The sequence below is a fragment of the Xyrauchen texanus genome, chromosome 24, assembly GCF_025860055.1.
Source record: "Xyrauchen texanus isolate HMW12.3.18 chromosome 24, RBS_HiC_50CHRs, whole genome shotgun sequence".
Lineage (NCBI taxonomy): Eukaryota > Metazoa > Chordata > Actinopteri > Cypriniformes > Catostomidae > Xyrauchen > Xyrauchen texanus.
Window position 1 is genome coordinate 16085309 of NC_068299.1, and position 288358 is coordinate 16373666.

Genomic DNA, 288358 nt, shown 5'->3' on the forward strand with positions numbered 1-288358 from the left:
CCAGCCTGTCACAGCCAACGAGGCCTCATCCATCCCAGAGCCAGTGTTGCAAGCATCGTCCGTCCCAGAGCCAGCGTTGCAAGCCTCATCGGCCAAGTTATGCCATTGTGCCATTCCTACTTCATCATATCATGTTACCTCCAGCTCCACAATGGCCCTTCAAGCCTTCGGCTACTCTCCGGGCTCCCAGTTCTCCAGTATCGGCCCTAAAGCCTCTCACAGCTCCACCTTCCATGGCCCCACGCCCTGCTTTCACCAGGCCTGTCTCGTCAGGCTACACCCCACACCATATCTCGCCAGGCCATGCCTCAAGGACCCCCTCCCCCAGCTACCTATTGAATTACATGTGTTTATGTTTGGGTGTCAGGAGCCACCCCTTGTGGGGAGATATGTTACGTTTATGTGTTTTGTTCATGTTTTGTGTTCATGTCTTTTATTTTGAAAGATTAGTTCTTGTTTATGTCATGTGGTTTCCTGGTCATGTGATGTCCTGTTTCCCTTCATGCTCATGTGTCTTGTTTTCATTGGATTATTGTTTGTTAACTCATTATCAGTCTTGTCATGTCATTAGTTCATGTTTTAGTATCTAGTTATTTTGCTATTAGTTCAGTCTTGTCATTGGTTGTTTATTGCATGTGGTTACACATGTCCTTATATTTAAACCCTCATGTTTGACCCATGGTCCTTTGTCAGGTATTGTTAATGTATCGTTGTTTGGTGTAATGTTGTTTAAGCTAGTCAAGTCACGTCAAGTCGTTTATGTTTGTTTTGTATTCACGTTTTTGGATTTCACTCTTCATGTAAATAAACACTGCACTTGGGTTCTTCACATCATCATCATCTGCCTGTCATTGCCAGCATACGTTACAATAGAATAGCAGTTTATATTAAGCAGGAGCTGTCAGCAAATACTGTAAAGCACTATTAAAGTTTCAGTATAAAGGTATCATAACAGTAGTCCATATGACTTTTTCACTTTATTCCAAGCTCTCTGGGGCCATACAAGAGCTATGTGTTGTATGGACTACTTTTATATTATTTTTATAATATTTTTTTTCTCTCTCTCTGGACCTTGACAGCAGTGGTCAATGTGAAATGTTTTTGTATGGAAAAGAGCAGCTTTAGGATTCTTGAAGAAAAGATTGTGTTAAGATTCTACTGGGGGTAAAAACACAATGAGGGACAACTTGAGGGCAGTACATTTTGAGTATTTTCTTTTTGCTAACCAGCTGACAGTCAAAAAAGACAGAAAAGATGACTGAAACAGGCAAATTTATAGTAATGCAGACACAGTGTTTGTCTTTTTCTGTGTGAATTAAAAAAAACTTTTAATAACAAAAATTATAATATTGTGGGCATTTATCACATTTAAATCCTTTATTCAGAAAATTATTGTATTCAGCGCCTTTACTATTTTAAAGGATCAAAGAGGACCATTATATTTGTGACCTAAACACACGCTGAATGTGGATGGCCCCTTACACTTCCCCTGACATGTGTAACATCACTGACCTCGAATTTGGCAAATTCTGCCAAAATCTGAGAGCTGAATGATACAGGATGTAATCATCTCATGTCTTTCAAACTCCACTTTGCTCAAAGGTGGTGATGGACAACTTGATCCTCTGTGCAATGAGGTCATTTGACACAGCGAGGGACGCATTCTGAAAATCCTGACTGTGGCTCAAAACCAAGCAAGCTGTCTACCTAGACATTATTCCAAATCAGCTGACTTTAGTGTCCTAAAAAGCCATCAATACAGGCAACTTTGACACACCTCTGATGTAAACACACAGGTAAATCATAAATGATATAACCAAGTAAACACACAGGTAAATCATAAATGATATAACCAAACAAACATCCATCGTTGGTGAGTTACACACGGTTTATTCCATTATTGCCAAGAAATGTATAACAATTATCACAATTAATCAATTATGAAGGGAAAAATTTACAATTTCATAAAGGCTATGTAACTCGAGGAGAAATATGTAATCTCTAGAAAGTGCTAAAACTACATCTTAAATATTCTGCCCTTTAAATTATGTGACATTCAAAACTTTAAATTCACTATGCAATTGTCTAAAAGTATGAATTATAGCATGCAATATTCAAGTAAAATCCAGTTTACAGCTGTTTAGACCATCCTATGTTGCAATAAAGGTTCAGCTATGTTAAAGCAGCCATATAATGAACATTATATGTATTAAGACAATGTGCAAATAAAAACAATGTTTAGTTTCAGTGTTATTAAATTCAGCTTAAAGGAATAGTTCACTCATAAATGAAAATTCTCTCATTTACTCACCCTCATGCCATCTCAGATGTGTATGACTGTCTTTCTTCTACTGAACACAAATTAAGATTTTTAGAAGAATATCTTCTAAATTCATGTCCTTTGAACCGATATGATAAGTGTGGGTGGGAAACAGATCAATATTTAAGTCCTTTTATTACTATTAATTTGTGTTCTGCAGAAGAAAGACAGTCATACACATCTGGGATGGCATGGGGGTGAGCAAATGATAAGAGAATATTCAATTTGAGTTAAATATTCCTTTAAGTTGTGCTATGTGGAATGCTAATATTTATACTGAAATATATTGCAGCAGTTCACAAAAAATTGTGCATATAATTTCAAAGTGTTTACATTTTAGAAGTTCTCTTTCCCACAACTCTTAAATTCCAAAAGAAACATAAAATCTAAAAAGGAAGCATATTTTGTGGAAGCTATTGAGAATATTTCCCTGCCACAGAGAATATTGTTACTTGTCTACATGCCATCTGTTTGATGTCTCAGGATGAAGCCAAGTGTGACAGTTAAGGAAGACAAATAAATATATAAATATAATAACAGGGATTACTTAACATCACAAATAAATAATTTCTGGTGCATATCTACACTTTTATTCAGCTATAAGTGATTATGACACCAAATGACACAAAACAGTACATGTATTGTTATCTGCTGTCCTGTTCTATATGTTTGAATGTGCTTTATTATAATTGGCAACATGGAAGCTTTATTAAAACTTAAAATATACAATATTGTGCGTTGATAGCGAGACATCCATCATATATGATCATTTCTATGTACTATTTTAATATTTGACAACAAAGCATCAAAAACTCCTGCCCTTGAATGCATCAAGGTTAAAAGCAGTGTCCAAGAACCTCTTTAGTTCAGTCAGATGAGTGAACTTGTTGCCTGTGGCAGGGGCTGCAGCAGGGTCACGGCCAACATACCTAAAAGTGAGTGTGAACGTTTAAATTTGATCCGTATACATTTGTTTTGCTACACCATATCTATCCCTGAATCATGACACTCACCATATTGGATTCTTGTTAGACAGCACTGTGTGGAAGCGTGGTCTGACATAGTCATAGTAGCCCATGTTCTTATGCTCTTCTTGACACCAAATGAGTTCAGCATTGCTATACTTCTTAAGCTCTGCCTTGATGAGGTCAAAAGGGAATGGTGATATCTAAGAGGTGAAAAATTTGTTTGTTTTTGAAAATGTTAAAAGAAATATTTCTCTCATGTTGTTTTAACCTCATATGACTTTTTCTATTGTGGAACACAAAAGGAGACGTTTAGTAGAATGTTCAAGATACTCAAGCTATTGCCATATTCACTTACATTTGACAGTGAAAGGGGACTTTGGCTGCATATTTGAATGTACTCAAACGAGTATGAGATTTGAAAGCTACAGCAGGGAAATATTTTAAAGATGATGGCTTAGAAATCATTAGAAATGATTTGAGAAAAATGGCTTATATTTTGGTCTATTTCTTAAACAAAGCTTCAGAATGGCTTCAGAATACTAGTACTTTAGCGCACAAGTCTTATGGACAACTTTCAGTGTGCTTTTTAAAAATTTTTGAGCTTGACAGTCCACATAAACTTGTATTCCCCTTTTGAGTTCCACTGACTGAGAGAAGAAAGAAAGAAAGAAAGAAAGAAAGAAAGAAAGAAAGAAAAAAGAAAGATAGATAGAAAGAACGGGTTTGGAATTACATATCGTATGGTGGAAAGCGCCACTATACTCATAATCAAAAAGGCATGACAATAACCTGTTCCAGTCTGACAATTGCAACATCCTCCTCCAAGTTCAGCTGTTTTCTCTCTTTTGCCAGCTCATAGTAGACTTTTCCAGTGCAAAAGATGACCCTTTTGACCTTTCCTGGATGTTTAGATGCAGGACCATCATCTGGAAATATCCTTTGGAATTTTGTTCCTGCAATATAAATAAATTAGTCCACAAAAGCTGTTCGAGTTTAAAGAAATAGTTCACCCCAAAATTATATTCTCTCATAATTTACTCACACTCATGCCATTCCAAACTCATATTACTTTCTTTCTTCTGCGGAACACAAATAAATATATTTTGATGGAGATTTGATGTGAAGGGCGCACCCCACCAACAATGCTAAATCAAGACTGAGATTCTTCATAGCGATAATTAACCAACACCGTACATACACACCGGCGGTGTCAACAACTTGAGTGCTGTTTGCAGTATTTTACATTGGAAAAACAAAATACAAAATAAAAACCTTGTGCTTCACAATCATCTAATTTGGTCATTCCACACTAATTCTCAAAACATAGCCTCCCTTTATGAAATTAACTTATAGTCCTACCTATTTGAAACTCATTCTGCGACTGCCTGTGACATCAAACTCTTTTAGAACATCCTCCACATGTATCAGAATATCACGATGGATGTTCGTCAGTGCAAGTCGACTCAGTCTTTTGTCAGTCATTGTATTCCTGAAATAAGCCTTCAGGTGATGTAAAAAGCTGAACGAGTGCTCCGCAGTTGCGGTGGATACAAGCATAGTTACGTTGTCCAAACTCAATATCACATATGATAATGGCTACCAATTTGATGCAGGAAACTTATGTGACATTACATGACCACGTAATGACTTTTAGGTCCTTAAGTGGCATACTATGAATCTCTATGCACTATTACAGGGGTACTTTGTGCTCTGTGTATATTAATCAGTGTGATTGTAATACTTTGTTAATGTTATGTGAAATTTTAAATAAGGGGGGGGGGCTTTACAGGTGCCACTGAATGTACGCACAGTACGTACAGGTGTACGGCTGCGGATGCCCCTGGGCTTAAGTGTAATTCAATAATGAGAGAATTATAATCTTGGGTGAACTATTTCTTTAAGGTCATTATATTGATAAAATGATTTGTACCTGTGTTCATCTCATCAAAACTGGAGCGGGCCTCTGGCAGCCTCAGTAAAGACTTTGGTGTAAAAATGATCAACTGGATATGGATAAGATATGAACATGTGGTTTGTCAATTTAAAACAGTGTATTAAATAGTTGAATGTAGGACAACATTCAACTTGGGAAACTTTCAAACAGTCTAAGGGGATACAAAAAATAGTAATAAAAAAGCAGCAGTGATTCCAAGCAAAACAATAAATTAAGAGCACTTTCCTACAAAACAAGCAATATCATCCCCAGACGCTCAGTTTAATTTGCTCAAGAAGAGATTTTTTCATGCACCACAAACCCCTGCATTTATCTACAAGAGGGAATCATTTTAGACAATTAAAGTGGCTCAGAACCAAAAGAGCGTGGGGAGATACTTCAAACATTCCATCAATCCTCAGTTGTGTTTTAAGTTTATAAAATCCATCAAAACTGCCACCAAGCAACTTTGCTGTTTACCACATCAGCTGTGTTATTAATCTCATAGTACACAGGTCTAAATCTAGAAGTAGACTTTATACCATAAAGCAGCACCATGTACTACAACTCGTAATCTATAAAATTACAAATTAATAATTATTTCATATCATATATTTCATATAATAAAGTGCAGAATCTTAAATATTTCTTATTCATTTTAATACATAATATTCCTTTGTTTTATATTTCCTTAAATCCTAAAAGTCTTTTCAATGTGTTTTCAGAATTCTGGACCCCGATGTACATTATATCATGAGTCATGTCAGAACAGCATTTACATCATAGATCCAATCAGAAAAAGCAAAGAAGTTCAGTCTTACTGGCTTCCTGAATGGTAACAAAATTTGCCTTCTTAACACATGAAAGTAGCTGGCAGGTGTCGAGCAATTGACCACAATCCAGTTACAGTCATAGAGCTGTTGGACCTCAAAGTCTCCGGTGAATTCCTGAAATTAGGTAAATAAAACATACTGTAGCTCATTAAAGTGATCTATTAATATCATGTAAAAAAAATCCCACAATGTGCAAAAGAAATATTGCAAAAGTCTATACAGCAGTCATTTGCACTCTAGTAAAATCAGTATAATTATATTTAAATGCCAATTCTATCACTTGCAAACAATTTTAAATATTTTAATTTATATTTACATTTAGCAGCCACTATTTCCAAAGTGACTAACAAATGAGGAACATAGCAAGCAATTTGTCATATAAAAGTCTACATTATATGCAATATCGTACTGCCAAGTTCCCAAAGTAGCTGAAGAAGTATAGAAGATAGTGCAGAAATAAAAGACAGACAAGGAAAGGTTTTTTTGTTTATTTATAATAAAATGTATTAGTAGAATAATTAATAAATGTACTAATTTATATAATAATTAATTTGATATTAGTATACCAGATTACAAGATAGCACAACAATATTGCCGCTTAAGATTTCCACATTTAGAAAGACATCCTCAAAAGGAAAGGATATTAATGAATTTATTTAACTTTGGTTTATTTGGTTTAATCAATACCCTGTTTAATTATTGCTTTTTGTAAACACTGATGATCAGGGTTGTAGTTGGTACCATTCATGTGTTTAACCCTAACGCCCTGCCTTTGGGACTGATATATTGCTAGATTAAAAAGAAAGGCAGTGTTAACAAGAGCTTTATTAAAGGGATAGTTCACTCAAACATGAACCTTCTGTCGTTATTTACAATCTCCCATATTGTTTCAAACCCATATGACTTTCTTTCATGAAAAAAATGCAATAAAAATAAATGGTGACTGAGACTAACATACTAAGAAGAAAGAAAGCCATATGGGTTTGGAACAACATGAGGGTGTGAAAATGATGACATAATGTTCATGTTTGGGTGAACTATTTCTCATAGCCTCAACCAAATAGGAAATCACTAAATTCTAGTGAAATTAGATCTCTAACACATTTGAATCTCCTGTGCCATCAACATGAGGCATTGCAGGAAAGGCCACTCACCGGATAGCGATCAGGGTCGTCCTTGCTCATCTGCAGGAAGCGCTCAGGCCGTGCTGACGAGTGCTCAGGACCCTGCTCATTAGTACAAACACACAAGCGCTAATGAGATGAGGTCTATCAAACGGCACACAAATCTTAAGAAATACAGCATCATTTATTGACTAAGATGAAACTAGAGTCATTATTATTGCAACTTTACAGCCTTTAAATGATCTGAAAGGTTTGGAGAAAAATAAAAAAAAACTTGAGTTTTATCCCAGAAGGAAATTTGTTGGGAGGTAAAAAAGATTTTTATGATCCATATAACTGACTCTTAAAATAACATCTCATTGCTGTAGCTTTGATATGGCTTAATGGGGAAAAGGCAGAAATAAATGAACTATCGTAAGTGATTAAATAATACATGTTATTTATGGTTCTGTCTTGTGTAATTTCAACAACATACGCAAGTGAAGCTTTCATAAGAGATTTGGTTCTAATCAGCCTACAAATACAGTTGTCTATGTACAGAAATGCACTGAAATCTGTTTACCAACAGATAAGTTGTTCTTATGCTATTTTTTCCAGGATCAAAAAAACAAACAAAATATGCCTAAATATACTGCTAAATAGACTATAATAATATTGCCTAAAATAAAAATGTTATTGCATGTGTCAAAATTATCATAAGTGTACATTATACCGTAGGACATTTGTTTTCAGTATGTTAAGAATGTGGCATGCCATCACCATAACTCACCATTCCCTCCATTCCATGGGGCAACAATAAAACAATGCCATTGTGGCGGACCCACTTTGCCTGGCCTGCACAGATGAACTGGTCTATGATGCACTGGGCTGTGTTGTGGAAGTCACCAAACTGAGCCTCCCAGCACACCAGGGCATTCGGACTAGCCATGGCAAAACCAAGCTCAAAACCTAATCCACATAAACATGTCAGAATACTCAAAAAAATACATAAAACTCAACTGTCAAAAGAATTGTGAATATGAATCTTGCAAAAATGTATCAATGTGTAGTGGTATACTGAGAGCTTTATAAAACAGCTTGTTCTGTACAGGATACTCATTTCTGGATGTTATTTTACAGATATTATAAACATTTAAACATTTTTGACATTTCTGCACATTCTGATTGCTAACTAGATTTAAAATGAGCACAGGTGGTTCTTACCCAAAACCCCATACTCAGACAGTGAGCTGTTGCATACTGTGTAGAGAGCCTGGTTCTGCCACAGATGGTTCATTGGAACACAGAAGCGCTTATCGACTTCTTGATCATGCAACACATGGTGACGGTGACTGGAAATGCCACAAATCATATAAAGTTAGAAAAAAATAAAAAAACAACTGTCAGGGTTCTCACACCCAGAATTTCCAGTAATTGTTTTCAATAAATGTTCAATTACTTTTCCACTCGTTCATGATAATGATTTTTAAAAAGAGAGGTAACACGTTACAATAAGGTTAAAAACAAGTTAACGTTAGATAATGCATTATGTATCATGAACTAACAATATTGTTCACACAGCATTTATTTATCTTGGTTAATGTTAATTTATGGAAATGCATTTGTTCATGTAAGTTCATAATGTATTAAGTAATGTTAATGTTAAGAACTTATTAAAAAAATATATTAGTATATGTTAAAAATTAACATAAACCAGAATGTTAAAAGATTGTTGGCAAATATTGTTTGGAAAAGTGTTACAAAAATATTTTTATAGAGATTCTCAGAAAGAGCATTTTCTGTCCTATGAAAAATTTTACAGCTGAGTATACCTAGAAAATGCTATATTCACAATATACGACTTCCAAGATATTATGAACTTCTATCACTTTTCCAGGCCAGGAAATAACTGCTGTAAAACTCCCTGATATTTCCAGGTTTTTAATGACCATGGGAACCCTTATACTACCTTCATTAGCACATCTTTAACACTTTATTAACGAGCACAGCTATGTTGCCTGATTTTCTACAACCTTTGTTTTGCAAGATTCCTACAAATGTGCGGGGACCGTTACCACAAAACGGTAATGAACGGAACAAAAATGTCATTTATTTCAAGTAAAATACAACTTCAATACTCAATTGACAGCATTTTTGGGATAAAAACATTACTCATTCCTCGTTTATTTAAACAAATACAAAATTGAGGTTATATTAAGGCATGTTTCAATAGAAGTTAATGAGGTCAGTCCATAATAAACATCACTGTTTCAAAAGTATAGCCACAAAACATAAACAGTATATATGTTAACATGATTTTAGCATTTAACAAAATTGCTTATTAACATTATCTGTTGAAAGTTATATTCAATATTACAATTTAGTTGTCATGACAACCTACCAGTATACACTGTAATCTGGTAAAAACTGTAACGCCGGTAAAAGGTAAATCCCTGATTTTATCACACTGAAATCATTTTAACACAAGTAAGCAAGTAAACAAGGTAATCAACATTATGCCAGAAATGCAATAGAGTTGTATAGAACCTGGAACATTCCTTTAAGTAATGAATGAGCAGTGACAGTTAAAGGGCAATGCCATTTTAAATAATCTTTACTTAAGCCTGCTGTTGTGTTAAACCTCACAAGAGAGGCACTCTAACTTTTTATTTCCTATGTGATAGGCCATGTGCGGCAGTGGAAAGGAAGTGCTGGGATTTCAGACAGGAGGTGTGAAATGTTTTGCAGGGTTACTCTGATTCGATGTTCAGTCCAGTCATCAATTCCAGTGCGATTAGACAATCCTTTAGTCCCTTAAATATCACAGTAATGATGTCCTGTGCAGGTCATCTCCAATTCCAATGAGTACATAAGCACTGCATAACAATTAAATACTATATCTTGCAACTGAGAAATGTATGCTTCTCTGTTACATAACATTTAGAAATGGAGAATTTAACATAAGCAATGTGTTCAGGCTGATTGGGATCTGTTAGCTATGCTCATTTAATCACAATTGTAAATCAAAGGTGACTCTTTGAGCTAAAGTGCCCTGTCCCTGTGGGGCAGCCCAGGAAACACCCAGGAGTCTTGGGAGCTAACAGTTTCATATGTGCAGCACTTCTATGTTGGTTTCATCAATCAAGGTATCAAAGCACAGTATTCTGTGCATTCCCAAACACAGTAGACTGAATCAATTACTCATAGCCATTAACTCCCTCAGTAACAAGCAGAGCCAACAGACTGGAGCACACCAATATGTTCATTCCTCGAGCTTTGGCATGAGATGGGGAGAAATAAAGATAACGCTGAATACATCCACTAGCTGACAATCTACTTAAATAAATAGGCTCATAGCACACGAAAGCTATTTTGCTGACTTCTCTTCACTCACATTTTAGCTTCGATATGTTCTATAAAAACCTCATTGTTTTCAAAGCAAATCATAAAACCATCCAGTGGAGCCCACTGAGGGAAAATCTAGATGTCAAAATGGTAAATAATAATGCAGAGGGAGAAAGCTGATGTCTCATAGTTTCACGGAGATGTGTACAATTTCAAACAAACAAACCAGTCTGCCAAAATTCCTTGCACAAGACAGAAAAGAACCGACGTGGGAGTAAGTGTCTGTACTGCTGCGGAGTGGCATTAAACAGGTTTCCTTCCGAAGCAGTACTGTGATACAACATGTGGGTCTTTCTCTCCCATTTTCCAGCGGACACTGTCAGTGTGCGACAAGCTGATGTAATTTGTCAATGAACTGACATTTTATGCTTTTAGTGGAGCCATAAGGCAGAAAATATAAACTTGGTTGTTTTCAACAACTGAAATCTAGAATGCACTACAGTTACAGACTGCCAGACTCTCATATTCCTTTTTTTGTTCTGTCATATGGATGTTGCTGTCAACAACAAGAGTGCGAGAGAATGATGACAGAATTTTGGGTAAACTATCCCTTTCAATTTTTAAAAGTGATGGAAAGTTGAAACCTGCTGTGGAACAGTAATTTCATTGACATTTTTGTCCACTTAGAATTTAATAACATATTAAATTACAGTGCTGTGGAAAAGTTTTTGCCCCATCTTGATTTCTTCTGTTTTTGTGTATATCTCATCCTAAATTGCTTCAAATATTGAAACAAAATCTAACATAAAACAAAGGTAATCTGAGTAAACACAAAATACAGTTTTTAAATAATAATGTTTTTTCTTGAAGCAAAAAAGTTATCCAATACCAATTAGGCCTGTGTGAAAAAGTATTTGCCCTTACTTACTAAATCCCAATATATATGAAACTGAATTCATAATGGGGTTCAGCTGGACTAGACACACCCAGGCCTGATCACTGCCAGAAATTTTTCAGCAGCATGAAGTTGGCTAAAAGCTCTCACCCAGTAGCACACTATACCAAGGTTGAAAGAAATTCCAGAAATTATGAGGAAAAAGGTGATTGAAATGTGTCAGACTAGGAAGGGTTTCAAAGCTATTTCAAAGGCTCTGGGACTCCAAAGAACCACAGTGAGAGCCATTATCTCCAAATGGAGAAAACTTGGCACAGTAGTGAACCTTCCAGAAGTGCACGATCTTCCAAAATGTATCCAAGAGCACAGCAACAACTCATCCAGGAAGTCACAAAAAAGCAGAGGACAAAATCCAAGGAACTGCAGGCCTCTCTCGCATCATTAAAGGTCACTGTTCATGAGTCCACTATCAGAAAGACACTGACCAAAAATGCCATCCATGGAAGAGTGGGTTCTGTGAGTTGAAGCTCAAGCGCAACTGGATTATGCAGCAAGACAATGATCCAAAGCATAGGAGTAAGTCCACCTCTGAATGGCTCCAAAGAAGCGAAATGAAAGTATTGGACAAAATTCCACTACAGCGTTGTGAAAGACTTATCTACAGTTCTATCATGAAGACGTGGTGATATTTAAGATAACATTTATTTGATGAATATAAAACAGAAATTTAATGAATCTCTTTGGCATAAGCCCTATCTGGCGGTCCGAAGAAGTTGTACTCAGAACCGTCATATCCTGCAGGAGATAGGAGGCAGGGGCGAAGGAGCCTACCCCCTTGCAGGAAGGGACTCAACTGGTGGTGATGGGGTGGTGGAGGTTGCCGTGTTAGCACACTGAAACAGCAATATGATAGATTGTGAGCAGATATATAAAGCAATGGCTTACATGTGATTGGCTAGGAGTTACTAAGCTAATGGTGCGATAATGTACAGCTTCTAGTCTTCCCGCTTGAACTACACTGCTCTTACATATATCGGAAGCGTTTGGTCATAGTTGTTGCTGCTAAAGATGGTACAACCAGCTATTAAGTTTAAGGGGGCAGTTAGTTTTTCACATGGGTGATATAGGTGTTGGATAACATTTTTGCTCCAGTAAAATAAAATATATATTTGAAAACTGTATTTTGTGTTTACTGAAGTTTCCTTTGATTTATGTTATATCTCGTTGAAGATCTATTTAGTATGAAAAATACACAAAAACATAAGAGATCAGGAGGGAGCAAATAATTTTTCACAGCACTGTAAATAGAAATCGTAGAAATTATTGAGCCGAGTTAAATGAATGGCAAACAAGAAGTTATCCTTTTTACAGTGACATCATAAATTGGACAGTGGGAGTGGCTAGTTTCCATGGATATGGATTGACTGTCTTACCTAAATGTTCCTCTTTCCACATCTTGTCCACTGAGTCTCACGTGAATACCATCCTTCAGCAAAGAGCCAAAGGCCATGTACTCTGCCAAGGCCCAGTCCACTGTGCGTTTAGCAACCATATCAGCTCGGCCACGAAGGATACGGGACAAGCCTGAAATATTACAGATACACTATGTATAGAAAGTCACCATAACCACAAATCTTTTTTGTGTTACACTATAAATACAGTAACTATACTATAGTATACTTAAAATATACTAAACTAAAATAAGCCATTTTAATGAGTCTTGTTCCACTTTTACTACACACAAAATCCCTAACATTCTTAATAATTTAGAATTATACTGTACAGTATATATTGTATATGTATTTCCTTTTTGGCAAAGACTGGTCATTGTGTGCATGTGATAAGAGTTCACAAATGTTGACTGCATGGAAAGTTAGCAAGACTGAAACAAAGTCCTATTTTTATTTACTGTATATTCCTTGTGGGATTTAAGGAACCAAACTGCCATGCTTTTGAGTCCATTCACAACATGTTCTGGGAGTTTTATCAAATCTATTAAAAATGCAATTTTAACTGGCGAGAGGCCCATAACAATATGCAATATCCGCAACTGCTGAAAATATAATTTTTCCTACTCTTGACATATTAAAACAAAAAAGGCTTAAAGCTGTAGTTCAAAAAGGAATATTCTACCATAATCTACTCAACATCATGTTGGTCCAAATCTGTATGAGTTTGTTTATTGAGGGTGAGAATTAAAATTTCTGGGTGAACTATAGCTTTAAGCCTTCTTTATTTCATAGTTGATTGTACAGTAAATATTGGGTATTGAGAATGATATTTCAGCTGATGCTAAAATATGTTCTGCCTCTAAAATATGTAAATTCACTCAGATTTAATTCAATAACTCTACATACACCTACCTTGCACATACATTACCACTTGCACATGCACATACAGTATGCCATTCTGTTATATGTCCTATTATTTGTATGTCTATTTATACTCGTATATGTTTTATACTCTGCGTCTCACTGTAATGTTCTGTGTGCACTTATTTCTCCTATCACCAAAAAAAAAACAAAATTCCTTGTGTACGTGAGAACACTTGGCAACAAAGCTCATTCTGATTCTGAAATACATAGAGAGGTCCTGGATGAGGTAGACAAGATTGCTATTACTTATGTTCATTTTAATAAGAAATGAGGCTCGCGCCTGGGAAGTTCAGCGAGTATTGGCACTAACTACCACCCATGGAGTCACAAGTTCGAATCCAGGGCATGCTGAGTGACTCCAGCCAGGTCGTCTAAGCAACCAAATTGGCCCGGTTGCTAGGGAGGGTAGAGTCACATGGGGTAACCTCCTTGTGGTCACGATTAGGGGTTCTTGCTCTGAATGGGGCGCTTGTGCGTGGATCACGGAGAGTAGCATAAGCCTCCAAATGCTGTGAGTCTCCACGGTGTCATGCACAGCAAGCCACGTGATAAGATGCATGGATTGACTGTCTCAGAAGTGGAGGCAACTGAAACTTGTCCTCTACCACACGGATTGAGTTGAGTAAACGCACCACCATGAGGACCTAATAAGTAGTGGGAATTGGGCAGTCCAAATTGGGAAAGGGGGGTTACAAATTCTAATTTATTTTTTAAATAAGAAATGCAGGCAAATCTTTGGTAAGTTTGAGAAACACTACGAATGGCAGTCCTAATATACCTAACTTCATTGATATAATATTCAGCTTCAAGGTTACAATATGTGATACCATAATGTGTGAAAGATCTTAGATGCATTCCACTGTCAATGCTTATGGGGTTGGGGTGGGGGGGGGGGGGTGTCATCAGAGTAGCTTGCTGAGAGCTTGCAAATCATGAAGTCAACTCCTCAATTAGTTCTGGTTGGTTTTTCTTACAAATTATCCCACTGGACTGAAGCACTGCACTGTGGTGGGGAAATGCTTTTTCCGGTGGGCTTGTTTGATGCTCTGTGGTAGTTGTGCCTAGAGGCAAGCAATAAAGAGTTTAGCTGGAGGGCTATGGTGGTTAGGGCGATTTAGCAGAATTTAAGGCTGTCAGATTGTAGTCGGCTCCTTAAGTGCGATGGTCCCTTAGCGCTACTCCATAAACGCTCTGGCCTATAGCTCCCCTGTGTCCACTGTTCAGTGAGAGAAAATTATGACCCGTGTAGAGCAATGAGACAATCCAATATCACAGAAATGTATCATCTGTCAGGGCTTTGCTGATGTTCCACACCATTACCACCATCATCCTGCAATACTTTGATGTCCGTTTCCAGTGTTTTTTCCCTAGTGGTCAAAGCTCACTGTATTTAACATATTATCTACAGTTGATGAATTGATGTATATTTAGGAGTGCTGGATCTGGATCTAGACTCCAATTTGTTATAGTTTTAAACACGTGATATTATTTCAAACATGTGAAGTTTTTCAGGTAATGTCAAACAGGTCACATCTGATGCACAAAATTTGTGGGCCAAATAAAAATTAATGAAAGTGATTGAGAGTGTGCTCAGAGGAATACTGACAGATTATTATTTTATGTTTGTACACGCCAATGCAAGGTTTACGTTGTTTATACGTTTTCATTTCTAATCATAACTTGATGTTAAATTGATGTTACAGTTTTCTTCTCAGAGAAGAGCAAATACTCTACTACAGACCTCTGATCTTGATATCAATACATTTTTTATGATTGAGTTAGAATATGTATCAGCGCAACCTAATTAATATTCATGAGAATGTATGAGAATTCTGACGGGAGCCTTTGGGACTCCACAACAATAATTAAATCTACTGTAGGAGTGTAATGGTGCTTCATTTTTTGTTGATTTAGCACCTAAAAGCATTTCTAATTTATTATTAATTTGTCATTTAATCAATGATTCTATCCAAATGGGGACAGCCCCCCTGGAGCAACCTGTAAATTAGTGCCTTTCTCAAGGGTAAAAAAAGGTAATAGTTCAGGCATAGGCGGAAATCGTGGGGGGGTCAGGACCCTATCTGAGGGTTGTCACCCTAAAATGTAATTAAAATATGTGTAGTGTAAATAATATAATGATATATTCTTAAAATAATTGTTTAAGAAATAAAATAATACAAATGCAAACGGGGCAACAACCAAAAAAACATTGTGTCCCCTTCAAAAATTGCTCTTGAGAATTGTTATGTTTATTGTCCCCCCCAACATTTTGATGAAATTTTTGCCCCTGAGTTCAGGGATCAGCTCTTTCAGAGTTTGAACCTTACATTTAGCTACCAGCCCAGATATTAAAAAACAAAACCACCCTGGCTACACCACCCCCAATTAAAAAGAGCATCCTTTTAAATGTGGGATTGTCTAGAAATTATTAAAGTCTGACATAAAATGACCTCTGAAATAAATGTTCATCTGCCACGATGTTGAAACTCACCACTATGAATGGCGAAATCCTTTAGAGGGACTGAACTGGCTACCTCACCAATGTGCTTAAGCATCTCTTCATTTAGTCCAGTGGGAGGGCAGCTCATGCTCCTTGGCTCTCCATCTGGTGTGAAGAAGTCTTGAACACAAAACAGGGATATCATTATTGATACTTAATAGAGTGCAAATACACTTCATATTTTATCGAGAGCTGTAATGACTTCAGACCATCAAACTTGTGTGATGAACAAATGTTTTACTGATTGGTAGCATCCCGCTCAGACAGTGACACACTTTCTTGACCAGCATTCGACCGCAAGCGGTTCTGGGAAAACCCTGTCTTAAAGCTGTAGAGCCACATTACAAGAGCCTGGCATCCAGGGTCTAAAATTAACTTTTTGCCACCATGCCTTCTAATAACGAATGAACTGTGTTTTGAAATTGTATTTTCTGTATTTATTTTTTAAATAAAAAAATATATGGATGTTCAGCTTTCAGCACTGTGGATTTCTAGAAAGTAAAGTATCATTAAATTTTTTTTTACACTTCCACCCATTTCATTTCCACCACATCTCAAATTCTGTACTGTGTTTTTCTGTGGTGGAATTAACAGTGATGGAAATTATATTTGTAGAATTTGTTTTAATAAAATGGCAGACTCCTTTGCATTGCTAAGGTTAATTTCATAGTTAACATTTGATGTATCCTAGACACAGAAAGGTATTTATTTATTTATTTATTTTTTTGCTAAATTTGGCATAGTTACAGCTTGATTGGAAATGATGCCAATAAACATATTCTGCTTACAATATTTATCTTGATGTTTATTTGTTTTCTTCAAACATCACTTGTCTCATATTTCATCTCAAGCATGCTGTTTACTGACACTATTGTTGACTTTGTTAAAAAGTACACTAAGTTTTGAAAAAACTTTGGGACAGTCGTAATTTTTGAAACATTTATAGAAATAATTTTTACACAATAAATGTTGACATTGTTTATGTTTATTTCACTCTTTCTTTAGATTGCCACATTTTTTAACTTGTAATAATTTGTATTTTTAAATTCTAGATTTTCAAAGTTTAATATTGTAAGTCTGGGACAAGGCTAAAACAGTCAAATCTATAAATGAAAGGCATTTGGAAAGTTCTAAAACTAAATGATGATGGTCTGGGGAAAAGTCAGTTTTAATGTGACCTTCACAAAATGAATAGAAATAAAGCTTAAGCTTAAGATTTAAGCATTTCAATTTAATAACAAAATTGAATTGTGTAACTAAATTAAAATATTAAAACTTCAAATATTTAGGTTTTTTATTTTAAAGATTATTCCATTTTAATGTAATTTTAATTAAATAAATGGAATTACAAAATGTTATGTAATTTTGTTATTAATCAAAATATGTAAATCTTAAAAAAAAGAAAAACAAATTCAGTGTATATAAAACTGCACTTGTCACAAAAATGTGATTTTGGCACATTGTGATTTTGTTTCAAATGATTTTTTTTTGTTTAGGTGGCTTAATGCAAGAAGTTCCCCTTCTGTCGCTCTCTCCACGTTGTGTCAGAGAAGCGACACTAGGGGTCTCTCTTGAGCGCCGATATTCACCTCTGAACTATGAAAAAAGGCCAATGAGAGTTGGCAACCAGTATTTGCATGTCCCGCCCCCGGACATACGGGTATTTAAGCGGCGCAAATACGGGAGTTCATTCAGGATTGAATGAGCCGATGGTCGTGTCTGCAACTGCTGCATACTACACACTGAGTTCCTGTCATCCCTCTGCTGCATAACTGTTGGATTCCACGGCGCACAACAGCGGCTTTCTCCTGTTTGCACGGCTGTGCATTCCTGCCCCTAGAGCATCGACAGTGCAGATTTAAAAACTCTCACGAGTTTTTTCCCTAAAAGAGTGATTTTATTTAAAAGAGTAATTTCCTCTAAAAGAGCAAAACACAGGGGCGTTGAACGTCCTTTTAAGGACGCGTCTTTATAAAGATGCCCTTCCGCCCCTGTGTTGTTTCTGGATGCGGTAGAGTGCTCTCCACTTCCGACGGCCACAGGCGCTGTCTCGTGTGTCTGGGTAGCGATCACACCGAGGCTGCATTTGTGGATGGTTCATGTTCTCACTGCATGACAACGTTGCGGTCGCGGCTTGCTTACAACCGTGAGCAAGCCACTCCAGCCGCCCCCCGTATTGCTCCTTCTTCCCACGGGATAGAGGACGATGCGGCTGGCAATGGAGGCGATTTGGGGATGGCTGCAGGTGCAGCTCCACCGGATACGCCCCCTCGGACCACCCGCGCCCCAACACGCTCGTTGATTCCCGTCCGTGCTCGAGGCGGCGGCGACTCGCCTCACAGCCAGTCAGCCGACCCTCTTGCGATGGAAGCCGATGAGCTCGCCGTGACATCGGAGGGCGCGGCATCTGATGCAGAGGACTCCCCTGGGCTGCCGCCTTCGGGCTTGCACGCCCAGGCTGAGGCTGACGCACAGATGTCCGACATGCTTTCCCGGGCAGCCAACAGCGTGGGCTTGGATTGGAACCCTCCATCCTCCCCACAGCCATCACGGCTGGATGACTGGTTCCTGGGGTCTGAGCGCCGCTCACAGCCTCGCCCCGGTTCCGTTTTCCCGGAAGTGCATGACGAGCTGACGTCTTCGTGGAGAGCACCCCTCTCCACTCGTCACACCGCCACAGGCTCGTCCGCCCTCGCCACCCTCGACGGCAGAGCGCGCCACGGTACGCGGCGATTCCCCAGGTAGATAGGGCAGTTGCGATCCATCTATGCCCCGGTACCCCTACCACCTGGCAAGGTCGCCCCGTACTCCCTTCCCGGACCTGTAGAGCAACCTCCTCGCTGACAGCGAAGGCCTACAGCGCCACCGGACGCGTCGCTTCCGCCCTGCATGCCATGGCTCTCCTGCAGGTCCACCAAGCCAAGGCACTTCGCAACATGTACGGGGTGGCCCTGATCCCGACACGCTGCAGGAACTGCGCTCAGCGACCGACCTCGCCCTGAGAGCGACGAAGGTCACAGCGCAAGCGCTCGGGCAGGCGATGGCCACGCTAGTGGTCCAGGAACGTCAACTGTGGCTGAACATGGTCGAGATGCGTGAAGCCGACAAGACTCGCTTCCTCAACGCCCCGTCTCCCAGTTCGGCCTCTTCGGCGACACCGTCGAGGACTTTGCCCAGCAGTTCTCCACGGTAAAGAAGCAGACGGAGGCCATCTCTCACATCATGCCTCGCCACAAGCCTGCCGCCACGGCCCATGCCCCGTCTGCTAGCCGAGGGCATCCTCCCGCGGCCAGAAGACAAGCTCCTGCTCCGCCTCAACCCGGGCCCAGCTCTCAGCCCCAGCGTCGAGCAAACCGCGGGAAGCGCACGCCCCCTGTCTCACGGACCCCCTCGAGGACCCGGAAGGCTCCCAGGCGCTCCTGAGACAATGCACCCAGAGTCCAAGAAGTTAGCTCTGGAGGTGGTAAGACCGCTCCGTCCCCCGGTGGAGGGCCGGGAGGAGAATCCTTTGTTTTTTCTTTTTCCGCACCCTTTAACGGGGGCTGCGGTACCGAAATTCTCAATAAAAGAGCTATTTCCTTTGTCTCTGGGGCATATGGCCCGCAAATGCCGTTCTCACGGCACTCTGCTTTCAGGCCTCAACAGTCCCGGCTCCATGGACGCGGTGTCCCCGCCTTCAGCCCCACGACTGTTCCCCGGCCGGCCGGTTCAGACGAGTCCAGAGGACGCCAGCATCAGACCTCCTCCTCAGTCACGAACCCGCCCCCTGCCGGGTGCGCGGAGCAAGGTAAGTGCTTTGAGTTTATTCTCAGCACCAGAGCCTCGGGACGCCACGTTGCCTCCCAACGCCACGTTACGCAATTCAGTTTGCCAGGTCTCCGCCCCCCTTCGTGGGCGTACATTTTTCCGCAGTACACGGCCAACATGCCCATTCCCTGCGCGAAGAAATCGCCTCCCTTCTATTAAAGGACGCAATAGAGCCTGTCCCTCCAACCGAAACGAAGGGTTTCTACAGCCCTTACTTTGTTGTACCCAAGAAAGGCGGCGGCATACGACCGATCTTGGACCTGCGAGTTTTCAATCGGACCTTGTCCAAACTCCCGTTCAAAATGCTCACCCAGAAACAAATTCTATCTGGCGTCCGGCATCTAGATTGGTTCGCAGCGGTAGACCTGAAGGACGCGTACTTCCACGTCTCAATTTGCCCTCGACATCGACCCTTCCTACGGTTCGCGTTCGACGGTCAGGCGTATCAGTACAAAATCCTCCCCTTCGGCCTGTCTCTGTCCCCTCGCGTCTTCACGAAAGTCGCAGAGGCAGCTCTTGCCCCGCTCCGAGTAGCCGGCATACGCATATTCAATTACCTCGACGACTGGCTCATACTGGCTCACTCTCGAGAGTTACTATGTGCACACAGAGACCAGGTGCTCAGGCACCTCAGCCGTTTGGGGCTTCAGGTCAACTGGGAAAAGAGCAAGCTCTCCCGGTCCAGAGCATCTCTTTTCTCGGTCTGGAGTTAGACTCAGTCTCAATGACAGCACGTCTTTCCAACGAGCGTGCTCAGTCAGTGCTGAAATGCCTCGCTTCCTTCAAGCCAGGCGCCGTGGTCCCGCTAAAACGTTTCCAACAGCTCCTGGGGCATATGGCATCCTCCGCGGCGGCCGCGCTGCTGGGGTTGATGCATATGAGACCACTTCAGCACTGGCTCCGGACTCGAGTCCCGAGACAAGCATGGCACCGCGGCACGCACAACGTAAAAGTTACCTCTGCCTGCCGCCAGACCTTCAAACCCTGGACAGACCTTTGCTTTCTAAGGGCTGGAGTACCCTTGCAGCAGGTGTCCCGACGCGTTCTGGTCACGACCGACGCCTCCAAATAGGGTTGGGGCGCCGTGTGCAACGGGCACGCAGCCGCAGGCCGGTGGAACCGAGGCCCGCTGCACTGGCACATCAACTGGCTAGAGCTGCTGGCTGTTTTTCTGGCCCTGCAGAAGTTTCTTCCGTTAATTCGGCACAAACACATCTTAGTCAGGACAGACAGCACCACGGTCGTAGGCTACATAAACCGCCAAGGCGGAGTACGCTCCCTCCACATGTCACAACTCGTCCCGTCGTCTCCTCCTATGGAGTCAGCAGCGACTGGAGTCACTGCGTGCCACTCACATCCCCAGCAACCTCAATGTGATGGCGGACGCACTGTCAAGACAAAGCTTGCCCGGCGGAGAGTGGAGACTCCACCCCCAGTCGGTCCAGCTGATTTGTGACCGGTTCGGCAAGGCCCAGGTAGACCTGTTTGCCTCCCAAGAAACCTCCCACTGCCCGCTCTGGTATGCCCAGACAGAGGCTCCCCTCGGGGCAGATGCACTGGCACACAGCTGGCCCACGGGGCTGCGCAAGTACGCATTTCCCCCAGTGAGCCTTCTTGCACAGGTGCTATGCAAGGTCAGGGAGGACGAGGAGCAAGTCACTCTGGTAGCCCCCTACTGGCCTACCCGGACTTGGTTTTCGGACCTCACACTCCTCACGACAGCCCCTCCCTGGAGAATTCCCCTGAGGAAGGACCTTCTTTCTCAGGGACGGGGCACGCTCTGGCACCCGCACCCAGACCTCTGGAACCTCCACATCTGGCCCCTGGACGGGATGCGTAAGATCTAGCCGGTCTACCATCTGCCGTCGTAGATATAATCAATCAAGCCAGAGCCCCCTCTACCAGGCATCTTTACGCCCTAAAGTGGCATCTGTTCGTGGACTGGTGTTCTTCCCGAGCCGAAGACCCGCAGAAGTGCGCAGTTAGGTCAGTGCTCGTGTTTCTTCAGGAGAGGCTGGAGAGGAGGCTGTCCCCCTCCACCCTCAAGGTGTATGTCGCCGCTATCGCGGCCCACCACAACACGGTAGACGGAAAGTCTCTTGGTAAGCACGACTTAATCGTCAGGTTCCTAAAAGGTGCCCGGAGGATAGCTCCCTCCCGGCCTAACCTGTTCCCCTCCTGGGATCTCTCGGTCGTCCTTATGGGACTCCAGAGACCCCCCTTTGAGCCGCTTGACTCAGTTGGACTCATGGCCCTCTCTCTCAAGACCGCCCTGCTGATCGCGCTCGCTTCCATCAAGAGGGTCGGGGACCTGCATGCGTTCTCTGTTAGCGCCGCTTGCCTGGAGTTCGGTCCGGCAGACACGTACGTGATCCTAAGACCGCGACCGGGCTATGTGCCCAAGGTTCCTACCACACCCTTCAGGGATCAGGTAGTGAACCTGCAAGCGCTGCCCCGGGAGGAGGCAAATCCAGCCCTTTCACTGCTGTGTCCAGTACGTGCCTTACGTATCTACCTGGACCACACACAAAGCACTAGACACTCTGAGCAGCTCTTCGTCTGCTTTGGCGGACAGCAGAAAGGGAATGCTGTCTCCAAGCAGAGACTCGCCCACTGGGTTGTCGACGCCATTTCCCTGGCTTATAACACCCAGGCCATGCCCCCCCTTTTGCGGGTCCGAGCCCACTCCACCAGGAGTGTTGCATCCTCATGGGCACTGGCTAGGGGCACTGCCCTAGCAGACATTTGTAGAGCAGCAGGCTGGGCAACACTGAACGCTTTCGCGAGATTCTACAATCTCCAAGTTGAGTCAGTATCGTCCCGTGTTCTCTCAGGTACCGAGCCCGTAGAACTCGGTGGCACGCCCACGATCTGACCGGGTGAATCGCTTACATCTAGCGCCCTTCCCACTAACCAGGGGAAACAGTGCGCCTTCATTCCCAGGAGATCTCAGGTTTGGGACACTGGTTGATTCCTCCCTAGCCCTCGTGGGTCGCAGTTCAGCGGAGGAACTCGCCGACCCAAGCCACTGCGGGTACCGCAAGCTACCCTGCACTGGTATAGGTGCTCCACAGGTAAGGCCTCCTTCGGACTCCCCCTGTGTGTAACGCCACGGTTCTGTCCCCTCTGGCGAGTGGACTCCCGTACTTCCCTTAGGCAGTCACGGCTGCCTCGGTTGCCGTGCTGTATGTTCCCCCCTCTATAGGCTGGATCCACCACCGCACCGACTTTTCCACATAGGCCCTAAGTCAGGCCTCTGATGGTTTTGCCACTTAAACTTGCCTCCCCTCTCGGGTAGGCGTGGCCTCCGCAGGGTCTTCTCCGCCCTGAATAAGGGCTAAGACCCCCTTCCCTCGATGCGTGTAAGGGCCCCGGCCTAAGTTGATCTATGCGAGAAACATAGAGAGAAAAGAGGCCCGGCCAGGCTTGGCCCGTTCCCAAGTTGGCGGCCAGCACCTTGTTCCCCCCTCCAGGGTAACGATAAGGAATCCTGATGGCTTAAATGGGGCATTGGGGAAGGGTACGTGCAGCCTGATACAGTTGGTCGTCCTGCACGTAAGAATACCTGCTCGCTCCTGTATCAGCAGTTCACATACACGGCTCAGCGCATGGCGCTTTTATAAGTGGACCCCTAGTGTCACGTCTCTGACGCAACGTGGAGAGAGCGACAGAAGGGGAACGTCTAGGTTATGTATGTAACCTCCGTTCCCTGATGGAGGGAACGAGGCGGTGTGTCTCCCCTGCCACGTCGCCACTGTTGTGGCCGGACCATTTCCGGCTCCTCAGAAAAATCCTGAATGAACTCCCGTAATTACGCCGCTTAAATACCCGTATGTCCGGGGGCGGGACATGCAAATACTGGTTGCCAACTCTCATTGGCCTTTTTTCATAGTTCAGAGGTGAATATCGGCGCTCAAAAGAGACCCCTAGTGTCGCTTCTCTGACACAACGTCTCGTTCCCTCCATCAGGGAACGGAGGTTACATACGTAACCTAGACGTTTTCCACATATGTGTTGGCACATGGAAATCAGGAGAAAAAAAAATCTTTATACTAGATGAACTTCTAATGGTGCATTTTCCACTGAGGTAATAGTTGTCACAATATATTTCTGTGTCTTTGATTTGAATCACTCATGTTTTAATTACTCACTAAAGCCTATTTTTACTCATTTAGTGCTTAGTTTTTGATAATTTTAGACCCTGCTGCCACCTACAAAAGGAGATGTGAAGCAGAATGTTTGCGGCAAAACGTTTTCAAAGACAGAAAATTATACTGGTTATGGAACAACATGAGAGTAAGTAAATAAGGACAGAGGTTTCATTTTTGGGTGAACTATCACTTTAATTACCTGGCCATGGTGAGTCAAGCCAGTGGCGGATGTGTAGGATCTTCTCATCCTTTGAACTGGTGTATGCCTCCTCACAGATCTTGTCATATTTAGCAACTTCCTCCTGAAAACAGTTCATAGCATAGCGATAGCCCACTTCCATCCACCATCTTCATCAAAAACTCAGACACATAACATATTTGTGAAACATTATTAATTAATTATTCATTCCACCTATGTGCTACGCTGTTGAGATTCAAGTCCCAATTTCTTTCGGAGTGAATAAGAACCCCAGAGGTTTGTCAGCGAGTGAAGAGTGACAGGGATGCAGTTGTAAATAAATCAAGCTGTCATTGGGCAAGAATAGGTGTCAGCTAGCTGCACTGGAGGTATGGTTTGGTTGGAAGATTGTGGTTTCTACGGTGATTCAAACCTGAGTGTGGTTAGGGAGGCCGGGGTGGGTAGCTCTGAGCCCAGATCCTGAGTCAATGGGTGAAGTATGAAACATGTCATCACCAGAGCAAAAAAGAAAAAAGGCACTTTCACACATATGTACATTTAGCAGCATTTTTCAACATTCAACAGGACCTGTTGTTGAAATCAGCTCTGGAAATGTGCTATTTTAAGAAGCTGCAACACTGCAGGAAAACTAATGCTACTGATGCTATATGTGAACAAAGGCATAAGATTATCATGTTCAACACGTATGAGGTTAGGACAGCTCTGATATAAGAAGTCTGCTGTCAAAGAGTTTGAGCCAATCGCAAACTTCATAAGGAGCTGATAAATTACTCCAAGCCATTTAGTTAGTTAGGTGCAGTACTCAAAATCACGATTATTTAAGTTGTGGAAAGTAATATTGTCAAATTGAATACTGAAAATACAAAGATGAAATTCTTTCACATGTGTTACCAACAAATGTGGTACATTTACCGGAAAAAGATTATCTGGCAATTTTACTGCAATTTAATAGGTTTCATGTATGAAAGTGGCTGAATATCTGAACACAACCTCCATTAAGTTTGAGGAAACGATATACAAATTCTACAGAAAACACATCACTTCTTATAACCCAGGAAAACAACAGCTGTGGAAAGAGTTTCTGTTAAAGAGATCAATTAGGATGTACTGTGGGAGTAATAACCCCAGGTGGACGTTTCATATTACAAATTAAAGACATATGGACATTTCCATATTACATGATGAGACAATGATTCGATTTTCATAGATTGAGACACAAACCTCAAACTCTTGCAGTGTCACCACTCCCTGAGAGATGAGCTTGTCTGCGTACTTCTTCAGCACATGTTCTTGTTTGTGGATCTGCTTGTACATTAGTGGTTGAGTAAACATGGGCTCATCCATCTCATTGTGCCCAAACCGCCGGTAACACACCTACACAATACACCAGCAACATCAATACACACAATATACAGAAGCCACAAAAAGAACATTTTTGGAAAATGAGTGCCAACTTTTTCACATTTAAAATGTGTGTAATTTATAGCATTAGATTAGATATCAAACCAAGTGTCATCTGCAAACAAATAATGCTAGCTACTTTTTCATAGAGCCATTTTTCAGTTACTTTTAACCAACTGGAAATTGGAACAATGGTAATATGGGAACAATAATGTTTTATAAACTGAAGCATACAGTAACACACTTCTTATATGTTTTGCTTAAAAGGTGTTCTTAAGATTTTGTTATTTAATGCAATATAATGTACTTTTCAACATTCATAACAATAGATAGGACTATGTGATTCTGTATTGGAATATACCACTACCACAATCCTGACTACTAAATGATTGATCTTAATGTTCAGTGATATTACTAGTTATAAGTAGGACATGTATTTACAGTATTTACCAAGTCTATCACTACATCCTTGTTGAATGTATTCCTCCATTCTACAGCAACCCTGCACACATACATCACAGCCTCTGGATCATCAGCGTTGACATGGAAGATGGGTGCATTGACCACACGAGCCACATCTGTTGGGTAGTGGGAGGAACGTGCCATTCGGGGATCTGTAGTGAATCCAATCTGGTAACAGAAGATAACAATCATCAATCTAAAACATACTGAAAGGTCAGGGTTTGAGTGTTTGTGAACAAACACATCCTAATCTCCACTTGCTGAAATTAGTCCTCTGGTTTTAAACAAGTCGATTCTAATAGGAAAAGATAATGTAAAATTTTAACCTGATTATTGACCACAATGTGGATGGTGCCATGGGTGGTATATGAAGGGAGTTCGCTGAGGTGAAAGGTTTCATAGACGACTCCCTGACCCGCAAATGCAGCCTCACCATGCATGAGAATGGACATCACCTGGCAGATACAAATGCAAGTGATATACTCTGCCAAAAAAAAAGAAAATGTCTTGCTTAAAAACAGTTCTTTCTTTTTTATTCATTCAACAATCAATATAAATGAGCCTTCATACCAAAAAAGGATATGGTTATATTTTGCTCATTTTAAAGGGGTTATGTAATAACGATTCACTTTTTTAAAGGCACACCTTGAAAATCCGACTGTTTCACTCTAAATGTCAGAGAGAAAGAGTGGAAAATTTGACTTTTGTTACATTATTAGTGGACATCAGGATTTCGTTTTTATTTAATTAGTGGTAAAAATAATGTATAACATGACAACTTTAAAAGATCATCTGAAGATTCATGTAATTTAGGATACCCTTCTCCCTTCAGTGTCTCCTCTGTAGAACTGCTCTGCCTTGGTCTTGCCCTGAACAACAGGGTCTACTGCCTCTAGGTGAGAGGGGTTAGCCATCAGAGACAGTGTGATATTCTTATCTGTTTCCCTGTTGATCCGTTCATGGTACATCCCCAAATGATATTTCACATCTCCAGAACCCTAGAGTGGAGTAAAGCAAAATGACGAATGCACATCAGAAGTATTATAGGAGGAGTAGAAATATCGGATTAAATTTGATATAATAAAATAAATTATGATCAGTTGAAAATACATATTACCTCATCTGCAGCCTCAAGTTTGGAATCAAACTGGCAGAAAATCTGATCCAGTTCTTTGCGGACTACATTAGCCAAGACGTTAAGGCGACCCCTGTGTGAATCAGAGGTTCTGTTATTATTGCTCGGTTGGACTCATAAGAGTAGGGTGAAATTGAATGGACTAGGTTTACCTGTGAGGCATGCCCATAATAACACTTTCTATACCAGCTTCACTGGACTTATCAATGATCATCTTCAGGGCAGGGATGAGGACCTCACAGCCTTCCAAACCAAAGCGCTTCTCTGAAGACCATTTGCGAGCAAGAAAGTCCTCAAACCTAAAACAATATTTCAAGCTTCACATAATTCTTCCAAAGAGCATTTCTTTTTTTAGAAATGAAAGCAGATATGGTAAATTTTTAGATTTACTTTAAGTAAAAGTTTACCTAAAAATAAAATATTTAATTTAAATTCAATGTTGCTCCAAACCTGTATGACTTGCTCTCTTACGTGTAACACAAAAGGAGAAATTTCAAGAGTCTTCAAATTCATACAGATTTTTGACATATAATGAAATTTAATAGTGACTGGGCTGTCAACCTTCAAAAAGGATCATATAACACCTTAAAACCACTGTGAGAGTAGACCAAGTCCTTTGTCATCCAACCTGTGCAATAGTTACATTATTTGGCGCTGGAAACGGGATGTGATCAATGATTTAGTCCATAAAAAAAGAAAGTCATATGGGTTTGGAATGACAGTAAATCATAATAATAACAGTAATAACAGTCAGTAAATAATAACACAATTTTCATTTTTGGGTAAACTACTCCTGTATTCACACTAATAATTTATAGTGATAAAGCCACTGGAAATCAATAATTTTCATGAGAGATGGTGATTTACATTTACATTTATGCATTTGGCAGACGCTTTTATCCAAAGCGACTTACAGAGCACTTATTACAGGGACAATCCCCCTGGAACAACCTGGAGTTAAGTGCCTTGCTCAAGGACACAATGGTGGTGGCCGTGGGGTTTGAACCACTGACCTTCTGATTAACAGCCACTACAGATGCTTTAACCACTACGCCACCACCACTCCAGTGCATAAACAGCAACTGTGATGTGGGCATGTTTTAACCAAATTAGGGCAGCATTTTGGAGGAGGCCAAAAAAAGTGGTTTGATTGAAATGTATGCGGTGGGCTGCAAATAACCACACAGGACACACAGGACACACAACTACTTTTGGGGGGTTATGTCTGACGGCTGTAAAAATGAAATAAAAAAAAAAGTATTTGGGGGGGTTAGGGTTGTTATCTGTTATGACCACACACTTGGAACCCAGCAGATAACCACAACATTTCAGAGATAGCCCAGTTGAGGGCCAGTAACTCAAACTTCATGCTACTGTAATTTCTGTCATTCCATTCTGCTTTACAAAGTCTCCTACTGGCATGAGCTATGACTCTCCTACACTCATACCCTGATGCTGGTATAGGATAGCACTTAGGCCTTCACTGCTTGTATCAGTCTCCAATGTGAAAGGAAGATTGGAAGCTGAATATCCTAAAACAGGAGCAGAAGTAAGCTTCTCCTTCAGCAGCTCAAACACTGATTGGCACTCTGATGACCACAAAGCATTAAACCCTCTTTGTGGCTCCAACTCTCCACCTAGGTAGTATCAAAGTCTGCATAAACCAGTTGTCTACATCTGCTAATGATGTCCATGCCGGTGAGGGCTGGTAAAGCATAAGGGTTTTGTGAGTCTCTGACTACAGAAAACCACACTCTGGTAGGATAATACCCATGGTTTCAACCTCAAACTCAAGATAACCCAGCTACGGTATGTCTAAACCATTGGCAGCTGTAATCTTCAGCCAACCTGTTGTGGACAACATATCTTCATCCTCCCCAGACAGGTGTTCTCTGTAAAAACTCTGTAGAAATAGTACTGACTTGGCTTCCTGTATCAAGTGAACAAGAGGCCATTACTCCAATATCCTTTAGATTAGTGACAGGACATCTTCCCAAAGCATGCTGGAGTAGTCGGTCACGACAAGTTTAGAAATTGGCTGAGCTTATTGCCTGCACTGCCTGGCTCACATCAAGGGAGGCTGCAAGTTTCCCTGCTGCACTGACGATTTAGCACTCTCTGTGACAGTTGAGAGTTTCTTTTCTTCACACAACTCTTAGCTACTGTATGTGTCCTATACAGCTATCATGTCCTACTCCATATTCCTTTTTAAACCAAATATTATTATTTATGTCCAATGACAAAAATTATTTTGAGTTAAATTACATGAAATGTCTCCACTTGGATACAAAATTAAAATGCAAAAAAGAAAGTCTATTTGAAAAACATTTTCCCTTCACTCATCCAAAATGTACTGGTATCCATGGCTTGCCAAAATGAAGTTGAAGCACGGCAAAATGAGTCTTCAAATGAGAGAGACAAGAAAACAACTCTTTTTCAGGATATTCACCGTGTTGAGCGAACAAGCCTGGCTAGCAGGGTTCTCTTCTCTCTGCCAGAAAATGTCATGATTCCTGGAGATTCAAAATTCTGCCGGATCCACTGGCATTGCTCCATATTGTTGATAAACATGAATTCCACCCCAATATGACCACAGTAAGATGTCTGGAACATTCAAAGCAAGTTCATTCATATGTACGCATATGCTCATTAATGGGATTTTATGCATTAATGCATTCATTATGTGTAATTAAGTATAATAAAATACCAACATAATATAGCCTAAGTGATCATATTTGCCAAAATTACATCTTTTCAGAATAGCTGAATGCTTAGAATTAGTAAATGTCACATTTGAATCAGCCCAAGCACAAAGCCAGCTAATGAGGAATGAAGAAGAGCTTCCATTCAAATACTAGGTGTTAATCACAGAAATATCACACAATATCACAGAAATCCAGCCGCTACAAACCTCAAGCCTGTGAATGATTTCTCTCAGCGGGAGTGTGCTTTCATTTCCCCCAATGAATGTGGTTAGTGGCAACTGAAATGTTTTATCCAGATCAGATTCTTCCAAGCCATAGGACCCTACAGATTAAAGAGGAGAAACATGCAGATAAAAACAAACAGCAAATATAATGAGATTGGTTGATCAAAGCTCTTTTGAATGATTGAATTCAATTTAATTCAACTGAATAAAAGTCTTTTGGAAATATAAGTTGGTTAGCATTTGTCATGCCACTCTCTTACAAACAAATGCTATGGAAATTCTGCTAGAATATTTAAAATATTGAAGGCGCTGCCACAGACATTAGGTTAAAAATATTCCTTTTTAAAATAAATATTAGGATTTACAATGTGTGAAAAGCCACATTGGACATCATAAGCAAATTCTAACTTACATTATTACAATTTCATGGTTAGTTAAACCCCTAAACGCCGAGAAAAAAACAAAAACAAAACAGGCAGGCACGGTGGTTTGTAATGCATCCTGTAGATAACTCTGGGGTCTATCAGAAAGACTGGGTCTCCTCAAGATAGGAACATACACAAGAGGAGACAGGTGCAAATGTAATTAAAGCCACAATACAGATAAAGAGGGCAACAAATGGAAAGATACATCATCCCGAAATTAAGAGCCTTCTGGTCCAATACACGCCCTCATTAGCTGTATTGGGAAAAGCTATTACAAAACCTGACCTGATGACATGATGAGCAGAGGGAAAAGAGGCATGTTTGAGAGGTCTTCTCCATGGCTATTATTTTCTCCCATTCGATCTGTTGTGAGGATATGTCCTACATCCTTCTATTTTGCCAACACTGAAGGCAATAGGACCCGACAGGAGCAAAGGGGAAGATTTATGGCCCTTTATCTCAGATAACATTAACCTGTGCTTGCAATTCTGTCTGGGGCATAGCTCTCCCCTCCAGCCCCTGTCGCTGTCTCAGACTGGGGAATCTGTAATAGCTGAATGAGGAATTGTTTGGCTGACCATTTACACAGCTACACCACCTAAAACCAGACACATACTCTCTCTCTCTCTCTCTCTCTCTCTCTCTCTCTCTCTCTCCATTTCCATTAATCTAGTGCTATGAGTCACCAAATAATCCAAATGCAAGGATGTTACAAGCAGTGCTACAATAATTACATTACAATTTGCATTACAATAATTTTGATTATTGTATAATTTGAAGTGCTATCAACTCTGATTATGAGGTTGGGAACTTCCAATGATCTTCGGAAGCCCTGAGCAAAACTGAAAAGACTGATCTTAAAGATTACACACAGGAACTGCACAGCAGCAGTTTTTTGTGTGCAGAGAATTGAAATATTCAATACATTCAGCATATTTTATGGTTAACAATCAGATTTTTTATTATACTGGGGTCAGAATCTGTAATTTGATGAATGGTCCAATAATGCTATGTCTTCAATTTGCAATCAAAAAGTTTTTTTTTTCAGTCATCTCCAACAATCTAATTGTCCTTCTATAATGAAAAGGGAGATGTATGCAGTGGATGAGTGTAGGCTTGTTACTACAGTGATGTATAAACACAGTGGCTGGGGTTGGCAAGGTCAGTCACCAATAATATTTTACACAACTCGGATAGCTCACATTGCCTATTAATGCACCCTGTTAAATAAAGAGTGGTAGCCCTGACATTAGACACAACAACAAAGATAAAGATTGAGTGTTTGTGTAAACAAAATAAAAAACAAACATATACATATTTTAGCCTATATATTTTTAATATACAATATATTTATATTGCAATCGTTAGGAAAGTTAATACAAAGAAAAACGTTTCACTCAGCAGTTGCAGTACTGAATGGTAGTATGCAACACACAAGAGAGGGTGGCAAGCAGAATAAAATAACACTCTTTAGGATGAGTCCCACGCAAGGAACCACATCAGCATTTGTGTCATTACAACAAAGATCAGTTTTTAAGTGAGGCAGTGCAACCCTAAGCAAAATGTGCTTTTGTTCTGTTTGCATCAAGATTGAAAATAATAATACTAATAATAAAAAGTATATATATATATATATATATATATATATATATATATATATATATATATATATATATATATAATATAATAGTAATAATTTTTTTCATTGAATATTGCTGAAGTAACATTATTTGTGTGAAAAGAAATAATAAGAAAAGTTTGTTTCGATAAAAGTTATTTAAAACAAAAAAGGTGGAGAGGGGGGTTAAAGTGATGTGTTGATTGTGTAGATAAAGGGGCAACATTTATAGGGAGCAAAAAACTGTCAACTTATGCAAATACTTCTGAAACGGCAAGATGCCTTTTTGTGTAAAATATATTGTCCATTTAAATTACAAATTCCACAAATAAATCTCTGTTGTGATTGGATCAGCCAGTGTGAGCCCACTGTGAACATTCTTCATAACAAATCTAATCCCCCCCAAGTAATGAGGGGGCTTTTTACCCCAAATACCATCCTTTTCACTTATTGGACAGTTACTGAAAAGCTTTTGATTTAATCACCTTGAACAAAACTGAAAATCAAAAATAATATAAGTACTTGTCTCAAAATAATTGTAATAATTTCAGGGATTCTTAACTAGCTTTATGAATTTGCAACATTTTCAAAGTTATTAAATGTTAGATCAAATTACCTCAAAATCAACCTTTAGACACTGTATACGATAACCTCAAGGATCTGGAAAATTTGAAGTGTACAGTAACAAAGAGGTGTTTAGGGAAGTGCTGTGGTCATTTCTGTTGGTATTTAGTATTGTGGGAGAAAATAAAATCAAAGGTGCCTTTTACCCCTGGGGGCCTTTAGCCCCATTGTACTCTACTAGTGGGAAATATGCTAAATTGATTTCTCACCCAGCTTGTCAATGGACGTGATCAAATCTGAGGGAATGAAGGAATCCAGATCAGCAGTAAGGATGCCAAGAGGGTCCAGTCGGGCCACATGGTGGCCACGTACCTAAAGGGAGAAAAATGTGTATGAGAACCAAAACCAGTGTGACACATGACTAACTAAATCTCATAGGATTCACACTAAGTTGAACATACTATCCCAACAGGCTGGCAACAGGAAAGGGGAAGAAAATGCTGGCTTTGCCAAAAGACAGAATTTAATAGATCCCTTCGATACTTCATCTAATTAATTAGAGGAAGCAGGGAAAATGTAACCACCTGTTTTGATTCAAGCAATCTCTTTGATGTTTTCATTTTCAAAAGGGAAAAAAGCAAGTCTAATTAGGGTAGAATTAATCACGTGATTTGCATAACTACACAGGGACACTATAAAATGTATGGCTTTACATATGCCTCTTTGATTTGTTGCAGCCTGCTTAACACCAGTGCCAATGGTAGTGAACATGATTTCTTTAGTTCTTTTTGGTGGATTTTTTAATGGAAAAAAATTAACTTCCCCATAAATTTTAATTTAGCTTTTGAAATCCCCTGTGTAACCCAGAGTGACTCACTTTACCTGATAGGATCTGATAAGAGTGTGTACTGCCAAATGATCCTCCACCACCTTTTGTGACATGGCAGGCGTCTGGGACATTCCTCGCCCTTGGAGCAGCGTGGACAGACGCTTTTCTCCGGTTTCCTCTAGACTGCTGGCTTGGGCATTACGGAAGTATGCATCCCAAGACTGTTGCAAAAGGGGATATTTCAAAATGTCAGATTTTCTTATTATTCCAAAACAAAAGGTTTACAGGGATATTTCACCAAGCTGTATGACAAGCTGTATGACTCGTTTTCCTCAATGAAAGGTAAAGTTAAGCAGAATGTTGCAGAATATGCTCTCTTCAATACAATGAATGTGGATGGGGACCAGGGGATGTCAAGTTCGAAAAAAGACAAAGTAGTATGATAAAAGTATCATAAAAGTAGTCCATATGACATGTGTGCTATATCCCAATTCTTCTGAAGTCATACAATAGTTTTGTGATTGAAATGATCACTGAAAATTCTTGCTTGATATTGGTCACCCTTCACTTTGTATGGAAAAGAGCAACTTTGACATTCTGCTGTAAATAGCTCATTTTGTGTTCCACAGAAGAAAGACAGTAATACAGGATTGAGAACATACTGACAGAATAACATTTTTGGGTGACCTATTCCTTTGTGGTACATTTAATGTTGCACTATTTTTAATGTATCTTTTTGAGCACAGGGAGTTGACAGATTAAGAAATGTATTATAGATTTGCACGCAAGTGCATCATAGATCTCAGAAATGGAATATACAGAGTTTGAGTGCTTTTAGTAGAGGTTTACTGCACCTCATGAACATTTTTGTGATCCTCCAGCCAAGCGTAGTACATCTCCACGACATAGCTGGAGCTGCAGGCCGCCAATGAGGGCTCAGCAGTCCCGGTCGAACAGTTACGTCGTGGGTCAAAAACTCGCCTCCCTGAACCCGTATGCCCCCTCATCCATTGGCTACTGCTTCTCAAAGCACCAACCAGGGACCTCAACTGACTCATGTCTGCAAAACCTTCATAGATAGAAAACAGAAAGGTATTAGTACACAATAAACCACTAGAAGCTATTTGGGTAAGACTTTAATAAGGTTCCATTTGTTAAAATTTGTAAACAAATGTAGTTAACAAGCATTTATTAATCTTAGTTAATAATGAATTTGTTAAATATTTCAACATATACTACTACATTTTTAAAATCCATAGTTAACATTAGTTAATGCACTATGAACTTACCTGAACTAATAATGTGCAATAAACAAAGATTAACAAATTATGTAAAAAAATATTAATATTGTCAGTTACTTGATAATGATACCTAATGCATTTATGTGTGTGTGTGTAAAGCGATTACGGGAAAGGAGGAGGTGAGAACCGGCTTGACAATATAAATAATATTTAATGACAAACTTAATCCAAAAGACACAAACACACACATATGACGGAAAGCTGCCCGTAAACGCTCCCTCTCTGTCGCACCACCATCCACAGTTGGCCTTTATCCCTCTCGGAGGCTTGATTAGCCTGATAAGGGGCCAGGTGTGTAGAATTATGACCTGGCCCCGCCCTGTCACATTCCTCCCTTGTTCTCTCAGGGAGGGTGAGAGAGCAAGGGAGGGTGTGCTCTTTCGTCCCATTTGCCGGCCAGTCATCCCCACCCTGAATCTGGGAGGGGACAGGGGGAGGGAAACAATTATGATTAAAATAGGGAGTACTTCCTGTAATAGTGTAGTACTCCAACAAAAAAAAAAATCACTGTAAAATTTAAAAGAGAGGGAAAAGGCCAACGCGGAGCGGCAGTCAGAGAGTGAGAGAAAAAAAACACTTACATGCCGGTTCTCCGATACGCCGTAGCTTGGTCCTCGGGCACTCCTCCACCCTCTAACGGATGACAGCCGTGCCTCCCCTGGCGGAACGGAGGCAGTCCTCCGGCCCCTGGCGGACGGAACACCCCGCCGCGTTCTCGGTGGATGGTAGGGGTCTTCCATGCCCCTAGCAGTGATAACTGCTCGAGGCAGTTGATTGGGAGCCCCTCCTCCCCACGCGGTCGGTGGCCGTTCCTCCAGTTCCAGGTGGCCGGGCTCCTCCGTCCTCCGGCGTATGGCTGCGGCTGCTCCGTTGGAGTGGATGGTAGTGGCGAGGACTCTACTACGGCGCATCCCTCCTCCTTCCTGGATTTCGGCACCAGTGTAAAGGGATTACGGGAAAGGATGAGGCGAGAACCGGCTAGAAAATATAAATAATATTTAATGACAAACTTAACCCAAAAGACACAAACACACACATATGATGGACAGCTGCCCGTAAAAACTCTCTCTCTCTGTCGGGGTATTCCCCCTATTTCTCGGTAGCAGGTGCGCAAGAGTCATTCACTATAGAAACCGCAATGACCTCCGCCCTTTTAAACAGCACCCATTGTGTAATTAATCAGTCTATTGTGTCTCTCAGCTGTGATGAGCCGTAATGCTGAAGTTGTTCGTTTAAAGCAGTTTAAAGCTATTTCCTAGCTTTAGAGATGTAGTTTAAACAAGCTCATGAAGAGCTATTTTATAGACACTGGCTAATGCGGATTCACTTAATGTCGCCTTACTGGCTTATATTACACACAAAAGTCTTTTGCCACCACTTGCTGGCTAACATATGTAATGTGAAAAAAAAAGAAAAAGAAACCGTAGCTCTTAACAGATCTGCACTGCTCTTACACTTTAGTTTAGAACAGCACGAACACAAGCGTAGTGATACACACACAGACCATCAGTGCTCACGGAAAATCTCCAAATAAATTTGAGGACCGGAACTAACTGTTTTGTATGTATGTATATATATATATATATATATATATATACACAGGTGCATCTCCAAAAATTAGAATAGCGTGGAAAGGTTTTCTGTAATTTAATTCAAAACGTGGAACTTTCATATATTCTAGATTCAATACACATAAAGTGAAATATTTCAAGCCTTTTTTTGTTGCAAAATTTATGATTACGACTTACAGCTCATGGAAATCCAAAATATCTCAGTTCTAATTGGAATATTAGAATAAAGAATTTATAATACAGAAATGAATGTTAATTTATGCACTCAACACTTGGTCGGAGCTCCTTTTGCACGAATTACTGCAAATAATTATTGCTCAGTGGACCAAAGTTTTTCTTTTCAGATGAAAGTAAATTTTTCATTTAATTTGGAGACCAAGGTCCCAGAGTCTGGAGGAAGAGTGGAGAGGCACAGAATCAAAGTTGAAGTCCAGTATGAAGTTTCAAATGTCAAATGATTTGGGGTGCCATGTCATCTGCTGGTGTTGGTCCACTGTGTTTTTTTTTAAATTCGAGAGTCAATGCAGTCATCTACCAGGAGCCTTAATGCTTCCATCAGCTGACAAGCATTATGGAGATGCTGATTTCCTTTTTCAGCAGGATTTGGTACCTGCCCACAGTGCCAAAACTACTAGTAACTGGTTTACTGACCATGGTTTTACTGTGCTTGATTGGCCAGCCAACTCGCCTGACCTGAGCCCCATAGAGAATATATGGGGTATTGTCAAGAGGAAAATGAGAAACCCCAGACCCAACAATACAGATGACCTGAAGGCCACTATCAAAGCAACCTGGGCTTCCATAACATCTCAGCAGTGCCACAGGCCGATTGCCTCCATGCCACATTGATGCAGTAATTAGTGCAAAAGGAGCCCTGACCAAGTATTGAGAGCATACATTAACATACTTTTCAGAAGGTCGACATTTCTGTATTATAAATTCTTTATTCTAATATTCTAATTAGAATTTAGATATTTTGTATTTTTGATTTCCATGAGCTGTAAGCCATAATAATCAACTCTTCCACAATATTCAAATGTTTGGAGATGCACCTGTGTATGTATATATACGTATATATATATATATATATATATATATATATATATATATATATATATATATACACACACACACACACACACACACACACAACAGTTAGTACCGGTCCTCGAATCTGATTGGACGAGAGACGTTCCATGAGCACTGATGGTCTGACACCATCAGCACTTACCCAGATAGCAAAAAATGTCCGCACGGCTTCTTTTTGCCGCCGACCCTAAGCTGTCGGCTATAGGTGCGTCCCACTGGCGGGGATGAAACGTTTGCCGCCGAATTCGTCACTCCCATTTCTTGCGAGATGCCGCCCGCGAAAAGCTGGCGGGCCGCCCGCTTCATTTTCTCTGGCGGTTGCCTCGCGCCAATCGACCGCGGCCGGCTGGCGGCAAGCCGGTTTGAAATACAAGGACAGCTTAGACTCTCAAAATCGACCAGCCATGTTGGCTATTATTATTTTTTGCTCCAAAGCATTAGGGTTTATAACAGAGTCTTGACTCTTGATTCCATGATAAGGTAAGGTTTAGGAAATTACATTTAAATTACTTTGAAACTCTGAAGCGATTATACAGTAATATGTGTAAAATGTATTGAATTATTTTATGCACTTAGGTGAAGATTGTTTACATTTCTTTGATTGATGCACATTTGAGACATGCACCAATAAACCAAAAAGAATTCCTTTTGTAAAACTTACTTGGCAATAAATATCTTTCTGATTCTGATTAGGTTTTAAAATAGATATTTAATTCATGGTATGAACAATTTAGCAGAATAAATTGATGAAGTTAGACTTTTCACCAATGCCTGACTATCAGTGAACAGTGAAAGACATCTGCAACATGGCCAAAATCTTGGGTATACTTTATATTTTTTTTATCAATTCGCAACCATGGTGATATCTATCATAAACTTTTTTTTTTTGTTATTTTACCTTTTTCAGGTAAGGGATTCATTTGCAATTATGACCTGTACAAATGTTTAAGAAAGTGTTAAAGTCCCTGTAAAGGCAATAAAAAAAAATCTAAACACATTATAAATGTTAAATGTATTGCTAAAACACATTACAAAGACTGTGGGAGTACTGAATAGCCTACGTGCACAAGCGTTGTGACGAACCTCCGCTGTCGCCAGAAGTCGGCATATCTTTTTACGGTTTACTTGCGCGTCGCACAAAATGTTTTCGACGTCTCCAGGATCTTCCGAAAATTAGCGTCAGCGATGTTCATCGCATTTAAAGCACATCTTCATTTCATTTCAAATCCATTGTGGTGGTGTATAGAGCCAAAAAGATTAGAATTGTGTCGATGTCCCAATATTTATGGACCTGACTGTATATATATATATATATATATATATATATATATATAAATAACCAGCCCTGTCACCCCACTCCAAACGGGACTCGAACCAGCATATCTGGCATGGGAGATGGGTGTGGTGTTCTAACAAGGAGGCTAAAGGCTACAGCCTCTAGTACCTCTTGAGGTCAGGAGAGTGAGGTTTTACACACTGCACAGCTATCAACCGGCTGCCTCCCATTACACTCACCCTCCTAACCCTCACTCCCATCTGGGTCACGGCACCATTTTAACCAGCCCTGTCGCCGCTCCAAACAGGGACTCAAACTCTCCGGCTTGGGAGGCAGGTGCGCTAACAAGGAGGCTAAAGAGGTTTTACACACTGCACAGCTATCTGCCAGCTGGCTCCTGTTACACACATACACTCACCTAAAGGATTATTAGGAACACCATACTAATACTGTGTTTGACCCCCTTTCACCTTCAGAACTGCCTTAATTCTACGTGGCATTGATTCAACAAGGTGCTGAAAGCATTCTTTAGAAATGTTGGCCCATATTGATAGGATAGCATCTTGCAGTTGATGGAGATTTGTGGGATGCACATCCAGGGCACGAAGTTCCCGTTCCACCACATCCCAAAGATGCTCTATTGGGTTGAGATCTGGTGACTGTGGGGGCCATTTTAGTACAGTGAACTCATTGTCATGTTCAAGAAACCAATTTGAAATGATTCGAGCTTTGTGACATGGTGCATTATCCTGATGGAAGTAGCCATCAGAGGATGGGTACATGGTGGCCATAAAGGGATGGACATGGTCAGAAACAATGCTCAGGTAGGCCGTGGCATTTAAACGATGCCCAATTGGCACTAAGGGGCCTAAAGTGTGCCAAGAAAACATCCCCCACACCATTACACCACCACCACCAGCCTGCACAGTGGTAACAAGGCATGATGGATCTATGTTCTCATTCTGTTTATGCCAAATTCTGACTCTACCATCTGAATGTCTCAACAGAAATCGAGACTCATCAGACCAGGCAACATTTTTCCAGTCTTCAACTGTCCAATTTTGGTGAGCTCTTGCAAATTGTAGCCTCTTTTTCCTATTTCTAGTGGAGATGAGTGGTACCCGGTGGGGTCTTCTGCTGTTGTAGCCCATCCGCCTCAAGGTTGTGCGTGTTGTGGCTTCACAAATGCTTCGCTGCATACCTCGGTTGTAACGAGTGGTTATTTCAGGCAAAGTTGCTCTTCTATCAGCTTGAATCAGTCGGCCCATTCTCCTCTGACCTCTAGCATCAACAAGGCATTTTCAGCCCACAGGACTGCCGCATACTGGATGTTTTTCCTTTTCACACCATTCTTTGTAAACCCTAGAAATGGTTGTGCGTGAAAATCCCAGTAACTGAGCAGATTGTGAAATACTCAGACCGGCCCGTCTGGCACCAACAACCATGCCACGCTCAAAATTGCTTAAATCACCTTTCTTTCCCATTCTGACATTCAGTTTGGAGTTCAGGAGATTGTCTTGACTAGGACCACACCCCTAAATGCATTGAAGAAACTGCCATGTGATTGGTTGATTAGATAATTGCATTAATGAGAAATTGAACAGGTGTTCCTAATAATCCTTTAGGTGAGTGTGTATATATATATATATATACACCTGTATGTGTGTGTGTTTGGTGTGCATATTAAAATATATTATTGACTAATACCATTTTCAATAATCAAATTTGAATCAGAGATTTTTCTCTGAAATTATCAGCTTAAACCAGCAAACTGGTTAGTGCTGGCCTGGATACCTTGCCGTGTAGATAACTAAATAGTTTTAGCTGGTCATGCTGGTAGACCTGCATGTTTCCCTAAGTTAAGCTGGTCAACTAATGGGGTCTTTTATGTGATTAAGCAGTATATATGCCAAACAAGCATCCAAGCATTCCAGCAACCAAAACATACTGTATATGTATCGGCCTATGAAATAACCTTCTACTTCATCGTCATCTCTCTTTAACTCAAACGTCTCATAATAATTCATGAATATGAACCTCTATGTCCTCTGCCATGCGCTGCCTACATGGATGAGCTCATTGGTCTATATTTTACGCAGGATTTATATGTCAGTAATGAACCTCCTTCCCAAATTAATAACAATATACTGTAGCGCTGTATTTAAATTTGCTCTATCTATCTGTGCCTCAAGTAGCCTACCGGCAATTTATTAAGGGCTTTAAAATACAGCTCGGCCTTTATCTCAACCTTTTCGATGACAAATTGATTTTCAACAGCGCTCATAAACCCCTCTTTCCCCAATAACCTCCAATATCAGATAACACAATGCGCATTTATTCGACGCAAATATCTCAGCTAAAAGCCTTAAATATGCATCGATGTGCCGGTTTTGTTTACAGCTGTTCCGTAACACACATCTAGGTTATAACTGTTCGTGCGACGCAAGCGACTCTTTCAGTGTAGCATCTCTGATCATAACAAATAAATTTCACCTTGAGCTGCGCGGAGACGGTCCGCTTCAGTTCGGCAGTGGTTTGGGTCTGGGTCGAATTTCTTTTGTCTGTTCTATAATCTCTCCAAAGTCAAATCCTTTCCATAATCCGCACTGTACGCAGTGAGCGCGGCACTGCAGTTCTTCAGTGTATGAGCTCTAAACTGTATCTGTTAACGCAGCATCTAAAGTAACTAGTTTAGGGTAACTATAACTAATTTTCCATATTTTACTTTTAATCTATGTAAAGTTTTGCTGTTATATACCACTTTTATCACAACAATGTACACATATCCAGTAACCAAGAATATAGGCACTATAAATAATGCATGAGAAAAGCACCTGTGCTGTGATGGTGTGCCTACCGAGTGACTCTGGCAGGGGTCAGGCATAGGCTATTTGCATATTTAATGTGATGTTCAAGAAACAGAAGTTTTACAATTACAGCGCATGCAGGGTTACCCATAATATTCATATTGTTGGGAAAAACAACAGATCACAGATCTTACCTGATTGCTTATTTCACATTGGCTGGTAGGTGATTATTATATATATATATATATATATATATATATATATATATATATATATATATATATATATATATATATATAATAGTTTATATACAGTATATGCCAGCCAATGTGAAAATGTAGTATAAATGGTTTGTGATTATATTGTATATTTGATATATATATATATATATATATATATATATATATATATATATATATATATATATACACACACACACACAGTATAAAGGCTACCGTATACTGTTGATACAGTGTAAGTAATATATATATATATATAAAATTTTTTCATCTCTTGCAGAGCGCTTTTTCTTAGAAAACCTACTATGCCCACAACAATGCATTTTCCTTTTCCTTTTTTACAGGTTAAACAGTAATTATAACATACAAGTACTGTATTAAAACCGACAACCACTGTTTAAATGGGTCCAATTAAATATTTATAGAAATGAGAAACATCAAATGAAGTTGTGCCTAGGTCTGATAATGAGAACATTTATATTTTCAGAAACATCTGATTCTTAATCATTTAGACAATTATGCTTTTTTTTGTGCAGAATTCACTTGGACATGCAGTTTCAGTTATCCAGATTGATAGTCTTTATGTTGCTGGAATTTACAGTCAGAGCTAATTGCCTTCCATCCCCCGCAGTTCTTTCAAACTAGCTTCATTACTCTTGTAGTGGCCAACCACTGAAAAAAGAATGCATTGTCATTAATCATCACTGAGTCACTATCATGGTCGTCTCAAAAGTAAAGTGTACATTGTGAATAAACTACAATGTTAAGAGAATAGGTGACAAAATGCATCAGATGTCATGCATGTACTATGCAATTATTATAAAGCAATTCTGACTCTTAAATAGAGTTGTTAACATTATATGCAAACACAATTAGTGAATTTGTTATTGAGTAGCACTATTCATGCTATAATCAAAGTGCAACATAACAGCAAAATTGTACAAGGTTTCAGACGAGTCAGAGGTTCATATTGTGGTGCTGTTATACAAGCTACTTTAATGAAACATCTACATCTGTCCCAACACCATAATTTTCTGTATGGCTTTTGATCAACTTATGCACTCACGCACGATCGTGCGCGCACACACAGTCTTGTAACCAAGTGCAAGTAAGGTAACGCAATTATGAGTGAAAATGCCATTTGGCTGCTATCTGAAAATAGATGCATCTTATTAAAGGCAGCAGTCATTAAAAAAATATTTTCTACTCGGCACCAAACAGTTCCTTCTGAATCAGTTGTTGAAGATAGTACTTAACTCATTTCAACGACATTTACATTTCTATTACAGTCTGACCCTTAATGACCACTGTATTTGAGAGAGAGAGAGGAATCCAACATTTATCTTTAAAAAAATAATGATTTATAAGGGACCATCTTTTGGACACAGAGTGGTACTTGTGCTGTAGGATTAATTGATGAGGGTTTCAAAAACATTTGCAGTTGATTAAAACCAGAAATAACAAAGGTGAAGATTCCACAGATCAAAAGAGGACAATCAACCAATGGTCAAAACAGTACTACAATAAGAACAATGTTTGCTTTTGTTGATTACACAACCCGTATTAGCATGAACTTATTAAGTCATGTCGAAAAGTCACAGGCACATTCTGTATGAATATACATACTGCTTGATACATCTTGAACCTCACAAAATCAAATACCATGACAGATTGTAATGGCAATTTTTCATTATGATAACTTGGATGCATGAGATTATTTATGCTCAATTGCAAACGCAATGAAATATTTAATAAAGCAAAAGCAACATATTAGCTCTGCACTTATCTATGTATACTTGTGTATCACTGATTGTACTGCAAGGCGGTTACAATGTTTAACAATAGAACAGATTAAGGCGGGCTCTATCACTTCTAGTATGTATTGGAAATAAAATATGGCCTGTGAGATATATGAAGGTTTGATAAACTTCTTATAGGCAGGAGCTGGCTTGTTACATTACATAATAAGAAATCTTAAACATGATGACTGCCATTAAACAATGTTGTATCCACAGAGAAAGTGATCAATTTTCCTGAAGAACAGTCAGCTGTTAAAAGCGGAGTTTGCTTCTTTGTCAAGTAAAATGTAAAAAATGTAAGAAAATGTACACACACAAGTTAAAAGGTAAAGCTGAGAAGTGGCAGAATCAACCATTTTAATTATCAAATCATAATAAAACACACAACATATCAAAATATTCACTAACTTTAAATATCAACCCCATTTCTTAAAGGTGCCTTTAATCAAAACAGTAAAAACCTTGAGCATAATAAATTGCTAAAAATGTCATGCAGAGGATATTTACTACATGTTTTTCCACAATCTGATATTGCAGCAGTTCCATTAGCGTGATTATACAAGTTTCAATACATAACATTTCCTTTATATGTCTTTTATCATCAAATAGACACATTTGAAAACTTCAGCAATACTTTCCTGTTCCAACTATGGCAGAAAAATCAGAAAGTCTTGTGCAATACATTTCAAAATTAAGTGTTACAGGGGATCTTATTGTCTATTTAGAGGTTTTCCATGCATATTTTTTTAGACATCTCTACAGACTTTATTCTGAATCCGTGTTAATGCCTGGATAAGAGCAGAAAAAACAAGACTACATATTGGGTCACCCAGCTCTAAATTGATCATTTAATTTCACAAAATCATGCAGTAAATTTGACCATAGGAGACTTTCTCTGGCATTCAAGGCCCCATTTGATCAAACCTAAATGAAGTTCACCAGAAATATACTCACTGGTAGAAAAAAAGGCATAACATGCTATCTTATATCACATATTAGAAAATCACCTAAAATGTCTTTCTAAAGGAGAAGAAACCACTGAGGCATTTTAGACAGTGTTATGTCAGTAAGTCATTGGCCAGCATTAATGGCAGTCTGCAGGACTGGGGCAAGGCTCAGTGGGCATGTGGCTGTCGCTCGGGCCAGGGTTGGGCTCCGGGTCCGGATCTGTACTGACCTGCTCATAGATGAACCCATAGAGACTGACATCAGGCCTCTGGGCATTCTTACTCACCACACTAGAGTACTGTTTTAAGAGGCAATATAGAGTGCCTGAGAGACAGAGAGAGAGAAAAAAGATTTGAGGGATGGCGAGCATCATGGCGTCAGCGCGTCCAAAGACATTCATAAATCACAGAGTGCAAGGGTTTACTGCTCGCTCCAATTTAGTACAATAAATGACTGAGAGCGTTTTCTCAAAAAGGTTTCAGTAAAAGTCACACAGGAAAAATGGCAAAGAAACAGTTGAGGCAGCAACTCACAAGATTGAACAGGTCAAATGGTACAATTTAATTATAAAAAAAAAAAAAACGAATGGTTACATTTTGTAGCATACAAATGACCACTATTATAAGTTAGTCAGTGGCTCTCAAAGTGTGGGGAGTGCCCCATGGAAGACTGCCCCATTCTCAAATCTCGTTCACTTTCACACATAAAAAAAAGAACAATACATGCAAAGTGTGTAATATCTTTTCCTCTGCCTTTTCTCCTTAAGCCTTGTTTATCCTTTAGCCTGGCACGGCAACATGTCCTGCACTTGCAGTTCTCGATGGTTCCAGGCATTTATACTTATGTGGTGTTACTGTGCGCATGTAACAAAGACGTTTTTGCGCGTGTGCCGCATTCAATGGGTGAAGAGTTAAATTACTGTAACCCTTTAATTTCGGTATGATCCTCACACAACACTATAGTATGGCATCAGAAAATGTTATATAACGTACAAGTGATGTGGATGACTTTTATGGTGCTTATATGTGCTTTTGGAGCTTGACCGTCACAATCAAAATCTTATCATCTCTCAATCTTGTGTTTCACGGATGACAAAATCCATGTGTTGTTAATGAGGAGGATGAGTAAATTATGTCAGAACTTAAAATTTTTGGGTGAGTTATTATATATTAACATTGCTCCTGCAGCAGTTTTACTTTTTATTTGATCTATTTTTGCATGTTTTAAAAATATATAGGTATAATTGAAACGTTTAATGTATTTTTATAGCACAGAAAGTATATAGAAAATAAAAAAACAATGTGAGCCTAGTGTCAAAAAGTTCATTCAGATTTTTTTCATCATTCAGCAGAATAGTAAAAACTGAAAGAATGCATTCTTTATTTTTTTATATTTTTTTTAGAATCATAAAAAAAAAACACATACTTTTGGATATTTAGAGATCTAAATCAGATCAGTCTAAATAATGACATGTAGCAGATCCCTTACCCACAGTCACTTGTCTGTCTTTGAGAAAGGTGTGCAGGTCATGCACATCCCTCATGAGTCCTTCATCTCCAAATGTGAAATAGGCCACATCTCTCCCTGCCTCAGCGGCTGCCATCAACTGGAGCAGAGCTGGAAGGACAAATCGACAAGGTTGACATTGAGCAACAGTTCCACTGAGCTTCAACTATACAAACCATTTAGGAAGCCTTTCCACTTACATCAGAGCAGCTTATTGACAGTAAAGCCATATTATTTTTCCTTCATTGCAGAATTTACTGCAAGCTTCATTACACAGGAATGATGGATTCATGGCATTAATGCATTCAATTATAGAATATGAAAGTGGGGGAGGGGGTGCAGATTACCCCTCCCACCCCCTATTAGCTCAATGAAGGGTCAGTCAAACACTGCATGTATTATATGTTGTTAATACATTCTCTGAGGTTCTGCAACAAATACTGATGACTAAAATGTGGTGTGATACATCACAGACTGCATAGTGTGTATTCTTTAAGTTCGTAGCTGTAGAGAAAATGACTGACACATCCAATTTGTTTTTAAAAGGTAAATAATCCATGTCTAACAATCCCTGTTAAGGGACTCAATCTTAGTCACCCAGCTTCAAATTGAGTCTAAAGATTTTAAATATTTAAAGAGGTTGAATGCAGCACACTGATGAATGAATATTTTTTTAAATGAGAGCAACCACTTACATTGTAGTATAACCAGCTATAACATAAAACTAAACAGATTTCCCAAAACATAACTCCAAATGAATTTACTAGTGTAAATGACCTAGCTCCAGAAACAAACCCCACTCTCACTCACACTCTCACACACACTCTCACGTGCACACACACACACTCTTTCCAAATGCTCTATGGTTTCAACAACCATGAACTATCAAGGGTTGGAATAATCTCATGTAACTGACTCCTATCATAACATCAGAAAACAATAGATGTCAAAGTCACAAGCTCGCAATGAATATATGGATGAGGCTGGAGAATCTGTTGCACTTTTAATGGAAAATATAATATATGCGTGTCAGCTGATCAATAACAGGAAAGTGGAAAAACCTGTCTTAGCTCAAACAGTGAGATAGCTCCTCTCCTGTGTCTGCACACCAAAACACAACATACCCATATCTGAATACAAAAAAATACAGACATAAATGTACTCAAGGTATTAAAATAAAAAAAATAATGATTACAATAAACCAATAACTAAATGGACGAATGGACAAACACAACAAAACAAAGTGCAGCCAAACAAAAAATACAATATACACTCACCTAAAGGATTATTAGGAACACCATACTAATACTGTGTTTGACCCCCTTTCACCTTCAGAACTGCCTTAATTCTACATGGCATTGATTCAACAAGGTGCTGAAAGCATTCTTTAGAAATGTTGGCCCATATTGATAGGATAGCATCTTGCAGTTGATGGAGATTTGTGGGATGCACATCCAGGGCACGAAGCTCCCGTTCCACCACATCCCAAAGATGCTCTATTGGGTTGAGATCTGGTGACTGTGGGGGCCATTTTAGTACAGTGAACTCATTGTCATGTTCAAGAAACCAATTTGAAATGATTCGAGCTTTGTGACATGGTGCATTATCCTGATGGAAGTAGCCATCAGATGATGGGTACATGGTGGCCATAAAGGGATGGACATGGTCAGAAACAATGCTCAGGTAGGCCGTGGCATTTAAACGATGCCCAATTGGCACTAAGGGGCCTAAAGTGTGCCAAGAAAACATCCCCCACACCATTACACCACCACCACCAGCCTGCACAGTGGTAACAAGGCATGATGGATCCATGTTCTCATTCTGTTTACGCCAAATTCTGACTCTACCATCTGAATGTCTCAACAGAAATTGAGACTCATCAGACCAGGCAACATTTTTCCAGTCTTCAACTGTCCAATTTTGGTGAGCTCTTGCAAATTGTAGCCTCTTTTTCCTATTTCTAGTGGAGATGAGTGGTACCCGGTGGGGTCTTCTGCTGTTGTAGCCCATCCGCCTCAAGGTTGTGCGTTTTGTGGCTTCACAAATGCTTTGCTGCATACCTCGGTTGTAACGAGTGGTTATTTCAGGCAAAGTTGCTCTTCTATCAGCTTGAATCAGTCGGCCCATTCTCCTCTGACCTCTAGCATCAACAAGGCATTTTCGCCCACAGGACTGCTGCATACTGGATGTTTTTCCCTTTTCACACCATTCTTTGTAAACCCTAGAAATGGTTGTGCGCAGATTGTGAAATACTCAGACCGGCCCGTCTGGCACCAACAACCATGCCACGCTCAAAATTGCTTAAATCACCTTTCTTTCCCATTCTGACATTCAGTTTGGAGTTCAGGAGATTGTCTTGACCAGGACCACAGCCCTAAATGCATTGAAGCAACTGCCATGTAATTGGTTGATTAGATAATTGCATTAATGAGAAATTGAACAGGTGTTCCTAATAATCCTTTAGGTGAGTGTATACAGTACTGTGCCAAAGTTTTAGGCACTTGTGAAAACTGTTGCCAAGTGAGGATGTCTTCAAAAATAATGCCATAAATAATTTTCATTTATCAATTAACATCAAACAAAGTTCAGTAAACATAAAAAAGCCGAATCAATATTTGGTGTGGCCACATTTGCCTTTAAAACAGCCCTGATTCTCCTAGATACACCTGGACAGTTTTTCTTGGTTGTTGGCAGATAGGATGTTCCAAACTTTACGACAGTTCTCCTATCTATTTAGGCTGTCTCCATTTCTTCCATCTCTTCATGTAATCGCTGACTCGATGTAGTGGGGGGCTGTTTGGGGCAATGCCATCTCTTGCAGAGAACTCTGTTCTATTCTAATCTTTTCTATTTGCAAAATGAATGTTTAAAATGTCTAAAATGTATTTTTCATATTGACACATTAAAGCTGAAGATAGAAATAACGATCTTAAGAGAAATGTTTTTGTGAAACATCTTATGAGTATATATATATATACACACACACACACATACATATATATAATATATATACACACACACACACACACACACACACACACACACACACACACATACACACACACGTTGGTCTACCTATCATTATGAGGACTTTCCATAGACATAATGACTTTTATACTGTACAAACTATAGATTCTATCCTCTAAACCTAACACAACCCCTAAACCTAACCCTCACAGAAAACCTTCTGCATTTTTACATTTTCAATAAAACATTGTTTAGTATGATTTTTAAGCGATTTGAATTATGGGGACACTAGAAATGTCCTCATAAATCACATTTATAGCATAATACCCTTGTAATTACTAATTTGTAACTTACAAAATTGTCCTCGTAAATCACAAAAACACGCACACACACACACACACACACACACACACACACACACACACACACACAGTTCAGCCACAACATTAAAACCACCTGCCTAATATTGTGTAAGTCCCCCTCGTGCCACCAAAACAGCACCAACCCACATCTCAGAATAGCAATTCTGAGATGTTATTCTGCTCATCACAATTATACAGAGCGGTTATCTGAGTTCCTGTAGATTTTGCCAGTACAAACCAGTCTGACCATTCTCTGTTGACCTCTTTCATCAACAAGGCATTTCCGTCCACAGAACTGCCGCTCACTAGATGTTTTATTTTTGGCACCAATTAGAGTAAATTCTACAGACTGTTGTGCGTGAAAATCCCAGGAGATTAGCAGTTACAGAAATACTCAAACCAGCTCGTCTGGCACCAACAATCATGCCACACTCCATATCACTGAGATACTAAATTTTCTTCATTCTGTTGGTTGATGTGAATCAACCCATACCTGCATGATATAATGCACTGCTGCCACACAATTGGCTGCTCAGATAATGGCATGGATGATTGTTAGTGCCAGACGGGCTGGCTTGATTATTTTTGTAACTGCTGATCTCCTGGGATTTCCTGAGATGCGGTTTGGCACTGTTCTGGTATCACCTACACAATATTAGGCAAGTGGCATAATGTTGTGGCTGATCGGTGTATTTTACTTTTAAGAGTTTGTTCCCAAATTCTTAACTATTTATTTAAACTGTTAAAGATAATTTAGCTAGAACATGCACTATTAGAGCCTGTCTTGTTGTGTAGCTTCACTTTGTGGGGAACAGAATATGCTCTATTCACATTATTTTGTATTCTTCGACCTGCACATACCTTTGAGTCGAGTATCACCTCCAAACGCACCACATCCCCAGTTCCCTGTGGCAACAGCAGACAGATTCTGAGGGTTCACAGCAGGGCGCATGAACCCACAGTAGGCCTAGGTATGGGAGAAATCTTGATGTCACATAGAAACAAATATAAACACATCATATTCACTATAGAATGCAAGACACTGACGAGAAGGCTTGTCTCATGACTCATTAAATTCTCTAAGTAACACCGCCTGGTGGATTCCGGGCAAGGTTAAATAGAATAAAAGGCCATTAGAGCATGCCAAGGGTCAAGGACTTTCCTTTCCATTTCATCAATGAGAAGCAAAACCTCTTTCCTGTGCAATTTGTGCTTGAAGCATGTGCTAACCTTGTTGAGCTCTCGGGTCATTTTCTCAGGTTGAAATTGTTCCATGAAATGTCTGTACTTCAGAGCGTCCAAGGCGACAATCTCGGTGCACCTCCGCTGCCAATCATCCCTGAGCACAGGAAAAAGTCAATTTCCCCCTTATTTTAGCAATGCACTGATTACAACTTTGGTGTTACAATTATGATAGCTAGCTAAATATTGGGAGTAGGGATATGAGAGGTATGCCTTAAAATTACTATCAGTAATCCATAATTGTTCTTACCTCGGCATCTCATCTTTGTGACTTTCTTTCCATCTGTAGCTCTCTGCATAGCCAGAGTACTTACTGTATTGTTCTGTGCCTAAAGAAAAATAGATTTTTTATTATTATTCAACGTACAATTCAGAGAAATCATTCTAGTGACACAAAGATAGTCATGACAAAACGCTCCAAACCATCCACGCAAATCTGAGTACTACATTTCCTCATGGTGACTGAAGTTTTATAGTAATTCAATAAGAACTACTGTCTGCTTCAAGAGCTTCTGATTGGAAGCTGGGTCAAGTGGTTCCATCTGTGAAAATGTTGTTGTATCTCTATATTCTCATTTTCTCATTAAAAAGATGTCAAGAATACAGTCTTTTTTCAAAAACATCATGTGCAAAGAAACAAACATTTTATTACTGTGATTCATCTCGGAGCTAGTTGGTTTGTTTCTAGGCTTAGATCCCTGTACAAAATATTTATTTATGGAGAATATCAATGCAAAAAATACTTCCAGAACCAAGCCCACAAAAAAACAAATTGCATGATTACTGTTGCACCCTATTTAAATATATTGTTTACTGGTGAGAAAAACTGGCTAGAACTCTCAAAGCAAGGACACATGTAATGGGAAATTAACCCAAGTATCAGATTTCAGATCTCTCAGTGGACCTATTGGTCTGCTAATTTTTCAAGGGATAGTTCACCTAAAAATGAAAATTCTCTCATCATTTACTCATTCATATAATATCCCAGGTGTGTATAACTTACTTTCTTCACCAGAATACATTTGAAGAAAAATAGAAAAAGATCTCCGCTAAGTAGGTCCTTCAAATGTCTGATCACCATTCGCTTGCATTTTAAGCTCCAGAAATAACAGACAATCAGTATAAAAATCATCCACATGACTCCAGCGGTTAAATTTGCTTTTGGTGCAAAAACATACATTTTCAAGTACTTTTTAACTATAAACCATCGCTTCTGGTCAGCAGCAGTTTACGCATTCACAAGAGTGCGGAGTTCACATTGTCTCTCGTGTGATGAAATTGCGTTGGCATGTTACGGACGTAATCTCAAGTTTTTCTCTCGGTTGAGACATCCACGATAAGCACACAAATGCACCATTGAGTAAACAAACAGATGCAAATACAGATCAAAACCAACAAAGCTTCTGTACAGCATTTATCCAGCCCAGTTGTAAAAAAACACTGTACTTCCGGTTGTGTAGCACGTGCGTTGGTTCTCACGTGAACATTAGTGGTGGTGATTTTGATTCACTTTTAGTGACTCAATTCTTTTGATCATTCAGATTCGTTCATTGATTCATTCACTAACCAGATCTTGAAATGATGCCTTTGCGCCTGCAGATGCTGCCAAATTACCGTCTTTTAAGTAATTGCACTGAACTGAAAACAGTCACCAATTCTAATAGATTTTCTTACAATTCTAAGAGAATTCAGCACTGCAGTGTTAAAAAAAGGACAACAATACTTGCCTTAAAATAATTATGAGTATAATAACGTCTGTATGTCATTGTAATGTGTGATCATCACTCACTATATTCATTATTCATCCAGCCCCTTTTCTTTTGAACGAGATTGACGATATGACCGAACGACATTCAACTCCTACTCTCGGTCAGCAGATCATCGTTCATGATGACCGTATCGTTCATATTGGTCGCAGATGAGTTTACCAGTACATTCAGTTTGTTCACAACTCAAATGAATGTTCAGTGAAGAAGCATATTCATACAGAGGGTGAAACCAATTATATGCTGATTTACAGCATGTACGCGAATGCTTGGCTTGCTCTGAAATCAGTCTTTACAGGCATGAAAAGCAGCAGAGCTCATTGACTTAGAACGGGAGAGACGTCAGTGAATGAAAAAAATATGAGTCAATGTGTGGAGGTGAATGAGAATGATTCGTTCAAAAAGACCGATTTGTTCACAAACCAAACATCACTAGTGAACATCACAAAGCAATTACATCACATGTGCATACTGCTTCTGACCGGAAACAATGTCTTATTTTTAAATAAGTACTTGAATCTTCTTTGCACCAAATGTGATTGTATGGATATCATTTATGCTGATTGTCTGTGATTTTGAGCTTCAAAAGGTCTGATCACCATCCATTGGCATTTTTAGGAACTACTGAGCTAAGATTTTTTTCTATCTTTCTTCAACTGTGTTCTGCATTTGGGATGGCATGAGGGTGAGTAAACGATGAGAGAATTAAAAATTTGGGGTAAACTAACATTTTAAAGTATGATTTTCAATTGCGTTATTCATTTATCCGCACAATGAGGACTTTTAAGACATCACAGCATCATTTTCTGATACTACATACATTTTTGTAAAGAGGCTCTGAAACGGCCTGTTGTGAAAAGCGCTATACAATTTAAATTGACTCGACTTGACCTTTAAATTGCTGAATTTTCTTACTTTTAGGATACTAAGTTGAAACCACTTGCATAAAGTGACCACATCGCGATGTGCAAAAAAACATCAGATATTAGCACTGCCACTCTACAACTATCATGAAATCCTCCAGAATCCTCTTCCCATCTAATTTGTGTTTGTGGCCAGATTCAGTGGCACTCAGACAAAGAGCAATCCACGTACCAACCCTTCAGCATTTCTGCCAACTCTACTGACGCAGAAAAAGTGCATTAAGGAGCCTGTGTCGTGATGCATTACTGGGATATGATTTGCTGCAAAGTCGAGTTGCATTGCAATAGAAAAAGAGATGACAATTAATATTATGTTCGTTGTAGTAACTGTGATGGAATGGCTGGATCCATTAGAGAGCACCGTGCCCACAGTCATTCATTGTGGCAAGAGGTAATAGAGTTAAGTGGAGGGAGGTTGCAGTAGGGGTGAGAGAGGGAGAGAGAAAGCTTTCATGAATGAAAGAGAAAGAGATGACTAATATCTGAGATTGATTCCATGTAAGGGTGTGATGTGACAGGGTGGAAAGATCCCAAGTTTGTGGTGACGTTGAGGCTCATTTACAAAATTATAACTCACTAGCACATCACTGAGAAAGACTATTTAACTCTTGAGCAGCCACTTCTTTCATCATAACTAGGAATGGAAATTGAAAGCCCAACTTGGCCTGGGACCTTTCTACCTGACTGAGCACAAACCTCAGCTCACCCATTCAGGTCCACCATATGCTCAGTCCTCCATGTACCCAGAACAAACCTCCATACCATGGGTGATCATACCTTTTTAGTCTATGGTCCTTCTCTGTGGAACTCCCTGTCTTCTCATCTCCATAATATAAAATGTCTTGAAACCTCAATAAAGATCTAAAAACCACTCTTTACCAGTAAGCTTTACTGCAGTCTTAGTTTTCCTTAGTCCAGCAAAAAATTGCAATGCAAATGAAAAGCATTATGTAAATAGAAATTATTATTGTTATTACACTAGATTCAAAAGAACCGACAAATAAGAGTCATTGTGGAGCGGAGGGGGGGCGGGGCCGATCGGAATATTGCGCGCCCGGTCCCCAATCGGCCTGATGAGGCGCGCGAGGGATAAAGGCGGCCGGTGACAATGGTTAGAGAGAGAGAGAGATAATTATGGGCATGTCCGTCATGTGTGTGTTTATGTTTGTGCTTTTGGTTTAAGTTTCTCATTAAAATATTATTTATGTTGACAAGCCGGTTCTCGCCTCCTCCTTGCCCATCCTTTAACTGTTTTACAGTCATTTATTCAGTAATAGGATTACACTGATCGTGCTGTGTATTTCATGCTGTAGATTCAGTAGCGGGGCAGCACTGCCACTGAATTGTGCTGCACAGAAACACTGTCAGATTATTTTAGCATGATGTCCTGTCCATATTGGCAGAAAAATGCACATTTGAGAATCGTTAACAGAACCGAAAATCATTCAAATCATTTGGTTCCGGCATTGTTGAAAAAAACTCTCTCTCGGGTCTGGCCTTGACGTGGCGAGAGGGCTTGCATGTTCCAGTGACCCCGGAGAGCGATACCGTCGGGAGCTTGCTCCTGGTAGGGTCTCCCTAGACGGGCCGGTCTCCAGGATAGGTACCAGACAAACAAAGACCCCAGCATGTCGGTATGCTGTAAGGTGGCAGCCCCACCAACCGACTATCCTGCGGAGGGCTAACAACCCACCCAGGAAAAAAAACCTTTTTGTTACGAAACCGATCAGAGAAAGTAGCCGGACAGCCCAACACGACAACGGACCCCAGCCTGACCTCGACCAACGAGTACGGATCAACCTTCGTCACAAGACCCGGGTCGCCACATGGAATGTCCAGACACTCCTTCGCTCCGGAGCTGCCACCCTGCTGTCCCGAGAGCTCTGCCGCTATAACATCTCCTTGGCAGGGCTCTGTGAAGTTCGATGGCACGGTAATGGCAAAACAACAGCAGGCGACCATTGCTATTTCTGGAGTGGCCCTGAGAGACAGACAGGCCTTTATGGCGTGGCACTTGCCATCCCAAAAACCCTCCGCAAGTCCCTCATCAACTGGACACCCCTGAGCGACAGATTACTGTCGGCCCGCTTTCTCCATCAACACGGCAAGATGACAGTAATCGTTGCTTATGCCCCTACCGATGTTGCTGACGAGGAAGCAAAGGATGCCTTCTTTGACCAACTTCACCAGGCTGTTGGCCAAGCCTCACCACACGACATCACCATCATCCTCACCGATGCCAACGCCACTCTGTCTAGCAGTGATCGGCTCACAGGCTCACCTGTCGGCACAACCTTTGCTGACAGGTTCACAAACGACAATGGTAACCGCCTTCTCCTTCTCTGCCATCACAACAATCTCTGTGTTGCTGATACCTGGTTTCCCGGAAGCTTATCCATCACTGGACATGGCACAGCCCAGATGGCAGAACTAGGAAAGCGCTGGACCATATCCTCATCTCTCGACGCTGGAAGCCGTTTGTCACCAACTGCCGTGTGTACCGAGGAGCAGAGCTTGGCAACACCGACCATCGCTTGCTGGTGGCCCAGCTTAAGCTAACGCTGCGAGTCAACCAGCACACCAAGACTCAGCCTCACCTTGACTCCTCCCTACTCAGTGATCCAAACATCGCCACAGATTTCAGCTGCGCCATCCGCCGCACCTTTGATAACCTGGCTACCGACAAGGTGAACGACTGGCAGACCTTCAAGGAAAGTATCATCCAGTCAGCTCACAATGTCTTCGGATGCTTCCGACCTTCCCCGAAAAAGCCCTGGATATCAGAGAGAACATTCAACATCATCGAACGGAGACGTGAGGCCCGCCTCCGAGGTGACATGACGGAATATCGGCGACTGAACCATCAGCGCAATGTGGCTATAGCTGAGGATAGGGAGAAGTTCTGGCAGGCAGAAGCTAAACACCTAGAGTCCACGGCCAATAACAATAATATGAGCCGTGTCTTCAGTCTGCTGCGCCAAGCCCGTAATGGTCCACGCATCAAGACAGCCCTGGTGAAAGATTCCGATGGCAATCTTATAGCAACTGAAGCAAACTGCCTTGAACGCTGGAAAGAGCACTTCATCCTCCTTCTGCAGCACGGTACCTCCCCTGCTGATACCGCCACCTTATCGACCGTTAATGCTACAGCCCTTAGTGCTGTCTGCAATACAGACCCTGTCACACCTGAGGAAGTCAGAGCCGCTCTGGAAAAACTAAACAACAGGAAAGCCCCCGGCATCTGTGCAATAACCGCTGAGATGCTAAATTCTGGGGGTGAAACCATTGTCGAGTGGCTTACCCACATATTCAATGAGGTGTGGGAGACAGAAAGGCTTCCCAGCGACTTGACCAGAGGAGTCATCCTGCCCTTCTGGAAACATAAAGGTGACAGGCTAGTCTGCGGCAACCACAGAGGCATTACCCTGCTCTCCATCCCAGGCAAACTCTTTACCAAGATTTTGCTCACTCGTGCTCTCCCAGCCATCAGAAGTAGCCGCCGCCCCCAGCAGGCTGGCTTCATGCCTAACCGCTCCACGATAGACCAAATCTCTGCCGTTCGCTTGATGATAGAGAAGACCTATGAATTCCGTAAAGATCGCCATCTTTACATTGGGTTCATAGATCTGAAGGCTGCCTTTGACACCGTTTGCCATACTTCACTGTGGAGTATCCTACACGCCCTTGGAGCACCACCCAAGATCGTTGCACTATTCAAGCTGTTTTATAGCAACGCTCAGAGCTGTGTCCGTATTAACGGCAGAGACTCAGACTGGTTTCCCATCTCCAGTGGCATTCGCCAGGGCTGCGTGGCTGCTCCTGACCTCTTCAACTGCATCATTGACCATCTGATGTCTAGGGTTTGTGAGCGGGTCCCCGGAGTGTCCTTCGGCAGTTACCACCTGACTGACCTGGAGTACGCTGATGACACCATCCTGCTCAGCACGTCCTACAGCCAGTTGAGAGACGCTCTGGGCATATACAGTGAAGAGGCTGAGAAGCTTGGCCTTCAGGTGAGCTGGACAAAAACCAAGTTTATGTATGTCGGTGATGGACCGCATCCAACCTCCCTGCAGTTTAGCAATGATATTGTAGAGCCTGTCAACAACTTTGTGTATCTGGGATCCTTAGTGACAGACAACGGGGACCTAAAACCAGAGATTACCCGCAGGAGAGCCCTGGCTGCGTCAGCTCTGCAGTCTCTCTGGAAACCACTTTGGAGGCACCAGTCCATCTCACGCAAGACGAAGCTCCGGATTTACAACTCAGCGGTACTCTCCATCCTGCTTTATGGCTCGGAGACTTGGCCCTTAAATAAGACACTGATTACAAGATTAGATGGCTTTGATAGCAGGGCCCTCAGGACCATTGAGAAGATCAGGTGGCCCCAGCGGATTTCCAATCAAGTGCTTAGAGCCCGCACATGCCAGCCCAGAGCATCTTGCCTGGCTGCGCAACGTCGCACCCGCTGGCTTGGCCATGTCCTCCGTTTGCCTCCTGACCACCCGACAAGAGCCATTCTCCAGTTTGATCCGAGAGTCGCAGGCTGGAGACGACCATGAGGTAGACCCCGCACCCGATGGCTTGACGTCCTTGCGGGCGACCTCCAACAACATGGAGTCGCTGTGGAGGATGCAGAGCAGATGGCACAAGACCGTCAGCAATGGAAACAACTGGTTCATCTGGTCGGCTCAACGCACAGGGATGGGACGCCCCCATACCCATCGCAGGAGCCAAAATAATAATAATAATTGTTGAAAAACAAAAAAAGTTAATCTTTCTTGGTTTCCAACTCTAAACATAGGCTGTTCTACATAGATCTTTTCCACATTTCTGGCAAATGATATATCAGTTTAAACAGTTTGTGCACTGTGGACTGTCCTGTGCTTGGCACACCACTTTGTGTGAAAGATGTGAGTGTGCATTGGTGGGTGAGAAATGACAGCAAGTGCGAGAGTGGGCAGAAGCCAATCGTAGCACAACTTTACTACATGGCAGGTCACCATTTCTCTTAATTGTTTTTTGCCATATTTAAGCCTTTCAGAACTTTTTGTGATTGGTCCTGGGGTGTAACAAATTTATTTTAAAACGTACAAATATTTTATGTGGTCTCTCTCATAATATACTTATAAAAATTCATGCATAATAATTAGAAAGGAAAGTTTAACATGGTTTTAGATGTGAATAGTAGAGTATAGCATTCCACACCAAAGGACATGTAAAATACTCTATTGCAAACTTTCAAAACACATAAGCCTTTCCTTATGCAAAAATTTTATGAGCATATTATATTCACACAATTTATGCTCATTTGTCACTACAAAAGGATCCATGGGATTTTATTTATGTCCTTGCATGCAGGTAAGAAAACCTGTGAGGGGGGAAATGTGATGTTGATTTAGGCAGATTGCTTTGCATCCTTTCAGTATTACCAAGCAGGAAAAACAAAGATTCATGGTGCAACACAAAGTTCCAACTTTGAAACTTAGAATTATTTTCTTATAACCAAAACAGTCTTTAGTTAAAACGTTCAGTTGTCACTTGTGTTACTGCTGGCTCCAACTTCCCTTAAATAAATACCCACAATGTACAGAAACCTTTACAACAGATGTCAGAAAGGGGTGCGTGTATTGAAAAAGCAGCAGTGATAAGAAAGGAGCAGCAGGGCTCCATCCGTAGAGGAAGTGGAGAGAGAAACTGATGTGTTTGCAGTGTATTGGATGCAGGACACTTACTCATAACCTGGGCTCCTCTCCAGTGCTGCCACTTAGTCGTAGAGCAAGGTTCATAAAGGAGGAATAGAGTGATGGAGGAATGGTGTAGATATGGAGAGAAGAGGGAGAGATATATTGTGAAAGGAAAGAGGGGTTGTCACTTAACGTGTTGACTCAAGCACAGTGAGTTGGAGGGTGACAAATAGGGCAATTCAGCTTGGGAGAAATAACAGGGCTGCCCTGAGTCCAGTGTGAATCAATGTAATGGATTTCCGTTCAAATTGGATGAGGAGTGAAGGGGGTGTGTGAGAATGGAGCCAAATGAATACACAAGCTTCATTGAGCAATGGCAAATTACTTGTGGCAAAAAATAGAGAGGAGCGTTATACTCACTATATGTAGTGTTAAAGAACTGTGATTACAGCCAAGACTGACTGTAGTGTAAAAGAGAATTGGATAAAAACAAACCTGATCTCATTCTAATATGGTCCATGATTACTCTCCTCTATCATATCGTGTGGTCAAAGCACAAACAACAACTCAGCCATACAAAGCCAAAATGCAGTAACTACACCAACAATGAAACGTGACTTAAAATTTTCTTTGTCTAGCCAAATGTGGATTATAAAACCGTCTCACTCCACTTTCTCAGAATCTAAACATATTTGACACAAACTGTCTGTCACAGGACAGAACATTTTCTAATAGATCTGATTTCGGTCATAACTCAATTTTGACAAAATGTGCAGTTAAGCTTCACTGTCATGCCCCATTTTCGCAGCCAATCAACCTGAAGCTTTTGAATATACTGTTGTTATTTTTTTTTTTTATATTACTCCAAGAGTTTGCATCATCTGCTATGTTTGATTGTTTGTTAAAGACATGTCTTATTGAGAATGCATGACAAAAATAAATTGCATCCTTATCTTTCGCACATTATTGTCACATTGTGCAAAGAGCTGCGCAACAAACATGATTTGGTACAAACTTGTAAGGTATGCATTTTTATGCAAATGAGAGCAAATTAGCACCTATTATAGAACTGTGCATTCCAGTAATTCAAATTGCTTGGAAAAACTATGTTCCAAGAGTGCTGATATTTCAGCACTCTTGGAACATACTTTGGCTTCTTTTGGACCTACTTTTGTTGGAGTGAAAAAATAACAAAATAACTGGTGAAAATTTAAGTTACTTCATATTATCACACACACCACTCTGGAATACTTGATTCTGATTGGTCAATGGCACCATCTAGCAGTCTGATATCTCTTGAGTAATAACCACACATCTAGGGATTAAGACGTATCAGAACGGTCATTCAGGTATTGTATCTTTCCTGCTTCTTGGATCACTGTGCGATCTCTACATGTAAGCTAATAGAAAATTATTTAAACAAATCTATGCTTCATGTACATTTATTTGGAAAGCATTCATGTAATAGCCTGGATAATGAGTCAGATGGTCATTACACAAAATAAACACCAAAATAACTTTTTAATTTAAGCTGTTCAGCATTTTAGTTCTTCTTACATAATTAAATAATTTCAACACAAATCAATATTTTATGTAAAGAGCTGCGCAACAAACATGATTTGGTACAAACTTGTAAGGTATGCATGTCTATTTAAATATTTATTTGCTTAGTAGCGGTGTAATAAGAAGGATTAAACAGCTTTGCGTCAGGGTCCCGATCACCCTGTCGTGGTTTATTTCGCAATAACAACCAGCTGACTGTGCATTATCCCTTACTTATCTTCCTGTTCACTCTCACAATTGTGCTATTGTACTGAATAAAATCACAAAACATTTTCTTTAGTATTTTTATCTTGTTTTACAGTAAAATATCTGAACGTCATCAAAACATATATATTTACTTGTGAAGCAAAATAAAATAAGAAACGAAGTCTTGCTCTCAGAGAAATCTAACAAAATGTATTTAGGTTTATGCTCACAAGAAAAATATACTTATTATAATGTTTTTTTTTTTTCTTGGCCCCATTGGCAAATTGTATTTGCTTGTTTTAAGCATGTATCTCTCTTTTGTTAGATTTCTCTAAAAGCAAGATTTATTATCTTAGCTCATTTCACAGTCCTGTTTTAAAATATGTTTAGTTATTTTAATGGAAAACAAGACAAAACTACAGAGTAAGAAAATTAGCATGACTATGACCTGTGCACTCTTGCATGTGAGATATCACTCGATTATTTAATAAGCCATAAGTTTATCCAAGGATAAACATTTTATATTAGCAATTTTGTTTAGAAAACAGGCGTTTGAACAGCAAAGAGGGAGGAACCAGGACTTCAATGGTGGATGACATCAATCAGACAGAGATGTGAGGGTGTGGAGGACAGAAGGAAGGGAGGAGTGGACAGTTGTGTGTGCGTGTGTTGACCTGTGATGATGAGGCACTCGTTGTGGTCCAGAGCTTCGGTGAAGAGGCGTGATACGATGAGCTCAGGGTTAATGAGGAAGCGGATTTCCTCCTGGACCAACCCCAGACCTGTTACCCCTCCACCCACCAGCTTATTTGCAAAGTCCACCTGAAGCACACATGCACAAACACCCAGAGAGAAAACATTCATCAGCTACAAACAGCCCTGCTCAGTTGTTCTAAAGGGTCAAAATATCTTATTATTGTTATGCTACAGAAATCTACAATACCGGTACTTGTCTGTGCATTCAACTGGTCCAACTGTGAGGAACCTTGCCCAGTATGTCATGAAATATTATAGGTTCTGGCAAGAGACAAGCAGCTAAAATAAACTGGGGTAAGAAAATAGAAGTGCTCTGCCCGGCTGTGCATAAAACTAAGAAAGAGGAGTAAAGTGGGAAGTTTCAGCACAGTTAAAAACTAGTTAACTGTAACAAAACCAGTGTCTGTCATGATATGGGTGTGTTTAAGTGCCCGTGGCAGGGGTGATAACGGTGAGGGCACCTTTAATGCAGAAAGATATGTAAATAATTTGGAGCAACATATGCTGCCAACCAGACGCCGTCTTTTCCAGGGATGTCCCTGCATTTTCCAGCAGGACAACGCCAAACCACATACTGCACGGATTACAAGTGCCTGGCTGGGTATGCGGAGCGGGCAAGTGCTAGATTGGCCTGCCTGCAGTCCTGACCAGTCTCCAACTGAGAACATGTGGTGCATTATAAAGAACAAAATATGGCAACAAAAGTCTCGTACAATTGCTCAGCTGAAGAACTGCATAACAAATGGGGGAAATTATGCTTGCTAAAACATTTTTAAATACAGTGTACACTCTTTTCAAATCACATGACTTTGTGTGTTGATAAAATCTTAGAGCATGCGTTTACACATTATAGGACTCCTGTGGTTTCTGTCCACTGTTATGGTGCAGATTTCTGCCAATGCCACACACCACTCCCTCTGAACTGAATAATGGATCTATTAAGGCTTAGCCATTAGCCATGGAGGTCAGATCATTCAAACAAATGAGTGTGTGATCACAGCTTCCTGGCTGACTGATTAAGCTCTTGTCTAAATTAATTATCTTGTGGTTGCAAAGCCACATTTTTATATGATAATGTGTCATATCACTGCATATCATACTACATAATACTTCTATATTATACATTACAGTAGTATACATTATATGCTTGAATGTTACAATATACAACAGGGTACAAAATGGGTCAACTTGTGAAAATGCTTCTATTGTTTGTCTAATTTAATATAGACTTTATCATTAAAAAATGAAATTATTTGAAATTTGATTTAATTTTTTTGTTGTTGTTTTCTTAGCATTTCTTAGTATTTAGTATGTACCCCTTTTAATTTAAATGACAAGTTTGTGCATTCTGATGAACCATGTTACGCAAGCATGATTTCAGAATGTTTCAAAGATCAACTAGTATGCTTCAAATGATGCAAGGAAATCCTGTGTAAAGGAGTTAACATATAGTCACATTTGCTTGTACATATTCGAATTAGTGTAGTATGTTAATGTTTCTTATTCATTTTATATCATAATGTTGGTTATTTAAACTTTTATTTTTCAGGTTTAAAATATATTTTGAATCAGATTTTTTTATTGCAGACTCACAACTTTGAAACCATGCTCTATATCATATACATCATGTGCAATACTACTGTATAGTCCTTGATTTTTTAGAAATGATCAACTCCTTTTTGAAGGCCATTTTTACAGTGCTGTCTTTTGTCACACGCGTCTATTGTTACGCATATTTATTTTTGCAAAGACCCGGGTGTGTGGGCCGCAGTAGTAATACAGAACCTGGGCAGCTCTGAAAAGTTAAACAAGAGGAGCGTATGACCCCTTTAGGGCTTTGTGTTTGAGGCTGTCAGGCTGGTCTTGCTGGGCCACAGTCTCCTCAGTGAGACGGAGGAAAAAGGGGGAGGGAGGTTGGCAGGCTGCCAGATGATCTCGCTGATCAGGTCACTCAACTACAGCTTCTACTGCCCCGCCTCTCCTCAGCACCACTGACAACCTGTCAGCCCATCCCACCCTTCCGGAAACATCCGTCAATCCGGCCGGCAGAACCCCGGGCTCCTGAGACCTCCCAGGGCTGTTCATGTGTGCCCATCAGCTGTCAGGGTGTGCCCTGCCCCAACCGAGGGAGGAATGGGAAGAGGCGAGCAGGGCCAAGGACCCCAGCAGAAAGACTGGACAGTGCAGAGAGGGATGTGATTGGACCAAGGGATCTGCAGAACCTCAGTCAGTCAGGTCAAGATTGTGATGTTCTAGTTGTTTTGTTTTATTTTATTGCACGGTGCTCATATTGGGCATTGCAGACAAAGAAGTCTCACCTCGTCACCCAGAGGCCAAATAAAGTCACAGATGTGTCTGATCTTAAATAACTTATGTCTATTGTCTAATAGGAAAGAAAGTTTGGAGAAAATATATTACGAGTTTAATTCTCAAACTGTGTTTCTGTAATAAAAATGATCCTTGATGTTTTTCATTTCATGAAACTGCAACAATGATTTAACCAAATATATTCAAACCCAAATGTCTAGAACCAATAATTTATCAAGGTTCCCACACCTTTTGAGCAATGGATTTCCAAGACTTTTCCAGTCATCCATGATTTCTGACCAAGTGAAGATTTTTAAACTCATTTAATCACAAATAGTGATTTCTAGGCAACAAAACTTTTAAGAGCTTATCACAAATTTATATTCAAAATTGAAATTACAATAAGGCTGCATTTGTTAACATTAGTTAACTAGAATAGTTCACATGAACTAACAATGAACAACACTTTCACAGCATTTATTAATCTTGGTTAGTGTTAAGCTCAACATTAACTAATATATTTTTAACATTTATATATGTTAACATTAGTTAATGCATTGAACATAAACTAACAATGCACAATAGTGCTCTCATAAATTAAGGTTAACCTAGATTAATACATGCTAAACAAATATATATAGTTTATTGTTAATTCATGATTTCTCATGCATTGGCTAATGTTAACAAATACAACCTTATTGTAAAGTGTTACTGAAATTTCCATAACTGCAATTATTTCCATTTAATAATTTTATTTCTGGAAATTGCAATTTTAAAACCCCTCTGATATTTCCAGGTTTCTCATGGCTTTGTTTATTCAAGTACAACTTCAATATAAATCAACAACTATGCAAATGTGTCTTCTTTGAAAGAAAAGATGACAGTGAAGGTCTTCTGTATCATTCAAAGTAAGATCATACTGTATCTGACATATGTCATGGCAAAAATTTCCCATGAGTGACATTCTCACCTGAAGCATTCCATGGCCCTGATCCTCTATGGTGCCCTCACAGGTGATATGAAGACGGGTGAGTTGGGTGTTGGAGCTTAGAGCAAAAAAAACCCCAAAAAAACACAACATTAAAAAAACAACAATTCCATCAATACATTACAGATAAAAAAAAAAACCTTACTACAACTTTCAAGTACTATGAAATAACTGCATTGTAAAAAACATGGAGTGGGTCGCAGAATTTCTATTGAACTAGAAGTGTAAAGTTACAGTCTTGACTTCAAGGACTTTAAAATATAACAATTTCAGCAGAAAGAGTTCTCTAATAAGCAAAAAAGAGAGGCAGTTTGGCATGGCCTGCATTGCCAATGGAAGCAATTGGCTGAAGTGACTACTCGGTGCCAAAATTCATTTATCAAGAACAAAGTATTTTGAAGGAGTAAACTCTGCAAGTGAACATTATAAATGTCATGGGAGCCCTCTAGCTGCATCACATAAAAAAAGACAAATGTGCATATGCATTTGAGCACTATATGTTGTTTTTCAATTTAAGTTTTTATTTTTTGCATGAAATGTAAATAAGCATGTAAACGTATGTACCTTTCCCATTTTGGAAAACTGCTCAAACTCTGTCTTGTGAATGTCACAAGGCCTGTGGGCACTAAAGACAGAGAGAGAGAAAATAAAAAGGGTGAAAAATCTAGCTCACAATGAACAACATCATAGCTTTGAGTGGGGAGTTGTACTCTTCGTCATGTTCGCTTCAGACTTACTTGATTCAGTGACCCTCCTGAAATAGCACAGCAGAGTTTTGAGCTTCTCAATTTTACGTGGGAATGAACCTTCAAACAGTCTAGAAAAATACAGAGATACAAAAAAGGTCTGGTTAGGTACATTCACCAGAAAATTCATTAAACACAACATTCATATTCAAAGAATGCGGTCATAAAATGACCATGAGAGGGAGACGTTTAGTTTTTAAAGTCAAAGCGACGTATACGAGATTCAATGCAAACTTTGGCAGGTCGGTGCGTCATTCTTCAGGACACATGAGTGGAAAGAGGACTTTCGTGTGATCAGACTTTGCCGCTCCATCTCACAAGTCCTGTTTGCTCAGCATGCTTGCCTGTGATGGACTCTCTGTCTGGACAACAATGATACAGACCCAAGCCTGCGGGCTCAGCGCTGCACTCGTGTCCCATTTAACAAAAGCCCACAGAGAGAGAGAAACACTACCTCGTTCCCTTAAAAGACCATTAAAGAACCGCAGGCTTGCTTTTAAAAAGTCCCAAATAGCAAAAGCCTTAAGAGTGATCAGCACTGATCCCCCTGCCTTAACCCCATTAAATGGCTTTTTTTCTATTTAGAATACTGAAGTCTTCAAGCTAAACACCTTCCTCTTGCATTCAACATTCTTCTCAAGGATTGTACAAGGAATAATCAGGAAAAAAAGAGGAGAACAAATTAAATGACAGAGGAAATGCTGATGCACTAAAAGCCCTTAGGAAGAAAGGCAGAGTACTCGTTTATTGAGGCTTTCTACATATAGCCTGGAGGAGCTGATTTTGTGTAATGTAGCCTGGAAGGCAACATGTCATTGATGGAAGATGAATGGGAGAGTGAATTTTTAGTTAGAAACAGATTGCTGACCTTTAATGTGTGGTATTAAAAACATACCTATATGAAATTAAATGAATTGGAACCTACAACGGCAGAAAAATAATCTATAAATCTGATTCACAACAACATGCTGAGGATTGCTGGGTCCAAACTGAAAAAATAAATAAAGAAAAAATACAAATCCCAGAATTGGTAAATCAATTTGAATGCATGACAAAAAGCCTCTATACTAGCAGAGGTGACAACATAACAATCTGAACAAATTCAGTGGCTGCTAAGAAGGCTGCTGGATTCAGAATCAATCTGAATCTTAGGGGGCTTTCACACTTGGTTCGATTGCCTGTTCCGAACTCGAGTTCGATTGCTCCCCCCCCTCCCCCCGATGGACTGTGTTCACATTATATATTTGTATCCGAACCGCGGTACGCTTGCGTCATCAAGCTGCAGCTGGTGCGTAATCGTGTTGCTTGATAACCGCAAAATGAAAAGGCGTCAAAATTCAATAAATAGAGTTGCTTGGTTCACATTTGTTCTTCTTTTTTTTTAACCTTTGGTTTTGTTTTCAACATCAAGATACAGATACACACTTGCGTCTGTCTGCCGCAAAAATACTGAAATCGTTCAAAAGACAGCGGGCTGTCCGCCGAAGACAATTTTTGCGAAGGCAAGCAGAAATCATCTCTCTGCTTGCAGTGCGTGTGCGTCAATCCCACTTTTCGTCAAGGTAAGTGTTTACACACACACGCACGCACGCACGAACGAACATAAACTCTTTCCGCTCATTTTGAAAGTGACGCGTGTGAGACTGACGACCACATTATACGTCATCAATAGCGGTTCACTTCCGCGGTTTGGTTCGATTGCGTTCATATCAGCGAACCGTACTGGAGTTCACATGAACCGTACCCCAGACCACCTTTTTAAGCGGACCCGAGTACGGTTCGCGGGTGCGCACCCGAGTTCGGAAGACAGCGTTCACATCATCCAAACGAACCGAACTCTGACGTCATTCGAACCGGGGTGCGCACCAAAAGTGCTAGTGTGAAAGCCCCCTTAAACCAATGACAGTTATTCAAACCTCATTCATGAAGCCGTGTTAATAGTTTTGCAGGTTCACAGGAAAGCACACTTTGATGTGCACATTTCAAAACTTAATCTTGTATCTTCTGCCAGTCAGTCATTTCCAGACTTTAACAGGTGTACCAAACAAGCAATCTCTAAATTGCCTGGTGCTTGATAGCGGCAGTGCTCAAGCCAATGAGTAAACTGATGGACAGTCACAATTAAAGTGGGCTGCACCATAACGATCAGCATGTCTGTCTTGCTGAAACTTGTTTTCTGCTGCATGGCTGAAGCAAAAAAAAGGACCGTGGCAGCACTATGGTACAGTGATGTATCAGATGGTAATACCACGGTACTTGATATATACTATTGTACTGAATAATTATCATATTCATACACTGTATTATGGTATTTCTACTACAAAATAAAACTCTGGTATTAAAATGGTGCCATGTCCAAAAATCGCCAGATGGCCTAGGGCCAGTATGAGAGTTTTGTGCCAGTTGATGGAGCTGTCACATGTACAGTTATATATATTGGTTACAATAAAGTATTTTTGATAGAAAGGATTGGGGCCAGTCCATAAACACTCAAATAAAAAAATGTAAATCAAGGATTTACCAGCGTAATGACATACCAGGTTACAGGGTTTACCAGAATTATACTGTCACGATATCAATATTTGTATATATAATATTGATATAACTTCACACAGATATGGTTAGTAAGGAAATGTATCAAACTAAATGTTAACACATAATATTTACATCTTGTGGCTATACTTTTTAAACAGTGTGTATTTGCCACAGGTAATCCGGAAAGGACACAAAACCTATTTGGTTTGATATGCGATAGTGCTTTTTTAAGATGTAAGGTCCTATAATAAAGGCTTTTAATATTTAAATTCCACCTGAGTGCCTGGATGTGGATTCATGGGTTATTTTTTTATCATATAGGGAAATGTCCACTACTATTTTTTATGAGATTAACTTGTGTTGAACCATGAACATCCCTTTAACTTTTAATTTTCTTTTTATAAAAAAATTAAATGTATATGATACTGTGCATACCATGATACATGTAATACCTAAGTACTTGATTATTAATGTAGAATGCGGGCACACAGTCTGAGTCTCTGACCTGTGTTCACCTGAATGACTAATTAGGCTTAATTCTGATATCATTCAGACCATTTAGTTATGTCCAACAGGGAAGATAAAGCCAGAAACAAAGCAATGGCTGCAAATGTAAGTCAAATGTACTATACAAATTTCAGGATATACAGAGGATCTAAATACAAGTACTTGAAGTGCCTGGGGAATCAATAGCCATCTCAGCATGAAAGAGTAAAACTGAGGGGCCCTATTTTCAAGAGCACTAGCGCCAAGCACAGTGCTATGCCATAGCAGTGGACATGGCCATGAATATTTTGTATTTTTGTGCAAGCATGCACTAAGTCTGCACAATGCACAAATGGGCTGGATCAAGTACAATTGAATTCTGAGGTTCTTCTCAGGGATTTCCACCATCTGCGTCCTATTATATAGTCCATACCCTGTCAAGCACCAGTGATATAAACAAGGACAGCACATTTATAAGATGTTGGTAGTGTAAATGGACTGTATGCAATGAATTAGAAGAATAGAAAATGTACATTAACTGCATCCTTGACCTTGATGAATGCCAGGCATATTTCTATGACAGTGACATGCTCCTTTTATACACATAAATGTGATTCTTTTCTGAATTTGGATGTACACTCAGTTAAATTATAGGGAAGGTAAGTACTATTAATAATTTTCATCTACTGACAAACAAATCATGGCCAGTATTAACAGGGATTGTATCGGCATGCACTTCACTTCTACAGGTTGATTTTGATCAAACACGAAAAAAAACAAAACAAAAAAATTCTACATTGAAATGACACTTTAAACAAACGAAAATATTAAAATAAAGAAGTGGTACAAAAGTCATACCAAATCAAAACTATTTAGTCTCTCCTTCCACTGGCACCTTTTACTAGAATATGGCACCTATATTACTAGAGGTAGTCTACAAATTAAATACAAATTTTAAATTGTAAATATACAATAATAATAATAATAATAATAATACATTTAAACATAACAATAAAAATAATTGAAAAAATAAATATACCATGACCTCTAGAAAATGTAATACAAATCTCAAGCATTTACATTTTTACATTTAAAAATTGCAATTGTCAGGGACATTATTTAATGTTCTGTACTTTCAGAATTTAGACATGAACTCTCTTAGCACCTGCTGGTGGAATCTCCAAACTACAAATGCAGACACTGAATTTGAACTTTGTGCTGAGTTAAGAGGTGGTGTTGAAACATCTTAGCACAATTACATATTTCTCAGGAAAATAGCAAATTACGCTTTGCACCACTTCATTTACATACAATACTCCCACAGTTTGCGCGCATACACCCACAATAGCGCAAACACTCCCACCCACGCCCATTTGCACTGGCACGAGAATTGCACTTAGAATTAGCACTCTCGTGAAAATTGGATAAGACGTTGCGCACGGTTGTAGTGCGTAGCACTGCACTTTGCACACTCATGAAAATAGAGCCAGAGGCCTACAACGTTCTTTTGCAAGGGAGCAGTACACTGAACCACCAGCAGTCTTCCCAATGAGATTTTAAAGGATGCTTTTATTACACTCTGACCTCCATGAATGACTTTATTAAAGCAAAGACAGATGATTCCTGGCTCACCTAAACATGCATGAAAATGTTATAAAACACAGAATTCTTTTAAGATGAGCAAGAGTGCTTGTCAATGTCATATTAATTATGTTTCACTTACAATAATAATCTAATTTGTTCCATAACACTGAAAAGTCTAGAAAAACAGCATTTTACAAAAACGTTTTACTTGAAATTGGACTTAAAGGTGAAGTGGGTAATTTTCTAAATATTAATGCTGAAGTATGTAATTTCTGCAACACTATAGCGCCACCAAACATAATTGCAGAACAGCTTTTTGAATACATCCCCCATCTGCCGTTGGTCAAACAAAGACATATTCCCACCCCCAACTCACGCCATTGGTTGAGTAACATTCTTGGGGCTGGTCTAAATGGGTCGCTCAATACAAACAATTTTCAAGCAAATTTCTTAGCCACAGAAACACAAGTTTACAATACAATATACCCCAAAATGTACTCAAAAAGCATAGACTATGTTATAATATTGTATAATCACTAAAACATCTCCATGCCTCATAAGCTCTAGCTGGAGAGGGATCCTGCTCAACAGAGGAAGACTTTTGAGGAGGCATGGTGACAGATGAGAGATGGATGGCTACGCACTTCACATCACTCTCTCTAGAATCTCATTCATTTATTTTAATCAGCCCGTAAAGACTTGATTTAAGTACTGTGCCATATGAGTGGCTTTGTTGTAGAGCCGCAATTTAAAAGGGGAGAGAAACTCCTAAACGTTGTCTCCTCAATACACTTTAAAATATCTAGATAAAATCCATCAAACCAAACAACAACAAACAATGAGTTGCAAAGTTTCATTTTCGCATTCTTAAAAATCTTGTAGGAACAACAATTTAAAATAATTAGAGGAACAATTCACCTTAAAATTATATCACCCTTCACTCACCCTCATTTTGTTCCAAGCCTGCATGACTTTATATTTTCCATGGAAAACAAAAGGTGATGATCTTCCTCTCTGTTGAAGCTCTGAAATGGATTATAAAAGCTGCATGGACTATAAAATGGTACGTCAACACCACTTACGGAATATGGTCAGTAAGTTTTGAAGCCATTGACATCAAATCTGAGATTTGCTATTTTGATCTGAGAGCTACGGCGGTAAATAACATATTACTTTCTATCTGTTTTGATAGAAGCACTCAAATGATTTCAGCAGACTTGGAATATAGCATATGGACTACTTTTCCTATACTTAAATGGTGCTTTTATGGATAATTTTTGGAGCTTGACAGCCCCAGTCCCCACTCCCTTTTATTAAATGGAAAAAAGATTAAAGGAAATTCTTCAGAAAATGAATCATTTGTGAAGGGAAAAAGAAAGTCATACTGGTTTGTAACGATATGACGGTGAGTAAATGGCAAAATAACTTTTGCTTTTAGTTGTACTATCAAAGTCTTTCTAGCAAATCAGTCTACTGTCGGCCATCTTTGGAACACTCCAATGCAGCAAGATTATGATAAAAGAGCATATTTTAAATCAGCATTAAAATCTGACAAAATTGGTATCATTGTGCTTCTTTACATCATATAACCATAAAATGTAATTTTCCCAGCTTGAGTAGCTAATGTGCATGCATGTACATGAGTTGATTGACAGGTGATGTATGTATCTAAAAGGTGATTGGCCCTTTTCAGTGTAAGGCGGGACTTCCTTTTTACATCCGTTGAACTTTGGCCGTGAGAGCTCCTTGGTTGGGAATTCCAATTTCTCTCATTCATTTAAATATGAGTGGCCCTTCTCTCCTAAATCAAAAGTCTCTGGTAATATTCTTTTCATGGCAGTAAAAGCATCACTGCTCCCTAATGGATTATTTGAATGCATGAGGTACTCCACTAAAAATGAAACAAAAACAAAAAGTCCTGTGTATTGGAAATAAAATTGTGGATTTGTGAATGTGCAAGAGTGTAATTTTGATTAGGAGGATCTTGCACTAAACATACTACCTATAACAGTCCTACACATGCCACATAGGAGACAAAATTAATTGTAAATGTAATAGAAATGGACTACTAGAAAATGGGAAGCTTTGTTAAATCAAGTTGTAACTTACATCACAGCCTGCACATGAACTGTTATTTGGATGGAAAACTGAAACCTCTGATAATCAATAACTAGACCCACAAATATGTAACTGACAGGAGCCACAATCTTGTACAGAAAGTATGTAGTACCTGTAAAAATTTATCTCAGGGTAGTTGGAGTACTCAGACTTGCGTGAGTTGCGTCTGGGAAATGTACAGAAGAAGGCATTGGCTAGAAGGCAGGCAATTTGTTCCTGTGACATGGTCAAGGACTGATTCATCCTCTGCTTAAGCAGCGGGATTGGCTATGGAAGATGGAAAGGAGAGAGAGGCAAAGATAATTATTTTAGCAATTGACCAAACAGGGAGACAGAATTACATTAAGAAAATGGCCAAGAGTAATTAAGGTGTCCTGCTGTATTCCACCATCAGCCAGCAGCTGAGGGTTATCTCAACTGATTGGACTTAAAGACTCTTTAGGGCAGAACAGATGACTAATCAATGCAAACATTAATAAAATGTACATAAATAAAGAGCGTGGTTGAGCAAGGACAGACTAAAGACATTCTTTTTTAAGGGGGGTATTCTTGAATTTCTGAAAGTCAAAAGCTTGTGCAGGATCTTACATAAGTCCTTTTTATATGGCTAAGCAAGTAAGAATGGGCCTACTGGGGTTGTCATGAATAAGATAGTTCCTAACTAAAAGGTATCAAGAAGCTAAATGTATTAATCTAAAAGTCCTCAGTTAGATTTTAACAGTCAATGTTGTCATTTAGCAGACATTTTCACTTTCTATTTACAGTACATTACACGGGCAGTTCCTGTGGAGCTAATTGTGTGGTTCGAATGACTTCATAAAACTTGAAATACAGTGCATAAGTCAGCTGGACTATGGAGCTTATGGAGCTTATTTGTCCTTTTTGGAGCCTTTAAGTAGGCCAAGCAAATTTGGGTAAATTAGGAAAATAATCCCTCAACTGTATTTTTCTGATAGCAGAACACAGGCTAATGGACGGCTTCCTTTAACTTTCATTGACTACGGTTGCATGGACTTAAGAAAGCAGGTTATTCCTGAAACATCATGTAAACTAGAACACCAATTTCCTTACGCCATTTAAGGGATTAAGAGAAAGCGGTTTAACAGACCTAGGTTTCTCCCTAGGAAAGTTGCTTATATGGCCATGTAAACACATACGCGGCATTCTAACAGGTTATTGAAGAGTGTACATGTGCGTGGAACAGACTAGATAAAAAAAATTCAGGATGGAGCATAACAACAAGTCAACTAAACATTTCTGGGAGTGCAACAGGAAAAGCACATACACTATAAAACATACCCATTAATAAACACCACTGTAAAATACTGACGGCTCCTCAGGTTCACGTAAGTGGCCATCGAATTCCTGGATCCATTCGTTTAACCTCATAATCGAGATCACCGACTCACCTTGTAACCTCAAAGGGTCCTTTAGTTTATTAATTTAGAGCTCGACATGGGCAGTTTTACAAGGACTTTGTCTCCCGGTGCACATTCACATAGCTGGGCACCCCTATTATAGAGTTTGCTTTGTCTCTTGAGCTTGGAGCAAATTTTCCTGTGACAACCATCCCAGAGTGTGTTGTTTTGCTCGAAGAAACCCTGAGTTTTACATAAAGGAATCCCTGACTTTACGTAAAGGGAAACCGGCCATTGCAGCTCAATTCCACTGCAGATTGCGATAGAAAGGTAAGAAAACAAACACAGCAACAACTCTGGAATATCTGGAAATAAAAAAAAGCAACAGAAAAAATTGTGAAGTCTTCCATCCAGAAGCATTGCGGGAAGTTACGTTGCTCTGGAGAAAGCTGCTTAATGACTGACTCGCATGTATACAGGAGTAAAATGTACACAACTTAAACAGTGCTGAAAACAAGAACGCTGCTTTCTCGCAATAACCCGCTTTCTGGTGTCCATGTAAACATAATCATTAGTTCTGGTCTTAATGATCCTGCTGCTTGTCATGTGGAAGTGTCCTTCACCTGCCACTGGTTTTACAATGCAGCACTTGTGTCCCATTGACCTTCACCGGCCAGACATGATTACTATTATTAATTTACTTCTATCTAAAACCTTAGTGTCTGTACCAGCCTGTGAAGGAAAGCATAAGCTTTAGTGTATACACTTTGTGTGTTGTTTTCCTTACCTGGGTGCAAATCTTGGGTGCATTCAAAGTCAGTTTCACCATTGCTGGCAATGTAACATCAAAGAGATACTGCACGTCACAATTCTCCAGACCCTGCAAATGAGATTACATGTTAGGGTTGTGCCGATGGACGATATCATCGTCCATCGTGATGGCTGACCAACATCACGATGTAGAGCCACCATCGTGATGCCACGCCCCTTTTGCGAGTCTTGCTAGTGTGACTCACTAATCCTAGTCTCTTCTATAGTTAACCTAAAAACTTTGCAGGGATTGCTCTGTAAATTAAATTGAGAATATAACTAATGCATATATGCTATTTTAAATACTGTAGTATATGCCAGAGACATGACGTGTTAGTCTGTGAAAATACCGGGTCAGGCAGGCTACACAAATATTGATCTTGACATTGTTAGCTTCTTGTCTTTTTTTTACATGTCTTACACTGTACATTTAGATTAAAATATTTTATGTTGTAGGCTACAAGAAAATAGCCTTTATTAATTAATTATTAGTAGTTGTAGTGTCTCAGAAAATCTTGCTCATTGTCACATAGCTCTTAAACTGAAGCGGCAGTTTAAGATAAACCCAGACCAGCGAACGTCAAATAACTTTTGTCTGGTTAATACTTTTAAAGAAACATTTCCTTGGCCATAAATCCATAATGTCAAATCAAATGAAAGAAACAAGGTGAATATGAATAACACACATTTATTAAAACATAGAAGAACAACAAATAAAGAACAAGAAAACGGGAACAACACTCAGACCGAAACTCGGGATTAACATTTCACTTATAATTAGCAGCACAATTAACTTCAGCACAGGCTACAAAATAAATTATGTTATTGAAATATTGTAAAGTGGTCATATGAACTACACAAATGAACGTTTAAAAAATAATATGCAAAATCGAATAGCTCCATAACGGATGGCTGAAAAATGCGTAAAGAATTCTAATATCTTTCACCATAGACCATGTTTAAATTTCGATGTTTCTGGCCAGAAATACCAACATATTCACTTTATCTGGTTTTAATAAGCTGCGGATTGGAGTAACTACACTACCCGCTGTGCTGAAGACCCGCTCTGATGGAGTACTGGTAGCATATATGCACAGATATTTCCGTGCTAATCTTGCCATGAACGGAAACCTTGTCGTTCGTTTTCCACCAAGTCAGCGGGTCCTCTTCCCCATCAATGGCCATTTCCTGAAGGTACATGGTCATTTCTGCCTCCACCTTTTGCTCATCAGTAAGTAAAATAACGAAATTATAGTTTTTAAGTGGAAAATAGTATTTATGTAAAGATATATATTAAAATAAATAGTGCACAACTCTTCTTAAGTGAAAGCTAAAAAAAAAATGCAAATCACCCCCAAAAAAAGAAAGGGAATGTGAAAGCCAACGTGGAGATTTACTGTAAAAAAGTAACTTTAATTCTGACCCGTTTCTCACCCACACCTATTATATCGCTTCACAATATATACCCACTGGAGCCATTTGGATTGTACTTTTATGCTGCCTTCATATCATTTCTGGAGTTTAAATGTTCTGACCACCATTCACTGGCATTGTGTGGACCTACAGAGCTGAGATGTTCTAATAAAAATCTTAATTTGTGTTCTGCTGAAGAAAGAAAGTCGTGGTTCTCTTACGAGAGGTTCTCTCGTATTGCGTAAGCTAGCTTACGCTACGGGAAAGATTCATCTTTTCTGAGATATTGAAGCCAAAAAATTATCCTTAATTTTTGTATCCATTGTCAACGCAGTGCGGCAGCTGCAGACCTTGAGCGGGCTAGCTAGCGAGCTCATAGGTTGCTCTGTGGCAACTGCTGCAGCCTATAGATGAGCTTGGGCTGAACTCGCGATCCAATGAGAGGCGTCCGCGCGCTCACTGCATCAAAGCCCGCCAAAATGGGCGTGACTAGAGTGCATATAAGCGTAGTTCGTAGGCTGGAACCCTGATTTTCATCTCTTCAGCGAAGCTCTTCGCATCGCTGACCTGGAAGCCGCGTCGCCGTTCGAGGGGCATCAAGCAAGCGTGGACAGCGCTAGAAGAAGCCGGCCGTCTCAGCCACCTTCAGCCATCCTGCGAAGCTACGCCATCCGACGACGTATCCTTTTATTCAGCAAGCTAGTTCTCACGAACTATTCACAAAAGAGTACGAGTGTCTTTTTCAAGATGCCTCGCTCCACTTGCGCCTCATGTCGCGCCCTTCTCAGCACAGGAGACCGCCACATCATCTGCGCTCTCTGCCTGGGACTGGGGCACGCAGAGCTCACCCTCACTGAGGGCGGATGCGATTTCTGCAAGGAGCTACCGATGTCGACCCTGCGGTCTCGACTCGGCGCTCAAAGCAGAAACCGCCACGCGCCTTACCTTCAGCCGCGCAGGAAGAAGCGCCGCTCACAAAGGCTGCCGGAAACTGTGGTTGAAGCGACTGCCTCGCCGAGCCTCTCCTCGAGCATCGCTCACCCTCCCGCCCCCGGGACGCCGCAGTTGCCGCCGAGCACTGCTGCCATCTCGGATGACGAGGCGGAGGATAAGGGCCGCTGTTCCATCATGGCTTCGGACAGCGAGGAGTGGTCAGGCTCCCAAGCCTCCTCCTCGGCCCAGGAATCCAGCAGGACCCGCCCGAGTCGAAGGGAGTTAACACGCCTCCTCACACAGGCCGTCGACCGCCTCGGGCTCGAGTGGTCACCGCCCCTGAGCAGGCACCCAACAGACTCGACGGCTGCTTTCTTCAAAGCCATCGCCGCTCTACACCCGCGGCCCGGGCCGCTCCCTTCCTGCCGGAATTACATACGGAGCTTGCAAAGTCGTGGAACGCTCCTTTTTCAGCCAGGACCCGTTCCCACGTCTCCACCTCTCTCGCGTCGGTGGACGGCGCCACTGAGAGTGGCTTCTCCTCCATCCCCCCGGTCGAGGACTCGGTAGCAGCACACCTTTGTCCGCCCTCTGCGAGATGGCGTTCCAAGCCTGTGCTCCCGTCTAAGGCCTGCAGAGCGACTTCCGCCTATGCTGGCCGCGCCTATTCTACCGCCGGCCAAGCCGCATCTGCTCTGCACTCAATGGCCGTTTTACAGATCCTACAAGCAGACCTTCTTCGGGAGTGGGATGAGAAAGGCAGGCACCCAGAGGCTGTTACTGATCTACAAAGCGCGACAGACCTCGCCCTTCGCGCTACCAAAGCTGCAGCCCAAGCTCTAGGGAAGTGCATGGCCTCGCTGACTGTGACCGAGAGACACTTATGGCTAACACTAGCCGACATGGGAGAAGCAGAGCGCTCCACGTTCCTCAACGCACCGCTCTCTCCGACCGGTCTCTCCGGCTCCGCGGTGAGTGGCATTGTTGACCGCTTCTCAGAAGTCCAGAAAGCCACCCAAGCCATGAACCTCTTCCTGCCGTGTCGCTTAGCTCCTCTGCAGGCCGCTCACGTGATCAGCCTCCTGCACGAGCCTCTTCACAGCGCCCAGTTCAACAAACTCAGACTTCTCAGCGTCGACAGGGCGGCCGCCCTCGATCGCGCTCAGACAGCCGCCGCAGACCGCCGCCCCCCTGCGGGCCTCGATTTAAGGTAACGCTGAAACCAGAGCAACCGAAGTCTTCCTAACTTTGTTGAACAAACGACGGCTCAGTCCCGCCGTGGCCGGACCACCATCAAAGCTTTGCCCCCTGTCAGTCCCCTTCTCTCAGGCTACTACAGTGGTGAATTTAGCAGCCAACAAGCCGGTGACACTTCCCGCTTGCCTGCACTCAAACGCCGTTTTCACGGCAACCCAAATAAATCTTGTAAAGAGCAAACATGTCTTATGTGTAGGAAAAAGTGCCCACAACCCAGTGTTCGCCCCTACACACAAGCATAAGACATCCCGTGCCCCTATCAGAGCACGCTCTCATAAAGCGGTTACGAACCGCTCGAGCGTCAGAGTCAATGAAGGCGCCCACAAATGCGTGCGAGCGCCCATTCTCTGCCCGCTCTGTTACACGGCCAGCAACCATTCCTCTGTGTGTAAGTCCCGTGCCCATGACTATGCTTGCGCATCACGTAACAGATGTGACTCTTTCCCCATTCATTCCAATCGGGAAGTCACTCACAAAACAGCCTGTTCATGCTGTCTCGCGAGCAATCATGCATGAACACACTAAACGCAGCTCACACATTTTGTTCAGCTCTGTGTGCGGCAATCAGAGCTGAATTGGCCATTCACCCTCTAGCGTTACGCTTCAAAGCGTGGGAAGCTATTCCAGGGATATCCAGGTGGGTGTTAAGCACAATACAACAGGGCTATTTGCTACAGTTCGATCGCCGCCCTCCTCGCTTCAGAGTGCGGCTCGAAACCACTGTGAACACAGAAGCAGCGTGCATGCTTCGTTCAGAAATAGCAAGCCTTCTGTGCAAAAGGGCCATAGAAAAAGTGCCACCCTCTCTGAGCGAGTCGGGGCTTTACAGCCGTTATTTTCTTGTTCCCAAGAAAGACGGCAGCCTCAGACCCATATTAGATCTCAGGGTTTTGAACAAGGTGCTTGCAAAAAGACTGTTCAAAATGCTTACAATCAGGAAACTCCTCGCGCATGTGCGCCAGGGGGACTGGTTTATTTCTCTCGATCTGAAAGATGCATACTTTCAGATTCAGATAAATCCCGTCACAGGCCATTCTTGAGATTCAGCCTGACGGCCAGGTTTATCAATACACCGTCCTTCCGTTCGGCCTGTGCTTAGCACCCGTACTTTCACGAAGTGCATGGATGCGGCGCTCGCACCCCTGCGGAGTCAGGGTTTGCGAATTCTGAACTATTTGGACGACTGGCTGATTATGGCTCAGTCACATATGGAGCTTCTGTCTCACAGAGCAGTTCTCCTCAGCCATCTGAACAGTTTGGGTCTTGCAGTCAATTGGACCAAGAGCTCACTACAGCCCAGTCAGACCATTTCCTTCCTGGGAATAGAACTAGACTCCGTGGCAATGACGGCTCACTTATCTACACAGCCAGCGACGCCGTGTTCAGCGACTAGCCGCATCTTTTCAGATGAACAGCCTCACGCCTCTGAAGAAATTCCAGAGAGTGCTAGGTTACATGGCCTCAGCCGCAGCAGTACTTCAGCTGGGTTTACTGCACATGCACCCGCTTCAGCATTGGCTAAACACCTGCGCGTCTGCCGGGCTTGGGCCACAGGCCGCCAGCCCATCAAGGTGACTCAGACCTGTATATCAGCTCTGCAGCCCTGGACAGTGGCCGAGTGGTATCAGCGGGAGTGACGATGGGAGCTGTATCTCGCCGAAAAGTCATCTCGACAGACGCGCCCAACACGGGTTGGGGCGCGGTCTCGCGAGGGCTCTCCGGTTTTCGACCTATGGTCAGTTCAGGAAAAGCTCCTTCACATAAATTGTCTGGAAATGATAGCGGTCGAGTACGCGCGCGGCGCTTTCTCCCAGTCATTCAGGGTCACCACGCCCTGGTCCGTTCGGACAACAGATCTGTGGTATCCTACCTAAACCGTCAGGGCGGTGTCAGATCCAGGAACCTCTTCCATCTGACTAAACGCATACTGAGTTGGTCCCAGTGCCACCTGCGCTCGCTGAGGGCGACGCGACGTGCCAGGCCACCTGAACGACGGCCCGGACAGACTGTCCAGAGACAATATTCCCCAGGGAATGGTCCCTGCACGCTCAAACAGTCCAGACGTTATGGCACCTATTCGGCAGAGCAGAGATAGACCTCTTTGCGTCCAAAGAGAACTCTCACTGCCCAATATTTTTCTCGAGCGAGGACGCCGCTGGCCCAGGACTGGCCCAGACGCCCGCTTTACGCCTTCCCTCCCGTCTCGCTATTGCCACAGGTAATGCAGAGGATCAGGGAAACACGCCACTCGGTGCTCCTCATAGCCCCGCTGGGAGAATCAGACATGGTTCCCGGAGCTTACGCAGCTGTCACTGACAGCGCCGTGGCCCATCCCAGTGAGAGCAGATCTCCTCTCTCAAGCTCGCGGCACAATCTGGCATCCCCACCCAGAGCTGGGTGCTGCATGCGTGGTGATCAACGACTACCCGTCGCTCTGCCAGAAGGAGTAATAAACACCATCATACACGCTAGAGCCCCTTCCACGAGAAGACTCTATGCGTCAAAATGGTCTGTGTTCTCAAAATGGTGGACCGACAGAGACCTGGACCCGCGGACATGTGGGGTGTCGTCGCTGCTCAGTATTTCTACAAGAGCTGCTGGATAAGGGCAGATCCCCATCCGGCTCAAAGTGTATGTGGCGGCCGTTGCGGCGCTCGCTGAACCCCTGCACGGCCAGTCATGGGGTAAAAACGAGCTGGTCATCCGCTTCCTCAGGGAGCTAGAAGGATGAACCCCTGCGCCCCCATCGGTTCCTATCTGGGATCTTTCTATAGTTCTCGAAACTATGAAAGCCCCCTTTCGAACCACTTCAATCCGTGGATTTGAAATACCTTTCACTCAAAACCGTTTTCTGACTGCCCTGTCATCAGTCAAACGTGTGGGAGACCTTCACGCGCTGTCTGTCAGCGCTGCGTGTCTTGAGTTTGGACCAAGTGACTCCAAGGTCATTTTAAAGCCTAGACACGGCTATGTTCCCAAGGTGATCGGTACTCCTTTCAGAGCACAGGTCATTTCCCTATCGGCGCTGCCAGCACCGATAGCTGAACGCGACGCCAATCTCCTTTGCCCGGTCAGAGCACTGAGATTGTATACTGCGCGCTCCGCTGCTTTCAGACGCTCTGAGCAGCTTTTCATTTCGTTCGGAGGGCGCACCAAAGGTCTCGCCGCCTCGAAACAGACACTATCTAGATGGATAGTGGACGCTATTGCTGCTGCATATGAGTCAAAAGACCTGCCATGCCCGTTGGGCATTAGGGCTCACTCCACTAGAGGCATGGCATCCTCGTGGGCATGGTCCAGCGGGATTTCCATTCACGACATATGTGTGGCAGCGGGATGGACTTCCCCCGCCACCTTTGTCAGATTTTACAATATGGAAGTGCCCGCTCTGCAGGCAAAACTACTAGCGGTTTAATACGCTACAGCTCCCCTGGTGAGTTGCACTGATGGGACACATTCCACACAGACCAGCACCGCCGCTCTGTCGTTCCCTTCCCACTATGTGCTTATGTATTACACAATCAATGACCCGCATTCTTGCCGGCCAAATATTATTTCCCCACTCATAAGGGCTCCCCGGGTCCCCCTTAATTCCCTGGGGCTCATACAGTGGATGCTTGGCGCGACGGCGTTGACAATGGGTTCCCGTAGCGTAAGCTAGCTTACATAATACGAGAGAACCTCTCGTAAGAGAACGTATCGGTTACCTAACGTAACCTCGGTTCTCTCTAGATGAGGGAACGAGTATTGCGTAGCTGGCCGTGCTCGCGCCACGAGCGACTTTTTGCTTCAGTCAATGAAAACCAGGGTTCCAGCCTATGAACTATGCTTATATGCACTCTAGTCACGACCATTTGGGCGGGCTTTGATGCAGTGAGCGCGCGGACGCCTCTCATTGGATGCGAGTTCGCCCAAGCTCGTCTATAGGCTGCAGCAGTTGCCACAGAGCAACCTATGAGCTCGCTAGCTAGCCCGCTCAAGGTCTGCAGCTGCCGCACTGCGTTGACAATGGATACAAAAATTAAGGATAATTTTTTGGCTTCAATATCTCAGAAAAGATGAATCTTTCCCGTAGCGTAAGCTAGCTTACGCAATACTCGTTCCCTCATCTAGAGAGAACCGAGGTTACGTTAGGTAACCGATACGATATCAGGGCTGACATAAGGGTGTGTATATGTGTGGAGTGGGATGTGGTAATGTTTCTGTCAGTGGGAAGAGAGGAAGTTGTAAGAGCCATCACATGGTGATTATTGTTGCTAAATACATGTCTCTCATTTCAGGGACGGTGGAGACAGGCTTTAAAAAGGCCAGTGGAACGCCAGAGAGACAGAGAGAGCCTGAGCCATACACACACACCCTGAAGTCCTACGTTGAAAAGCTGTTTGTGGATGAACTGAAGTTTGTTCAGACTGTTATAATTGAAGCTGTGTGTGAAAAGAAAGAGTCTGGCTGTAAAGCAAATTTTGAGTTAAACGCTGAGAATAAAACCCGACTAACGTGGACTCCAACCATGGCTCCCGCTTCCTTCTTATTGAAACCTTTTACATTATGATAAGAGAATTTTCATTTTTGGGTCAACTACAGAATCCATTTAAAGTCTCACTGTATAAAAAAATAAATAATAATTTTTAAAAATTTGAAAAAAATTAAAAACTTGCTTTCAGCATGCATCAGGCCCCCAGAGAGCAAGCCAAAAGCAACTGCGTCAAGGAACTGAAAATTCCATATGATGCTAGTTAATGGAGAGAAGGAAAAAAAAACCTTGGAGAAACCAGACTCCAGTGCCAAAATCAGTTGTATATGTGTAATACTTCTCATGGATTAATTGACATGACTGTGTTTGTTATCTAGATGGATCTGCTACAGATCATTAATTTGGTTTCAACAAAGAAACTTTCTTTTTAATTGCACCCACTGATAGCGGCATTTCATTGATAAATCATTTCATAAATAACTGCTGCCACGATCACATAAAAATTGTTAACAAATATCTCTCAAGTAAAACTCTCTTTATACAGCAACATTGTTTTGTGAATAATATACATTCTATAATAAGTCTAATTTGCAAATAAAGGAGGCGTATTTGCATGTAAAAGAATGACAGTTACTTAATTTCAATACAGTGCAGCACTATATCAGGCAGCACATTTAGTGCCCTAGTAAAATGGATTTCAAGGGTTAATGAATAAGATGCAGGTTTGTGTGCTGCAATATACCACTTGCAAAAAACTCTCAATCATATGAAAGCCTTCAGTGCAGTGATAACTTGGTTCAGAGAACAAATCATACAATTGACCAATACCAATTAAAGGCTGACAGCATTACGATGTTACGTACTCAAAATAATATTCATGAAAAACCAAATTCAAATGTCAACAGTCTACAAAATAGAATAAATAATGAACCTTTTTCTGCATGCGTTACTCTTTTCCTGTGGCCTTTTTTCCCCTTTTCCTTAAACACCATTTAATGGAAAACAACTGTCAGAAAACAGAGCCATATTGTTGAATAAGACACTTGAACCCAGCTGTCAACTTGTCGTAGAGAGCATTATTCAAGTGTCAGATAAATCAAAATGATTGGATGTCATGCTGTCAGGATGATATCAATAGGTGAACTAAATTATTATCATCTTAGGCTGCTGGCTCTCAGCAACAACGCAGGTTGCTTTTAGCTTTTGCAAATAAAATGCAGAGAACATAAACACTTCAACCACATTGGTTCATTTACATCAATGCATTTGGCAAAATGACAGTACATTGAAGCTATACATTTTATCAGTACAGTATGTTTGTTCCTTGGGAATCAAACCCAAAAATGTAACATTGACAGAGCCAGTGGAGCTAAAAGCATCAAATGCAGGTTGATCACATTAAATGCAATTTTAACCTTATTAGTAGAATTCTGATGGGCAATTACAGCAATCGTTTTATCTCTTTCCATTGCCTCGGGCCTCCACAAAACTGAATTCATGGAGCTTCATAAATAAAACCTCTTGGTTTGTCAGTGTGGAAAGGAAAACATGCTACTCATATCCAGAGAGGCAGTAACAGATCTATTGTGCAGAGGTTATAAAAAAACTTAATAGTGCAATATTAGTGGAGCTCCCACAGGTGAAAGACATCACTGAGTTAGAAATAAAGATGAGTGAGAAAGCCCTCAGTGCACTTCTCATCTTGGCTGAAATAAAGCGAACCATTGACACCATAGATCTCGGATCAGGCAATACTCCATACGAAGCCGGCGGTGTCAAAACCGCACAGGCTGGCTCAACAACCTTAAACAAATAAGTATGCTACTGTTTTATCATCACACAGGTTTACAACACAAATATTTACAAAAATATTGGCTGTGATTGGCAGCATGCAGAGTCATGGACCCATTTCATCAAGGTTATGGGCTGTGCTCAGCTGATTAAATGGGACACCTGGAACAGATGCAAATGGATTGAGGAAGGAGAGGAGTTGCAGGGCTCTTCTGGCCAGAAGCCTTGTCTGACAATTTAACCAAGGAGCATTTATACGCCTGCAAAGGAGGTCTGACTAAATGCTGTCATAAGTAATGACCTGGCATCGTAAAGCACTCCTTTGGGTCTAATGAGTGAGGAGAGCTGACAGGTCTGATGGGTCTGAGCTGAGGTTGCAGGAGTTAGATCTCACTAAATCAAAGTGCCGCCCTCATTCCCCCTTATCCTGCCTAAACCAGAACCCTTTAGATTAACACTACAATCTCAATCTCTCAACTAATAAGAGATCTTAGGATGTACAATATCGTTATTTTGTTGTTGATTTGTTTGAGTATAAAACTGAAAAATCAGCTGAGATTTTATTGACACTTCTACATGTACATAATAAATCAATTATTGTTGGGAATTTATTTTGAAAGAATTTCTCAGTGTTTTACACAGGGGTGTGTAGGCATAAATCAGCCCCAAAAGGAAAGAAAACATAGCCTCAGCCACAGGCCATTTGCTGATGCATACTGCACCCAAAACTGAACAGCACTTTCTGTATTTGGCTAACTCTAACCTGATTGGCTTGCTTTACACAACTTCCAAGAGTATTCCATTGTTCCAAATGACAATACAATTGGCTAATTAATGTCTTGTGACTAAAGCCCAGTGTTTCACATGTCCAAAGGCAGTCCTTGTGCAACCAGTTCCGCAAACAGCTTGACTTATTTAGTTTGCACTCTTATGCTGGTCAATATGCTTCCATAAACACACTGTACGGTGGTTGCTGGGAATTCCCTCCCTTCAGAGACAGTGAAATACGAGGGTTGCAGATGCAAGGGTGTTTGAGAAGGGCAAGTTGAGTTCTGTGCACTGAGCCAGCAGTGTGAATTTATCAGAGCCCTCTGCTCTGACACTTTCATTTTATGGTAGGGCTAAATCTTAGCCACAATTTATGTGACAATTATTGGAGTAACAGACAATTTTAATACATCAGAGAGGCTCTCAATTTCCACATGTTATAAGGATGGTATAGAGCTACAGCATGGTTAAAATGAAATAAAAAAATGCAACACCCACCAGATTATACACATAAGCACCTATATTTGAAATGATCAGGGTTCTTTTTCAGACCAGTGATTATCCATGAACTTTATAGTTATTTGTGATTACACAAGGATATTTAACACATGGATTAAAAATATATTGAAAAGAGAATTCTTGAGTGATTTCCATTTGTATGTCAGGTACCAATCCTGGAAATTTATACATTTCAAAGATCATCAAGTGTACAAATGTCACCAATAAGACAAAAGAAAAGATAATTCAGTTTTCTGAACTCCTATCCCTCACTCCCCTTGAGGAAGACTACTTTGTGACCCATAGGAAACAGTTATGAATTTACAGAATTTGTTGTCCAATTAGTCACTCAGGCTACCCTCTACGATCATGCTGGAGAAAGAATAGTCATTGGCTAGTACATTTTTGTTTACTCGCCAGACTTTTGACAACATGTAAGCATAATATAACTAAAAATATATTAAGCAAACTGAGAGAGGGGGCCTTTACCTATATATTCACACAATATATTATATTGTAAAAAAAAAATTTATTTTGCTTTATGATTTGAAATCACATTTTAGCTTTTTTTTTAATTTACAAATTTCACATTCTATCAATTTATATGATGTAATGAAATGCATTTTTAATAATGATACAAGCTGTTGTCACTGTTTGAAATTTCGTAAACATTTTTAACAAAAACAGTTCACAAGGTAGGAACTTAATAATGAGAATCAAGGGTCAAGATTGTGAAATTTGGCTGACAATTATTTGTCAAACAAATAATTGCAATTGACGATTAATTGCCTGTTTTAGGGCTATGATGATTGTCTGTTTTAGGTGTTTCACGAATACGATGATTAATTGCCATTCAAACTCACTATGTGTGCTGCATGCACACAAATAAGTCATGTATACAAATTTAGCTTGGGTCATATAATAAAATCAGGGTATGATTTCCTTTTCAGGCTCCAAAAACGTATGAATGACAGTCAAATATAAAAGTATTAAATTTAAAATTATATTTTAATTATCAAAATATGTCTTAATTACTAAAATATGTCTCTCTTATTTGTCCAATTTACTTTTGATCCATTGGACTTTTTAAATGTGTTGTTTGCTTTTATTCTGTTGTAACCCAGCCAACCTTTATAGCTATTATATTATGAAATAGTAACATATTTCTGCCTTAATGTCTTCACTTTCACACATTATTTTAAGGGGCTCTGATTAACTCACAAGCCCTTATTTCTCAAGAAGGAAGACTTTGAGATTCTGTTTCTTGCATTTTATCATCTCCCCCACAGAAATAGAGCAGGGCATCTCCTCTCTCTCACTGCGTGTTAACACAGCGTCAATAAACCCACAATGACCACGGACATTTTCCATTACATGGCCGTTCAGTGAAACTGGAGCGCTTTGAGTTCACAAAATTAATACGTTTATACCTTGTTTATGTTTTCACGGACGCGAGCCTCTGTAGACTGCGTACACATCTTCACGTGCTCTCAAGAGAGCTGCTCTTCTGACGTCAGCGGTGTGGTTCCAGATGAATAAGACACACGTGCTCCTGCGCGCTCACGAGACAGCATGTAGGGAAAGACGAGGCGCAATCCAGCTTCTTAATCAACTGCTACTATTTTATTCAGTAAAAGGGCCTCGGTGCATTGACACTACACAACTCTTATCACTGGCGAGTGAAATTCTAATATTTACTTGCCAGTGGTTAATAACAGAAGTTTTTTGGTCGCATAGTGCGAAATTTACTCGCATTTGTAGAGTGCTGTATGCTATTGAGCTTGCTGGCTTGTGAGCAAGTTTTAATCGAATCGCTTACAAATAGCAATATCTAGCCAATAAATAATTTAAGACCAGAGCATAAAACAAATTCACAACATACATTCCCATAACTTAATAATAGCCTGATAATAATAATAACAACAACAATAATAATAATACATATATTGCAAACTTAAAATTCCCTGATATTTTAAAAGGTTTCTACGATTCTTTGCCCTGTATTATGTGGTCCTGTGATCTTGGAATATATATTTTCCGGTAAAACTTCAGAATTGCTCCCTATGCAATTCAGAACTGTCCTGCCGTTGTCAACTGACCACTATTCAATTAGATTTCTTCTAATCTCATACATTGAAAATCACACGCCAGCTCTAGTCTGATATAACAATGCCCTCTGTTGATGATAAAGGGAACTAAATGTACAAAATTGCAGGAAAGCATTTAAATGTTTCTGCTCAAAATTATATAGCATAATACTGCACAGATCTACATACAGAATTACAATACCATATGAGCCACACATTTCCATGACTTTCTAGTCATTCGTGATTACTCTATAGATTTATAAAAAAATAATTTGATTGAAAATGCACACACAAAGAGCAATTTCTTGCACATTAAATATTTTAGAGCCTACACAATTTAAAGACAGGGCGCTAGAACAGATCCATAAATAAACATTACACAGGGGAATGCATGCATGTGACACCGGCATACTTAAGTACAGCTGCAAGCAGTGTAAACAACATCACATTAATTCAGTACGACAAAAAAAAAAGAAAACATATAGAATATTTAATGTAGGCAAGCGATTTCATAATATTTCGTCACCTCTATGGTATGCTTCAAAACATTTGGCACAGCCCTGAAGGGTTGATGTATGCTCACCAAAAACATTTTGCAGTAAAAAAAAATCATTAAAGGAACAGCTGAGAAAAAAAAACAAAAGAAAAAAAACACTGAGGAACACGGAGCAAAAGCACAGCTCAAGCTGTTATGTCACAGTTTAAGGAGCTGGCCCAAACAAGCATGATTTATTAAAATGAGGTGCACTTTGCTAATGGCTTTGATTGGATTCTTATAGATTTAATGGCTGCGTTTAATTAAATTGGATAGAGCCATAAAAAGATACAGACTGCTTGATTTAAACAGGTCTAAGATTATTCCACAAAATCATTTAAGCATGGAAGTAAAATCCTGAGGTCTTGGCTGAAGCTCATAAGAATAAGATTAGCAAGGTGGAGTAAAAATGACTTTTGTCTATTAAGTTAAAATGGGATGTACATGTAATTTAAAAACTGTCATTTGCAGAAACAAAAGCAAAAACAAAATCTCAAAATGATGAACCAAACTAGCAAGTCAAGATGCAAAAGAACAAGTACTAAGGCAAAAAAAGCAGCCAATTGGCCCCCATTTAGGTCCAGCTCTTTGCAGAATTAGAGTACTCAACTTCAAGTGCTCGCAAGTCATCTTCCTATTAGGCCCACCATCAAGAATGTGCAAGACTGTGGCCCATCTGTTGAGTGTGTTTATTTGCAGTAAACAGGGCCCTCATCTCCCTGGCCTTCCTCTGCCAGCTGCTGCTCGTTATGCTGATGTGCCCACCTCTGTCTTAATTGACTAGTGCTGGATACAAAAAGATCCCAGGGGCCTAGGTAGCAGAAGGGGCAGACGCGGACTGCTTGGTGCGCATCCACTTGGAGACTTAACCTGCTTCTTCACTGACCAAAGAGCATAATGCCTTTGGTGTGTGCCAGTAAATTAAAACCAGTCAGTTTACTCAATCAGGGAGCTTTTTTAGTATCATGGGGCCTTCTGGTCCCATGTGACACATTGCAAGAAATCACACTTAAGGACTTGGTTCTCTCTCACTTCATAAGAGCAGCAATATTAGGGCTTTAATTCTACAGCAGCTGTACGTACTGCAACTATAATATAGACAGTCAAAACTGCATCATGGAAAGAGGATTATTTGTAATATTATGTTTATACTAAGATTGTCAATTAAACTGGCTCTTCCACCTATTCACTTTTTACGTTTTTTTTTTTTAAATCTCTTTTACTGTCCAAGCTTAATTTGATGTTGTTAAACAGAAAAACTCATTATCCGCTCATGTTAAGTTTGTTCAAACTCATTAGTGGATAGAGCAAGTGTAGATTTAATTTATTACTTTCTGATTTCATTTCCACTAATGACACTATCAAATGCAAATCAACCATCTGCATGTATATTTGGGACACTTTGAACTACACCCAGATGGAGTGTGTCAATTGCTTCTCCATTCTCATTTAACGCATGGTGAAATATCAGAGCAAATACAACGGACACCATTTATATTGGTCATGTCTGAAAAAAGTTCACTCAAAAGAAAACTGACTACCTACTTTTTTGAAAAATGTGTAATGCCTTACCTCAGTGCAGAGAACGTTCAGAGCTGTGAAGTCCCATCTTTTAGCATGTGCAATGTTGTAACTTAATATTGCATCCTGTAAAATTTTGGATAGTAAAATTATTATTATTATTTTTTTTTTAAAATAAGCATACATCAACCATGTATAGTAGTAAATCTAACAACTAAAACATTCTAATTAAAATTTTCAGCTTTTGATATCTAAGGCAAGGAAAACCACTGAATCACATGAACAGAACGTAATATTATCATTTTGTTGATAATGATAATACATTGATTTACAAGATTTATATAATAACAAAACAAGATAGGGATCCTACACATTTTGGAGCAATTCTCCCACTCTCTGGTGGTATTTTTACACTTTTTCAGATAGCACAACTCTTACATTTCAAACTTGTAACTTCACATTTTGCCACTTGACAGTGTATATATTGAAGTTCTCCAGAGATTTACACCAAACATGTTAATACCTACCCTAATATCAAGTGAACTTTTGATTCCAACTTGCAAAGCAGAACGAATCAACTCCCATCGCACTCCACTTCCATCCTGGAAAAAGGGACACATCATAGGCAGCATAATTAATCAATTCATATTAAGCTTTACAAATATCACCAGCCAGTCAACATAAGTCTAGTCCCATATAAAATACAAATTCAATGCAATTTATCCATTTTGAACGAAAGGAAATTTCAGTCACACTAATATTCTATGGCATGCAGACAGCCCTTGTAATTTAAGATTAACAATTTTTGGTTAAAAGATAAATTTAAGAAGAGGTCACCTCATTCTCCACAGGAAACAGGTTCTTTTCTGAACAAGGCATCTTAACATACATATCATCCCAGGAATCTCTGAATTTGATTGGGTAGGGAACGGGGACTTCACCTTCTTTTAGCAGGTCTGTCTAAAACCAGAGACACTTTGAATCAATTTAACAGGCTTTTACAAATACGCTTTCTCCTCTGAATCACTATAAACTATTTCATAGGCAGGTTAGTATGTCATTGCAAAATATGGCAATTTATTTTGGCTACTTGTAAAAATCGTGATTTTAAAAATGTAATTAGTCTACTACAGATAACTGACTGTTTCTCAAATTCTTGATCATATACTTTGCAATTGTGATGGGAAAACAAAATTCTTTAGGGCAATTTTAAGTAATCCATCACTTCAGTCCAAATCATTTTAATAAAACACTCAAACACTGAGTTCTATGTAGTAGTGAACTGCTTGGACTCTACAGCTCGATTAGACTCACACTGACAGGCTGTCTTAAGGCGCTGGCCGAGAACATCACAGTGACTCTTAGGAGTGCTGTGGAAACCATGGCTTACCCTGATGAGTACTATGTGACTGTCTGTCACCCTGAGGTGTGGCAGGGGCTCTCCACACTGAGGCATTCTTCTAAACTCCTCTATTGGTGTTCCAAGCCATTTCCTCTCTTTCTGCTCAGCTAACACTTGCCCACTAAAATGAAGGAACAAATTATTATGCTATTTTCATTATTATGATATTAATTATGGTGTTTACATCATATTTGGCTTCAAGCCCTTTCAAACTTAAAGGGATATTTCACCCTAAATACTGCAAATATTCTGTCATTATTTACTTGTGTAGTTAGAAACCTCTTTTTCCCAGTGAAACACAAAAAAAGATAATTTTTTTAACAATCTTTACACAGCCCAACAGCTCATTGTGAACAGATTATCAGTGAATAACAATTTAAATTTCAGAATATTCCTCACACAAAGCTATCAAATAGTTTCCTAAATTTGGAATATTCTGAAAAGGTTGACTACTTTATAGTGCTCCCACTCCCCGGACCCTTTTCACAGACTGTGATGACATGATTCTGCCTTATTTAACAGCATAAAACACACATTTTTTTAAATAATAAAATTATAATTTTTTTATTTAGTGTAAATGTATAATATTATGCTTTGTGATATATTACCCTGGAATTACTTTAAAAATATGAGTTACCACAGCTGTGATGGGCTTTCGAATACAGCTGCTGAGAGAGTGACAATAAATTTGGCATCTTACTGACTTTCGTAATCCAGCACTCTTTATTTTTTGGAAATGGAAACAAAACCATGAATTATTACTTTTACTGTTCGACCAAACCTTTAAGCAAAATGAATATTTGCTGTGATCTCCCATTTACTCCTATAGACCTTTACCCTGCAATAGTTTACTTACGTGTTTCAAACCGAAAATATGAAAAGGGTCCATCTGACTTTTTGTGAACATACAGGTTTAAAATGACAGGAGGTTAAGTAAATAATGACAGAATTGTCATTTTTGGATTAACTTTTCATTTAATGAAATACGCAGCAAAATGTCTGAAAATACACTACCTTGCTGAAGCTGGTGCCTGTGTCTGGTTACAGTTAGGCTCATCCTTAATAGGATTTACGGGAACAAAAGCACCAGCACTAGAATTTTGCCCATCTGTATCATCCGTTTCCATGTCTGTCACTTCAGATTTGTCTTTAATGTGGTCTACAGCTTCTGGATTAGGGATTGGGGGTTTGGACTCCACCATTGGGCCATCTCTTAAACAAGACCCTTGCGAGTCAAAACAAGCAGAGGCATTTTCCCCTGAGTTGCTGGGCAGAGAAGCTATGCATTGTGGGCTCTCTGGGCTCATCATTTCCTCATCTGTACAAGGTGTGTTGCTGGCATTTAGCGATAAACTGAGGTTTGTCTTAATTATTTCTGTAGTCATGCAAGTTAGCTTGTCATCTGGTGACTTTGATTCAGAGGACTTTTCTCCATTGCTTGTCTTTAACTGACTGGCTGCATCATCACCAACAGTGGCATCTATGATGCCCTTTGAATCCATTTCACAGTTTGGCAAAGAGGATTGTATTACGTCCAGTTTAGTGTCATCCTGCTCCTTACATTTTCTAGTGAAGTCACACAGTTTATCGCTTTCTTTCATGGCTGCTTGTACATTGTCTTTTCTTTCACACTCAAAACACTTGTGGAGATCACTTCTTGCATCCTCAGACTTTGTATCCTCAACATCAACATGGCTGGCAAAGAAAACAAACACTGAGTGCTTCAGATGGAATCTGTCACCCATTTAAACAATTAAATAAATAACAGTAAGATCCACTTACCTGTTCAAATCTTTCTTAGATTCATCCATATTCATCGTAAACACACTTGGAGCAAAATTACCTGCTGTCATAAGCAAAGTGATAACAGAAGTGAAATTGGAAGTTGTTCCTTATATCAAATAAGAAAAGAAAGAGAAAAAAAAAACATTCACAGCATTTTTCTGAGATAAGCCAAAGTAATGGGTGGATTGCAACATTACTTGTTTGCTAGAGCTACTGTAAAAAGCAAAACATGAAAATATAATTTCAAGGAAAGCAGGTCAAATTGTGTGCTTTCACTTTCTATTTCTTCTTAACTTCATAATCTTTCAAAGCAGCACCTTTTTTTAATCTAAACTATTATACAGCTATTATGGGTTTGGTTAGGAAGGAGAGGTTTGTGTGTTATATAAGGTTCACTCTGTTGTTGTGAACTGAGTGCTAAGAAAACGCAGGTCAGGGTTTGAATGAATTTCGAGACCAATATCAGCCTCGAAGATCTTTCTAAATATATTGGAATCATTTCTAAGATGGATTCATATGAATCTCTCATATACAGATCTTCATCATCAGAGCACATAATAACTCCACTTTTAAATCTACAACACACATCTATAGTATGTCTATCAGTTAGCTGGATCCTTAAAATATAAACGCATTCGCATTCAGTTCTAGTACATTATAACTACGCGCTATTTGGCATTATTATTGCAACAAAAATTGTAATAGCCCTTAAATACTGTATCCTAATTTTTGTGTTCAAAACAGTTGTGTACAATACTGTAAGTCATACATTTTTTCACGGATCAAACATTCATACTTGCACTCTTTTTCTTCTTTGTCTTCGTATCCCTGTGCAGCTCACACACATATTCGACACATATTTATGCAAACACATCAAAAGACATAAATATACGGGGAAAGGTGAGCTGGTATAAGCAAGGCATTACTTCCGGACGTGAAGTTGCCCGCTGATTGGGTAGATTCGTGTCACGTGATTAAAATGAAAGACGCTTTCTTGATTTCAAGTTCAATAAAAAGAAGCGGTTTATTCATAAATGTAATATGTGGATTTATATGTGTTCATGAAAGTTATATATATTAAACAAATATGTTACCTAAGAAAATACCTTTGATGAATAACAAAATTGTGCTGCAAGTGAAACTGACATTATTTTTGTCTCTTCGCGCAGTCTTGCGCCCCCTTCCGTTTAATATGATCAATTCGTTTATTAGTTTGAATCTTCCACCATCAGAATCGTCCTTTTTTCAACCATTCACGAAAAGAGACTTTATTTTGAAAGTAAGCTTTTACTTGATATTAATAATTAATTTGCATTATCAATACAGGAACTACATTTCTGACATCATTATTACAATTGATAATATTATCTAACTGAATGTATTTCATTAATGTGATTTACAGAGGTAGCTTATATTCAGGTTACAAGATACAAGAAAACCCAAGGAATACAAGAAATATTTTTTAATGAATAATGAACAACAAAGGAATAGACACATTTAAATTCACATAGAAGAGAACACTTGAAGTTGTAAATGGTAAATTCTACTTTATGCACTGGATAAATCTCATAATTCTAAAAAGCTAAATATTGCAAAGGTAAAACTTTTAAATAAGTTAACATTAGTTAATGCATTAGGTATCTTGTACTAACAATAAATAGTATTTTTTACAGCATTTATTGATCACAAATATTAATAATGTTCATTTATAAATTCACTATGTTCATTGTTTGTTCTTGTAAGTTCATATTGCATTAAATAACAAAAGTCCTGATAATAGTATTAGTATATGTTGAAAGTAACATTAAACATGATGAATTGATGCTGTAAAAGTATTGTTTGTTGTTAGTTCACGTTAACTATTGCATTAAATGATGTTAACAAATACAGCCTTTTTGTACGTGTTACCATTGCAATAACATTTTTACTTAAGTCAAGTTTTTGCATATTAACAAAGAAAATAAACATAGATGGCTATCAGAAATCAATAATTAACAGTGCAGCTTCTAGCAGTGCTCTAAACTGTCAACCCAGCGAAGTCCACAGATGAGAAAAAAATAGCACTTGCAGTAGATTTTGCATTCAAGTATTTATTGCAGACAAAAAAATTAAGGAAATATATAAAACTGAACTTCAACAGGTTCATCATTTACTGTGTCCCAGAGAAGGTTCGCTTAATCACTTTTAAAATTCAACTAAAATGGCTTCACAATTTTCATGGAGATGTAGTTCTGAAAGAATAAAATGAAAGAGTTTAGGCAAAGCACATGATGAAGTGTTTCATGCATGTTCTTCGATAAGCGAATTTGAATGAAATTACTAGTACTAATAAAAGAAAAAGACTCACAGGGAAGGAATACAAGAGTATTCCAAGAAAGAGGATCACCAGTATGAGAATACTGAGTCCAATGAAGAACCATTTGTATCTGCGCCATATGATGAACTTCATGGTCTTACATGGATTTGTGAACCAAAGGAAGGATGTATCCGGACGGCTGTTGGAACACATTACAATTACTGTCACATCCTCTTATCAGGCATGATAATGAATGACCAAAATATGATATTCAAAACACATAATATACTTTGGAGGATCTAGTTTGGGGTTCATGTTGGGTTCATCTCTTCCTTTCCCAGCTGGTCTCTCATCAGCCTCCTTTTCTTCTACCACCTCTAGAGTCATCTCCACTTTACCCTAACACAAAGTGAAGGGTCTTTAGTGAAATCAACTTACGGTGCACTATGCATGTATGTGTCACGCTTGAAAGTTATACTCACAGCAAGGATTTTTTTGCCACCTTCCTCCATGGCGCAGGGCCACCAGCCTCTCACTGACCTCTGGGAGAAGAGTGATGTAGGAGGAAGGCTCTTGCCTGTATGTGTTAGCATGCTTAAAGAGCACTTTTCTGGGGTCTTAGCAGGAGGGATTAGGTGAAGCAAATCCAACTCCACTGTACCTGTTTGAGAAAGTTTTGCAATTAGATATCTGACTGAGCAATTGATTACCAATTACAATAATGTGTGTGCCCTCTAATCTTTCTAGAGGGAATCATAAAGTCACATAAAGGTGTCTTCATATGTTGGTTTAAATTCATAACTTTCACCTAAGTAGTCATCCAAGGAGAATTTGTCATTGTCCCAGATCTGGATGATCAGTTTGGGAGGGATCCTGAACTCTGTTTTGTCAAGACTCCAGAAGTGTTCCTGGATATCAATACACAACGGGTTCATTGTAGCTATTAATGTATAAAGAGTTTTAAAAAAGACATTTGCAAGCACTAACCTTTCTAGACACAAGGCACAACTGTTCTGCTGGCAAGTATTCAAAGTCAAAGACAAATCTCCAGTTGAAATTTCCATCTCCATCTAGAGACCTGTAATGGACATCAGTTTTCTGCTTGTCCTCCTCCATACCTGGCATCCACCTATAAATTCAAATAATAATGGTAAATCTGTACAATAAGGTTTTATAAATGAATATCCAGTAAGTTAAAGTGAACTAAAAATTAACTATACTTTTACAGCACATATTAATCTAGGTTAATATTAATTTATACAAATACTAATACATTTTAACATTAAAAACTGAACAAATAGTTAGCAATAGTATATTTAAAAATGAACATTAACCAAGATTAATAAATACTTTTAAAAAGTTTTTTTTGTTATTAGTGTATGATTCATAATGCACTATCTAATGCTAACGTATATAACCTTATTGTAAAGTGTTACCATAAAAATGAATGCATGTATTTGTATTAGGATACAATCCATTAATAGAGTGCTCCATATTCACACTTGTTGATATTATCAGTAGAACAATTACCCTTTCACATAGATGTCACTCATGTTTTCTCCTGTGATGCTGGTTTCATCCAGAATGACTTCAGTCGTATTCCAAATGATGGCTCGCAGGAAATATCTTCAATGTAAAGAGACATTGGAACAGCAGACACACACACAGTAATTTCACAAATGTTACAATGTGAAGAAAAGCAGACAGTATACCTTTTGGGTTTGCGAGGAGTGATATCACACACCGGTCCTGGAATACCCTGGCTTTTAGGGAATATTTCAACCCACATCTGAATTGTACCCTACGAAGATAATATAGACATGGGTGATACAAACAGTACTTCTTTCATAAAACTCATTGCAAAATTATATATGTATGAGAAGAGCTGGGCGTATAGAGACTGACCTGAGACAGAGTGGGCTGGTAAGTGCTGTACAGGGTTCTAGTCTCCACATGTTCTGGTACAAGGCCTTGCCTCCTCAACACGTGCAGGCAGATTCGCTCCTTAGCTGGGCCCAAGTGTGGGTGGATGCTTTTATTGGCCTCTATGAGCAAAATTATATTCAGAATAGAACATTCCCAGTGTTTTCACCACAAATATATTGTATTACAATGATACAATTTCTTAAAAAGCAAAGTAAAGTTGCTCCAAGTTCTGCACAAATGTAGAAATGCACAGGTTCCCACAGCAATTAATTAAAATCTTCGTTATTACTGGATAAGGATTTTTTTAATCATTTTATACATTGCACTTTCTAGCAATTTCAAGCCCTTGAAATATTTCAGAGCAGACCATATAGTAACTACTGTACTAGAAAAACCCATATACACTATAGAACTTTCCATGAATTTCCTTTTAGATTTTAAGAATAGTTTTTCCTTTATAATTATAATATTTTTTTAAATCCTTTGATAAAAAATCCTTATGAATATGCATTTCCTTACTTAGATACTTTAGATCCTATAGATTTGCCCTCAGGGGCAATTCCTGATGTAGAGTAAATTGTCCCAATATTTAGTACCAGAAAGTTACTTAAGTTTATATTCAGAATTTAGATTTAGATGTGCATGATCTTAAGGTCCAGGTAAAATCCAATGGTTTAAAGGAGCATACCCAGTTCAGATAGCCTGTACTCTTGTCCTCCAAAAGACAGAAAACTGCCATCATCTGCAATTTGAGGAGCAGGGATTCCTTTCAACCTGGCCAGATTCTGTAGGATCTGAGATGGTTTGAGCTGGTCTCTCCACTGGTTCACTCCAGATCTGTTCCATACATATTCCAAATAGCAGTACATAAATAGGTCTAGTAATAGAGCTGTTTAGCTGTGATGTCAATTTGTAGGCGAAAATTAATTTTTAAGCAACATTGAAGCAACTTAAAAAAAAACACAAACACAAGGCGACTTCAAAATATACGTTTGAGTTATGACAGTGTGTAATTTTTGTTGTTTTATTCCTTACAATGAAAGTGAATAGTGATTGAGATTAACATCTCCTTTTGTATTCCTCTAAAGAACGAATGTCATAATGTTTTGAGATAACATGAGGGTGAGGAAATAATGGCAAAATGTTCATTTTTGGTGAACAATCCCTTTAATTATTAGCTAGATCAGCTAGATGGTTACCACCAGATGGCAGTCTAATATCCTTTTGTTGGTGCAATGCATTTTTGGCAAAATTATTTTCCCAACTTTCCCACTGTTTAAAGTTGTTAAGAATCTCTTGTACTTGGGAACGTGCCTTTTAGCAACTTCAGCTTTCAAAATGTTTACATTATTACATGATACAGTACACCAGTAGGGGAACAGTTCCTATAAAACAAAATATAAGTTTGAGGTATGACTGTGTGTAATTTATGTTGTAGAACAAAACGTCCACATATCTTAAAGTACTGTTTACCAAAGACCTTATTTTACTCATAAATCGAAAACTGCCATTATAAAACCCCATAGGAAAATCCAGATGGATCCCAAGGCAAATTCTCTTCTGGGTTTTTAAACTACAACCTGAACAGCTCTTAGGGTACATGCATCAGATGATTAAACTGCAATGAAAATTGACCACTATTATAAGATAAAAACTTACACACAGTAAGATTTTGGGATGCCATAACGTGGCCCAAACCGAGAGAGAAGTCGATTCTCAAGGTCTATCACTGTTTCCCCAACCTTCTCATCAGAACTGAGCAAGTCGAAATCATAGACTGAAATCTTCAAGTCCTTTTCTTGTGGAATGTAACAGCTCATTTCAAACAATCTATGAACATACACAATAATAAAATAATTGTAAGTCTCACTGACTAATTTAGAAATATGCAGCGATCATGCATGGATGCATTTCATATAGCTCCATAGTCTCACCTTCCAAAATCTGGATTTAGGGTGTTTGGTTTATAGTGATCTCTGTCATCAATAATTTTCTTCCCAAGCGAAATCTTTATGTAAGGATCACACTAAAAACAAAACAAAACAAGAATAGGTACATGTGAAACTTCAAACTTTTACCATTCAAAAACACACTGTAGATTTATTTTGTAAGTTATGTAAAAACCTCATGATGTTTTAATTCTCAAATGGCTACTGTAGACTCTTACCATGCCATTGTTGTCTTTGGGCTGTAGGTCAAGACAACGTATAACGTAGATTTTGACCAGGCACTCCTGAGGGCAGCTCTCAGGCAACACTCTAAACTGCCGAGGTGGGTCTGAGACATTGGGGTCATCCGATAAGGGATACACTTTAAATGACCCCTGTGAACACAGTCATACCACATTACTATAGACTAATTGCTATAATTTTTCTAATAGCAAGGTGACTGAGATTAACATCTCCTTTTGTGTTCCTCTAAAGAAAGAATGTCATAATGGTTTGAAATAACACGAGGGTGAGGAAATGATGGCAAAATGTTTTTTTTTGGCGAACTATCCCTTTAAATATTAGCTAGATCAGCTAGATGGCTACCACCAGATGGCAGTCTAATATCCTTTATGCTCTTTTGTTGGTGCAATGCCTTTTTGGCAAAACATTTCCCCACCTTTCCCACTGTTCAAAGTTGTTAAGAATCTCTTGTACTTGGGAAAGTGCCATTTAGCAACTTCAGCTTTCAAAATGTTTACATTATTACATGATACAGTACACCAGTAGGGGAATAGTTCCTATAAAACAACCTGCGACTAAGTGCCCTGCACAAAGTCTCAACCATGATAGGTAGGGTTGAAACAACCTGCGACTAAGTGCCCTGCACAAAGTCTCAACCATGATAGGTAGGGTTGAAACAACCTGCGACTAAGTGCCCTGCACAAAGTCTCAACCATGATAGGTAGGGTTGAAACAACCTGCGACTAAGTGCCCTGCACAAAGTCTCAACCATGATAGGTAGGGTTGAAACAACCTGCGACTAAGTGCCCTGCACAAAGTCTCAACCATGATAGGTAGGGTTGCCACCTGTCCAGTAAAATACGAGATAGTCCCGTATTTAAGCTGGTCAGATAGTGTCAAAGTGAAATTGTTCCAGATCGCCAGTTTAACATTGATATAAGTTGGAAAAATTGCCTATGATATGTAAGGGACCATCTGAAAAGTCCACACACTGTGCTAAAACGTGCTAATACTGTGGCGGGTGTGGTAAGGGACTGCATGAAAAGTCCACAAATGGTAAAACGATGGAGTTTTATATATATATATAAATGTTCAATAATATCAAACAATGTATGCATTCAATCATCAAGACAAGTACAGGTGAAGGAAGAAAATTAAACAAATAAAATAAATACAATTACTAAAAAAATGAAATATGTATAAACCATCCAAAATGTATACATAAATAAGATAAAGAAGACAAAATCGAAAAAATTAAATAAATATATTTTAACATATAAATGATGTATTTCTTTTTATAAGTCATGGATCAGGAAAGTTCTCATTTTAGCATGTAAGAAAGGATATACAATTTTTGATTAATAAAGCATATTAACTCTGTATTAAACTGTGGAGGATATGGTTAGGGACCTTAAAAAAAATTAAGTGTCCCTTATTTTAAAACTTCAAAAGAGGCGACCCTAGTGATAGGGTGGGTTTGTTCTAGCAGTAACTTTCCAGTTCCAAGGTGTCCCCTACTTGGATTATACCTACAAACGTTGTTTTTGCAGCCCAGATCTTTAAGGGAGAGTTTGACAAAAATAAAAATCATGTCATCATTCCCTCATTTACACTTGTTCCAAACTGATATAATGGTCTTTCTTCAGAGGAATACAAAAGGAAATGTTTTGAAAAATTTTAGCCTCAGCCCCCAAGAAAAATACAGTGAAAGTGAACAGCGAATGAGGCTACATTTTGCCTAACATCTATTTTAGTGTTCCACGGATGGAAGAAAGTCATATGGGTTTGGAATGACATAAAGCTGAGTATGTGATTCATTTTGAATTTTCATTTGCGGTGCACTGTTCCTTTAATTATGAGGAAACCACCACCTCTAATAAAAAGCCACTCAATTCATTAGCAAAGCAAACTTTATGAATAGCTGTGGCATTGTAAAGTACATGACCACATTACACAGACTTGCCTTGAATTCTCCTACAACAGAAGGGTCGTCCACCTCATCCTCAGTCTTGCCCCGCTGCAGTTTGAATGTGTTGCAGAAGTCTGTAAGCCCTCTGAATTCAGGAACGGCTTCAAGCTCAGTGTCATAGACCTGAAACAGACTCAAGCTTTTAACAACTTTGATTAACATTAGCCATACCTTATCTACTTTGAAACATAAGCAGTATGCATTACAACTTCTTAAAAGGATGGTAAGAGCAGGCACGTAATCTCACTGTTAAGGTGTCATAACCCTTTTGGAGATAAGGTCCACACTTTTCATGCTCGTTAATGGAAGCATAGAATTTACTCCACCAGTCCACAGTGTCCTCTTCCTACAACAAATTGTTAAATAATAGATCTGAATCTGGATTCTTAAGATGCTGTAACAGTCTGTCTACTGATAGAAAAAGCTTTTTACAGTTAATGTCTTTTCTGTAGGCAGTGGGAATATTCTAAGTGGATTATGAGAGGAAGCAATTTAGAAAGTAGTTTTGGAAAAGACTACAAACTATCATGATGATTTACAAAGAAAATGTCGGTGTAATTACTCTGAAGAAAAAAAAACTGTCATTCAAATCTGTTCACAGTACCTTTCTAGCAACACTGGGCCTTCTGTTTCCCATATCAATTATTACGTCTCTAGGAGCAGATGTCATCATGGCCACTGAGACATATAAATTATATAAGAGACAATTATAACTGTGCATTGATAGTCAAATAATAATATTGTTTGCATTTATATTTTTACATTTATGTACTTGACAGACTATTTATTACACTTAAAAAAAATAAAAAATAAAATGTTATTTTACCCCTGGCACACATGGCCACCTCTGTGGTGCCTATGTAAGGATCACATCTGAACTCCTCCAGGAAGTTTATAGTACACTGTCCAACAACTGGTTTTCGACCAAAGGGCCTGTGGTCAATGACTTTGAGCACAATGGGTGGAGTATACATCTCTTCTTTTGGGAGAAGCTGAAAGAGATACATTTTCAAGATTTGTTTTTAAAAAAACAAAAAAACAAAAACAAAGCTCCATTGACTAACGCAACACGCTTAAAGTATGTGTTTTTACTAGGACTAATTTTGTGCATTGTGACTGATTTAAAAACACATTATAAATCCTGAAGCAGTGCAGATTTATAGAGTCTAGGGACACACGCTCTTTGAAGACAAATGACTAAAGTTCAGTCATGAAACTCTACATGGAGCATGCTGATGGGTTCTTTGAACTTGTTATCTGTAAGCCAATCGGCTTGCTCACATGTGATATGATAAGCCAATTGGCTTGCATGGTGCAAGCTAATAGGTCCTTTGACATGTCATCGGGTAGCCAATCAACTAGAAAACTTCTTGAGTCTAATTTTTTAATTGTTCAGTTTTGCAAATAAGCCGGTTTCACTGCAGCTGTGAGAGTTTTTTTCTCTGAAACCCTCCACCTCCCCAGCACCACAACTCTAGATCTGCTACATGGGGACTGTATGTATGTCTAATGGTGCAGCAGCATTCCAACATGCTTAACTCAGCATGTCTGTAAATGTTATAGCAGTAGCAAGTGTTTCTTAATTGACCCTTCACTAAGCTCTGGCCCCCTATGTTACAGTTGCTTGATTTGACAAGAACTCCCCATTGGAATGAATGGGAAAATGCTGTGAACCACAAGGTTTTTGGCTAAATATTCTCATAAACGGAATGGACGGTATTTTTACGTGAGATGGTATGAAGAGTGACATTATAATGCATAATAATCATGTGTTTTTTTGTAAAAGAAATTGTTAAATTACACTGTGACTGTTTATTTACTATCGCTTTTACTATAACTTGAATGAATGAAATTAATTAACATTTAGTTATTAGCTTTAATTTACCTTGGAAAAAATGTAGGTGTAACGTAATCAATGGAAAGGAGGAGGCGAGTACCGGCTTTTCAATATAAATAATATTTTAATGAGAAACTTAAAAGACAACATAAACACACACATGACGGACATGTCCGTAAATAATTAGCCTAATACGGGACCGGGTGCGTAGGATCACGGCCCGGCCCCGCCCTCCGCCCTGCCACAGTAGGTGTTGTTGCAGATGTTATATGTTCATTTGGGAATGAGGGCTGACAGTTTAATCCAGACATGCTCTCCTCCAGATTTATTTAAAGATTATTTAAAAATAAAGAAAGAAAAACACTGCATGTATCCTCTGTGGGTAACTCTTGTCTCTATTACAAATGACCCAGCAACAACATGTTTTAAGTTTTTTGGATAATTTTGATAAACTATTACTTAAAAGTACTCAAACACACATTTCTCCCACAGGCTGCCATTGGGAAATAGCTAACAAGTGTCAGAGTAATGGCGGCAGGGCAACAGTTGCTTAAAACAGGATTGGTCAGAACCGCTTTTAAGACGGTTTAGCGAAGGGTCAGTTGCCCAGTAGCGGCATAGCAAGCACAGCATGTCAAGACCAAAATCTAATCAATATATCGCACCAACAGTCACATGCTATATCTTTCCGAGAGTTGTCATGAATTACCTAGATTTTGTTGCCTGTTTAGCTTGTACAAAAACATAACATTAAGGCCACTGGTGGCAAAAACCTTTGTTATTATATGCAAGTTATTTTAGCTGTACAGTTTTCATTGCAGATTCTTTAGGTTAGCAATTACTGTACCACTTTGAGGAACAGGACAGATCCTGGGAAGTTGGGATTTTTCTTGATGTTCTTGATGATGGCGGTTTGAACAGTTTGTCCTCCACATTCAGCTATAAGACTGGGAGAAGACACTGCAGCCAACTGATATGCCTTCATGTTCCTTAAACCCCAAGCCAGGATCTGACAAAACATTTAGTATTAATTTTCTATTTAGTGTAGTAATGACCAGTAGGTTAATTGTATTACCTCAACTGCAGTGAGCTGCACCACAGGCCTGATCCCCTGAGGAACCATGTAAAGATTATCACTTCTCCGAGGTGGGACTAGGGGCAGGTTGACATCATTTGCCTGAGGTCAACAGTGAACAGCACAGCGAATAAGCAAATCTGAACAGTGCTATGGTTAAAATGACATCTCTAAAAGAAACATATTTTTGGTCACTGAATTAAGCAGCTACTTGTATCTTTCAAATGATAACAATGGCACCCCTAGGGAACAATATATTTTCAAATATTGTTAACACTGAGGAGCATAGTTAACTTTAGCATGGTCGACTATATTGTAATCTTTTTTTTTGTTATTTTATACACATTAAACCTCTCCCAAAAACCCTCCACCCGACACAAACACGCACTACAGTGGTCAACAACAATTAGAAAATAAAATAAAATAAGTAAATAAATAAATAAAACATAAAAAAAAAAATCATCTATTCTATAATACATTTTATGGACTGATGAAAAGAATGTATAGTCCCTCCCAGATGGATTCAAAAGTCTCCATATATCTGTAAAACCAAGATTTTTACACAGAGTGTGAAGCATCATTGTTGCTCTAGTCAATGAAAAGATTAAAGTCTCCTCCCAATATTATATCACGAGGGGTGCCAGTGGCTTGAAACATCCCTTCAAGATCTATAAAAAAAGCCCTGATCATGAACATTAGGTGCGTACATATTAGACAAAATAAGACTTTGCCCCTGAATTTCTGCTAAAACTATAATGACTCTTCCTAATTTATCTTTAATCTGTTTGAGACATTTGAATTGTAAATGTTTACTTATCAATGTAATGTCTCCCCCTGCTCTTACTTGAGCCAGCACTAAAAAAACATGTCCACCCCACATCTTCCCAAATTTTTCAGCTTCCTGCGATGAAAGATGCATTTCTGGAAGAAACACTATATCATATTTCTTACATTTAAGAAAATAAATAACCTTCCTTCTTTTTATGGGGTGCCCTAACCCATTCACATTCCATATGGAGAGAGACAATCCATTCATATTAACATTTAACATTTTGACATATTATAAAAATAGATTGTATAAAAAAATTACAATAACAACGACCATATTCCAACATTATATCAACGATCAAATCCCAAACTTCCCCCAGAATCAAACAAACATGCGCATTAACCCCGCGCACGACAGCGCCAAGCGGCCCATCCCTCTAAACTCAAACAGTCCATATATTCCTGCAAGAGCCCCCACGACAACTTTGCCGTCTAAGTGGTTAAGTCTGGTACTTCTATGCAAATTTTGTGAGACAGAATTACAAACAGAAATATATTATAAAAACTCCAGCCAAAAAGCGGAAAAAACACAAAACACGTGTAGATTGCCCCGAAGGTGTGTTCCTCCACAAAACAAACAAACTTTTGTAGGTAGGACATCCACAACTCTTATAACCACCTCAGTGAATTTTGCCTCCATGGAAGTAATCGATCAACGTATTACAGTAATATCCTCCAAGTCTGCAATGACCTTCGTCAGAATTGCCAACACATTCATCAGTTCCCGCTGGATTTCTTTCAGATCACTGTCCGAATTAAGTCCGGGCTTCCGGCCTGCTGCTGAGGGGAATCAGCCCGAGCATGTAAGTGTCTTTTAATATCTCCAGAGCCAAAGGATTTAGAATTCTTTGACATATTGTCTTCCCAAAACAATTAAGGATCAGGGTGTATAGAATCTCACCGGTTTGTGACATAAATATTATTAAAACTAGCAAAGTGCGCAGAGCTCGCGGTTCACACGTCCGACCCTCACATGGCGCCCATGAAACTCTGACTATATTGTAATATTAAACATAAAACTCAGACACGTTTACAAAACTGTAACAGAATAATACTGGCCTCCCGTGATACAAAAAGTATTTAAATAAGTCACTGTGTGACTACATGTGTAGATGACGGCAGGTACTCTGCCATACTCACATAAAATACTATTTTAAACATAAATATTTTAAATCTAAATTATTTAAAAACTTTTTGATAACAAACCTTATCTTTAAGCAAGAGCTCCGCTGCTACCAGCATTTCTCCAGCATTTCTTCCCTTCATGGTGATGGGAACCCAAAGGAGTTTTGGGGTTAATGTGGTCGCAGGGTTTAGCTTCACCATTGTAGGACATGTACATCTGCCCATAGCCTCATCTTTTCCCTGCAATACATCCATAGGTCAAGAACTACATACAACCATGTGAATCCACAATCTACAGAAAGTTTAGGGCATATGTTTTGTCCTCCATCATGATACTTCTGTTCTTAAATTTCTAATCAATAGTCTATATGACACAATTCTGCTGATTACATTTAAAAATTCAGATACCTTAATCCAGAATCTAAGGTTTCAAATGAGTTATAGATATAGATAATAGAGAGTCATACCACTTGGTCACTATCATAAACTTCCAGGATGACACTAGGTGGGTTATGAGAAATGGCCTGAGGGTCACCGTAGATTTCAATGTCATCAAAAATGAGCGTCTGGTCCCATGTGGGGTTGAGGTTGGACTTGATGATTTCAGTGGTCTTGCTGACATGCAAGAAGGACACATGGACATAGGGATCTGTAAAAATACAATGCAAAAGATCAATCATGCATAATTCATTATGAACATATCTGCATAACCTCTTTATTTCACTGCTTTGAATCAGATTTCTCACCAGAAAAGCTGTCTTTGTCCATTGGAACAAGGTTCTTGGCTTGATAGACATAAACTCTGAGATGGTAGATGAATGACTCTGTTGAAGCACATGATGATTTGGGTAAAACATCAACAGTTTGTATTCTATCACGGAGTGATCCATGCTTGCCTGCAACTGGTATATGTGTGTGTGTGTGTGTGTGTGTGTGTGTGTGTTTGCTCTTTACTCTTGCTATCAAATTTTGTTTAATAATCCTGTTAATCGGCAGTTTTTAGGATTTTATTGGCTCCATTAAAAGCATATAGTTCACCCAAAAATTAAAATTCTCATAATTTACTCACCCTTATGCGATCCCAGATGTGTATGACTCTCTTTCCTCAGTAGAACACAAACAAAGATTTTTGAAAAATATATCAGCTCTGTAGGTTGTGCAAGTAAAAGGTGATCAGATCTTTGTAGCTCCAAAAATCACATAAGGGAAACATAAAAGTACATAAAAGTAATCCATACAACTCCATATAAATCCATATCCTCAGAATCAATAAAATAGGTGTGGGTGAGAAACAGAAACATATTTAAGTAATTTTTTACTCTAAATCTCCACTTTAACTTTCACTTTCAAATGTGAAACTGAAACTAAACAGGCACCACATGTGACTTTCAGACTTAAATTTTAATCTGTCACACCTATTTTATTGCTTCTGAAGATATTAATTTAACCACTGGAGTCTTATGGATTACTTATTTTTCCTTTATGTGATTTTTGGAGCTACAAAGGTCTGGTCACAATTCACTTGCATTGTATAGACCTACAAAATGTTCTTATAAAAATCTTAATTTGTTTTCCGCAGAAGAACAAATGTGATGGCACATTCATGCCATCACATTTGAGATGGCATGAATGTGAGTAAATGATGAGAGAGGTTTCATTTTTGGGTGAACTATCCCTTTAATGAGTGTTGTTGTTATTTTTTGCTTTATCATGTACAGCATATCAACAAGGAAGAGGAGGTGTGTGTAAGTCTCTAAGATAATCAGTAGAAGGAATCTAGTCCTTTAATCAGCAGGAATAAATAAACAGGACTCACTGTCAAATATACAAAACACAGTGGGCGTGTTGGCACCAAACAGTTTAACTGATGTGTCTTTTTTGCTGTCTTTCTCGTCCACATCTATTCCCTAAAAGCAAATAACAATATTTGAGGAAGTATTACTTACTAAAAATAAGTTCAATATACCTTAAAAATAGGTTATAAATAAAATGAGTGTAGTCATTTTTAATTATGTTTAGGTATCAAACAATCACAAACCACAGGCATGGTCCAAAGACAAGTAATAATATTTGTAATCCTGTTATGTGTCAAGGACAAATAAATGAGCAATAAGTCCAAGGCTGTCTCCTAATGAAGTTAAGGAACTGGTCAAAGTAAAACCTATTTCAAAAATCGAATTAGCCTTTACTGGTTTGACAGTCATTCAAGTAAATGAATGGTCTAACCAAGGCCCCTTCCAGGTTAAAGATAGCCGATGCGCCCACAGTGCCAGCCGGTGCCATTTTCCTCCTCCAGCGTCTGCGGCGGAATGTGTCTGAGGAGCGCTCCTTCCTGTGAAACTTCCAACCAATCAGTGATGAGTATTCCCAGCCATCGCCCAAGTCTTTCCTCTGTTGGGAAGATTTTTTGCCAAATTGTATCTTAGTAAATTTTACAGCTATACATATTATGAACAATATTTGACTAATGATTTGCAGTACTTTCTAACCACAAATAAACTTCATAACTTCATAAAGGTGTCCTAAACTACCGCAACAAAGTGTCAAGCAAGAAAAGTTTTTCTATGTAAATCTGAGTTTTAGTCCTAACCAGCCATGACCGTATGCCAGAACATTTTATGTTGCCCTGGGTAGCACAGTGAAATCTCATAGATCCAAAATCTTGCAGCACATAACCTTTAAATTAAATATCAAATGAGCTCTGATTGGCTGTGATTGTGAGGTGTCACTAGGCATTTTCACTTGCCGTTTGGACAGACAAATTATGTGTCGCTGGAATCTTGTTGTGTTGTGTCTGGTCAGAACACAATGTAAAGTACATTACATAACATATTGTAACGGTATTCAATGGAAAGGAGGAGGCGAGAACTGGCTTGATAATATAAATGATAGTTTAATGGTAAACTTAAAACAAAGACACAAACACATATGACGGACATGTCCGCTAACGATCTCTCTCTCCCGCACGACACCCTGCAGTCGACCTTTATACCTCGGAGGCTTGATTAGCCTTATACGGGACCGGGTGTGTATGATCACGACCCGGCCCCGCCCTCCGCCCTGCCACACATATGTTCTGACATCTAAAACATAACTATGAAACAGAATGTAAAGGAAATGAATCAGAACGATTTCAGGAAATAGGAAAATACTGTAAGGTCCCCTCACCTCTAGAGTGGGAGAGTTTGCTGTCTTCCTGCGTGGTCGGACCAGTCTTTTCCTGCGATGGATATGGTACATTTTCTCTGCAGCACCCCAGGATCTGGGCTTATCGTCAGGAGGAATGGTGACACCATATTCCCAACCTGGCAGGGGAAGACATTTGAAGTGTTGGAATCAGATCCCACATTTTAGACATCATTCATCACATTAAGTATAATGATGATAATATGTGACCTATAATATGTGAATATTAGTTAATATACTGTATGACTAGTCTTCATCTCATATGAGTGTAGCTAACTTTAAACAACATTTTCGAAATACTGTTCTAATATTAATATTTCTTTCTATTTAAATGTTTAGTAATTGGCAATGATAATCACTGAGTGCACCTTTAAAAATGCACTGCATCAGTTTAGACAAACCACTTTCATGTATTTCATGTCTTTTATTTGGAAAAGTTTAGTTCCTGTTTCCTGGTCATGCGATGTACTGTTTTCCCTCCATGTTCATGTGTCTTGTTTTCATTAGTTTATTGGTTGATTCTCTTGTTTAGAGTTCTGTTTGTTCATTGGTTTATGTTCTCCCATGTCCTTATATTTAAACCCTCATGTTTTCCATTGTCCTTTGTCATGTATTGTGTGTGATTGTAACTTTGTTGGATAGTTCATGTCATGTCAAGTCATGTTCATGTTTTGTTCACGTGTGGATTTACGGGTTTTGGATTTCACTACTGTTGTCACGGTTGTAGGTGAAGGCAGACACAGGACGAGGATCTACTTGCAGCGGAGGTTTATTTAATAAAAGGGTAACACGAAAACACGAACAAAGGAAAACATCCACGACTGGAAAAAGTAAAACAAAACACGAAAGGCATACAAAAGGGAATAAGCAAAGACAGCACTGGTAACAGGCTTCCACATACATCAAAGCCCGACAGGGGAAAGGAGAAACGAACAGGGTTAAATACACAAACACAATGAAGATTAAACGAGACACAGGTGAGAACAATGAAGAGTGTAGGCAGTGAGAGAGGCCAGGAATTGTGGGAATTGTAGTTTTACACACGGACAGTGAGACTCAGGGCGGACAACAGGGAAAACGTGACATGGAACGGGATCAGTGATGGGTGAAACGGAAAACACGGAGCAGACAACACGGAAACATGACATAAACGTGATGGGTGAAACAGAGAACGTAGGGCAGACAACACAGGAACGTGACAACTGTACATAAGCTGCACCTAAGTTCCTACATCCTCGTTTTTTTTTTGCCAGTGCCAACAGCCAACGTTACACTTTCCTATTAGTGTTATGCAATGGTTTTGATTCCTGACCTCTCTCATCCACTGCCCTGTTGCTGTCAAAATCCCACTCGTCTTCCCAAATCCAGCCTGGGGGACACTCCACCTCCTCAGGCCTCTGGGCCTTCTCTCCATTCTGCACAGAACAAATCCCATTACTCAAGACTTTTTTCAGCTCTCTACCAGCAACTATCTGCTATCTGAATGGTCCAGGCATTGGTTGAAGAACATGCCTACAATCTTCTTTAAAACAACATTTTCCAACATCATGAGTAAAAAGTCATATCTGCTGACTGTTGCTCCTCAGTGATCTGACAATAGTGTATGGAGTGAAAATGTGCTTAGAGACATCTCTCCACATGACCAGTGGAAAGTTGTGCTGTTTCAAATTTCCATACTACCTTAAAAATTCAAATGTTAAACTCAAATGTGAAGTCATGTTGAGCTTGTGAATCCCCAGTGTACAAGGAAATTGGTATATTTAAATAAATGCTTTCATTCGTAATTTGACATTGAACTTTCTTCTTCGCTGTGCTGGCATGCTGTGCTTTTTCTCTCACCACATCAGTGTAAGGTTCGGCTGCAGGCTTCCACTCTCCACCAGGGAAACGAGTTTCGTTGTGATAGACCTCATCAGTGAATTCTGAGTGGCCTGCGTCAGCCTCTGTAAGTAGACTGAGACATACACATAACAGACACCGATCAGCCACAACATTAAATCCACCTGCCTAATATTGTGTAGGCCCCCCTCGTGCCACCCAAATTGTGCCAACCCACATCTCAGAATAGCATTCTGGGATGCTATTCTTTTCACCACAATTGTACAGAGCAGTTATCTGAGTTTCCATAGAATTTGTCAGTTCAAACCAGTCTGGTCATTCTCTGTCGATCTCTCTAATCAACACGGCATATTCGTCCACAGATCTGCCCCTCACTGAATGTTTTTTTGTTTTTTGGCACCATCCGGAGTACATTCTAGAGACTGTTGTGTGTGAAAATCCCAGGAGATCAGCAGAAATACTGAAACCAGCCCATCTGGCACCAACAATCATGCCACACTCCAAATCACTGAGATCACATTTTTCCCCATTCTGATGGTTGATTTGAACATTAACTGAAGCTCTTGACCGACACCAGCCTTCAAATTTGTACGCAGAAGAGTTAAAAAGCAGTGAACTTCAATTTGATCTTGTTACGGTTGATGTTCAAACCTTGTTTGCTCATGTAACTATCAGATTTAATAAATTATATCCCCATTAAAACACTATATGTAATAAAAGTAGATTTGATAAATAGAATATTTTCCCTGTGTAAATAACAGATTGTGCCCCATCCCAGAGAAAGAAGGTACATTCTTAGAGGAATCTGCCAGAAAGGTGCTGTTGTGAGGAGTGTGAGGTCTGAGAAACAAGTGTGGGTGGGCCAGTATGGGGCCACGAGGGTGACGTGTTCCTGATCCTCCCTGACTTTGCACAGGGTTTGTGCAAGAAGGCTCACTGGGGTGAATGCGTATATGCGCAGCCCCTGGGACCAGCTGTGTGCCAGGGCATCTGTCCCGAGGTGGGCCCCCTGTCAGGCAATACCAGTGCAGCAGTGGGAGGATTCAGCGAACAGGTCTACCTGTGCTTTGCCGAATGGACTCCAAATCAGCTGGACCACCTGGGGGTGGAGTCTCCCAGGGCTGAAGCGATCTCATATGCATCAACCCGAGCGTCGTGACTGCTGCTCAGTAAGACATATGCCCCAGGAGCCTCTGAAAGTGTTTCAGTGGAACCGCTGTCTTCCGCCTGAAGGACTTCAGGCAGTTCAGCACTGATTTTGCGATCTCACTTGTGAGGTGTGCAATCATTGAGACGAGTCTAACTCCATGCAGAGAAAAGAGATGCTCTGAACCGGGGAGAGCTTGCTCTTTTCCCAGTTGACCCGAAGCCCATGACGGCTGAGGTGCCTGAGCACCAAATCCCTGTGCGCACACAACAAATTTCGAGCGTGTGCTAGAATCAGCCAGTCGTCGAGGTAGTGGAGTATGCAGATACCCACTTCTTTTAATGGGGCAAGAGCTGCCTCTGCGACTTTCGTGAAGACGAGAGGGGACAGGAACAGGCCGAAGGGGAGGACCTTGTACTGATACGCCTGGTCGTCAAAGGCAAACCGTAGGAAGGGTCTGTGTCGAGGTAGAACAATCCACCATGGGGAAGAGTTTACTGCTTCCTTCACTCCTGCAATGTTTTATTGTATTCATTACTTGATTAAAATAACATAATAACATATAGAGAGTCAAAACATACAGATACATTTTAAAATGTATTCTTTACTTGATCAAACGTGTTTACTCTTAATATTAACACACAATGACAAAAAAAATGACAAACAGAATGAAGATTTATTGTATTAATATATTATTTAATAAGAATAACTAATAAGGCCCAAGTATTTTAAAATGTAATATGTGACGTTTCTGCACCAGCCCCAGAGCTCCGACACTCTTGTACGAATTCACTAATTTTGTTCACTTAATGCTGAGATATAGTGCACTACCTGCCATTTACTAAATAGGAAATAGTTAATGAGTAAACGATAGCGGACACAGCCACTCTCGTCGCCACCATCGCCTCATGCCCGCACATATGACACACGCGCGCCCCTCGCACCTCGCTGTGCACACGCAAAAATGCTGTCTCCAGTTGTCGTCACGCGAATGGCAGCGATTAACTTGGATGTGTATATGGATTTATACAGTTAATCCGCCAGATGTAGCTGCGATAGTTTCCAGTACCCCCGCGAGGGCGCGGAGTAAATGCATAAATACTGCTTATGACAAAGCACACTGATATATTGCTGCACTAATTTAAAAATTTACTCTTAAAAACTGATGTCATAAGAGCCCAGTTACAGAATCACCCTGAAAATGACCATCTCATTACACAGAAAAGCCCACGTTAGAATTAGGGCAAAAATGTACCTCAGCGTGCTGCCTGAAGTTGGAGCTGTGAATTTAATCTTGAAATATCAGCTTGTCTTGGTGTTAAATAAAGGCATTGCATGACGAAACTATTCTTTTTTTTCCGACTGTGTGGAGCAAAGAAAGTGTTTTATTTTGAAGAGTTTGATGCTGCTGCACTGATGACTTGAGTGACAGTCTCATCACTCAAATGGGAGCGTCTCATCGCAAGCAACTGTGAACTTCCGCAAAAAAAGTCCCATTCAATAATCTCTCAATAAACCCAATAATGCCACACATTGTGAAGAAGTAAAAGTAAAAAAAAATAATTAGAAATTTACTTGAGTGAGAGTAAAAAGTACCCACTTTTAGACCTACTTTAGAAGTAAAATTTTCCCCAAAACATTACTCAAGTAAATGTAACGGAGTAAATGTAAGGCGTTACTACCCACCTCTGCTGCCCAGACACGTGAGGCAGTGCCCGTGGCCATCGGAAGCAGAGAGATAACAACCACATCCAGGAATCACACAAAGACGTGATTATAAAGATGCGTCTTTAAAAAGACATTCAACGTAAATGTGTGTGCTCTAATAGAGAAAATATACTCTTTAGCAGAAATATACACTCTTTTAGTGCTGTCGAAGCGCCCAGGGGCGAAATCTGCAATCAACATGCAGAAGGAGAGAAAGCCGCTGGAAATGCGCCATATACCCAACAGAATTCGCTTCTTAAGAGATGAATGGAACAGCAGTAGTATTCAGCTTGCTGATAGTACAGTCGCTCAGCTCGGAAGAAAAAATCTGAATGGAATTGCATTCCAGCTCGTTTTATACCCGGGGAGTGGCATGCAAATTCCACTAGCCAATTCTCATTGGCCTTTTCTCAAAGAATGGGAGGTGTTCAGGGCTCTCAAGAGGGACTCCTAGTGTCACTACATCGACACAACGTCGAGTGAGTGACAGTAGGGGAATTTACGTATAGCTGGTGCAACCGACCCCTGGGATTTTCACACACAACAGTCTCTAGTTACCAAAAACATCCAGTGAGGGGCAGTTCTGTGGATGGAAATTACTTGTTGATGAGAGGGTTCAACAGAGAATGACCAGCCTGGTTTGAACTGACAAAGTCTACGGTAACTCAGTACAATTGTGGTGAGAAGAATAGCATCTTAGAATGCTCTCTTAAATTAGAATATATATTTTTTTGTGAATTTTGTGCTCCACTAAAATTTAAATATCATCATCATCTTTTTTTTGCATATGGCCAAATATACAGTATAATGAATGTAGATATTATCAAAAAGGTTGAACTGTGTTCTCCCGACAAGGGTATTTTTCAGAAATATCAGGTCAGGGCAATTGTTTTATACACTGAATAAATCTATATAATCTAAAAAATATATAAGTTTTACGCATTTCAATATCATAAAAAAATTCCATCAAATTTATTGTGTAATTTTTAACTAAATTAAATAAATAAAACTTAAAATATTTGTTAATTCATTGTATTATTTTTTGCAATACATTTTTATTTCACTTTTTTACATTTTGCTGTATCATAAATAGATTTGTGTTTCACAAATGTTACAAATGTTTTTTTATACATTTTAATTGTGTCTTCTTTTTTTTTTTGTCTTAACTGACATAGTTATACTATTATGTTAAATTAATTGTATAACTTTTTTTTTCCTGGGCAATAGCACTGGAAATATTCAATAGCTTTTTTGAAACCAAGACAATAGACTTTCATATATAAACCTTCCTAGAAAAATACTGCCAAATGCCAACCTCGCTCCTATCTCTCACTTATGTCTTCACACACATAGAGTACATAAAACACTAACATACACTTTGACATACACATGACTACAAGGCCATAACACAGAACAGGGCATGGAGTGGGGTCACTGTAGGGAGATCTGCAGACTGAAACATGACCTCACTATATAAATACAGAGCAGATAGAGCCAGGCAGAGAGAGTGTGTTTATGTTACAGCAGGACTAATTGTACTTTTACCACAGTCACATTTTCATATATTTATATATTTATATATTAAATTGTGTATGTTTGACTTTATCTGCAACATCTTCCTTGTCATCTTATTGAAAGGTGAACAATGACACACAAAGATGGAAGTTTGTTGGTGTTTGTTGGAAAATCATCCCAGACTGCTCAAACTTTTCAAAGAAGCAACAGATGCTGATTGAACATGTTCAATCGGGGAAAACAGATGCCAACGTACGGCAGCAGGTTGAACACTATAATCTGGACAAAACCCAACAACTGTTGGATGCTGGTGTTTGTTGGGGCAGTGTTAATTGGGATTTGCACTACTTGCAACCAACTAGCAAACAGCAAATTTTGTTTCATGACATTGTTGAAAACACCAACTCAAACAGCTTCGTCATGCCAAAGAGGATGCTTACAGAAGTGGGAATAAAATATTGTACAACCATGCCAGAAAATATGAACAATTAAACTGCCTTCAGGACTTCCATAGTGCAAAAATGCATAAATATGTCTGTGGTGAGGGCTTGGTTGAGTGTCTGTCCAGGGAGAGGGGAAGTGGTAAGGATTCATCCTTGGGTGATAATTAAGTCTAAAAGCTGTTTCTTGTTGAAGTAATTTGGGAGGAGCGATAATAGAAGCCCATGCCAGAGCCCAGAGAGAGAGAATACTAAATGAGTGTGCTTAAAAACTATACAGACTATATTGTGAGTCAATAAAGTGTGATGTTACCTGAACCACACTTCCTCATTTCTGCAATGTCTAGACTTGTTACAATGTAATGTGCATATGTAAATTCACTCATATTTATTTCAATAACTGTACATACCCCAACCTTGTACATACACTACCACTTGCACATGTACATACGCCATTTTATGTTATATGTCCTATTTTCTTGTATGTCTATTAATACTCTTACCGTGTTTTATATTCTGCATCTCACTGTAATGTTCTGTGTACAATTGCTTGTTTCTCCTATCACCAAAAAAAGAATCCCTTGCGTATGTGTGCACACTTGGCAATAAAGCTCATTCTGATTCTAAAATTGTTTTAATTTTTTTAAAGGAATGAGCTCTTTGATGTGTTCCGCCTAAACTTCCTGCTTCACTAAGTACCTCAATATATCAACACAGGACAGAAAAATGTGCTTATGTAACCGGTCCAGCTTGACCCGCTACGAGCGGGATTCGAAACCAGTGTCAGCCAGCATGGGAGGCGGGCACGCTAACAAGGAGGCTAAAGGCAATACAGCTTCTAACCTTAGTCACTAGTGCGCCCCTTGAGGCCAGAGGAGTGAGGTTTACACCTACCGCACAGATATCATGTACATACTGGATCCCACTACATTTGTCAAGCCATTTCTTTTTTTAATGATGTTCAAAATAAAAGAGGTAGACGTCCACACATTGAAATTAACTTTGGAGCTTTAATTTCAGTGTCCAGACATCCAATTTGTTTTATCTCATAGACCATTGATAAAAAAGTAATCACAATAATAATCATAACAACAACAACAATATAAATATTAATCATCATTCAGATACCTGTCATTCATACAATATATTTTTCATTGATCAGCTTACCAGCGCTCTGGGTCGATGATCCAATCTCCTTCCCATACCCAGCCACGAGGAGGCATGAACCATTCCTGCTTCAGTTTTACCTTCCCAGTCATATCTGAAAACTTGTGGCGGCCAACAAGACCTGTGGTTCCCCACTTTCCAAAAACCTGAGCCTGGTTTTCATACTAAAAAAGGTGAACAGAGAGAGGCGCAATGTCTCTAAGGGAAGTTCCACACAACAGGCTATAACATAAACAGAACAATTGCTATATTATAAAGCTTTTATGTCAGTCTCCAATTAAAAGGAAAACTTACCATCTCTGCATATACACTGAATATTCCCTCTGCAAAGCTGTTGAACATCTTCTCATGTTCAGACAGACCCAGCCACATGTTCACACGCAGCAGCACTGGGATCTTGAGACCTTTGTTTTTGTCCATTGGGTACTGGAAACAATCTAATCTGTGTCAGTGTCCAGTTTAATCTGTTTTATGATTAGTGTCATGACTAATTTTGAAATGTATCTTTTTATAATACAGAGATGAAAGGAAATGGTGGGGAAATTAAAGTGGGAATTGTTGTGAGCAGGAGTCGCATTACCTGCATGTGCACTTATCAGGCTGCAATGTTTATTGTGTAAAATAATAACAGTGCTGTTATTTAGTATGCTGCTTGATGTGGTAATAATATAACTTTAATTTCAATGCTCCTCTCTACCTGCATGAATATGCTTTGTGTCCTGCCGCAGTACTTGCCACTGGCCTGCTCACTGTGGGTGGAGAAGAGAACCTGGTTGGCTGGAATACGTGCGTAAGCCACACGTTTCTCTCCTCTCAGCATCCATATGATAACATCAGGCATGCTGTTCTGAGGCTGCACCAAGAAATCAAATAAAAAATGTATGTTATGTTCATTCGACTAGGAAAGTCATGACACTAAACATAGAACAGGTGGTGGTTGAGGAGATTGCCCTTATACAATGTAAAGTGCTCTGAGTGCCTAGAAAAGTGCTATATGGATTTAAGAAATTATTATTATTGATATTATCATAATAAGCTTAGTGTAAAATGAGGCTGGATTCAAACCTCTTCTATGATCTGCTGTAGTCGCTCCAGCCAGTCCTCTATATCAACCATAGTGGCTTTGACATCAACAGCCTCATCCCTCATGCGAATGGCTGCCCCTCTGACACTGTCCAAGGTTTTGTCACGCAAATTCTTGATCTGAATATCAAGCGCAGTCATGTTTGGCTTACCCTCCAGATTTGGTACCTTGCAACTAATAGCAACAACATTCAAGTTAATTACATGTCTGACATGGCAGGCAAATCAAGTAGTAATGTAGAGCTGCACAATTAATTGAAATAAAATAGAAATCACAATATGTCCTAGGTGATTATTAAACTAAAAAAAACACCTTAGGGGCTGTTCACACTGGATGCATTTTTACATTCATCTGCCCTATTTTTAAATAATATTTATTTTAATGTAAACACACACTAGATTGATGTCTGTGATTGTTGTGTCTTGCTGTTGTTCCAGTATCTTGCACAGGAGAATCGTGTATTTAAAATGCATATCGAGACACCTGCAATTTGCCTAGCTTTTTGCTAGAAATAATAAAATGGTAATATTCAATATATAATAGTAATAATAATTCAGCATTATACTGCAATAATATATTTAGGTTTTTAAAAGGTTTCCAAAAATAACTGCTCGAATGAAAAGTGGATTGAGACAATATCAAGTGGACCAAAGAGATATCTGAGTCCACTTTTAAATCAATGGATTTTTATTACACTTCAGTTTATTTTTGTGCAAGCTGACATGACTTTGTTTGGTTCTAGTAAAGAAAACAAGTGTGAACACCCAAAAAAGCTTTTGCTAGTGGCAGTAGAGTGTGTGCAAAACATGACTTAATGAGAACTCCTGAATTTGAGAGCTTATATTTTACATTTTAAAAGATTGAATGCCTTTTTGTTATTTTAGCTAATACCTAAGCAGAAGCAATATGTGATGATAAACGTTTATCATATCACAGTATATTATCACGCAGTCTCAATATTTGTCAAAATATTCACAGGGATTTTTGTTCTTGACCAAATTGTTCAGACTTGTAGCACATTTTCCAAAAGACAATGCTGAGTAATCAAAAAAGGGGAGATAAGAAAGTTCCCTATCTTGTCCTTATCTGAGATATACCTAGTAAGATCATCGATGAGTTGAGTGATGAGCTTCAGCCAGGTCTCAGCAAGGTGAGAATCAGACACTTTAGCCAGGATAGCCGTCTTCAGAGAGATAATGTTGGATTGCTGAAGAACGCACCATGTTAAAAATGTGGTTGCTCTGATTCATTTACCTGTTAGCTAAAACAATGAAACTGCATGGAATGGGAATGCATTGAAATCATACCAGTCGGTCAGCGGTGTACTGAATGATGTTCACCGCATCTAAACGGTGACTAATGTCCTCCCAGAATGAAGTGAGGATAACAACTGGCTTAGAATCAGCCCAGGGCAAGTAATAATAATGATTTCCTATGGAAAAACACAATAGTCTATGAGTAAACTATGATGCAGTTATCAAGGGTTCATGTTTGTACTATTTGTATCTGTTGAAGCTATTGGCATTATGAGGAACTTACCATCAAAAACAGCACAGCTATATTGAGTGGTGGAGGCCAGAGGTTTGCAAGTAGAATCCAGTTTATTCCCATAGTTCCCAATGCTGACCTCGAACTGAATAGGTTCTCCAGGATCTTGCAGCATACAGGCACTGTGGAACACGGCACATAAGGAATACTTCCTTCTCCGTTGGAACTTCTGTACAGTAAGGTACATAAAACAAGAATTTTGAGAGACCTATTTTGTAATTATTGTTATTGTGATCTTTATTTTTTATTGTGATCCAGTCATTTCTTTTGGGGGGGGGGATCCACACATCTTATCATGTGGCTTGTTGAGCGCATTACCGCAGAGACCTAGCACGTGTGGAGGTTCACGCCATTCTCTGCGGCATACACCCACAACTCATCACGTGCCCGACCAAGAGCGAGAACCACATTATAGTGACCATGAGGAGGTTAACCCAACGTGACTCTACCCACTCTAGCAACCGGGCCAATTGGTTGATCTTTTATCTTAAAATTCCCTAGTCTTTTCGGAAAATGAAATTATGAAATGAAATGAATCGCCACGTACTATCACTTTTTAATCAATTTATTATAAAGGGGAAGTATAAAAGTCATGGTGAGAGACAAACCCAAAATAGTGAAATTTCAACACCCCATAACAATTTGTGAGAAGTAAATAAAGAGACACATTAAAAAAGTGTAAAGAGATTATATAGGATCTATCCTTTAAAAATAAATAATAATAATAATAATAATAATGTCATCTTTGTCATCTTTGGAAACAGAAAAGTTCCCCTAATTGGGGAACCACACATATTCAGATCAGTGTTAACTCTAGGAAGCACCAGAGGAAACAACTGGAAAAAGCTTGGTGGTACCTGTACAACCAAAATGTCATCATTTGGAATGTCTTCCAACTTCTCGTTAGTTTTGTCCTCCAGTTGAGTGGAAAGCTCAATCAGAACCCTCCCTCGATAGGCCACGCCTTCACCCTGAGGCACATAAAAATTTTTTAGCAGCTCTGACAACTGCCACACATTGTGCAACAGAAAACTGGCAGAGTGAATGTAAATGCTTGTTCATGCAATGTTTGCTCAAATTCTTTATGCAAAGCAATCCGTGAATAACAATATTATCTTCAAAGACAAGGTGTAACCGACATGTTTTCCTTCTCAGATTGTTGCTGGGATAACAGTCAAAATATTGGGTTGGCTCATATTCATTATATTCTGTCACTTAGCTCTCACCAACCCTGACACAGCCTTTTCTTCACAGCACTTACCTTGCCATTATTCAGCTCCTCATATGGGTCAGACAGCCCAGTAAATTCTCTTGGACTTCCATAAAGGTTAATATAACAAGGCCCAAAAGCTGGAAGAAAGCCAACCTTAGCTTCTGTGGTGTCCACTAAAAAGAATTGATAAGCAGAAAACAGGTTAATTAAAATGTAAATGTTCTATTGTTCAATAAATATGAATATTCACTTACATAAAATGTGAATATCACTTATATAAACAGAGAGTATAAAGTGAATAGATTAAAAGTGAAGTGTGTAATCTCTGCACTACTAGTGGCATTAAAGATAATTGCTTTTCAAGAAGTCAACCTATTAATGACCCAGTTATGGTTTTCTTTGCACATTAACCCTTTAATGTATACCTTGGGTCTTTAGTGACACAGGTTTTACACCAGATGCCCTTTTTGACACAATCCCCAGTAGCTGGGGTCTCTCACTAACACCTATGGGGCAATTTAGAATCTCCAATATACATAACCTGCATGTTTTTGGACTTGTGGGGGAAACTGGAGCACCTGGAGGAACCGTATGAGCCATCGTATGTAATAATATTTGATGAAACAATCATGCATTTATGGGTTAAACTATCATAGGAGAACATATTTTAACACACTTCACTTTTACTGTGCAATTAACTGAACTAGCTCCAGAAGATTCATAATACCATTAATGGAAGGAGGCAGCCCATTTTCTGAAGGCAATTCTGGTGAAGAAATAGAGGTTTAGACAGGATGCATAGCTTGTTTGACATTAAACCTTTATTAGTAAAAGCTCTTATTTCACAATAAGATTGATTTGAGCTGAGAGTAACAATTCAATGGCACTTCATTAATGTTCTTCTTATTTCTAATGTGGGATATTGTATAAATTAATTTGTACACATTCACATTTGTACATCATGAGATGCAAATAGAGAACCCTACCTTCAATTTCACATCCAGATGATGCTATTTTAGTCAGATTCAGATAGGTGGTTCCAATAACATCGTTTCTTGAGAGCCGATCCCTGTAGGCAAGGCAAGATAATGAATTACAGAAAAAATATTTGAAGAGAGAGGCAACAGGAAATGATAGAGAGATAAAGAGAGGGACAGGATTAGGAAAAGACACAAGCCAGACTCAAACTTATATCACCTGCATGAGCACCACAGCTCAATGTGTCAGAGCATGTGCGCAAACTGCTACAGCACCACCAAAGGTGAATAATCTTGAGTTTGTATGTATGTCAGACTCATTGCTGTATATTCGGAACTTACCAGTCATATAGAGTGAGCTTGATTCTTTCACACATTGATGGGAACTAAAAAGAAAGAGATATTGTGCTCCTTAAGCATTTTATTTCACACTTAAGGGAGAGTTCACCCTCAAATGAAAAGTTTTTATTTCTCAATGAACTATCCCTTTAATCCATTACTGTTCTGAGAGATGTTTGTAGTCATTCTACTTCTACTATTCTACTTCTAGGTCATTACCTTATCCTTGTTTGACTGATTGGGTTTTTATATTGTATGTATTCCATTTTTCTAGACAATGATTATTCGCTGTTACTAGGTTATACTCTTCCTACCTTAGCCTGCAGGTGAATGAGCTGATTCCACTCTGGATTGGCATTCTTCTCTGCGATCTTTGTGCACACCTTAAAAGACCACAAAGCAATTTCTCAAAATTCTTCACCAATCAGCCCTGTTCTTTAACAGTAAACACATTTAACTCTTCATTTTACCTTTTTGCCAGCAAAACTGACTTCTAGAAAAGGATCCACCAAGTTTTTCTTGTCATCTGTTCCACCAAATATGTTCTTTACTGTCTGGGCAAATGCATCATCCACTGAATATGATGTGAAAACAGAAAGAGGTTACTAACAATGGGACTGGCAATGGGAGAATAGGCCTATATGATTGTAGTAGTGATACTGTCAAATTTACTCTGTGGCATGTCTTCGGCACGGTAGATTTTCAGACTGAGCGTAGCCAATCGCAAAGCAACTCCAGTCGGCAGCAGCAGGTTGCTTTCAATGTCATCCTGTTCCTCATTCCCTTCTCTCTTTTCCACCTGACAAAAAAGTTAGTTATCTATACCAGAAAAGAGATAACAATGGAATCTTGGAACAATGGAACGCAAAATGTAATTTCAGGGTTCCTAATCCTCTAGACCAATGAATTTTCATGATTCACATTAAATTATATTTGTATGAATTTTCCAGTTGTTTATGACTACTGGGTAAGTATTTTTCTGACAGACAGGCAGACAGACTGGTCAATCTACAGACAGATAGAAAGGAAGCCTTTTAAAAATAAAATTATATATTTTTTAAATTCTATGTTTTTAAATGACTGTGGGAACTCTGTAATGAAATTTCACTTAAGAGAGTCTAGTAGAAATAAAATCATCATGTAAGCATTTCATCACAGCCACTAATTCTGTGAAGGTTCCCCATTCAGCCAATCATGTAGATTGGACTTTATGTTGTGTGAAGACATTTCACCACTTAACAGTGATAAAGTTATTTGAAAAGTGACATGAAATGATGGGAAATACAGTCCAGTTGCAAAACAATGAACTCCACCTCACACAGAACTTCTCTATTACATGACTTGTCAAATTAAAACTTAACAGTAATATACACTGGTGATAAAGCTATTCTGATACGTGGCAAAACATCTTATTAGAAATAAAGTCCAGTTGCAAAACTAATTACCTGAATCCTACCTACTAAGTAACACTTGTAGTCTCTACATGAACTAACATATAATAAATTGACAGCAGTGTACAGTTTACCCTGCAGGAAAATCTTAAGCTGGAAGCTGAGTTTCGGAACATGGTAGCTGGTTACCTGCTGGTCCAAGCTATTTATCTGCTGGTCTGACCTGGTATTACCTGTTCCAAGTTGGTCCATTAGCTGATCGACCAATGTTCCAAAAACCAGCTTGGCCACCTTGAGCTGGTTTGCTACTGGTCTAGGATGGTCTACAAGCTTGGCCCAGCTAGAAACCAGCTAGTTTACAGCAACCAGGTGTATTTTTAATGTCCATTCTTTTCAAACAATTTCAAGTGTGATATACACTTTGGGGCTTACCAGAGGCTCATCTCCAGTCCCTATTATGAACATGCTGACTTTCAGGTAACCTCTGGCTCCAGAGTTTGAGTCATCTGTGTCACTTAGCAGCAGCCACTTCCTCATGATTGCATGGCCTTTCAGGGTCACAATGCATCCCACAGATTATAATTATTATTTATTTCCTATTTATTATTATTATTATTATTTATTTTCTCCCCAATTTGGAATGGCCAATTCCCAATGTTCTCTAAGTCCTCTTGGTGACAGTGACTCGCCTCAATATGGGTGGCAAAGGACAAATCTCAGTTGCCTCATCTGAGACCGTCAATCCGCACATCTTATCACATGGCTTGTTGAGCATGTTACCACGGAGACAAAGCGCATGTGGAGGCTTCATGCTATTCTCCATGGCATACATGCACAACTCACCACGTGCCCCACTGAGAGCGAGAACCACATTATAGCAACCACGAGGAGGTTGCCCCATTTGACTCTACCCTCCCTAGCAACCGGGCCAATTTGGTTGCTTAGGAGACCTGGCTGGAGTCAGTCAGCATGCCCTGGATTTGAACTTGTGACTCCAAGGGTGGTAGTCAGCATCTTTATTCACTGAGCTATCCAGGCCCCCACCCCAAAGATTATTAAAGAAAAAACATCACAACCATAATACAACTCAGTTTGCCAATGCAATATGCATTTGTACTGATGTGGAAAAAAGCTTCAAAATTTTAACTGTACACAATTTTCTTTGTGTTGCACACCACAATTTAGAAACCAAATATAAAGGGAAAGTTCACCCAAAAATTACAATTATCTCGTCATTTTCTCAAACTCATGCCATTCCAGATGTGCATGACCTTTTTTCTTCTGCCAAACACAAACTGAAAAATTTCTCAGCTTTGTTGGTCAATTCAATGCAAATGAATGGTGGCCAGAAATTTGAAGCTCCAAAAAGCACATAAATGTGGCATACAAGTAATCAATACGACTCCAGTGGTTAAATCCATACCTTTAGAAGATATATGATAGGTGGGGATGAGAAAAAGATCAATATTTAAGTCCGTTTTTACTACAAATCTACACTTTCACCAGCTCTCCTAAGCACATTCAAGAGAGGACAGAGTTCTTTTTAGCAATTTACATTCTTCGTGCATGTCACCATCAACTAGGCAGGGAGGAGAAAGAAAAAAGGGAGGCATAAAGCAAAGGAAAATAATAAAAAATCATATATGCACAACAGCTCAGTAGATGGCATTATGCACAAAGCATGCAAATCAGCAAAAAACAAAAGAACTCTCGTGAATGTGCATAGTAGCTTTATTGTAAAACATTTTTTTTTAATATTGATTGTTTCACACCCACAACTATCATATTGCTTATGAAGACATTTAACCACTGGAGTTGAATGGATTATGTTGCCTTTATGTGTTTTTTGGTGCTTCAAAGTTCTGGACACTTCTGCTCATTTGCATTAAATGGACCAAGAGTGTTGAGACATTCTTCAAACAATATTTTTTGTGTTTAGCAGAACAGAGAAAGTTATTCACATCTGGGATGGCATGAGGGTGAATAAATGATGAGATAACTTTCATTTTTGGGTGAACTATCCCCTCAACACAGCACAACAGAGAATCCAACAATCAATTGGCAAACATACCAGGCTCATCGTAGACATAGCCAATGTCCAGCTGTTAAAACAGTGTTTGAAAACTTTGTAAGAATACATATTTTAAAGGAATTAGACATTAAAATACATTCCAAGCCTTAAAGCACATGTTAATCATTTTAGAGTGTTCTACCTTAAACTCCCCCATCAGACTGTCTGCTCTCAGAGAGTAGGCATTATACACCTAGATTTAAGAAAGAAATATAACTATTATAAGAAAGCCAATAAAAAAGTTCAGTAAACTCAGCCATGGTCCAACATTAAAAACTAGAGATCAAAGTACAACCTCTCTCTGAAAGAAATATTAGATTATATTAACTGTGTTTTAATGTATGATCTTGTACCACATATGCTGTGTAAGGTCATGTAAATCCCTTTATGATCTTTTCTCAGGTAAAGCAAAACCCAAGTGGAACACTTCGATTGACCTTTTACCTCGATTTGTCTGTGTGTAAACATATGCTCCAGTGTTTTGCCGACTTATTGAGTATGCGCATGTCTCGTGCGTGTGTCAGTTTACATTTTGACGTCAAGACCAGAGAAAAACCAGAAGTCGTCTCATGTAAACAGTTTTCTTACAATGTCTAGCTTTTATAAGGAGCAGATTTCTGACAGCCATCAGCTTTTTGATGTATATGTAGGCTTCTAAAATGTACTTACTGATTGTGACGAGGAGGAGGGCATGGCCGAGCCAAGATGGTGCACGACCAGCAATGAATCAGCTGATCAGTGAGAGAGCGAGATAAAGGGGAGCCGGGCTTATGCCAACGAGAACTATTCTTTCAGTAAACGCATGTTATTCTTACTCTGCGAGAAATTTAAGCGCAGCGTAGTTCTAGCGGGAAAACTAGCAGCTGTACATCATCGCACCATTAGATCGGAAACTCCTAGCCAATCACATGTAAGCCACTGATTTATAATTCTGCTCACAATCTATCATACTGCTGTTTCAGTGTGCTACCACGGCAACCTCCACCATCCCACCACCACCAGTTGAGTCCCGTCCTGCACGGGGGTAGGCTCCTCGCCCCTGCCTTCTATCTTGATGGATATGACGTTTCCGAGTACAACTTCTTCGGACTGCCAGACGGGGCTTACGCCAAAGAGAGACATTACGTTTCTGTTTTATATTCATCATATAAATGTCATCTTAAATTTCACTCAAGTCTGCTAGTCTTCTTGATAGAAATGTGTTTTATTGAAATGTTGTCCCAGGAGTATCTCATATTTGTGTAGATCTTGTTATGTCAAGTACATCCAAAGACACATCTTACCCGTATTATGATACTCTCATCAAAAAGTTCAGAGGGAAGCATGTTGACATTGTAGAAAAAAATCTGTGAAAACACTCACCTAAATTAGATTATGTTTAGAACATTGTATAAAAAAAAATAACACTGCAAGTCATGAAATTCTAATGAAAACAGCAGTTTTATTTCAAGACATATGGAGTGAAATTAAGTGATAATAGACTCACTGAAGTAAGTGAGGGACAGAAATATCAGGGGAAAAGTAAGGAAGTAGGCCAGGAGGAGCACTGCAGAGTGGGGCAGAGAAGACCAAAGCCACAAAGCAGTCCAGAGAAAGAGAGAGATTCTCTCTAAGAAAAAAATGAAAATTTGGTGACCAAAGACTATATAAGTTATGTTTAACAGGAGACAAGAAAATCTTATAGCAATACTGAGATGAGCTCACTGAAAACTAAAATACCTCATCAAAGTATGGATTGTTTCCTCTTCGGATCCTTGTTCTGTGCGTTTGTCTGCACACATTTATTTTTGCGACTGGCTTTATGTTATTCCCTGGCAACTGTCGTCCCTCGATAACTCGAACACGTATCTAAGTAACAACAAGATCGTTATTGGATTAAAGCCCTAAAAGCTCTTTCCATTAAAGAGATTTGTGGATTTGAAGGCATACCTGGAAATCTTGGGGTTTGTCGGCCAGGGTTCTTTGCTTCTTCCGAGTTGTACGAATAACCTTTTTTCCAGGCAGTCCAGAAGCTCCAGGTACTCCTGGCTCAGTCCCATCTCCTGCTTCTTCATCACTATCCACACCTTTCTCCTCTTCACCAGCTATTAGCCAAGCAAACAGATACTATACATACATGTATACACACTTTAAAAACATCTGTTGTTTATAAGTGCTATTTATTACATATATAACTCATCTTAAATGGAGACTGAGGCCGTGGAATTCCACAGAAAATTAGTAACTAATAAAGGTTTAATTCCACAGAAAATTTTCCAAATGCATGTCTGTCATTTGAAAAGTTCTAAACATTCACAAAGGTCTACATATCTCATCCCTTGCCTTTTTTTCTTATTTATTAAATGTTACTAAAAGAATAATTATTATAATGAACATATTGACAAATAAATGATTAAATATTGTTAAGTGCATAATCTGGCTATAATAATTTTGCAGCCAATAAAAGTGTATAACTCTTAGCTCCTTTCTAACTGATTTAGATGATTTCGTAAAAAAATCGTAAAATGTTGCTTATCTTAAAGGGGTCATATTGAAAGGCCAAGAAGTCTACTTAAACTATTAGTTGTCTGTTTCTTAAAAATAAACAGGTTGTTTTGCGACTGTACTTTTAAAACTTCCACATGTATGTAAATGACATCTTTCAGGACTTGCTAACCTGGATTGTACAAGTGAAATGCAACAATGCCCTGCCAAGTTGCTGAACACTGAATAGGTGTTGATATGTAAATGTGGACGGTCACATTTTAATGTGCTTAGAGTTCAGACATTAATAATGTGAAAATGTCTGTACGACCAATTTTTACAGCTTATACTAAATGGTTCGGATGAACTCGGAAAAGGAGTTTTGCATTGCATTAAAGTCAACATAGTGCATAAAACACTTTATATTACAGTGTCCCTGTTACACATATTACATGTTACTATTATTAATTACTATAGTAACAACAATAACAATCTGTAAGTAAAAGCAGCTCTACAAAATAATTACTCAATAATTACATGCAATAGTAAATGCATGTAGTTCATTTGTAATAATCAGCAATTACCTATGTTAATACACAGTAACATGAACAGTGGAAAATAAAGCATTACCAAATATCCACTGTTCTATGCCATATAATTATCTGTTATCATTATATCCAGATAATAACTATTTGAGCACAGGGAGTCAATAAGAAAAGTTCAGTCAAGTGTCCTTTGTGTTTTGAGAGATCCATGTTTTGACTCTCATTTGCATCATTTTCATACTCTATGTAAACACAAATGCCAACAACCTTCCTGGCCAAAACAAACATATATGTAAGACAAATAGTAAAAATAGTAAAAAAAAAAAAGTAAACCAAGAAAACCTCCAGTTTCTCCGGTGTTGACTCCATCTCTGACACTTTGATCATTTGGGTTTGGGACAGTACTTGGAGGGGGCTCATAATGGATAATTAAATTGATAGTGGTCTGAAGAAGTAAATACAGAAATGCACAGTTAAAATCTGAATATCCAAAGCTGGCCAACGTATTTAAGTTGGAAATCAAGCAGCATACAATAATTATGTTTGCTTAAGTCACATAAAATATAAAAAACTAAGAAGAAAAAAAGATTACCCCAATTTCTTGCTTTTTCTCATTAGTGAGAGGAATATTCTTTGAAGGTAGAGATCTAGTCTGACCAGCAGCCAATTCTTTCAGAGAGATATTTGCTGAACCAATAAACCTAGAAAACAGAAAAAAGCTTAAATTAATTTTTATGCTTAAAGTGATAGTTCGCTCAAAAATGAAAATTCTCTCATAATTTACACATCCCAGATGTGTATGACTTTCTTTCTTTTCTAGAACACAAATTATGATTTTTAGAAGAATATTTCAGCTCTGTAGATCCATACAATTCAATTGACTGGGTGCCAAATGTTTGACGCACCAAACAGCACATAAAGACAACATAAAAGCAATCCATGTGACTCCAGTGTTTTAATCCATATCTTCAGAGGTTATATCATATGTATTGATGAGAAACCAATATTTAAAGGAGCAATCAGTAATTTTGCTTTCATTAAAAATGTTTTACTGTAATTTTGAAACATGTATAAAATCATGACCACTCACATGAGATGAATGACTGAATGAATGAATGAATGAATGTTACATTTATATAGCACTTTTCTGACACTACAATCAAAGCGCTTTACACAGTGAACAGGGGAGTCTCCTCAACCACCACCAGTGTGCAGCATCCACCTGGATGATGTGATGGCAGCCATAGTGCGCCAGAACGCTCACCACACACCAGCTATTGGTGGAGAGGAGAGAGTAGAGTGATAGAGCCAATTAATGGATGGAGATGAGGACTATAGTCATTTTAGTAAACTTATAAAAGCTGTTCTATTCCACATGGGGCAAGGGCACCCTCATGGGGGCTGCCATTTCAGAATCATATGACCAGTTGAATACAAATACATCTTAGTAACCTTGTTATTGGAAACTTTCACTATTGTATTAAATTAATCATAGCTGATTGTGATTAGTGTATTTCCACAATGGCATTTGTAACTGAAAACTGTTGATTTGGAATAATGCTGCATCTACACCACAAGGTGTCACTGTAAGTCCAAGATGACACAAACAAAAGGTTACCAAGCGCACCTTTAAGTCCTTTTTTTTCTCCCTGTCCAGTAGGGGCTGATGTGCATGAAGAATATGAAACACCAAAAACTCAAAAAGAATGTGAAAGTTAAATTGGAGTTTGAATGAGCAGGAAGCAGAATTTATAGTAAAAAAGGACTTAAATATTCATCTGTTTCTCACCCACACCTATCATATCACTTCTGAAGACAGTGATTTAACCACTGGAGTCTTATGGATTACTTTTATGATGACTTATGTGATTTTTGGAGCGTCACAATTTTGGCACCTATTCATTGTATGGACCAAAAGAGCAATTCTTCTAAAAATGTGAGTTCAGGAGCAGAAAGAAAGTCATACTCATCCCAAATGGCAATATTGAGAGAATGTACATTTTTGGGTAAACTATTCCTTTAAATTGCACTCTGTGTTTATGAAATTCTGTGCTTTTGGTTATAATACAGTAAATACCATATATATTAACATCATGAAACCCACAACTTTGAGACAATGGTTCAAAACTTAAATCATAAACTTGGGGAAGCACAGTTGTGTTTTTAGCAACATATATAACATTATTTGGTTTCACTTCAGCTTTTCTCCTTCTAGACAAGTCCAGTCAGAAGACTCAGAATTCTCTGTATGAGAGCTCACTTACACCTGAAATAGACCATTTGTAGTTTTGCAATTAATGGTGAATCAGGGTGACATAGCAACATGATTTAAAATAGCTTGGGTGGGTAAAACCACCAAATTTCAACATGAGAGGTGATGATCGCCTCTTTCCTATTATCACAGCTACTGAACTTTGTCCAGAAATAAGGATGTAAAGAAAATAATAATAAAAAATAAAAAAACAGCAAACTTTGTGTTTGTTTTGTGTGCAAACTTGTATTTTTAAATGTCCACATATAAAAAAAAATAAAAAAAATGATTATGTTTGAGCCCTAACGTTTAGACATTTCTTTGTTTTACTGTATCTGATTCTATGACTGCCTTTGCTGAATTCAAAACTTGCACTGACTGTAATTACTTAGTCTTAGACAAGGAATTGTAGTTAGATGTTTTATTATTAGAGAGTTGAACTAACTTGCTTTATCTATTTATATGAGTGTGTGTGTGACTGTGTGAAAATGACACGGTTAAGGTTAACAAAGGCATTATATATGTGCTATATAAAAGCATACATTTGTGTATGTGATTGTGTGTGGAGCCACATTCTATACTTTTGTAGAATTTGTATAATGTTGGTCAAGAATTTCTCCACTCCAAACATATGTGTTGTCATTGGTTAATCATGGCTGTGCCATCAATACTGTGATGCTTTCTAAATTACCAGGTTTGAAGCTTAGTTTCCATGGTCTAGGTTGACTTGATATGGAGCTTTGTGAATGTTGTCTACAAAGTACATACAATTATTGTACAAAATGTTTAAAGAGTAAAGAATATGTGTTTTCCACGATAGGTTCCATTTAAATAATTGTGTTGCCATTCTGGTTACTGTACAGCAGATACAAAAGCTATTTTTATAACATTGGAAAGATCGCTGGTATGGAATCAGAGGAAGTTATCAGCTGTAAGTAATTACACTTGACCACAAACATGTGTGTCAGATAGAGGGGACAGAAACAAACAACTTCAGAGTGGGGAAGGCTGTGAAGACACACACACACACACACACACACACACACACACACAAACATAAGTCACTTGTTTAAATGACTGGCGTCCTGTTGCTCATCAGCAAATGCTTTGAGAGGCTAATCAGAGATCACATCTGCTCTGTGCTGCCCACCTCATTGGACCCATTGCATTACCACAACAACCGCTCCACTGATGATGCCATTGCATCTACAATACACACTGCTCTGTCCCATCTGGAAAAAAGGAACACGTATGTGAGAATGCTGTTTGTAGACTACAGCTCAGCATTCAACACCATAGTGCCCTCCAAGCTTGATGTGAAACTCTGGGCTCTGGGCTTAAACAGCTCGCTGTGCAGCTGGATCCTGGACTTCCTTTCAGGCAGACATCAGTTGGTTAGAATGGGCAGCAACATCTCCTCATCACTGACCCTCAACACTGGAGCCCCGCAGGGCTGTGTTCTCAGCCCAGTCCTGTATTCCCTGTACACACATGACTGTGTGGCAACACATAGCTCCAATGCCATCATTAAGTTTGCTGACAATACAACGGTGGTAGGTCTGATCACTGACAATGATAAAACAGCCTACAAAGAGGATGTGAACACTCTGACATGCTGGTGTCAGGAGCACAACCTCTCCCTCAACGTCAGTAAGACCAAGGATCTTGTAGTGGACTTCAGGAGGAAAGACAGAGAACACAGCCCAATCACCATTAATGGAGCACTGGTGGAGAGAGTCAGCAGCTTCAAGTTCCTCGGTGTCCACATTACTGAGGAACTCACATGGTCCGTCCACACTGAGGCCGTTGTGAAGAAGGCTCACCAGCGCCTCTTCTTCCTGAGACGGCTCAGGAAGTTTGGAATGAACCATCACATCCTCACACGGTTCTACACTAGTACTGTAGAGAGCATCCTGACTGCAAAGACCTGCAAAGGGTGGTGCAAACTGCCAGACACATCATCGGAGGTGAGCTTCCCTCCCTCCAGGACATGTATAACAGGCGGTTTGTGAAAAAAGCTCGGAGGATCATCAGAGACTCCAGCCACCTGAGTCATGGACTGCTCTCACTGCAACCATCAAGCAGGCGGTATCGCAGAATCAGGACCCGCACCAGCCGACTACATGACAGCTTCTGCCCCCAAGCAATCAGACTTTTGAACACTTGATCTCTCAGGATCGATAATCAGCACTGCACTTTATTAATCTATTATCTCACACTGGACTGTTATAATTATATTCTTCACAATACAACTACTGTATATATATTTTTTATGTACTCTTTATTTTTTTGTATGTGTATTCTATATTGTGTGTATTGTTTACATTGTATATTATTATTGTGTTGTGTGTGTACATTTGATATGTAAATTGTGTTGTGTAAATATGTTGTTTATTGTAATTGGTATATGTCTCGTCACTGTCATGACTGCTATGTTGCTCTGAACTGCACACAAGACTTTCACCTACTGTTGCACTTGTGTACATGGTAGTGTGACAATAAAGTGATTTTATTTGATTTGAAACACACACAAACACAAAGTGAAGTGACTTAGACTGTATTATAAATAACTGACATGACAAGTATTCATATTCCTGAACCATCACTGATATGTTCGCCAAATGGACAGGACAGCGTCATATGGAGATTAATTTGTGTGTTTCAAATCTGTGATTGTGTATCACACAGACCCCATTCACACCTTGTATTAAGATGTATCTTGTGTGATCTGATCACATGTGGTTAAGCGAGACACATCGCTGTTTACACCTGGTCACTGAAATGTGTCTCCTGTGACCACTTGTGATTGGACTTGTGGGGGGAGTGACTCAGTTTTATGATGACATACATCATTCACTGTGTCAGTGTGTTACTGCATGACATTAAAGAGAAACAAAGTCAGAAATGACAAAGAAAATTTGAAAAAATCTGTGCACTATTTCTCCATGATATATCTAAAATTTAAGATAAGCACATATGCAACATTTTGAGCAGAATTATTTGTTATTTTAGTTGATATTTACCTGTATTAACCTGAGCTGCAGATATTTGTGCTTCTCATAATGTTCCCGCGTGTTGATTTAAGACACACTGGATAAGATCCATGGAAGTTCGTGTTTGTGTATTTATCCGCTTTTTTACAGGTGATAGGTGGCGCTTCGCTGTTGCCGGGACACATTCAGGACGGATTAGCATTTACACCTCAAATGTGATGCAGTCATTTGTGTTTTTGACCACATTCATATTAGGGATGGCCATTTTGGTCATTTTGTCTACTTGAGTACTCTACAAATTAGACTAATTACTCGAGTACTCGTCGAGTACTCAAGGGGCAATTACATGTTCATAGCTGTAAATATAATAACAAATGTCTGACAAATGTCTATGGCTGCTGCATTGCATCTTGTTGTTCCAGTGTATTGTATATTCATTATAATAGGCTGTTATAAAATAGTATATTACAAAATATAAAAAGATAGCATAATCAAAATCGAATGCATCATATTTTGTCATTATGTGAAGATTCGCTGCCCAACTCTGAAAGAATGTGAACAACGCGTGTCTGTCAGTACTTCCTTCAGGTTACCGTAGTAATCTTAGTAAGTGTGCACCAGTTTTTTTTTAGTGACTGTCTGAACAGTGTATTTTCAAATAACAGGAGATACAGGTGATACCATTGCGTTTTAATATGCGTGTTAAGTTGAAGCTAAGTTTTGAAGATGCTGCATTGTGTTCCATTTAACTGCGCTCTGTCTAGCTGTTTGAAACACTCGCCTGCTTTATAGTGCCACATGCGCCTGGCTTAGGCGGAAATCGCGGGGGTGGGGGGGTCAGGACCCCCCCATCTGAGGATTGCCCCCCCCCCCTAAAATATCATTAAAATATGTGTATTGTGAATAATATAATGATATATTCATCATTATATATATTATATATAATGATGACATTATATACATGATATATTCGTTTAATGTCCCCCCCAACATTTTGATGAAATTTTCGCCCCTGGCGCCTGGTGCGTGTGTGTGAATACAAATACAATTCAGAAATACAATTATTATTGAATTACTTATTTTTAAACACAATTCACAATAGTATTTTATCTAATTACACAATGATGACTCATATACATTATAGACATTATAGTTTTATCTTCTGTTTATGCGTGATCTTCTGTAAAGCTTCTTTGAAACGATGTGTGTTGTGAAAGGCGCTATATAAATAAAAATAACTTGACTTGACTTGTGTGTCCCCAAATGTTCGCTCTTGTGAGGAAAGCCGGGATGCTCTGTATTGTTGTTGCTGTTATTCATGAAGCATTCAGAAGTGAAACAGAATTATATTGGATATCTAACTTGGAAACTCGTGCGGAAATCTTCATTGATTTCGTCGAGATTCAGGTGTGTGTTATGTCACGCATGGCAGGGAGGTTTAGTCAGTGACAATCATTCATTTTATTAAATAATATCCATTAACGAGTCAAAGTTCTTACATTAAATGATAATAAAGTGTGTTTAACAAAGGTTGTACAGAGACAGGTGTTCAAAACATGGTTAATTACACTCTCTTTGTTTTGATTATTGTAATGATAGCATTGATCTTTTAAAATATATGTTTGTTTTAAAAAAATACTTCAAATGCTGGTAGTATTTTATCTGTTTTGGAACACAACAATGCACTCTCTGTAAAACATATTGAGATGATATGCAAAACCTTTCTCTCTTTTTCATACCTAAACTATTTGATGGAATTTACTATTTAAAACAATGGCTGTGGTCTTCAGGAATGGACTTGAAGCAGACTCTGTGTGATTGTCCTAAATAAATGGCAAACCTTGTACACGGTATAACCTGTGAGTCATAAAACTAAAATCTGTCAAATATGGCACTTTCCAAATAAAGGCCCCCATCCAAATCTATTTTAAATTCCCTTATAATGCCACAAGGACAATCCAAGAAACAGCAGATTTCCACACTTTTAAAGTTATGCTAATACATTGGTGATTCAGGTAGTGTCTCTATGAAAAACAGACATCCAAGAAAAGCTAAACAAGTTTTCACAAGCATTTCTATTTCTTATTTAGTTGCTATGTTACTCTCTATCATGTGGCAACAAGGAATAAAAACATATGAGTGTGTGCAGACGTGTGTGAGTCTGCAAACCTCAAAAAAAAAAAATTGAACGGTCATTGGTGTGATTCATGGAAACTTCATTACTGTGGCAGACTCTGTGCAGTAAAACCTGGAAGAAAAACTGCCCTGCTGATCAGTAAAAATGCAAGCTAGTGTAAGACCTAGCAAATGACAATCTTTATTGAGTAAAAAAGATATTAAAACAATGTTGTTTTAAAAGTAACGTTTTAAGGAGTCAATATGAATGACTACATAAAGTGCATCTATAGTATATGTATTTTTATCAAGGATACTTTTAAAAATACTTGTTGTTAATGTACAGTGTTACCTTGGAATTCCTAGAGTCTTTCAGCTCGCATAACTTATAGCAAGTTTAGACAATGTGGTTGGATGTAGCAATGAGGGTTTTAAAAGTTTTCAAGCCTTGCTCTGCAGTGACTAACCCATCAAACTTATTGCCAATGGCATGCGCATAAAATGTTTAATTACTTTTGTTTTACAAAGTTACCCCCTTCACCCACACTGATACATTTTCAAAATTACAAATTAAACTAATGTGATGTGATTACACTACAGTGATTTCAACTACAGTCATATGCAGATATGCAGAATGATTGACAGGATAGCCCACTACACCAACTTAGCAATTAAAGACCTTTGTCTTCATCATTAGAACACCACCTACTCAATCTAGCAAAAAACTAAACGGAAATTGTAAGGAAATTATAATCTTATCTTAAACCATTTTTTCTGAATTGTATATGGACTTATTAAAAACCAATAAGCCTGTAAAACAGTGATGGATTCATAGCAAGCGACATACTTGTCTTTTCCAATGGTTTCATGGTCTTTCACAACCACATCAATGAACGATGCAGAATCCAATGCAGAACTTTTCAAATCAAACTCAATGATCTGAAATGGCAAAAGCAGATATCGGTTACTAAATACATGAAAAATTGGATAATTCAAAATAAATTTACTTTTAGATGTTACATTTATAAGACATTAGTTTAAAGTCTAGTTTAAAGCAAACACTGTAAATTGCACTGACCTCATTCCAAACAGGATTTAATTCACTGTCAATTGCTTTTGTTTTCTTTTTCTCACCTAAAACATTTTTAAAAAGCTCATGAGTCTCTTATTTTCAGCAACCAAACTATATACACATCTACTAAAAGCATGAACACATTATATCTAAAATCAATCTTTAATGACTTCACTCTCTGTTGTTTATGCATATATTCAGTGCTGGCTAGTAACAGATTACATGTAATCCGAATTATGTAGTCACATTACAAAAATCAAGTATTGTAATTGTATTAAATTAAATTTTAAAATACTGGTAATCGGACTACAGTTATTTATTTATAGATTACATGATTACATATTAACAAGGCAACAGCAGTAAATTATTAATAATTTATTGATCGTCCTCATCATTCTCTTTTTTTCAATCTTTTACATTTTTATTCTAAATCAGCAAACCGCTAATATACGTGCGGTAAGTCTTCAAGTGTTTTCAGAAGACGGGGAGGGTTGTGTGTATTGCAATCAGAACAGATACAAGTTACTAGTCAGCCAAGTGAAGATGGAGTGGTCTATCTCAGCATTTAACCACTGGCGCTATAGTGATAATTTCCTGTGGTGTCACATATTGAGGTTCAAAGGATCTAGTGGATGCCAACTCAGTTAAATGTGCATATTTACCAATTATTTAAAGTAGCATTTAAAGTAAATAATTTACACATTAATATGTTTTCCCCCCACCTGTGGAAAAAAAAAAAGTCAGAAAACGTACCCTTAAAGATGACTGCTGCTACTGGATCGGGATTTCCAAATGTATTTTTCGGTATTCCTTTGGCGGATTCAACAACCACCCTCAACATGTTGCCAAATAAAGTGAATTACGATTGCACCGAAGACATCGACCTAACAGAAAAAGTTCATAAAGAGCAGATGCATTAACCATCAGAAGAGGAAGTAACAATCAAAGAGAAGAAAAGAGCTGAATGAGAGGAGGGATCATGCAGAGCCTGTGGTCCAGCTACAGGAACCTTCAACCAACCGGTATGACGTGATAATAAACATTTTAAAATAATTAGTTTGCTCGAATTGGAAACGGATTGCATCCAACTAACACAAGTAGGCCTATATTAAATAATACTTGGGATTTGGGGTCAACAGTATGTCTGCCTAATTGCACTAAAGAGCAAGAATTAATAGGAAATCAAATTAGGGATGGGCGGATCCTATTGTATCGATAATTCCGATAGGGCCTACTGATGTGTATCAAAAATATCGATCATCACACAAACATATAGATTCTTAAACATTAAATAAATAAATAAACTACGTATAGTATTTGGTAACCATGAACAATAATGATAAGCTTAAAAGTGAAATAAAACGGATTACACCATTTTAGCAATACGTGTGCAGGATGGGAATTCATTCTTCCGCTCACACAAGCGGACAAGCGCTTGCACCGTCACAAGGCTCGTTTAAACAAGAAGGATCAGAAACATGGTTTTACTACAGTAATATTGTAGTGGTAGTAACCATGGTTAATCGTGTGGTAACTATGATTTAACTTAATACCATTGTTAAACTATAGTTAGCTTACTGTAGTGAACACATGGTTCCTTTTTGTAAGGATAAACAAACCAGAAGTCTAATAATTTTCTGTTTAGGCTCACAAATGTAAAAAAAAATAAATAATAATAATGACTTGAATTATGACAAAATTATATTTTAAATTACCCATGTATCCCAAGAAATAGCAAAAATAAATAAATAATGGAAGCTATCGGTATTGGACTTGAAATTATTGGTAGCTAGGCCTATTGGATCGAAAAGAAAATAAGTGGTATCGCCCATACCTAAAGTAAATCCGACTGTGATGAGGTTCACGAAGACAAGGACTAATTAAACATTCAATTGAACAGATCCCAGGAAAAAAAAAAGTGAAGGTCCCCATCCAGCAGAGCAAACTGCGAACAGTGCAGACACAGCGCTTCCTCTAGCTCCAGGTCTCTGTTAGAGGACACAATTGAGAGCACACGACCGTCTAAATAAATCACCATTATACAAATAAAGTCTGAATCTGCATAAATAGCCTATACAAAACAAACGCACCAAAATTATTTGAATTCTAAATTACCTGTGCTCAGGCTCCCCCAAGTGGTGGTATATGTAATTACATCAGACTTTTTTTTTTTATGAAGTAACAAATAAACAATAAATCAACACCTTATTAAAAGCAACGCCATATTTCACCTTTATGAAGGACAGACTTGTTTTAAATTTCATGCACTGTATAATGCTGAAAAAATGTCCTAAAAATGTCCTAGTTTTGACACATAAATGTGTCACATAAATGTGTCAAAACTCATGATTGTTTTTTTTTTTTTTTTTAGTTTAGGATCTACTGAAATTTGGGCAAAGCTGTTTTTTCTTTAAATCAACTGAACGATCAACACTAACTTAAAAAAGAGGCACAAAATGGGCTCTGTCCCTTGTCCAGATGGGAATCTAGCCTCGTTTTCATTCCTATTTGAATATAAACTGCTACCCTAAGGGCCATATTAAGTTCAAGAGCTGACCAGAAGAGCGTGCAGGGGAGAATAATCTATATACAAAAATATATTATTACAATATGCTCATCTAATAATAGAAACACCCAAACCAGCCTTAAATTAACAAGCGTACAGCTGTCAGCACTCAGCAGGATTCACATTCTGTTTTACGTTTGCCAATGGCCACTGTACCACCTGTATTTGGCCTTGTGTTGTACCATGGATTACCAGAAGATGGCGGTAAATGACAACTTAACGCAATTGAGTTATGCAGTTTTTGTCTCAAGTCAAAAACTAGGAGTGTGTAATTTGATTTGATTTGTTTTCCATTTTTAAACTATACATTTACATGGAATAATCCGTGTAAAATAATTACACCTAGAAACAAATATTAAAATATATAAACTCAAATCCATATATAAGAAGTAATTCTTCAGATAATAAACAACTTCATGTGTGGAACGGATGCATAATAGGGTTGGACTGAATGTCTGGCAATTTATTCTTGTAGGCTTTTGTTAAGTGCCGAAAGAGCCTGTGAATTGCTCCAGGGAAAGATGGATACTCGGAGCAGAAAGCAATATATGATTACTTGTCTATTCAACCATTTTAACCAAATGATGAAGCAGATATTTTGCTCAAACCAAAAAGCTCACTGTAGCTGCTGAGGGTAATATTCAGACACTAAAAACCTTTTCTCTCTCTCAATCGCTCTTGTTTCCTCGCAGGGCATTATTAACACTTTTAACTCGCAGATAAACGGAAGAGTGCATCCTCTTCACATCTCTGTAACAAGTCTTTAAAGACTGAAGGGAAAAGGATCTTCACTCTGCCATACATTTAATCTGTCCAAAAGCTTCAAATGGCCATACCAGAATCGTGTTACTTTGAGAGCAAAGAAAATTAAACCGTTGTTGGCTGCAAAAGTCAGAACTCTTTTGAGGTCAGCTGATACACAATTTTGTATATTCTGCGTTGCCCATATATATATATATATAAAAACACTTTTATCTTGCAAAGTGACTCAATGCTCTTGAGTTGGGGATTAGATACATTATATAAATATAATTATATTATGTAGATTATAAAGCGCATGGTTTTCTGATATTTGAGCTGTATAACCATTTAAAAAATGCTGTATGATACGAAATAGAAGACTCTTTTGTCTTGTTAAACTAGGAAATATAATTTATTGCATAAAAATTATATTTAGTTACTGTAAGAAGTCTAAACATTTATGTACAGTAGTACTTTACAGCATTAAATAATAACAATTAAAAAACCCTCCTGACTTCTTGTGTGCCCTCTTTCATAGAAAATGACATCTAAAAAAAAAAAGAAAAAAAAGTAAGCATTAAGTTCGGCCACATGTGAGCATCTTTGACCAGCGACTATCATCCAGAGAGAAGCAGACCCAAAGCAGCTTTACACATGTGAAATGCTTAAAGGCGTTTTCATGTAACACTGGCTGAGAGACGGCTGGAGATATTTCAGAGCCATATAAAGGTTCAGAGATGTGAAGCCATCAGGGATTTTGAATGTTCTTGCAGCCTTTCGAATGTAGAAGTTTAAAGATAATCCTCCCAACAAACTGCTTGTTGTTGTTGTTCATTGTGAGGGTGCAAGTGACAGTCCAAAAGCTTACTAAACAGGTGAAGGGGAACGATTGGGAGGTCATGGATCCCTGACCCCCAATTACAGTCATTTTGTTTGCATTTATTACTGCTGAGAGGCCTTAAGAGGTCCAGCTTCCTCCCAGCTTTGTTACAGCAGTGACCAGCAGAGGAACAGAAATAAGATTCCCATTCCATGTCCTTCATACACAAGACATCAAGACGGCCAAAGATTCTCTTTTGTTGTGCACTTGCATAGTACTTTAAATGGGAAAGGGGAAACAACAGATTATGAAGCCTGTTCATTCAATCAAAGGTTGGCACAAACAAATCTCTCACAATCTATTCTCTAGCTCACACATAAACACACACCTTGTTTATTTAATTCACATCTTCACAGGCATAGACAGATACGGCACATTACCTTTTGTTTGTTGCCAGATATTTGAACACATCTGAAGAAAAGGTCAAGAAAACAAAGAAATGGATAAAACCATTTCCCATCCACTTCAAATGATTATATCACGTTTGATAATAAACAGTCCAGGACATGGCTTGGAGTCTTACTCAAGGCGAACCCATTAAAACCCAAAAGTGGAAACTGACCATGAAGAGCAAGTTGGTCAAACTGCAATCATCAGAGCACTTATGCTGGATCTCAAGGCAGCTATTTATAACACATTTATAACTCAGCACAACTGACTGGCATCAAACCCAGAAGAGGGCTCTCTGCCACTTGTGCAATTTAATTTAAACAGCACATCATATGTGCATTTAACCAATGATGATCAAAGGTGTGATAGTGTAATAATTACCAGAGCTTCTCCGTAATTTGAATCCTGTGTAAATCAGTCATGATTTCTCTACTTTTTCCAGACTCTGCCTTCCCGCAACGATAAAGATTACAATGTCTTTTACCTTCTAAAATAACCTCTTTTCATACTAATTCTGTGCTAATTGACATTCTGGTAAAAAGCCAGAGAATCTACATTTTCCAGGCTGTGAGGCCTTTGTCATTGTTTTTCTAGCTCTCCAAGTGTCTGAAGTGGATGTTAGCCAATGAGAGGACACCAGAATGTAATACAGCTTCACAACTTCATATAACACAGAGCGATGCATGGCTTTCTCAAGCAATTTATGCTGTCGAGCAAGGCCGTTTTTTTAGGCATAGGCGAAATAGGGTCCCACTGGTTGGGGGAGCGCCAATGAAGATTTATACTGCTCTCTGCTCTCCAGCCTATGTTCAGTCAGAGACCAAGAAACAATCCAGCAAATTAAAAATAAATGAGACCAAATATTATGACCAGAACAGGAGTTACGAACAGAAGAGTGAAAAACAAAGATCCACAAATAGGGATAATAACTTAAAAAGTCCGTTCCCTATAGGAAACTAATATGTGTTTACCAGAAAGCTCTCCTGCATTACAAATGATGGATGGAACAGAAGATTTAAAGAAAGCCACAGAGATATTGGCTGAAAATGGAGGTATAATCAGAGAAAGAAGAAGAAAATCCAGCAAAATGAGTGGTCTTCTTCTAATTCATTCATTCCTATAAGCTATTTCAAAAAGACACACACACACACACACACACACACACACACACACACACACACACACACACACACACACACAAACAAAATAATGCTTAAAACAGAAGTCCACGTGAAGCAATTCAAGTGAAATCGTAAGTCATTATTAAAATAACTGTTGATTTTAGTGCAGATTATCATAGCTCCTTGTTGGATAGCCTTTATTGATCTGTGTTTCCATCTATACTTCTGTATATTTTCTTTTTGTGTGCATTTCCTGAGGTGCTTGGAGCACTGCTGTTTTACCGGACACCGATTCTCAGTGTCTTTAAGCATCTAGTGGTTGCTAGGAAACAAAGCCAGTGGCTCAGTGTGTAATGGTGTTTGATCATGTACTTTCACACTAGCTATTTGTCTCTGCATGTGTAAGAGCGAATCAGTGTTTATGATGAAATTATCTTCAAATAAAGAGCTGCTCACATGGTGTTTTTTAATCGTACCAGCAAATGCACTGATGAAGAGGGACCATTCTTGTCAGTTCATTCACAATTTTTAAATTCAAATGACATCTCATTTGTCTGATTACAGCATAGTTTTGTTTGCTACATATAGGTATGTATTATTCCAAGATGAGACTGCTGGGCCCAGCACCATTTTCCAATCCTTGGTGATTCTGCATGATCACAGATGTAAGAGGAAAGCTGTACTGATGGTCTGGAACTTGGTTTGTGCATCTGACGCATCTGTTTCTTTCTTTCCATCAACTTTCATTAATTCTTGGTTTAAAGTGGCAAATATATCCCCATTTCACACTTTTTGATTTGCCAGTCAGCAATCTCTGTCCATCGTCATGACAACCAAGACCTCACTCTTGCCCATCTCTTCAAGAGCTGTCGCCAGGGAAACCAGATCTGCGTCACCCTGGTGACAAGCTTCCCACAGGTCTAGTAGCACACCTGTGGGGCTTGGTTTGGTTGCAAAGTAGTTCAGATACCTGGGGAAAGATGTGAAAAGCAATGATGTGAAAAAAAAAGAGAAAACAGTTCTAATAATTTAGAATAAATATGCTTATTTTCATACTGCGAAATATGAATATGAATATAAGCATGAGGATGTCAAAATACCTGTCAAAGCCCAGGCTGCAAGCCAGCATTCTCCAGTCACAGCCACGTGCGCTGGGGGCATCCAGACTGGCACAAATTTTCTGCCGTATGGAGACGGGCAGTTGGAAAGCATATGGGCCTACTTGAGATGAAGGCAGACAGGAGCCACCCGCTGGCAGTGGGGAATGTGGTGGCAAAGTCTAAAGAAGATACATGCAAACAAAGGGAAAGGAGTCATTGCCAGTTACTCTATATAGTCAGAGAATGGCTTGTTAGTTTGTTAAAAAAATTACATAATCAAATCATTTATTAGTGACTTTACAGAATAAATAAAATCAAACGGAGGGAACTTATTGGCTCCTCATTTTAAAGTGTAGCTTCACAAATAAATTGATATACATTTGTATGTCTTTGCATCTTTGATAATTAAGTTGTGCAAAATTGTAGAAATGTTTGTCTAAAACACTGTGGCAAAACTGAAAATACTCTTGTCATGTAGCCACCATAATGTCCTGGAAACATTACCTCTTGGATGTCAGTGTTGAGCTGGAAAATCTGTCCCTCCCCCTCCACCTGTCTGACACAGATCTTGCAGGTCAGTTGAGAAATCACCAAGCTTCCTCGCTCCAGACTAAAGGTGCAATGTAGCAGTCGTTGACTCCCGCTCCAAATATGATAGAATGGGATCTCCTGGGACACACAAAATGGTAATTTCTGATTAATCTTGTTCGACCTCGAGTTCAAATGTGTGGATGTTGTATTTTGGCTTTGCTATACACAACTCATATTTTAAATGAATTTAAACTGACTGAATACTGTTTATAACACACTAAACTGTCATTTAAGGGTTAAACTTCTCCCGCAGCACATCACATGACACAATAGCATGACGTTGATTTTCGTGAAGAACTTACAAGGGCACAGCGCCAACAAAAGTGCCTCTGGTAAGAAGTTTTTTCACTGAAACTTGTTTGGTTGTAAATAGGTGTGTCTCTAGTTTTGTTTTATATGACACTTTAAAAAATAAAATCATAAATTTTTACTGCGTCTGCACGCTGATAAACATGATGTCCACATATGTGGAAAATGGGACCTTATTCCTTCAAAAGTAAAAAAAAAACAGTTATTCTGAATATCTTTCAACATTATCACATCTGTGTGTCATTTTGCATCATTTAAATATACAGTGGGTACGGAAAGTATTCAGACCCCCTTAAATTTTTCACTCTTTGTTATATTGCAGCCATTTGTTAAAATCATTCATTTTTTTTTTGCTCATTATTGTACACACAGCAACCCATATTGACAGAAAAACACAGAATTGTTGACATTTTTGCACATTTATTAAAAAAGAAAAACTGAAAAATCACATGGTCCTAAGTATTCAGACCCTTTGCTGTGACACTCATATATTTAACTCAGGTGCTGTCCATTTCTTCTGATCATCCTTGAGATGGTTCTACACCTTCAATTGAGTCCAGCTGTGTTTGATTATACTGATTGGACTTGATTAGGAAAGCCACACACCTGTCTATATAAGACCTTACAGCTCACAGTGCATGTCAGAGCAAATGAGAATCATGAGGTCAAAGGAACTGCCTGAAGAGCTCAGAGACAGAATTGTGGCAAGGCACAGATCTGGCCAAGGTTACAAAAAAATTCTGCTGCCCTTAAGTTTCATAAGAGCACAGTGGCCTCCATAATCCTTAAATGGAAGATGTTTGGGACGACCAGAACCCTTCCTAGAGCTGGCCGTCCGGCCAAACTGAGCTATCGGGGGAGAAGAGCCTTGGTGAGAGAGGTAAAGAAGAACCCAAAGATCACTGTGGCTGAGCTCCAGAGATGCAGTCGGGAGATGGGAGAAAGTTGTAGTAAGTCAACCATCACTGCAGCCATCCACCAGTCGGGGCTTTATGGCAGAGTGGCCCGACGGAAGCCTCTCCTCAGTGCAAGACACATGAAAGCCTGCATGGAGTTTGCTAAAAACACCTGAAGGACTCCAAGATGGTGATAAATAAGATTCTTTGGTCTGATGAGACCAAGATAGAACTTTTTGGCCTTAATTCTAAGCGGTATGTATGGAGAAAACCAGGCACTGCTCATCACCTGTCCAATACAGTCTCAACAGTGAAGCATGGTGGTGGCAGCATCATGCTGTGGGGGTGTTTTTCAGCTGCAGGGACAGGACGACTGGTTGCAATCGAGGGAAAGATGAATGCGGCCAAGTACAGGGATATCCTAGACGAAAACCTTCTCCAGAGTGCTCTGGACCTCAGACTGGGCCGAAGGTTCACCTTCCAACAAGACAATGACCCTAAGCACACCGCTAAAATAACGAAGGAGTGGCTTCACAACAACTCCGTGACTGTTCTTGAATGGCCCAGCCAGAGCCCTGACTTAAACCCATTTGAGCATCTCTGGAGAGACCTGAAAATGGCTGTCCACCAACGTTTACCATCCAACCTGACAGAACTGGAGAGGATCTGCAAGGAGGAATGGCAGAGGATACCCAAATCCAGATGTGAAAAACTTGTTGCATCTTTCCCAAAAAGACTCATGGCTGTATTAGATCAAAAGGGTGCTTCTACTAAATACTGAACAAAGGGTCTGAATACTTAGGACCATGTGATATTTCAGTTTTTCTTTTTTAATAAATGTGCAAAAATGTCAACAATTCTGTGCTTTTCTGTCAATATGGGGTGCTGTGTGTACAATAATGAGGGAAAAAAATTAACTTAAATGATTTTAGCAAATGGCTGCAATATAACAAAGAGTGAAAAAATTAAGGGGGTCTGAATACTTTCCGTACCCACTGTACATTTTGTTAAATTGTATTTTGTTATCACTGTACAATATGATTATATTAATTAACATTAGTAAATGCATTCCTATATATTTACTATGCATTTTCACATGAAGCATCTTTTGCTCTGGAATTGTTTTTTTGCTTGTTTATTAGGTGCTACTAGTTACAAATCAAAAAGGGAAATGAAAAATGCACACATCAATCACACTCGGGTCTCAGGATTAATTCAAATGGGCACCATTCCCTTTAACTTTCATTAATGATTCATAAACATATGAGTTGTTCCTCTATATTCAAATATGAATATACAGAATTTATAATTATATAAAATAATCAAAGTTTCATTACATTTCTATCTTTATCGAATTTTAAGCAGTTTCTTACTAATGATCTGTAAAGCATGATATTGTATAATTATATTTGTTGTGAATACAAATGTAAGTCTAATTGCTACCCATTCATGCAACATAAACGTTGAAGTGCTATCCATAAATGTTACTCAACACAAATAGTTTTCATTTAATAAAACACAATAAAATAAAGCTATCTTTCAGTAAATATACTCCAATTACTTTTAACATAACACAAAATGTTAACCATTAACACAATGATGGATTTATCTGAACATGCCTCACTCACCTGATACTTAGCCAGAAGTTTACTCCTCCAATGAGAATGAGGAATGTCATGAATTGACAGCCGTAGGTTGTGGTAACTGTCCTTAAAGAGGAGGGGTTTGGGATCCTCTAGTAAAACTCCACCCAGACTTCGCTCTACCTCTAACACTTCCTGCAGGAAGAGGAAGACAAGATGAAGCTTATTTCCAAGCTTAAACTTCTATTGGCAATTATTTTAGTGAAATCAGCCAGAAAGAATACTTGACTGGTAGACTGACCTTAAGGGCATGTGGGGTGTCCTGTAAGCAGTAGACCCTCAGGCTGTAGTCCAGGGAGAGGCATGGGGCCCGAGGAGCAAACAGGGCCAACTGCAGCCTCTTACAGGCTGGCCGAGGGGGAGCCGACTGCCCCACCAGACCATACGTCCCCAGCTGCTCCATCAGAACATGACAGCTCTGCTCCTCCACCTGTAGGTAGCAGGGTGACGACAGACTCTCCTCTCCTACAGTTAGCACCTCCTAGTGGTAAGTGTGAATGGAGAAAGCATCCTGTTATATAAAGCTAATGATGTGATATCTGTGAAAGTTAAACAGATGGAACTGGGCTAGTCAGATGTATATATCCTGATTTATCTTGTCATCCATACAGACACTCATTTATGCACATCATTATTTATTACAATGTTCTATTCCTTGCTGTCTACATGATTTCACAGTAGCTCCATCTTGGGCAATTACTGTTTTCCGGCCTCCTTTGTCAGTGATTCTCTCATAATCAAGACGTCAAGATTTCCAGTCATTATCCATTCATCTTTTGAGCCGTTTAGTCATGACTTCAACTTGTAGCCCAATCCGCAAGTCTAATTCGCCACGTGTTCCCTCTGGAATTTTTGATGGGATTTTAGAAAAACATATTTATGTGAAAAATGTCTGTGGGTAACATCACTTAAAGAGACTTACCTGTTTTAAATGACACACATTTTGAAACCGTTGTGTGCATTTCAGAACCAGCCAAGACCGCAACAGACAACTCTCTATTGATCGCATGGTTTCCATTTCTGTGCTGTGGCATTAGGTGGCCCCACCCACTGTGAACTCTCATTGGTCCATAATCCAGATTCTCAAAACAGTCCATTAAACATCAAATATGTTCTGATTGGCTATGATTGTGCCATGCTGCGCAGCAGATTCACATTCAGTGTGAACAGACTGTTTGCTTGCTGCAGTAATCTTATCGTGTCTGGTTAGCTGCTAGCAAGATGCTATGTACTATAAGCACTATAACTACCAGAAGGACGTGAGTTAATGTGCATGACGAATTGGACAACTATTGCAGTCCTTATATAAAAATCTACATTTTAAAAGCATGCAAAATGCTTCAAAATTCAGATTTGAGATATGATTATATGTTATTGATAGCATAGGAAAGTCTCTTGTTAAGTACCTTATTTTACTCATAAATCGAAAACCATTAGAATTTCCAGAGGGAACTCATGGTTCCAAAACCTGACTTTTCTTCTGGGATTTAGAGCTACAAACTGAACAGTTCTATAACAGTATTTCTGACAACATCCTGACCTCCCAGGCGCCCTGATGGTTCTGCATTTTGAGGGTAAGGGTCCAGTCTGGGGGCTCGAGCTGGGCGCAGTGGGGTAGAGTAAGGACCACAGGTCTGCTCAGCAGCATGCCCGAGGGTCCACAGCTTACAATTGGACTCAGCACCGTCTCACTACCATCTGATGGCAAACTGATGGCAACACAGGACATAGAGCAGGAGCTGTGAACAGGCTTAATTCACAATGACATTCATGCTGCTTTCCTTGGTGCACATTTAAGAGCATAACAGGCACAACAAATTGTATCTCAGATTTACAACATTAATAAAATTAACCACTTAATTGACAGTTATTTTCACTTATTTTCACAAGTAACAAATCTCTTTTTAGAAATACATAATATATGTGGGTGGCATGTTGTACTTCAATTAAAATGTTTATAATTGTTATGCATTCAGCTTTGATGTCTATATTAATTGAGATAATATGTGTATGTATTTGTCACATCACAGGGCCAATTTAATATAATTTAAAGGGCAAAAAGGTGATTAAAACAGTAAAAATATGATGACCACTCAAAGCACCTTAAATATACCCTTTTCTTTTATACTTTCATATACATTTAAACCTAACATGTTGGTGTTGATTAAAGAAAGAATAATGGGCACAATTACATATGCATCAACATTAAGACCAACAGATTTCAAATTAACATAGATAATTAGAGTATTGATTGTTTTCATTTTTTTTAAAATAATTTATCCATTTTATTTTTGGCCTTTTGCCACTTTCATTTAAATGGATAGTAGAGAAAATACTGAAAAAATGGGGGAAGGGTATTTGGAAACTTTAAACATGCGTCGGCTCAATGTGAAGAAGACGTGCTAACCGCAAGGCCACGGTTCTGACAGTAATTGCTATTTTATTGAAAACCTTTATGACACCTAAAACATTGAACACATTCCAGAGAAGCACAAAGCTTGCAGTCTCAAAGCTTTGCAGTTTTTTAAGGCACAAGGAATTACATTTATAAGTGTCATATTTAATATTCAATATAAAACCGCAAAAAAAAGAGTGCCTCTTCAAAAAAAAGTCAGAGCTCAGACAGCCATTCAGCGCATTCATGACATATTTGTTTGTCTTGTCTTTTTGTTTTTCACTACGTCATAGTTTTGAAATGTTTTTCTCTCCCTTTTGCTGCCATTGGGGTCACAGTGTTTCTGAAGTCAATATTGCTTGGTGCTGTTGAGATGTTTTGAACTAGACTGTTTGCAACTGCACAAAGTGACAGATAAATACAAGCATGATAGGGGCAGGGCATTGAGAAACTGTTCTAAGTGTCTGACTTACGTTGTTTTCTCCCATTTGTTGATGATGAGATACATTTCGTAGAACTTTCCCTGAGGAATCGTGCCTTGTGGAACCAACAGACTCACCCCTGACAGGGAAAAAACAATATGACTGTTTAATTGAATAGGTTCCCATACAGTGTTGTTCACTGTGAGGTAACATGAGCTAAAAGAACATATGCAGACAGAGCATATTTTAGCAGAGCAAAATCTGTTTAGCAATTCTAAACAGTGGATGCAAACAAACAAGAACCTTTCTTGAACTTGATAGTAATGATGTTGGAAGATGTCGGAAGTACATATGACAGCCAACATTTAGCATATATTCAGTATGAATGCCTTTTCAGTATTTAGCATCTGTGCCCATCAGTGTGAACAGTGTGAAAAAAAGGCCAAATAAGAAAAGAAGTAATTTACATATGGAACTCTTAAAAGTACAGAAGCAAAACTGTCTGTTTAGCCAACAACAGCAGAAGTCTGTTATATGATATAGAACTATTAAGTACATTGCACTATTAAGTACAGTCTCAAAAACAACTTTTTAATTTTAAGAGTCAGTGAGAGGGTGGAAAATGGTTACGTAAAACAAAATGACAATGTAATTAACAAACTTCAGAACTTTAAAACATTACAGCAAGAGGATTTCTGGGGGAAATGGTACAAAAGAGTAAAATATGGCTTATTTTAAAGCATATTACCTGTATTAGGGATGGTAAGACGGCCACCCAGGGATCCCAGTGTGGCGCTGGCACTGTGACTAGGCTCCCTTGGCAGGGTGTGCCCATGGTGGTCTTTAGGTCCAGAGCCCATTGTCTTTAGACTCATGATTTCTCCATCAATAGAGCCTAGGCCGGTCGGCAGCTCAAGGGAGGACATGGTATAGGAGTTGTACACTTTTATCTTCAGACTAGGCAGTTGGTCCACCAAAGGAGATGTGGTCATGGGAATCTTATGCTGAGAGTCCAGGGTGGCCTGCTGCAGTGAGAAAAGAGGCCCGCGAAACGTTCCGGCACTGGCTGTGAGGTCAGGGGGAGCTGCCGAATGCAGTAGGTGTGGGTTATCTAAAAAAGTAGAGGAGTAAACAGAGAGTAATTATTCTGTCAAGGGGTCTTTCCACTTATACAATGTGTAGTAACATTTGAAACACAATTATTATTATTATTATTATTATTATTATTATTATTATGAGGGCTCAAACAGAAAAAGGTATTTCTTTAACTTTTAGCAAGCATCAAAAGATTTTTGTTTTTCTGAAAGTCGTTAAATATTCCAACCAATTCTCAAATTCTGTATAGTTTAAAAGAATTCTGTTGTGGAAATGACCATTTTAAAGTTTATGTCATTTAATGGGACAGACATAATAATAATACAAATTTAAAATAAAAAAAATAAATAAACAAAACTCCTGATAGAATAAATTTTCACTTGAAAAATATTGAAGTGGTTTATGTTTACTTCACTCTTTGTTAAGATTGTCATAGTTTTAAAGATGTAATATTTTTGACTTTTCATAATTTTATTTCATAGTTTAACATTAAAAGTCTTGGTCTGGGACAAAGCTAAAACAGTAATATCTTTACATAAATGGCATTTAAAAAGTAAAAAACTCAATAAAAGATAAAGGCCTAATGGGACAGAATGGTTTCTTTAACCAAAAAATTACCCCTGGAAAAGTGCCCTAAGTTAAAGAAACATTGAAGCACATAACTATATTTCTACATCTTTAAACAGATTTTGGAGATGGAACAGCAGTGTTTATATTTACAATTATGCATTTGTTAGATGCTTTTATCTAAAGCAACTTTATATCCAAAGGTATACTTTTATATCATTATGTTTTGTTTCCTGGGAATCAAACCCATGACCTCAGACTTGTCAGCAGAGCTATAAGATGAGTTGAAGTAGCTGTGGAGTAAATCTGTAAAGCGTTCTGCAATGCTCCTTTCTTCTTGCATACGTTCATATGTTCATGATAGTGGGGAAACATTTTAATTACAATGAACTGAATCAAAGTGTCAAAAATGACATAATAATTGATCAAACCAATTTTCCTATTTTCTTATGTTATATTGTGCCATAATTTCTTTCTTATTTTTTGGAACATTTTGACAGAAAGGAAATGTTTTAGTTAGGCTGCAAAGTTACGGCAGGATTTGCCTAAGAAATGAGAGCATTAAAGGTGAGAGGATTTAAAAGAGAATCCACATAAACAAGTCAGAGCAGATTAAATACTGCTGGGAGAGCAGGAGACAGCATGAGAAAGGATTAAAAACTTAAAATACAGGGAAAGAAAAGAGTTTATATTAAGTTTAATGGGGTGAGAAAAGGAGATAGGGACTGAAAGTGTGAGTGAGAAGAAGTGTGAGTAAAAGGCAGAGAACATAAGGGAGAGGGAATGAGATAGTCGGATGTCTCACCCTGTCGTGGTGGTTTGTAATTTGCAGAGTGGAAGGCAGCTGTTAGGGCTGACGAGGAATCTGTGATTTCACCGTGGAGATGACGACAGCCCCGGCGATAGACCAGGATGCCCACACACAGCACAAGAATCACACAGAGTAGCAGAGCCCCCACCAGTCCTGCGTACACCGCTACACCAGCACCAGAGCCAAGAGCTGAGACACATATGCACACAAAATTACCAACTCACATATGCAAACCTGCAACCAATATAAATACATTTTGCAACATAAATAAAATATATTATGCATCATAAAAGTACAGTATGATCAAAGGAAAAGAGATTAGGTAGGTGGAACATGTAAAAGATGAGCAAGGAGGAGGCAGTAACCGGCAGAACAGTCAACATAAATTCAATTTCATAAATAAACTTAAACACACACACACACACAGCGGCCACATGCCTCTCTCTCTCAAACTGGCGCCCCCGACTCGACTTTATCGCCCTCCTAGCTGATTAGGTGACTCAGCACCGGCTGTGCACACTCACAGCCCGGCCATGCCCTCCTCCTCATCACAGTAGGGAAGAGAGATGAGAAGAGTTTAGTCTAGCGTAGCCAGACTTTTGATCATCGGCATAAAGTCTGGTCCAGATTGCAGCTTATTCTGGCCAAGAAGCGCCCACTTAGTCAGGAAGAGACTGTCTGACTGGCACATAAATAAACAGTTTGGTTTGTTTTTATGTGCCGTCTCTTTTAAGGATGGGATTATCTAAAAATAGATTATGCCACAATAATATGCTGGTTTTGTGGAGGAAAAAAAAAATCTAATAATGGCACAACAATCCCTGTAAACTGTTAAAAAGCAGAAGAAATAGTTAAATACAAAATAAATAGCAAAATATTGTATATAATATATAACAATATATAGACCGTGGGTGGTTTGTGAGTGTGCGTCTGAGACTAAAAAGAGTTCAAAATTTAGGCATATTAAGAGACAAAAAGTGTGAATCCCTACTGCTCTCCTGGTTATCAAACATCTGGTGGTGCTGTGGATCTAACAGTGCATTGTTGGATAGTCAGACCTGCTATCTGGACCACAAAGGCAAAGATATAGGATATAGGATCTGGACCCTTTAAGAAACAAATCAGACACAGACAGTGGAGAAGAAATGATGAAGAGAGCAGAGCCATGTGAAGAGTGAGAGTGGAAGAAGTGCAAAAGGGCTCACGTGGCAGGACGGAAGTGAATCCGACAGCCGTCTTAACTTATTATAGCAAACGGAACCAAGCTGAGTTAGGTGCGTTAATTTTCGGTCTCTCAAGTCCCACATGTCACATTGATCTCGGAATATTAGCATCACTTCAACTGTAAGCTACTCTATTGATTGCTCTGGGTCAGTTAGATGTACAGTCATTAACTTCAATGTCTTTAAAAAGCACTCTATTTCTGAATCAAGACTGCATATGTATTATACATCATCTTCCAGGAATGCATATCCACAATTTCCTGTGTGTGTGTTTAAAAATACATCTGCGATGCAGAAGGAATAAGCATGTAAAACAAATATATTTATAAAATTTTAGTAATTATATGGGTTTGAGATATACAAATGACACTTACAAAAGTGGCAACTATCAAATGTATTTGCCAGCTCAATTTATGATGTATAAATAGTAATCATAAATAGTGACAGACCCATACATTAGCCAAGACAATATTGGACCATTCTTATATTATTGGCATGAGTCAATAATGTAACCATGTTCTCTTGGCTGATTCATTCTCTATTAGATATCTATTAGTTCATATCAAGGCATGAATTCACTTCATTTAATTTGATTCTGATTTGTCATGCAGGTCAAGTCAGTGTGCTCCTGTATGTACTGTATCCAGAGTTCAAAAGGAACAGACATGACAGTCCATGTGACAAGGGAGGTGAGGAATGAGGATCTAAACGAAGCTTTTATTAACAATGAATAAACAAAATAACTCAGAATATAATGAAAACAAAACACAGGGAACCAGGCACAGAGCATCCAATATGTAAAGACTGACAAACTAACCAGGGGAAACAAGGGCTTAAATACACAAGGGAAAACAAGAAACACCTGGGGAAACAATCAGGGAATGAGGAACACAATCAAGGGAAAACCAATCATAAAATGAAACTTCAAAAGGACTACAAAAATTAACAGGAAACACAAACTAAACGAGAATTACAACATAAAAGACAAGACAAAAACAACAGGGAATATGACAGTCCAACAGTAAACACACACTCATACACACATACTGTATAAACACAAATACAGCATTGATCAGACTTGTTAAATATTGATTATTGCACTGTTAAATTTCCAATCACTTTGCCTCTGCTTTCCCAGACACACTCACATAAATAGGCACGTAGACATAGAGGATGAAAAGTGGATGGAACAGTGTATATATATATATATATATATATATATATATATATATATATATATATATATATATATATGATTAAACAATATATATATATATATATATATATATATATATATATATATATATATATATATATATATATATATGATTAAACAGAGAAACTTACGATGGCTTGTATGTCCAATAGAAATCTTTTTATCTGTTAGAAAACAGGCAAAAACAAGGAAAAATAAATAAGAAAGAATGAACATGGGGATGGATGAGCAAGTTATGAGTGTAGATCAGAGATGACAGCAAACAAAAGTGGAACAAATAATCAATAAATGCTAATACAAGACTCTCGGCAATAGAAATATAAAAGCATAAACACTGAAATGATAGGTTTACAGAGGGCAGAGCAAAAGTAAATGTCTTAACAGTGCTCTCAGGGGGTGGCATGCAGTAGAGAAATTATTTGTGAGAGTATATGAGAGTGTGTGTGTGTGTGCTGCATTATTAATGCTGGAATCTGGGCTGTACTCCAACTTTCAGCCTAGACAGACCACACTAAAAAACTTTCAGTTGTTCTGCATGTGTGTGAGTGAGAGTGTGCTGTTGATGTTCTCTGGAGTTAATTCGATGCTGTAAGCTGCGGTTTTCCCAAATCAGCCCTGGGATGAGCACCCAGTGTCAAGATGAATCTGGCTCTCCCTTGCATAGCTGATGTGCTTGAGTGTTTCTCCACTTGCTTATCTTAAGTAAATTTTGTCTGGCCGCTAAACCTCTGCATTTATTCTCCTGTCCATCTATGCTCAATGAGGTGCTAACTAATGTGAGTACGTGAGAACCAGCTTCATATCCAGTATTTGGCAATGTTCACAGAGTCATTGTTTGTGATTGATAACTGTATTTATCCTATTTATAACACATAAGATTCTTGAATTGTCACGTTCATGCAACAGCTTACAAGAGCAGCTTGAATACTGCAAGATTGAACTTCATAATCTAAAGCCGGACTGGCAATTGTATGTTGCAGAATGCAGACTATCATATACAGTGGGTACGGAAAGTATTCAGACCCCCTTAAATTTTTCACTCTTTGTTATATTGCATCCATTTGCTAAAATCATTTAAGTTAATTTTTTTTCCTCATTATGGTACACACAGCACCCCATATTGACAGAAAAACACAGAATTGTTGACATTTTTGCACATTTATTAAAAAAGAAAAACTGAAATATCACATGGTCCTAAGTATTCAGACCCTTTGCTGTGACACTCATATATTTAACTCAGGTGCTGTCCATTTCTTCCGATCATCCTTGAGATGGTTCTACACCTTCAATTGAGTCTAGCTGTGTTTGATTATACTGATTGGACTTGATTAAGAAAGCCACACACCTGTCTATATAAGACCTTACAGCTCACAGTGCATGTCAGAGCAAATGAGAATCATGAGGTCAAAGGAACTGCCTGAAGAGCTCAGAGACAGAATTGTGGCAAGGCACAGATCTGGCCAAGGTTACAAAAAAAAAATACATTTCTGCTGCCCTTAAGGTTCATAAGAGCACAGTGGCCTCCATAATCCTTAAATGGAAGACGTTTGGGACGACCAGAACCCTTCCTAGAGCTGGCCGTCCGGCCAAACTGAGCTATCGGGGGAGAAGAGCCTTGGTGAGAGAGGTAAAGAAGAACCCAAAGATCACTGTGGCTGAGCTCCAGAGATGCAGTCGGGAGATGGGAGAAAGTTGTAGTAAGTCAACCATCACTGCAGCCATCCACCAGTCGGGGCTTTATGGCAGAGTGGCCCGACGGAAGCCTCTCTTCAGTGCAAGACACATGAAAGCCCGCATGGAGTTTGCTAAAAAACACCTGAAGGACTCCAAGATGGTGATAAATAAGATTCTCTGGTCTGATGAGACCAAGATAGAACTTTTTGGCCTTAATTCTAAGCGGTATGTGTGGAGAAAACCAGGCACTGCTCATCACCTGTCCAATGCAGTCTCAACAGTGAAGCATGGTGGTGGCAGCATCATGCTGTGGGGGTGTTTTTCAGCTGCAGGGACAGGACGACTGGTTGCAATCGAGGGAAAGATGAATGCGGCCAAGTACAGGGATATCCTGGACGAAAACCTTCTCCAGAGCTCTGGACCTCAGACTGGGCCGAAGGTTCACCTTCCAACAAGACAATGACCCTAAGCACACCGCTAAAATAACGAAGGAGTGGCTTCACAACAACTCCGTGACTGTTCTTGAATGGCCCAGCCAGAGCCCTGACTTAAACCCAATTGAGCATCTCTGGAGAGACCTGAAAATGGCTGTAAACCAACGTTTACCATCCAACCTGACAGAACTGGAGAGGATCTGCAAGGAGGAATGGCAGAGGATACCCAAATCCAGATGTGAAAAACTTGTTGCATCTTTCCCAAAAAGACTCATGGCTGTATTAGATCAAAAGGGTGCCTCTACTAAATACTGAACAAAGGGTCTGAATACTTAGGACCATGTGATATTTCAGTTTTTCTTTTTTAATAAATGTGCAAAAATGTCAACAATTCTATGTTTTTCTGTCAATATGGGGTGCTGTGTGTACAATAATGAGGAAAAAAAATGAACTTAAATGATTTAAGGAAATGGTTGCAATATAACAAAGAGTGAAAAATTTAAGGGGGTCTGAATACTTTCCGTACCCACTGTAATTACTATGAATTGGTCTATTGGCCTTCTGTGAAGTGAAAGTCAAGTGACTTACTGCGGACACACAGTCCCTCTGTGCAGTTCTTGCTCTCCATCATGCTACCGCTGCAGTGGCGTCCTCCGTTACGTGGCGGGGGTGCCAGACACTCACGGCTGCGCCAGTGTGTGCACTCTGTCCCACAAGCTGACCACTTGGCCCACTCTGTCCAACCTCCATCCACTGATAAAAACATTGAACAGAGTGAGCGATTCGAATTGAAAGGGACATACTCAACATGGTTGACTTCAGAGTGTCTGTTGTGGAACATTGCAAATTTTTGTTGTCATGTCTGTTGGGTAATAACATGAGTGTTTGGATGGATATGACTCATGAATCACATTGTGGATCAAGTGTGAATCTGTTAGTGGCTGTTGGTTAGTGGTTGTATGAGTCAGATTTATTATTGTTAAAGAAAACAAAAACTAAACAAAAACATTTTAAATGATAAAAACTTAACTGAAACTAGTCTAAAATAAATTTGTATTACTCCAAAACTAAAATAAAACAAATTTTTATTTGAAATCATTTTAGTTCTTGATACATGGTATATTATAAAATTTGCAAAAACCGTTACAACCCCACTTCAAGTTAAACATATTCAAATATAAGTTAATGTATTTAGTTTGGCAGCCTTAAAATACTAAACTAAGAAAATGTTATACATTGAATAACTAAAACTTAACTGAACCTAGAAATAACACACTAAAACTAACAGTCATAGCGCTCTATTTTAATGTAAGCATTTACATTTACATTTACATTTATGCATTTGGCAGACACTTTTATCCAAAGCGACTTACAGAGCCCTTCTTACAGGGACAATCCCCCCGGAGCAACCTGGAGTTAAGTGCCTTGCTCAAGGACACAATGGTAGTGGTTGTGGGGATTGAACCAGCGTCCTTCTGATTACCAATTTACCAGTTATGTGGTTTAGACCACTACACCACCACCACTAAGTAAGCACTTATTATAAATGCATTTTTTGTGGCAAAGCAATGCGAAAGTGGCCGTGAGTCGGAGTGTTTGCACAATCTTTGGGTTTCTACACACAAACCGTGGGTGTATTGTATTTAAAGTGGTGCAAAGCACAATTTGATATTTTCCTAAGAAATAGGTCATTGTGCTATGACATCTGAGAACCACATCTATTCTTGCCGCAAACTCTAAACTCAGTATAACAAGAAGCAGACAGCACAATAACCAAAGAAGTACCTACGAATTAAACTTCTCTTGACCAAACCCATTTATGCTTTGTGCACACTTTTTTTTATTAACCCACTAAATGCTGACTTAGTGCATACTTGCAAGAAAATACCAAAACGTAATGATCATGCTCACTGATTTGCAAGTATGACGTAGAGTATAGCACTGATGTAGCAGACTTAAACTAAGTGGGATTGTTTGCACGCAAACCACACCTCGCAGTAATGACTAAACCCTCAGGAACGTTTTCATTGGTCATCTCAAACAAGCAGTTACCTGTGAATAGTTCCTGAATGGATCCGACGCTGACAAACGGTAAGATACACCGGTAGTTTTTAACAGCATTTTACTGTCAGAATTACTTGCTGGTTTTTGAAGAATTCAATGAAATTTTTTTTTTTGCAAGGCAGAATTTATTTATTTTTATCCCCATTTCTCCCCAATTTGGCATGCCCAATTCAATAGCATGAATTCAGGGGTGGTAGACAGCATCAATACTCGCTGAGCTACCCAGGTATTATTTGCAAGGCTTTATTAAAACATTTTATTTGTCAGAAATTGTCAGAATCTGTGGCAATGAATTGCTCATGCAAAGATTGAAATGGTACAATATTTTTATGTTGTGTATGTGTTTAACTATTAATACTAATAGAACTTTCCCCCTCCACCCTGAAGGTGCACGTAGCTGCTCTAGCGGCGCACCACGACGCAGTAGATGGTGAGTAATTGGGGAAGCACGAACTGATTATCAGGTTCCTGAAAGACGCTAGGAGGCTGAATCCTCCTAGGCTATGCCTCTTTCCCTCATAGTCTCTCCATTGTCCTCCTGAGACTACAGAGAGCACCGTTTGATCCCATAGAGTCAGTTGAGCTAAAGGTGGACTGCACTCCAGACTGCGCTCACGAAATCTATCACGAGGGTTGGGGACCTGCAGGCATCCTTTGGCAGCGACACCTGCCTGGAGTTTGGTCCGGGATTTTCTCATATGGTTTGAGACCCCGACCGGGCTATGTGCCCAAGGTTCCAACAACTGCTTTTAGGCATCAAGTGGTAAGCCTGCAAGCGAAGCTGCCCCGGGAGGAGGCAGACCCATCCTTTTCGTTGCTGTGTCTGATGCGTGATTTGCACATCTATTTCGATCGCACGCAGAGCTCTAGATGCTCTGAGCAGCTCTTTGTCTGCTTTGGCGGACAGTGGAAAGGGAATGCTGTCTCCAAACAGAGGCTTGCCCACTGGACCGTGGATGCCATCACGTCGGCATACCAGACCCAGGGTGAAGTGCTCACCCCTTTGGGATTAAGAGCACAATCCATGGAGTGTGTAATCCTCTTGGGCACTTGCCGATGGCATATCTCTAGCAGACATCTGTAGGGCAGCGGGCTGGGCATCACCCAATACTTCACGAGATTTTATGATTGTCAGGTATGAACAGGTATGTTTACGGGACAGCTGGCCAGGTATACCGCTTGCGTAAAGCGCCTTTTCCCTCCATGAGGCGAAGACGTGTGCTTTCCTTTCCCATACGAGTTCGCGAGTCCATGGACCCTGGATGTCCTTCCTCTCTAGCCCTGTGGATGGCGAATTCGATGGAGGAATTCGTGGCCAGACCCAGTACGTGTGCTAGCATGCCCTGTACTGGGGTAGGTGCTCCACAGGCACTGTTACCTGCAGTAACCCCCTGTGATGTATTTCTCCCTATCGTCATGTTTAGTAGTTTGCCATCTCCTCCACTTCAGCAGGACCTACCACCACAACTCTTCCATGTGCGGCTGGTGACCCCACGTGATGTATCTGCCACATGTTAACCTCCCCTTCAGGCAGGATGTGGTCTTCACTGTCTTTTCCACCTGAACAAATAGGAAAGGAAAAGAACACCTTCCCTGATGCAAATAAAAAGCTAATTCCACTCGCCAATTCTCATAAGCCTTTTCTCAAAGTTCAGAGGTGTTTGGGGCTCCCAAGTGCGACCCCTAGTGTCATCGACACAACGTCTCATTCCCTACATCAGGGAACAGAGGTTACGACAGTAACCGAGAGGTTAGGACGGCATTTTATGAAATCATATTGTTTGCAAGAGTTCATTAAAGAATGAAGAATGAGTTAAGTAATTAAAAAATACATTTTTGCTGTGTTGGCAGAGTTTTTTTCCACACATAAGTGTAAGATTCCCAGTATTAAACCCCTCTTTTCTGTTTTTTTATTTTTTTTAATCATATTTTGACAATGGTTAACACCAGCAAGTGCACAAAAAAAAAACATGTCATTATGTACCCTTTTTAAGGTTTTTGTTTGTTTGTTTTTATAATTTGTAAGTTGTACGAGATGTCTCATTTTGTATACCTATTTGTGTTCCCCTGGCATTTTTGTATTTTGTGTATTTAATAAAAAAAATTATATAAAAAAACACTTAGTGTTAGTGTTGTGTGGCCAATCAGCACTGTGACTGAGATGATAATGAAAACGTTCCTGAGGGTTTAGTCATGGCTGCGGAGCGTGGTTTGCACTTAAGTGGTTTGGGAAACAAAATCATGAGTGAAAACTTACCAAAATTATATTGAAAGGAGAAGTTTAAATAATAATAATAATAATAATAATAATAATAATAATAATGATTAAAAACAATATGTAATATTCAAAACTATAATAACCCTTGTATTGTAATGTAGTTTAGTTAATGCATACAAGTTATGTCATTTTAGGCAAGTAATGTTATGTTATGTCATGTTGTGTCATGTTATGTAGATATGTCAAATTGTGACAGGTGTCATTCTTCACCTGGACAGAGTGTGGTGCAGGTGACTCGCTGGAATGGTGGGCCCTCACAGAAGGCTCCTCCATTGAGCGGTGCTGGATTGGTGCAACTGCGTGTCCGTCGCTGCCAGCCCCGCCCACACTGAGCATTACACTCTGACCACTCTGTCCAGGATGACCAGCCTCCACTCACTGAAAAAGTAGAAGCCAAACACACATATACATACAGAACACACATCATGAGACATACACAGACACATCATTCTGGATCCACTCAGACTTGAACTAGCCATGCAGCTTGCTCTGAGAGGATTGGAGCATGGCATAGCAACAGTTATTGGACTGTGAAAGAAACAACTGGCAATGAAATAGGAAACCTCTCTGAGCCATACAACAGCACAAATCATATAATTAGTCAACCCGTTCTCAGCCCAATGGCATCAAATACTGTCTGGGCAAGATCCCTGTTTGTAACTATGTAGAGGCCCCTTGGGGTCTTTATAGGCCCCCATGCTTTCAACAACAAACATTTGGCATCAAGGTAGTGAAGCGCAGGGGTCTTCCGCTTCAATTTCTAATGTTGAATAGTGCAACATTATGTACAATTACGATGTAATATAATATATCATGCATATTGATAAACATTGCAGGTTATTCTAGTTATCTTTTGAGAAATGACACATTCATACATTTATTCAGATTCCTGTGGACATTCTGATTGGTCAAGTGATTACCATAGACGATGAGTGTTGCAGTACTGCTACGTCGCTTAGCGACCACATTGCGAGCCACGCAGGTGTAGTTAGCTGTGTCAGAGAGTCTAGCCTGCTTGATGATTAGGTCATGGTCGATGGTAATCAGAAAGTTAGAATCCAGTGCCGGGTCAATGAGCTCTTCGTTCTTCAGCCAGTCCACCTGTCGCAATATGGGAAATCTGTCCATTCAGTGTGTTTGAAAGAATGATGTGTATCTGGATTAAAACTGCACTTAAAGTGAGCGGTACCATTTTAATAGAAAATTAAAGAGCAATAGACATGCTCTGGATACAGCAGAGGTGATTGAATGAATTTGAATGAAATTGTATAGTGTTCAGTTTCCTATGGGGTTGAATGTTTTGCCAAAGCCTACTAGTTTAAAGTAACATTGTCCTCACTGTAAATAACATGAAAATTGTTTTATTTTTTGTCTACGTGCTCAAAACAAACTGAAAAAAAAAAATAAATAAAAAAAAAATACCCAGTTGGATACTGAGTCAGTAATATAAAGGAGGAGAGGAAGGAGAGATGGCACCTCAGCAGGTGGGATGCCCTCTGGTGGACGACACTGAAGCAATACTTCCTGCTCCAGACGCACCTCCCTGCCAAGTGGCTCCTGCTCAAAATTCTTCCTTAGGTCTGAAATGAAAGAAATTATTATTATTATTTACCCATACAATTATTTATATGATATATATATATATATATATATATCTTTAAGGAAAAGAGTAATACACTCTTAATGGTAGCTAAAATCATCATGAAATTAGCCAAAATAATAATAAACAAACATGCAATGGGTGGGAAAAGAGTAGAAATCTGCAGTTTTCTGCGGAGTTCTGCATGAAGATATTGCATTTGTGTCTGCTCATATGTGTCATAGATTAAATACTGCACAAAAAAACATCTTCCTAATTTGTATTATTGTCTTAATTAAAATAAATAATCACATAAATAAATAAAAATATGAAATTGTCAAAGGGGTGAGAAAAATAAACTTAATTCAAAGGGAAAACAAATAAATTGTTCTTACCCCATTGGTTAATAGATTTCTTTTTTCTTTTCTTTTTTTCTTGTTTTAAGCATAAACTTAAATAAATCTTGTCAGCTTTATCTGAAATATTATATTATTATTATTTGTTATTATTATGTTATAATCTATACTATGTAATTTTTCTTCTCAAGTAAATGTATCAAAGGATGTATATTTAATTGAAAACAAGATAAAAATACTGATTAGAATTTTTTTTTTTTCTCAATGAATATGAGTACCTTATGCCTTCACAAGCAAAAAACAACAACCATAGTGTTTTGTAGCCAAAATAAGTTTCTACCAAGACACTGTCTTCTAAATGCAGAGTGTGTGCTTAAAACGGTATTTCACACCTACAGATCAAAAGCTGCTGAACACAAACTCACAGGCGATACGGACATACGCCCGCCGGCTTTTTGTGGTGCCTGCTGAGCTCCAGGCAACACACTGGCACCAATAATCCTCCAGCCCAAACAACTCCTCTACCTGCATCCGGGAAACAGAGATATCTACTTCTCTCATGACCAGACCTGGGAAAGATCAAAAGAAATGAAAGACACGGAAATGGGGAGGGAATATAAAATAAAAAATGAAATGCTACAGACATCACTTTTAATTCATCCATCTGAATAACTCAGAATATATGAATCAGCATATTTAAATTTTAGTAGTAGACCTAGGAAACAGTGGCCCCTGGTTGTTTTGCTAATTTTCTGATTCAGTTGCCTTTGCAGATTTTTGGGCATTAGTAGTGTTCACAGCTGTTCAACAACATATATGCTGTGGAATCAAAAAGTATTTGGACACTTAAGTGACACATCAAAATGTATGAAATTCATTGTATTACATAATAAAATATCACATGAAGCAGCATCTGCAAAAATATAGAGACCTTTTCTGAAACTAGAACTTTTCTCAGAACTAGTTTAATTTTTCTAGTGATTTTTGAAATTACTATCAACCAACTGGTCCCAAAGTGATTTATTGTGGATGTATGATGTCAGTCCCTTCTTCTTTTTCACACAGGTATCCAAGCAGCAGGGTGAGAAATGAAGGGGTGCTTGTGGCAAAAATGCCACCAAAAGTGACAGAAATGCCCCAGAAACTAAAAATGTTGGGGGCAAAACATCAACATCTCAACATTTGTTTAACATCAAATCATATTTTATGTGATAATTTGCATAGCTACCCTTAGAATAGAATATTAAGTGTTATATGAGATGTTATAAATATTTTATTTTTTAAATGATGACATCTCATATAACACTTAATATTCGATTCTAAGCCTAGATATGCACATTATCACATACATTATGATTTTATGGTGATTTAAGTTAATGGTCGGAGGTAGTAGCCTATTTATGCTCAATCTAATTATTCAGATTGAGAATTTATATATTAATTAAATTCAATGATTAAATTGTTGATCAAAGCTGACCAAACAAGTACCTGTATTTAAATAAATGAATGACAATATATTTGTGTTATGTTTAGAAAAAATCAAATAAAATCATAAATGTAAAAAATGTCCCAAAGATGTAAACCAGGGAACAATTATTGCCCCTTTATGGAAATGTTAATTTCTGACACTGCCTAGCAGAGTAACCACACATTAACTATGGATATATTCAACAACAAAAAACGTTTCTAAAACCTAACAAATTTCTTATTTTGAAATGTTTTAAAAGTGTGCTTTTTGAAAAATCTCTCTTTGAAATAGAGGCATATACAAAGACATTAATCCATTTTTAAGTGCAGCTTAAGTGTCTGAATACTTTTTGGGACCACTATATGTGTGTACAAAGCCAAAAAGACGAATTTAGACCACAATACATTTCCAAGCTGGTCCAGGCTGGTTTATGCTGGTTGGTTAAGCGGTATATCCATGCCAAAATACTGGCAAACAACTAGTCTTTCACATGGAGATTCTTAACCAAAATAATCTTGCTTAAATCAATTAAGAGTCCTGGTAGGGACATCAGCACACCAGCATCCAAAACACAACATAATGTATGGTGGTGACCATCCAAACTGGTCTTTTCAGCAGGGTAGTGTTACCTGTTAGTAGGCTTTACCTGTGATCGGGTCCAGACTCTCCTTGGTGACGTGGTCATTCTGGTTCACCCATTCTCCATTGCATTTAAAGTATATCTGCGTAGCAGGAGTTGCTTTGCAGGAGAGTTTGACAGGTCTGTTTTTCACAATGAAGGCGTCCTCTGGCTCGCTCTGGAACTCTGGTAACGGTTCGGCGGGAGCAGACGGAAACGCATCCGGGAGAACCTCGCTGTAATCACTGCCATCTACAGGCACAGAAAGACAGTAATAAGATGTGTACAGTTAGGCCTGTCGTGATTATTAAATAACAGTCTAATCATGGTTATATGATGTAACTGCGATTATTGAGCATTCTAATTTCAATTACATTTTAATGCCCAAATAAGGGGATTTTAGAGAAAATATACTGTATAAATCAGTGTTTCCCAACCTTTTTTCTGCCACGGCACACTTTATACGACTAAAAGATTCTACGGCACACCAATATCCCACATAGGATAACCATCGTCAATATTTTTCCTTTTCAAGAACTTGTCCATATTTTCTGTCCATCTTAGTAGTGTTTACTTGTAATGTTTAAAATTCGGCTGTGCAAAAAATTTCAAATAAATTAGACATTAGAAATGTATTATTATCCATCATTTTAATTTTCATATTTTAATGCTAATTAGACATTTAATAGCTTTTTTTTCATTCACATTTCATTTTTTATCATGAACTTACAGGATATATAGCAGATTATGCATTTATTTATTTATGAAGAGAACAGATGAACAACAGACACCACACAAAGCAGATGAATGTTATTTCCCCCCGCAGTAACAGCGGAGGCCACTAAAACACAACATATGAACAACGCAATATTAAAAAAAACTAATACGATTAAAATATTAACAAAATACGTAAAAACTTTTACTGAACAGAACTCAATCAACTAGTCAAATCTTCCTCCTGGTCCGCATCGACGGGTGCTCGCCTGTGCATAAACAAACGCATCAAGAGACTGATGCTGAGGTAATTGTCATTAGATTTTATGTCTTTGCCTCGGACAGACGACTTCTCGTGGCAGATTTAATTTGGTTCTGGAGGCAGAACTAGAGGTCTTCACGGGTCCACCCTAACCCGAGGACCTGAGACCCAACCTGGGACCCGTAAGGGTTCGGATCCACGCTTTATATTGTCACGGGTCCCGGGTCTGTTTAACATTATGTGTAATACCCGAGTCTCCAGAAAAAACAGAAATCAAAATTTCTCCAAAAGGTGAGGAGTTTGGATCCCTGAAATTATAATGTTTTTTTTTTTTTTTACGCATTTATTTATTTTGTGGAATTTTATAATTTTCCACGGCACACCTGACAACCTTTCACAGCACAGTGATTGGGAAACATTGGTTTAAATGCCATGAATGGCGCGTTTGTGTGTCATTCATTTGAACACAGAGTCGGAGCTTCACTGACCCACACCACGGACATCAACCAGCTCCTGTCCAGAAGAGCGTGTGAGGCTTGCGCCAAACTCAAGCGAAAATATAAACAAACAAATATAAACTGTGATATTAATTAAACGATCATGCAATGACAAATGTTCCTGGTCATAGCAGGTTCATATAAGCAGTGTTAATGACACACAGTGACACAGAGGATACGGACACTTACTTCATTTCTGTGGAGTGATAAAATGATAAAACGCAATCTCAAAGGTTTTGCTTCATGAGAAATAAGGGCTCCTGGGTAGAATCAAAGAGCATTCAAATTGTGTGTTAAAGTGAATATATTAGGACAGAAATGTCTTACTGTTGCATAATATAAGACATTTTCTATAAATAATTAAAATGCAGGAATGATTAATCGAACGAACTCTACTCAAAATACCAATTGACTTCATAGTCTTTTTGCAAATCAGATCAATATGATATTTCCATGTTAATTTATCATCTACTATCGCTCCTAATAATTTAATATAAGAAGTCTATGAATAACTTGTCTTTATCTGTTAAGTACTTTTTATTATACTATATATATATATAGTAAATATGCTGGCGTCACCTGATTTAAACAGTAGCATGACTTTAGCAACTTCAAGGTTACTTGGTATAATACCTGTTTTAAGAGATAAAGTAAAAATATATGTCAGGGGCTCAACAATAAAGAGAACTACTTTCTTTACAAGGCTTGATCTTATTTCATCATGCTCTGCAGAAGAGTCTTTCATTTCCAGTATAGTGTCATGCACTTATTTTAAGGTAGGTTTGTCAAACATAGTCTTAGCCAAAGAAGGACTGATATTTACAAATAAATCACTAAAACCATTTGTTATATCAGCAGAACAAGCAAAATTGCTCATACCATGGGAAAACTGAAATGGAATAGGTGTGGATGCCTTTTTCTTATTCAGCAATTCATTAATTAGGTTCCATGTAGATTTTATATTATTACAGGATTGTTCAAATTTATCAAATGTATTTTATTTTTTTATTTTCTTCTTTTTTTTTTTTTTTTGCAATTCACAGTAATTTTATGAAATTATTTGTTTTAAAAAATAAAGGTGCAATATGTAACAATTTTCATGTTAAACATTATTTTTCATGTCATAATTTTTTAAAGCATATATCCCTATTTTATTAAATGATTGTGGCAGAGCGGAGGGCCGGGCCGGATCGTGATCGTACACACCCGGTCCCGTATTAGGCTAATCAAGCCTCCTGAGATGGATAAAGGTCGACTGCAGGGGGTCGTGCGGGAGAGAGAGAGAGATCGTTTACGGACATGTCCGTCATGTGTGTGTTTGTCTTTTGTTTAAGTTTTATATTAAACTATTATTTATATTGACAAGCTGGTTCTCGCCTCCTCCTTTCCATTGATCCCTTTACAATGATTTATATATTTCAAGTTAAATAAGTAAAAATTTATGAAGCACACATGCAGAAAAACGCACACCTTAAAAAATATGACAATTTATATGTCAATTAATCATCATAGCCCTAAAACAGACAATTAATCATCATAATCACAATTATTTGTTTAACAATGAATTGTCAACCAAATTTCATAATCGTGACAACATTATGTACAGTTTATATGAGTGTGTATTCACAGAAGTATCTATCTGTCACTGCAAATGTGTTTTGCCTTGGGGATAATGGCAAGACTATCTGAGTGTGTGCTATTAGTGTGTGTGAGCGTAAGCCATGGTCTCTGACATTTCAAGTGTGCTCTAGTGATACAGCATTTGCTTCTCTTGTGCTCAGCAAAGCATCCATGGGGAGTCCAAACAGACCCAAGATGAAGGCAGGGGAGCCTGACCTTCCATTGAACACCCAGTGATCACACACTATCCCCTGACATTTTCCCAGTGACAGATTCCTAGCAGCACCTCAGCACAGAGCTCATCCAGAGGCCTGTGTGCTTCTCGAGTCCACACCCAAGCCCAGTCGGCGCCAACAGGACAAGGCTGTTAACCTTTCAGCATTAAAAGCTAAAAGCTACACAGGCTATTGAGTACTGAGTTAACATTAGGCCTGAAGACACAAGCGTCCTGGGGCAATACAAGAAAGTTGTTTGTTTTCACTTTCATTGATTTGCAGCACATATTTATTTTTAGAAAATTAATTAAAAGTAATATTTTAATAGGAACTTAAACAAAAAGACACAAAAACATAAACACACACATGGCAGCTGCATGTGTCTCTCTCTCTTTCTCCCGAACTGCCACATTCTGCTGCACTTATTCCTCTCCTCAGCTGATTAGCCCGATTGGGGGAATTTACGACTAACTTTATATACAGGGGGGTGATAATATGTTACAGCTTTTATTTAGATACGAAATTCCCTTGAATGTTTCCGGTTCCACAGACAATTAAACAGTTACTTAAATTTTATTTGTAATTACTCTTTTGGGCTTTTTGCCAAATTGTATTGATATATACAGTGTACATGAAGATAAAGGTAGGTAAGGAGAGAAGAAAGGGGGACATGACCTGGGTCGGTCTCAATCTCGGGTCTTCAATGAGCACCAAAGCTCAATATATCAGAACAATCACAATGACCACAAGGCTACTGCTCCATCACTGCTTTTTGTTTTCATTTAAATTCTTCCCTAGCCTGCAAAACGAAAATGACTGGAAAGTCAATGTCAACCATAAAAATTAATTGTCGAGTTGCTCTCTCATTTTCAGGAGTAATCATAAATTACAACAGAGGCAATTAAAAACTTAAATAAGCCAGCAACAAAGATGACACATCTCTTTGGCCAAGACAGAGGAGAGTCCAGCCACTAAACTGCAAAGTCTCTTGTGTGTGAAAGCTCTGTGTGAGTTTAATTATCCCACACATGTACAAATGTCATCACCTGTCAATGTATTATTTGACTAAAACATTTCCATTGGTGTAGCCTACTTTGTTGCAGTGCAGGAATATAATGTATTTCTCTGTTATATCAAGTTGTTGCAACAATAAAAAGGGGTCGGAATTCAATAAGTGTTGAAAAGAGAATGCAAAAAGAAAAAAGGGGAAGACAGAAAAGGAGAGAGCGTGAGAGAGTGGGTGGGGAGGAAACATCATAAGTGCTTTGAACACTGACATGCAGGTCAATTGTCTTCCCGTGACTCAGTGTTTGATGGAAAGCGTGTGTGAGAAGTACAGAGGTCTGGACTTGTCCGCAGACTGCAGAGGTGAGAGGGGTGAAGGAAGAGCAAGCTAAAAATTGGATTTGGGATGGTGTTTTCACATACAAAGAGAGAGGAACACTTGAAGGGTCAGTTCAAATAGAAAGAGCAAGAATTAAGGGAGAAAGAAAGAGGCCAAACAAACTGGGCTTCACCAAATATCACAATACACTGTAGCATCATAACAAACATTTCAAAATCATTACACTTATATGATATCTGTCAAGATGACGCAGATGTTAGCCTCGGTGTGGAGCTCTCCAATTCTTTAGTTGTTTTTGTTTGTTTGTCCTGTGTTTAGTAATTTTTTTCCAATCAGTTTTTACCACGGACGAACTGCTGAATATTCAGCAGCACATACCAGACAATCTTTTTCCGGTTTTGGACTATTCTGACATTTTGTTGGACATTTTAGTCGGAGGCTCAGCTGTGTTGTTTAAACATGCTATGAGACGCAGACGAGGGAAGCAAGCCGGCATGCTGGTCAAGCTCTGATAGCGTGGCTTTCGAACAGCGCTGCCGAGTATTTATCTAACGAATCTCATCTCTCTTCCTGACAAAACGGATGGACAACCCGTGCAAACAAGTACATTCCAAACTCTGCTGCCTTGTGCTGTGTGAAGCCATTCTGTTACATCTGCCGGGCTTTCAGCTGTTCAGAGTGGATCGCATTGTGGTGTTAACAGGGAAAATTTGAAAATGAAACATGCTTTTACATCAATGAAAGTCGGTGAACAGATGTAACAACGTTGAAGAAGATGTGCTGTCCTAATTTGGAAGCACTCTTTATCAACTGTAAGCCTTTCTACTTGCCACGGGTGATTTCCTCGTTTATTCTGGTGAGTGTTTATATTCCTCCACACTCGTGCATGAATGCAGTGCTGCAACAGCTGGCTGATCAGATCAGACACAGAACACAAATACATGGACTCACATTTTATTGTTGTGGGAGATTTTAATAAAGCTAACCTCACCCGTGAATTGCCAAAATACAGACAGTACATTACATGCCCCACCAGAGACAGAAATACATTGGATCATTGCTACACAATAATAACACAACAATAAAGGATTAATATCGCTAGAGCAACTTTGGGACTCTCGGACCACTGTCTGGTTCATCTTCTTCCAACCTACAGGCAGAAACTAAAATCAGCAAAACCTGCAGTAAAGACTTAAGAGACGGACCAATGAAGCAGAGCTGGAACTACACGCCTGCTTTGACTGCACTGATTGGACTGTATTTGAGGCTGCAGCCACCAATCTGGACGACCTCACAGATCCTGCTACATCATATATCAGTTTCTGTGAGGATATGTGCATTCCTACTAGGACTTAATTAACATACAACAATGACCATGGTTTACAGCAAAACTTAGGCAGCTTCGTCAAGCCAAAGAGGATGCTTACAGAAGTGGGGATAAAATCTTGTACAATCAGGCCAGGAACACACTGAATAACAAAATCAAAGTGGCTAAAAGAAGCTACTCTAAACAAGTTTTTAGCTAACGATCCTGCATCAGTGTGGAGTGGCCTAAAATAATTTACTAACTGCATACACCATACCCAAACACTGTAGGGAACAAAAAACTGGCTGATGACTTGAATGTGTTTTTCTGTAGATTTTAAAGGCCCAGTCTCACACCCCACACCCGCTCTGACCTTCACTTCAGACAAACATCAACACCTCCATCAACCCTCCTCCTCCCCCCTTCTGCCACTCAACCTGCTCTTGAGATCTGTGAAGAGGAGGTGTGCCATGTCTTATGGAAAAAAGACAAGGAAAGCACAAGGAACATACAGTGTTTCACCCACTTGTCTAAAATCCTGTGCTGACCAGCTGGCCCCATCTTCACACAGATCTTCAATAGATCACTGGAGCAGTGTGAAGACCCTGCTGTCTCAAATGCTACACCATCATTCCAGTCCCAAAGAAACCCAAAATCACAGGACTTTAATGACAACAAACCTGTTGCTCTGATGTCTGTGGTCTTTAAGTCATTTGAGAGACATCACTGGACCCTTTCTAGATCCCCTTCAATTTGCTTATCGAGCAAACAGGTCTGTGGATGATGCCAACATGGGACTGCATCATTTCCTGCCACAGCTGGATAGACCAGGGACATATGCAAGGATCCTTTTGTGGACTTCAGTTCGGCTTTCAACACAACCATCCCAGCTATTCTCCGGACTAATATACACCGTTTCTCTGTTCTCATGTCTATCTGTCACTGGATCACTAGCTTTCTGACAGACAGGCAGCAGCTAGTGAGACAGGGGAAATTCACTTCCAGCACATGTACGATAAGCACTGGTGCCCTCAGGGATGCTTGCTCTCCCCACTACTCTTTTCCCTGTATACCAATGACTGCATCGCCGAGGACCCTCTGTCAAGCTACTGAAGTTTGCAGATGACACTGCTGTCATCAGCCTCATCCAAGATGACGATGAGTCTGTATACAGAAGGGCTGGCTCACTGATGCAGTCAAAACAACCTGGAGCTGAACACGCTCAAAACAATGGAGATGATAGTGGACTTTAGGAGGAACACCCCAACATTGGTACTTATCCTTGAGTAATCATGCTAAATTGCTAATTTGGTACTAGAAAAGAACTTGCCATTATATCAAACACAGTTGAAAGCTATTTGGTTCATTAATCACTTTCAACTATCTGGTCTCAAGGTCACTTTTAGTGGATGCATGAAGTCAGTTACCCTCAAGTGCACAAACTTCTTTTTGTGAAAGGTTTTTCTTGGAAAGTTATTTGCTTTAATATGTTTGCAATATGTTTCTTTAAAAAATAAAGGGCCAATAATATAATTCATACATTTTTTTAATGTGGCTTACATGTCCAAAAACACTTATGAAAATCACTGTGGCTTCATAATATTACTTTAATATTATTTATAACATTATACCTTGAAATGTTACTTGACATTGCATGTCAAAATGGGTGTAGTCCCATGTATTGTCATTGTGTACATAACACACAACAAAATCAAATTAACCCACACACACCAGATACTGTAGGTTAGTGGCTGGAAGGCAACTAGAAGGTCCGGGCTGAAAGTGTCAGACCAAATTTGTGTCAAAATATGACAGCTGCAACCCTTCTCCAAGCCCACAGCAAGAAAGACATTTACACACACACACACACACACACACACACACACACACACACACACACACACACACACACACACACACTATCATTACGAGGACTCTCCATAGACATAATTATTTTTATACTGTACAAAGTATGCGTTCTATCCCCTATCCGTACACATACCCCTAAACCTAACCCTCACCAAAAAAACGTTTGCCATTGTAGAGCGGAGAAGGGCGGGGCCTGGCTGGAACAAGTCTGCCTGATGGGGGCACGCAAGGGATAAAGGTGGCCGGTGACGACGGTTTCTCGAGAGAGAGAATGACATGCAGCTACTCTGTGTGTTTATGTTTGTGTGTTTTTCGTTCAGTTTATTATTAAAACTATTATTTATATTGTCAAGCTGGTTCTTGCCTCCTCCTTTCCCTTAACCCTCTTTACATTGGTGCCGAAACCCGGGAAGGAGAAGGGATGCCTGTCGCAGAGTCCTTGACACTGCCGTCCACTCAGGGGTGCGCCGCTGCCATCCGCCGGAGGACGGAGTAGCCCAATCGCCCAGACGCGGGGAACGGCCACCGTCCGCAAGGCGAGTGGGGACTGGACTCCCCAACCGCCTGGAGCGATGGAGCCACAGCCAGGGGCGGAGGAGTGCCCTGCTGTCCCCCAGAAAAGCGGAGGGGTCGAGAGCACCGCCACGTGACGCCAAGAACGCGGAGGGGCATTCTGTCCACTGTGGGTCGGTCTGACTCCAGTCCGCCTGGGGAGGAGCGGCTGCCATCTGCCTGAGAGGGTGGAGTAGAGATCGGAGACCACGTGATGGCGCATCAGAGAACCAGCTGCTCTGTGTGTTTGTTTGATTGTTTTTCGTTCAGTTTACTATTAAAACTGTTATTTATATTGTCAAGCCGGTTCTCGCCTCCTCCTTTCCCTTATACCGCTTTACAGCCATTTTTACATAAAGCCATTTGAATTACAGGGACACTAGTGGTGTCCTCATAAACCACACTTATAGCAACACACACACACAGACACACTCACTCACTTAAGACGTATCTGTCTATCTATTTAACTAAGGACGATTCTATGCAAATATAACACGACCCTATGTTATTTACTCTTGTAAATAAATTTGTACTCCCTATGTGTCATAAAAATATAATAATGATAATACTTAGTTAAACGCAAAGAGATCCAATGAGCTCTTTCACAAATATCGCTCTCCTTTAAAGTCACAAACCTGTATTGTGCCAATAACTATTTTTCTCCCTCTCTCTTCTCTCCTTTCTCTCCCTTTGTGTCACTCCCGCTCATTCTCCTCTCCATCAGCTATAAACCTGTCTTTTTCAGACTTTGACTCCTTTGTCGATAAGCAGTTGTGTTTCTCTTTTTCCACACTACCTACACATGGCATCGATTTATACACAAAATCACCAGTCATAAAACAGTCTGTCACACACAGAGCAAGAGAAAAAAAATACAGGATATTTTGTCGAAACATGGAGTAAAGTGGAGTGAGAATATGTAGTATAGTTATTTTTGTGTGCACGTGTATGCGTGTGTGTGTGAAAGTAAAGATCTTTTGGTGACAAAGTGTGTGTGAAAGTCAGTGTAAAATACAAAATCAGTGAGATAGAGCTACAGACAGAATTTTTGGGGGGGATTGTGTGTCTGACTGAAATACGAAAAAATCTGGTCCTCCTAACTCACTGGGCTGGACAGTAACTTTACACAGAAAACTCTCACACATTGAAGAGCACACACAAATACCCATCAGGCATTCGGCAGCCCACAATTTAGTTGGAATGGACCTGGCACTCCTAAAAAGAGGGAAGCTCTCAAGAGGCCCCTGACTGCAGGTCTTTTATCACAGTAATGATAGACAAGACACAGCCGGGACCAAAGCCTCCCAGCTCTCAGTCTCTGAGAAGGGTGTAAACATCCACACATATGTGCAAACAGCCACACACACCCACCCACCCAGGCACAAACACAAAAACATGACATTCATGTCCAAACCAGAGCCAGCTGCATTTTGTGATTTGTGTGAAGTAGTTTTTTAAGTTGCTATTGAGGAACAAAAAAGCTAGAAGGCCAAAAAAACATTCACTTAGCTACTTCTGTTGATTTATATAAAGGTAATTATATTTACATACCCTAATCATGCCCCTTAAAATAAAATAAGAAGTATTAAAAACAAAACAAAACTGAATTTGCTTTATGAATTGATTTCCTGATGAAGACGTATGTCTCCAAAGAGAGGTTTTACCTGATTTAGCTCACTTTTGGGGACAATTCTGTCCAAAGACAATAGCTCAGTACGTACACACAAATACAATGGCAACAAAAATGTGAACTAAAATCAAAAATATTCTTAGACCTGTCTTGTTACTTTCACACACAAAAGTACAATGGCAAATCACAAATTATACATGAAAGAATGACTACACTCACCCAAAAAGCCACAGAGGATGTCAGACAGTGTAATTTTGCTAGCTCCAGAAAGTCTACAGTCATGGGAGCAATACTTTATCATTAGTTTGCAAAAGCTGTCATTATCGTTCACATAAAATATATATTGACCGTAGCTTTACCTTCAACTTTGCAGCTCTCTTAATGATGCTTTTGAAACCTACGGGATCTGGACTTCATCTATGCCAAGACATTTAACATTTCTTAACAGTTAGACCCCAAGCGGTGAAAATTGGTGGTAAAATCCCACCCACAAAGACTGTAAGCACTAGAGTGTCTCAAACCCTCTTCCCAAAAGCAGCCTATATTAGTCAACATTATGCTGCCTTCTAAGATAGAACTTTGCCAAAAGAAGGCAAAGCAGCATCACGTATATCATATAAATGCCTTGATACGTGCTGATTGGAAAAACACATTAAAGAGGGTGGACGAAGTGAGAGAAATTGAAAGTCATTCAATACAGAAATTATTGGAAAAAACAGCTCAATCTAATAAAAAAGATTATTTTACCAGCTATTTGTGCTTTTGTGTCTTTTTATGCTTTTTGGAGTAATCACAATGTTACATTGTTAACAGTAAACATCTTGAAATCAATTGTGAGTTAAATCTCATGTGTGTTTTGTGTGAACAGCACTTTTTGTACGTCTGAGTTGCTGCCATGAAGAGCGTTTCAAACCAGTCACTTAAATGAATATTCAGGGTTCAATAAAAAATTAAGCTCAATCGGTAGCATTTAGCATTTTTGGCATTTCCACAAAAATTTATTTCGACTTTGTTGTAATCAACATTATGCCACAACTGCTGTCGATTGAGTTTAACTTGAATCGAACCCGGAATATTCCATTTCAGTTCATATGTGTGCCTTGGGGGGCGTGGTCATGTGTCTGTCTGCAGGAGAGGGTAATGCTCATCACCTGGGCTGTAATTACTCTAACACCTGTCTCTCATAATAGTGATGGCGGAGGGAGACCTGATAAGGCACGCCCCCACCCATATGCTACAGTATGCTTACTTAGAAGGTGACATGGCAGCTCACTAGGTTTTGGTAGCCATGCTGCTTCAGCCATTATGAGCCAGAATGTTATTAAAAGAAACAGTAGAGTGAGAAATATAAACAATGGGGATGGTAAGGAGGAAAGGGATTGGGACATGATTAAGACCTGTGATATCCACATGAGTGCTTGACTTAATGTGTCTGGAGCATAGAAGAGGAGAAGGGGATAGTTTGTTTTCAAGTAAGGAAATGTGTAACACACTATGACCACACAAAATCAGTCTTTATTTAACCTTAATGAAATATATTTTATAGTCTGTACACTGCAATAGACTTAGTAGCTAGATAACCATCTGTCTAACTCCACTTAGTTTGGTCTATATTAGTATTTGGTTCTCTTGGCTATATTTGGTTATCTAGGTTACCAAGTTAGACTTAAATAGCTACTAGCGTTGCCACGTTAGCCACCACCGCGAGGAAACCTCCGCTGACGTCTTTTGAGTACAGCAAACTGGAAGGCAACCACACTCCTGACATGTGGCAGAGATGGGCAACCACACAGATACACGAGACAGGACCAACTAGGTAGAGAGTGTGACGTAAGCTACTTCACACCAAACACACTTCAACACAAAACACTCAACAATCCAGCCCAGAACATGACACACAAGGGGATTAAAATAAGCAGGAAAAAAACAAGGGACAGGTGCCGCTCGCCAGGTGAAAGTTGCCATGGAAACATTCAGGGTTCCCATAGAGCTGATTCCGCAAGCCAGCGGCACCTGAAACACATGAGGGAGAAACGGCAACACAATTAGACCAAAACAAACAGAACATGGAGCATGAGTGACCGGATCCCGACACACACCGAAACCGAACCAGACAGGAAGTCAGGATCCAGACACCATGCTCTGGACACGAACAAGACCAACCGAAGAGCGCACGGCAGTAACTCACAACTGGACCCGTGCACTACTACAAACAACGTACATGAAGCACAAGACATGGGATGATGATGTCATGGTCTGTCAGACAAAACCCCAACCTGAAAGAATGACAGGACAGTAACATTACCAAAGAGCACACGGCGGTAACTCACAACTGGACCCGTGCACTACTACAAACAACATACATGAAGCACAAGACATGGGATGATGATGTCACAGTCCCGTCAGAAAAAACCTAACCTTACAAAGTAACAGGACAGTGACACACCTCCAATTCAGTGTGCCTCTTATCAGAAGCTAATTATCTAAAGGCTTGACATAATTTTCTGGAATTTTCCAAGCAGCTTAAAGGCACATTTAACTTAATGTAAACATGTGACCAACAGGAATTGTGGTATAGTCAATTAAAAGTGAAACAATCTGTCTGAAAACAACTGTTGTAAAAATGACTCATGTCATGCACAAAGTAGATGTTTTAAAAGACTTGCCAAAACTATAGTTTGCTAATATGAAATATGTGGAGTGGTTAAATTAGTTTTAATGATTTCAACCTAAGTGTATGTAAACTTCTGACTTCAACTGTTTATTTATGTACCAAGTTGCCATACTGCTTAGCAAATGAACAAAATTATGTGGCAGAACAGGTGTTTTTTTATCATCAACAAATGCTATTATTTATTGAATATTGGTGTCTGTTGTACCATTAAATCAATGCTGTGCATTACTGTGATTTTACCATAGCTAAAGGTTTTTACTGGGGTAAAATAACTGTATTTCACATGTGTTGTATGTTTGTGTAAAGGGGTTCAATGGGAAGGAGGACGCGAGAACCGGCTTGATAATATAAATAATATTTTAATGAATAACTTAAAAGACATAAACACACATGACGGACATGTCCGTAAACTATCTCTCTCTCGTCGCAGCACCATCTGTCATCGGCCTTTATCCCTCTCAGAGGCTTAATTACCCTGATAAGGGACCTGGTGTGTATAATCACAACCCGGCCCTGCCCTCCTCCCTGCCACAGTTTTGTTATGTATTGTCTATTGTTCAATATTGGTGTGTGTGGCCCCTTCGCAACAGAGCAGGCTGAGAAAACTTCTCTCACATGCTAGTGCATATCACATGATTGTTTGAGTGATTTCTGAATGAGTAATAGCCCGGCTAATACCCTGCTGATGATGTGGGTGTTTCTGAGGAAGCTGACATGCAGCTGACAATAATGCTCTCTCAGCATCTCAGTAACTACAGTAGTCATAGCAGAAAGGATCTTATAATGTCTGTATCATCACTGACTCATAATAACACCCTTCAAACCACACACACACACACACACACACAAACCTATGGTCAACATGCATCACCTAATCTGTGGTGAATTTCCTAATCATTTTAATAGTGGCTGTGTGTACGCTTGTGTGCATTCAAACCATCATCAACAGGTTCTCTACGGGCACACTAGTAATGGCACATAGGTTGGACTAAAGAGAGACAATGACAGATGGATATTACAATATCCGCTGGTGCTTCTTAAAGGACAATTATGAGTGATTGATTTACTGAGTGAATTTACACAAACATAATATTTCAAATAAAGCAGGACGGTAATATCAAAAACATAGCCAATGTTCTAAATATTTTATGGGGGGGGGTGATGATGATAAAAAATTATCATCAAGAATATGATTTTTGCCTTAATATCAAAGGTCTTACTTGAAAAAAGAAATAATGATCCAACATGAATTTTCTTGATTTAAAAAATATATGATCGTGCTTGGTAACATGTGCATGTAACATGGTTAGGAATAGCATTTTAGCTTAGCGTAAAGCTGACAATTTACACAAGGTTTATTTCTATTTCTTTTGCTCCAAACTTACTTCAAAATTACTTATCTGCTCGTATGAATGCAACATATCATAAGAAAGTGTTTCACCGCTGTTCAAATGCACTTTGGATTGCATCATTTATTTGTATACATTTTTCCATCTGAAAGGAATAAATATTAAATGAAACAAATGACAATAAAATGCAGTAATATTTTAAGTAATATCTTCAGTAATCAAAATACTTTTTGAATGCAACTGTATTCTAAATACCAATGATTAAAATTGTACCTGTAGTGGAATACAGTAACTTATATTTTGTATTTTAACCATCTGGGGTCAACGGACACGCTGGCAATAACTCTGGATATTTTCATCATCACAGCGGAAACAACTTAAAATACTCCGTCATTTTGGGGCATACAGATAAGTGTAAGACATCATTAGAGACTATAAAGGGTCTACTTTTATTTGTGTACACTCACAATAACAACAAAACCTTGTGCTTTTGTAAAATAAAGAAAATAAAAAGGGTGAGCTTTCAGCAGTCTCCGTGTTCACGAGCATATTTCTGAAACACATCACAAAAATGAACTGAAACTCTGCAAATACTTATCACACAAACATGAAACATGTCTAAAGAAAGCTTAAGATTTCTACTTTTAAATAAAACAATTCAAATTTAAAACACATATTCTCCTGCAATGTAATCTGTATGAAACAAAGCGATGTACAGTTTTTACCGGTTCATGTAATTATTGCTAATGTGATCCCACCAACCAGCAGATCGCGCCATTCATACACGAATGTGCTGAGACAATAAAGGCAAATGGTACACGCCCCCGACATTGAGGTTTGATGTAAACAATTAATTCACTTTACTGCTCGTTTGTAACAATACACAGGCGAGGAAACTCCTGGATAGTAAGGAAGAGTTAACATTTTCCTCAGAAGAAGAGCGGGACTCCGATGAACGTTTGTATGTTGAAGAGAGACTTGACCGAGCCGAGGATACAATTTCGGACGAGTAAGTCATTTAGTTTTCTTTAGTTGACATGCTATTTTACATGTACATATTTTACTAGAGGGACTGTTTCCAGACTTGCCAGCCAGGATTCAGAGTATTGACATTTGAAATATGACTCCTAATAAGCAAGTTTTAGTTACATTTAAATGTTGTTTTGGCTAAAGCAGGTATTTAAATTGTATGCTGTATGATATAAATATGATATGTAATATGATATCAAATTATATGAATGTATAGAATATATTTTATCTAGTGTTTATGCTGCCTCATTATCATCAATGCTTGTGCTTGCAAATATGTGTTCAGGTTAAATGAGTAAAATGCACTTTAAATATGACCATATTAGAAAATCAGCATCTTATAATGATTTCTAAAGGATCACGTGACATTTAAGACTGCAGTAATGATGCTGAAAATTCAGCTTTGATCACAAATTGCATTTTACAATATATTCAATTAGAAAACTATTCTTTTAAATTGTAAAATGAGTTCACACAATGTTTTTACTGTATTTTGGATCAAATAAATGCAGTCTTGGTGAGCAGAAGAGAGTTCTTCTAAAACTTTTATATGGTATTGTAGGTATAAAATTAAGTAAAGTATTTATGTAAAGAAAATGTATAGTCAGATTACTTCTTTTAACTTAAAACTTGATTTTGATCATTAAGTCTCCTCACATTCATTCTCTTTCTGTCACATTCCTCATTGATAGGCCCAGAGGAGGGGTCTTATGTCTCCTCAGGTGTGAATTACCTCAATATTCATGATAGTTCACGCCTCCTTGCATATGACATTTCGAACACTAAAAGTGTCTTACACAAATTAAAGTACTATATTGTTTTGTATGAATGAGTGATCAGGATGGTTTTCACATCATTTTGTAGCAAAAACTCTAGGCTACAAGATCCAGTTCTCAAACGTCTTGTGGACAAATGTTTAGTATGTGTTATATGGCCTTATTTCAATTACTTAACATTTTTGTTTTTTTTAAAACTATGCATAAATGTTATTTTCTCAAAAATACAAGCATGTACACACATGTTGCTTACATATTACTGTAGCCCAGTTTGTGCTGAATACAGTATTATCAGACTTAAGCCATTAATGGGTTTTTAAGCAACTGAAAAAAGCACAAATGTCAAGGCATGTCAAAACGTCTCCAGGGCCCAAAACACCCTCAGACCCCAGAGGGTTAAATACATATTCCCATTACATGTTTTTCGTTACTCCCCAACCCTGTATATTTTAGTTTTTATATATACAGTACATGTAAATGTACACCGCTTAGCCACAACATTAAAACCACCTGCCTAATATTGTAGGTATGTGTAGGTCTCAATAACCCTTTGTAATTGCACACTCGTGGAATAAATACGATACGGAGCATAACCTCATGATACTATACAATACGATATGAGCACCCATTTTGCTCAAACTTATTCAAGGATTCGACATAAATGTTTTTTTAAATCATAAATGCCACAAAAGTGTCTGACATTGGCTACAAAAAACAGAGATCTAAGAAACTTATACAACAGCACTTTATTTATTTATTAGCTTATTATAAAACTAATATGAACTCTTTCATGTTTTTCTTGAGAAAATAAGTTTGTATACACTCTAGTCATTTATATTTGTATAGCACTTTTCACAATACACAAAGTTTCAAAGCAGCTTTATAGAAAATCATGCCTTGTTGTCTGAAAGCTCCCTGTGAACAAGCTGAAGGGACTGTAGCAAGGAAAAAACTCCTTTCAATGTAATTTAGTGATGAAAGTAAAAAAGAATCTCGAGATGAACCTGACCTCTGGGTTTATGATATATGTATCCAATATTTGCACAGAGATGTCGGTGTAATTAAAACATTTTTGATGTACTGTAGCACCAGGACATGACACTGTTGTTTGGCAAATTTGACAAGCTGTACCGCTACAGTACAATCTACTTGCCGTTTGCCATCAATCTTCTCGCCTATGTATTGTAAGGTTGTTGCTCTGTTTTCCTGTGAGCAATCAGCGCTGCCTCTTCGGGGAGGAGACTGTTCCGCAGCTCTCAATATTGTGCTGCTTGGTTTTAAATACACTATAATGTCTTTGTTTATGTATCGTACGATACATATGGTATCATACAGGAAGCGTCGTATCGTATGATACAATACATACAATATGTATTTTTTTACACCCCTAATTTAAATCTATTTGTAACTAAGTTCAATAGAAAGGAGGAGGTGAGAACCGGCTTAACAATATAAATAACAGTTTAATGATTAACACAAACAATAAGACAAACACATGCCAGGCAGCTGCCTGTAACTCTCTCTCTCTACCTGGAACTGCCGCCTCCGGTCGCCTTTATCCCTCTCGAGGGCTGGATTAGCCTGATTAGGGGCCGGGTGTGCAGCATCACAACCCGGCCCCGCCCGCCGCCCTGCCACACCATTCCACAGAATTCATGTCGTGGAAGAACATGAGGGAAATCAAGGGAAGGGTGTGAAGAGGACAGGAGGAGAGGGACAAGATGGTGTGAGATCAGACAGCCTGTTAGAGAGTATGTTTATAGTATATATAGTAAACAGGGCAAGGAAAGTGTATATTGACTGGTTTCAGCAGTCCATTTACACATCTAAAGTAAAGAAAGCTGTAACATCTCGGATCTGACCAGTTACACAGAGTTTATGACACACACACACTCAAACTGTACATCCCTAGTACATCTTCACTCACAAAAAACTGCAGAGCACACAGCGCTGGGAGCTCGACTTGACATGTTACGTCAGAAAAACTGAGTGATGGTAGAGGACAGAGGATGAGAGCTACAAAACATAAAAAAAAAGAAATCAGTAAACATAAGACACACATTTCACCCTGTTGTAAGTCACTGTTCCTCCCTTCTTTTTGTTATGGTTACCCAGAAAGTTGTATCGTCACTTTGCTCTCTGCTGCTTTATTTTCCTATTAGACTCCTTTTCCTCCATAATCTCTTTTAGAATCAACACTTTGCGTTGTCTTGTAGGGCAGTAGAGCTTATTATCAGCAATGTATAGCTCTCTCTTTCTCTCTCTCTCTCATATTTCCAACCACACACACACATGCAAACATCTAAACACTAGCATGTATAAACACACGTCTACACAAATGAGGTGTGAGGTGAAGGTTTGAGAATAAAGGCTCAAGAAATTATCATGGCAACAGAAATGTCACGCCTTTGATTGAATCCAGCATGTTAACAAGCTCTTGTGTGACAGGGCTATTTCTGTCCTCTGTGAATGTGAGTATGTGCGTGAATGTGTGTGGATGTGGTCTCCAGGGTGGATGGCAGATTGGGATAGGTGAGGGTTTGCAGGAGAACAGATATTTGTACTGACAAGATTGCTGCTCTCATCCATTCAGGCATAAGCACACACAAAGTAAAGACACGTACACAGACACCAGAGTCCCTTAGGAGCCCTATGCCAGCGTGTACAGAGACAAATTACACACATATCATGAATGTACATACCCTGAATTATTTGCATAAGATATGCATCAGATGACAGTGCAGACACACCCACTCCCCTCCAATGTACGTAATTACCACTGAGAGAATTACTGAACCAACGGTTGGAGGTCACAGCCAAAAATCCAACAAAAAACTCCTCGCTTATTTGACCAGACAACCTTAAAAGCAATGTTGTTACTGCACTGTCAGAATGTATAAATGTAGGACTTTGTGTCCAGTTGAAAGAGAGTTTGTTAATATCAGCTTGATAGAAATTAAGTGAAAGAAGATAAATGTAATTTTTTATTTTATTTTGTTAAAATATTTCTTCTATCCCAACCTAATTTGCAGATTGATAATATGATATTGAGACATTCAATATCCCTAAAAAGAGCAGAATGTGCTCAATAAATGGCACGTGTTTTCTGACCAATGGTAGATTGACAGAATATTTAAGAAACCTGTTTGAAAATATTATTTTTTATTAAATTTAAATAGAGTGCAGCTGTGCTCACCCACTTTTTCCACTGTCTTGGTTCAAAAGTAATTTTTCCATTCATTTTTCCCATTGGGATTTCAAGTCATTGATTATACGTATAGAACAAAAGTATATTTTAAGTATATAGCTAAATATTCATATATGTATACAAATTCATAAGTAGTTAGGGAAACTGACATTTTTACTTCTGGAACCAGACTGTTGTGGTCTATTCCACCTTTAACTATTTCAGATAAGATAAGATTACACAAATTCGCTTTGGAAAAAAGTGATTGCTAAATGAACAAATGAACATGTTGTTCAGATGTACACTCTTATACAGTATTATGAGTTTTGCTTGTGTCTGAGTTGTGAAAGTATCTATATAGGCCTGATACATAGTCCTTGGGAATGGTGTGAAGATGGAGAGCCCATTGTTGCTCCTCTTCCTGTGCTTCTGACTGTTTTGGGGAACAGCTAGAGGGCGCCACCCCCCACTGAGCCTATTTATCAGCCACCATCAATAACTGCCCCATTCCACAGCACCCCTTCTGCTCCATTCACACAAACCTCTATCCCCAACCCTAACTAATGCATGGGAACAGACAGAACACCCCCAAAATCATCAATCACCTCCCGACACAAACATCAGTGCGAAATACGGAGAGAATGTGATCGAGAGGGGGAATTGTGGACATGTGATTGTGATCTCAACAAACAAGGTCATGGACAAAATATGTCTTAATGTCAAAGTCAACTGATGGCACTTAGACTTTCCAGGTGTATATGTTTATGCTGTGTATAGCTGCGATACTGCAAGGTGGCTACCACTGATCGCTCTGCATGTGTGTGGCTGGTTGCCATGACGTTCAGTCACATGCACTTGATCTCCCTGAAGGCCTTTAGTGGAGACACACAGTACACTGCATTCAACCTATCCTTCTCATTCTTTATTCTGTCTCTTTTATTTTCTTTGGTTTTCTACAAGCAAGAGACTTCTTTCAAATGACAGATGCACAAAGTGTCAAATTTGGGAGAAGCTTTTCATCTTGGAGTCAAGCAGAGCTCCCGTACCACTTAAATTTTCCTGTGTTTGGAGGTTTTTGTTTAACCATAAAATGTATACATACAAAAAAATGGTATGTATTATTTAATAAAAGCTGTCTTTTCATCTGACATTGCTCAAAGGAACTCCTCAATTAAAGTTGTATATTAAAAGTGAGTTTGAATTAATACCCCTAGTTTCCATATGTGGATCTTTTTTTTTTTTCATCTGATATCTACGCATGCAGGTATTGTTAAGTATCATGTATAGATTTATTTTTAGTCAGAAAGTAAATAGCAAACTGTCATTTCATAGATGATCCATACTGATTTACAATGACAATTACAATTCTGGAGCAAACAGTGTTAAGGTGCACACTAGGGGTGGGGGGAAAAATCGATTTGTTATAAAAAACGTTGGGTTATTTATTTTACCCAATAGCTGTTTTAAACATATTGGGTCATTTTGTTGGGTTATTCCTAACATTTATTGGGTTGTTTCTATAATAACGCACACCCAGTTGGGTTAAAACTGGTCTCGCGAGGACATTTTAAATTCCAAAGGTTGACCCATGCCACTGCCTACAGATGATACAGAGGTAAGTTAATAATATCATGCTATATGAACACTTTTCATTTTCTTTATCAACATACAATAATAGCTGATTAATTAAATAATTTCCCCTTAATTTTGGGTCTGCTGTATTTGCTGCTCAATTGGCTACCACTTGCTATAAAGCCAGCCTATTTTAAACTGTGGCGTAGAAACTATTAATTGGGATGCTCCCCCTCATGTTCTGTGTTCGTACCGACCCTTTTTTTTGTGGAAATTATATATAATATTTCATATATTTGGCCGACGCGAGAATAAATTGTAAGACGCCTCGGCTTTAAGACTCGTAATCCGGTGTTGCAGACACGGCAGTTTTTCATCAACTGAAAGAAAAGTATATTGTAATTTTTACAGTGTAACATTAAAATACTTCAAAGCAGAAATATGAAACATTTCATCTAGAAAGTTATATCTGCAAGGCACTAAATTCTATAATAAACAAATTGGACCTTTTTGACACGGAGTGCAATTATTTATTTTCCTAGTCAATGGCTGTGCCGATGAAGGATTAATAGTGGTGTTTTCCTTATTCTGTCATCCACGCAGTGTGACCGAAGCAAAGCGGGCGCATTTACTCGCGCAATTAATCGACAGCCATGTCTCAGCCTGCTCCATGCCATGTCACAGCCACGCCCCAGTCTGTTCCATGCCATGTCTCAGCCAAACCCTTGATTCCTCCATGCCATGTCACAGCCAAGCTTCAGTCTGCTCCATGCCATGTTTCAGTCGAACCCCAGACTGCTCCATGCCATGTCACAAGCAAACCTCTGCTCACCGGTCTAGGCCCGGCTCTGCGCCACAGTCCAGGCTCGCCTCTGCGCCACAGTCCAGGCTCGCCTCCATCCCTATGACTCCACCTTGGCTCCGCTCCTCAGGCCTCTCAAGCCCCCGGACTCCGCCTTGATCCCATACCCCATGTTTTTGTTCATGTGTTGGGGCGTCGGGAGCCGGGACATGTCATGTTTATTCTGTTGGTTCCTGTTTTTTGTGTCTTTTATTTTGAAAAGTTAGTCCTGTTCATGTCTTCAGGTCCTTCATTGTGAAATGTGTTCACTTTCTTGTCTAGTCATGTGATTATCCTGTTCCCGCCATGTTTCCTGTGTTTTTTCTCATTGGTTCCTTTGTTTATTAGTGTTGTCTTTTTATTTGTTCATGTTTCATTGTCTTGTTATATTGTTTTCAGTCTTGTATTTTCATTGGTTGTCTTGTTAACTTGTTACCCATGTCAATGTATTTTAGCCCTCATGTTTGCAATTGTCTTTTGTGGAGTATTGTTAATTGATAATTTTGTTGTAGTTTTGTTTTGTTCAAGTCAAGTCAAGATTTAGTCAAGTCATGTTTGTATGTGTTAAGTCTAGTTTAGTCATGTTCATGTTTATGTTTCATGTTTCTAGTTAGGGTTATTGGATCTGAATTTTGTTTAATAAACTGCACTTGGGTTCGTCACTCCATCGTCTTTGTCCTTGCCAGCAACGTTACACCATTGCCTACTTATTTATTACTTATTTATTTGTGGTGGTTCTTGTAAATTTAAACATGATTGTAAGTAACTTAATGATAGGAAGTCAATTGATAACACAATTGCAACCATTTACTTAAATAATGAAAATGTTTGCAACTTTTATTTTAATGGAAATAAAGCATTTTCAAGATATTTGTAACTTTAGTTTATTTACACAGCAATAATAATAATAATAATAATAATGTCAACAATAATAATAGTACCAATAATACTAGGATGGTTAAAGCAACATTTTGGGTAAAAGTTGCTACACAATACATTGGGTTAAAATAACCCAACAATGGGTCGGTGCTACATCAACCCACCATTGGGCTATGTGTTGGGTCATTTTTAACCCAACTGATTTTAGTGAGTATTATTACGATATTTTCACAATATTGTATAGATATTCATGTGCCAAAAATCTATATTATTAGCATTTTTCAACTTCTACATCTGTCTCTTAAATGATGCAGTTATTATGCTTTACCGCTGAGACAGAACGGAACTCCTTTGATGACACCCACAGCATGAAAAAGTTGTTGGCAGCATGAGTGCGTCAGAGACTATTCAAAATCCACCATCCTCTTTCAAATCCAGAGTTTGGCAACATTATGGTTTGTCAAAGATCCTAAAAAAAGTGTTTTAGGGATTGAGAAATGCTCTGTTGTTCAAACACACACACACAGTCCTATGAATAAGAATGAGAAAGGTAAAATATGATAAATATCACAATATATATGAATAAAGAATTGTAATTATATCGCATCATGACCTTGATATCAATATAATGTCATATCACTAGTTACCTTGTGATTTCCACCCCAGTACACACACATACACACACACACATACACACACACACACACACTTGATCACCATTAGCAATAAAAACAAGTCTCTTCATTTTTTACCCATATTAGCTTTGTAGGAGGGTAAAGTTAGCCCTGCATTCTGGAAATAAACACATAAGGACACTTTACAGAGAAAAAAAGTGCCCCTCCTTTGCACATTTATCACCCTAACACACCCCACCCCACCCCCTTGAATTGCGGAGCCAGTCAGCTTTAAATGGTTGTAATTAGATGATAAGATGAGCAGCATTCCTTCCTAAGGGCAGGGTGATTACAGGCCCTCTCTAGACTCCCTAAAATTACCCACTCTTTTACACACACACACACACACACACACACACACACACACACACACACACACACACACACACACACACACACACACACACACACACACACACAGGAATGCACTCTACCCTCAACACACTCTACCTGATAAACAGCTTCACTTAATACAAGGACATATAGAGGACAACACACACACATATACACACAATTGAGTAAGGCCCTCAAAACCTAAAATCCCAATTTTAGGGAGATGAGCTGCAGTCTGACCGCTGACCCTTGATGTCGTCAGACACAAGCCTTAGGGCAGGCTATGCTGGGCTAATGCCCCAAAATTTCACTAACATCCCCCTAAACCAGAACCTCGCCGGCAATAACTATATATTCTCACGTATTTGTGTGCCAAACCCTAACTACTAACTGTGGGCATTCGCTCCCTCAAAAGAGTGTAGTCCAGATTCATCAACATTAGAATGTTCAATGGAACCAGCTTCCAGCACCAGCATCTCTCTCCATTCTTCCTCTCTTGACTTCTCTTGACACAATTTCAAAACTCCTCACCTTCATCTCATACACTGGACACAGACTCTCATATCATAGAAACTGTGGTTATCGTAGAAAACTGTATGTTAACAGAGGGTCTCTCGCTGTGGATTATAATGAAAGCCAACCTGTGAGTCATTCAATCTCATTCTGCGCTCAAGAGTCAATGACTAATACACATTTACTTCATATCCTCACATTCTTGAAACATTCATATAAATGAATGCTTCATGTCTCTAATCAGTTAAGATATAATAATTCACAGACCTTAACACAAAATGAATAAGCTAAAGAGAATAAAACAGCTTGTGTACATGTATATTCAACAGGGAAAACATTCTATTAACAAGAATTTTGCTAACCACAATGCTATGGTGTTGTGGGTGGTTATCACGGCATTGCTTTGTGTTTGATAAGGTGTTCTGAGTGGTTTAAATCAAGTTGCTATGTGGTTGATAGGGTGCTGAAGGTGATTGCTAGGGTTTTTTAGTTGGTTGCTGTAACTACCATTGACATTGGGGGACACTTTCACCCCTAACATTAGTAATGTAAATCAATATTGTTTTTTTTTACTTTGAGCAAAACCACAGCGTGGTCAATAAACTAGGTGCAGACGTTCATCTAGTTAGCGACGAACGAAACGACGTGAAACGAAAAGTCTTTCAGGAAGTGTCTCAGCTGTTGGCCGCACATGGTTACCACCGGAACTACCAACAGTGTAGGGAAAAGTAAAACAAATGTTTTAAAGTGACTACAGAACCATCAGGGAAAAGTGGCATTGGTTCATCCAAATGGACACTACCTAGACCGGCAAGCAATGGGATGGGAAAATCACCATGCAACAATTGTATTGTTCTATTCAGACAAAACATCTGACAAAAATAAAACCTCTCATCTTAAAAGGATGTTAAATGCTATAGCACTATAGTGTGCATTTAATGAGAACTTGGCTAGTTGGGTGTGAGGGTGAATGTGTGTGTAAACTGCTGCGCCATCAAAATACCATTGTTACCTTGAGATTTTGTGGCTTCACACGTGACGAGGGAAAGCAAGCAAGCAAGAATGAAAGAAAGAAAATAAGCAAGCAAACAAGAAAGCACAAAAAAAAAAAAAAAAAAAACTAAACTAAACAAATATCTAATTTAGTTTGAGGCAAGCAAACTAGATGTTTGCAAGAAGAACCATATCCTCCACTTTTTGTTTACTTATGTCTGAAATAACCTGAAATTCTTATCACAAGTTCATACAACTGTATGTGTATCATTGTGATATAATATATTTTAAATGCAAGGAAACAAAGGAACAAAGAGCAAACATAGGTGTGCTAGTGAAGTTTTTATTTTTGTAGTGTACAACACAGTAGCTGGGCTCTCCAGAGAAAATGCGATTAGATGAATCAAACCGAGCACAAATTTCAGGACTTGCGAGGAGATGCTGAAAAGAGAAGTAGAAGGGACTGAGATAAAGTGAAGAGAACATGAGACAGAGGGAAGGGGAATTTACCCCGCAACCACAGAAATGACTGGAGGAAACATGAAGATGTGAGGTGACACACAATATTACCTGAACATAAAAAGAACAGTAATGCAGAAGAATGAAATGACAGAGTTTGTAGAACAGGCTTAGAAAAAGATGAACTGTTCAAGCAAGCCAGATGTGTTTACAGGAGAAAGAAAGAATGGAAAAGAAAGTATAAGTGAGGACAGAAACAGGAAATGGGAGGAAAGAAAATATGTGTGCTGTGTCCAAGTAACCATGGGAAAGGATAGAGGATGGAAAGAGTCAAAGCGGAAAGACAGAAAGCGAAAGCAAGAGGAAAATAAAAAGAGAAAGGGGAGGGAGGTATTAAAGCAATTCCCTGAGTGAGTTTAATGCAGCCAATGGTGTGTTGGGCTGTTGTCTTTGGTGCTGGTTGTGAACTTTGTTGTGACAGCCCGGCATCTCGTGACTAAATGCTTTGGCAATGCTGCATCACTTTCATGTTAATGAAGACATGTGGAGACATGCACAACCAGCAACCAGTGTCACATTGCGACAGAATAACACACAAACAATTTCTTATACAGTATACATCGGGATATGCACAGATGCAACAGTAAGGATAGATGCCGTGTGGAGCTCGTTGATGAGCCGACACAACACTCTAACACTCCCACACCCCATATACATAACAGATGCTGAATAACTGGCATGATCACTCATGCCTGTTAATGGATGTGATGTGATATATTGGTTGTAAACACCCAAACACACACAGACGTTCAGACATACACACACAGACAAGCGTGTGAGCAGAGGGATTGGCGTCACTCGGCTCTGTCATTGCGTCCCCTTGCATCAGAGAGCTTCCCTTGTGCTCACTCAGGCAAGAACAGGTGGAAAGAGCACCAGTGGCACTCTTAGGCAACACACAGGCAAGTTAGACACCAGTGTTGGGGAAGCTGCTTTAAAACTGTAGCTCTGCCATGGAACAAGCTATGAATAATTGAAAGAAGTTCAACTACAGTCAAGCTACCCTTTATAAAAGTGATGTTGTACTTACACTACAAGATACTAATAAAAATGACAACAATTAAGTTATTTAAAGGGTTACTTAACCCAAAAATGAAATGTATTTTATCCTCATGTCAAAATTTCAAAGAATGTAGACACTGCTCTTTTTTTAGTGACTAAAATCTGTCAGTTCTTAACATTCAGCCAAACATCTCCTTTTGTATTTCACAAAAGAAGGAAAGTCATAATGTGTAGACTCAATAATGACAACATTTTTGGGTGAACTGTACCTTTAATGGGACAAAATCCAACTATAATTGTATATTATTTAATTCTGCAATTAATGTAGTAATTTTCAGAAAAAAACCATACGGATCCAAATTATGGTGTCATTAAAATAACTCCCATCACAGAGTGATGAACAGCAGCATTTAATAAATATTTTGATGCAGGGACTGAAATGAAATTAAACAATAAATTGTTTATTTGAAAGGTGATTAATTTATTTATATGAACAAATTGTCTAAAATAAAAAAAAGACTTCCCAATGCCAGTTGATAGAGAGAGAGGACGTATCAGGAGACTGAGTTTGATTATTGTTTCTGGTCGTTTTGCTTTAAATCTCTATACGCAAAACAATGTGACATAAAACAGCAAACATAGTGTTCTCTCACGCTACACCGCTTGGAAAAAGTAGCCTGTTACTGGGTAAGCTACACTATTTTGAATCCAGCTGACATACTGTGACACTACTAAAAATATAGTTGCCTTAAGGCCTGTCGTGATAATGAAATAATTGTCTGATCACAGTTATTTGATCTAACTGTGGTTTTTTGAGATAACCACAATTATTGTGCACTTTAAATTCCAATCATATTTGACAGTCCAAATAAGGAAATGAAAGGTGCGTTTGAGAGTCTCGTTCAATTGAACCCAGACTGTCTCACCGTCACTCTTTATTTTACCAATCGTGTAATGTGTAAATGTTATTTATCCTTGTGGGTTCATACATGCAGTGTTAATTGGCACGCAGAATAGCAAATGTCTGGTCTTCTTATACACACACACACACACACACACACACACACACACACACACACACACACACACACACACACACACACACACACACACACACACACACATATATATATCAAGACTAGAAGTTGACCAAAAAGACAGACAAATATTCATATACAAATATATATCATATTGTTTTAGATAAATATTTTGATATTCAAAATATATTTTTTTTATGTCATTCAGAAGTTTTTAAAGCCTAAAAGGAAATCATTTAAAAGTTAATAATGAATAATTAATTAAGGTTTATGAAGCAGATTTACACCTATGACAATAAAGTATGACAATTTGTATTGCAAATAATTGTCATAACCGTTGTTGTGTGGTGCGTAATCTAACACCTTTAACCTTATTTTTATTATTTTCAGGTTAGATTAAGTATGTAGAATCTGACCTAAATTATAAGCATGAAATTATACTGTAACAGGGTTAAAATGGGAAAGGAGGACGCGGGAACCGGCTGAACAGTCAAAGTAATATTTAATGTAAACTAAAACAAAAAGACTAACACAAATGCACACACGTGTGTCTCTCTCTCTCCCAAACTGCCGCATCCGGCTGCACGTATCCCTCTCCTCGGCTGATTAGCCTGATTGGTGGACGGGCGTGCATAGTCACTGCCCGACCACGCCCTCCTCCTCATCACATATACTTACATGGACAGAAGACTCCTTTGTGGAAAGTTCTAGCTCATGATCTTAAAACTCTAAAAATTAAAAGGCAAAATCAACAATAAATTCTAGCAATGGAGATACTGCACAAATGTGACTGTTACATATACCTTGTCTTGTTCCACCGTTGCCCCTTTGTTTACCATTTTTGTCACTTTTGTATTCCTTAGTTTTCACTTTTGTCCCTTGTGTAGCTCCATAGTCTCCCTGTTAGCGTTTGTGTTCTCTGTCATTGTTTTCACCTGTCCTCATTAGTTTGCCATTGGTTTCTGTTTATTCCCTCGTTATCTTGTTGGTGTTCTGTTTGTTCATTGGCCCCTTAGTCCCACGTTCATGTATTTATACCTTGGGTTTTGGTTCTGTCCTTGTCTATCGTTGAATGTTGTTAGCCTGGTGTGTGTTCCCTGCCTGTGTTTTCAGTGATATGTTTATTTCCCCCATTGAGGGTTTTTCAATTGTTTTGATTTTGTTAAATAAAAGTAAAGCTCCACTTAGATCCGGTCTCCTCGTCTGCCTTCGCTGTCTGCATTCATAACAGTGACAGCATCTCAGATGTCAGAATTTATTGCTGATTTTGCCATTGAAAATGTTTTGATGATTATTTTGTTTTGTACTTCTTAATTACCTATGTATATTTTGATTGCTAGAAAAATTATAACCAATAAAACTATTTTTGTTGATTGCAAAATTACTTGCCTACCAAGGCTTTTGTTTTAGTGTTTTAAGATCGAGAGCTAGAGCTTTCCATGAAGGTTGTAAATGTAATTTTACGCTTATAATTTAGGTCAGATTTTACCTTAATTACTTTACCTAATCTGAGAATAATACAAATAAAGTAAAAGGTATTAAAACAGACAATTAATCATCATACTTGTAATTATTTGTTTGACAATTAATCATCATACTTGTAATTATTTGTTTGACAATTAATCATCAGCCAAATTTAATAATCGTTACATCCCTAGTTAGCATCGTAGCTTTGCTACTTTTAGTTGCACACTTAGGATTAAAAAAAGAGCTGCAATCGGAGTGAAATTAGCAGAGAAAACCAAAGTTTACTTAAAGTAAAAGAAAGATAGATAAAATTGATAGAAGGAAAAAATTGAGCTGTTCATCGATCTACTGACCCTACATTGGCTGGTGAATGTGTCTTGTGCTGTTTGCATTCTTTATCTAACCAGATTTTTCTCTTTGTTACTGATCTTTACATCCAATTGCATTACACTGCACTCATTATATATTTAACATATTTCACCTCTCACAATCAGCTCCAACATAATATTTTGTGGTCTCTTCTACACCTTGTTGGTAGACAGTACAGCATTCCAGCCCTCCATCTCCATTAAAACAACAGTTTTAGTTTCCCAGTCTAGTGATTCAGCACACCAATTGGCATTTTTCAAAACCAGCAACTGACATGCTGATGTGAACACATGTTTTGCCCTTGCTTATTTTTTACGATGAGACGTTAAAATGAGACCCAAATCAAAATATAAACTGTGGCTAGAAACTGCAGATGCAAATTGTTTTAGTCTCAGCCACATACAGCATGTCTAAAGATCACCCACAGTTCGTTCCCGGTTTGTCTGGTACAGCAACCGCTGACTGAAATAATTAGTTTCAACCTGACTGGCTGGCTTTATGCAGCTTTTGTAGCAAGCAAACTAGATATTGAAGAGCAAAACAGTATTCCACTTTGTTTCTTGTGTTCTGTCTGTAAAATGATCAGTTAATTTGGATGGATAGAAATTCTAATAATAAAGAATCCATTTCAGATAAACCTGCCTCAAAATGGCACATGAAAACAAATCAAGCTGTGGTTGGTATCTTAACATGCTATTCAGAAGGTCTCTTTGACATCCCATATTTCAGTGGGCAGTTCTTGGCCAAAATAAACTGCAATGTGGACCAGACTTTATGGCTAAAGTCAAAATTTGCACTTGAAAGAAAGTGTGTGAACATCTGATGGTTGGAGGAGAAAAGCTGGAATTGTAATCAGCTTCAAAACCTTTCACAGAATGTCACTCATTTGATGTATCATGACTGATATAATTCCACTCCATAACTACTCTAGCAGTTTTGTTTGAAAATGTATATTGCATTATTTATCGAAAGCACATTATCTAAGGTCCTGTCAAATGAAAGCCCCCTTCTTGACATACAGACAACTGCAGGTTGACTGAAATCACAGCTGCACTGTTGTGATTGACAGATACTGACAGTGTGTTACTGGGAGCTGTGGTAAAGAAAGACTGGTCCTGTCACATGTCCAGAGCCCTGGGCTTGGATGTTTTCCTCTCTGATGCCGAGGCATGAGCGACTGGCATGATGAGCCCCCATGCCTACAATGATGCTAACAACTTTTGACGTCCCCTGACTCTCTCTCCTCTACTTCTCCTCTCCGTCAGCTGCTCATCCCTCCTTCACATGGTCTTTTTCCACTAATTACCACTCAGCCAAGGAACTGGGCTAGTTCATTGTCTGTAACATATGCAGCACTGCTATGAAGTGAAGAGAGAAAGCCAACCTTTCTGGAGGAAAAACTCTTCTAAAGGACACCAGAAAAAACAGCCTAAGATGATATCTGACAGCTGGTCTCCCTGCCTGTCCAAGCTGATCTTAAGCTGGTCTAGCTGGTTTTCTAGCCTGTCTAAGCTGGTCTTCTTGCCTGGCCAAGCTGGTCTCCCAGTGGTACAAGCTGGTTTTCAGATAGTCTATTTGCTTTACCAACCTGTCTAAGCTGGTCTTCAGCTGGTCTCCCAGTCTGAAAAACCAGTAAAAGATCAGCCTGGCCAGGCTGGGAGACCAGCTAAGACCAGCAGTTTCTTTCAGCAAGGAACAGTGTGCCAATAATAGCTCAAGCAATCCTGCTGTGCAAATTCTTAGTGCAACCCCTACAAAATGCTTCATTAGCAGTCTGTTGGATTTTCATGGAAATTTTTGTTGTGCTTGTATAAAGGCCTGTCTCGAGGTTTAGATCCTAGAAATGTAAGTGTTTCCATATTTGTTGTAGTGCTGCATTTTCATGTGCAAGAGTCAGCATATTTTCTATGCATCTACATATTTGTAACATTCCATTCACTATGATGCTTTGACATGCTGCATAGATCAAATGCTGTCTCTGGGTCAGCTCTTTGTATGCAGCAGTGTTCTTTAGATACTCTGTCTGCATATGGACACTGTCTCCAGAGCAGAGAGAGGTGGCGTTAGGCTAACTATTGCAGAGCTTGCTGTGGTCCCTCACCACATGCAGGCAAGCCCAGAGCTATGTGGCTCCCATTAGGATGATAAAGAGACCTCTCATCAGCTTGGTCCCTCTGGCCAAGAGCTGACATAAGATTTACCTTCAAAAGTGCTTCGGAGAAGCTAAACAGCCTGCTGAGTGACTGAACAGACGGAGATAAAGAGAGAGAGAAAGACAGAAAGAAGAAGGACTGTTCCTCATGGCCATATTTATAATATTTCTAAGGTTGTAGTCTAGAGTTTTAAGGCTGGAGTGTTATGGAGGAGCCTTCATCGTACAATAGCACTACAGCAAGGATTTTAAATGTAGAGGGGTAAATCAATAGAAAGACTGGAAGACGGATAGATGTGGAGATGCAGTGTGGACAGATAGAGAAAAATAATTGGGAAAAGCTAAGAGCACAATGATGTAGGTTGAATCTGACCTGCATAAGATAAAATAATATTGATTATTACTAAATTAGAGCTGGGCAGATTGAGAGCCCAAAGCTTAAAAGAAAAAAAATGTAGAAGATAAGTCTGAGCATAAGCTTTAACACAAAGCCAAACACAATTAAAGCGAGCCAGCTTAGATGAGAGGACAGCGAGACAAATTACATGAGGTGCTTTAGACAAATCACTTTATCTACAAATGCGGCGTTACAGGCAAATCCATGTGGATTTCAAGGTGACTGTTACTGAAGCCAAAATCTGAGAGAATGGGTAAATCAACTAATAAATGTTATTAACATGAGGAAAAGCAACATATATGCTGGGCTCTTTTGGATGATGTCATAGTCTTGGTGGTCTACAGGATTAGAGGAGAGAACAATGCCACCCAACCCAACCCCCTTGCTTGCAACCTCTTGAAAACCCAGATTACTGCAGTCAATCATAATAGATTATCTTTCCACGAGCACCCATAATCGCTTTGTGAAATCATAGCTAAAGCACATGCATGCAGAGTTTTTCCTAGTAAATGCTTTAGAAAAACATACTCAAGGTGAAATAACGGTCTTTCCCCGTTGACACACTCAAAACAAGCACACGCGTGAAAACATTGTAATAAAACTCAGAATTCACACACACTTGATAATAGTAAACCAATATGAGTCCACGTTAATTTCCATACACACCACTACAGGACACGTACACATACTCACACACCCACACACTAAAACCAATACAATATTTAAGTGTCCCTTTGGGAGGCTCTCAAACCTTTTAGGGCCAATGAAGCTGCTATTTCAGTGGAATGGGTGTCTTTTTTTTTTAGAGTGCTTGTCTGCCATTAAGAGAAAGGCCTGTCATATGAACGTTACATCTCTCAGGGGTCTTGTATCAACTGACTCTTCACACTTAGGCATCTGAAACAATACCCAGAACAACTACTGACAACACAATCAGCCAGGCCTGAGTGGGATGAAGGTAAAAGCAAATGAGGTCCAGCCAGAGCAATCATGCCTGACCCTTTAAATGTTCCATCCTATCATTTATGTGGCACAAAAAGTAAAACAAAATCATAATGTTCCAGTGCTGATAATGTGAACTGCACTTATTGCAATTGAGTGTGCTTGTGTATGTGTACAATTATTTTTGTTATTAATCAACATAAAGTTGACGTGTTTTCAATGTCAAATACTTTCCTATACCAGGTTAATATGCAGAGACAACTATAAAAAAGCCATTTTTAAACTTGATTTCTCTGAAAAGTGTAAACACTGTGGTTCTATGGTGCCATCAAAACTTTGCTCTGTTTAATTATCCCAAACAGCCTGACATAGCAACAGTGGCACAACCAGGAATGTGAGTTTGGAGTGGGACTGGGAAAACTTTTTGAAAAAAATATTATTAAGCCAAATCCATTTGGTGACGTTAGTGGTGCAAAAATGTCACATTTCATCTTATACTCTACCTTTATTTTTTATTTATTTATAAGAATAAAGCTGACATTCAACATCTGGACAACAACAAGGTAGGTTATTTATAAACAAACTAAAAAGCAAGGGGCCTAAAATTGAGCCTTGTGGTAAGCCCATTTTGTTTCTCATAAACAATGATTTTGTATCCCCAATTTTAACACACTGATCGCTTAGATTTAAATAAGAGGTAAACCACTCAATTGAACGTTTACTAAAATTAAATGCACTCAATTTAGATAAAAGAATAGTGTGGTTAACTGTGTCAAATGCCTTTTTTAGGTCAATGAATACTGCTCCCATCACATGTCCCTGATCCAGAGAATGTCTAGCTTTTTCCAAGAAATAGCATATAGCTGTTTCGGAGGAATGCTGGGCTCTAAAACCAAATTGATGTTTATGTAGGAGGTTATTACTCTCTAGATAGTTTATTAATTGTTCAGCTACAACCTTCTCCAAAACCTCTGACATAACCAGCAAGAGTGATATTGGTCGATAATTTGAAATCAGGCTTGGATCCCCTGATTTAAAGAGCGGTGTAACTACAGCCTTTTTCCATGTATTGGGGAAAACACAGTCTCTAATTGATACATTTGTCAAAAGAGTTAACGGAACTATCATCACGGAGCTAAAATTTTTTTATCAAATTAATATCTAAATTGTAAACATCTTTTGCTGTTAAATTCAGTAGAAGCTTTACAGTTTCAGTTATTCTATTTTCTTCAATCTCCTTAATATAAAATGAATTTGGTAGCTCATCCTCCACCTTATTATTTAATGATATTAATTTAAAGTTTTGAGCCAATTCATCTACTGAACTTATAAAATATGTATTAAACTCATATGCTATAGAACCTTTATCATCAATTACTTTTCCATCTATTTGTACCTCTTTAATTATTTGCTGCTTTTGAGTTTTATTTGTTAAATTATTTAGTTGTTTCCATAGGGTTGAACTTTGACCTTTGGCACTCTCTATTATTTGTGTATAATGTGATACTTTTGACTTCCTTAATTCTTGTACTACTTTGTTTCTGAGACCTTTATAGATTAAATTATCTGTATTTAATTTAGAAGATAATGCCGTTTTTAAAGCTAGGTCTCTTTTTTTCATAAGATTAAAAAATATCACTGTTTAACCATGGTAATGATACATTTTTACTTGAGCATTTCAAAGGAGTATTAGTTAGAAACTCTACAATAAATAACATAAAGGTTTAGCCAATATTTGTTAAGATTGCAGTTACAGGATATTAAAAACTGCAGTTCAGCACTGCCATGAATGCTCATCACTGTTCAGGCTGTAATAATGATACATTGTTGTTAAATGTTATTATATTGTTGAGTGTCATGTAAGGCTCCTGTAAATAAAATGTATAATAATAATAATAATAATAATAATAATAATAATAAATGTCTGTAATAATGACTCCTTGAGATGTTAAAACTAATAGCCATCCTATAAGAAAGAATAGATTTAACAGGTACTGAGAGAAACCTATATGAAAACATGTGTATTTTTTAACAGAATTGTCGTAATTTTGACTTTTGTGATGTTTTACCTGAACTTGGGTTGAAAATCTTCAGCAGACACAATGGTAATTTCAGAGATGGTTACTAAACCTAAGGCTAAATGTCCTACTTAAAGGACAGAATGGTGATAGTGTTCTCTTATTAACTCTCAGTTCACATGTCACCTTGAATCAAACTTGCAACAGAGGCTCACCACTTAGCTACCAAAGCCTTGTACATGCTCACAGTTCATTAATTACTTTTAATGCATTATACTTGCAATGAAGTGTGTGGATTGGACAAACATATTCAAATATAGATACAAGGAGTTTGATGAATGATAGTTATTTATAGTTGTATGCATTTCAACAGTACAATTAGAAACAATACTTTAAATATCTTTAAAATCAGGTAAAAAAAAAATAAAAACAGGCAAAATAATGGTAACAAGTTTTATTTAGCTAACAGAAAGTATGATGTCTTCAGGGACATATTTATCCAAACCAAATTAACAAACATACCTAAGGGCCAATAAATACTGTACAGTATGTTGCTGGTGAATTAAAAGTATAAATACTACTACATATTTTTTATTTGTTATTACCACATATAAAAACACTCAACTGTTAAATGTACTGTAGAATACTCCAGTCAGCTTTTAAGGTAATAAAGTTCTTTAAGTGTAACAAGTATACATATTAGGTATTAACAACATACTGTAAGGGGTTACATTTTAGCTAGAAACTGTAATAACACTGTAAGGTAACCAATGAATCACTTATGGAGATATGGAGTACTGCAAGTTTTAACCTCCCATTTGTACTAATGCAGTATAGTGAAAACAAATAAAGTAATGTTAAATACACTTTATTTCTCCCTAGTGAACAATCCATGTTTTTATCTTGTGTAAGACATCAAATATACCCCACTGCATATTTGTGTATTAATATCCTTAGTTAACTTTTTTGAAGTAAAATATTCAATGACTGGTTAGATGAGAACCCTTATCCGCTGTGACTCATGCATAGTTAAAAACCTTCCCTGAAGTTTGAAATGAGCAAGGCCGTTACGAGTCATGTTCTAATCTCACTGTACCATGAAATTCAATGTGAAAACATCACGTGAGAGAAAAACAGAGAGCGTGAGAGGGCAAGGGAATGGTAAACAGAAACCAGACATCATAAACAAGAGATTGATGCGAGATTGGCAAAACCAGACTCAAAAACCAAACAAGAACAAGGGGAAAAATTTGCATGTAAATTAGATAACACCTTGGCTTTAACATGCCCCTTGCACAAGTTGTAAGACTATTATTAAAGGCAGGGGCGTAGCACCAAATTTTGGGCCCTGGGTACAAACCATCTTGCTGGGCCCCCGTACCAAATATGACAGGGGCGTCGGACTGGGGGGGTAAAGGGTACCGAGTACCCAGGGCCCGAGGCAGGGGGGGCCCCTTAGAAGTCAGTTTTCTATACATACATATTTGGTACGGGGGCCCAGCAAGATGGTTTGTACCCAGGGCCCAAAATTTGGTGCTACGCCCCCGTGTATGTATAGAAAACTGACTTCTAAGGGGCCCCCCCTGCCTCGGGCCCTGGGTACTCGGTACCCTTTACCCCCCCAGTCCGACGCCCCTGATTAAAGGGATAGTTCACCCAAAAATTATTTCATCATTTACTCACCCTTATGTTGTTCCAAATCCCTATGACATTCTTTCTTCCATCGGAACACAAATAGTGACCATTCAGAACAGTTTTGTGAACTGTATTAATTGATTCATCGGAAAGATCTGATAAAAAGAATGATTTGAACATGGGCTAAATCTGACATCACCTCCTTTACTGTCATGGACATACCAAGGAGAGCTAGGTTGGATGCCAGGTGTGAATTTCAGTCTTTTTCTCACATAAAGCTATTATATGCCTTCAGAAGACTTGGAATATAATACATGAGTCATATGGCCCACTTTTATGGTCCTTTTCTATCATTTTGGAACTTGACGGCCCCAATTCCATTCACTTTGATTATATGGAAAATAGTGGCCAGGATATTCATAAGAACTTCACATTTTGTGTTCTATGGAAGACAGAAAGACATGTGGGCTTGGAACGACATAAGGGTGAATAAATGATGACAGCACATTCACTATTTGGCGAATTATTCCTTTAAACGAAGTGGTGACCAATTACCTACCACCCTTACGCCAGCACCCTTAAAGCTTTCAGCTCATAATGTAATTGCGCTCTGTTTAGCCTAGCCCACTACATCCTCTCAGGTGTTCCCTGGAGGAGGGAAGAATAATGAAATGTACTCTGCAGTATAAAGCCTGGCCCCGGCTGAGAGGAAGCTAGTGTAAACACACAGCAACCCCCTCAATCTCCCTCATATGAGCAATAAAACCAATTCTAATATCCAGTTTGGAGCATGCTTTCATTTGTTTAGCTTAGGTGTGTATTATGGAGTCCAGTGGGAATGGCTGCATTAGTAAGTGAAAGGGGAAGACAAAGTCTCCTGCTCTCTCTATATATCTCTCTCTGCCTGGGGCTGAACAACTCGACCCTCACTCACTCCAGCTCTCACCATCCTCTTCTTGTTTCATAATTCATCTTAAACAAGGGGAAAACAAACAAGCAGAGAAGCAACTAGAGGATGCTAAGAGCAAAGACCATCTTTCAGGGGGACTATCTGTAAGAGAGAGAGCAGAAGAGGTCATACAGTATGAGTATATGTGTGTGTTTTACAAGGGAGAGGGATTACTCAATATACAACTACACTTACATTTTATGGAGCACAACAATTCTGCAACAACCCAGGTGTTGTTACGTTAGGTATCATTCCAGATCTAATTTTGAAACATAAGCCGTGTCACTCCCAAATGGCGAACTATACACTATGCACTTACTGTACATTAAATCCACTATTCACTCGGCCATCTAGTGTATTCATTTTCAAAGTGTATTATTGTACAATTCCTTGAATTAGCGTATAGCGAAGCCAAAACTCAATGTATGTGCATGAGGCTACAGTTTGAAGATAATCAGAGCGAGCATGTCTATTGCTAGCTACCTGATTGATATAACATCCATATTATTGCACAGACACGTGAAGGTAACTTTATTGCCCCCTCTTTAGTAGGTTTGCTACCCCAACAGTAACGCACAAACGAATGTCAAGTATGTACAATGGGACTGTGCACATGCAATACATTGGCCAAACAATCAAATTTGCCTTTGCATTAAGGGTGGAGGAAATAAGTATTGCAATATTTTACCTCATGATACTCTGTCGATATTCTTGCACAACAAATCATTATTTTTGTTAGATTCATATTTTTGTGAGACTGACTGACTGATTCATTTACTGTAGCATCAGGTCAATGTGCCCACAATTTCTATTTCTATTTCTAGGGAGTAAAAAGATCACAGTATAGCAATGCTTTAAATAACTACACACTAAACACAATATTATGATGTCATGTACCTAATATTGATATAAAAATGAATTTGCAAGGTGCTTGATGATTTACACCCTTACTTAAAGTTTCTGGTCAAACAGAGAAAGTTCCACACATATGCATGTGCAATGTGAACCAATGCATACACTCACAGTGAGGGCAGCTCAGGCCATTTCAGACATTGCATTGCATATGCAGTAATCAGCAGAGAAAATATGCTGAATGGGTCAAATGTATGATACAATAACTTTCATCAGTTCATCATCCAGTAATCTCCTCAATACTGGCTTATTCCCTCTCAATCTCAGCCTCTTCTCTCTCCCCGTGGGTATGCTCAAACATTGACACATATTCGCACAAACATTGACACAAACACGGCAACAAAGGAAATGAACTGTGGTGTGTCATCGATAATAAACGATTGAATGCATGCATTACAAGTTGATGTAGTTGGTCTGTTTTTATCATCTCTCTTCTGTCATGTTCTTGCAATCTGGGCCAGTGGTCAAGCATTTTAATCAATTTTCTATTAGAGTAACATGGTCAGTCAGCGAATGATTTGGGTACAAGCCCAGCCCTAAAAATAATACAAAATCTAATCTGAATTATGGTTCAAAGAGATTAGGGATCCATAATCCCTTGAATAAACAGGAGAGAAAAAAGTGAGCATGAAAACAAGTTTGGATGGGGGGTTGAACTCCCTCCTGTGGGACACCATTTGATAATAAGTCTGTATGTTGCTGAGTGTGTGTTTGAAATGGCGCTTATGAGGTTGAGATCATCAGAGAGGGACAACACCATTTAATCAAAACCACGATAATCCCAAGCCACCCTCTCACTCTGTCTCTCCTGGGAACCCTTCTATCTCACCCTTTGACCATTCATCCCTCTCTCTCTCTCCCTCTCTCTCTCTCTCTCTCTCTCTCTCCAACCTCAAAGCCAATCTGAAAGCCAGGACTAAAACCCTCCGGTGACCGGGTATGAACCAGTTAGCTAACCCTGCTCTCATCAGGGCTGTGACCCAATGAAGCCATCGCTCAAACCTGGAAGTTTCAGCAAAGAATAAAGGCAAAGTGGAAAGTAAACAGCAATGTGAGAGATTGTAAATGTAAAAGGTGAAAAACAAAATTAGACTTTTGATGTGCAGTCTCATCGTGTGGCTTGCTCATATTTCTGGATGCTATCTTAGAAGCTCATTGGTTGTTGAATGAGCTCCTCTTAAAGGTGATGTGGGCCATTTTTTTAATGTTTAAATACTTTCTTCTATTCCAATTTAATATTCTTAGACAACTTTAAGACTTTTGTAAGTTGATTCCCCTTAAACAGTAAGCACAGCAGGGCTCTCCAATATCAGCTAATCCAAAAGGCAGAAGTTTGGGGCAGGACAATCTGTTTTGCAGATCAATAACAACCGATCGATGGGATTGTTTGAGACACTTGTTTGCAATTTTCCTTGTCAATATTTTAGCAATTCCGTTTGGTGACACAAATGGCTCAGAATTTACACATTGCTTTCGCTCTGTAACAATTTGCAGGAAAAAGTTAAGGATGTGCAAAATACATTTAAAATAACCAACCAGTGTGTTGTCTGAGCTTGGTTACTAGCTAGTGCAAAGGAACCCATGAATAAGGCTGCATTATGTCCATTTGTTTTCAACAAATAACTATATAAAATATAAGACTATTATTTTAACTTAACTTATTTTAGACTATAAAATATATTGTAACATTTTCCACTAGGCTATTATTATTATCAAAATGCTAATTTTAAAACATACAAAGGGAGGCTAAAAGTAAACTTGTTCAAGAACAATTTCTGGGGCTGTACTGAATTATGGTAATGGAACACATGATAATTCACCTGTAGTCCCAATGTCGTTGCATGTTATTTGCATATGCATCCTGAGAGAGTCCTAACCCCAATTCTTACAATCTGCTCCCAGATGACTGAGAGAGAAAAATTGTGAGAACTCTCAGGAATGTGCTGTGGCGCCAAAGCGCAAATTAACTTCTTAACAAAAAAGCAAATCAGCACATCTGGGATGGTATGAGGGTGTGTAAATGATGAGTGAATTTTTATTTGTGGATAAAATAACCCTTTATGCTTTGAGCGGTGCATCACAAGAGGTAGCAAATATTGATTGGACAAGTTTGGTAATTGAGTACTCTACTAATTAAGCTTACAGTATCAACCAATATCCTTTTAGTCCTTTGCTTTATTATTTAGTATATTTGCTTGTTCCTATTAACAATTCATCAGAAGAAAAAATATTTTCGAGTTTAGGCACTAAATCTAAATCAGAAGTTTACAATCCCCCACTTTCAAGCCCCATTTGATGTTCTGTCACTTCAGAAAATGCAAGATCCTCAGGAACTTGTTTCTCTAAGTCATAACAAGCACATACAAGAGGCTGATCTGCACTGCTCTCATCTGGATATTTATCAGGATCCAGTAAAAATGTCTTACAATATCTCCTCATAACTATGATGATTTAATTGCAAATCTCTGTGGCATTTTTATATCTTTGATTGTTTTATCTGCTTTTACTGCAACATTAATCAATCCATTTCTCTGTTTCATACATTTATCTTTCTTTAGTTGAAAGACTCTCTTTTGCTGAAGCCTTTGTTTTCTGACCTTTGAATGAGTTGTGGTGAAATGCCATGAGCATACATGACATCAATGACTCCTAAATCTTACAACAGACAGCACTGTGGTCTGCCATTATTATGCTCTATGAAAACACCAAATGTATTGTCTAGTTAGAAAGCAAGGAGAAAGGTTATCAATCCATCTTACAAAAGATATGTAAATATTAATTATTTTGAATTAAATAGTCAGTTTCAAACTTAAATAACAAACCTTTTTTATTATTATTATTTGATGTTTCCTCCATTGATTCCACCTTTAGCATCCTATAAAATCCTTAAAAATCTAAGCACAGTTTAAAATGGACCAGGATATTCCTCTTCACTGTCCCTATGGTGGTTATTTTAATGCACCATGTAACATTTCAAGCTTTTATAAAACCTGATTATGCTTTCATGTGTTTTTGTTTTATGTGGTTATGTGCTGTTCTTAGTTTAATATGTCATGCTGATAATTTTTAACAAACAATTTAGATGAACTTTTAATACTAAGTACTATTTTTGATGCATTTCTGAATCACATGGACCACTTTAATGGAACTTTTACAGTGTTTTTTGTCCTTTTTTAATGCTTGGAAGCCCCGGTCACTATGAACTGTCATGTTTACACACCAATACGCTGTGATAACTACCAAAAAACAAGCTTCTTCAAAATAGTAGACAAAGTAAGAAAACTGTGTTTACATTTAAATGAAATTATCGGGTTATTCTATGCTTTTGACATCAAAATGCTCACAGGCATATGCACAGCACATTGGAAAAATCAATGAGAATGGCGGTAAAGGTTTTTACATCAACATGAATTAAGGGAAATGGGCAAAAGTCTATCTGTGAAAATGGGTTAATTCTTAAACTGTTTACAATCTTATCCCTAAAAAATAAACTGTGTGTGATGAATATTCAATACAAGTTTAGCTCAATCAGCAGAATTTGTGGCATAATTTTGACTACCAAAAAACTTTATTTTGACTCTTCCTTCCTTTTCTTTAAAAAAATAAAAATAAAAAATCTGGGTAACAGTGAGGCACCACTGGAAGTGAATGTGTAGATGTTAAACCCCTTACTGTTTCAAAAGTATAGCCACAAGATGTAAACAATATGTGTGTCAGTCACGATTTCTCTAAGTAGGCAAGGGAGGCAATGCCTACTCAATAATTCGAGTGAGCAAAATAAATTACTGTACATAAATAAAACAAATAAAATATTACAAAATGTGTGCTCAAACAATGTGTATAGCAGTTGTATTTCTAAAGACATTGTGTCAAAAAGTGACACAAAGAGGATAACGTTTCAGGTTGGGGGGTTGTTAAGATAACCGCCAAATATCGGCGGAAAGTCATGAGGGGAGACATTGGCTCCGATTAGTGCTGTTTCATCAATATGCTGTCAATCTATCAATGTGATAGAGCCCGCCTCTCATGCCACTGCCTCACAGCGGGACTCTGCAGATCGTTATGAATGGGATGAACTGATGGAAGTCAGGAAACTATTTGCACAGAAAGCAACTAACTGACATGGACAACAGCATTTTGGTCACATCCAAATCAAAATGAACTTAAAGTTATTTGAAATGGTATGTGAGTGGCACGCTTTTTAGTGAGCACTCACTCTTAAAGGTACAGATCCGTGACATCACGAACCCTGTGATGTCCCTGAGGTGATGGATGATCCTAAAATAAGATGACTAGGCGAACAGATTAAATATTCATGCTTATTGCTGTATTCTTGTGGGTATTGTTTTGAGGCAATAAAAAAATATTAATTATAAAACAATGCATACACTTGATGAGTCTTTGATTTGATAGTGAAACTTTCTGTACAGAAATCTGACCAATATTGAAATGAACATATAAAAGGTTTTATTTAATTAATTTTTTTTTTTGGGGGGGGGGGGCATATACAGTATGTACATATTCTATACACATTTTATGATAATACACTGATATGTTACATATAGAAAAACAGCATTTTATATTTTGTTATTATGATGTTGCATCTATATGCAAAATATTTTATTTTAAGCTAAATATTTCCAATTTTACTACACCATTGCCGTGATGATGTAATGTCAAAAGCCCTAAAACGATTGTAAAAAGGACAATTTAAACAACTTTACAGCTCAGATAATGCATGAGTTTTAACATAATTAATGTCAGTGATGTGATTAGCTTCATATTTATGCCTTCAAAAACAATTGCCCAATTCACTTCTATTGTAAGTTTCCTACATTTTTTATTTTTTTTTTTTAAGAAAAGGAGGGACGAATGCCACAAATGATGTTGATTGTTGTCAAACTTGCATTGAACCCAGAATATTTCTTTAAGGTGTTGACATGACCTGACACATTGTCAGCATTAAGAATAATCGTGTAAGATTGTGCACGTAAATGCCTTCTTTCTATGGTAAGATCTAACTTAACCTTTCTTCAAAAATTTTTACTTTTGTGTTCCATGGGAAAAAATATCAGCATAAGGGTTTGGAACAACATTCCAAAAATAGTGAGAAAATAATGACAGAATTTCCATTTATTAATTTTTTTAGGCAGCTATCACTTTAAAACAATATTGTCATTGTACACTTGATAAAAAAAATCACCTTTGAACTCTATCTCTATGAATAGCAAATATATACATGACAGACAACAAATCTTGTGTTGCCATGCTTCAAGTCACCCATATTCTCAATGGTGACCAATGTTAAAGAACTACTTATTAGTGCTAATGTTTTATTGTGTCTGATTAACCTGTAAAACCAGATTGAAAATGGCAGCATGAATACTGATTCTTCAAAAGATCGAAGGAGCCTCTCAAGTTTGCGACAGACACCCTTATCCAGAATGTCCCTGTGTAATTACACAAAGAAGACCATCTGTTCAACACTATTCCCCTCACCAGATGAAAGACAAGTAAGGCATAGTCATGTAATTGGCCCTCTCATTGAGAGAAAAGGTAAAGAGAAAGCAGTTTTGTTTCTATATGTCCTGTTTAGTCTTGTTCCCACCATTTCTCTCTCTCCCTCTCTGTGTCCTCTGTGGCAATCAGACTGTCTACAGTCGATTGTGGGTCATTATTTCCAGTGTGTCTGTGCCTTCAGGACAGATGTGTAAATTGTGGTGCTTAAGTTTCCAGGCCTCATTTAGGACAGATTTACGCCCTCCATACTACTGTATAACAGTCACTCAATACAAACACAAATACATTCTCAAACACAGTCAGAAAGTGTGCGAGACGTGCGTGGACACCATCAAATACACAACGACTCATACAAACATCCCTTTTTCCTGTCGGTCACACTTGGTAGTTTTAATCAATAAAACAAAAGCTCTCCCGCACTTAATAACGAGAGCATCTACACAGCAAAATAATTGCTATTTGCTACTGGCAGCCGTGCGATGAAGATTTAAGCTGAAAATGACTGCAAGAAAGACATCTCCCCAATTCACATGCCTTCTTTTCTAACACATTTTAACTTCAATGTATTTTGGAAATAAATGAATAAAAAAAAATATTCAAAAGTGTGTTCAAAAGTCTTTATAAGAAACTAGATGTACACACTGTACCAGTGGCATCACAAAAAAAATAATCAGTTGAGTAATGCCCAAAGAAGTGGTTTCAGAATGAGTTTTAAAAGTAAAAATCTGTGCTTGGGAATAAGTTTACCCTTACACATCCCTGTACGGACTTTGTTGTGCTTAAATCCCTCTTATGGACAGATGGAAACATAAAGACCTCTACAAAAAGTTTTCCTTGACCCCAGAAGCACAAGCCAGTGTTTCATGCCAGTTTGTTTGTTCCACCACCTGTCTATCCCTGAATGACATACTATAGGGTACAGCCCTTACATCTCTCCTGACAGAGCAGACTCCCTGTGAGTCTGTCCTTCCAAACACATCTTCTGTCACAACCTCAATCACACAAGTCGCCGGCTGGCTGTCTGTCTACCTGTCTCAAGTCAGTGATTAAGATTCAGACAAAGCCTGAGCATGTTTTGTCTTTAGTAGCAAGTTTAATGTTAAATACTACAGACCAGACAAAGAGAAAGTCTTGGAGGTTTACTGTAGGTTAACCTCATGCACTTGTACAAAAGGTGGGGCTTTGTGGCTTAAGTGCATGGCTTACAGAGTAGTGATTTTACAGGACTTCAGAGAGACATGTTGAGACAGATTGATGCATGGTTGGTGCACAGGAGTGGCCAACAGACAGATAAAGCCTCTTCTGAAGCAATACTAATTATATATGTCTCCCATGCTTAAGCAAATGCCTTAAAAAAAAAAAAAAAAAAAAAACTTGTTTTATCATCAAAAAAAGGTTAATGTGGTCATATATGATTACATTTTGAAAGAGCTAACAATCTGTTTATGTGTTTATCCAGAGTCCAAAAGACATAATAGGGATCTCCATTATGTTTAGTTAAATTAAGACAATTGTTGACATCAAATATGAGTTTAGAGTTTAAAAAAATATGGATGGCATAGCTCAGATAATTTGGTCTTGGAAGAAGTCTTGGCAAATCTGAGCACAGTTCATGACATTAATTATGTTTCCATGTGGAGTTAAAATCAAGCTACAGCAACTTTTTGGAGGCGATAACATCTGAGAAACCTCTGACTTAAACGAAAGTCCCCATTTGATCTCCATTTAGTCTAAAAAAAGAAACAAAGCAAAAAGGAGAATGTAAGACAAATGGTTTAATTTTGTTTGACAAAAGAATAAAAATTAACCCCATATGTCCTAACATACTATTTTTAATGAGTTTGTTTTCACTATACTGCAATATTCTCATTGACAAACAGCCATACAAACTCAAAAAAACCACATCACTGAAGACTTAACATAAAAAGTATTGTGCCCCTGATCTGGCAACATGATGAAAAGAGTCTATCTTTAAATAAAGTCCCACTGCTTCACTTCAACATTAATCAATCAAGGCGAAACACCCTGTCCACATCTCAGCTTTCAGATCAATAAACATCTTCACAGCCTTCATGAGTGCAATCCACCTCCCCCTGCAGACCTCTGGGCTGGCTCAACAGCATACTCCGGAGCAAGACGTGCAAGGGGCGGCGGAGTTTAGAACAGTCGTGCGTGGGGAGTTAATGAAGCCACACCAGTCAGCATGGCCGTCCATCTGTTTCCTTAATCTTTGTAAACATGAGCCACTCTGTGATAGGGCGCTAGCCAACCCCATGCTCACTGCTGTGATTTACAGACATAAGGATCATTTTGCTCACTGTGAATTGATGGGCGAGAGGGGTTTGTGCTGGTGGAGTGTTGGCAACACTTTTAGAAAGGGCTTGGAAGTTTGGGTCTCAGGTCTGAGGCTCTGTAAACATTGGTTTTGCAAGTCACCGCTATGCACTCAGCACACTTGCTAATTGGAGCTGAGATGTGAAGCAGACCTGAGTGAATAGAAAGGTGAGGGTGAGGTCGGCCGTGCTGTCCATCAGCGGGTAAGAGGCTTGGGGAAAAGAAGAGGAGGGAAGAAGAATGAAATACAAGCAGAAGCAGAAAATTAAAACATTACGTAAGCAAGCAAATGCTCTCACGCTGCATTAAGTCCAAGGATGCCAATCTAGAATGGATTAAGGCAACATGTGAAATGACACAGAGCCAAACCATGTTAGATTTGCATGAGCGAGGTGTGTGAAAACACGCATAACCTGATAGACAGGCCCAGTGAACGTGGCTTTCCTCTGAACCCCAGTTAGCATTTTAAGATGCCCTGTGCTTTCCTCCAATTTACTCCACTTTCCTTCTCCTGGTAGCAAGCGTGTATGTGTTTTCACATTTTAACTTATCCTATCGCCAAAAAAAAATATATGTATTAAACGTGCAGTCTGTAATTTTTTGTTTGTGTCATCTTGGACTTACACTGACACCTAGGTTATGGATGCAGCATCATTCAAATGCAATAGTTTTTAGTTACCGATATCACTGTAAAAATGTATTTAATCCCTGAATGACAGTGTCCAATAACAGGGTGGTTACTGAGATTAAGCAAGTAATTTTCTGTTGGTCATGTGATCCTAGCATGGCAGCCGCCATGAGCATAATACTGCATATATAAGGTTACTGACTGGAGTCTTCATCTCATGTGAGAGCTCATGATTTTCTAGTTATATACGTATATTTCAAAATAACAATATTAAGAAATATTTACTGAATGCACATTAATATTATAAATTATTAAAAGAAAATAAATGTTATAAAAAATATCTTGTTAATAATTGCAATATTTTAGATAATTTTATAATAAAATATAAACATTTATATTATAACATTAAATATCTCAATATGCAAATTTTTGCAACAATGAATAATATGTGACAGGAAACCAAATGTTTAGGATCGGAGGGCATAAAAACCCCAAGAACATTGCACTGGCCCAATCGGGCAAGAGACAGTTCCGTTAACTGGGAGTGTAAACTTATCTTTCCCCCCAAAAATCCATGCAACTCTGGAAAGCGGAAAAGCAGAATCATTCGGAAGGGTGTGGAAATGGCAACAACAGGCAGCCCATGGGGATTATCTTTACTATTTAGTCCTTCCAGAACAAGCCCAGCAGTCAGAGTGCAGCCAAAATCAATGACAGTCTCATCCAAAGGCGTTAACTCTGGAACTGTGGATCATGCACTAGCCATGACCTGCTTTTATTTGGATAAATGAAACAGTGTCTATCGGAGTGTTAAAAAAATAATTTACTCACCCTCATGTTTTTGCAAACCTGTTTGACATTCTTACTTCCATGGAACACAAAATGAGAGGTTAGGCATAATGACAACCTCAGTCACAATTAACTTTTTATTACAAGGAATAAAGATGAAAAGGAATTTAATGGTGAGACTAACATAATCTCTGTTGTCCCTAACATCTCCTTTTGTGTTCCACTGAAGCAAGAATGTCTCACAGTTTTGAATTTGGAATGATGTGAGACTGAGTAAACAACAAAAGAATATTCAGTTTTGAGTGAAATATCCCTTTAGTGTCTAAAGGTTAGTTACGTGATATACTACTGCACACAAACATGCCAAATATTATGCAACAGTGCATAAAGCATTTATTGCACTGTGAAATCCTACTTGAAAACCCCTTTATATATAATTTATTTAGTAACATTTCATACTGTTATAAAGTGCTTGTGTGTCAAACGGCATATTCTTATTTCCTGGTCAGTCAAGAGTCAGGGTTTCTCCCTTTACAAAAGCACATTCTGTGTGGCCTTCTACATTTGGCACAAAGAAAACTAAAGCGACACCACATGAGGACATTACTCTTTGGTCACACACCATCAGAATGCATTTACCGCACGGCACACACACAGGGGACTTTTCGTGCAAGTACTGTGACATTGAGAACCAGCCGGTTAACGAACATGTGTGTGTATGTGTGTGTGTTCTTAGAAAAAACATCCCCCATCCCTCCCATGAGACCCCCTGTAGCATGCAAACCATGGTAGCACCCTAATAAAAAACAAAACAAAGATATTCTACTTCCCATATTCCCCTACCCTTGGGGCAGATGGGAGTCTTTATAGCCCTTAAACTCTTAAATATAGGATTCTCCACGCTGCCTTCCTTCCGAGTATATCCACAAACCCCCATCACAATAAAGGAGCCAGAAAGAATAAGAGCATAGGAGGGAGTGAGCAAACAGAAGTGAAGTGGACAAGTAAAAAGAACGAGAGAAAGGTGTTTCATAAACTAAAACCAAAAACAGTCCAAAAATGATGGGAGATAGCTGGCTGAGGGCATGGTTTATACCTTATAGCCTCTCAATAACTGATCTGTGAAATAGTAGTGTAGACTTTAAGGGATGTTCACTCGAAAATAAAAATCCTGTCATTTATTTACTCTTTTGTTGTTCCAAATCCATATTACATTCTTTCTTCGGTGGAACACTAATGGAGATGTTTGGCAGAATGTTAGCCTTAGTCACCATTCACTTTCATTGGATCTTTTTTGATGACTATGAAAGTGAATTGTGATAGAGGCAAACAACAAATCCTTCTGTGTTCCATGGAAGAAAAGTCACTCAAGTTTAGAAGAACATGAGAGCGATGATAAATTATGGTATAATTTTCTTTTTTGGGTGAACTACACTCAAAAAGACATTTTAGTCAATTTTTAAGATGTATCCATTTCAATTGAATAACACATTTCCATCTAATTGAATTGAATATTCTTGAAGAAAATGTAATTAATAAAACTTGCATTTTGTAAGATTTGTACATTTTATTTTGTTAAAGATTGGGCAATTCAATTAGATGGAAATTTGTTATTCAATTGAAATGGATACATCTTGAAAATAGGCTAAAATATTTGTTTTTGTGTATACCGAAGTGAATATTCTGGGTTAAATACGGCATCTATTAAGCTCTAATTCAAGTGTATGTGGCATGCTGTCCATTACTTCAGACAATAATAGCTCACCTCAGTTTTTCCAAACAAACAAAAAAATGTGTGTACTTAAATGCACTTAAGCCACAATTGTACGATTGCCCCATAGATTTCCATTGTATGTGCTTGACTATAAACAATTTTTTTTTTTATTTGGAAACAGAGTTTGTATTTGTACTTGTGTTGAGCCTAAAATTTTACTTTAAACCAGTAAAGTCTCCTATATATTAGACACAGACAAGAAAAACATACAGTTACACTCTGGCATTAACCACAGATTGGCTGAGGTCTAATCTTTAGCTATGGACCAGGTTGAACTTCCTTTGAAGGCTAAGAAGATGAGAAATCTCCATGGCCTCAGAAAGTCTCTCTTTTAAGGCAGGATCCTCAAAGGCAGATGGACAGCAGGAGACCTATTCACGTGGCCCTGACACCAACACTTCCAGACCCTGCCGAAAGGAATCTGACATGCTACCCAGACCCCAACAGGCACCATCAGGGGGCCTGAGCTGGAGACCTTTCAATCCAAATTCATTTTACTTTTAAATAAAGTATTACTCTGAAGAACCTGACAAGCAGTCAGTTTGCCAGTCAGACTCAGAAAGTCTACTTGGAAAATTAAGCATAAAAAGCGCAGCAAAAAAGACTAACTTTGCAAGTCACATCTATCTATCAATCAAAATGAGGGCATCAGTTTTCCAGCCAGCGTAACTGAAACAAACAGTTTGACAGACTAAGAGTGAGAGACTGATGTTCCTAGATGTCTGTCATGCAGTTGGGATTGGAAAAGATGCAACACTATGCAGAAATCTTTGGACTCTGCCAGACACAGCAGCCTCTACACTGTGCTTAGGTGAAAGCTGTCCGCCAAAGATATTGTTGGCTTGGCATGAGCCTCAGCTGTAAGTCTGGTTCATTGTGAAATGCACAGGCATTGCATGTTTCTCAGCAAGGAATTTTTTTATTTTAAAGCATGGAGCCAATTGAGCGTGCAACACTGACCGCCCACATTTTCAGCCGTCTTAGTCCTGGAAGTGTATTTCATTAATTAAATTTTTCATGGGGATTTCATAAAATCCTTCATAAAAGTACCAAACCAACCCGCTCCATCAACAATCGAATCGCAAAATTCCAAACTTTGATTTGAAGCAAAAAAGTACTTGAAAATCACACAAAAAGGAACAAGGCTGAGTACTAAACTTGTTTAATGAGGGAAGGAACTACAGTCCCATGAAGCATTTTGAATTACATTATCAAATTAAAAACTATATATACCAATATAACTATTGATTTTAAGTTGTGGATTATAAACAGAAACAATATATTTGAAATCTACTGCAAGTATTTTATCATGGAAGTGGGTGGTTTCTGCTGGTCTCATTTGCCGTGGTTGGTTAGCCATAGCTTTCTGATCGCTGGATATTTCTCTACAGGATTCATAGGTAATTCAGTTTAAAACACAACTAAAACACTTTTTTTTTTCAAATGAAGTTGAAAAAATGCATAATAATGGCTTCAACAGAAGCATTTACCACTGGTTTACAACCTCATGGTAGGTCTGTATTTGAAGGTTTATAAGTTATCATTGAAAATCAATTTGTCTATGGATAAAATGACCATGACTATTGCGCTCTATAGGTTGAAGAAAATATAAAAGGGTAATTTTTGGTCATACTTACAGTATAGCTCAATTCATTTAAACTCAAACATGTCAACTCTTGAAAGTATTGTTTAGGAGAACTGAATAAGAAGTGTGACTATGAATGGTAAGCCAAGACAGAGGAAAGACAAACATACACCATCGGTCACTCTTGCAGGCTAAAGAAGCTATGAATATGCTGACCCCTCCTCCAGCTCCACCTCCACCACACACACCATGGCAGAAAAGAGCCCCATTCATTTCTCCATTCAGTCCCAGCACAAAGCCACCCTGCCGAGTCATTCTTCCACAGACCCTGTCACTCTCCACCACTCCAACCCACAGGCACCACCACCCAGCTGCTGTAAACCCGGGTGGGGTGAAGACTCTCCAACTCTTCTATTCTCATTCAACCATCTACTCCTCGCTTTGACTTCATTAAAGTCTCTTTCTTTTCTTCCGCATCATCCATCCATCTATCCCTTTACATTCGCTGTCTCCCCTCAACCTTCTCCTTTCCAGCTCCTGTTTTGCATTTATCCTTCTCGTCTTGGTGTTAATCGTTCTCTTGCAACTACGTCCACCACATATTCTTTACGGTATATCGTTTCAAACTAGTCACCTTGCTCTTCCTCTCTCACACACTCTATCTCTCTTGTTTGGTGTAGATTTATGGTGGTGAACATGCACAGTATTGGCAAAGCATTAAAAATGTCCACCATTAATACAGAGAGCTCCAGGCATCGATAAGAACCTTAATAAAAACATCTCCACTCAACAATCTGTTCATCACATTCCTTACTGTCGCTGTCCCACACTCTCCCTCCTTCTCTCAGCCCAGTCGCTGTCTTCTTCTCTCAGACTGTGCCAGGGACTTAATGATGCTTGAATGCCAATGCTTCTGACTCCTGACTTTTTGCGTGCACTCTCTATTTTAATAAAGTCTATTTAAAAGGCAACCCCTAGGCTCAATCTATCACAATACATCTCTATGAGATATATTTCTCTCAGTTTCACACTCTTTCTGCATTTTACTTTCAAGGTGTAGATGAAAGTGGCTGCTATTCCTGACACTGTCTGATCTTTACATGCACACATACCATGCACCATCACATTCACCTATCTGACATTCAGTAAGTTATTGAGTTTCAGTATCAGAAGAACTTCTGATTCTCAAACTGTGCCCACAGCAATAACCCAATGACAATACTCTCATCAAGTTTCTCTACTAATGCACTCAACAATTACACCTGCATGCACAAAAGACACATGTCGAACACCAATTTGGGAATCAATTGTATCATAAACAGATCATACACACAACCATAAACTCCTTTAAAATATTAAAGAGGGCCACTTTACAGTGATGAATAATACAGTATGGGGTGAGTGGAAAACCAGCAATCTCCTCCAATGCCCTCTCCTCACCCCTCTCACTCCCTCCCACAGCAGCCATAAAACTAATGGACACCACAAGACTGGTGGCCATCTCACCGATCTATGCATTCTTGCCTTTGCATTTCCCTTGCCTTCTTCCTCCAAGGCTTCCCTGCTGAAAAGGCCAGCATAGCTGGTCACCAAAAGGGTTGTGAATAGATTCAGAATGTGTTCTTTTTGTAAAACATACAAGAAAGGAATGATTTTCATAAAGTTCTAACATACAAAGATAAGGTTTCCAACACCACTATTGAATCAGCAGCATGAAATATACAGCACGGCCAGTGTAGTCCAATTACCGAACAAATTACTTTTATGAGTCAGATCTGTGGAATCAACAGTAAATATAATAAGAACAGCATTTCTTAATTCCAATTATTTCATCCTTAAAAATATTAAAATAATTGTTAATGGAACCGTTAGGGACTGGAATTGTTAAGTGAAATCAAAATTGGAATAGTTCAATTCCATACGATTCCCATCCCCTGTCAACAGCTTATGTTGTGTTTTGGTTGCTTATCCATAGGATGTGGGTGTGTTGGTGTTCCCACCAAACTTGTTTGCTTGTTAGCTTAAAAGGACAGTTAATCTAAAAATGAAAATTCTGTCATCATTTACTTATCCTCAAGTTGTTGCAAGCCTATATGACTTTCTTCCGTGGAACACAAAAGGAGATTTTTTGCAAAATGTTAGCTTTTTTCAAGAATAAATTATTATATTATTATATTTTACTTTTTATGGATAAAAAGTAAAATATGTAATAAAAGTGAATGGTGGCTGAGTTTTGCTGATATTGATGTAAATGATGACAGAATAAAAAATTCTGGATACCTTATCCTTTTAACTAAAAAAATCCATTCATTAGAATATTGCATTTCCTTAACTGAATTTCACAATATATGATGGTTAATCAACTGGTTTTATTTGGGTCCAAAATGCTATTTCACTGAAGTAAATCAACCTTTCAAGGTTATCTTTCTGGGTTAGACCAAGCAGAAATAGCAATTGCAGGTTTCCACTTTTTCAGCATACAACATGACAATCAACACTTGCCTGCAAAAAAAAAATAAATAATAAAATAAAATAAAAACTTGACTGCAAAACACAAACCACCTACTCCCAAAGATAACCAATTACACCCCCACACCATGGACCATAGTTGGAGAGTTCCGGCAGCCTTCACAGGGAGGATCCAACATGTTACGTTGAACATGATGGGGTGGTGGGGGAGAAACAAGAGCATAACTCCCTCCTCTCTCTTGACCTTAGGCACTCTAGCCTCAACCATGACCCACACACTTTTCTACCAGCAGCACTCCACACTTCAGCCACTTGGCCACCTTCTCCACCTAATCCTCCTTAAACAATCAAAATGATACACTCAAACGTTTTGGTCTCTTAAGGATTCTTAAATGAGTTATCTTCTCCAACTACCACAACAACAATTCACATATGCACGTGCAAATCCAAACAGTGTGACTCCATTACATACAAAAAACACAAAACTCCAGTCTCAATCTAGCTCAAGCGTGTATACAGGGATAAGCGTGTATACAGGGATAACCCTCCAAACAAACAAACATGCATGCATATGTGCACACACACACGCACACACACTCACACACACGCGCACACACACATGCACTTCAAGCTGAGAAGAGAAAAGCTGATGGGGCAAAGGACCCAGACGTGGGTTCCTGGCAGTCTGTGTAATTAAGGTGTATGTCAACACTGAGAGAGTCGTACCACACAGGAAATCTGAGCTCAGCATATCCACAATACAGACAGACAGGAGGGGGGAGAGGAAGAATACAGGAATGGACAGAATGAGAAAGATGATAAATATTATCTATTTTGATTGTGATGCTATATGGATGCTCTAAAATATGTGCCGTCATCTTTGTCTCCCTGGGAGACACTTTAGCTCAAATTGAACACAGCATTCAGTCTTGGAGAACTTCCGTCTGTAAAATCATAAACAGTTCAGGTCTGTACAATGAGTTTCTCACACATACATAAAAACAGAGACTCTATAGATGCAAAGATGAATCTATACATCTACATTAGTCTCCTCTACAGATAGTTAATTCATCACCCAATAATGTAAAGTCTGTCATTATACTCATCGTTCCAAAGTTCCAAACCTGTATGACTCTCTTACTTCGGTGGAACACAAAAGGGATTTTCAACCTCAGTCAAAAATCACTTTCATTGTATGAGAATAAGCTGCATCTCAACTTTTATAAAACATTATCCTCATGCGTTCCAAAGAACCAATACATTTGTGTGTTTTTGAAAACATGAATTGTTGTGTGAACTATCTGCTAGTCTTTTTTTTTTCTTCTTTGTATCAATTTTGATTAACTAAATCGAGAAATTAACTAATGTTTTTAATGTATACAATGACCTAAACTCATTGAATATGCATTTCTATGTGTATCTGGTTACATATTGAGAGAGTGCAGAAAGGGAGAGAGATTTCTTTTTGACGCTTCAATGCTTCCCACCACTTCGAAGGTCAGACAGAAGGTAAGCTAGCCATCATGGAGCAAGAAAAAAAAACACTTCACAAGATGATTTACTTGCGGGCATCTCTTTTTTGTTTTGTTAATAATATCCAGAATATTACAGCAGTTCTTTACCCACTTAAGACAAATTGGAAGAAAGTTGAATAGTTTATTTTATTAGATCAAGCATGACCATTTTCAGAGAAAATCACTACTGTTAATTTAACTTTGTTTTCTCCAAACTATTTGTTCAGTTTTATTAAACATGACATTCATTAACCCGAGGTTAAAGTAGCACTCGACTACTTCAATGATTAAAAATAAAAACAAAATTAGGTCACCTGACAGCTTAATACAGTAATTGCACAAAATAAATGTATCCGCTTGTGGACGTTTTATTTTTATTTTAGGTAGGCTTCGAAAGAAAATCGTTAGAAAAACTTTTTCCGCCACTTGACAACATTTGCTGCATGTACTGTACCCATAAACAACATCAACTGGAAAAGTAAAGCAATGCATATGAACTGATTTAAGATTTAAAGGCAACCACTATGCTTTTCCTCAGATGCTTTCCTTTTTTTACAAGGTTTATTTTCTCTCTCTCTCTCTTGTTTAAAAGCCAGGAAGGCATTGAGCTAAACTTAATTACTCCAGAAACAACAGGGGTTCTGCTTTTTTCCACTGCTTAGAAGCTCAACACCGCAAGCAGAAAGAGAGGAGATCATCAAAATATTCCTCTCTGAAGGGAAAGAGATGATATACCTTCACTTGGTTCTTAGTTACCTATCACTGCCTTTATAGATAGATAGATAGATAGATAGATAGATAGATAGATGAAAAACTATTTTGCCCATCCTGATTTTGAACATGAACTGTCTGTTTAAGGTCCTGCCACAGCATCTCAATCAGGTTCAAGTCAGGACTTTGACTAGGCCACTCCAACACTTTTTTGCTTCATTTGAGCCATTCAGAGGTGAAATTACTCCTGCTTTGGATTATTGTCTTGCTGCATAATCCAGTTGCACTTGGGCTTCAACTCTCTGACTGATGACGGATGTTCTCCTTAAGGATTTTCTGGTAGATAGCAGAATTCATGTTTCCCTAAATTATTGCAAGTCGCCCTTGCCCTGAAGCAGCAAACCATCCCCACACCATCACACTACCACCACCATACTTGACCATAGGCATGATGATCTTTTTGTGGAATTCTGTTTGATTTATGCCAGATGTAAAGGGACCGCTGTCTTCCAAACAGTTCCACTTTTGACTCATCTGTCCACATGGCATTCTCCCAAAAGGTTTGAGGAGCATCAAGGTATGTTTTGGAAAAATTCAAACGAGCCTTAATGTTCTTCTGGTTAAGCAGTGGTCTCACCACTGTTCCATGGATTCCATTTTTGGCCAGTGTCTTTCTGATAGTGGAGTCATGAACAGTGACCTTTATTGATCCAAGAGCGGCCTGCAGTTCCTTGGATGTTGTACTTGGCTTTTTTGTGATGTCTTGGATGAGTCATTGACATTTTTTCCATTTGGAGATAATGGCTATCACTGAGGTTTTTATGGAGTCCCAGGGCCTTTAAAATAGCTTTGTAACCCTTCCCAGACTGATGCATTTCAATCACCTTTTTCCTCAACATTTCTGGAATTTCTTTTGACCTTGTTATAGTGTGCTACTGGGTGAGAGCTTTTAGCCAAATTCATGCAGTTGAAAAAGTTCTGTTTATGTGTTGATTTGATTGAACAGGGCTGGCAGTGATCAGGCCTGGGTGTGTCTATAGTCCAGCTGAACCCCATTATGAATTCAGTTTCATAGATTTGGTTGATTTAGTAACTAAGAGGGGAAAAAAAAAAAAATCACACAGGCCCAGTTGGTATTGGTTAACTTTTTTGCTTCAATAAATAACATTATCCTTTAAAAACTGTATTTGTGTTTACTAAGATTGACTATGTTTTATGTTAGATTTTGTTTGAATTGAATCAGGATGTGGGCAAATACTTTTTCACAGCACTATAGATAGATAGATAGATAGATAGATAGATAGATAGATAGATAGATAGATAGATAGATGTTTTAATAATAATTTCAAATGAAGTGCATTGTGGTTTGAGTGTAGGCTATATTTCCGCGTGAGTTTGCGCGAGTCCTTGCTCTTATTGGTTTTAAACAGAAAGCAAGGAAGACGCATATCATTAATTGAAACAAATGTATATACATTACATATAAAAGTTTCACGTACCTGTATGGGTCGCAAGGGTTCCGCATATTAGAACTACTGCAAGTAGAGAAGCGGAAGACTGGTCGCGGTGTATACACGCAGAGAGCATCTTTACCCTGTCACGCTACAGCCGAATGTTCCCAGGTGCTCTCGCTCAAGTCGGCAGAAGTCTCGCTGAATCCTCTTTCCAAACACTCTCCGAAGGACACTTCAAACTGTGTGAAATGCGGAGAAGAGTTCCTCCTCAGAACTTCACAAACGTAAAAAAATAAAAATACAAAAAATATAAAACCTTTATTTTACAGTCTGCTCCAGAAGTGTCCACACATCAAATGTCCCTCTGCATTGCACACTTAACACAAAATGGTCAATCATTAAACATTGCCGAAAACGCAAGGAAACCGACAACCTGTGTAAAGCTCATGTCATTCACAACTCCATACTAGTGAATGCGTTTTCTCTACAACCGTTTAAAAACAAAGTGATCTTTAATGAAAAGGAAAAAAAAACAGAGATCACTTCACAGGTATTCCTATTGAGACGCGAGGAAAAACTTGTCCGTAAGTGTTAAACATGATCATTGCTTTGAAATCTCCGATGTTATCTGATGCGCGCCATGGTCCTGACAAGTACGCTCGCCTGTGTCCTCAGTACTGAGTGTAAACACACGAACACGGTATGAAACGGGAGCCTCCAGCCTCTCATCTCCCCATCAGCCAATGATCAACCTTCACCGACCCACACTGAGCGCTGGAGAACAGCAGACGTGAATAGAGATGTGAATGGAAAGACAGAAAGCCTGGACACGTACTTTAGGATTCACAAAAAGGAGCAATAATAATAAATTGTTATTTTATTATTATTATTATTATTGTGGTGGTGTTTTTAATTGTTTATATTTTGACAACTCAAAAATATTTTAAAAATATTATAATAAGTTACATGCTTTAGCCGTATAAATGTATCCAATTAACCCCAGTGTAGCAGAATTGCAATAATGCCTATTTTAACGTTCCATAAGTGCCAATACTTGGGTCTATGAAGGTTTATCAACCTAAGCTATATTCTTTTGACCTTTACCTTTTAATTGTAAAATTGTAATCATCATCACGCAGTCACGGGTGTTTTGATAATCAAGGATGGTTAGAATGCAAAATGTAGTTGTAATATTAGGCTACAAATAGTTCGTTATATTCAGTGTAAAAAATCCTTCAGCCCAAGCACATTTCAATTTGTTTCTACTCAGGTTTGGATTAATGAAAGTGTCTTAAAGTAAACCACACGAGGGCGACAGTTCCAATATGTGTGTTAGTGCATTCATCTAAAATAAAAAGCACATTTTCGAAGAATAGCCCACGTCCACGCTTCGTCTCATTGCTTTCGTCAGAGTCAGAGCTTTCTAATGTTGTTTTTTTATTAGTAGGAACCATAACCAAAGCAAGATATTCAAATAGCAGTTTATGGTCCTCATACACAGGCCTAATAAGTGCAATCCTTTGAATGTTCTTTGAAATGCAAATAGAGGAGGACCACATTGGTTTCATTGGTAAGGGCTGCAGTTCCTGATCTGCAGGAAAGGGGGAAAAAACAAACCACTCCCTAAACAACAAAGTAAAACATATATGGACAGTATATGTGTCTATGTTAAAACAATTCCTTTGTTTGTACCACTGCAGTGTAAATAATTAACATTAACCTTTCATTGCATAGAAAAAAGATGCAATGAAAGTGAATGGTGAATGAGGTTGTCAGTTGACTTTAAGGTGAAACTTCACGCTCATATCACGCGAATGCGACAAGCCTCTTGACTGGTACATGAACAAAGATCGCAGACTGCACGCAGGTACTTATCTGCCCCAAGCACCAGCACACAGAGAGAGAGAGAGAGAGAGAGAGAGAGAGACTATTCAGTGCAGCATCTCATGTTCTTGATGAGAAGAGGAACCGTCTCTCCTGCTAGAAAGCTATGCAACTTTTGTTCTTGGAAAAGAAACCTGCCACTTTTACTTAAATAGAAAGCAGTCCAATTTGCTATGTGTATAGCAATTACATTAAAATAGGTTTAGCCCTGCAAAACTATGTTCTTCACTTGAGGCTACGTCTGTCATTTACAGTTTGAGGTTGGTTTTAGTTCTATTACTGTTGTTTTGCACTGTTGTTGTGCACAATAATTTTATATTAAAGTGGAAATACGTTTACATAAACAGAATAGAGGCCATCTGCCGTTCTGTGTTTTGCCTATTGTTTTCATTAAAAGGTCTGTGTAGCATATTTAAACTTTTTGTATTTGCAAGATGCTATACTAGAGCTGCTAAGTTCATTACTTGACTGCTGTTTTGCATATCATTATAGTTTTCTAGAACGTTACATTATTTGGATAATTGATAAAAAAAAATCTGTTAAATTTGAATGTTAAAGAACTGAATAAAGAATAATATATTTAACATTGTTTTAAAATATTTTCTGTCCAATTTTGGTGCATTACTTTCTGTTAGGGTTACCTTGTCTTGTTTTACCATTGCCCCTTTGGTTTCCATTTTTTGTCCCTTTTGTTTTCCATAGGTTCACTTTTGTCCCTTGTTTAGCTCCACTGTCTCACTAGTCTATTGTTTAAAGAACTACACTTCCCAGTATCCACCTTTCATCGTCACTGCCATTTTGTGTCATTGTTCACACCTGTTTATCATTTGTAATCATCCTGTCCTTGTGTATTTATATCCTGGTTTTTGGTTCAGTCCTTGTCTTTCGTTGAATGTTGTTAGCCCGGTGTGTGTTCCCTGCCTGTGTTTTCTGTGTTATGTTTATTTCCCCATTGAGGGTTTTCCTTTGTGTTTTTGTGTTTCAATAAAGTAAAGCTTGCACTTAGATCCGCTCTCCTCGTCTGCCTTCGCTGTCTGCATTCGTAACACTTTCAATAAAAGTGTGATCATTTTATTGGTTTGTAGTTTTTCAATTCAGATTAATGAAATTAATTAAAAAGTATAATATTAATACAATTATAAAAAATTTAAATAAACTATTTAAAAATGTTCAGTTTTCAGCCAAGTGCATCCTGAATTTTCAGTTTCGGCCCAGAATTTTCATTTTGGTGCATCACTAATATATATGCCTTCCCACATGCCTCAACACATACTTAATACATGGCTAATATAATTCACAGCATTTTATGCATTTAACACATGCTTAAATCACTCGAATAAATATATGCATTTAAAACATGCTTATTTCTTTGTACTATGCTTTAAGGACATGTATTGCTGTTTAAACAATACAATTCTCATTACACATTTAACACATATTGCACTTATTCACTAAACTGGAAAACACCACAGGAAACATGGTCAAACTCCACACATGCAATCCATATTCAGCCTTCAAAAATGATCCATAAAAAACACTTAATTTTAAAATATGACTCGTCTGAACACACATTCAATGCAATTTATGAGCACATTGTGTAAAATGTGATACCCAAAGAATTCTCAACCAATGAACAAAACCGGGAGCTCTCCTGCCCAATGTATGCTCTCACGCTTCCAATACAAGAGAGTGCCAGAAAGTATGTGTCAGAAAACTCTGGTTATTAAAGGGGCCACGTCCAATTTATGACTCCACTTGACTCCATATATAAAAAAAATCATACTATTCTGAAAATTCTGACAGAGTTGACAAAATTGTATACCTTAACCATGTGTTGTACTTTGGACACTTTTTAAAAAAAATAAAGATGACTTTTGTATGTAAGAGATGTTTTGTCCCTTATCTCAAGAATCAGTGAGGTAGAAGTACTGTACCTTTGCTTTTTTACCCTCATATATGTACTAGGTGCCATTCTTGGAATTTATAAATTCACTGTATTTACACTTAATAAATACATCCTGCGAAGACACATGCTAAAACTGGGGGAAGGAAAAATAAAGTATTTTTAACCATGTCAGACAATGTTTATGCTAAAATGACAGTGTCTGACAGTCTTTAACACACAGTTGCTTAAATCCAACTTCATACGTTATAATCCCTGAGGACTGGTGATGATTCTCCTAGAAGTACCATAAGAGTGGATTACAGATCATAAATAAAAAAAATGAAAATTCTGTAATCATTTACATTTACCCCCCATGTATTCACAAACCTGCATGACTTTTCTTCTTCCACCTCTGTGGAACACATAATGTTAGGCAGAACATTAACCTTTCATTGCATGGAAAAAAGATGCAATGAAAGTGAATGGTGAATGAGGTTGTCAGTTGACTTTAAGGTGAACTAAGCCTTCAAGAATGAATTAATAATGATTACAGATCACCTAGAGAAATCTGGTGGATGGTGAGCAGGGACCTTGATGTGCCTTTAATTTATCCATTAGCTGAGAAAACTCATGATTTGATACTCCACCAGTGTCATCAGCATAGATAAATTTGGTACTTACCAATGAAACACAGTTTGCTTTCGTTATTTCTCATGCATATCTTGAACACATCAACCAGTTACTGAGAAGATGGCAATTTAAATAAGCATTGTTCAAATGTAATAATGTTGCTATTACTTGGAAATGTAGCTCATGAAAAGCTATGTAACAGTGAGGTGAGAGAAGGTAAGGTGTGAGAGGGAAAAGGTATAGATGCAAGTAGGCAGCTAGGATTGGAGGGGTGGTGTTGCACAGGATGAATAATGAAAGATGATGCTGCTCATTACTGTTCATTGAAAAGTGAGACAATTAGAAACTGCATGCTGTTTCATAATAAGAAAGAGTCTATTTTAAAAACTATAACACTTGTCTCCATTAAGGAAAACCCTTAAAATAGTTAGGAAGTAATGAAATGGGATTACAGCAAATTATTTTCAGGAATTATGGAACTGACCCAAACCACAGACTAATTATCCTTGATGTGCCAGAAGGAAGTCATGTCATAGATTTCAAGATATTTGTTCATTTTCATCATACCATCAAGCTCTACTAGGATGATGTTACTTTCATGAGAGACATGATGGTGTTCCATTACAACTGTAGGCTGCATATAATGTACTGTATATGATACTGTATATAAAGAATGGATTTATAAAGAAACTATAACTCTAGATCTTTAGAGTCCCAATGAAAGACACTATTGTGCTTTTTCTCCTCTGTCTCGACTGGGTTTTTTTTTTTTTTTGTCCTCTATTTATTTCACACCGATGCACACTCTGTTTAGTATGACTTTTGGAAAATTGCTTATTTTCACCTCAGTGTTTGTGTAAATGTGTGTTTTTGTATGGGTCAGGTTTTGCTATCTTTGTGTCCCTGGAAGCATAGTAAAACATTAAATCACCTGCATGGCACCTCGCAACATTTCCCATGAGGTAAAAGGCTTTAAAAAAAAAAAAAGGATAATGTTTTAATTAAAATCTAAATATGCTTAAATGTTTCTGTAATGGTAAGGTTTAGGGGTATATGAAGGATAAGGCTATTGAAACTAATTAGCACAGAAGAAAAGACATCCATGATACAATTCCCCATCTTGATATAAAAACATGTGTGTGTGTTGCAGTATTAGTATAAATAACTTGTGAGTGATTCCATGCTGGGTTCACCTGTCCCACCTTGTTCTAATCCCCAGGTACACATGAGCCTGTGGACCGCAGGGGCTTTTAGCAGATTGCATGGGCAAGACTAACTCTGATTGTTGACCTAGAAACTCAGCTCCCCTACAGGGATGGGGAAAAGCTAATGAAATTAAAGGTGCCACAACAATTGGGAAAAATTTGAATTTTCTGTCCATATGGTCCTTTTAACCTTTCCATCAGCAGCATACTGAATTGTAAAATTTGCCTTAAGCTATAAAAGTATGAGAGCGAGAGTGGCAGAGAGTTCAGGGACAGAGGTTTCCAATAGTTCTGGCACTGTTTTGACTTCACACTTTCAGAGTCCCTTGCTCATAGGCATCATTTATGGGTGGGACAGGTTGGAAATGTCCCAGCCACTTTTTGCCTTTTCCAATTTTGTCCCCACAGCTTTCATCAGGTAAATTTCTAATGCAGAAGATACATTTGTAGTTCTTCAGGAGAGCTTCTATCTCGTTTTTGTGTCTTGTAATAAGTTACGATCCAGCACTGGAATTTGTTGTTTTTAATCTAATGGTGAGTAATTGTTAAGATTAAGATTCAACTTTATTGTTATTGTCCAGAGTACAGGTGCAGAGCCAATGAAATGCAGCTGTTTTCGCAAGATAGGGTCAAGGGCATGCTCAAGGGCCCAAAAGTGGTATCTTCGCAGTGCTGGGACTTGAAACCCCGACCTTTCGGTCAGTAACCCAGAGCCTTAACCGCTGAGCCACCACTGGCCCTATTGTGGCTGTTCCATTGAGTGACAGAGTGTAACAAAGGGCTCAGCTCTTCCGTGGCTTGTGCCACTTTTCAGTGAAATCGTAAAGCAACATGCAAAAATGTCCCCATTCATGATATACTGTACAGCACATCGACTAAAAATGCAGTCTTGGTTTATTAAAATAAAAAGTTGCATGGGGCGGGCTACAACCCGACACCTCTAGATGCCAAAACTTTACTTCTTAACCAGTCATACTATCTTACAATGTGCTGATCAAAGTATTTATCCAATAACTAACAAAATCCCAAGACAATCAGTAGCAGATGCATGGATGAAGTTATAAACTTAACTGTGAAATATTAATACGAGTGCCTGAATTGGTCATCAGGAATGACTATTTATTAAAACAGTAAAATATTATTTAACTGTGCATAACCTAATTCATATTCATTAGTTTAGTCTGTACCACCATCAACCACCAAACAGTTCCTACCACTTTTTAAAACAATGTGATGTCCTTGCCCTTGCTTTTAAAGGAACATCATTTAAGTTGTTATTCACTCTCAAATCAAATAATTACTAAAGTCCATAAAAGGTGCTGAAATTCAATTTGGCATCTATGTCAATAACATCAAACCTCTTTGGTTATTGCAGGTCTCATGACCAAACATTACGACATACCACAACCTTATTTGTTTGAGGTTTGATGTTGAGTGAATAATTACTTAAATTCATCTGTTTATCATAGAAAGTGATGGAAAAGTTTTGACTCTTTTTGGTGCAATATTAAATGTTAAAGTGAGTAAATCTATACTGCCATTAAATTTAATCCAGCCAATGGAAAATTAATTTAAAAAATATATATATACATTTTTTTAAAACTTCTATGTTATACAGTTTGAACGACATGAGGGTGAGTAAAAGATGACAGAATTTTCATTTTTTTAGGTGAACAATTCCTTTCAAATAAAGAGAGAAATTCTTTGAATGGCAAAGAGTTGCACAGGGTAAACAGGATTTAATCTGAAATTCTATATATTTTTTTTTTCATAATTGCAGGCTGACAAAAGGGAGCATAATACTTTTAACATTTGTCACTAGTAGTGAATACCTACTAAATTCCACTGTATTGTGTAGATTTGCCAATAAATTGCAGCTTATTTTTACAGTATGTATGTAGATGCATCTTGAATTGTTTTCCAAATTAAACAGATCTGTGCTATGGCATAAGAATGAGTCAGCTGGGTACTGGTTGATGCTTACACATTGTGGCATTTAGAGCACATAAAAGCAACCCAGATCTGAGTAATCCGGTCCTCACAACTCACTGTCACCTAGGTAAATAACTGAACATGAAACACAAGATTTAAGAAGATGGAACAGTCTGTTGAGAAGAAGACCCTCTGCACCTGACAGCAGACTTTAATATGAAAAGGAACTCTTTTTTTTTGTCACCAAATGAACAAGTTTTTATAAGAGAGAAACATGTTTAGACTTCTTGAATAAGGATGGATTGATTGTACTGATTGTTTTATTATAATTGATTATCCAAATCATATTTTTAGCTACCTGCTGCCAATATGATCACCATGGAAACTGTTCCAACAGTAGATCAGTTAAACAGTCCTGACTCCTGAGTGAAATATTTACACAATTGATTACCAAGGAAACTTATAAGTTTAATAAAACAGTTTTGATTGAAGTACTCACACAATTACATGCAAGTGTGGAGTAAAACATAGGGTAACTGAATAAGTGAAAGGATCATATTTGGGGTACTAAAAGCAGAAAAATACAGAAGTTGTTACAATACTTTAAATGTTTACTTACATTTTAAATGTACTGTATATTACAGTAAAACATTTTGCATATGCAAATTTTGCTAATGTTCAAATACCCTCTATTTGCAGTATATCCCCTATACAGTTGTGTATCAACAGCTGGCCCAGGGGCCTTTTCCCCCATCTTACAGCCCCACTCACTGCCTTTTTATTTACATGATGCTTAATTTTAACATGCATCTTAAATTATTCTCAAATCTCATACAAAATAAAAAAAAAAAATACTTGATCGTCATACACTGTGCGACTAAAAAAAGGTAAACTTTCCCTAAAAAGGGCCATTAGCACATTATGATTTGGGGTCAGTGACAGTACAAGACTACATTCTTTTGAGGCTGTTTCTTTTCCCAGAGTACTAAGTTCAGTCATCATTGCATACAACACTGTGCCTGTTTAGCTCACACATAATGCACTGAGAATGATCGGAGCAAATGAGTAAAATCAGGGAGATATAAGCTGAACTATATAAATCGAGAATACATTTTTGTCTATGCGTGTACATGTGTGCGTCCCACTGATAAAGGCTAAAACCAGTGCATAGGTTAATTAAATGAGATTTGCTTTCATTAAGGCCTGCAGGTAGACAGACCATGAAAACTGAAAGTTAAAATGTGACATGAGTCACATGTAAGTAATCTGGTGTAAATCAATGTCATTTTACATACTTGAGACAATGGTAAGAAGCTGTTTCCATACAATTTGGATAGCCATTCTGAAATGTTTCCACTTACACATGCTCTAGAATGTTAGTATAGCACAGCTATCTAATGAATGTGTATTTCAGAATGAAGTGGAACATTCACCATGCCAACAGTCAACAAGCAGCCATAGCAACTGCACAGATAACTGTGCCAATGGGTTTTTCTGGAAGGTTGTGAAAAGTATCATGTGTTAACTGTGAACACATACAGTATGTTTGTGTGTGTGTGTGTGTGTGTATGTGTGTGTGTGTGTGGGGGGCATTCTTTTAGGTAACAAACTGGTAATTATAAGGATATTATGCTATAAATGTGATTTATGAGGACATTTCTAGTGTCCCCATAATTCAAACAGCTTAAAAACATTTAAAAAAATAATAATTTTAAATGTAAAATGCAATACATTTTTTGTGACGATTAAGTTTAGGGGTAGGTTTAGGGGATATAATCTGTAGTTTGTACAGTAGAAATATAATTATGTCTATGGAGAGTCCTCATAAGAATAGCTGCACCTACATGTCTGTGTGTGTGTGCATGTGTGTGTGTGTGTGTGTGTGTGTGTGTGTGTGTGTGTGTGTGTGTGTGTGTGCTAGAATTAATGACCATGGGTAAAGGAAATACCACCAACTGCCATTTTACACAAACAATCTCTGGTTTGGTGACATATCGGGGGAAACGCCCGAGGGCAGAAACATGTCTTTTGCTGTTCTCTCTTATTCCCTCAATCATCCTTCACTCCATCTCTCCTGGACCACCTCACTAATGATCGCTCAGAGTCTGGGACCCTGCCATGCATCATTTACTAGAAGCACTGGAGACAGAAAAGAGGAAAAAATAGAGAGGAAAGAATTAAAGAATGACGGAGAGACTATCTAGAGAGAAAGAGCTAAAGTGATTGGAGATTATGTAATTTAGAGAAAGGGATCGTCACATAAAAAGAGGGGAAAGAAAACAAGCAGAATTAATTGACATGAAGACACAAAGACTCAGAGGACTGAATGGTGACACTAGAAAATGCAATTGGCAAAGAGATCAGAAACAAGTATGATGAAATCTGTAATGCCTTTGACCTTCCAAAGTCATGGCTCCATTACTACTGAAGCAATAAAACCAGAGGGCATAAACTTAGTTTGCTCCAAATTCAAATGACCAAAAACAGCCTAAAGCTCATTAACCAGAGTATGCTGTGCAGAGACTAACTGTTCCAAAACCTTTCAATGTCCGGACTGATATCACATTGAAATCGGAAACAGTAGGTTGAGGTTTCTTTAGTTGAAATTGGTGTACTTACCGAAATCGAAACACTGCCCATAGTGGCCAAAGTGGTGAGTGTTGTTGGGAGTACGGGCAAGTTTGAGCTCCATTTTCCAGTGTAATGTCCATGGAAGGACACCAAAAGGAGGTTATTAAGCAAGTTGTTTTCAGCAGTACTGGCTGTAATACAGTGAAGAGGAATCATTTTTTTATAAACCCCAAAACTAAACCTACCATCTGTGGAGTAAAACTAATGTCAGAGGGAAAATTGCAACCTTGAAATCGCACTCATCACTGACTATGCAAATTAGATTACTACTTGGTTTCAATTGAGGATTAGAACCGGGGTCTCCCACTGAAAGGGGGGGGGGGTCGCCCAGGGTGCCATACAAACTAGAACCACCTCTGGCTGTAAAGGAAAGGAAGCTCACATTTCTATCTTTGGGAGTGTAAATAATATCTCAAGCCAAAGGTTCACAACGAGATTAAAACCATGCTTTACCATTTTGAAGCTAAACACATCCAATAAAGCATTTAAGGGGTTGTCGATCTCATAATATACTTTTTTTTTATGAGCAGTTGGACATACTGACAGGCTCACTGTAAAATCAAGGATACCAGTAAGCATCTGCTTGGCACGTGAGTGGAGTTTCGTGATGACAACGAGAGAGAGAGAGCTATAGTGAGGCAAAGTGCTGTGCACAGAGTATAAATGGAGAAGGTGAGAAAGTGCTGCAGGCTATAGGAAAGAAAAGGCCCATTCTATTAATCATTACTTTGATGGAGGGCGCCATGGAGTGACAATAAGTTCTGGTGTTCCTTCAGCAAGCATCGGGTCTCAGCTGCTGTTGGCTTTCCCTGCAGCTACCTACAGACCCCCATGGGCCCACTGCTCAACCCCACTCTATAAAAAAGACAAGTGGAGAATAGCTTTAGGCAGCAAGGGACAAAATAGAACAGAATTATGGAACAGCAGCTTTTCGGGAAAGCCATAAAAATGGAGCAAAATACACACAAATATGCCTTGTATGTGAAATCAGACAGAGAGATGATAGGAAAATGCTTGTTTTATTATGTATCAAAATGGATTTTAGAAATCTAATAACCACCTAAAGCCACCACTTTTCACCTTTAGTTGTGAGCAGACTGCCTGATAAATAGGACTTTTGACCTCAGAATAATAATATGTGAATGTTCTGTGCTGGACTACAGCTGCTCGCTGTCTTGATCACCTTATTAGAGGCCTATATAAAGGTCCAGGTGTGTGTATGCTCTGTTTGCCTCCACAGTCTCCTGCATTGCACTAATCTCACCTCATCCTCAGAAGTGAGAGAGGGAGAGAGGAGGAAGAGAAAGAGAAGAATGGAATGAGAGCAGAGTAGAAAGAATTATTTAATGCTGTATTACATTAAGTGGCCATTTGTACTAAGTGTAACAGGTTGTTACATCACTGGTGCACTCAAGCAGTAAAGCATGAAGTACATTTAGGAATTTTCTCTTTTTGTGAGCATTTTAGCTTTATCCAAAATAAAAAAGTGCCGCTTTTTACATGTTTGAAATGGATGACTTGAATTTATATGGGTTTTATGCAGCTGCTGTCAGAGTAAATCCTTCTAGATCAGCGGTTCTCAACCTTTTTGACTCCGAGGCCCCCCATTATCTGAGAAAATATTTGAAGGCCCCCCCATGTAGGCAATTAGATATTTATATTAGAAGATATATCTATAAGAAGATATTTCCTTTCCAGAAATGTCTAGAACTGTATATTCTTCATAAAAATCAAGCTGTTGATGGGAGTTATTAAATGTTTCGCATTTTCAGTAAGTTGAATAATAATAATTATATAAAAATCATAATAATCTATTATATTTTAAATAATTTTAAGAGATCTTGAGGCCTCCCGGGAAGTGTCCTGAGTCCCCCTAGTGGGTCCCGACCCCCTGGTTGAGAACCACTGTTCTAGATAGATATTTTTTTCCTGCTCTGTCACATTTCTCTTATTTTTGTCCTTAAATCGAAAGAAGTACAAATCCATACAAAAGCTTTGCATTTACTCATTGTGAACTATGGTTTTTAGTGTTATTCTTAAATGTGAAGTGTGCAATTTGTTTGATACCACAATGCTTTCTCTGATACCAGTTTAATATGCAGTGACAGCTATAAGCAAGTCATTCGTAGGTTCACTCTCCCAAAAAAATGTAAACACTTTGGCTCTGTTATGTTTTCAAAACATCACTTTTGTTGGTTCCGTAGCATTTTTGTATCCCAACCCACCTGACATGACAATATTAACTTAGTAAGTTTGGGTATTCTTGTTTCGTCCCTGTGTGGCTATTTGCCATTGTCTTTGTGTCTTGTTCTCTCACCATACTGAGACCTTCCATTGGTTGTTCCCATTGGAATCCTGATGACGTCATCATCATCGCTGCCAAACACCACAGACCGCCACCTATATAAAGCACGCCCCACAGTTTTTGACTGTGTTATATGTTTGTACTCGTCTGTACTTAACCTACCCAATTTGTGTTCTTGTTTGAGTTTGTATGTCTCTGTTTTGTTTTCCCTTTTTGGTTTGTATTTTTCATGGTTCCTGGATTTCATCATTTGGTTTGTCAGCGTGATACTAGGGAAAACAGACAGGTAAGAAGGTCACGTGACGTACATTGAGCACATTTTTACGACTGTATAAAAACACTAGGTTAGGAGTGAGTGCCACCCTTTGTATGTTTTGGCTAGGAAGTGTAGTTTAATTAGGGCGCCTTGGACACTGAAGATATTTTCTTTTGTCTCTTTTGTTTCTAGTCAGTTATCCTGCTATTATCAGGTATTGTAAATATTGTGTATACATCTATATTTTTATTCCACTTACCACTTGCCCACCTTGCACATAGCAATGCACTCTTGTAAACACGATATTTCCTCTTGTAAGTGTCATGAGTTATCCAGCATATCGAATATTTGTTATTGTCATTTAATACTACTGCCCAACACCTCTAGACGAGCTTGGGTTTTTAACAAATCTAGAAACTTGTTTGAAAACCGGCATTTTTGCAATTGCTAGGGATGGGCGGTTCAATCCTAAAGTATTGATACTGATATTCTATCGAGAATATCAATTCTCACAGAATAATATCAATTCTAGAGGTTTTTTTTTACTACTAGTAATATTATTATTTGGTTAACATGAAAAAGAACATTAATCATAAGAAGATACACTTGAAGTAACACTTCAGAAAAAGATTATATTTGTTAATATTAGCTAACACATAAGGTATCATGAACAAACAATGAACAATATGATTTTTACAGCATTTATTAATATTTGTTAATGTTAGTTAATAAAAATACAATTGTTCACTGTCAGTACATGTTAGTTCATACTACACTAACTAATGTTAACTAATAACATTTTTGATAAAAAAAATTGTATTAGTGTATGTTGAAATTAACACTAACCAAGATTAATAAATGCTGTAAATCTATTGTTTATTGTTAGTTCATGTTAACTAATGATGTTAACTAATGTTATCAAATGGATCCTTATTGTAAAGTGCTACCAAGTTTAGTAAATACTTATGCGGGATGGGAAATATGTCTTCTTCCGCTCATCTTAATGTGCATAAATGGTGCAAGACACAAGCAGTCACAGAAGGCTTTTGTCGCTGAGTCACAGCACTCACTCAAACAAGAGGGAGCCGTGCTTGACTAATAACAGAAAAACAGATACATTGCTTCAGGAGATAATATACACTAAATAGTAACAAATTTACAGGTGAAATCTATAATTATGTGTTTGTGTGAAGTTTGTTACAAGTTTATTTGGTCACACTTTTTTGTTGGGGTTTATTATTGAATTATGATTTAAATAACAGTGAATATTTTTTCACGCATTTGTTCATCTTGGAATTCTTGGTTTACATTAATTTATACATACAATATTGTTAATTGTTAGTTCATGATAGTTATTAATGAATTACACATTTTTTATATTAAAGTTGTAGTATGTAACATTCAGAAACCCTTGTTATTAATGACACCTGTGCTCGTGCTTGCGCTAGTGCACACACTCCATAGGGATGCAAGCGAACGTCCAAAACAATGACGTAATGTACAAAGAGACTGAACGTGCTTCACTGGCATCATGCTGACAGATGAGGTAGCATAATTAAAATTACAGTTATGATTGTTTTACTACAAACTTTGAGACTAAACTAAAACTACTTATCAGCTAACATAGCATACGGGTACACACATACAGCTACATACTGCCGAACTATACCAGACAGTTTACTGTTGCACTGCACTGTTATGTTGCACTATTTTATGTTTTGTATGTCATATTTTGTACTACGATCAAGAAACCAGCATATTTACTTAAATTTAGACTATATGCCTGACTTTTAGTATAAAGAAAACATTGTTGAAATTATTTGAAAGTTATGAAGCAAGGTACTGTAGCTTGCAATTCGTCAGTGTTAGCAGGCAAGATCAAGTTAGATAAATTACACAGATCAATCCTTCTGACACTATATTTCACATGCTTTGCAGATGTAATCTTACCTGTCCAATAAGAATAACACCAATTCAGGGTCTGTTTTGATCCCCAAAACCGAGCGAAGTTCCCGCTAGGAATCAAATGCCCTGCCGATGTTCACTCTAGTTTTCGCTCGACCACCACGATCACATTCCCGCTTAGCCAGACGGGATTCAGTAGATAAATGTAGGGAGCTGGGCGTTTGCTGGATTCCATCTCTAAGATAATGTTACCTAGTGTTGCACACTGTCTGCTGATGCTGTTGAATAGCAGAAGAGAAGCTATTACTGAGGCAAGGCCCACGGCAGTGCACATAAACGTCACATCCTTTGGATTTTCCAGGCAAAATCAACCCACTCCCTTCACATGAAAATCAAACTACAGGCTTTAATAGGCAACCTAGGAAGTCCGGGAAGGGATACATTTTTTTTTTAAATTGCATTCCAAACTGTATTAGTGTATGTAGAAATTGACATAAACCATGATTAAAAATGGTGTAAAATAATGTACATTTTTCGTGTAAATTAATTGTTAATGGATACACACAACCTTACCGGTACATTTAATAAAAATGAATCAAACAATATTTCCATGGATAGACTACCTAAATGAAAATATTGTCATGCATTTTCTCAGCTCCTAAACTAACGTTTCATCATTGTCCTCTTTTTTTACTCTTTCATCGGCTCATGTCTTCACTGGTGATTGAAATGTTGCAAATATCACTCCATGTTGCTATAATCATTATAGGGCTTCATTTAACTTTTTCTTAGTTCAAACTGTGCATTTTTAAGTAGTGTTGTTTCTTACAACACTACCATCAAGATATGTTAAACAGGAAAATAAGTTGATTTTATTTATTCATTATTCTTAATAATGTTATTATGTATGACGTGAGACATTACATTATTTTCATTTCAAACACAGCGCTACAGTTTTGTTTCTTTCTTTTTCTTTCTACCGACCAATGATGATTCTGAGAAAACGCGCCCACAGCCTGTTATTGTTGCTATAGTTACGAACGCAACTTCCAAGCGTAAAACAGGTAAAACGCAAGATTTTATTTCAGCTTTGTTGTTAGATTAGATATGTGGTTATTTTTCGTTATTTCGCAATCTAGAGCCAGTCCAATGTAAAAACCACTGCCGCCCACCTGCTGCTCTGCCTACGCCTTGTCCTTGTGTCTCCTAATAAGGCACATTGATTCTCCCCTTGTACCACCTCATTAATGTCTTCAGACTCTCTGCACTCCTGTTGATGTTGTTGGTCGAAGTTGTATTTGTCCAAGTTTAATCTTTAAAATACTTTCTTATATCCATGGCGCTTTTCTTGATAAATGTTGTTGCACAAAACCGCCAAACTTTTATTTTGAGATCTCATGTTATGCGCAGGCGCAGCTGTGCAAAGGAATCATGTATGACATAAACCTAACGGTACTGTAGGCCTATGCTTACTGTATGTCTTATTTATATAATGCTACACCCAAATTGCATATTTCAATTTTAATAGACACCACTACTTCACAAAAAAATATATAAATATTGAAAGGTCTGCTGCTGGAGACTTGACATTGGCTGTTGTATTTGAATAATTAAAGAGGTAGGTCTATGCAAGGTTTGGGCGCTGTTTTAGGGATGTTTTTTAATAGGAATTTATAAATATAATTATGTTTAAAGTTCCATTTTGTGTAATATATGCATTAATGCAGTAAATATTAATTTTCAGATAAAAGATCATGTGTTTTTTTTCCTGTTACTGTTGTCGAGATTAGTGCTCCTGTGCACTAAATCCTGACTCATCACTGACATAATAAAGATTTTTTTCGACAATGACCATACACGTTGATTTGCTCATTAAAGTAAGTATTTTTGAATGACCTATATAAAGGGGAGCACTCATTAAGGTGTTAATTACACTGCTATAGCAATAGGGTTGCATCTATGTAATACAAATTAAAATGATCACTTATACATTTTGAATTCATTTTGTGTGCATTTCCAAGCACTTTTAGGCCAATACTGACACCTCTAATACATTTATTTTTTTATTAATTCTTTGGATAAAATTAGTAACTTAAATTGTTACTTACATTTTTATATAATTAGGCCTATGCAGAAAATGGTTAGGCTGCTTTGTTTACCTTTTAAAAATGTGTAAGTATAAGCAACATATAAATCCACAAAATTAACCATATATATTATTATATGGCTACTATTACTAAAACCAAGCACAAATTGGATACCACAGTAATATTAAGTAGCAAAATCATGGTTAATTGTATCAAAATCTTGGTTACTGACAAAAAAAAAATGAGCATGGGACACTGATCCATATGTCTTTGAAATGGCATTAGTCCCATGAAAAAGTGAAGAGTAAGGAGGAGAAGAAGAGTAAAAGCCAGAGAGAGAGGGTGCAAGATACAGAGAGAGTGAGAGAGCATGTGTGTGAGAGAGTCAGCGACATGAAGATAGAATAAAGAGTTTTTAGCCTGCAGTGTTGTAGCTTTTCTTGGTGACTTGTGAGGAGAGCACAAATTTCCCTGAGCCTGAACGAGAGCAGGGCAGCTCAAAGATGTGCTAATTTAAAAGCACAGAGACACCTGAACACCTGATACCACCTATTCACGGTCCTCACACAATGAGCACACAAGCCCAGCTAAATTTAACTCACCAAACGCTTGTTCTCTATCTCACACACACATCATATTCTCAGTAGCATATGTGTGTATTCCTTCTCGCTCACACACATAGCATGCATCTGACACACTGGCAGGTGAAAACTACATTTATTAAGATTTGAAACGTTTAATCAAGAATGGCACAATCATTTGGTGAAAATGGGTGTGCCCTAATTGGTTTCCCTACTGATGTATAACTTGATATATTAAGAGGATTCTTTGGTTTACATTTATATGTTTGCTGATGTTTTATGCAAAGTAACTAACAAATGAGAATAATACAAGCAGAAGCAATGTCTTGAAGGGAAAGCACAACAGTATAGTATTAAACACCTTTTGACTTTACAAAGAGATGGGGCTGCAGTCATCCTAAGGTCAAAAGGTTTACATGATAGTATAGTATAGTATAGTATAGTATAGTATAGTTTAGTATAGTAATATTGTATTTCTTACCACAGGACATAAGTTAACTTTCCAAAAATATTTAATGTCAACTACATACATGTACCTGCATAATTCATTGCGGTTAGACAGAAAAACCCGGCTGGCTACCAACAAAACGGGATAAAACAATAAACAGATAGATAGTCTTCTATGAAAAAGAAACAAACATGATTAAAAAAGAGTGGACAGGAAGACAGACAGAAAAAATCTATTGGTAGAGTCATGTTGGATAAAACAAATGATTCAGACAAAAATGACCAGTGCCAGTTGTCTTTTGTCTTTGAAGACTATAGTGTACACCATTGTATGAAACCTTCAGATCTTTTGGCAATTTCAAGCATTGTATAGCCTTCGTTCTTCAAAACAATGGCTGACTGATGAGTTTCTAGTGAAATGTGTTTCTTTTTTTTGCCATTTTTGACGTAATATCAACCTTAAGACATGCCAGTCTATTGCATACTGTGGCAACTCAAACACAAAGACAATGTTAAGCTTCATTTAACGAACCAAATGTTTGATATAATGGCAAGTGATTTTCTAGTACCAAATTAACAATTTAGCATGATTACTCAAGGATAAGGCGTTGGACTGATGGCTGCTGGAAATGAGGCCTGTCCAGATTTGATAACAAATGACTTTTTTTAAAAGTGATGGTGCTGTTTTTTTTACATCAGTAATGATACTTTCCTTAGTAAAAAACTATTTTGAAGTGAAATTTGATGTCTTCAAACCTCAAGTCTGCATAATGCAAACGTAAAGACTATCTTTATAACAGATGGAAAAAAATTAACAAAAAAATTCACTAAAAGCCACTACTCTATGTGAACCCTGAACACAGAAATCAGAGTCTGAGTTGAGTCAGGCCCTGCAGTAGGCTCTTTCCAGACAGCAGGGGTCCAGGGAGCACACAAGACAAAGAACTCCTCGCAAACCCGACACAGAATGCAAGAATGGCTGCTCACCATCGGGAAAGGAGAAACACTCTTCTTTATTCTCCCCTCGATATTATGTCTCTGTTTTAAGTCCCTTCTCCAGGGCAGCCAGTGCACTGGGGAGCTCTTTATGCCAAGGATGTGCACCGAACACAGATGTAACAGAACATGCTCTTTAAAGCTGCTTCAAGTCAACATTCTGGTGCAAAATTCTCTTAGATGCTTTTATTCCAGATGCATTTTGAACAGTTGTTTATACTGTACAGACTGAATTACAAGATGTCACATGAATTTCATACCGTTTCTGTGATTTTAGATAAAAAAATAATATTTTAATGTATGAGAGAAAGTGTATTGTTTGCAATATTTAATTACATTTTTAAATTCACTAGTTCATTTGAGCCTTCGGCCCAGAACAGCTGGGATAGGCTCCAGTACTACCAGTGGCCTTACTTAGGACAAGCGGCTATAGAAGATGAATGGATGTATGTATAGTTCATTTGAGAGGGTCCTGCTGTTTAAAATAGTTTATAGTATAGTATAGTATAGTATAGTATAGTATAGTATAGTATAGTATAGTATAGTATAGTATAGTATAGAATAGAATAGTATAGTATAGTATATAATAGTATAGTATAGTACAGTATAGTATTTAAACACCTTTTGACTTTTCAAAGAGATGGTGCTGCAGTCATTCTAAGGTCAAAAGCTGCTGCATTTAAATTATACTAGATTTAGAAAAATACTGTTTAAAAAGTTTATATGATAGTATAGTTTAGTTTAGTTTAGTTTAGTTTAGTATAGTAATATTGTATTTCTTACCACAGGACATAAGTTAACTTTCCAAACATATTTCATGTCAACTACGTACATATACCTGCATAATTCATTGCAGTTAGACAGAAAAACCCAGCTGGCTACCAACAAAACAGGATAAAACAATAAACAAATAGATAGTCTTCTATGAAAAAGAAACAAACATGATTAAAAAAAGAGTGGACAGGAAGACAGACAGAGACAATCTATTGGTAGAGTCATGTTGGACAAGACAAATGATTCAGACAAAAATGACCAGGCACACAGACAGATAATCTGGCGCCATGCAATACATTCAGCATCGTACAGAATGCCCAATGCACATATGTTCAAAATCAATAAGAAAGGAGTGAAGAGAAAAAATAAACTAAGAGAAGAACAACTGAATCGATGAGCTCCATATTGATGAGCAGAGGGTGGAACTGCATTGTACGCACATATCTGTACATATAAGCTATATAGTAACATTTTTAAGAGAGTGCATCCTGCTAACACAGATTCATTACCCACTATTGACTTTGCGAGATCATGAGGCTTCCCCAGCCTCTTTGATGAGGAATGTTTGAGTTCATATTGAAATCTCTGACTTTCGATTACTGACTTTGGAATCTTAGCAAATCTAAACAACATTACTGGAATCTTTTCTAAAAATCTAGATGTGTCTAGAGACACATTTGAGCTTACAGGGGGTCTTTTTCTCAGGGGATAAATGTGAGAAGATAATTGAGCAAAATTCTCATTTTGCTCAATTGAATGGCTTTGCTGTTGGTAAGACAATTCAAATATTTAAAGAGATGTGGTTTGCTATTTTTCATTCATGATTTTTCATTTTTGAATCATGATGAGAGAGAGAAATGAAGAGGAGAAGAGAAGAGAAGGGAAATAGAAGAGAAGAGAAGAGAAGAGAAGAGAAGAGAAGAGAAGAGAAGAGAAGAGAAGAGAAGAGAAGAGAAGCTGTTTCAGAAGGAAATTGGTACTTCAATTCACCAAAGTGGCATTCAACTGATCACAAAGTATAGTCAGGACATTACTGATGTAAAAAACAGCACCATCACTATTTGAAAAAGGTAATTTTTGATCAAATGTAGACAGTCCCCATTTCCAGCACCCCCTTTCCAGCAGCCATCACTCCAACATCTTATCCTCATGCTAAAGTGCTAATTTGGTACTAGAAAATCACTTGCAATTATATCAAAGTTGAAATCTATTTGTTTCAGTAAATCAAACTTAATATTGTCTTTGTGTTTGTTTTTGAGTTGCCACAGTATGCAATAGACTAGTATGTCTTAAGGTCAATATAAGGTCAAAAAAAAAAAAAAAGGAAACAGCGTCCTCTAGAAACTCATCAGTCAATAATTGTTTTGAGGAACGAAGGCTATACAATGCTTAAAATTGCCAAAAAACTAAAGATTTAATTTAAAGGTGTTTGAAATGCATTGCCAAAGGACAACTGGCTCTAACAAGGACAGAAAGAGATGTGGAGGGCCAGATGTACAACTAAATAAGAGGATAAGTACATCAGAGTCTCTAGTTTGAGAAATAGATGCCTCACATGTCCTCAGCTGACAGCTTCATTGAATTCCACCTGCTCAACACCAGTTTAAAGAGAAAGAGAAGACTCAGGGGTGCAGGGCTTATGGGAAGAATTGCAAAGAAAAAGCCACTTTTGAAACAGAAAAACAAAAAGAAAAGGTTGGAGTGGGCAAAGAAACACAGACATTGGACAACAGATAATTGGAAAAGAGTGTTATGGATCTTAACCCCATTGAGCTTTTGTGAGATCAGACTGTAAGGTGCGTGAGAAGTGCCCGACAAGACAGCCACATCTATGGCAAGTACAACAGGAAGTGTGTGGTGAAATGTTACCTGAGTAACTAGACAATCTGACAGCTAGAATGTCAAGGATCTGTAAAGCTGTCATTGCTTCATGTGGAGGTTTTTTTGATGAGAACTCTTTGAAGTAGTTTAAGAAGTTCTGAACATTGTTTTCAAATTGTAATTGTAATTTTTCACATTATAAATGTCCTGACTTTACATTGTGATCAGATGAATGCCACTTTGAGGAATAAAGGTACCAATTTCTTTCAATAAGAGCAAAATCTGTACATTATTCAAAACCTTTGGCCACCAGTGTAGGTGAAAAAATTCTGAGAGCAAAATAACACAACAGAGAGTAGAAAGCAGATAGGGAAACCCTATAGCTTTCATTGAGCCATCAGTGCCAAAATCAACAGATGTCTTCAGCTGCTTTAGTTGCTCAGGTTTTGTTATTATGATTACAGGGATTGTATTACCTATTCATTAATAACAATGTGAAGGAATGACTGTTAATCAGAATCATCATTATCATGCATAACCATTGTTTCCAAAACTAAATAAAAAATATAGCTGCAAGATGTTGAAGAGTTATTAAGAAAGCATTAAGCTTCCAAAGAGAGATCAATTTAGTCTTACGTACTGTCTGATCATAGGAAGACGTGTGATTTCTGTGAGCGCTTGCTATATAATGAGCATTTGCAGTATCTTTGGTGCACACCTGTGTGGTCAAATGTATTTATGAAATTTAACTATCCACAGTCAATTTTGTCCTAAATGAGTATAAACAGTTTCCAAAAAGGATTCATGTAAATACAGTAAAAATAAGTATGATAAGATTCAAGTCAAGATCCGATGAACACTGTAAGAAGAGTTAGAAAGAGTATGCTTTCAATAAAATTCAGAATGGTGAACAGGCAATAGGGTAGACCATGGAAAACATGACATGACTGTCATCGCCATAACCCAAGAAACCAGACAAGACCAGTCTCATGAACATAAGCTAAATTATTTGATAATATGCCAAATAATTCATGATTTAATAGGCCAAAGCATTGCCAAGATACAGCCTTGAGACCTGTTTGGCATGCTCGCGATCAAATTTATGGTTGATTGGCAAATGGTGTCCATGTTCCTCAAGATACACAACTGTTCTTATGGACAATGATGGCAAGTCCGACAAAGACGCTGCAAGCAAATTTTGAAGTCAATCGTACCAATGGTTTGGTTTCCAGTTATAGTGCCACCAAGTGGCCAAGCCCTGCAACTATTTCTGTGTTCTCACATTGAGACTTGATATAAGTGTGTTAAGTTTAATGAAAATAAGTTAGTTATTTTTAAAATAGTCTGCCTGTTTTTTGCACTTACAATATAAATTTTGCCATTTTTCCTTCTAATCTTGAAGAAATTGATTACTGCGCTTCATCTATCAGTGGTTTCGTTCTGATTGGACGAACAGCCTAGAAGCAATTCTGAAAAATATTTTCGGTACTTTTTCAAACAGATAGTCAAGCCTCAAACTCAAGCCAGTGGTTGAGCCAATGTTGCTGTGTCTGGCTGGTCTGGATATTCAAACAAACAAAACAATGTTTTGAAACTGGCACAGAGCCATGGTGGTGCTGCAGACAGCAGAAAGCTGTGTTGACCACTGACATTAAACTATGGATCGATCTATCCATTTTTACATCCATCCAATACAGCATTTCGCGACAACATTCTTACTGGCTGACACCCGGAATTGCCGACATGGAAAAATTGGGTATCGTTAAACTTGGTATGTCAAGTTGTGCAAATTTTGTGAAAACTTTTTTGAAAAAGTATTTTTTCTGATAATTCAAAATGGCTGAAAATCTAGTTTGGCAGAATTCAAAATCATTGTATGCTTTTGACTTGGCATGAACTCAGGAATCAGGGTGAAAATAATATTGTCTCTAGGATTTAGTTCAAAAGTTATTAGCGTAAACATAAGTGAAACTTTGACCTGTTGGTGTCGCTAAAGGGTTTGAGCTAGACAATTCAAATTTGCTGTGCTATGCAGTTATTTCATAACTTTCACGTGAACTGTTCTATTGTGTGTTTTGGGATTAGCGTTATCTCACCTTTGAATAAATGCCATTAAGTGAATTGGATAAAGAGGGCTCATTTGGACTCAGTCTTTATCAACATGAGGAATAATCCATACTGATGAATTTATTTTACTGTAGTTAACATAACAGAAAATTATTCAAAAGGGGAACTTGGTTCTGTTATATGTCATTGTGGTGATGTGGGCAAGGCCGAGCGACGTCTGTGGAGAGCAAGGCCAAGAGAGGAAGAAAGGTAAGGATTGAAGCCTGTGGTAAATTTTCTCTAACAGCAGTTACTGGGAGGAATAAAAGGGCAGTCCAAACTGCTGGAGGAGAGAGACACACACAGCATGTGTGTGTGTGTTCATTAGTGTGCTGAAAATAAATACTTTGACAGTTAGAAAAAGTGTGTAAAAAATATATTTACGTGGAGCATTTACCTGGCCCCCGCTTCCTCCTTCAAGACTAAGCAAGAGACTTTGTCACAGTTATATGCGGGATCATTTGTATACAGCTAGTGTTTTTGTAAGGATGACACATGAATATAAAGTTAAAATTGCGGAAATGTGAGGAAATGTAAATATCAGTAACAATCAATCATTGATGTTCCAGTCTTAACAATAATGTGCATCTGATTGTGTCCACTGAGTAAATTAATATGAGTAAATGTGTATTTAAATATATATTTTAGTATTAATATGAGTAAATGTGTATTTAAATATATATTTTAGTATTTTATATATATTATATATATATATATATATATATATATATATATATATATATATATATATATATATATATATATATATATATATACTGTATATATTAGGGCTGTCAATGATATGATATGATCTGGGAATGACATGATCTCTAACAATCTTGCGGAAATCAGACCAAAAACAAGTCGAGTAGGGACAACTCCAAAATAAATGAAAAAATGTTTCCTCCTGCAGACCACAAAATGTACAGAATATATCGACATCACAATTAAAACTCTCTACAAGAAAATAATTAGTGGGGTAGTACTTATAAGTAAGTTTGAAGGAAATTTCTTTGATTTTATTCGTGATTAAATATTTATGGTTAATTTCCAAATTTTCCAAATCTCAATCCAGCCACACCCTGCGTCAGACATGCTTGTGTAGCATCTTGGGTGCATTGCGTCATAAACACAAAATGTTTAGGTCACTGTGTCAAGTTAAATATAGTTTAATACTCGATCTTTAAACACAGCTTGAGATCCCTTAGTTCGCATTTGCGCTCCTTCAAGTGTTTTGAACGCAAGAACGTAACGCATGTTTGTGTTGTTCTGCCTACTGAAGAGTTTTCTTCACTGTATAAACTGCGCGTTGCTCATACTGCTGAAATCGCACTGAATTAACGTGTTAAATCAACAGCCCTAATATACTGGTCCTTCTCAAAAAATTAGCATATTGTGATAAAGGTCATTATTTTCCATAATGTAATGATAAAAATTAAACTTTCATATATTTTAGATTCATTGTACACCAACTGAAATATTTCAGGTCTTTTATTGTTTTAATACTGATGATTTTGGCATACAGCTCATGAAAACCCAAAATTCCTATCTCAAAAAATTAGCATATTTCATCCGACCAATAAAATAAGTGTTTTTAATACCAAAAAAAAGTCAACCTTCAAATAATTATGTTCAGTTATGCACTCAATACTTGGTCGGGAATCCTTTTGCAGAAATGACTGCTTCAATGCGGCGTGGCATGGAGGCAATCAGCCTGTGGCACTGCTGAGGAGTTATGGAGGCCCAGGATGCTTCGATAGCGGCCTTAAGCTCATCCAGAGTGTTGGGTCTTGCGTCTCTCAACTTTCTCTTCACAATATCCCACAGATTCTCTATGGGGTTCAGGTCAGGAGAGTTGGCAGTCCAATTGAGCACAGTAATACCATGGTCAGAAAACCATTTACCAGTGGTTTTGGCACTGTGAGCAGGTGCCAGGTTGTGCTGAAAAATGAAATCTTCATCTCCATAAAGCTTTTCAGCAGATGGAAGCATGAAGTGCTCCAAAATCTCCTGATAGCTAGCTGCATTGACCCTGCCCTTGATAAAACACAGTGGACCAACACCAGCAGCTGACATGGCACCCCAGACCATCACTGACTGTGGGTACTTGACACTGGACTTCAGGCATTTTGGCATTTCCTTCTCCCCAGTCTTCCTCCAGACTCTGGCACCTTGATTTCGAATGACATGCAAAATTTGCTTTCATCCAAAAAAGTACTTTGGACCACTAAGCAACAGTCCAGTGCTGCTTCTCTGTAGCCCAGGACAGGCGCTTCTGCCGCTGTTTCTGGTTCAAAAGTGGCTTGACCTGGGGAATGCGGGGATGTTTCTACTCCAGACTCAGTCCACTGCTTCCGCAGGTCCCCAAGGTCTGGAATCGGTCCTTCTCCACAATCTTCCTCAGGGTCCGGTCACCTCTTCTCGTTGTGCAGCGTTTTTTGCCACACTTTTGCCTTCCCACAGACTTCCCACTGAGGTGCCTTGATACAGCACTCTGGGAACAGCCTATTTGTTCAGAAATTTCTTTCTGTGTCTTACCCTCTTGCTTGAGGGTGTCAATGATGGCCTTCTGGACAGCAGTCAAGTCGGCAGTCTTACCCATGATTGCGGTTTTGAGTAATGAAACAGGCTGGGAGTTTTTAAAAGCCTCAGGAATCTTTTGCAGGTGTTTAGAGTTAATTAGTTGATTCAGATGATTAGGTTAATAGCTTGTTTAGAGACCCTTTTCATAATATGCTAATTTTTTGAGATAGGAATTTTGGGTTTTCATGAGCTGTATGCCAAAATCATCAGTATTGAAACAATAAAAGACCTGAAATATTTCAGTTGGTGTGCAATGAATCTAAAATATATGAAAGTTTAATTTTTATCATTACATTATGGAAAATAATGACCTTTATCACAATATGCTAATTTTTGAGAAGGACCTGTATATATATATATATATATATATATATATATATATATATATATATATATATATATATATAATTGAAACCATGAAAATGACTCTGTGTGTATTTGTGCTTGGGGGCTATTGGATGTTAAACACTCAGCTAAAAGCGTCAGACATATGGCTGAAATAAGATTACACAATCACAAACGTCCCAATCAAGATCTCATGCATATTTCATGACTGTGCCTCATGACAGGATAATTACTTAATTAATAACCGGCCATCCTGAAGCTTCAATGAGAGTGGACTGCCTGTAATCCCCTGCCATCCCAAACCAAGCACCATGCTCTTGGGATGGGTGAACCTCCAATGTGAAGGCCCCTGAAACACTGAAGAGCTTTCAGCTAACTGCCACATCTCACAGTCACCATAGAGCTAATTTCTCCCTGTTTGGTCCATGTTTTTCTTTGCCTTTTTACACTATAATCTGACCGATCCAATAATGTACTCAGCTGGGTCTGTCTAAAAGATGCTAAAAGAGAGACTTATTCCTTGTGCAGTTCCCTGCGCCACATTCCCAGAAGCCGCAGGGTGACAGTGGATTTGGTTTGATCTCCCTGAAGATAGATTAGACATGATTGATATGCGAGGACATGGGGTTTTCTATAAAAGTCTCAATCACACAAGAATGCATTTTCATATAGAAGAGAAAATTATTTCTAATGGATTGCATTAGCTTGTGTCACATTAAACGGCACATCAATCCCAAAATTGGTCCTTAAGCTAAATTTAATGAAAACATTCTTGTTCTTAAGACTTGGGCAAGCTGATTATTGTCAAATAATTTAAATGTTTATGCTATTGCTATTAATACTCAAGCAAGTCATGGTAAATCTGGATGGATGTATAAATGGATAGGTGGATAGATAGATAGTTTAATGTCGGTGGTCAAAACAGCTTTCTGCTGCCTGCAGCGCCACAATTTGCACTGGTTTTGGTAACTGCAGCTGTTCCTGACACATTATCAAAAGCTCATATTTTATTGGACTGTATTTCATCATCGGACGAGGAAAAAAAATCGACAAACTCACTGTATTAAAAAAGAAAAAAGCTTTATCTGTGCATTAATCTTCGCTCCCGAACACTTCCCTCATGTATTGGTTAGACAAACAGATAGTCAAGCCTCAAACTCATGCCAGTGGTTGAGCCAATGTTGCTGTCTGGCTGGTCTGGATATTCAAATAAACAAAACAATGTTTTGAAACTGCCACAGAGCCATGGTGATTACACTCTTGAGGAAATCAACCAACAAATGCTTATAGTCTGCACAGACCAGCCTTAATTAAATACTTTGATTTCTATGAAAGTTTGATTGCAGGGGGAAGCTATCCATAAATGTTAGAGAAAAATACTAAATACTAAAAGTTAGCAACTAGTAATTGAGATAAATACTTGACAACCATTACCTCGTCCTCTCTGGCCAATGAGCAATGTGCTGACAAACATGAAGCAGTAATTAACAATTAGCTTTCATTATTATAATTTCATTTATGGTCTCATAGAATTTATTATATCCATTTAGGCATATTTCACCAGCTTCAGACCTAGGGGTTATATGGGCCAGCAGGAACACTGTGTATCGATTAATGTTACTGTGTAGAAAACACAAGACAGACAGAAAATGTCATGTCCTTCTCTAATTGCGTTCAGCTCACTACTTTAATTAAATATATATAATAAAATATATAAAATTGAATATATAATATAACAATATACATATATTTATATAGATACACAATATTTCTCCTATTTATATAAATAATAAACATATTCACTATATATAATATACACAATACTATGACATACTTAATATAGGAAATACACACACAAAAACACGAAAATACAATATAACAGTTTAACAAATGACAAATGAGACCCTCCTCAATGAGCCAGACATACTAAGATTAACAAATGACCAATTTCACATCAAGATAAATATTTCAATAACTGTTGCATTTGGAACCCTAGTCACTCGATTCAATTCTTCTCTTCATGTACATTCTTACATTTCACTCACGCATACGGCACTCACTGAAATACGTGCATGCTGAACACAGAAAATGGTGATTGAACAGAGAATAGAAGATACTCTGAGAAATGTAACTCTTAAACAGCAAATACTACTATGTTTCTGACATGGATTTATATCTCTAAACTGTTAAAATATTGCTTTCAAACATATCATATAATAACATAATCAAACGCATTGCTCAATTGCTTTTATGACCCTCTGCATATTAAAACACTTGAAAACATGTAGACTCTTCGAACTCACTTAAACACTCTGTAACACTCTCTTACACATTTCTGTTGTCTTTAGAATCAATAAAGGAATTAATTAATTAGATGTATTCAAACCTGAGGAGCAGGGGCTGATCTACCGTGGTGGCATCAGGTGGAACATGCCACCTTAAGAAAAAGCATTGCCACCCCGTCTGCCCCCGGCATTAGTGTCTTGATGTATAAAAAATAATACCAGCCGCTGCCTGATTAATGCGACACCTGCATACAAAATTCCTTTCCCCTTAATAAGCAGCCCTTTGTGTGAGTTGTGTTTGTTGGATTGTTCTCGTGTGTTGTGCTTTTTGTTCTCTCTCATGCTCACATTTATTTCTTGTTTTTAGTTGGATTTACCTTTACCTGTTTTCCAGTCTAATATCTCTCTCAGTACCCTCTGCATTTGGTCTTCTCTGCCTTCATCATCCCACCTCACTGCAATCATTGCCTGCCAAGCTTCGTCAGCATCATTATCATCATCATCATCATCTTCGGCATTGGAATTCACTTGCTCTTCATTAAATATCATTCGAACTGTTACCTGCATCTGGGTCCTCTATTTATCCTGAAAATGATAGATTACATCAGCACCCAATCATGTGATAGATTACATCAGTGGCCAACCACCTACGTGCTGTGCTGCTGCAGTGTGTGTACAGTATTTGAGCTTTCACAGCACGGGTTGACCAACGCACACCACAACAATGACAACATGGACAGATACATGAAAAAAAGAGGTAAAAGATTAATATCTCAGTTAATTCTAAGTCGTCACTTAATTATTATTAGATACATTGCTTTCAATTATGGGTGCAAACGGATGAGAAATGTCCTCAACACTCACAAGAGCTCGTGCTCTTTTTTCCCGGTGGAATAGAAAAGGAAAATGTGTTCCAGAACTCTGATGTACAGATGCAGATGTAATCTTGGTTAATTATATACAAAAGGTTTTATTTGGGCGAAATTAAATGTATTACAAACAAATTAACATAACAAAAATGTCATCAGGCACCAGATAGCCAGCTAGACTGTGTTTAGTTTCTTATAGGTTGCCATGGAAATGTGCATTGTAGTTTGACAACTGAGGGGAAAATGATAAGTGCTTTTTTTGTATATGAATGGATTGGATAAAAAAAAATCCATTGCGTCATCCCCTTGTAAACACCTTTTTATTAAAACTGTGCAACAATAAGTATGCATACGTCAAGCTGTAAGGTAGCTAATAGTTACATTAGTGTCTGAACTGAACATAGTTTAGCCTGGAATACTTGTAACTGCAGGCAGCCCCCTCTCCTCTTGCATCCACTTGACCATATGCTTACAGATGGCAATGGGATCCAGCGTGCAAGGGGGAGGATTCCATCATGTCATTGTACTACAATTTAAGTAAGATTGTTGTTGATACACTGCGTTTTTGAGCAGAGTGAAACAGTTAACATCAATTAACATCAACATCAAACATCAGTTCTGAAGTGCATTCTGTGAGTGGGTCTTTTAATGTGAGTCAGGCAGAACATCACATCTTAAATTTGTGCAACTGCGCCTATTCAGTGCAGAGCCACCAGGCTTTACACCTGCTGTATTTCCAACAGATGCCTTTTTTAAATCATGTGGAGAGTGACTAATCGACTACAGGCTGACAGCATCGACTAGGTTAGTTGTAGTAAACTAGTCTGTGTAACCCCTCAGGCATATTAGAACCTCTAAAAACTAGAGGAAAAAAGTCTGTTGATATTGGCAGTTGTAGAAAAGAAATTACAATATGATGTGAAATATTTATTTGAGTGCTTGAATCGGTCAGAATCACTTTTTTTTAAAACAGGAAATTTAAAAGAATCTTTTACTGTGCACAACATAATTAATATTCATGAGTTTCGTAGCACTGCCCTCACAGTACAATTGTCATACAGTTTTTATTTTATTAGGCCTAACTTTGTGTTAATGTCCGCTTTCAAATGGCTTTTTCCAGCTGTTACAAAGGTGATAGGTCTACAGGACTTTGGAAGAAGAATAACATGGGATATGCAAGCACTCTCCATCCATGGGTACAATTAACAAAATTAAATTTGGCCTTCATAAGGTGACTTTTAGTTCAGACTTCCAGTTCTATATGTCAAGCTAAGGAACATTAAAACATTTTTTGTGTTTAATAGAGATTGGTACCTTAATCTATAAGAACTAGGCATGGCTTGCTTTGGGGTTGCCACCTTTAATAGTCTTTATGCCACCCCATGAAAAAAATGATCTAGATCTGCCCCTGCTGTGGATATAACACAGACAGAAAACGTTTTGCCTTTCACCAGTCGCGTTCAGCTCACTACTGAGTGTGAAACGAGAGAAGCATGAGTCTAATGCTTGTCTCCACAGAAGTGCCATCCACTAGTCTGGCAGTGTAAAACTATGTGTTAAACTCAATTAGAAACATTCTAATAATAATAATACAAAAATATATAGGGGGTGTCTGTTTTTATATAAAGCTTAAATAATAGCATTTTCTTGACCCATTACACTTACGTCTGCCAAAAAGTATTTTGGAGGTGGAAGAACCCTAAATGCTTATTGTTTTTAATAGGGGAATCAATCACCTTCTACACAACTAACAACATTTTACTCAAATTGTTATTCTGATAATATAATATGTAATGAAAACTTTTGCATTCAATTCCAAAGGACTTTAAGAATCTTCACTGTGGCATGAAGAAGCATTTTCACCAGTGAATCACATTGTATATTTGCTAGAAAAAAAATTCACACAAAATAAAAAATAAATTCTGAATCAACAAACATGGAGTACACACATCAATAATGGTGACGTTTTTTACAGTGTGTTGGTCAAGTGGTATTTTGATCTCGAATGGTATGATATTTTGATCGATGTTGATGTCGCTTTGGATGCAAGTGATTCCGGATACAAAACCCCTTTGTGTATTCAGCTTTTTAACAAAACTAAGCAAAATTGCTACTGCATATCAGTGGATCTAGGAAAAGGGTGAGCAGTTGATGTCTTGTGCTGCTCTTGTGTATGCTGCCCACCAGCATCCAGAACTGACTAGAGCGAAGCATAATGAACTTGAAATATTTTTTAACAAGTAGCCTACACTCGCAAAATAGAGACGCATATATTTTATTTTTTTGGAATCGAAGGTGCCAGAATGCCGTTCCGGACCATTCCGGCCCAACTTAACCACTACTGTGACAAGACAAGAAAGTGTTGATGTAAGTGTGTGCCTAAATGTGTACAGTGTCTGTGTGGGCAGACCTCCATCATCTGGGCTTCCAGTGCCCATGCATCTAAGGAGATGGAAAGGAAAAATCCTTCCACCATCTAATCAATCAATTCATACTCTGTGGCCAAATCCATATTACTAATTACCCAATCAGAGTGGAGCAAACTCCTTCAGTATTTCACACCAAACACCACAGGGGTCCCTGGGGACCTGCTCCATCTCTTCCCCTCATTAACTTCTCCTGTCCTCTCCCCTCCCAGAGCAGCCAGGAGTTGTGGGTAATTCAGTGGCCAGTCTCTGAGGTGACCATGTGCCTCAGGGTTGGAACAGTAGAGGACACATTGCACCCTCTCTTTCTATTTACACTGTCTCAGAGTCCCTCCATCTCCTCTGCAGACCCCTTGCTTTCATTCATTAATGAGAGGCTCATCCATCCATGTATACCACCTCTCGGTTTAACCTAACATTCTTTCATCCTGTACTCTTCTGTCTTTATCAGAGGCAGTGTCATGTCCCACTTACTATGTTGTGAATCGGTATATTATGAACAAGAATTTGAGGACTAGCAAGGGTGTTAATCCACTGAACACTGGCACTCTTGGTTTATTATGATACGACTATGAGTTTGCCCATTTAAAACGAATGCCTAATTTATTAACAACATCACTGTAAAACACACAATTGTAGCTTCTCCATTGAGCCACAAAACATTTAATATACATAATGGCATTCAGTCATTAAACAAATATAATAATATATAGTATATGTAAATATAAGTGAATAAATACAAATCAAAAGTAGGTCTTTTTAATCAGCTTCTAACACATAAAATTACTGTATAATACATAGAAGTTTGCAAGAATCTTTTCCTTTGATGCACATCATTATTCAGGATTTAAAAATAATTTACATTTGCACTCATCCACTGACTGACTACTTGATAGACTTTAGAAGACCTGACAACTAAGGCTGTCAATTTAATGCATTCATTTTTAACAATTAATTAAAAAGAATGCAACTTTTTGGTTCATTCTGAGCAAAAACTGTATTTTTTTGTTCCGGATCAGAAATCTGCAGCCTCATTTCCAAATTATAACTGGTTGTATAACCATACAGTTAATTCAAGCATAATGTTAATTACAGATCTGCTTCTCAGTCAAAACCTGGCAATATAAAATCTGTATTAATGCATCATATCTAACAATAATTCAGTGAAGACTTAGAAACAACTGAGAAATGTACTTTTTACCTCTAATATTTTCCCTTGGATCTGGATTAACAGTGCATGTACAGTATATGTAGTAATTATACATTGTTGTTAAAAAAGGTCTTCATTCACAGAATGCGACATCCACAATGGCCGATTAGGCAAGGAAAAGTGTGATCCTGTTTCCTTCAGGATCAAAGCATGTGTTTCATTTTTTCAGGCAACATGAAGTGGTATAATTCAAAAAATGTACTGTGATAAACCCTTTGGCCTTTGGTTTCATGAAAAATGATCAGAACAAAATTAATTTGTTATAACCAGTTACCACCATTTAAACATACGTTAAAAATACTGTCAATTGAAAATCACTTTGTTCCCATTTTTGGATAAGTTCTGCCAAAAATTTGGTTCATTTTCGGTTTTCATTCCTCAAACCATTTTTAGTCCCTTAATACAATGACCAAAGTAAATAATGACTCAATAGAACAGCCCTTGAACAGATGGCTATTTGGGCGTAAACTTAATTAATGACCTAAGTATCTGATTGAGCCACACCCAGAGGTTCCACTTCTCGTCATCTCTTTCGAGTTCTCTGTTCCATCAGGTGAGTAAATGCATATTTTTCCTGAACTACACTAGTTACTGATATCCCTGAACTCTTTTACAATTAGGCTACACCTCAGGTGCTTTCACCTCTGCATCATTCAAAATAAACTCACTATGGTGAAGGAGATGGTCTGTTGAGCACCACTGCCATTATGCTAATTAAACTACAGATAATAGCTATCTCGGGCAGTACTGTACCTCAACGTTCTATTGTACTGCAACTAAATTTTATGAACAAAATGTACAGAATTACTCACCTGGGCACAAAATGCATTTCTTCCCATTGAGTTCATTAGAAACCTGGAAATTCTGTGTAGTCAGTTCATTTAGCATAAACACACACTTGTGGTGGTTTGAGCAAGCATTGGATGCATTGGATGCTTTGAGTGATTTTTCATGTTTAAGCATGTATTAAGATGATGTATGCTGAAGCATATGGGTAGGCTAATGAACTGTTTGTGTTTTCATTTAACATTAGCCTCTACCGTATTTTATTATACTGTAATTCTTTCTACTGTGTTTCATTGTGCTGACATTTACTGAATAATTTTTGCTCACATTTTAGGACACTGTTCTTTTTGATGCACATTTGCAAATTGTCAGAAAACTCCTGGATCGTAATAAAACATTTTCATTAATCAAATAAGTACAACATAACAATTTATAAATTATCTAGCTTGAGCCACCATTCATTTTCATTGCATATTTTTCCATACAATGGAAGGCTAACATTCAGCCTAACCCTTTATGTATCATGGAGGAAATACATTCATATGGGCTTGGACATAAGGCTGAGTAAATGATCTCAAATGCACTGCAAAGCTGCCAAAGGTAAAAATGTAATTCTGTTCTATTCACGCACGACAGTCCCTGAGATGATGTCACTGTACCAGGTTTCTACACTGATGCCTCCCCATTAGGCCACATAACAGAGTGATTATGACCTGTGATAAATAGGGAAGCTTAACTGAGGCAGTAAAACATAAGATTAGCTTTTAATGGGATACAAGCTGCCATCTGGTTTGGTGAAGAGGCCACTTTCCTAGGCTAGCTCTCTATTCTATCTTTTTATATTTTCTAATTTAATTTTATTTAATTTATTTGTCAGGGAAAATACACATTAATCAAAAATCAAACTGATGTAATTGTGTCAGGTTTAGCCAATGGCTAAATGTCATCTGCTGTCCCTGGGCAGATTGATGTCAAAGGACAAAATGACACCCAAAATTCATAATTTTAAATACAATATATTACAAACTAAACAAAATGTAAAAATTACCAATCAATAACAAATCTCAAAACATGAAATTAAAAAAACAACATAGAAAAATCCCTAATCCAATACTACTAACACTGAGTACCATGTTGGCAATTCTGGTTTGACAATTACCAGACTTTTCATTTTTTAGAAAAGACACCATGAGGTTTCAAAACAGCTGGAAGACATTGGATGTTCTAAAAGCAAAAGCTAACTGACCAAAAACTTTCTTAATTATATTTTACAAACACCCCTAATGCCAGCCCTAGTTACAGTTCATGTAATTGTATAAATTAACTGTTTACACATGGGCAGGGTAAGACCATTAAGAATGTTCAAAGTCAACAGATTGAACATTTTCACAACTGAAGAAATTATACGTGATTAAAATACAACAGTGATGAAGCATGTTTGATTTTTTTGTCTAGTACCTTAAGAGTTTGTTTGTACACAGTTGTAAAAGGAATGGATTGAGAACGGATTTACATGTCTGAGTGGTCATACAATGAGTAGTCATACAATATTGTGGAGCGGAGGGGGGCGGGGCCGGGGCGGAATATCGCACGCCCGGTCCCCAATCGGCCTGATGAGGCGCGCGAGGGATAAAGGCGGCCGGTGACGATGGTTCGAGAGAGAGAGAGAATTACGGGCATGTCCGTCATGTGTGTTTATGTTTGTGTGCTTATGGTTTAAGTTTTTCATTAAATATCATTTATGTTGACAAGCCGGTTCTCACCTCCTCCTTGCCCATCCTTTAACTGTTTTACATTGGTGCTGAAGCCCGGGAAGGAGGAGGTATGCCCGAGTCCTCGACACTGCCGTCCACCATGGGGAGCGCCGCTGCCATCTGCCGGGTGACGGAGTAGCCCGACCGCCCGGATGAGGGGAACGGCCGTCGTCCGCGGAGCAAGTGGGGACTGGATAACCCGACCGCCTGGAGCGAGGGAGCCGCTGCCGGGGGCGGAGGAGTGCCCGTCCCCAGAGACGCGGAGGGGTCGAGGGAGACCGCCGTCCGCGAGGGGAGGAGGGAAGAAACTCTCCGACTGCCCGGAGCGGTAAAGCCGCTGCCAGGGGCAGAGGAGTGTCCCCATTTGCTGCCAGAAAAGCAGAGGCTCGTTCTGCCCGCTGGGGGTCGAAGGTTTCACTCCGGTTCGCCCGGGGTAGGAGCGGCTGTCGTCCGCCTGAGTGTGGAGGAGTGTTCGAGGACCACGCGACGGTACATCAGAGAACCGGTGAGTGAGCTTTTTCTCTCTCTCCTCTCTCTCTCTTTCGCACCGTGTTGGCCTTTTCCCTCGCCTATTTTTGTTGTTGTTGTTGTTTTCTTCCCCTCCTGTCTCCTCCCAGGGCGAGGAAGGCGGGGATGACCACGCGGGACACAAGATACACCACCACATCTGAATTCTCATTGTTTCAAGTTGAGAAACAATGAGAATTCTCAAATATTTTAAATTCCTGTACAACATTTAGCTTATTGCCAAGGACATATAGGTCACATGCCAAAGAGCAACTCACTCCAAAAGGGATTTGAACCTGCACCAGCATGAGAGGCAGGTGTGCTAACGAAGAGGCAAAGAATACAGCCTCTAGCGTCAGTGCGGCCAGGGGAGTGAGGTTTACACAAACTGCACACCTATCGCGTATCAGGTGGCTCAAGTTACACTCACCCCCTAAACCTCACTCCCATCCGGGTCACAGTACCACTGTCAATGGTCCTGCTCGACCCGCTCCGAACAGGATTTGAACCGGCATCGGTTCAAATGGTAGGTGGGTGCACAAACAAGGAGGCTAAAGATTACAGCTTCTAGCATCAATCGGTAGTGCACCTCTTGAGGCTAAGGGAGTGATGTTTACACACACACTGCACAGCTATCATGTACCAGCTGGCTCCCGTTAAACATAGATAACAGCATCATCTGCATACATTTGAAAAAACAAAACCAGGTGGACAGAAATCAGGAGATAATTTACATACAAACCAAACAACAACGGTCCCAAAATTGAGACTTGTGGAACTCCAATCCCAAATATTAAACGGTAAACACATTTTCACCCTGTTCCTAATACAATGCGATCTTATGACATCTTAACTCTTTTACTGCATGACTTATAAGGCCATAAAAATTAACTACATTTTCAAGCTTGTTCAAACAGCACAAAATTATATAGAAGTTTTTTTTTTATGTCACTTTTCTTTTTTATGGATTAAATGTCCATATAGGATTAAAGCCTCTCTATATGTCTTCCTACGAAATCGAAGAGTGAATGGGTCTGACGTAATTTAGAACAAAATAAGTCTTTGCGTTCGTTTAGGAAGTTTGTAACGGCTCGCTGGGGCAAACGTATAGGAAAAATTCTTACCTTCAAAGTTCTAAACAGCCAAACAATGGTATACTGTTTTCGAACATTCAGATACCCGCCACACCAATGTGGGAGGCAATTATAAGTAAATTTAAACATTAGCACACTTCATGTAAAACCTTAACCAAAGTGTTAAACTAAAATGTGTTTGTAAATGGATCAATGGAAAGGAGGAGGCAAGAACCGGCTTTACAATATAAATAATAGTTTTAATTATCAACTTAAAAGACAACATAAACACACACATGACGGACATGTCCGTAAACGATCTCTCTCTCTCTCTCTCCCGCACGATCCCCTGCAGTCAGCCTTTAACCCTCACGGAAGCATAATTAGTCTAATATGGGGCCGGGTGCGTAAGATCACGACCAGGCCCCACCCTCCGCCCTCCCACATTCCTCCCTCGTTCTCTCAGGCTGGGGAGCCCCAGGCCTGACGTACACCCCCCCCCCCTCTTTCCCTGGGGGAGGGCGCGCCTTCTGCGCTGTCTGCCGGCAGGTCATCCCCATCTACCTGGACGAGGGAGGGGACAAGGGGAGGGAAACAGAAATAATTAAAATGTAAAAACTGTAAAATTTAAAAGAGGGAAAAGGCCAATGCAGAGCAACAGTGAGAGAGAGAGAGAGAGAGAGAGAGAGAGAGAGAGAGAGAGATGAAAAAATAAAAAACTCTTACTCGCCAGTTCTCCGATACGCCGCAGCTTGTTCCTTGGCCACTCCTCCACCCTCTATCGGACGACAGCCACGCCTCTCCGGGCGGATCCGAGGCAGTCCTCCAGCCCCTGACGGATGGAACACCCCGCCGCGTTCTCTGGGAACAGAAGGGGTCTCCCCCGCCCCTGGCAGCGGTTCTCTCGCTCCAGGCGGTCGGCAGTGACCCCCTTCCCGCTTGCGGTCGGCGGTCTTAAACCCCGCCGTGTTTCAGCGACCGGTAGGCGACTCCTGCGCCCCTGGCAGTGGCCCTGACTGCTCCAGTAAAACCTTAACCAAAGTGTAAAACCTTAACCAAAGTGTTAAACTAAAATGTGTTTGTAAATGGATCAATGGAAAGGAGGAGGCGAGAACCGGCTTTTCAATATAAATAATAGTTTTAATGATAAACTTAAAAGAAGACATAAACACACACATGACGGACATGTCCGTAAACGATCTCTCTCTCCCGCACGATCCCCTGCAGTCAGCCTTTAACCCTCACGGAGGCATAATTAGCCTAATACGGGACCGGGTGCGTAGGATCATGACCCGGCCCCGCCCTCCGCCTTGCCACAGTGTTATCAATGACTTTATGCCTCACTTTATGAGTAGACTTCACATGAGGTCAGTAAAAGAAGCCATTTTAATCAATCGATGATGATTAAAGTAATATATATGAAATTTTTTAATCTGTATTGTTTATATTCTGAATTCATGACGCTATTGTGTATATACACCAGTTACACTGTCAGTGTGATTTATAATGACACTGATACAATTGCAAAGATAAGTCTATAAAAGTGATAATGTTCAGAATAAAGTCAAGAGATTAATCATGGGCATATCTTACTTTAGACAGATGTTTGAATGGCTTTTGCTGCAGATGGCACCTGAGTGAATGGGCACTTAAGAGTATTTGAGAAGATTTGATTCCTTTAGTAGACTAAATAAACTAAAATAAATCGCATGAAATGGTCTTTGAAAATGTCTCTAAGTGAATGATCATACAGATGTAGGTAAGTTGCACCAGGTCGCTAATAACTGTACATGCTGATGTGTGTTGACAGTAAACAACATAAACAGATCTTGCCATTGGCATCAAGATAGGTGGAGCTCTAGGTCACACCTACCGATGACCTGGAACAATAGCAATAAGAAGGTGTTTTACTGTCGTATAGAACTTTCCCTAAACGTTCACCCCTGAAAGCTGTTACAAACCATCGAAACGAACACAAAAACACCTTCTTTTTAGCCAGACTATGTTCTAAATTATGTCACATCTGTTTGTGCTTCGATTTCGTGGGAAATATATCAGGGCCTTTAACCTTAATAATCTCTTCTGTTTGGGAGAAAATGTAACACCCTTTTAGAGCTACACAGTGGACATTTCATCTCAAGTCTGCCAGCAATATGTATAATGAACCACATATCATTTCGAAAAAATGTTGCGACAGTCATAATTTTCATGAGATTAGGCCAAAAGAAACACAATGAATAATCTTAATAAATATTTCATAAACTATACCTACATAAATCCAGTTCCATAATAGCACACACATCCACACACCATTAGATACGTTGGACCGTTATAACAGGTGTAGCATGCCTCAATGGGCTCCATAGGTGACTGACATGTTGTGACAACTGAACAAAACTAAAGCTGTCATTTTAATCCAATCAGCATCAACCATTCCCACACCAACCCCACCCCTGCAACTTCGTCTTTCACCTTCTACCTTTAATGCTTATCTGTCCAGTCACAATGTGTAGCCACCATGTCCCAGCGGAGATGTGTTCAGCCAATTCGAGCAGCCAAATCATGGCAAGATAGCCACAGCTTGTCCCACACACATCATCACCTTCAGCCCATAAACTCCTGCCTCTATCCGGCACACCCACCTGCACGCCCATGGGGCCCTGATAATGAATCCTCTCCCTTCTCTGCATTTTGGTGGGCTTCCATCTGAAAAGGTCTGAGGGGATTAGCATATCTGAGCTTAGATATGCTAATATGCCTGACTCTGGTGCCGTTTCAGTAGAATCGAACAGAGGTGGAAGGTAATGAGAGAAAAAAAGACACTCCGTGTTCACAAGCATTAGGGGAACAGAACATGATTTGATGAAAAGCAAGAAGGCATCCATGACTGCACATTATTTTAGGTCTGAGTGGTGGCAGAAGGGCTTGATTAGATTTTAAAATATTTTTGTGGGTGGATGAGGTATGAGTTTAGAGATTTACCATCCTAGGAAGGAGAGAACCATAGCATGAAGATTAACTGGGACGTCACGCACCTAAACAGACACACCTTGGGCATACGTTAATGTGTGGGTACATTTACACAGCAGCACAATATGGTTGTCAGTCCTGTTTAAGAGTGCTAATTATGGTTCTGTTCATTCACAGTTTATTTTTTAGGAAATATTTAAATTTTCAGGACTCAGCATTCCAAACCACTGCTGTTTAATTAGGATTTTATAGATGAACTCGCACTTCGACTGGAGTGATTTAATAAAGTGATAGTTCACCCCAAAATTTAAATTTGTGTCTTTCCAAACCTGTATGACTTTCTTTCTTCTGTGGAACAAAAAAGGGGGAATCTGGATGAATATCCTGATCTGTCTTTTAAATAAAGTGGCAATTGTTAGGGACAAACTTTAAAGCTTAGAAAGAACACAAAATATTATAATAGTAGTCTATGCAACTCGAGTGTCATATTTCACATCTTCTAAATGCATACTTTAAGTTTTAGTGAAAAACAACCTGACATTTAAGTAATTTTTCTGTGAAAATCATGACATCCATTACATGTTCTTGAGCACTTTAAGAGACGCTCATTTCATGTGTGAACTTTCTGCATATAGCATCAACGGAAGTCTGTAAAATTGACATAGTCATGTTTCCATCTAAGGAACAAATGTAATTTATGCGCAAAATCTATGCAAATTTCGCAATAAAGCACCGTTTTCATTCCATGTGTTAAAGAGAACAAAATCTTCACTTTTGGGCATATTAAAATCGAAAAATAGTGCAATATAGAGAAGAAAACATGAGTTGAAAGCATTGTTGCTCTTTTATAGAATGTAACGAATAAAATAATAATACAAATAATTATAAATGTAATACAATAATATGGTGTTTAGAGTGTGCCGATAAAATGCTCTGACGAACCTCATGTTTGTCATCATTCAGTGGAAGATGCCTTAAGCGAAAGCATGTTAGACAGTTCAGTGAGGTAATAGTATCCAATTATTTTAATAACAGGCTTTGTGTCCAGCTTTTCAGAATAACCAGAGCAACCCTACAGATGCTCTGTGATGATATTGATGATATTGATGAGCACATGAATCGTTGAGGCAAAGTCACATACATTTTTTGATGTACATATTGATTCTATATTCTAAGTACTGCATATTCATTAATATGTTTCCATTGTAGTTTATGCGCACATCTAAAAATTATCCATCTCAAGTAAGCATATACATTTTTAATATGCATTTTGGAGATTTGGTTTACATCTTGGTATTTCCTTCCAGCATTTTACATGCAATATCACAAAATGTGCATAAAAAATGTGGATGAAAACCCAGCTAGTGTCACTATTGTTACAGGCATTGTTCACAGCTATCCTGAAAATAGAAAAGGTTCTTGGTTTAGTTCATTCATAATTCAGTTAATTCAGATAGTATTCAAGCTGCTCCTGAAAGCTTTTGAATGAAGAAGACAATTCACACTTCTTACCAAATGTGGTTGTCAATCCCAAACACCGACTGTGTCAACGTAGCCAGTGTGAGCTCAATTCTGAAAGGATAGACTGACTTACCTAATATCAATATTTATAAACTGGCAATGCTACTCTATGTACAGGATCCCTTGTGTGTAATGGGATCATATTCATGTACCTGAATATATTTATGGATGTGCTTGTCTGTGTCTCAAACTGATGAATGAAACCTTTCACATGGTGTGACACTAAGCATGTTTTTCGGCTGGCTGAATGCCTAGCTCTTGAGTAACCTGGCTTGAGCGAGTGGCTTGGTACAAACTGTTGACCCCTCATGGTCATGTTCTGCAAAATGGATACTGTGTATTTGCTGCCAGCACTGCCTTACCATGGCAAAACATGGACACCCAGCTGACCTCTTCTGTCCCCTTCTTTCATTCAAGCCAGGAGCAGCTAACCCCAACGGATTTCTCATTTGTGGTTTGTGCACAATCAATGAATCTTCTCTTCTTTCCAGACAACGACCATAGATCAGCACTTTCCTCTGTGTGTGTGTGTGTACTATGTTTATACAACATTGCGGGGAACAAATGTGGGGAAAACAATGTTTTTTGAAAATGTAAAAATGCAAAAAGGTTTCTGTGAAGGTTAGGTTTAGGGGTAGGGTTAGGGGATAGAAATTATTGCTTGATCAGTATAAAAACCATGAATAAAATGTGTGTATGGGTTTGTGTGGTTTACTAGTTCATTTTTATAGGTTACAAACTGGTAATTACAAGGGTTATATGCTATAAATGTGGTTCATGAGGACATTTGTCCCCATTATTCAAATCACTTAAAAAAAACATACCAAACTATGTTTTTTTTGTTTGTTTTTATTTTAATGAAAAATGTAAAAAAACAAACAACAATTTTTTTTTTTTTTTTTGTGAGGGTTGTGCTTAGGGGTAGGGTTAGGGGATAGAATCTATAGTTCGTACAGTATAAAAATCATTATGTCTATGAAGAGTCCTCATAAGGATAGCCACACCATTGTGTGTGTGTGTGTGTCTGTTTCTACTTCTTCCTTTGTTTTCAGTAACCTTTCCCCATTGCCTGCCTTTCTGAACCTACTGGCATGTCTTCTTCTCTCTCTCTCTCTCTCTCTCTCTCTCTCTCTCTCTCTCTATTTATCTCTCTCTCTTTCTGCGCATGCGTGAGCATCTGTTGAGTGAATGTGAGGAGAGTGTGGTGAGTGCGAGTGGTTTATGCCCGCTGTGGCAAAAAAATTATTTTCTCGTTCAATTCTTTTCTATTTCTTTTCTTATTTCTTTTCTTTTCTTTTTTCTTTTTGATATCTGTAGTGTATTGAGTGCTGACACAGGTTTCCCTTGAGAGGTTTTTGGGCATTGGCAACCAGTGTATCACTGGGAAGCATGGCAGCCCAAAACGCAAACTCTAGTTTAGTTTCTCTCACACGGCACCACAGAGTGAAAGTGGCATCTGCGGTGAATGTGGAAGAGTGCATTTTTGCCGTTGGGGATGTTGCTGGCCATGAATGTATTTTAGCGGCATCAAAAACAAACAATGCTATTGTTTTGTTTTTGTTTTGTTAACAAAAGAACTGTCATGCTTTGGAAAGGAAGTCAGTACTATTAAAAAAATTGCTTTCAGAAGTAAATCGGACTTGAGTAAGCATGTAGTATCTTTCAGGAGATTTACTTACATGATCCTGAAAGATAACAGAACTGAACTGAACTTGAATTTCAAATTCAAATTTGATGATTTTGATTATGCTATCTTTGTAAGTACTGACATAATGAAGTGTTTTGGCTGTGGCAAAACTGGGCATTTAGTTTGTGCTTGTCCAGATAATAATGGTACAAGCATGAAATAAGATATCTCAGGTTAAAACGGTGTGCAAGTCAGGGATGGAGGAAAAGATATTTCCTGAACATATCAAAGATATGTTCCTGAACCAACCCAAACTGAACCCAGACCATCCACTAGTGGCTCAAATGATGTAATGCCTCATTCACAGACTGAAGAGGATATTCAAGCCATAGTTATAAATAATGGGGAGAATGTTTTACTTAACCCTTTAATTGTCATTGATGAGTCCAAGTTTAACAAACTTGATGAAAGCATGGATTTTTCACATGTCAGTGTAATGTCTGACACAAAGTCTACTTTAGAGAGTATCAACTTTAGTGATAATTTAAAGATGGATAAAGATCAGGCCATTTCCAAAGCACCTTAAAAAAGAAAAAGAATGACAAGGTTTCAGAATCAAAACAAGATAGAAAAACAGAAAATGATATCAATGAGAGTGATTTCTCTGATTCTGGTGCTTCTAGTTGTGCCCAGAGTTAATGGACATGTCAATATTATGATACTGAGGAAACCAAGAAGTTTTTAAAACTGACAAAAAACCTGAGGGGGGGTACAGGTTGTTGATTATTTTACTGACATCAAACGTTTTGTGGAATATACTAGAATTTTCTTGAGTGAGGGATGTTTTACACACAGGGAGGTATATAATTTGAAAAACATTGTGAATAAAAACTCCAACAATAACTGATTTGATGGCAGTAAACTGGCTTAATTCTTTGCCCTTATTGGCTGCTTTTTTCTTTATGGTTTAGTTTTTTACTTTCACATTGGTGACATTCGTATTGCATCCCTGAATGTAAATGGAGCCAGAGACTATATAAAACGTACAGCAATATATTAAATCATGAATCAAAAGCAACTTTTTTAAAAAGTTTTAATTGTGAAGGAAACACACAGTGATACAACAAACACTATTGAATGGGCTAAAGAATTTAAAGATCTCTCTTTTTTAAGTCATAAAACCTCACTCAGTGGAGGTGTTGCCATTTTATTTGCAAATAGTTTTATTCCTATCTCTTGTGAGATGGAAGAGGTTGTGAAAGGTAGACTGCTAAAGATTCAAGCCCAGTTTGAGAACCATAACTTTGTTTTTATTTGTGTATATGCCCCAACCCTACCAATAGAAAGAATGGTGTTTTTAGATACTCTGTGTTTAACTTTGGATAAATGTAATGGTGAAGAGCATTTATTTCTGGGAGGAGACTTTAATTGTGTTGAAAATAATATAGACAGAAATCATGTTGAACCACATTTGCTTTCTCGAAAACGACTCATTCAGATGATTGAAACAAATTATTTATGTGATGTATGGAGGAGTTTAAATGGGAACTTAAAACAGTACACATGGGCACATGCCCATGATAACATATTTTCATTAGCAAGACTAGATAGATTTTATAGTTTTAAACATAATCTTAGTTTATTTAAGAAACGTAAACTCAGTGAATCCAAAAACTGCTTATTGGCATTTTAATACAAATTTACTAAGTGGCGCACATTTTAAAGATACTTAAAAAATGTTGTGGAAAAGCTCAGTTTCAGTCTTTGCAAAACTGGTGGGAGTTTGGTAAAATACAAATTAAGCAATTATGTCAACAGTACACTCACAATGTCACAAAAGATATGATTAAATCTATACAAATTTTAGAAGATTAAATTCTCAAATTCCAAGAAGTGGCACAGTCAAGTAGAAATCAAACACATATTGAATCCATTGAATTATTTTTTTTAAATCTGTTTTGTCTGACATACAAAGAGGGAAAGCACAGAGGGAAAGCACAGGGGGCACTAGTTCAATCACAGTTTAAAGATATAGACCAGATGGATGTGTCATCAAAATTATTCTTTAGTCTAGAAAAAAAGAACGGTCAAAAATGCGTTGTACATTCTTTATTTTCTGAGACCGGTTCACTTGTATCAGAGCCTGTTGATTTTCGAAAAAGAGCAATCAGTTTTTCTGAAAATCTTTATTGTAGTGAGCACAAGGAAGATCGGGTTGTTGAACTGTTTTTCTTTTTTTGAAAAGCTGCCGAAGGTCTCTGAAGACTCTAATGCAGCACTAAAGAAAGCCATAGGCCTGGGAGAACTGCATGAAGCTCTCCAAAGTATGGAGAATGGCAAGGCTCCTGGGATAGATGGAATCTCAGTTGAGATCTATAAAGCTTTTTGGCCTGTGATAGGGGAGGATCTGCTGGAAATGCTCAGTGACAGTCTAGTCAGAGGACTTTTGTCACTGAGCTGTAGAAGAGCGGTCCTTTCCCTTTTGCCAAAAAAAGGTGACGTGAGAGACATAAAAAACTGGCGACCTGTATCTTTATTGTGCTGTGACTATAAATTGCTCTCAAAAGTGTTAGCTATCAGACTAGGAAGGGTTTTGGAGGAAGTAGTTCACTCTGGTCAGTCCTACTGTGTACCTGGAAGGTAAATTTTTTATAACATCCATTTGATAAGAGATGTATTTGATGTTTCTAAAATGATGGGTGTAGATATGGGTTTGATTTCCTTAGATCAGGAAAAAGCATTTGATCGTGTAGAACATGACTATCTGTTGAAAACTTCACAAGCATTTTGATTTAGTTCTGATTTTATGGGTTATATTAAAATGTTACACAATGACATTGAGAGTTTACTGAAAATTAATGGTGGCTTATGTGCTCTTTTTAAAGTAAGACAGGGGTGTTCTCTGTCAGGGATACTTTACACGTTGGCATTAGAACCACTTTTAAATAAATTGAGAAGAATTTTAGAAGGGGTATCTTTAAAAACCTGTACAAGCACTTTTTGTTTATCAGAATATGCTGATGATGTTATCATAATACTTAACAAACAAAATTATGTGGAATTATTATTAAAAACATTGAGAGAATTTTTGAACTATTCCTTTAGCAAGAATTAGCGAAGCAGTGTCAGTAGGAAAGTAGAAAAAAGCTATCCCAATCCTCCCAATGGGTTTAAGTTGGAAAAAAGATGGTTTAAGATATTTAGGAGTGTTTTTAGGAGATGACATGATTGTTACAAAAACTGGGAGGGAATAATTGAAAAACGTAAAGGTCGTCTCATGAAAAGGACATGAATTGTTAAGAATTTATCATATAGAGGATGATTAATAATTTGGTGGCCTCTTCTTTATGGCACCGACTGTATTGATCCACCTACATGGTTGCTTGCAAAAATCCAGTCTCTTTTATTAGATTTGTTTTGGTTAAAAAATGCATTTGATACCTCATAATGTCTTGTATTTGCCAACAGAAGAAGGAGGACAAGGACTTGTACATTTGCAAAGTAGGACTGCAGCTTTTCGACTGCAATCCATACAGCGATTTCTCACTAGGCCAGATAACTTAAGCTGGAGACCTTTAAAGACTGCTGAAGGACATCCCAAAAAAATGGAGTGGTGGTGGCGTAGTGGTTAAAGCACAGGGCTTTTAATCAGAAGGTCACAGGTTCTAACCCCATGGCCACCACCATTGTGTCCTTGAGCAAGGCACTTAACTCCAGGTTGTTCTGGGGGGATTGTCCCTGTAATAAGTGCACTGTAAGTTGATTTGGATAAAAGTGTCTGCCAAATACATAAATGTAAATGTAAAATAAACACATCCAGGTTGCTGGAGTTATATGGGAATCTTTTTAAAGTAAGGGCCCTCTTTCAAGTGAAAAGGACTGATTCTACACTTTCTTTATTCTGGTTATTGAAAGAATACCTTGTGGCACATGTGGGACAATGACACTTGGATGTTTAATGAAATTGGCTGGGCCAAGCATTGGAAAAGTCAACGATGTAGCTTTATTTTTTAAGGGTTAAATCCATTCAAGTTGTTGGACATGTACTTCAGAAACTACAGTCTGGTTTTACAGCAGAAGAAAACAAATTGCTTCATGATTACTGTAAAGGAGAGTTCATGTCACGAACCCCGCTCCTCTGCTTCTCCCGCATCGTCTAGCACACACACGCACACTCCCTCACTCCGCCCCCTCGAGCTTTTCACGCTCTTTTTGCTCGCTCGAGCCCTCATGCCCACTTTGCTCCTACTCGCTCACATGCTTGTAGGCAATCTCCCTTCCTCGAGTTTCTCACACGCTTCCAATCCCCAGAACATTATGACCACCTGCACTCGCGTCATCTGCACTCCTGCACATTAGTTTCACCTGCACTCGTCTCATCACCTGTCATGGTTTACACCTGCACTCGCCCCTATATATATCACCACCCTTTCGCTGCACGGGTGTTGGTTATTGTATTTAGATTCCGTGTCTTTGCCCCCCGCTAGTCTCGTCTAGTTTTGACCCCCCTGTGATTCGTTACCCCTTAGCTTGCCAGCTCTCTTGTTCCCCTAGCTCCCCTGTTTAGTCCTTCCCGCTACTCTATTCTGATTACCCCGGCTTTGACCCTCGCTTCCCTCGACCATTCTCATTGGATTTGCCCCTTGTTTATACTTTGATTCCCCGGCTTTTGACCCTCCGCTTCCCTCGACGATTCTCCCTCTGGATTTACCCTGTTATGTACTTTTGCCTGCTTTATTTTTATTAAAGCATTTTTTCCTCCGACATTGTGACTGTCTCATCTTGTGTGTGTGTGTGCGGGTTACAGAATAACCAACCTCACCGTTGACAGTCACAATGCCCCGCACTAAGGATTCGCGCAGCTCACTAGAGCGGAGAAGCACGTCACATTCGGCGCGAGGAGCTACAGTGTGAAGAGATGACCACGCGCTCATGGCCTAGGGGCAGCAGGTATGCGCTATTTCTGATTTGTTTCACCCTATTTCACCTGTGTCTGCCCCTGAGTCCGTTTATGCCTCCAATGCATTTCTGAGCGCTGTGCACTCTCCACCCCCGGAGAGGTTTTATGGCTCTTCGGACGCTGACCAAGGGGTTTTCATCGCGAGGCAGCGGTTGTGTAACTCATAACCCGCCCTCGACATTAAGGAGCCAGCGGCCCGACTCTTGGGGTTGCGTCAGGGAGTCAACCCTTGGAGGTTTATGTTATTGATTTTTGTGCCCTGGCCAACCAGGTGAATTTTGATGAGGTGGTTCTGAAAGACATTTTTCAATATGGACTGAATGAGCCAGCCTCATCATACATGCCTGGTGGTCGCTGCTCTCTCAACCTGGCTCAGTTTATTGACCTCGCCCTGGTTGGTTCCTCGTTTACTGTGGGGGAGGCAGATACTGAACCAGCGCTCCACACCACGGCCCCCGTCTCGAGGCCTACCACGGCCCCAGTCCTGAGGCCTGTCACAGCCCCAGTCCCGAGGCCTGTCACGGCCCCAGTCCCGAAGCCGGACAAGGCCCTAGTTCCGAAGCCTGTCACGGTCCCAGCCTCGAAGCCTGGCACGGCCAGCGAGTCAACGCCCATGCCTGCCACGGCCAACGAGCCAGCGCCCACGGCCCACGAGCCAGCGCCCATGCCCGCCATGGCCAACGAGCCAGCGCCCATGCCCGCCACGGCCAACGAGCCAGCGCTCATGCCCTCCACGGCCAACGAGCCAGCGCCCATGTCGGCCACGGTCAGCCAGCCAGCGCCTGTAGCCTCGACCACCCCATGGCCACATCCCCTGTTGGCCGAAGACGTCAGAGAAGGAAGAGGGCCCCTTCTCCCCAGTCTCGTCTTGTGCTCAAGACCGCAGAGGTTCCCTCAGAGTCTTCCACGGCTCTGCGGGTTCTGCTCCGCCCCAGAGTCTTCCACGGCTCTGCCGGGTTCTGCTCCGCCCCAGAGTCTTCCACGGCTCTGCCGGGTTCTGCTCCGCCCCCAGAGTCTTCCACGGCTCTGCCGGGTTCTGCTCCGCCCCCAGAGTCTTCCACGGACGTGCCAGCCTCTGCTCGCCCCTCAGAGCCCTCGCGGGCTCCTCCTCTCAAGCCTCCCAGAGCTCTACCCTCGAGTCTTTCAGGGCTCCTCCTCCCCTCGAGTCTTTCAGGGCTCCTCCTCCCCTCGAGCCTCTCAGGGCTCCGTCCCTCGAGTCTTTCATGGCTCCACCCCTCAAGCCTCCCAGGGCTTCTCCTCACGAGTCTTTCATGGCTCCACCCCTCAAGCCTCTCACGGCTTCGCCTCACGAGTCTTTCATGGCTCCACCCCTCAAGCCTCTCACGGCTTTGCCTCTCCGAGTCTCTCAGGGCTCCTCCCCTCCTTCCAAGCCTCTCAGGGCTTCTCCTCTAGAGTCTTTCATGGCTCCATCCCTCAAGCCTCTCACGGCTCGCCTCTCGAGTCTTTCAGGGCTCCTCCTCCCCTCGAGCCTCTCAGGGCTCCACCCCTCGAGTCTTTCATGGCTCCACCCCTCAAGCCTCTCACGGCTTCGCCTCTCGAGTCTCTCAGGGCTCCTCCCCTCTCAAGCCTCCTAGGGCTTCTCCTCACGAGTCTTTCATGGCTCCACCCCTCAAGCCTCTCACGGCTCTGCCTCTCCGAGTCTCTCAGGGCTCCTCCCCCTCTCAAGCCTCTTAGGGCTTCCCCTCTCAAGTCTTTCAGGGCTCCTCCTCCCCTCGAGCCTCTCAGGGCTCCTCCTCTCCTCGAGCCTCTCAGAGCTCCGCCCCTCGAGCCTGCTACGGCTCTACCCCCCGAGACTACAGAGCCTGCCAGGTCGTTGCCTCGGGGACCTCCCACGGCGCCACCTCCCTTGGCTCCACCTCCAGAGCCTTCCAGGCCTACTTCGCTAGAGCCTCCCACGGCGCCACCCTCATCGGCTCCACCTCCTGAGCCTTCCAGGCCTTCGCCCCTAAAGCCTCCTTCGGCTCCACCTCCAGAGCCTTCCAGGCCTACATCGCTAGAGCCGCCCACAGCGCCACCATCATTGGCTCCGCCTCCTGAGCCTTCCAGGCCTTCGCCCCTAAAGCCTCCTTCGGCTCCACCTCCAGAGCCTTCCAGGCCTCCGCCTCTAGAGCCTCCTGCGGCACCACCTCCCTCTGCCCTGTCTCTTGGGCTCCCCATGGCGCCGCCTCCTCAGCCTCTCAGTACCCCACCTGCCGAGTCTCTCACGGCTCCGTCTTCCAAGGCTCCGTCTCCCAAGACTCCGTCTCCCAAGTCCTCCACGGCTCCGCCTTTCACGGCTCTTCCCTGGCCCCCTGACCCTGTCCGGTGGCCCCCTGACACTCTCCCTGTCCTGTGGCCTCTTCCCTGTCCTCCTGACCCTGTTCCTGTCCGGTGGTCACCTTCCAGACCCCCGGACCCAGTCCCTGTCCTCCAGTCGCCTTCCAGACCCCCTGACCCAGTCTCTGCCCTATGGCTGCCCCCTAGATCTCCCGACCACCCGCCTGTCCACTATGTTCCCCCTGACCTTACCTTGAACTGCCCATGGACTGTCTCACTTCACTTTGTCTGTCCCCGATCATCCTGCACCGCCTCCAGCGGCCGTCAGGAGCCGTCCTATTCAGAGGGGAGTACTGTCACTGAACCCAGCTCCTCTGCTTCTCCCGCATCGTCTAGCACACACGCACACTCCCTCACTCCGCCCCTCGAGGCTTTTCACGCTCTTTTTGCTCGCTCGAGCCCTCACGCCCACTTTGCTCCTACTCGCTCACATGCTCGTAGGCAATCTCCCTTCCTCGAGTTTATCACGCGCGTCCAATCCCCAGAAGATTATGACCACCTGCACTCGCGTCATCTGCACTCCTGCACATTAGTTTCACCTGCACTCGTCTCATCACCTGTCATGGTTTACACCTGCACTCGCCCCTATATATATCACCACCCTTTCGCTGCACAGGTGTTGGTTATTGTATTTAGATTCCCGTGTCTTTGCCCCCGCTAGTCTCGTCTAGTTTTGACCCCCTGTGATTCGTTACCCCTTAGCTTGCCAGCTCTCTTGTTCCCCTAGCTCCCCTGTTTAGTCCTTCCCGCTACTCTATTCTGATTACCCCGGCTTTGACCCTCGCTTCCCTCGACCATTCTTATTGGATTTGCCCCTTGTTTATACTTTGATTCCCCGGCTTTTGACCCTCCGCTTCCCTCGACGATTCTCCCTCTGGATTTACCCTGTTATGTACTTTTGCCTGCTTTATTTTTATTAAAGCAGTTTTTCCTCCGACATTGTGACTGTCTCGTCTTGTGTGTGTGTGTGCGGGTTACAGTTCATCCCAAATGAAAAAGACAGTTTTCCAAATCTGCTTCTTTCACCAAATTTAGGTGAATACACAGTTTTTTGGGGGGAATTTGAAAAGTTGACAGATATGGATTTGCATGAAATTAGTGGTAAAAAATTGTTTAAAGCTTGTGTAAAATCTTTTAACAAAAAATATTTAAATGGAAGAGTTGATGCACTATGCCGTGATGTTTTTAAGATGAGTAACAATGTTAGACTAGAATGGAGAGGATTTTATAAGCTACCGTTAAATAAAAGATCTGGAGATTTACAATGGTGAATTCTACATGGTATTATTGCAGTTAATGCTTTTATTTCTGTTTTATATCCAAGTGTTGGTCACGATTGTCCTTTTTGTTTTCAACGAGAGACTGTTTTTCACACTTTTATGCATTGTTTAAGGCTGAAGCCTTTATTTGATGTTTTGCTAAATCATTTTAACTGTTTTAATGAGTTTTTTGTACAAACTTTTATTTTGGGGTGTAAATATGTTCAAAAATTAAAATATGAGTGTCAATTGTTAAATTTGATTTTGGGTAAAGCCAAAATGGCCATTTACATTAGTAGAAAAGATAAAATTGAGCAAAACAGAGAACACAATGTTGAAAAGATATTTGCAGCTTTGATTAAATCAAAACTGTCAATTGATTTTCATTGTTACAAAGCTATGGACCTCTAACAGTTTTTGAAGCAATATGGTGTCATAAAGGAGCTTTGTGTTCTGTTATTGAAAATGAGCTTCACTTTGCACTCTTTTTATAAAATGGTTTTACAAATATTTTGTCTTGATTTTATGTAAATATTTTTTATTTTTGTTAAATAAATAAAGATTTTTGAAAAATCAAATCTCTCTCTCTTTGTTTTTCATTTTTCCATGCTTTTTGTGCAACTTTTTACCCTGTTTCTCTCTCTATGTACAATATATGGCCAAAAGTATGTGGTCACCCCCTTGTAATTAACTGGTTTTGCTATTTCAGCTGCATACACTACTAAAAGGTGAATTAAAAAATAATACATACAGTCATACAATCTCCATAGGCAAACATCTTCAGTAGAATGCTCAGTACCAAATAACCCAGTAATCTTCATTAAAATTGTTTATGGAAATGCCTTGGTTACTTTCGTAACCTCTGGAGATGTTGTGTCGATGTAGTGACACTTGGGCTCGCCCTTGGGAGCCCCAAACACTTCTGTTATGAAAAAATCTGAATGAGTGTGTAACCGGAATAGTTATGTCCGTTTGATTTGTCCATGCACCTGGGACATGCGTAATTAGTACCAGGTGAGGTTGTGTATATATAAGGTTTCCGGTTGTTTTTGGAAGCGTGTTGACTGATGGCCGGCTGATTTACATTCGTATGCTGGCAGATTTTCCCTTGCAGTAAACATCGGAGCAGTACGGGTCTAGTGTTTGGCTGTGGCTGCATTTGGGTACGTACCCATGTCGGATTAATCGTGCTTCATTGAGGATAAGCCGTTGGCTGTACGCTTGTGTGTTTTTGTTATTTTAGGGCACCCAGCGCTGTGTTTTTCAACTGAGTAGTTGATGCGGAATTGACCAATGTGTGAACAATCAGGTGTGTAAGAAATCGTTTTGCGTGCACTAACCTCTGTAAAGAAGCTGCTGTTTATGAGTTTGCTCTTATTCTAGCTGAAGCGGCGCAGGTTATATGATGTCCGGGTGTTCTCGTGGATAGACAATTGGGACTGCGGCCCGGCTTCCCCGTCTGCTTTATTCTTATTCTCGATTCTTCCATCCGCTGGACTGATCGCACCCCAATTGAGCTCTGCCTCGGGAGATTGTGGAATTGCGTATCGACCGCGCATCGGCGCCATATCGTCTTGTTTCAACTGGCTGTGACTTTGATGTGAGTTTGTTTTGTGTCATAAGTTTTTGCTCTGATTTCTTGAGGAACTTTGATTCTGTCCTCATATTTCTGTCTAATGTGTGCATGTGTGTGGGATCTGTTAACAGCGAAGTGCGTGCGTGCGCGCCTGTTTGCGCTCCTGTGTGTGCGTGTATGGAACGATCCCGTTGTATGTAAGTTTGTTTGTGTATATAAAGTGAGTGAATGTGTAAGGTGATTACATAAAAGTGATTGTATATTGTGTAGATTATATGTTGTAGTTAAAAGTGATTTATTTTTGTTTCTTGTTTTTGGTTTAGTTGATATGCTTTTGTATAATTTAATTTGGTGGTAATTGTGAAATTGTCCCTTTTTCTTTTGTCAATCTGAGGCACTATTTTTTCATCTATTAGGGGCCGGAGCTGTGGCGGGAGAGTGCACTAACTGCTCTGTGATAAAGGGTACCCTAGTTCACTGAGTGTTGTGACTGAGTGTTAGTGTGTTACCTGCATATGTGTGAAGTGAGTGCACGAGTGTACATGTGGAATTTATAGTGAAGTGGAAATTGAGCAGGTTGTTATTTCTCTCCCTGCCATCGACTGTGTGCTTCTATGTGAACTTGTTTTTTGAATGTGTTATTTCTTTGAATAAGTTTCCAGACCCGGTTCTATGCCCATGACTTGTGTGGGGTTGGTATGTTTTTTTCGATATTATTAAATCTTAAAATAAAGTGTTTTTGTGTATTCACGTCTCTGCTCTGTATCTGTGGGAACGGAACCGTGTGCCCTTATCGGGTTGTTATTTCCTTGGATGAAACTCCCTTTCCTTGGGTGAAACTACTGGGGTACTTGGGTTGGGCCTGTGCCTCCTGACAAGCTCGGAGACTTTTTTGATTAATGAACCATATCCCTTCCCCCACTCTGTAGCTCCACAAGTGGTTGCGAGCCGGCTACTTTTATACCATATGTCCGGGGAGTGGCATGCAAATTCCACTCGCCAATTCCCATTGGCCTTTTCTCAAAGATCAGAAGTGTTTGGGGCTCCCAAGAGCGAGCCCTAGTGTCACTACATCGACAATACGTGGCGTGAGTGACAGATAGGGAACTGATGTTAAAAAACGTGACTGGCCAACACAAAGCCCAGACCTAAACCCCATTAAAAAATTAAATGAAGTGGAATGCCAACTTCTTGTCAGGCCCTATCACTCAACACCAGTGCCTGACCTGTCTAAAATGGATGCCCCCTGCAGTCATGTTCTAACATCTAATGCAAAGTCCTCCCAGAGGAGTGGAAGCTGTTATAGCAGCAAAATTGAGGATATTGAAATTCATTAAATGTTCAGCAAGCACATTTGGTTGTGGCGTTCTGGTGTCTACATATCTGCTTGTTCTCCTCAACTTTGGCATTCAAGTCTTTTGGAGGAAACACAGATGAATCAGGTGGATAGCTTCCTTCTTTGTTATCTGCATATTCTTGGCGTCACCTCTTCATTACTGTAATGCTCTTTCAGTTTGGGTATGGCCCATTTCAGGGCCATAGCGTGTCTGGATACACTGTAGAGGGAATTGCAAGTGATTTGGAACCTGCGGGAGAAACTGGGGCAAAAGCTGAATCCATCTCTAATGAAAGGATAAAGATTCATCTATTCTCAAAGCTTTACATGTAAAACGACTTTACTGCTCACAGTGTGTGTGTGAGTGGAGAAGGGACTGGCTGCAGACATTTACTCACAGCTCATTTGCACTCTCTGAGTAACCAAACATAAGTTCAGATCATGCTTGCTTCTGAAACCAAAAAGTATGTAACACATTATTGTAGTTATATTGAATATAATAATTCAAAGTGTATTCCAAAGTGGCAGTAATGATTAAAATGTTAATTTGCATCTGAAACAACATATAAAAGCCTTTAGAATGACACTGTAACATTTTGTCAATTTGATTAGTGTTGGTCAGAATGGATCAACCACAAGGGATGAGCATTTTATATTTTATTTGTTAAATCATTGTACAGAAATGACAGGGAGATTTCCATATATATGCCACGTACCAATCCTTTAATTTAATAGATTTACACAATTAATACTTTTAGTGTATAAAATAAGATATATATATATATATATATATATATATATATATATATATATATATATATTGTTGGCAAAACGTTTGGAATTTTATCAGGATAATTAAGCCTCCGAGAGGGATAAAGGGACCGGGTGTGTATAATCACGACCCGGCCCAGCCCTCCACCCTGCCACAGTAATTTATTGAAATGTAATCTGGGACATTTACCATTCCAAATGAAGGACTTCGCTATGTTATCAAATTGCTTGAAATAAAAAGGGGTACATCTATAGGGAGGGAATTTTGATAACATAAACCTTCCCAATCACAGATAAAATTAATGAAGCCCACCTGCCCACATCGCTCGAAATCCTTTTTATTTAAGGGTCAAAATGAACACTAACTAAATCTAAAAAAAATTCTGGGAATTCAATTCCCAAATATTTAATGCCCTGTTTGTACCACTGGAAGGCGCCCAGTTGAAAAGCCGTTACCACGCAGTACGCTATCAGAGCCAAAGCATTTAGACCAGTTAACTCTGTATCCCAAGACTTTAGGAAAGGAATTAATAATTCTATGGAGTCAAGGCATAGACCTAGTAGGATCAGAGACGAATAATAAAATATAATCTGCATGAAGCAAAGGTTTTCGCACCACACCTTCCTCCACCACCCCTGGAAAATCATCCTCCTTTCTTATCGCGGCTGCTAATGGTTCCAAGGCAAGACAGAACAATAATGGGGAAAGAGGGCAACTCTGCCGGGTGCCCCTATCCAAAGTGAATTAATCCATTTGTTTATACTGCCACTATCGGGTGTCTATAAAGTAACTTAATCCAACCAATCAAAGTATTCCCAAACCCATACATTTCCAAAATCTTAAAAAGATAATCCCATTCTACCATATCAAATGCCTTTCCGGCGTCAAGTGAGATGGCCTAAGTCTGATAATTTGCCACTGACCACATGACATTGATAAAACACCTAATGTTATCAGAAGAGCTACAGCTCATAATAAACACAACCTGATCTATATGTATAAGAGATGTCATAACTTTACTTAATCGGTTAGCCAAAATCTTTGACAATATTTTTACTTCTAGCTGGATCAGGTAAATTGGACGGTAACTCTTACACTTGCTTGGATCTTTGTCCTTTTTAAGAATCAGACTGATCCAGGCTTGCATCATGGTTGGTGAAAGCTTTCCGTTCTTAAATTATTCCATATAAACTTCTAGAAAAAGTGGAGCCAATTCTGTAGCATAAGTTCTAAAAAAATTAAGCGGCAAAGCCGTCTGGACCCGGAGTCTTGCCTGTAGGCAAGGCCTTAATTACCTCGCCAAGCTCCTCCAAGGTTATCTCAGACTCAAGAAAATGTTTTGCTCAGCGATCGGTTTAGGAAGTTCTAATGGTTCCACAAAGTTTCTAATATTCTCATCAGAAGACAAAGATGTGGAACTTTTGAGATCAAGATATAATTCTTTAAAAGCATTATTAATATCAACGGCTGATGTAAATATTTCACCACCAGCATATTTCAATGAGGGAATGGTAGAAAAAGACTCTCTGTTTTATATATCTAGCCAGATGTTTTCGTGCCTTGTCCACCACTCAAAGTTCTAGCCCTGAAAAGTCAAAACTTCACCATCTGCAACTAAATAGTATTATATCTGTATTTCAATCAGGTCAATTCTCTGAGGCCATCAGACAACATTTGGTGCTTCAGCACTGCCTCTGCACTTTTAATATTCCCTTCCAACCCCATGAGTTCTCGTGCTTTGGATTTTTTGGTGAAAAAACAAAAAAAGAGGATACTGAGGACCAGTTGGTCTCCATATAAACATTGATTTCAGCCTTTAACATTTGTTGGAATTCAAGATTTTGCAAAAGGGATACATTTAAAGCGATGGCAACACCTCTAAACTCACCAGGGCGTGATCTGAGACTAAGACGTTTCCAATTGAGCAATCAACAACAGATGAAATGAGGGACATAAATATATTTAAAAAATCTGTTCTAGAATAAATCTTATGGACTGATGAAAACAGTATAGTCCCTACCAGATGAGCACAAAAGTCTCCAAATATCTGTAAAACCAAGATTTTTTCACATCCTGTGAAGCGTCAATATTGCTCTAGGGGGCTTTTTTGCTTCACAATGATCAAGGACTGAGTCTATCAATAGATTAATGTCTCCTCCCAATATTCTATCTTGAGGGGTGCCAGCTGACTGCAACATCCCTTCAAGATTTATAAAAAAGACCTGATCTTCAGCATTAGGTGTGTGAATATTAGCCAAAATCAAACTTTTCCCTGAATTTCTGCTAAAACAATAATGACTCTTCCTAATTTATCTTTAATCTGTTTAAGACATTCTAATTGCAGATTCTTACTTATCAGTGTAATGACTCAATTGCTCTTTCTTGAGCAAGCACTAAGGAAAACATGTCCACCCCATATCTTCCCAAATTTTTCAGCTTCCTGCGGGGAAAGATGCGTTTCTTGAGGACACACTATATCCTATTTCTTCAGTTTAAGAAGATAAATAACCATCCTTCTTTTTATGGGGTGCCCACACCCATTCACATTCCAAGTGAAGAGAGACAATCCACCACCATCATCCCCATGCCAAAGAAGTCTTCAGTGTCCTGCCTCAACGACTACCGTCCCGTCGCACTTACACCCATCATCATGAAGTGCTTCGAGAGGCTCGTCATGAGGCAGATTAAGACCCAGCTGCCCCCCTCACTAGACCCACTGCAGTTTGCGTATCGTTCAAACCGTTCAACGGACGATGCCATCACCACAACCCTCCATCTGGCCCTCACCCACCTAGACAATAAGGACTCATACGTTCGAATGCTGTTCATAGATTTCAGCTCAGCATTCAACACAATCATTCCCCAGCACCTGATTGGAAAGCTGAACCTGCTGGGCCTGGACACCTCCCTCTGCAACTGGATCCTGGACTTCCTGACTGGGAGACCTCAGTCAGTCCGGATCGGGAACAGCATCTCCACCACCACCACACTGAACACTGGGGCCCCCAGGGCTGTGTGCTCAGTCCACTGCTGTTCACTCTGCTGACTCACGACTGTGCAGCAATGCACAGCTCAAATCACATCATCAAGTTACGCCGATGACACGACCGTGGTGGGTCTCATCAGCAAGAACAACGAGTCAGCATACAGAGAGGAGGTGCAGCGGCTGACGAACTGGTGTAGAGCCAACAACCTGTCCCTGAATGTCGACAAAACAAAAGAGATGGTTGTTGACTTTAGGAGAGCACAAGGTGAACACACTCCGCTGAACATCGGCGGCTCCTCTGTGGAGATCGTCAAGAGCACCAAATTTCTTGGTGTTCACTTGGCGGAGAACCTCACCTGGTCCCTCAACACCAGCTCTATCACCAAGAAAGCCCAGCAGCGTCTCTACTTTCTTCGAAGGCTGAGGAAAGCACATCTCCCAACCCCCATCCTCACTACATTCTATAGAGGGACTATTGAGAGCATCCTGAGCAGCTGCATCACTGCCTGGTTTGGGACTTGCACCGTTTCGGACCACAAAGCCCTTCAGAGGATAGTGAGGACAGCTGAGAAGATCATTGGGGTCTCTCTTCCCTCCATCAAAGACATTTTCAAAAAACACTGTATCCGCAAAGCAACCAGCATTGTGGACGACCCCACACACCCCTCACACAAACTCTTTACCCTCCTCCCGTCTGGCAAGAGGTACCGAAGCATTCGGGCCCTCACGGCCAGACTGTGTAACAGCTTCTTCCCCCAAGCCATCAGACTCCTCAATGCTCAGAGACTGGTTTGACACACATGTGTCCTGAGTTGCACTTTAATAACTGTCACTTTATAACTGTCTGCTACCTCAATAACTGCTATGTGCATAGAACATTATCTCATAGTATGTTATGTTTACATTTTTAGAAACTGTCATCTTTTTGCACTACTGAGTACTGGTCGGCGCTGCACTGTCTATTGTCCTGTTCATTGTCAGTAATTTGTTGTACTGTCCTGTACTTTTTGCACATGTTTGCACGTGCACTTTATATAGGTATATATAGGTAGTTTATATAGGTATTTTATTTCGTTGTGTAGTCTCATGTGGTCCTATGTTGGTCCTTTGTTGTTTTTATGTAGCACCATGGTCCTGGAGGAACGTTGTCTCGTTTTGCTGTGTACTGTACTAACTGTATATGGTTGAAACGACAATAAAAACCACTTGACTTGACTTGGAAGCAGCACTAGCACTAGCACTCTTGATAGTGTCACCCCCTTCAATTAAAGAAAATTAAAGAAATAAGCCCTGCACCATGGTACAATGATAACACTCATGCTCTGAAGAGAGCAGCTCAGAAAATGGTGCGCATGTGGAAGAATACAAAATTAGAATATTTTGCGGTGCATGGAAGGTACAGACAGGCACTAAAAGCTGCCAGGTCAGCATATTATAGTAAACCCATAGAAAATAGCCACAACAATCATAGGTGTTTATTCAGTACTGTGGCTAAATTGATGAGGAATAAAGCCTCAACAGAACCATATATTACGCCGCAGCACAAGAGTAATGACTTCATGAATTTCTTTACAGATAAAATGTAAATAATCAGAAATAAAATTGGAATTATGCAATCATCTGTCATAGCACCTCATAAAACAGTGTCTCATAATTTTCCTCAAGTGCAACTTCAATCCTTCGCCGACATAGGTCATAAAGAGCTAACAAAACTTATCGAAACATCAAAAGCCACAACATGTATGTTAGATCCAATACCAACTATGCTCTTAAAAGAGGTATTTTCTGTAATTTCAGAACCTTTTCTTAATATTATTAACTCATCACTATCCTTAGGACATGTCCCAAGAAACTTTAAAATGGCAGTTATCAAACGGCTTATTAAGAAGCCACAACTTTATCCTGGTGAACTGGCTAATTATAGACCGATTTCAAATCTCCCGTTTATGTCGAACATACTATAAATTGTAGTATCCTCCCAAATATGTTAATTTCTACAGATAAATAGTATATATAAACAATTTCAATCAGGATTTAGGCCTTGTTACAGTACAGAGACTGCATTTATTAGAGTTACAAATGATCGTGGCTGCATTTCACTTCTAGTGCTTTTAGATCTTAGTGCTGCATTCGACATGATAGATCATGAAATTCTCTTGAATAGGCTAGAGAATTATGTTGCCATTTTTGGAGTTGCATTAGCATGATTTAGGTCCTATATAGTAGACCGCTACCACTTTGTCTATGTAAATGAGGAATTTTCAAACCTAACAAAAGTAAAGTTTGGAGTGCCACAGGGATCAGTTTTAGGGCCTCTGCTTTTCTCCTTGCATATGCTTCCCCTGGGAGATATTATCATGAATAGTGGAATAAGTTTCCACTGTTATGCCGATGATACCCAACATTATATTTCTTCAAAACCTGATGAGATTTCACAATTCTCCAAATTAGCAGAGTGTATCAATGAAAATATTGCTAAATTACACCATATGCTCTATGTTGATGATGCTGAAAAACTAATTCATGCGTTCATGACCTCAAGACTAGATTATTATAATGCATTACTGGGAGGATGTCCTGCAAGATCAATAAATAAACTTCAATTGCTTCAAAATTCAGCAGCCAGAGTGCTAATGAGAACCAAAAAATATGATCATATTAGCCTCATTTTTATCATCGTTACATTGGCTACCTGTTAAATTTGGTATTCATTTTAAAATTCTGTAAACTATATAGAAAGCTTTGAATGGCCTAGCTCCACAGTACTTAAGTGACCTTCTACCATGCTATATTCCAACACGCTTATTATTATCGCAGAATTCTGGCCAGTTAACAGTTCCTAGAATATCAAAATTCACATAAGGATGTAGATCCTTTTCATACTTGGCTCCTAAACTATGGAATAGTCTCCCTAACACTGTTTGAGATGCAGGCACCCTCCCTCAGTTTAAGTCTAGACTAAAGACTCATCTATTTAGCCAGGCATGCTAATTTACCCATCAACTCCCAATTAGGCTGCTTTAGTTAGGTCTGCCAGAACCAGAAGCCAGAAACATTGATCATGATCTATAACACTGCAATAAATTGAATGGCATCTATGCTAATATTATTTAATTTGTTTCCCTGTCTCAACCTCAGGACTCCTATCCTGAGGTCACCAGAACCGGCTGGATCCAGCTACATTCCTGCTTCGTGTTGGAGTCCACTGCTACTTCAGTCTACTATGATGGACTTTAGAGGATAAACTGATGCCAACTCCAACCATAAGACATGGAATACTTCAAATGCCATTGTCTGAACCTTGGACTTGGAAAGATGGACCACACCGAACCTCACCGAAATTACTGGCCAGGTTGAACTGCGATGCACCTCACTGATCTCTTCCTGCATCACCTTGGTCTATTGATGGACTACACTCTTGAAATGAAATACATAGACCATCAATTGCCAACAAAAGCCTTCATCAGCAAATTAACAAGGACAATTGCATCTATATGAACTTTTACAGTTAATACAGGATGGACTTCAAAGACATTAGTCATTCATCTTACAGTTCATACAAAATCTTTGTTTAAACACTGTCCCTTAACACTAAGTTTAATCATTTTAAACCATGACTTTCACAATACATAAGTAATATTGGCATCATATTCATGATGTTATCCAGAGGGAATCTGGCCCCCATAGTGAGTCTGGTTTCTCCCAATGTTATTTTTCCCCCATTAACCAGTTTTGTGTTCCTTGCCACAGTCGCCTTCGGCTTGCTCACTGGGGTTATAAATAAAATGATTATTTAATCATTTATTTTTAAACAAAATTCACAATCGTATTTGATCTAATGACTCATAGACATTATAGACATTACAGTTTTATATTCTGTTAATGCCTGATCTTCTGTAAAGCTGCTTTGAAACAATGTGTGTTGTGAAAGGCACTATACAAATAAAAATTACTTGACTTGAAAATGACTAATAAGATTTGACATTTTGACATATTATTAAAAAAAAAGATTGTGTCAAAAATAAAATTCTAAAGACCACATTCCAACATTAGTGCAACAATCAAACCCTAAACTTCCACCCGAACCAAACAAACAGAAAAACAACAACATGCGCATTAACCCTGCGTGCGACGGCACCAACTGGCATCCATACCTCTAAACTCAAACAGTCCATGTATGCCTTCGAGAGTCTCCGAGACAACTTTGTCATTGGATTGTTCAATTCCGGTGTTTCTATAAATATTTTATGAGTCAGAATTACATAACCAAAGATAATATATAAAACAAACTTCAGCCAATAGGCAGAATAAACACAAAGAAATTATAGATTCGATCCACATTACTGTCCCGAAACTCCAGCCGCTAGTGGAACCAGCACAAAAAACAAAAAAAAGGCTGTTCAGTTTCCTCGGACAGTCAAATGAATGTTCAGTGAGCCGGCCCATTCGGCTGCTACAAGAGTGCAACAAATGACCTAATCACTCCAATGTCTTGCAAGAAATACTCCACAAAACAAACTCCAACCAATAGAAGGCATAAGCACAAAGAATGTGCACATTCATCCACAACACTGAAGACAAGTTACAACACAAAACAAACAGCCGCTAGGCAGAACCAGAACAAAAAGAAACAAACGGCGCTCAGTTTGCTCTGATGGTCAAGTGAATGTTCAGTGAGTTGGTCCACTTGGCTGCAGCATAAGTACCACAAAATTACGGTCCATTAACTTTATGAGGGACATCGCTTGCTGCGGACATGTAAATATTTTCTGGCCATCCTTAGCATCTATTCTCAATTTGGCTGAGTACATCAGTGCAAAACTGACCTTCCATTGATGTAAGAGTTTCTTGCATTCCTTGAATCGATCACGTTTCAAGTCTGGGAACAAATAAATGCTATGGTTCTTCCAAGAAAGCCTTCCTTTATTTATTGCCTCGCATAACACAAGATCTTTATCGAATGATCTCAGAAATCTGGCCAAAATTGATCGGTGCTTGTCTCCATGCAAGTGATCGATTGACGTATTACAGCAAGATCCTCCAAATCAGCAATGACCTTCATCAGCATTGACGACATTCTTGCCGAATTTCCCTTACTTCTCCACCCATATCAGCTCCCGGGCTCGTGGCCTGTTTGGGGGCATGTAAGTATTTTTTAATGTCTTCAGAGCCCAAGGATTTTTAAGCCTTTGACATATTGTCTTCCTAGAACAGTTAATGAACAGGGTGTATCAAATCTCACTGGTTTATGACATAAAAAGGAGCTCACATGTAAAAACCTTGCATGGCGTCATGTGACTCGCCAAAAAAAGTAATTTTTTATCAAATCTAGATAGGCCCCATTTCCAGCAACCATCACTCCAACATCTTATCATTGAGTAATCATGCTAATTTGCTAATTTGGTACTAGAAATTTACTTGCCATTATATCAAACAACGCTGAAAGCTATTTGGTTTGTCTTAACATTGTCTTGGTGTTTGTTTTTGAGTTACCACAGCATGCAGTAGACTGCCATGTCTTAAGGTCAATATTAGGTCAAAAATAGCAAAAAAAAAATAAAATAAACAGCTTTCTTTAGAAATTCGTCAGACAATCATTGTTTTGAGGAATGAAGGCTACAATTCTTAAAATTGCCACAAAACAGAAGATTTCATACAAAGGTGAACACTACAGTCTTCAAAGACAAAGAACAACTGGCTCTAACAAGGACAGAAAGAGATGTGGAAGGCAAGATGTACAATTATACAAGAGGATAAGTACATCAGAGTCTCTAGTTTGAGAAATAGATGCCTCAGCTGACAGCTTCATTGAATTCAACTTTGAAGTACTTTAAGAAGTTCTTAAAAAAATATTCGAATTATAATAGTACTTTTTAATGTTATTAATGTCCTGACTATACAGTGTGATCAGCTGAATGCCACTTTGGTGAATAAAAGTACCAGTTTCTTTCCAACAGAGCAAAATCTGTACCCTATTCCAAACTTTTGGTGCCAGTGTAAAATTATAATTTTATATAATAATAATACAAAAACACATTGTGATGTGAAACATTATAGGCCAAAGACAGGTTACATGGTTGTATATGACAGTAGATGACACTTACAATGTATATATTTATTGCCTGTTTGCTACCACTTAAATATATGGAATTGGAGTATCTTGTAAAAATCTTGTGATGCATTCAGGAAGGTATTATTTGCACATTTGCACTTGTTTTAGACATCTTGTTCAGCATCCCTGAGGCAGTAAGTAACTGAGGCTATTAACACTTTAACACAACATTTCTGCACTCTTTCTATGGGATAATGCAGAGATATTCATGTGGTGTGCCATCTCACATATACAGATAAGCAAAGGAACATTGGGGGTTTGGTCTGCCTTGTTCAAATTTGTGCAAAGTCAGGATGAAAGCAGCAGTTTCTCTGGATTACACAAGAACTTTGAAGTCGATTTTCTTTGTACTGTAAACAATTTCTCCCCTTCTTCAATTTAAGTGCACTTAAAAAAAGAAAACCGATGAACTACAGGAGCACTACAGATAAATGATGAAGGCATCCTGATCCAATGGGAGCAAGGCACTCACGAGCACATGTGCACTACACACACACACACACACAAATCTGACAACTCCCTGTTGCCCTGCAGGTAGCTTTTTATGAGGTCGTAGCTTCTCATTATCAGGGCTCAGGAAAAGAGCATAGCCATAAAACATATCCAACATACTGTGTTAAATCGAGACCAACACTTTGTGTCATATCCTTTTGATGCCAACATCAAATCTCAACTGGATTTCAAAACTTTCTTAGATTCAAAATGACA

The 288358-nt window shown here is 39.0% G+C and overlaps 4 protein-coding genes across 5 annotated transcripts; all 4 read right to left on the bottom strand.

Annotated features, from left to right (window-relative positions):
• Positions 1–1883: 1883 nt before the first annotated feature.
• LOC127617801 (2-oxoglutarate dehydrogenase-like, mitochondrial) lies at positions 1884–41668 on the bottom strand. 2 transcript variants are annotated; one of them, XM_052089885.1, is made up of 23 exons: positions 41523–41668; positions 34647–34861; positions 33846–34013; positions 33233–33335; positions 30339–30454; positions 29877–30031; positions 27580–27726; positions 27410–27500; positions 27111–27290; positions 26619–26747; positions 26281–26460; positions 25651–25803; positions 24430–24532; positions 16264–16392; positions 12831–12981; positions 8382–8509; positions 7948–8126; positions 7209–7280; positions 6043–6168; positions 5219–5291; positions 4078–4241; positions 3334–3488; positions 1884–3249 (listed from the first exon to the last, which is right to left on the bottom strand). In XM_052089885.1, exons 2-23 carry the CDS (start codon positions 34848–34850, stop codon positions 3126–3128), a joined length of 3030 nt encoding a protein of 1009 aa, XP_051945845.1. In that variant the 5' UTR covers positions 34851–34861; positions 41523–41668; the 3' UTR covers positions 1884–3125. The 2 variants fall into 2 exon arrangements, with proteins under 2 accessions (XP_051945845.1, XP_051945846.1); XM_052089886.1 differs by lacking the exon at positions 41523–41668 and adding an exon at positions 35675–35773.
• Positions 41669–43560: 1892 nt separating this feature from the next.
• LOC127618312 (poly(ADP-ribose) glycohydrolase-like) lies at positions 43561–94116 on the bottom strand. Its single transcript, XM_052090694.1, has 18 exons — positions 93973–94116; positions 93174–93237; positions 92406–93086; positions 91380–91512; positions 90827–90949; positions 90517–90591; positions 90041–90115; positions 74690–74782; positions 72657–72811; positions 65813–65892; positions 65640–65700; positions 65058–65133; positions 61699–61846; positions 51150–51228; positions 50888–50996; positions 50519–50624; positions 46311–46439; positions 43561–45146 (listed from the first exon to the last, which is right to left on the bottom strand). The coding sequence occupies exons 2-18, from the start codon at positions 93206–93208 to the stop codon at positions 44959–44961; spliced, it is 2346 nt and encodes a 781-aa protein (XP_051946654.1). The 5' UTR covers positions 93209–93237; positions 93973–94116; the 3' UTR covers positions 43561–44958.
• A 621-nt stretch (positions 94117–94737) lies between these two features.
• On the bottom strand, positions 94738–139435 carry LOC127618310 (myoferlin-like). The gene is made up of 54 exons (XM_052090692.1): positions 139301–139435; positions 138220–138350; positions 137473–137528; positions 137242–137333; positions 129628–129736; positions 129378–129480; positions 127957–128111; positions 127747–127875; positions 127311–127373; positions 126170–126220; positions 126028–126058; positions 124389–124504; positions 123238–123364; positions 123036–123139; positions 122880–122948; positions 122569–122612; positions 122236–122318; positions 121977–122015; positions 121298–121422; positions 120894–121007; positions 120028–120205; positions 119796–119920; positions 119586–119695; positions 118470–118662; positions 118102–118257; positions 117699–117830; positions 117405–117568; positions 111429–111543; positions 110902–111004; positions 109572–109708; positions 108630–108794; positions 108220–108310; positions 107150–107227; positions 106871–107052; positions 106485–106643; positions 104451–104552; positions 104223–104384; positions 102365–102530; positions 102143–102216; positions 101786–101884; positions 101533–101661; positions 99566–99721; positions 99333–99424; positions 99058–99228; positions 98087–98235; positions 97378–97517; positions 97185–97273; positions 97003–97098; positions 96460–96601; positions 96281–96380; positions 95955–96133; positions 95762–95871; positions 95524–95671; positions 94738–95407 (listed from the first exon to the last, which is right to left on the bottom strand). Exons 2-54 carry the CDS (start codon positions 138305–138307, stop codon positions 95372–95374), a joined length of 6126 nt encoding a protein of 2041 aa, XP_051946652.1. The 5' UTR covers positions 138308–138350; positions 139301–139435; the 3' UTR covers positions 94738–95371.
• A 1753-nt stretch (positions 139436–141188) lies between these two features.
• Positions 141189–223595, bottom strand: LOC127618311 (netrin receptor UNC5B-b-like). The gene is made up of 17 exons (XM_052090693.1): positions 222957–223595; positions 165932–166156; positions 164243–164386; positions 163359–163462; positions 162803–162983; positions 162093–162260; positions 158129–158293; positions 155564–155596; positions 152988–153182; positions 151269–151631; positions 150572–150659; positions 149244–149412; positions 147945–148184; positions 147689–147838; positions 144769–144933; positions 144265–144443; positions 141189–144134 (listed from the first exon to the last, which is right to left on the bottom strand). Exons 1-17 carry the CDS (start codon positions 223042–223044, stop codon positions 143969–143971), a joined length of 2823 nt encoding a protein of 940 aa, XP_051946653.1. The 5' UTR covers positions 223045–223595; the 3' UTR covers positions 141189–143968.
• Between the last annotated feature and the right edge of the window lie 64763 nt (positions 223596–288358).

Coding starts and splice junctions, on each gene's coding strand:
- LOC127618310 (XM_052090692.1), bottom strand. CDS start 138,307: ATGTTGAGGGTGGTTGTTGAATCCGCCAAAGGAATACCGAAAAATACA. Junction 124,505..126,027: donor CTATGTCTACGATGAGCCTG/GTATGTTTGCCA, acceptor TGACCCTGAAAG/GCCATGCAATCATGAGGAAG. Junction 121,423..121,976: donor GCTGCCTCCTTCCATTAATG/GTATTATGAATC, acceptor AATTCTTTTTAG/TGGACACCACAGAAGCTAAG.
- LOC127618312 (XM_052090694.1), bottom strand. CDS start 93,208: ATGAATATGGATGAATCTAAGAAAGATTTGAACAG. Junction 91,513..92,405: donor CAGGCACCAGCTTCAGCAAG/GTAGTGTATTTT, acceptor CCTTCATTTTAG/TGGGCAAGTGTTAGCTGAGC. Junction 90,950..91,379: donor GTCACATAGTACTCATCAGG/GTAAGCCATGGT, acceptor CTCTGGTTTTAG/ACAGACCTGCTAAAAGAAGG.
- LOC127618311 (XM_052090693.1), bottom strand. CDS start 223,044: ATGCTCTCTGCGTGTATACACCGCGACCAGTCTTCCGCTTCTCTACTT. Junction 162,261..162,802: donor TGCAACACTCATCGTCTATG/GTAATCACTTGA, acceptor CTACTTTTTCAG/TGAGTGGAGGCTGGTCATCC. Junction 158,294..162,092: donor CTGCACCACACTCTGTCCAG/GTGAAGAATGAC, acceptor TGTTTTTATCAG/TGGATGGAGGTTGGACAGAG.
- LOC127617801 (XM_052089885.1), bottom strand. CDS start 34,850: ATGAGTCAGTTGAGGTCCCTGGTTGGTGCTTTGAGAAGCAGTAGCCAA. Junction 33,336..33,845: donor CTCTTATCAGATCCTATCAG/GTAAAGTGAGTC, acceptor TTCTCCCTTTAG/GTACGTGGCCACCATGTGGC. Junction 5,292..6,042: donor TGTTACCATTCAGGAAGCCA/GTAAGACTGAAC, acceptor ATCCATATCCAG/TTGATCATTTTTACACCAAA.